The following is a 210785-nucleotide window of genomic DNA, read 5'->3' as shown; positions in this document are numbered from 1 at the left end:
CATAACTGAACATGTTCTGCCCCCCCCCTCCACTTTCCTATCTCCCAGTGAGTGTTCGACCTCCCCCCCCCGCCTCCCTCACATAATTCACGCAGCTCTCGGAGGATTTCCATGCACGGCTCGATTTGCAGAACTGTAAAATTTACAGATTGTAAATAATGGGGCATTTGCCAGGTTTTTTTTTTAATTCAATGTGTTTCTTTGCTCCAGTAACACCATTTTGAGGGTCAGGATTCCAGTACCTGGAGATAATTAAATGAGGGGTTGGTGGGTGGGGGGGTCAGAGATATGGGATATTAAAAGTGCAGTGCTTAATTACTTCATTTTTCAATATCATCACCCCTGACACCAATGCCCCGTGGTGTGGGATTATGAGGCCACGTCAATGAATGTTGTGGTTGCACATAAATAACATTGGGTCGGGGCAGGTCTTGTGCTGTGTGTGCCGGCCTCGCCTCGTACCCTTTTGACGCGCTCGGAGTGAGCCTAGCTGCCCGTTCGTGTAATTTAATCATGAATTAGAACAAATGCCTAAATAGAACGAGAAGGTCATCGCCCGCCACTGTCTGCATACGTACAATGTATATACCGTAGGCCAACAAAATGTATGTATTTCAAATGTAAAAGCGCAGCCCTGCAATTTCTTGCTGACGCCACTGCTGGTGGAAGGGCCTCCACTCGAGGTAGTTCTAGAGGCAGCGAACCATCGAACCAAGACGGTGGTCACTGCATCGCGCGTTTTCAGATGCGCTTCTGCGGCCGTCTGGAACGCTCTTCCGATATTAGGAAGCCACTGGAGCTATGCACTATTCCATCTGAATTTATCCTGCTGGGTGGACAGAGGCAGTGGCAGCAATTTAAGAAACTGGCACCGTTTCAACTGCCGAGCCTGGAAATCGAATTGAACCGGCGGCATTCTGGGTTTCAAATCCAGTGTGCTGATCATTCCAGCACTGGCAGAATCCCATGTAGGTATTTAAAAAAAATGTATTTTATTACCCACGTACCTGAATAAGAATGTTTTCATTTTGTTAATACTTCTTCATGGTCGTCGACCTTAAACAATGATGTGAAGTATGTCACGTTGCCTCGAGGTGGGCGGCGACGCCTGTGAATGCCACATGTAGCTCTTCCACACGGTACAATGACAAGTAGTGTTGAACAAAAGCTGAAAGATTAACAAAATATGCGCGCTCGGAATGCCCGCCAGACCTGTTTTATTGCTCCATTGCATGTTGTGAAATCTGCAGTCATCCTTGCGTTGTGTTTTTCTTGTAATTTATTTTCTGTCTCATTCTTGTACTCGTGTGTTTTGGAGTTAGTGCACACCATGGGTCACCTAGAATGAATAAAACAAGGAGATGGTGCCAAATAGGGGACACAAATCCAAAGCAGTATGTGTGTGTGTTGAACTTTTTTCGCACCGTGCGTAGCCAATCGCGCTAATCGGAGGTACGGGGGAAAGACAACAAACGAAACGCAAAAAACAGTTGTATCTGGATGATAAGTGGAATGCGATCAAACTGATGACATTAAGACGCGTGCACGAGCAGGACTGAGTAGCTTCGGAAATGTCAAACCGATAATGAAACGCACAAATATGACTCGTCGAAGAAAAGTTTTGTTTTTCTCTCAATCATCGCATATAACCTGCCTGGACACGTGGATCGGAAACATGGGCGCTGACAGGACGTGGAACAAAAGCTGACGAGTTTACAAAGAAGCCTGAGAGAGAGAGAGACAGAGAAGCGCACGCTTGGAATTGCACGGAGGGAGGGAGGTGGGGGGGGTGCAGGAAGAGGAGCACGTGGCTCAGGGGGAATGAGCGCAAAGCAAGTGGGGTTAGCGGCACACGACGCGAGAAAGAAGACCGGCCGGCGGTCAGAGGAGAGAACGCGCAAGCGAGGATGTGACCCCCCACCAGCCCCACCGAGGAGATGGAGCGACGGAATGGCCTCGGGTTCAGGTGCCTCTAGATGGATTGTTACACCTCGGGACCGATGGCTCGGGGAGGTCTCGTGTACCTTGACGACGTGCATCGCGGATATCTCAAGACTTTTGTTACATCTCCCCCCCCCCACCACCACCCCTTCAATGTCCATACGTCACAGTAGGTATTGCGCATGCAATTAACGGCGTTTTTTTTTTGGAACATTGCTGTTGGAACGCTTAATTTCATGAACGAGAAGCAGCCGGCGTGTGCACGATTCAATATAAATGTATTTGTATATAATTACACGGCTTTGCTGTCGTGCTGTTATGATGAGCTCACTGGACTTGCAACCCAGAGGTCACTGCTTGGATATGCCGAGTTGGCGGTTAAAACAATGAAATGAACAAGAGTCTTAAATCGCACCCCCCCCCCCCCACATTAATTTATATTATTTGAAGCAGTGGATCTTAACATGGGGAGCGCGCACCCCCTGGAGGTGCGAGACATGGCCAGGATTTTTTTTGTAGGTAAATCATCAAAACACAAATTAAGCACAACTACTTTGCAAAGGCTGCAGCAAAAGTGAAGAATCACTGGTCTAGAGGGTGGCTCTCGAACTCGCCACTTGCAGGGCTGTACCTTTGCCTCGGGTGGCGGGGTTGGCGGGAGGTCTCCAGAACTCCCCACTTAAATTTCGATTTAAAGCTTCTTTCGTGACTGCAGGGATTCATCTTCTTGGTTCTTTCGGTAAAGTCATCACGTAGAAGGGAAGTAACAAAATAATAAAAATAAAACATAACAAATTAATTCTCACGACGTTTCGGCCACAACGCAAGCAGCCGTCTTCAGGTGGAAAACAGGTCTGTCTTCAGACTCTGCTTTCTCGACAGACCTGTTTTCCACCTGAAGACGGCTGCTTGCGTTGTGGCCGAAACGTCGTGAGAATTAATTTGTTATGTTTTTTTATTATTATTGTATAACTCCCCACTTGTTGCAGGGGAGGGTCCAACACGTTGGGGAGGCAGCGGCGCGCGCAACGAATTGCAGGGCAGCACCTTTACCTGCCCACAACGGCGACAGCAAACAATCAACCGCGCGTCGTGTGTGCAAGGTGGAGCGAGGTAGGGAGGGGATGCGGGGACACGGGATAGTAGAGACGGCTGTGCCCCCCCCCCTCCACACACCACCCCCCCACCCCGTTCAATGTTCGCCTCATTAAATCGCGGCGTAGACTGCGTGCGGGGACGAGTCCGTGAGTCGTGAAGGACGACACGCGCTCCATTAGCCGACGCCGAGGGCTTGGCCACAGTGGCCGACAGGGGGGTGGCTCGTGTCTTGCCCCAGAGTGCTTGGGGGGGGGGGGGTGTTTGATTCGGATGCGCTCCGTTAATCCGACTTGTGCCCCCCTCCCTCCTCCCAACACAATCGATGGGCGCGGTAAATGCGGGAGGGCTGGGGGGTGAAGGATTATTGGATGCCGATGGAATGTTGGCGGTCGGTGGTTTGGTTGTAACGCGAGATTACGGCATAATACGCACACCGTTCGTCCGCGCAAACAGGAAATGGTGATTCGCATGAATGTTCGGTGGCATTGTTATTCGCTCACACCCCCCCCCCCCCAAAACCTCTTTGTAGGGGGACTTATCCCGGATTAGCATATATGAATGAATCCATTTGGCTGACAGGCTTTGTGTCGTCGCCCAGGTGAGCGCTCATCGAGACAAGCAGAATTACAATTTGGCCGGAATAAATCAATTCCCAAAAACTTGTGCGATTGTAAAACGCGAACGTATAATGCCCATGGGGTCGGTGGGGTGGAGCGGTGGCGCAGTGGTTAGCGCACTGCACGGCCACGGATGTAACATCGGCGGGGATTGATCATTTGAAACGAGTGAATGTTCGCCGCCTAACTCCTCGCCAACCATGGGTGGAAAACCCCGATTTTTCCAGCGGCAGGCATCGGGGTTTTCTTTAATACAATTAAACCCGATTTCGGGGAATTAAAACCTGGTTTAATGAATACGAAACTCTGATAGGCTTAGTCTGCTTCCTCGTCGGTGCTGCTATCGTACTCGGGGCCGTCGGGCACGGGGTAGTCGCAGAATGCGGGCAGGTTGGTCGTGATGAACACGAGCTTCTCCACAATCGTGGGCGCCAGTGAGTTCCTTTAGCTTGGAATGGACGAAGCCCATCGTTGAGAAGTGCGGTTCTGCAATAAGAACCAATTAAACCGGATTTCTCCCAATCTCAGATGATCGGGTTTAATATAAAAAGACAATTAAACCCGATTGTAAAAAAACCCGACTGTGCCACCCTTGTCGCCAACACGCAGTGACCAGCGTGGTGAAGTATGGTCAGACAATCAACACGACTGACACTGTGGATTTACAAGGAGTGTAAATGATAATTATTGGTGCGAGGTGATACGGTGGTTCTGGGAATCAGAGCACAGGGCCGGAATTGTTGAGATCCTGGGTTTGTATTGGGATTTTAGCCGCCCGTGGTGTGACCGGGTCCTTCAATGTGGCGAGCTGATGAGTAGAAGTTGTTCTGGGACAACATCTTCCCACAAGGTGATGCGCTGTTCGCTGTGCCGCAGTGAATGGTGCCCGTGTTGTTGATGGAGTGTACTTGCCTATAACATCGGACAACTCAGCGACGTTTAAAAATCGATTTAAAGCTTTCGTGACTGCAGAGATTCATCTTCTTGGTTCTTTCGGTAAAGTCACGTAGAATGGAAATAATAAAATAATAAAAATAAAACATAATAAAATAATTCTCACGACGTTTCGGCCATAACGCAAGCAGCCGTCCTCAGGTGGAGAACAGGTCTGTCTCCTCGACAGACCTGTTCTCCACCTGTCTCTTCGACAGACCTGTTCTCCACTTGAGGACGGCTGCTTGCGTTGTGGCCGAACGTCTTGATAATTATTTTATTATGTTTTATTTTTATTATTTTATTATTTCCATTCTACGTGACTTCAGCGACGTTTGTTCAACAGGCCACGCAACGTACTGATGGGTCTCGGAGGAGTCGAAGCCGATCCGAATATTTCCACCAACAAATTCTCTCTTGGACGACAAATCTGGAAAGCCATTATGGCAATGGGCTATAACTAGGCCACTTGACAGGCGCGTTATTTTATTTATACTTGAAGAACCACTTTATTGTCTTTAAGTATATATATATTTTAAATAATTAACATCGCACGTAAATATTTACATTTGCACCCCCCACCCCACTGCGGAGTGTTACACAGACTGCGAGTGCTGTTAGCGAGCTCCTATTAAGTCCGACTGGGGTCTGTATGACGCACAACCCCAACAAAACCGCTTTCGTCTCTCCCCTGCTCATATTGTAAACACCCCATCAATGTATTCATTTCATGCTAAGTCGACTTTGGGGAGGCCCAGAACACCGGATTACCGCGAAATCGCAGTTATTGCGTCCGCGCGTGAACCTCGCGACTGGGCTTGACATCCCCGGCTCGGCTAGATCCAGAGTGGTGTAACCCGTTCGTGTCCGGAGAAAACCCCCACGAGTATGAGAGGAGAACGGCTGAAAAATCCGCCGCACAGATGGCCCGTCAAAACAAAACGAAAGCTAACCTACTTGCTGTACCGCCGTATACAGGCGAGTTACGGCTCAATCTACGCGTGATGCACCGACCCCAGGCAACCAGATGCCTGGCCGAATTACGGCCATGTGGGGGCCTCTGTTGATCACTTGTTCAATCCCCTCGTGTGCAGTCCAACGCAAAGACGAAGATGTTCCCTGGGGCAAGTGCCAAACGCAGTCTTGGCTCATCGAGGCCAGCCCAATGGGCCCTGGGATTCGAGGGTTTCGAGGACTTCTTGAGGACTTGGTTTTAAATTCGACCGCGTGTCCATTCCCCACGGTGATCACAGCAGAACTCTTTTCATTCGCGGCGATGTGGGGTACGAACTTTGCGGATCCTCACATCGGCGGAGGATGATCCGCAAATTGGCCGCGCGTATCCGCTGTAAAGAAAACAAAATATATATATACACAATAGCGGACGCATCTCGGATACTATAGGGAGAAGAGAATGATGTCCGACGTTTCGCTCCACGTGCTGAGTGACATCTTCATCGGCCAGTTGCTGATGAAATGGCTCCCACGTGTTGGGAAGCTCTCTCATGGTTCCTGTAGACGCACTAAAATCACGTGCAGCGAAACGTCGGACATCGTGCAGAGGAACACCGCGTCAATATGACCGGGGGGGGGGGGGGGAGAGGTGGGGGAATACACATCGCCAGCGCAAACCGCAAGAACCTACGCAGCAGGTTTAGGGAAATGACCTGCATGTGGTGTGGAGTGTGTGTGGGGCGTGGTGTGTGTGTGTGGTGTGTGGAGGGTGGAGTGTGGTGTGTGTGTGGTGTGTGTGGTGTGTGTGGTGTGTGTGGTGTGTGTGGTGTGTGTGGTGTGTGTGTGTGTGTGGTGTGTGGAGTGTGGAGTGTGGTGTGTGGTGTGTGGTGTGTGGTGGTGGTGTGTGTGTGTGTGTGGAGTGTGTAAGTGTGGAGTGTGTAAGTGTGGAGTGTCGTGTGTGTGTGGTGTGTGTGTGGTGTGTGGAGTGTGGAGTGTGTGGAGTGTGGAGTGTGGTGTGTGGTGTATGGAGTGTTGAGGAGTGTGGAGTGTGGTGTGTGGAGTGTGGTGTGTGGAGTGTGGTGTGTGTGGAGTGTGGAGTGTGATGTGTGGAGTGTGGTGTGTGTAGAGTGTGGAGTGTGGTGTGTGGAGTGTGGAGTGTGTACGTGTGTGGAGTGTGGAGTGTGTGGAGTGTGGTGTGTGGTGTATGGAGTGTTGAGGAGTGTGGAGTGGGGAGTGTGGTGTGTGTGGAGTGTGGAGTGTGATGTGTGGAGTGTGGAGTGTGGAGTGTGTGGAGTGTGGTGTGTGTGGAGTGTGATGTGTGGAGTGTGGTGTGTGTAGAGTGTGGAGTGTGGTGTGTGGAGTGTGGAGGTGTGTGGAGTGTGGTGTGTGTGGAGTGTGATGTGTGGAGTGTGGTGTGTGTAGAGTGTGGAGTGTGGTGTGTGTGGAGTATGGTGTGTGGAGTGTGGAGTATGGTGTGTGAAGTGTGGAGTGTGGTTTGTGGTGTGTGGAGTGTGGTGTGTGGAGTCTGGAGCCGAGTGCGAGACAACATCGCTCGCTCCTCGGAGTGGCTTGCGGTGGTGAGGAGGAAGAGGAGAGGTGCGCTCCGGAGAGAGAGAGAGAGCGACACCCCCACACACCCCCCCCCCCTTACCACCACACACACATCCCCCCTTACCCCCACACACACCCCCCCTTACCCCCACAGCCAATGGAGCGGAGCAGCTGGACAGGGCACCAACTGTGGTGCACGTTGCCGCCTGCTCCACCACGCAGCAGCTGCAGCTGCAGCAGTAGCAGCAGCAGGATGAGCCTGCGCCCGTCGTGGAAGCAGCGAGAGCGATGGGAGGCTGCTGCTGCTGCTGCTAGGATGGAGTGAAATGCGCCGCGATTTTATTCATTGTTGTTTTTTTTATACCCTGCGTTTTATTTTGCGCCGATTGATTTGCGTTTAATGTCCGCGTTTTAATCGATTTCTTTTAAGTAGCGGTCGTAGCAATACTCAATTCTAATAATACCAGCCACGCGTGATTTCCACCAACTACACATCACACGCATTACACACACACACGCACACACACACACGCACACACGCACGCACGCACACACACGCACACACACACACGCATTACACACACACACACACGCACGTTACCTGTTACTCTCACGTCTCGGCCTCGCGCCGGGCGCGCCCCGAATGAGCGGAGCGCGCCCAGCGAGAAGACTCCGAGGCGCGCCACGCGACGCGCGGATGGCTCGCGGCCACCGCCGGCTCCGATGAAGGTCAGAGACAAAGACCCCGTTGAGCTCCTGGGACTCTCCACCCTGCAACTCACCGCGGCGCACGCGGCCATGAACGGCACGGGCGTTCCGCAGGGGCTCCTCGACTCCCGGCGAACGAGTGCCGTCTCGTCGGCCGGCGGCATCGGCGGCGGCGGCGGAGCGCTGTCCGCCTCCGCTTCTCTCGCCGAACGCGGCGGCTCTCGGGAAAGGCTCTCGCCCATGAGCCCTTCTCCCCGGGGTCTCGGCGGCACCGCTTGCACCCTACGAGACGGCATCAGCCTCCTGCCCGGCTCTGCCGAGGTGAACGCACGCGTGACTCTGCTCGGCAAGCCGCTGACGGGTGCGCGCGCGTCCAGGAGGCACGCCGGGTACCGCCGTCTGCAGAACTCCCTCTACAACCTGTTGGAGCGACCGCGCGGATGGGCGTTTGCCTATCACACGTTCGTGTGAGTAGCCGTCTCCGCGTGTGCGCGCGCGTGCGTCTGTGTGATCCGTTGATCTCTGTCGGTGTCTCGTGTCGGTCTCTGTGTCTGTCTCCCCCCGTCGGTGCGCGTGGCTTTGTTTCTGGTTGTCACTCGTTCTCTCTCTCTGTCTCTCTCTCTCTCTTGTTCTCTCTGTCAGTCTCTTGCTCTCGAGGGCTGTATGTCCTGTTCTTTCTGTCTCCGTGACTCTGTAACTTGTCTGTTGTTCTGTCCGTGTCGCTGTATGTCTCCTCTTTCTCGTACGTTGTCTCACCGTGTCTCCTGTTCTCTCTGTGTCTGTGTATCCTGTTCTCTCTCTCTGTTCCCTGTTCTCTCCTCCGGCTCTCTCGCTGTCTCATCTTCTCTGTGTATGCTCCTCCATCTGTGTCTCATATTGAATGTCGCCGCTGCCCTTCCCTTGTCTGCTGCTCACTCAATCTGTTTGCTTGTTCAGGCATTCACCGATCGTGCATTGCCTTCGCCCGAGAGTCGATGTCACAACGCACGTGTGGCGCATACGTGCGTACGGATGCACACGTGCGTACACGCTCGCCGGTTACGCACACGTGTGCGCACACAAGCGTGCAGACGTACACGAGCAACTCCATCGTAGACAAAGTGCAGATTTTCGAGCGCAAAAGCCGGAACGCGTCTCACGTACACACAACGCGCGTCCACAAGGCGCGTTCACAAATTCGCACGTGCACGCGTGCGCACGCGTTCACGCGCATCGATTATAAACGTACCCACGTGCACATGCATACTTATTGATACAGGCGTGCGCATAGAATAGTGTACCTGTACTCGATTGTTGGGGCAAGTGCTGTTAGCGAGCACCTATTAAGGCGGGGGCACGGCACATGATGGGATGGGGTGGCAGGAACCACGCCCAGCCGTCGTTATCTCCCCAATGATGATGTTTACACATCGCAACAGGTACTCATTTAAGGCTAAGTCGACCTACGGTAGGCCCAGCACCGATTCAGATATTCGTCCCCGAGGTAGGCTATGTGCTGAAATCGAACTCGGGTCGCCGGGTTCGTAACGAAGTGGAGGAGCTCATCGCTATATTACAGATCCACCCTACATTCACACGCAATAGCCTTTACCAGACGGTTGGGACAAGTGCTGTTATAGCGATCATTTATTAATTCAGGCACGGCACAAGAGGGGGTGGGTGGCCAGAACCACGCCCGGCCACCTTAGTCTCCCCAGTGGCGGTGTTCACGCACCGAACCAGGTATTCATTTGAGGCTGAGTCGACCTCGGGGAGGCCCAGAACCGGCTCAGATAATCATCACCGGTGTTGGCCGTGAGCGGGATTCGAACTCGGATCGCCGGGTTCGTAGCGCGTGTGCGCGCCCACACACGCGCGCGCACACAAAGACAAATAAATATCCCCCGTATAGCCTCAACATACTGTAGGGATTTCGATTTAAAGCTTTCGTGACTGCAGGGATTCATCTTCTTGGTTCTTTCGGTAAAGTCACTTTACCGAAAGAACCAAGAAGATACTGTAGGGACATGTGCTGTTAGCGAGTGCCTATGAACGCATGCGCGTACGCGCCCACCGCTCACACGCACCAGCACTTTGCAATGCATTTTATTCGTAATAACAGGGCGCACGGATGGCTCCGTGCGTCATCCGACGAGTCTCATCCAATCGCTCTCATCGCCGGGCAGCAGGGCGGCAAGCTCGCGTGAAGCTGCAAGCGCTGCCGCTTGGGTCGCGACAGGCTTGGTGTCGTTGACCACCCCCCTCCCACCCCATCCAGTGCTAACGAACGGGACGATGCTTCGTGCTGTTTAAGAGCCAGAGCTGGGTGGGAGGGTTGTGAGGGGTGGGAGCTTTTTTTGTGTCATACCGAGGGCTGAACGTGGACGGTCGATCCTTTGCCGGTCAAACCGCACGTGGATGGATACGAGCCGCATTATAGCCTCATCCAGTAACAACGACGCAGATGATTGGGGCTCGCCTTTAGAGGCGATCGAGCGCAACACAAAAACAACAACAACAAAAACAAAAACACACAACCGCGATGTACATTGCCGGGTTGGAAAATAATCCCCCCGTTAGTTTCCTATGAGTCCCGCACGGCCAATACGCTGGAAATCGCGGATGAAAATCGTTGGTGGGTCGTTTCTAAGCGCGGTGTGACCGTGGTGTCTTCGCATAGATCACAATCGCGTGAAATGAAGTCGCGGGTCGCGTCTGGCTGGCGAGCTGCAGGCTTCCTTGAGCGCCGCGGTGGCGAGATGTTAACTACCTCGCCTGGTATGCAGGAGGTTCGTGGGTTCGATTCCCCACCCGGACGCCTTCTGCTGTATATTTGGAGTTTGCTGTGTCTCTCTCTCTCCGTGGTCGCGTGGTTTCTTCTGCGGTTTCCCCTCCACGTTTAAAATCAGCGTGCGTGTCGATTATTTGGCCGCTATAAATTTCCACGTGATAGAAGCCACTTTGTTCAGCTGGGATTTGTGATTGCCAGCTCGCTTCTGGGAGATAAAAAAAATTAGCAGCTGTTTAGCTCAGTGGGCCTTAACTGGTGAAATGTAAAAAAAAACGAAATTGATGAATGAAACTAAATATTTCCGACGCGTGGGGCTCGAGCGGTTCCCTGCTCTCGAGTGAGCCGTGTGCTCGCTAACAGCACTTGCCCCAACAGGCTCTTAAGGCTATACGGGAGATCTTTGCCTTTGTTTGTTTTTTTTGGTGGGGGGGGGGGGACGTTAACACACCGCACAATTAAACACGACCTACCCCAGTTCGATTCCCGCTCACGACCAACATCGGTGACGAATATCTGAACCGGTCCTGGACCTCCACGGAGGTCGACTCAGCCTCACATGAGTACCTGGTGTGGTGTGTAAGCAATTCGTACTGGAGAGACAAAGACGGCCGGGCGTGGCGTTGGCTACTCACCCCCCTCGTATGCTCACTAACAGCACTTGCCCCAGTAGCCTGCGAAGGCTATACGGGGGGTCTTTGTCTTTGTGGGTGGCGGGGGGAGCGAGGGGGTTTTGGGTAAAATGCTTTAATCGTCATCATCAGCCATGATCGATCCCCTGCTGCCCGAAGTCCTCCTCCCCTTAAGCTGTCGCCAAATGCCGCGATTCTGCAATTAAATTCACGGCCCACCTAGAATCCCTCCACGAGTTGATTCCATCGCTCCATCTCCCCTCTCGAAAAGAATGTTTGACCATCATCACTTCGAGTTACGGCTCCCGCCCAAGCCCATACTTTTTATTCACAGTTCGAACGATTATCACGAACTTGCGTATGTCCTCAAAACCACGTGTTCATCTTCATCTTGTAATGTCATTCCAAACGCGTGTCTCCCAGCGCTTCTGTGCGCACTCTTCGGCAGTTCTGTCCTGTATATATTTTTTCCTTAATGGCCACATCTGACCCGTTCAATGACCACAATTCTGAACCACAATTCAGAGCAGATCGTATATAGCACCGATTAATGGAGCGCCCTAAGCCTGTGAACCAATCACGCCGCGTGTGCCACATATATTCAGATGTAAACAGAGAGTAAACTAAGCAGATATGCGCATGGATTGGTGACCGCAATGTACAAACAGGTTGCCATATGGATTTACTGGCTTTTTGTGGTGGAAGGTAGAGAGGGCAGGACAGCAAACTCCATCGGTGTGTCATGTAGACCACAGAACTTTTATGATTTTTGCCGTTACCAACTCGCACTGACCAGTGTGGTGAAGTATGGTCAAACAACGCTCACGGCCCGCACAGGGGTGGGTGATGGGTGATGGGTGGGGGGTGGGGGTGAAGAGCCTCATCCAGCAGTGGAATGACAAAAGGGCTGCGCGTAGATATACGACATACAATCGACCACATCTGAAGATGCTGTACAAAATCTGGGCATATTCATTGCAGAGAGGCGGCCAATCACAGGCGGTGGGGGGAAAAAAATGAAGTTATTGAGCCTGGGACATGAATAGGATCAGGAGGTCGAATGGCTTGGGGGAGGAAGGGAGTTCCGGACTTGGGGGCAGCAGAGGAGAATGAGCGACCTCCCACCGAGTGTGGTGCTGTGGTCTGGATCGCGTGTGAGTGTGTGTGTTAGTGTGCACATGTTTTTGTGTGCGTGTGTTTGTAGGGAAGGCAATGTGTGTGCGCGTGAGTGTGTGTATGGGTGCTGCTCGCTCACAGCACTTGCCCCAACAGTCCGTTAAGGCTATGCAGGGGGGGGGGAACTCTGTCTTGTGTGCGTGTGTGTCGGCGTGGTGCTGACCACCCACCCGTTCGCGTGCTGCGTTGCTCTTCAAAGGTGCTCGCTAACAGCCCTTTGCCCCACAAGTTTGTTAAGGCTATGGGGGGGGGGGGGGTGGTGATAATCGTCTTTGTCTGGGCTATATGGTGTATCGTTTTCTTGAGTGTGTGCGCGTGTACACGTGTTTCTGTGTGGCTTTGCAAATGCGTGTGTCTGTGTTTGTGGGGAGCGGTAGTGTAGCGGTTAGCGCGCTGCGCTATGAACCCAGTTCGATTGCCGCTCACAGACAATACCATAGACGGTTATCTGAACCGGCCACGAGCCTTCCCTAGGTCGGCTCAGCCTCAAATGAGTAACTGGGGCGCTGTGTAAACATCGCCACTCAGAGACAAAGACGGCCGGGCGTGGTGCTGGCCACCCACCATCCCAACCCATCGTTGCGCCGTGCCGCCTTCCATCAGCGCACGCTAACAGCACTTGCCCCAACAGTCCGTTAAGGCTATACGGGCGGGGGGGGTATTTGTCTTTGTTGTGTTTTCGCGTGTTCGTTCGTATGTGCGTGCGTGTGCGTGTGTGGAGTGCACAGATGTTTAAACCCGTGACACCAAAATGCACGACAATCGATACGCATACGCATCACTCTCTGAAATCGACGTTGGGGGGGGGGGGGGGTTATTGACTCTGGCACCTAAAGCAAGACTCAGGGACGGGCTCGTTTGATGAGGATAGATGGCCTTGTGTCACACACAAAGACAAAGATCCCCCGTATAGCCTGAACAGACTGTAGGGGCAAGTGCTGTTAGCGAGCACCTATGAAGGCCGGAACGGTACACGAGGGGGTGGGTGGCCAGCACCACGCTCGACCGCCTTTGTCTCCCCAGTGGCGGTGTTTACACACCGCACCAGGAGAGGCCCAAGGACCGGCTCAGATAATCGTCACTGTTGTCGGCCGTGAGCGGGAATCAAACTCGGCTCGCCAGGTTCGGAGCGCAGCGTAGCGCTAACCACGACGCTACCACTTGTGTCTCACACACACCACACACACACCACACACACCACACACACCACATACACCACACACACCACACACACCACACACACACCACACGCGTGTCACCCGTAAACTCTCCAGAACGAGGAATTCATGTCACAGCTACGGAGTGCTCGCGTGTGCGTGAGACGGCAGGCGAAGAGCCGTGTCTGTGATGTGCCGTGGCCGGGTGAGTGAATGCGAGGCTGAAATCGGAGCGTGACCTCCCCGACTCTGGGCGGCTGGCGGCTCTTGGGAGCGGTGGCGGTGTCGGTGGGCAGCGCGTTGTGCAAAGAAAATCCCGAATTCGAGTCCCCCCACACTGGCGACCAATAGCAGCGGCGAATATCTGAATTGGTCCCGGCCTTAATACGAGTACTTTGTGAAAACGGCAGCACTGGGGAGACAAAGGCGGTCTTCATCTGTGCTCACTAACTGAACTTGCCCTTGCCCCCCCCTCCACAAAGAGACTATACTTGACCAGGGGGATCTTTTGCCTTTGTATTTGAATCTACAGTGCGCGGGATGGACACGACCCGCGAACTGCCCTTAGTTTTTTTAGCGCGGCCCGCTTTAGCCGCCACACGCGGCGTGCGCACGACCCATTAACGAATATAAATGATAGATATACGTGTGTGGGGGGGAGGGGGGGGTATTGGCACGGGCCGTGCTATCGTCACCCGCAACTGCAAGGGTGATAACGCGCAGGATAACGCGCTCAATCAATGCGCATTGAGCTCTGAAACCCTCTCGCGATGCGATTGCAATACAATGCAAATTGATTGCCCTTTAATTCGCCGGATGCATCGTTGGGCTCCCTGGAGATTTTCGCTTCCTTGCCGCTCACATTTTATTGTTTATTCCGTCCCCGAGCAATCCACGCATGCGTCAGTGTCTCTCACCTGACATTGGGAGCGCGGATTTTGCACGAGATCGCACGTGCAAGCAAAGACAAAAGATGCCCCCCGTGCAGCCTGTAACAGACTGTAGGGGCAAGTGCTGTTAGCGAGCAGCAACTATGAAGGCCGGCACTGTGGCACACGAGGGGGTGGGTGGCCAACACCACGCCCGGCCGCCTTTGTCTCCCGAGTGGCGAGGTTTATACATCGCCATCAGGTACTTATTTGAGGCTGAGTCGACCTAGGGGAGGCCCAGGAACTGGTTGAGATAATCGTCACTGGTGTTGGCCGTGAGCGGGAATCGAACCCTGGTCGCCAGGTTAAGAGCGCAGCGCGTTCACCGATACACCACCGCTCCCCCACACACCGACAGACCGACAGACAAAGATCCCCCGTATAGCCTTAACAGACTGTAGGGGCAAGTGCTGTTAACGAGCACCTATGAAGGCCGGAACGGTACACGAGGGGGTGGGTGGCCAGCACTACGCCCGACCGCCTTTGTCTCCCTAGTGGCGATGTTTACACACCGCACCAGGTACTCATTTGAGGCTGAGTCGACCTAGGGGAGGCCCAGGACCGGTTCAGATAATCGTCACTGGTGTTTGCCGTGAGCGGGAATCGAACTCGGGTGGCCAGGTCCGTGGGAGCGCGGATTTTGCACAAGATCGCACGTGCAAGCAAAGACAAAAGATGCCCCCGTGCAGCCTGTAACAGACTGTAGGGGCAAGTGCTGTTAGCGAGCAGCACCTATGAAGGGTCGGGTGGCCAACACACCGACAGACAGACAAACACAGACACACAGACAGACACGTGTAAATTACCGGCCAAGTGGGTTAATTACAATCCACGGTGCATTACGGAAGCAAAACAAAACATCACTCGCCGCTGTGAATAAGTAATGAAAGGGAGGAGAAAGCAATTTGTCAGCGTAACGATTTCTAATTTTATCAAATGAACCCCCCCCCCCTTCCAAACAAACGCCAGCGCGTGGGGCTCTATGAGAGGTAAATGTGTTTGCATTCTGTTTTCTCTCCCCCGATAGCGTTTCTCACGGCGTGACATCGCCACGCCGATTATTGACCTGTAATCCAATAGAGCCACCACTCCCTTTTGTGTTTTTTTTTTGCTTTTTTTGTGTGTCACGGCGTGGACACGGTGGTGGCAATGTGATGCTCGTCTTGGGGGGGGAGGGGTGAGAGGTTAAATGCTCATCAACAACAATAAAAAAATTAACCCGTAAAAACTAAGTTTTTGACTATAAATCCTTTATATGCGTGGCGGCTAGAGTCCTCTCGTCCTCTGGCTTGAGATGGCTGCCACCTATGGGTCAGATGATTGCCTGTCACCATTAAGCAATTGGTAATTAAATATAAAAAAAATCCTAAAAAGTGTAAAATTTTGCAAATGTTTTTTTAACGAAATTACATTGTCACGCACAACGAGTCTGTGTGCAAAATGTCAGCTCGATTGGATCACGGGAAGTGGGCTAAAAAACGACCGAAAGATTGGCACGGTCATAGGCGCGCAAGCAAGCAAGTGAACTTAATATAAAGGATTTAAAAATTCCGTATAGAAAGGTAAGCAACCAGCTTGCTGTGCTGCCACCTACCGGGCCACCTTGAGATCCCATGAACTGCTGTGGTGAATGTCGCGGCCACGAGTGGCTGTTGGGGGTCATTGGGACTCGTTGCATACACTTTGCAAGAATAACACATTGTTATTATTATTATTGCAAATAATGATTATTAATTTTCAGCCCTTTGTCAATACACTTCTGGATGAAAACCGCTCCACGGCAATGTCGGTCATGAGGGTTTTGTTTGACCATACTTCATCGTACCGGGAGTAAATATTTTCAGGAGCATTGGTTCAACAAGTTTTGCTTCGAAGCATTACCCATATCTTACACGGGGTCCTTGCCCATAACATTTGCAAGTTCACCAGCATCGATTCAAGCAAGCCCGACTTTGCTGAGATGAGACATTGGGTGTTGAAACCGTTGCAGCGTTTTGCTCGTGTCGAACCAATTCTGCTTAATAAAATCCACGCCCAGAAGGCCGTGCGGCTGGTTGATGGAATGCGTAAAAAAAACACGTGATTTTTTTGCACGTGGAACGCACACATATCGGATGGAGGCGTATTCTCTGCGTATGAATTGTTCCTTTTCGACGTCACTTTGTTTAAACTGCAAGTCTCGAGCGAGCTTCCACAGCGCGTGCCCGATGCATTGGAATCAACCACAGGCGAGAGAGATTCTGTGACTCTCATCTCAATGCGAGGCACAAATAACGCGATGATGATGATGATGCTGCTGCTGGCTTCATTGGCATTGCTGCACAAGCACAAATAATAAAACAACTTTTTAAGCTCAGACTTTTTTTTTTTGCTAAAACATCTGCATGGATTTTCTCCAGCATGCATGACATGAGGTTCCACCTTTCCCGACCTAATGGACATCTGTGAAAAAAATAGCTTCATAGCTCATCGGATTCCTCCAGTATAAAATGAATGTTTTGATTATATTTGTGATTTACCAATCATAAACGTCCTCGTTCTTTCGTGTTCCCATCGCTTGTTCGGAATTTTGTAATCGTCCGTGCGCTGTGTTCCCTAATTTCTTTTCTCATTCTCGCGCTCATGCTGTATCTTACGTGGGTCGTGCATCACTTGTCAGGGACACAACTTCACAACAGCAGCCACGGTAGCGAGATATGAACTACCTCGCCTGGTATACACGAGGTCGTCGGTTTGATCCGGACCCTGACTCTCTGTGTATTTGGAGTTCGCATGTCTCTTTCTCTCTCCCCGTGGTTGTGTGGATTTTTTCTCCGGGTCCTCCTGTTGTTTCCTCCACATTTAGAATCAACATCACGCCTTTGCAGAATGTGGCTGCAATAAACTTCCAGGTGATAAACCACTTCGTTTAGCTATCATTTGTGGCTCGGTCACTACTCCCTTGTCAGAGTCATCTCTTCGGCATACCTCAGCAACTGTTTTAGCTGTTGGTTGTCCCCACCTGATGACGGACGCTTGTGTTGTGCCCGAAACGTCGTGATTTAATTTAGTTATTTTCATTTTTATTTTTATTATTCTTTTTATTTTCACCTACGTGACTTTACCGAAAGAACCAAAGAGTATGGATCCTTGCAGTCACGAAAACTTCAAATCTAGATGCCACGTTTGTTGGCTCGAATCGGAATGGTGCCACGTGTGTTGGCTAGAATCGGAAAGGATGCCACATTGGCAGGCTTTAGTCCAGGGGTGGGCAGCCAAAACAACAAAGAAGAGCCATATTTTTAGAATTCAGGAAGAACCTAAATATTGCAAGAGCCGCAATGCACGAGAATACTCGACGTTGGGCCCTTAATACATAATAAATAATGGTGTCACGAAGCAGTCCCCTAAAGAGTCGCATGCGGCCCCAGTGCTGCAGGTTGCCCACTCCTGCTAGAGTCAGAATGATGCCACATTTGTGGACTTGAATCGGAATATGAATGCCCTGATATTGCATTGCCTTTGTGCTGTTCGCCTTTTGGCGTTCTCTGGTCTAACACCGGTTAATGCAGACACGATTCCTTGCAAAAAGGTTTCTGTTTGGTGTTTCAACATCTTCACGCCTGCTGTTTTATTGCCAGAAAGGGCAACGCCTATTCTTATACTTGAATCGGAATGATCCCACGTTGGCAGGCTTTAGTCATCGGCTCGAATTGGGTCACTTGGCAAGGATTGGCCTCTGCCCCGGGGGTGACGGGGTGGATGGGTGGGTGGGTGGATGGCAATAGACGTCCACAACTGGGAGAAAAAATTCGATTAAAAAATAATAATTCGCGTTTTCGGGTTCGACTGTTCACCACGAGGATCGGTTCGCGTTTGTAGTTTAATAATAAAACATAACTACTGCATGAGCGCTCCCTTTTAACTTTGTTTTAATCAAGTTTCAGCCACGGGTTTGTTGCGAATTGGAGCGCTAATAAGGCAAAACGGATTCCGAGTGAGCGGTGCACCACGTGATGGATCGCGGGTTAATTTGCCGGTCGGGGAGCATCGATCCGTCACGGCTGGAAGAAAGCGAAAAAAATGAAAATGACTCGGAAGACACGGAAACATGCTGGGGGAAGTGGGGGGGGGGGGTTCTGCCACGGAGACGTTTCGCAAATTCGTTCGCACCTCTTGCGGGCTCGGCTGCACCGATATCATCGGCATGCGCTGAGATGGGTAAACAACAAAATAAAAAGTCTGGAGACGCACTGGAGTGGGACACGTGATTAACGTTACGACGATGATGATGATGATGATGACGGCGACGATGTGACCGTAGCTTATAAAAATAAAACGTGTGTGTGCTGTGTCTTCGACGATCGCTAAAGTGATAGACGGAACCAGGATGGAGGAGGTCGTCGTATACGGTACAGACTCTTCAGAATAAAACACGAGGAAGAACAAAGAATGCCCCACCATAGTTGTGATCGAGAACAGGAAAGAGCATCAAATCAGAGAGAGACACAAAGGGAAGGAGAGAGAGTTGAGAGAGAGAGAGAGTGGAGTGTACGATGTTAGGAAGCCACTGGAGCTATGCATTTTTAAACGTCGATTGAAAACGAATTTCTTTAAAACTGCTTTTTGTGTTTAGTGTGTTTAGTGTGTTGGACAGCCAAAACCACCAATACACAAGTTGTGCAAGATATGGGCACTGACAGGCAACTGCTGAAGACCATCATTAGCAGGAAGTGTTACTACCTAGGCCACATTGCCCGAAACGACGACAAATACCAGCATTTAAAGCAAATCCTGGAAGGAAAAATCGAAGGGGAAAAACGACCAGGACGGCCAAAAACGACATGGCTCAGTAACATCAAAACATGGCTACAATTAACAACAGCACAAACTCTACACGCCGTGCTAGACCGGGACCAATATCATCGTGAAGTCGCACACGCCGTTAGGCAGCACTAAAGAAGAAGAAGCGTTGTCCTTCCCCCCGCATCTCCGATGAGCACGGTTGGCTACGTACGGTGCGAAAGAAGTTCAACATGCACACGTACACTCACCCACTCGCTCACGCAACTCACGGTTGGCTACGTACGGCGCGAAAAAAGTTCAAGGTACGTGCACACAGCGGTCGAGCCTCGGTCGTGATTTAATTTGCGCCAGCGCTGATGGTGACCGCACGTCTCACCCCAGCTCGCTGTTGCGAGCAGCGACTCTCTCTCTCTCGTTTCGTCACTGGAGGATCAGTTGCACTTGCTGGCCCGTGCTGGATTTGGGCGAAAACAATTTGATGGCACGGCTTTAATGATGGCACGACACTGATAGAGACACCGACGATTGCGTGCGTGTTTGTGTTTCATGCAGCAAAAAACACTTTTTATTTCGGTCCAGGCAAACGGAGCAGCTCTGCTCACGAAGTTTGGCTCTTTCAGTGTCAGCGGGAAGCGCAAATGTTGTTTTGTTTCCTCTCTACAATCGTCTGCGTGCATCGCGTTACGAATACATTTCGCAAAATGTTTTTTTTCTGGAAGACTTTGCAGTTTTTTTTTACCTGGATTTTTCGGTTTGCACATAGTCACTTTAAGATGTTTTTCTGGTTCATGTTTTTATTTTTTGTTTGTTGCGGTTGTACCCGATTCAAGAGCCAAATGGCTCACAGGGCTATACCAAATAAATGAAACTCAAGTAATGCTGCGGTGCGGAGTTTGTAAGATACATGTGCCCCTGCGCACGCAAAGACAAAGGTACCCCGTGTAGCCTTGACAGATTGTTGGGGCAAGTGCTGTTAGCGAGCACCTATGAAGGACGGAACAGCACACGAGGGGGTGGGTGGCCAACACCACGCCTGCCCGCCTTTGTCTCCCTAGTGGCGGTGTTTACACACCGCACCAGACACTCATTTGAGGCTAAGTCGACCTAGGAGAGGCCCAGGACCGGTTCAGATAATCGTAACTGGTGTTGGCCGTGAGCGGGAATCGAACCTGGGTCGACAAGTTCGTAGCGCAGCGCGATGACCCCTACACTACCGCACCCCGTTGCGGAGTTTTGCAGAGATGATAAAATATGTAAAAATAGGGTTTATCCTTTCCGGCAATGTTAAGATGTGAAAACACCAAACAGAAACCTTTTGCAAGGTGAACATGCAAACAAAAAAGCATGCTCTGGTCGTATATGGATTGTCTTTGAAACTGGTGCATTTCCTACCAGAGCGTATTTTTTGTTTTCATGTTCACTACAGATATATGTGGTGCATGCAGACATGATTCCTTGCAAAGGGTTTCAGTTCGGTGTTTTAATATCTTACCACAGCTGTTTTATTGCCAGAAAGGGTAAAACCTATTCTCATATTTTTATCCTGGCATGGGAGGTCCCGTGATGGTAAGATGTGTGCCCCTGCACACGCACGCACGCACAATAAACACAAACAAACAAACGAATGTTGGAGATCGAGCTTAGCGCTTTGAAAGTTGTGTTATAACAAGCTTCAGTGCGGGCTTGGTGGTGGTGCATTAGGCGCTCACCTTCTCACGCCAGCTATGCGGGCTGGGGACCCCATGATCATTGCGGTTTCATTCGGAATTTAACAAAATTTCGCCGCCAATTTCTGGACAAGCTTCGAGCAGCGGAAAAGTAATTACAAGGGCACAATTGATGCGTGCAATGATGAGGCACAAGGCAAACGGATGTCATTTGTTTGTGTTGTGTGTGGAAGTTAATTCCACCCACGGGGGTTTTTTTATTTTTTTTCCGCTCCTCCCGACTGCCCCACCCAACCCCCCTTAGCGCCCACCTCAACGCATCCCAGTTGGACTGTCGGCGCCCTGTTATGAGATACCACCGGCGCTCTGCACGTTTAAATCGTCAAGCTTGAAAACTCATTTCTTTAGAACAGTTTTTTTTAAATGTCGTAGTGTGTTGTTGTCCTCCCCCAACCCCCCGCACCTCCGATGAACACGGTTGGTCACGTACGGTGCGAAAGAAGTTCAACATACGCGCGCACACACTTCCGTTCCGAAGTCTCGCCGCGCTGTGCGCCTCGTGTGCCCGAGAAGGGCCATCAGAGATTTTTCACGATGACCTCCCTCCCCCTCCCCTCCCTCCCCTCCCTCCCCTCCCTCCCCTCCCTCCCCTCCCTCCCTCCCCCCTCCCCTCTCCCTCCCTCCCCTCCCAAAAACATCCTTTGAGTGGCATTCTTATGCAATGCATCAGAAGGGTCACACTTACCCGTACACCCGTCGCACTCGACGCTTTGAAAGTGCAGAGCTGGAATATACCCAAAGTGCAACGTCAAATGTGATTCCACGGAGAGTTTGTGTCTGGACTGAGACCATCGCCATCGCTCGACGCGGAAGTTTAAAACAACGGCGCTGATTTCCAGTGTCTGTCCCAGCTCTCTCCACCCGGCCGCATCAATTGGACGCACCACAGTTCGGGTCGATTGGCATTTTCCGTACGTGGCGTTAATTGTGGGTGCTCTCTCTGGCTAGCGTGAAGGAGAACACCCTCTAATGGGGGTCTATCCATCAGCAGTGGCGTGAGCAAGCAGTTGCAGGGCTGCGCCCTTAGCTATTACTTCTGCAGCTCGGCTTATTCTGGCCTCTGAGCCATGCGGTCACGTGAGGAAGGTTTTCTCTGCTCCACCCCCCCCCCCCCTTCTCGTTTTATTCAATACAAGAAAAAACAACCCCGAGGTTTGATAGTGCTGGATGTTAACTACCTCGCCTGGTACGCAGAAGGTCGTGGGTTGGATCTCGAACCCTGACACCTGTGTGTTTAGAGTTTGTTCTCTCCATGGTCGTGTGCCTTTTTCTCCGGGTCCTCTGATTGTTCCCTCCACATTTAGAATCAACGTCACGCCTTTAAGTGTTTGGCTGCTACACATTTCCACGTGATGATGAAAAGCCACTTGGTCGAGCTAATATTTGTGACCAGGTCGCTTCTGAAAAAGAGGCGACTTAGCTCAGTGGGCCTTACCTGGTAAAAACTAAACAAGTTTAGGTAATAAAAATAAAACATAATAAAATAATTCTCACGACGTTTCGGCCACAACGCAAGCAGCCGTCCTCAGGTGGAGAACAGGTCTGTCGAGGAGACAGAATCTGAATGAACAGGTCTGTCGAGGAGACAGAGTCTGAATGATTCTGTCTCCTCGACAGACCTGTTTTCCACCTGAGGACGGCTACTTGCGTTGTGGCCGAAACGTCGTGAGAATTATTTAATTTTGTTTTATTTTTATTATTTTATTATTTCCATTCTACGTGACTTTACCGAAAGAACCAAGATGATGAATCCCTGCAGTCACGAAAGCTTTAAATCGAAATTTAAGTTTAGGTAACGCCGTGTTTCCCAGCAGCGTCATCGCCTTTGTCTTCTTGCTGCTGCTGCTGCTGCCATGCGATGGATCCTTCCGTTGTTGTTGTTGTTGCCTTGGCAAGATATCGGCTCTCACCCAGAGGGGCAGGGAGAGAGCACGGCTAGGACAGGGAGGGGGGTTGGGTGAGGTTGGAAGTGTTGCGCAGCGCAGAGGTGACCTCGTCTTATCCCACCAGTCTTTAGTGCGAGCCGCAGATAATAGTCGCAATTAAAGTGTAAATTGATCGGCTGCTGTGGCGTGGAATGCGCGACCGCTGAGGAGTTCGATGTCGGACGGAGGGAAGGGAGTGCAGAGCGCACGAAGGGCGGGATAGTGGTGGTGTGGTGGTGGTGGTGTCGTGGTGGTGGTGTGGTGGTGGTGTGGTGGTGGTGTGGTGGTGGTGGCGTTGTGGTGGTGGTGTAGTGTTGTGGTGGTGGTGGTGTGGTGGTGGTGTTGTGGTGTGATGGTGGTGTGATGGTGGTGGTGGTGGTGTTGTGGTGGTGGTGTTGTGGTGGTGGTCTTGTGGTGTGGTGTTGGTGGTGGTGCGGTGTTGGTGGTGGTGTGGTGGTGTTGTGGTGTGGTGGTGATGTTGTGGTGGTGTGATGGTGGAGTGGTGGTGTTGTGGTGGTGGTGTTGGTGGTGTTGTGGTGGTGTGGTGGTGGTGGTGTGGTGGTGGTGGTGTTGTGGTGGTGGTGTGGTGGTGGTGTTGTGGTGGTGGTGTAGTGTTGTGGTGGTGGTGGTGTGGTGGTGGTGTTGTGGTGGTGGTGTGGTGGTGGTGGTGTTGTGGTGGTGGTGTGATGGTAGTGTGGTGGTGGTGGTGTGGTGGTGGTGTTGTGGTGGTGGTGGTGTTGGTGGTGTTGTGGTGGTGGTGTTGTGGTGTGGTGGTGGAGTGGTGGTGGTGTTGTGGTGGTGGTGTTGTGGTGTGGTGTGGTGGTGGTGTTGTGGTGGTCGTGTTGTGGTGGTGGTGTTGTGGTGGTGGTGTGGTGGTGGTGTTGTGGTGTGGTGGTGGTGTTGTGGTGGTGTTGGTGGTGGTGTGGTGGTGGTGTGGTGGTGGTGTGGTGGTGGTGTTGTGGTGGTGGTGTTGGTGGTGTTGTGGTGGTTGTGTTGTGGTGGTGGTGTGGTGGTGGTGTAGTGGTGGTGGTGTTGGTGGTGTTGTGGTGGTTGTGTTGTGGTGGTGGTGTTGTGGTGGTGGTGTGGTGGTGTGGTGGTGGTGGTGTGGTGGTGGTGGTGGTGTTGTGGTTGTGTTGTGGTGGTGTGGTGGTGGTGGTGTGGTGGTGTGGTGGTGGTGTGGTGGTGTTGTGGTGGTGTTGTGGTGGTGTGGTGGTGGTGTTGTGGTGGTGGTGTGGTGGTGGTGGTGTTGTGGTGGTGTGGTGGTGGTGGTGTTGTGGTGGTGTGGTGATGTGGTGGTGGTGTTGTGGTGGTGTGGTGGTGGTGGTGGTGGTGTTGTGGTGGTGTGGTGGTGGTGGTGTGATGGTAGTGTGGTGGTGGTGGTGTGGTGGTGGTGGAGTGGTGGTGGTGTCGTGGTGGTGGAGTGGTGGTGGTGTCGTGGTGGTGGCGTGGTGGTGGTGTTGTGGTGGTGTGGTGTGGTGGTGGTGGTGGTGTTGTGGTGGTGGTGGGGTGGTAGTGGTGTGGTGGTGGTGTTGTGATGGTGTTGTGGTGGTGGTGTGGTGGTGGTGGAGTGGTGGTGGTGTCGTGGTGGTGGAGTGGTGGTGGTGTCGTGGTGGTGGCGTGGTGGTGGTGTTGTTGTGGTGGTGGTGTGATGGTGGTGGTGGTGGTGTTGTGGTGGTGGTGGGGTGGTAGTGGTGTGGTGGTGGTGTTGTGGTGGTGTTGTGGTGGTGTTGTGGTGGTGGTGGTGGTGGTGTGGTGGTGGTGGTGGTGGTGGTGTTGTGGTGGTGGTGTGGTGGTGTGGTGGTGGTGTTGTGGTGGTGTGGTGTGGTGGTGGTGGTGGTGTGGTGGTGGTGTGGTGGTGGTGGTGTTGTGGTAGTGGTGTGGTTGTGTTGTGGTAGTGGTGTGGTGTTGGTGGTGTTGTGGTGGTGGTGTTGTTGTAGTGGTGGTGTTGTGGTGGTGTTGTGGTAGTGGTGTGGTGTTGGTGGTGTTGTGGTGGTGGTGTTGTTGTAGTGGTGGTGTTGTGGTGGTGGTGTTGTGGTAGTGGTGTGGTGTTGGTGGTGTTGTGGTGGTGGTGTTGTTGTAGTGGTGGTGTTGTGGTGGTGTTGTGGTGGTGGTGTTGTGGTGGTGGTGTTGTTGTGGTGGTAAGGATCTAGCCCACTTTGAACTCCACATGGCGGACGGTTTGTTTTGCCTCACAGAGGCGTCGCGATGCATCGAATCGAGGATTTATAATCGGGTTTTTACGCTCGCGGTGTACACGATGCACGTGTCCATTCCTTGTCGACAATCCAGCGGTAGATTGAGCATGGCAGGCAATATGCCTCCTTTTGCATATCTGTTCCTGCCCATAAAAAAAATCAAGTTTCTTTTTTACACATCCCATCAGCTGCACGGCTTACTGGGAGTGCATCGTATCAGCAGCTTTGGTTTGACACAAACAAAACTCTGGACCGGCTTTGACACTCGGTGTTTCACCAGCAGCCGGGCTTTGCTTGACACAACGCTGATGAACTCCCAGATATTTATCGGCAAGGACCATCTCTGCTCGATATAGCTCCTAGTTCAACACCAAACTATACAATACATAACACAAGACTATCGTTAGCCCCGTTGTGAAGAATCCACAACGGATTCTTCACATATCTTGCTATCAATCGCTCCACGTAATTTTTTTTATACAAATATGCCAGAGAGATGCAATGCGATGCAATTCAATGTATGAGGAGTATCGTAATGATGAAAAAAAACAAAGAATCAGAATATGTATTTATACGGGAGGAATCCGATTAGCTATAAAGCACGTTTTCACAGATGTCCAGTTGGGGTGGGTCAGAACGTTACGACAGCAAACAATACAAAAAAACACGATCTGAGTATAGGAAAGGTAACCAAATCACTAAAAACAATAGACAAATTGTCTCCATACGGGTGATGTGACGAGGCTTTAAACTCCTGCTATTTACATCTGAGTTGCGAGCTTATTTTTTCAGAAGCGACCTGGCCACAAATGATAGCTCAACGAAGTGGCTTGTCACGTGCAGATTTATAGCAGCAGACAATTGCTCAAAAATAACGTGAAGACCACGTGTCCCCATGGCTGGCAGCGGCTCCAGCAATCTCACACGTGGGTGGCAAAGGGCAGTGATTGTTCCAGTTGGCTTGCGTTTCTTCTCACTGAGATTACATTTTTATGAGTTTATTTTGCTTGTTATATATCCGTGGCCCTCATTCAGGGTGGCATCTTTTTTTTTTTGGGGTGGGGGGGGGGGGTCCGTGCAATAGTTGGGACATTGAAAATCTTCTTGGTTCTTTCGGTAAAGTGACGTAGAATGGGAATAATAAAATAATAAAAGTAAAGCATAATAAAATAATATAATACATTTATTTGATAATTTTTATTTTTTATTATTTTATTGTTTCCATTCTACGTGACTTTTCCGACAGAACCAAGAAGATGAATCCCTGCAGTCACGAAAGCTTTAAATCGAGACATTCAAAATGTTTTCACTCGGGAGTTTCTGTAATCGGCCCTGAGAAGCAAAGAGTTGAGTTGGGCTTTCTTCCAGAGTAAATGCGACACGAAGATGAAACGGGGGGCGGGGGGGGGGGGGTCCTCTAGCGTCCACAGAGTGTCGAGGGGAACGTGAGCCCGTGTTTACATAAACTGTAGTGATGGACGCTCCCTAACTGGAGCATGCCCATCGGTCTCGTCAAGGCCATGTGGGGGGGGGGGGGGGATCTTTATCTGGGGAGAAACTCGCGTCGTGTTAAGCGACACTGGCGTCCCGAGCTCGTGTCCCGCTCACGATCAATAAGAGTGGCGGCTGTGTAAACTGATTTCGGGCGGGCACTGGATGGGTACTGCCTTGAACGGGGCGGTGTGCAAACATCAGCGCCGGGGAGACGAAGGCGGTCTGATGTGGTGTTGACTCCCACCCCCACGCCACCCGCTCGCTAACAGCACTTGTCTCAACAGTCTCGTGAAGGCTACACGGGGTGGGGGGGACCCTTGGCTTTGTCTACAATGTACGTCTACAGCGCATGTCCACGTTTGCGAGGATGTTTGCGATCGTGTCTCATTCGCTCGGGGCGTGGCATGAAGGCGGCAAGATTGCGCGTCAATCACGTGGCCAACGGTGGATTGTAAAAGGGGGCCTTTTGATAATTGGGGGTTTACCCTCTTATCTGGCAACAAAACTGACACCTTTTTTACGAGGAGTCATGCTTGCATAGACCACAATACCTGCAGTCGTAATGCAAACAAAAAACACAACTCTGATGATGTATGCACTGTCCTTGAAGTTGATTGGTCCACACCCGAGACAGCTTTCCTTAGAGCCTAGTCTCACATGGGTTGGACCAGATGACGCCAAAAAGCTGTGACGGTCCCACCTGATGACGGAGACTTGTGTTGCCTCCCATGTGAGACTAGGCTCTAAGGAAAGCTGTCTCGGGTGTGGACCAATCAATTTCAAGGACAGTGCATACATTATCCGAGTTATGTTTTTGTTTCCATCACGACTGCAGGTATTGTGGTCAATGCAAACATGACTCCTCGTAAAAAAAGGTGTCAGTTTTGTTGCCAGATAAGAGGGTAAAAAAAACAATTATCATATTTTTTTACTGGCAAATGAGGTACCAAAGGGGGCCTTTTGTGGCACGTGGAAGACGCGCGTGAATGTCGTGCGCGCGCGATGAATAGGGGACGAACACCTTCCAGGGCCGTGCGGGGACACCCGAGAGCTCCAGTGGAGAGTCATCGCAGATCAAGGGCACAGCGAGGAAGGGGGACAAGACAATGACTCTGCTTCGACACGGATTCATGGATTCATTTATCCTCGGGTCTCGGGAGTGGCGCGTCTGTTCAACAATGCACGACTACGCAGATATTTCTAGATTTAAGCTTTCGTGACTGCAAGGGTGCGTACTCTTAGGTGTTTTTCGGTAAAGTCACGTGGGTAAAAAATTAAATAAAAAATTAATCGAAATAATAATAGAAATAAAATAATAAAAATCACGACGTTTCGGAGGCAACACAAGTCTCCGTCATCAGGTGGGATCTGCTGTATCAAGTGATGTTTGCACAAGTGAGGCCTCACTTGATACAGCAAATCTGGCTGTGACGGTCCCACCTGATGACGGAGACTTGTGTTGCCTCCGAAACGTCGTGGTTTATTATTTTACTTTATTTCTATTATTATTTTTAGAAATTTTAAATGTAAATTTTTACCTAGTGACTTTACTGAAACAACCTAAGAGTACGCACATATTCCCGCCTGGATGTTTGCTCTGTCCTGTGTTATACATACACACACACACAGACACCGCGTAAAAACGTCGGCTACAGTTTCTACCACGCATTATAGGACAATTGTTAAGCGGAAATTTAAGAACAGACGTGTCAATGTAGCCACTATAATAGTCTTCATTGCCATTCTTGCGATAGTAAATTGAATGCGGTTTAATCGGGGAAGTCATTCAATTGGCCGCCTTTTGTCACTCACGTGGGTTGGAACTCGCCAGGACACACGTGAGAAGCAGAGGGAGAGAGAGAGGGGGAGGGGGGGTGAAGATACGTTGACAGTTCTTCAATGGACATTCACAGATAAGTGACACGCAAGGCCATTGATGTTCCCGAACGGTTGTGTTTGTTCCCCCTCTACCTCTCGTTCCGTGTTTTCCGTCGACATTTTTTTACTGCGTATCTTCCGTTGTTTCGCCGTCTCTTTGAAATTAAAATAATGGTGGTGGCGGCACTCTCGTCATCGAAGATAGTGGCAGGGTGAGATGATGACGTGGCTGGAGAGGGGGGGAGGTTGTTTAGCGGCGGCGATGTTGGCTGGGTCGTGATGGGGTGGCCGTGGGCAGAGGGCAACTCGTGGCTCCGTGCAAATATAAGCAGAAGTGGAGGTAACAAACGGCGGCACGAATGTCGATTTAAAGATTTCGTGACTGCAGGGATTCATAAACGACGGCACGTCGCGGGAGAATATAAGCAGTGAGATGCGCTCTCGATCAACCGACCCACCTACCCAGCCAGCCACCCATCCCTCCCTCCCTCCACCTCGTCTTCGCAACAGAACTCGGGAAAATTAGCGCCTCTAATGAGGGTGGTGGTGGTGGTTGTGGTAGCCGAAAGCCAGCCGAGAGCACGCCGTGCCGTCTCCCGCAGTAGCGCACTTGTAAGGCGCAGCTACATTTGGATAACAGCAGCAGTAGCAGCGCCCTTGATAATTACCACGTTATATATACACACACGCACACAAAAGCGAAACACGGCTGAGTAAATAAAAAAAAGAGAAGGCGAGAGACAACCACGCGAATGAATTACCATCGCTAGGGGAGAACAGGTCACACACACAAGCAATGCTCCACGGTACCGTCACTGCGTCACGTGGGGCTTCATCAGTGACGACGTTACATTTGTATGAAGACGCCTTCGGCCAAAGCAGAGCAAACCCCGCCGAGTGCAATAAACACGTTTTATGTTATTTACTCGAGCAGTAATTGTTTTTGTTGTTATGTGCGCGTCTGTGTTCTGTTAAACAAACAACAATTTGTTGGTGGGAGGGAGGTAGGGGTATCATCTGGAATGCGATGCCAGGCCGCGCGCATTCCCTCCGACCACCGCCGAACGGAGGCGGATGTTTGTTTGTCTTCGTCCGGCCTCGCGACGATGCAACCATCCGCGCTAGGAGGCGACCCTCGGCTCCGGCACGCGATCGTCAAATCGAGGGGGAATTATCGGCGGCACTTTGAACGCACAGCGGCGGCGCGGCCGTCGGAGTGCGCGCGCGCGTGGCGGTGTAGCCGAGACTACGTGGGGGGCCCCCACGGCACGGAGGGGGGGGGGGTTTGTTTCGTGAAATCGTGTAAATATAAATGTGTCTTCAAACCCGCCACCGCCCGACACTGTCAATCGGTAAGGTTTGTCACGTGAACAAAAATGTGACCAATTGGTTGCTAATTGGTGTACGTCTTTGGTTACCAAGTTTAGCGCTAACCGGTGTGATGGAGAGTACATCCGCATCCTTGGAGGAGAAGAAGAGGAGGGTGGGGAATTGGACGGGTGGGGGGGGGGGCTTGTGGGGGAGGGGGAGCACGGGGGGGGGGGGGGGGTAAGGAGCTCGCTTGATTCCTCGTGTTGGGGCGTATGCCCACCGTGCAATGCCACTGCTACGCTATCGGACGTGACTTTCATGGACAAGATCCATCACAAGCGCTCTCCCGTTTTTCCCGCAGCCAAAAACGAATGTGCCTCGAAATCGCCGTTAAACAAACATCAAAAAGCGGATGCAAGTGCTTCGAGTGGTTTCATGAATTTTGTCCGCTGGCTTTGGATAAGTGCAGGCCGCGCGAGGGTGAATGACGATGGTGGGTGGAGGGGGGTGGTAGATGGAGGGGAGGTGGGTGGAGGGGTGGTGGTGGGTGGAGGGAGGGAGGGTGGGTGGAGGGGTGCCTGCGCAAAGTGCTCACTGCCTCGTCCGGGGAGTAAAACGCGAATCGCCGCCACTGCGCGCGACGCGACGGGACAGCGATTGTGGCGAAGCGGTAGCGATTCAAAGCCCGTGGCCGCCCTAATTAACACTGTAGGTGGATTTTTTAAAACAAAAAAATATCAGTGATGGTATTAACAGACGCACGCACGCACGCGCAATCGATGCGGCGATGCATGCCACATTGGAGAGAGAGAACAATTTTTTACCCACAAATAATATTACAGGGGTAAAAATCACAGAGCAACACCGCACCGTACTGCGCAAGTCATACCCATCCGTGAAACGTAGCGCCTTTGTGATATTCTCCGCGCCGTATGAACGGCGCGGAGAATATACAAAAAAAACCCGTGCTAATGAGTTGATTTGGTTTGGTGGTGGCTGCCATGGGAACGACGGGTCTCGAGCAGACGTGTGGATGGCCTTGGCGCGTCAGAGTTCTTAGATTGGGAGCTCGACTGAGGCTGAACGGATGACAGATTCCCACCTTTTGTGGGGGGGGGGGGGGGGATGAAAGTGTGAGAGGCTGAATGAGAGACGGAGCCTCTTTCAGGCTGGGCTTTTCTTTTCTTTTCTTTGAAATCCACGGCACAGGCCCAACATGGCCAAGGGGGCCCAGGAACAAACACACCTGATAAAAGGTGTAAGGGAGATAAGAGTTAGCGAATACGTTTCTTGAATTGAGCAAGGTTACGGCAACTTGGGCGTAGAGGTGATGGAAGTCCAAAGTCAGGGACAGAAGCTTTCGTGACTGCAAGGATTCATACTCTTAGGTTTTTTCGGTAAAGTCACGTAGGTAAAAAATTTTTTTTACTAAAAATAATTATAGAAATCAAATTAAATAATAAATCACGACGTTTTCGAGGCAACACAAGTCTCCATCATCAGGTGGGACCGTCACAGCCAGATTTGCTGTATCAAGTGATGTATGCACAAACGAGGCCTCACTTGATACAGCAAATCTAGCTGTGACGGTCCCACCTGATGACGGAGACTTGTGTTGCCTCCGAAACGTCGTGATTTATTATTTGAGCCGCGTCAAGGAGCTCCGATGTAAACTGATGCAAAACATTTGTTTCTGCTTTTCGTTAAAAACATTTCTTTTTTATATTCATCGTTCATTTACAGTTCCGTGTTCCAGCAGCGAGCGGTGGCGCGCGGCGGTGTCGGTTGCAAAGGCATCGCGCACCGCGGCAATAAATTCCGCAAACTGAATTCGACTGCCCGGCCACGGCTAACATCGGTGGCGCATATAATGCTATCCTCCGCCGGTCCCGACTGATGAGCGCGTGTCAAGTCCGCTTCACCGCCCCACCCCCACCCCCCCAGCGTGGCCGGTGTGGCACGTGACGGGCCTCAATCCAGCAGTGGATTGACAAAAGGGGCCTGTAACGAACGAACGCACGGACGACGTGAAGACACGCCGTCACATCGCGTGCTCGTGGGCCGACGCTCGAACATTCAGCTGCTGGTGTTCCCAATTGTGACGCCACTGCGCGTGACGCGACGGGACAGCGATCGTGACAGAGCGGTAGCGGTTCAAAGCCCGTGGCCGCCCTAATTAACACTGTAGGTGGATTGTATAAAAACATTATAATATCCGTGATGGTATTCAGACACGCGCGCGCGCACGCAAAAAAATCGATGCGGCCATATATGCCAAATTGGAGAAAAAAAATAAGCCCGCAAATGATGTAATTGTGGTAAAAACTCCAGAACAACATCGCGCCGTACTGCGAGAGTCATACCCGTCTGTGAAACGTAGCGCCTTCGTGAAAGCCACGCGGTCACAAAGGCACTGCACGCTGTCACCTGGAGGGGTTGCGTGCAACGGCACGGCCTGGATAAAAAAATAATATTAAAAAAATATATTTTTTTATAACGCCGATCGAACCCTCCTGCGTTACGAGTTAGAGACCTGGCCCAGTTTCTAGAGTCGTCTTCCAGCTCTCAGTTACGCCGCGGTGGCTAGGAGATGTTAACTTCCTCACCTGGTGTACAGGAAGTCGTGGGTTCGATCCCGACCCTGACGCCTGCTGCATATTTGGAGTTTGCAGTGTGTGTGTCTCTCTCTCTCTCCTCCCGTGGTCGCGTGGATTGTTTCGAGGATTTGTTCTGCTATGAATGTCCACGCGATCATAAGCCACTTGTTCGAGCGATCACTTGCGATAGCGTTTCGCTTCTGAAAAACAGCTCTGCTTCTCAGTGGGTCTTGCCTGGTCAAATCAACAAATAACAGTTGCATCTCTCTGAGCGAACGGTGCCTCGCTGTTCAATCTCGCCACGCCGAAGCTGCGGGTTGGAGGTGGATGAATAAAAGACGGTGGTGGTGGCGGTGGTGATGGTGGTGGTGGGTGAGAGAGAGTGGGCGGTGTAGAGGCACGGGGCAATGATTTGATGCGGATGCGATATCTCCTCCGTTTCTGCGTCTCGTGAATCCTACCAGCCATGTAATTTGCACGGGAAAATGGATGGAACCCAGCATTGGAGTGGCAGGGGGTGGGGGGGGCGGTTTGCTCTATGTGCAATTTTATTTTCTCTTTCCAAGGCGCGAGATATGTTTTTTTTTGTCTGTGTAAGGATCGGATTTTTTTTTGGTTTCAGGCTGAAAGGGGCACGGCTGTGCTCGATCTCCACATTGGGTTATCTACTTTTGGCTAATTTAATATGCATCACACGAATGGAATGTGGGGGAAAGTGTCTTTTTTTTCTTTCCTGGAACGACTCTAGGTTATAGTAGCGCATCAATATTACACTTCTTTTCATTTGTATCCATTCCACTATGACATTATTATTATTTTTGGCATCTTTAGTAGATATTACAAGTTGTATACCTATCGTTTATCATCGTTTGCGTATTATTACGTCTGCAGAGCTCCGCTGGGTTTTTTCCCCCTCTCTCTCTCTCTCAAACAAATAAATATATGCCTGCCCCGGTGTGTTTATACGCGCGGGTTATGCGATTATAAAATGTGCAGCCATAGAGAAGCCCATGAGCGATGGTGGTGGGTCAGGTGCTTGCACCACAGCGTCAAACCAAATACTTTTACATTCCTGGCTGCATGTATCGGGATGCCATCGGTAACAGAGCGTTGCCACGCCGATTAATATCGGTTCTTTTAAATGCCCGATACGTATACATTGAATAACTCGTGTTAGAATAATTTTCTTTATTTGTGCATTGCACTATACTTTCTATGTGCCTGAGACCGAATCGCGGGGAATTCGCCCGATTCTGTCACGTCTCGCGAGTTCAGCAGCCTGGATACTTCTTGGACAAATGAACATCGCCATCACAAGCTTAGCAGGTTGTTATAGGCTGCAGTGATCTGTGCAGGAAAACGCGGTTTGATTGTCGTTCTGTGCTCCGGTGTGCAAGCTCCTCCGTGGACAACGTTGTGAATTATGGTCAAAAACCCGCGGCGACCCACACGACCAGAAGTGAAGTGGCTATACAATGGGCTGTGCATTGTACACACGGTGAGTGCGATGGTGTTCGAATGACACCTGCAGCCACGAGTGGCCACTACTTCCGCGGCGATATTAAAAAGAATATATTTTCGAATCGAATTGCAGCCCTGAATCACGACAGTCCATGAAATCGCCAGGGAGGTGAATTGTGACATCCCGAATCGATAGGCAAACTCAGCCTAAAATCAGTACTCACTACAGTTCTGCAGACGCAAAGGCAGCTGCTGTGGGAACGGCTCGTTGCTCGAAAATAATTTGTGTGTTTATTTCGAGAGAGTGGAGAGAAAAAACACACGTCAACATATCGCTCTTGAATATTTTTCCGTGGTAGCAAAGCGTCACCAATGCCGCGACAGCGAAGGTCCAAACGGGGCACGCGGCGTGTGTGTGCGCGTGTGTGTGCGCGCATGTGTGTGTGTGTGCGTGTGTGTGCGTGTGTGCGTGTATGTGTGTGCGCGTGTGTGTGCGTGTGTGTGTGCGCGTGTGTGTGTGCGTGTGTGTGCGTGTGTGTGCGCGTGTGTGCGCGTGTGCGCGCGTGTGTGTGCGCGCGTGTGTGTGTGCGCGTGTGTGTGTGCGTGCGTGTATGCGCGTGTGTGTGTGCGTGTGTGCGTGTGCGCGTGTGTGCGCGTGTATGTGTGTGCGCGTGTGTGTGCGCGCGTGTGTGTGCGCGTGTGTGTGCGCGTGTGCGCGTGTGTGTGTGTGCGCGTGTGTGTGTGTGCGTGTGTGTGCGCGTGTGTGTGTGTGTGCTGGATTGTGTGAGGAGCTCACAAATCCTTGAAAGATCTGGGCAAAGTCCCATCAGTGAGCTCCTCCGGCAGGCAAGGCTGCGTTGGCTGGGTCATGTAGCCCGCATGCCCAGCCACCGCATGCCTAAACAGCTTTTGTTCGGCCGGATCGAGGGGGCTAGACGGGCGCGGCACGGGCTGGAGAAGAGATGGAGTGATGTGGTACAGGAGGACGTGGAGCTGAGTGGACTTGCCGATGACTGGTACCAGCGGTGTCAAGATCGGCCTCAGTGGAGGAGGCTCGTGAAGGACGCTACTGGGCAGTTGGAGGCAGTCGCCCTCCAACAACAACGGAGGGCGGAGGAGCGACGCTCACAACAACGAGCGGAGCGCCGGGTGGCTAAAGCACAGCAAGTTGGCACAGTAGGGGGCACAGGTGGTGCATCAGCCAGTCATCTCGGTCATCTCGGTCAGTCGACCCGTGGCACCTGCTGGGTCTGCCCCGTGACCTCCTGCCAGCGGGCTTTCGACACTTCACGTGGCCTCAAGGTGCACTTGGCCTGGCACAAGCATCGTGGTGACGTCACCGCCACTTAGTGGCGAATGGCGGTTGTTGTTGTTGTGTGCGTGTGTGTGTGCGCGCGTGTGTGTGCGCGCGTGTGTGTGTGCGTGTGTGTGCGCGTGTGCGTGTGTGTGTGCGCGTGTGTGTGTGCGTGTGTGTGCGCGTGTGCGCGTGTGTGCGCGTGTGCGTGCGCGTGTGTGCGCGTGTGTGTGTGTGCGCGTGTGCGCGTGTGTGTGCGCGTGTGTGTGCGTGTGTGTGCGCGTGTGTGTGTGTGTGCTGGATTGTGTGAGGAGCTCACAAATCCTTGAAAGATCTGGGCAAAGTCCCATCAGTGAGCTCCTCCGGCAGGCAAGGCTGCGTTGGCTGGGTCATGTAGCCCGCATGCCCAGCCACCGCATGCCTAAACAGCTTTTGTTCGGCCGGATCGAGGGGGCTAGACGGGCGCGGCACGGGCTGGAGAAGAGATGGAGTGATGTGGTACAGGAGGACGTGGAGCTGAGTGGACTTGCCGATGACTGGTACCAGCGGTGTCAAGATCGGCCTCAGTGGAGGAGGCTCGTGAAGGACGCTACTGGGCAGTTGGAGGCAGTCGCCCTCCAACAACAACGGAGGGCGGAGGAGCGACGCTCACAACAACGAGCGGAGCGCCGGGTGGCTAAAGCACAGCAAGTTGGCACAGTAGGGGGCACAGGTGGTGCATCAGCCAGTCATCTCGGTCATCTCGGTCAGTCGACCCGTGGCACCTGCTGGGTCTGCCCCGTGACCTCCTGCCAGCGGGCTTTCGACACTTCACGTGGCCTCAAGGTGCACTTGGCCTGGCACAAGCATCGTGGTGACGTCACCGCCACTTAGTGGCGAATGGCGGTTGTTGTTGTTGTGTGCGTGTGTGTGTGCGCGCGTGTGTGTGCGCGCGTGTGTGTGTGCGTGTGTGTGCGCGTGTGCGTGTGTGTGTGCGCGTGTGTGTGTGCGTGTGTGTGCGCGTGTGCGCGTGTGTGCGCGTGTGCGTGCGCGTGTGTGCGCGTGTGTGTGTGTGCGCGTGTGTGTGCGCGTGTGTGTGCGTGTGTGTGTGTGTGCGTGTGTGTGTGTGCGTGTGTGCGTGTGTGTGTGTGTGCGCGTGTGTGCGTGTGTGTGTGCGTGTGTGTGTGTGCGCGTGTGTGTGTGTGCGCGTGTGTGTGTGCGTGTGTGTGCGTGTGTGTGTGTGTGTGTGTGTGCGTCTTCGCAACAGAATCGCGTCAAATGCAGCGGCTTTCTTTATTTTTCCAGCGCGGCGTTCCCAATCGCAGTTCCTTGGGCAAAGGCTCATTGCTCCGACACCTGCAGGTTTTACAATGAATCTAAAATTCCCTTCCCCTCCCCTCCCCTCCGCTCCTCCTCCTCCTCCCCCACGCTCCCATAACCTTGCCCGGGCTGTAGTTAATGCGCTGGGCTGGCCCGCTCGGTCGCCTTGAGTCAGTGATCTGTTATTTGGAGTAAAATAATTCAGAGCCTCCTGCAAGCCGCGCAACTCTTCAGCGCTGCTGTTTTACGCATTAATAAGGCTGCGCTTCAGAAGCGAAATCGTTTGATGAATGTGCCCTGCTTGCAATATAGACGTGAAACTTTTCCTATTTATATCACACATGGTGGGATGCAAGTTTCCCTCCAATTATTTTGTTGTGCATGGCAATTGATATTTCGTTGAGATTTGCCGCAATTTTTTCAAAACTAATATTTCCTGTTTTCTACATTTCACTTCCTTCCCGTATTCATATTTATGAAGACATATTTACGGCGGTGCCTTTTTGCTGGTGTTGATGTTGTATAAGCAGAATAACCCCGTCACAACTCGTACTTGAGACGGCGAAGCAGCAGGGTACGCGGTCAATGCGCTAAAAGCAAGGAGATTTGTAAGTCTGCGAAATCCCATTCAGACGTAGCCCGTGGCACTGTGAGCTGGCCACACAGCAGAGCGGAGGGAGCACACGCACATGCCAGGAGGGGCCTCCAGCAAAAAGGTAGCGACGTGGAAGCCGGTGAGAGTGATTTGTTGATTTGGTTAGCGCGCCACGGTTGGCTACGTGCGGCGCGAAAGAAGTTAAACAATACATACATATATACAGACAGAGAAAACTAACCCACTCGATTAAAACATATACAATTTTCCGAGGCAACCGCTGTAAGTGATTCGCTGCGAGTATAATTAATTCATTTCGTATTTATTTTATTTCCTCGTTCGGATCGCTAACTAGAGCCCTCGGGAGCAAGCAAAAATACAACAACAACAACGAAATCGTTCATTTCGGGGTAGGTCATTTGTCACGCGGATGGCGAGTGGAGCTCGTTTGCGAGGTGCATGCCGGTACTGTTCGCGCCTCCTGGCATCGCCCCCCCACTACCCCCATCACTCCCCGCCTCCCGATGTTTGGGGAGCTTTGGGGGGGGGCACCACCAGCCCCCCCACCCACCCACTCACCCTGCCTGGAGCGTCGTGGTGAGACCCCAGCGGCCAAGCGTGGGTTCTTAGTTGAAAAAATTGACAGATGATATGGAGGCTGTTCTCGGCTGCGAGCGAGAGAGAGGATTGTTTTCCCTTCCCGAATGCTCGTTTCTCCAGGGACACGAATGTTCAATAAGCCCAAGACCAAATATTCTGGAATTTGGCATCCCCCCCAGCCACCACTCCTGCTGAATATTCGTACCCTCTTTATTTAGTTTGGACAAAAGTAAGCCTGACAATGAACCCTAACCAGTCGGTGTTTAGTTTTAGTAACCATACCACTAACAACTAACACTAAACGCTGAATGATTAGAGGTTACTGTTAGGGTTACGGTTCACCAGGTAGGGGGGGGGGTTACCGTCAGGGTTATGAATGGTGGAGTCGCCAAGTGACAGAGCGATGGCAATATTGTCTTCTGTACCCGGACTTTTACTAATGAGCCCAACATCGCATGGGTGTTGAAACGAACGCAGACAACAACAACAACAACTCTTAAGCTGATAAACCTCGTCTATTGATTGACCGCGTCAGTGGCGCGTAACTTTTCGGTTTGTTTGTTATTTTCTTTCCGTATGTAATTATAACGATGCCTCACATTTACTCAGAAGAGACTCGCTAATCCTGCTCAAGATTACATTCACGGGGGAGTCCTGCATCATCAGGAATCTTTGGCCAATCCCATGGGTGATAGTTTGACATTTCACGTTGGTGGGTGGGTGGGTGGTTGAGTGGGGGGTTTATGCGCTGGTGAACCCTGAAGAAAACCCATCACAAGTACAAGCGGAGTGGCACTGAAAGCTCTGCAAAGGTGGATTCAGGAATCCATTGCTCTACCCGCAAGGCCCCACCGGCCACTGGCAGGCCCCTGGGTGGCCTGCAGTGCGGGCCCCTTCACGTGCGGCCACCCGACATGACACAACACGTGACAACAACAGCCAACACACCCATCCATCATCGTTGTGCTGCTGTCAAACCCCCAATGGTTAGAAATGGTGTGGCGGCCTCTTACGCTGATGATGTCTTATCAGCGAAAGTGGCTCCAATCTGAAAATTTGGTAACATTGCTCTACCCTCGTCTCGGGCGAGCACCTCGCGATGATGCAACCTGAAGCCTGTAACACCTGGCGCTGCCATTTCAGTTTCCCATCCAAGTATACTCTTAGGTTTTTTTCGGTAAAGTTACGTAGGTAAAAAATAAGACATTTGTGACGATGTGTGACGAAGGGGGGTGAGAAATGTGACCTCACATCAACATGCGCAACTTAAAATAAATATAAACAAAACGTTCTACTATTCTTAGGTTTTTTCGGTAAAGTAACGTTTTAATAAATGTTTTCTCCTACAATATCAAAGTGCAGCGCCACATTAAATACGCACTACAATGATTTGAAGTATGTTTTATATTTGGTGGGGGGGGGGGGGGGGGGGCAGAGCTTTGTGACGTCATATTTGAGGGGGAGGGTCTGACTTTTTGTGACGTCGTGTGACGAAGGGGCGAGGGGGGGGGGTCAAAAATCGTTTAAAACAGCCCTTGTCGTGATAATTGGTTTTTTACCCTTTTATCTGGCAACAAAACTGACACCTTTTTTTACGAAGAGTCATGTTTGCATAGACCACAATACCCGCAGTCATAATGCAAACAAAAAACATAACTCTGATAATGTATGCACTGTCCTTGAAGTTGATTGGTCCACACCCGAGACAGCTTTCCTTAGAGCCCAGTCTCACATGGTGTTGGGCCAGATGACGCCAAAAGGCGCACAACTCAAAGACAATGCACCATCAGAGTATGAGAGCTCGGGGTAAAGCATTTACACCATTGGTACCTCATTTGCCAGTAAAAAATATGATAATTGGTTTTTTACCCTTTTATCTGGCAACTATAGTAAAGGTGTCAGTTTTGTTGCCAGATAAAAAGGTAAAAAACTATCATATTTTTTACTGGCAAATGAGGTACCAATGGAGCCCTTGTCGTGTTACTCGTCCCCACGTGGTTCTACTGCACCACACAAGTAGCTACTAGGCCCGGAATCCTGCTCAGATACTGACATCTGACGAGGCCCGTTGTAGCGGGCTAAAATGACCCCTGCCCCGATTAAACCCGGGTATAGTTTGGCCCAGGCCAGAGTATACCCTGTGGGATAAAGTGTCCTAGGCTAAACTATACCCCCCGGGGGTTTAAACTCGACTGGGCCAGACCATACCCCCCCTCCAGGCCAGAATATGGCCCATGTGAAAGTTCAAACGAACTTCAATCGATATATAAAAAGCGTATAAATAGAAGTAAGAATCTCAATTTGATCAAATGAATCATTTTTAGGGTGAGGGATAGGGTTAGGGATAGGGTTCGGGTTAGGGTTAGGGATAGGGTTAGGGTTATTATTAAAGTTTTTTTCTGGTTGAAGCAATCAAAGTCTATGTGTTTACAGTTTTAAATAAAATGTTGGAAAAATGTAGTAATTCATGTGTATATCGCTCAACACTATTACTATCATGGGGGTATGATTTGGCTTAGAGGGGTATAATCTAGCCTAGGCCGTTTTAACCCCGGGTATACTACGGCCTGTTACACCGGTACATGGTCTGGCTGTTTTAAGCGTGTGTCTCTCCGTGCAAGGATTTTGGTCGCACACACATTTTTAATCGATGGCTGTGTAAACCAAAACAACAACAACAACAATAATATTATTTAATGCACGGGTTCAAGCTTCTCGTAGATCGGTTGCCTGTGTCTCGCACCGTCACGTGACCTGCTTTGGGGCCTCATTCGCAGCAACGTGTCTCATGCGACGTCACCTTCGCGTGTTATGTTTGCCCCAGAAGCCATTGCAAAAGTGCCCCACGGCTCGGGATAATAATCTCAACAACTTCGCACTTTTTTTTGTCAGTCAAAGCATTTTCGCACGGACGCCGTAACTTGCGCAAAGTGTCGTTGGCCGCGATGACCGACGTTTCACTCCACGCGTGGGGGAGCTTCTTCGGGAACGCGATTGTCGGCCACGTGTTCGCGCGAACAGCACGCGGCACGACCCGAGAACGCATCGGAGAGAATTTTTTTTTCTTTCTCGTGCAGAATTGGAGAACGGCAGCGGATGTCTCTCCACGTGAGCTGATTTACACATCCCCGTGCCCGTCGCGTGCGCACAGGGAACTCACGTTTCGCTGCTCGTGACGGAACGACATTTTTTGCGAGGTGCCGTACGCTGGTCAGGTCAGAGCGTCGCCCAACTCTTAAAAGCGGTGGAGGCAGCGCCGTGGTCATTGAAGGTCTTGTTTTCGTGGCGGGGGACTTGCCGACCGACCCATGTGGCAACCGATATTGACTTCAAAATTTGATGAATCGTATCCACTCCCTCCGTGTAAGAATTTAAGTCGAAATCGACAAATGTTAAGTGAACGACTCAATCCATATCCCGTGCATGTTGGAAACTACAGTTCAATGCGACGGTGAAAGTGGCTTCCAGTTTAAGTGAACGTGGGACGGGCGGTGCCAATCATCCGTTCGCAGCCTCGACTTAGCGCTGGAATTCCACACTTCGTGTCGGGGAAGTGTTGCAATACACGGTCGCAATCACCGATGGCTTCCCCGCAAAGTTTCATCCGTTTTATCTCACCCAGAGCAATGACCCCGGCAACCTCGTGATTGTGATTCATGCGGTATCGCCGCTGCCCCGGTGCGGTCGTTTCTCTTGCCGTGGGGGGAGAGAGGGGGAGGGGAAGCTTTCGTTCCTATTTTAGCACGAAGCATAAATAATATCCGCTAACAGAGTAGCGGCCACTTCCTATAGGGCTTTCATTTGCCAACACTGGGAGCACGCGGGGTGGCTGAATACCCAAGGGCAACAGCGGTCTCGGCGCGATTGCCGACGTTTCGCTTCGCGTGCCACCAGCAGCAGCTCCTCTTCCTCCTCGTCAGGAAGTCGAACGTCAGGCATAGCTCCGGACGGCGCGCGGCACTTTTTTTTATCAGTGTCAGAGCTCGTATTCAGACATTGCACGAGTAGACTGTGTTCACCTGAAATTACCCAGCTGGTTGCAGAAGTGGTAATCATTCTCCGTGAGCTCCTTCCCAGGTTAAATGAAGCACGATCCATTATCGATCTCCTTTTAAAAGTATTTCTCATGTCCCTTTACAGAGGCCCCTGCATCATCGTCATCATCATAGACATCATATCCCATCTACCGGTGATGTTTCCACATCTCTCTCGTTCCTGCTACACCTCCACGCATCTCTTTTTTTTAATTCGCGGTGATCCTCTGCCTCTTTTTTTTACGATCAGTGGAAACAAGAAGATGCTCGGTGTAGTCGGCACTTTGCTTCGTTCATCATTTCGTAATTTGTTTTGCTTTATGTAAACCCCCACCTTTCGCTCACTCTCTCGCTCACTCTCTCGGTCACTCTCTCGGTCACTCTCTCGCTCACTCTCTCGCTCACTTTCTCGTTCTGCACGCAGCCCTTCTCGCAGTCCGACGGCCTCCTACGGGTAGCTCATATCAGCATGCAGAGCTCCCCGTCATCTGCCACCGAGCACACGGCCTCCTCCATCGCCCACTGCTCCTTGAAGGCCGGCACGGCATGGGTCTCTATCTTCCCTTCCCCTCTCGCGTTGTCGTTTTTGTCGCTTCTCTCCTCTTTGTGGTGGCGTCTCGGGACGTGGCCACGCCACAGACAGCAGGTTGCGTTCCTCAATCTTCGTCTAACGAGACGAGAACCGAAAACAATGTCGCGCGTTGTAGCGTGCCTTGACCCGGGTGCCACCCGATGGCTTTCGCTCTCTCGCCAAGTCGCCCCAAAGATATTTCGCTCCTTTTCTCGAAGCACCTCGAGTGAACGCGTGGTGCGTTCGGAACGAGTGACAGTTCTGCTCAAGTTCAAGTTCATTGATTAGGTATAGCCCTGTGAGCCTTACGGCTCTTGAATCGGGTGCAACCGCAACAAACAAAATAACAAAAACATGAACAAAAAACATCTTAAAGTGAATATGTGACTAAGTGCAAACAGAAAATCCAAGAAAAGACAGCAAAATATTGCTCAAGTGACGACACCTATAGAGGCGTCCCTACTGTGTGCAACACTGCCCCTCTCTCTCTCCCGTACACCTGCCCTGGCATCGCCGTCTCAGGTTTCTCCCTAGACAGTCATCGTCAACTGTGTACATGACGAGAAAACCCATCGGTAACAGGGGAAGGAGAAAAAAAACCCCACAATGCAGGCTTGACAACAACAATCAGCTTCAACAACGTCACGAGATGTGCGTTGCACGGCACGAAATATCTCTCGGCCTGACGCAGACCGGTCTACAGTTGTGGGTGACTTCTGGGGTACCGCTGTGGCGAGATGTTAATTCCCTCGCCTGGTATACAGGAGGTCGTGGGTCCGATCCCGACCCTGACGCCTTGTATGTGTGGAGTTTGAATGTCTCTCTCTCCCCGTCGTCGCGTGGATTTTCTCCTCCAGAAATAGAAACTTTCGTTTGGAGTGTATTTGGCTGCTATAGATTTCCACACCAGGAGCCACTTTATTAGGCTCTCGTTTGTGGTCAAGTCGCTTCTGAAAAGAGATACACAACTCAGTGGTTAAAATAAATAAAACGTTTTTAAAATAGTTTTCATAGACTTCTATTTCACGTGCCACATTGTTCTCTTTTTGAGTCCGTCGTCTTGACGATGAAATGGCTCCACGTTCCAGTTCATTTGAGCTGGTGGTTTAGACAAGGCCGACAGCCTTTGTCCATGCGATGCTCACCCTCGTGCTCGCTTACGAATGCTCAGCTACCCCGAGGAGGACGCCAGCCGACTCCCAGCGCAGACCCAGCGCCCTATTTTTACACGCTGGTGTATTTATTTAGTTTGCCCGTTTGTCCATTTCAATGTTAAAATAACACGCGTTGAGTGTGTTTACATCCGTGGCGAAGAGTCAAAATATTCTCTCTCCAATTTTTTTTCTTCTTTTCATTTTAATAGATGGAAAGTTGTGGCGGAGGGGAGTCAATGGGTTGTTGGTTGGAGGAGTTGGGTCCTAGATTTGAAGCTTCGTGACTGCAAGGATTCACATTCTTAGGTTTTTTCGGTAAAGCCACGTAGGTTAAAAATTAAAATCAATAAAAGTAAAATAAAAATAAAGTAAAAATCACGACGTTTCGGAGGCAACACAAGCTTCCGTTTTCAGGTGGAACCGTCACAGCACGACAGCTGTATCAAGTGAGGCAGATATTCCAAGATACAAGTTCTTAAATACAAGTTAACGGGGGAGTGCAATCTCTGCCTCACTTGATGCAGCAAATCTGGCTGTGACGGTCCCACCTGATGACGGAGACTTGTGTTGCCTAAGAATATGAATAGGAGTTGGGGTTATAGATGCAGCAGGCAGATGAGTTTTAAAACAGACACCTGGCCCTGCCGACGTAATCCGTTTGACGGAATGCGCGTCGCGTCTCGGCAGGAGTATACAACAGATAGTCAGACTCGCCCACTCGGTCTCGTACTAAATATAGCGCCGAGAAGTGCAACCTGGCTTGTGATTGCACCTCCGGATGAAAGGCGCCACGGTGGCGAGACGTTAACTGCCTCGCCTGGTATACAGGAGGTTTTGTGTTCAATCCCGACCCTGACGTCTGCTGTATATTTGGGAGTTTGCGGTGTTTTTCTCTCCACGTGGTCGCGTGCATTTTTCTCGGGGTCCTCCGGGTTTCCCCTCCACATTTAGAATCAACCATCACGCGTTCCGAGTATTCGGCTGCGATAAATATCCACGCGATGACAAGCCCACTTGGTCAATCTTATCCATGGCGGTCGCCAGCTCAGTGGGCATTACCTGGTAAAATTAAAAATAGTAGGAGTTTAAAGCGCCACGTCACCCGTACGGAGACGATCCATGCTCCGCGCACTGGGCAGAGAATCGGAATCCAGCCCAGGTTTTGCGGCGTGCTCAAACGTCAGGTGACTCCTGGTGATTAAGACGACCCACTGCTGCGTTGGCACTGGTGATCATTAAATTGTTATTCATTGGTATTTGTTTCCCTTATAAGGAATTGTAATTGTATTTATTTGATAATACGCTTTCAGGCCGCACTAAGCCTTTCACATTTTTTTACCGTTTGGCCGGGTCGGGTGGTGGAGGGTTACGACACATTTATAAATAACGCGATCTGACCCAAAAACCTATATCATGAATAATATTGGTCGCGAAAGCCTGCTACGTGTTAAATTAAAACAAGCTTAGCACATTCGCCAGTAAGAGCGTGGCCTTAAACGGGAAAGGAAGAGGTATGTGTATGTATGTGTGTTTAACTTCTTTCGCACCGTACGTAGCCAAACCGTGATAATCGTAGGTGCCGGGGGGAAGGACAACAAACTAAACACAAAAATTAGTTCCAAAGAAATGAGTTTTTAGTCGAGATTTGAAAGTGCATTGCTTCAGTTCCTTCCTAAAATCTGAAAGAAGAACGTTCCAGACGGACGCAGAAGGGCATCTGAAAGCGCGCGATGCGGTGACCGCCTTTGTTCGACAGCCAGCCAAAAGCTGCTGCTGCTGCTGCGAGCATGACCAGAGTTCGCGTGATGGTTGATATAATTGGTGATAAAGAAGGGTCATCAAGCGATGACCCTTGTTATCTCGTATCGCGTGTAACAAAATAAAAAAAATTAATTCGCGCGAACTAACCCAGTGGGGTTAATTACCGAGATTCTTGGCACCACCAGCAGGTGCTCGCGGTGCCAGGGGCTGGCAACAACAACAAAAAATATCTCTCCGTTTCCCTACGGTCGCGGATACTGGCACGCGTGCGTGGATAATTATCGCGGGCGGTTGGGAGTGTTTGGAAGACGTCGATGTCTCCTTGACATGCAAACCATTTCTGGGATTCATATTGTGCTGGCGTCGTGCAGCGCAACATCCGCTGGGGGTTAGACACGAGGTGTGAACTGGATTAACCCCCCTCTCTACCCAAGCAGTGCCGGATTATCCTCGTAGCAATGGGCCACGTACGGGCCCCGTACTTTCAAGGGCGCCGCGCTAAATGCTTTCAATTCCGGTTCAGTGTTTCTGCACTTGCTCTATTACTATAGCACTATACTGCCTTCAACTTTTTGTAAACGACTGTGTGTTTAAGATGAGCGATTTGTCGTATTATCTGCCTGTATAGCAAATGAAAAGCTACAATAACATTACTATGCAAGTAAAACAATCGTGGTTTAATATTGATGTGCGTATTATTATTTATTTAGGGCCCCTTTATAATAAATGCTACAGGCACCGCACTAGCCTAATCCGGCACTGCTCCCATGCCCACGTCGTGCAATTAGAATTTTCACGATTGCGAATCGCAATTCCGTCTAGAATCGACTTAAAAAAAAACATCGTACGGTGAAGCTGCTGCTGCTGCGTTGGCAGCGGTGCACAAAAGCAAAACTAATTAAAACGTAAAAAAATCAACACATTCTTCACCAACACTGTGGCCTTAAAAGGGGGAAATAAGAATATAGGTAAGGTTTCGGGCATTGGCCCTTCATAGCTCATAGAGGAGGAGGCCACTGCACCAAAAGAAGCATCTCTAATGCATGCAGCGGTCGCGTGAAAAAATAAAATAAACAATATATAATCAATTTAAAATAATTCATTCCCACGCATTGTGAGCTTCAGAATCGATTTTATTGATGAATCGACGCGTCGCTACACACTCCCTAGACGCACCCATCGCTTCGGTCAAATCCGTTTCCACCAGCCGGTGGGGGAAACGTCACATTCCTTGGGCGAGCAGTGGCCGCAGGGCATCATCCACCGTTGGCGTCTTCCCAGAGCGTCACTCGTTGTATCGTCTTCCCTGTCAGGTGACGGTGCCGAAGCGAATCTCGCCCAGTGTCCCCTCTTGCCGAGCCGCCGCCTGCTGTCTGCCGTCTCGCGCCACCGTTGCACGGTCGGACGCGAAGCTGCGATGAGACAAATCCTCAGGGGAACCACTGCCCCCCCCCCCCTCCGGATGAAATACGCAGGGAGCATGAACCACGACGCGAACTCCGGGTCGTCAGCGCTACTGCGACGGCTTTTGGCTGGCCATCGAAACAAAGAAGGAGCGGGCATCGATTTCATATGCGCTTCTGTTCTGCCGCCTGCCTGGAACGCTCTTCTTTCCGATATTAGGAATCCGCCGGAGCCACGCACTTTTTAACCTCGATCGAAAACAAATTTCTTTCGAACCCGCTTTCGCGTGCCGAGCTTTCGTTGTTCATCCGCCGCGCGCTCACGATTGGCACGGTTGTCCGCGCACGGCGCGAAAGAAGTTCGACACGCACGTGCACGCGCGTGACGTACTCGGAGCTCGATTGCATCAGCGCGTCGCGTCGCTGTCGTGAAACACAAAAAAAAATGAGAGAGAACTTCTCTAGTGGCAGCTGAGCCTCGCTCGCCGACCGCGTTTGTCCGTACGCCAGAGGTCGAAACCGGGTACTCGATACCCGTACCCTACCTAATACCCGGCTACCCGTACCCGGCCGGGTACGGGTAGCCGTTTACGACCCTGGTGCGGCCGGGTACGGGTAGGCCGTGAGTCACTGGTGAGTCACCGTTTGTCACTCATTTCGGGTTGGGTACGGGTAGGGAACGGCTACCCGTACCCGGCCGGGTATGGGTACGGGTACCCATTTGCGACCCTGGTGCGGCCGGGTACGGGTAAGGAATCAAAACCCGTTTGCGACCTCTGCCGTGCGCCCTCCCTGCGCACCGCCGCGGTGAACAGCTCGTTTCCAAACACGTGGAAGCAATTATCCCGTGGTATTTAGCCCGTAAGGTGGACCTGGGGCATAGCGTGAGCAATCAGCCAGGAGGCCCATCCGGTAACCATAGACGCTTACACCGTTATAATAATAATAAAAAGAAGTGAACGCCCTCATAAAAGTTAAAATGTGAAATGAAAAATTTCTGTTCATCCGAGAGGGTGGGGGGTGGGGTGTGATCGAGGTGGTCGATGCCACACGCGGAGGAGGAATGCAATTATGGGTGGAAAGGAACCGCTATTTTGCATCCTTAACAAATTGTGAGAGCCGCGAGTTCGGCGGTGGCCTAAGACGCGGGTCCCCACGGTGGCAGCAGCAGCAGCCGAGAGGCGGGCCACGTGACTCACGAGGTCGGAGTTCGGAGGGCCGCTGAGCTGGCAACCTCCGAGGGCCCGGGTTCGAATCCGGGCAGGAGCCGCGTCTTCGCGCGCGGTGAGGTGGTGGTCCCGCGCCGGTCACCAATCGCTTGCGCGGAAAACCTCAGAATTCAATTTTGTTCTGCACTTAATTTTGATCAAGTCTGGCTCGGGAGGATAATGAAAAAATATATATTTTTCGACTGCCACGTGCCGAACGCTGCACTGCCGCCTACTGTGTGTGTGCACCAGAAGTCACTTGACGGGGAATTCCGAGGTAGCTCAGTGATATCCGCTTCCGTGGGGCGATCTATAACTTGCAGGGTTGCATTGCTTCGCCGGCATCACGATCGATATGAAATCGGTAGAAATAAAAATAAAAATACACTGCATATTTTTATTTTATCCGTTGGTATTCAGCAGAATGTGTAAATACGTGATCTTTCTGGAGTACGGAGGCGGATCTCTCGAGACAGAATACGTTAAAATACGATTACTGCCGAGATGCCAATTAACTGCCCGTGAATTCGTGCGCGTGTTTGCGTGGAAAGGCGGTTGTCGGGCGCGGTGACACATTAGCAGAAAACCAGCTGGCTGTGTTCATCGGGGGGAGGGGGGGGGAGCACGCGCGCGCCGTGCTGATGGGCCGCCGCGTTGCTCCTCACCACTTGCTCGTGCTTATTTCACCAGCGTCGAGCAAAATAGGATCATTTGTCCTGGTGCGGTGCGTGGAAGTCAGGGGAAAAAAACTAGATACGTGACTTCGCTGCCTTTAACATGCGTAGCATCGTTCTGCACGGAGATAACGTGTTTGTGTGCACGCGTGTCTGTAGTGTAGTGGTTAGCACGCTGCGCTACGAACCTGGCGACCCGAGATCGATTCCCGCTCACGGCCAAAATCAGTGACGATTATCTGAACCGGTCATGGTCCTCCCCTAGGTCGACTCAGCCTCAAGTGAGTACCTGGCGCGGTGTGTAAATATCGCCACTGGGGAGACAAAGGCCGCCGTTCTGGCCTTCATAGGTGCCTGCTAACAGCACTTGCCCCAGCAGTCTGTTACAGGCTATACGGGGGGGGTCTTTGTTTTTGTCTTTGTGTCTGTAGTGTAGCGGTTAGCGCAATGCACTTGGTTGAACCCCGGCGACCCGAGTTCGATTCCTCAACATCGGATGACAAATGTCTGAACCGGTCCTGCCCCTCCCCCCTAGGTAGACTCAGCCTCAAATGAGTACTTGGTGCGATGCAGGCGTGGTTCTGGCCACCCACTCCCTCGAGTGCCGTGCCGGTCTTCATCGGTGCTCGGATATTGCCGAATCAGTGTTATTCAAAGCTGTTCGGATGGCTTTTTAACATAAATAAAACATAACTTCATAATGAGAAGCCAACGTACCCCATGTGCACAGCAGTGTATGGGTCATGGTGTTGAGAATGTGCGTATTTGCCACATTCAGTACTGACTTGTGGAACATTTATTCTGTATCTCTACACTGTTCATAGTCAACGCCACTTGATCGACAATTGGGCTTTGTGCGAATTGTTACATATATATTTTTTCAAATATAATATTTCTTACTCTTTCTTCTTGCTGTCACCAACTCCCTCGTCAAGAGTGAACCGCCGTGCTCGTGCGAGCTCCACGATCAAGGCGACGGCGCGTCTGGACAGCCACGCCGCTCTTCGCTTTCAAAGGCGCGCTCGCCGGTTTGATTGCCACGCGCTCGCTGGCTCCATGGGCCTCTGGCGCCCGAAGGAGGTGACCCATCAATATTCGCGCTATCGCCCGATCTTTCGGGGTAGCTTGCCACGACGCGCACGGACAAGAGAGAGAGAGAGAGGGAGCGCCGGCTAGGGAGGAGGGAGATTTATCGCCGTCAACCTCCCCAGCGCACTGTATTGGAATTCTTCGGCTTTTTGAAACGTTAAATATTGGCAGGAAACTACGGCGTCGGTTGAAAGAGGAGTTGTGTTTTTTTTTTAGCTCGGAATTTGTGGCCATAACTCACGGCCCTGCAGATCGCCAGGCGGCCGTGAAGAGATGGGTACATTGGGGAAGTCCCGAAAATATGTCTCCCTATGTCAGCCGTGTCTGTCCCCACATCTTCCCGTGTCTTCCGAGGCTTGCTGGCGCGCTACGGAGGCGAGATCTTAGCTACCTTACCTGGTATGCAGGAGGTCGTGGCTTCGATCCCGACTCTGACGTACGTATATTTGGAGTTTGCGTGTTCTTCCCGTGGTGAGATGTTAACTACCTCGTCTGGTATTCAGGAAGTCGTGGATTCGATCCCGACTCTGATGTATGTATATTTGGAGTTTGCGTACTCTTCCCGTGGTGGATTCTTCCACGCGTCCTCCGGTTTTTATTTCCACACTTAGAATCAACATCACGCGTTTAGAGTATTTCGCTGCTATTCGTTTCAACACGACGATTAAGCAACTTCGTTGAGCTACCAGTTGTGACAACCAGGTCACTTCCCAAAAAGAGCTACATAGCTCAGTGGGCCTTACCTGGTAAAATAAAAAAACAAATAACTTCATAACTAGTTTACAGTTTAGTTTGTCTGTGTACTGCGCGTGTTTTTTTGCACGACGTTCAAAGCGCCTGCCATTCGTGAAGCGTGACGCGTCAGAGGTCAGAGGTCATGCTGGACGGCAGATCGAACCGTAGACCTCCGGTTGGCAAGTTCGGTGTGGGAACCCTTACACCACGACAGCCACCACAGAAATGCTGCAGCAGTAGTAGTAATACTCGTTTATTGCACCATGGCATGTAAATAACGGCAATGGCTACTAAAAACTGGACTTGCAATCCCAAAGTTTGATCTGCCATCGCTACAGTTGAAACTACGAGCACGTTTATTCGATTCCTGCCACCCCCTCTGTCCATGCAGCGGTATGAAGTACGCAAAGATGTACGGAGAACCAGGTAGTAGATCGGCAGATCGCGAGTGGTGTGGGATAGGGTGTTGGTACTCCGAACTCTACAAAGACGTCGGGCCGGTGTGGAAGAGTAGGCCAAGTTACCGTCTGGAGGGGACCTCTAGAGCTTCCTCGAGTGCAGGCCCTTCCACCAGCAATGGCGTGGACAAGCCGTTGCAGGGCTGCACCTTTACCACCTTAACTTTTTCGTGACCAGTATATTATTTCATAAAATTAAGTATTGCAAATGGTAAAATTTGTTTCGGATGACTCAGCCTGTGCCATTCATGGTGACGTAATTGCATAGTTCCAGTTGATGTTCATTTTCCAAGATGTATAATTTATTGGTCGGAGAAAAAAGCCAATTTAAACTACAGTTTCCCGAAGTGAAGGGTGTTATTTTGCATTCATCTTTGTGTTGGAATGATTTTAGAAAGCATTGATTTTTTTTGGGTAAAAAAAACACAATTATTCCTGCGACTTTAAAGGGTCCTCTGGCTGTCAGTGAATGATGTCCGTGTAGAAAGTGCCATTATAACAAGTTAGTGTGGGTGGGTGTAGCGTGGTGTGGTTGGTGTGTGCATCGATTCATATTGATTCTCGAGTTCACGATCCAAACTTTGAATGGCATCGTGTTTACAAATCAATGTTTTTCAAAGCGGCTTGGAGTGCTTTATGGAAGAAAAAAAACTGAACTTGACGCGCCAAAAGAAGAAAGTGTTTAATTGGTGCATATCAGCTGCTACGACGCATCAATTGGAAACTGGAAGCTGACGATAATAAAGACGGGATGGAAGCTGAGAAGTGCGCCGAAGAGGGATAGAGAACCGCGTGCTTGGAGTTAACACCGAGAGACAGAACGAGGAGAACAACTTGGAATCCGAATCGGAATATTTTTTCATACTGGAGGAATCCGATGAGCTATGAAGCTCTTCTTTTTTCACAGACGTCCAGCACAACTGAGATATATGAAGTTGACCGTTCAAGGTGAATGATCTTGGACCAGGAGGCATCTCCAGAAGGGATTGTTTGTCGGCGGTTAAGACAAACGATGTAATGTCACCCAGAGGGTGTCTACCGCAGTAGCGGGCACAGGTGGTGCAGTCATCTCAGCCAGGCGACCCATGGCACCGGCTACTGGGTCTGTCCCGTGACCTCCTCCTGCCAGCGGGCGTTCAACACTTCCCGTGGCCTTAACGTGCACCTAGCCTGGCATGAAGCCGTGGGGACTTCACCGCCACTTTGTGGCGAATGGCGGTTGTTGTTGTTGTTCTTCGCCGCAGAGATGGAGCCATGAAAATCGTGTCTTCCACAGACACGAGATTGGACGGTTCCAATCGTGAAACCGTGACAAATGTCAGTGGTGGTGGTAATCCATGGTGATTGTGGTCGGTAATTGTGGTCAGGAGGAGCAGCAGCAACAGGAGCAACAACAGCAGCAACATCAGAAACAGTAGCAGCATCAGCAACAGCAGCAACGGGAGCAGATGCAAGAGCAGCTACAACAGCTACAACAGCAACAACAGCTACAACAGCAACAACAGCTACAGTAACAGGAGCAGAAGCTCTGGGGTCGGATGGGCTCTTGGGAGAAGCTCTGGCCGATGACTGCGGGGATTGTCTCGCTGATTTGCCGCGTTGCCACTAAAAGCCGCCAGGTTTGCTCGGCGGCGGATTCTAAGAGGAAGCGGTAATTAGATAGAGCCGGCACACGGGGGTCCCACTGCCAACGCGTCGCGGCGTGACGGCAGAAAGAGGAAGCGAAACGTTAACGCTACGATAGGCTTCAAGTGCGCCGGAATTATACAGAGTTTGGGCCAAAAGCAGTGCCGGATTAAGCTAGTGCGGGGCCTGTAGCATATGTTATAAAGGGGCCCTAAATAAAAAAAAAAAACACGTACATATTAAAACACAATTTTTTTACTTGTATAGTAAAGTAATTGTATTTTTTATTTGCTATACAGTCAGATAATATGACAAATCGCTAACCTTAAACACCCAGTCGTTCATAAAAGTTGAAGGCAGTATAGTACTATAGTAATAAAAGTGCAGAATTACTGAACCGGAATTGATAGCTTGACAGCATTTAGCGCGGGGCCCTTGAAAGTGCGGGGCCCGTAGCTACTACACATGTAGCTGCTACACATTTAGCTGCTACAAATGCAGCTGCTACAAATGCAGCTGCTACACATGTAGCTACTACACATGTAGCTGCTACACATTTAGCTGCTACAAATGCAGCTGCTACACATGCAGCTGCTACACATGCAGCTGCTACACATGGAGCGACTACACATGTAGCTGCTACACATGCAGCTACTTTTGCTACTGGGATAATGCGGCACTGGCCAAATGGGGTTCACATTTTTATTTATTTATTTATTGCTGCCTTAGTTTCGTCCCCCTTGAGCCCGCGTGTGTTTGCGCACACGCAAATGTAATGTCACGAATTTGTATTATCATCATTATTGTTGTTATTGTCATACTACGTCAAAGGACACGAAAGTAACGCTCTGCCCGGGACTCTGTGCGAGACGGCTAAAACTGAATAGAACAGAACAACACAGCACATCTGTCAATAGCCCTGCGTTAAAAGGAAACATATACAGGTACGTGCAATGAAGTAGGACCATTGCCCGAAACGTTGCCGACTCTATACGTTAATCTTAAGGCAGTGTTATTGACGAATGTGTTGAGATGTTCGTTGCTGGCGCACCACACCCAACTTAGCTTCACCAAAGCACGTGTTAGATATAGCAGTCAGGTCTGCGTTTTTCTCAATCACTTAGCCAGGAAATCCACACCGGCTGTCTTATCCAGGAGGTGGGGAGGGCGGGTAGGGGGAGGCTGGAGAATACCCACAGAATACTCACGGTGCATACAAAAGATCCCCAGTAATAGCCTTAACAGACTGTCGGGGCAAGCGCTGTTAGCGAGCACCTATGAAGGCCGGCACGGCACACGAGGGGGTGGGTGGCCAGCACCACGCTGGACCGCCTTTGTCTCCGAAGTGGCCATGTTTACACATCGCACCAGGTACTCATTTGAGGCCGAGTCGACCCAGTGGAGGCCGAGGACCGGTTCAGATAATCCTCACTGTTGTTGGCCGTGAGCGGGAGAATCAAACACGTGTCGCCGGGTTCGTTGTGCGTCGCGCTCGCCGCTACGAGGGGGGTGACAGGCAGCACCGCTATCCCCTGGCCACACAATCCCCTCCCCGCAGCGCCCCACGCATCTGCATCCCCTCCAAATCATAACCAGACTCAGACTCGCTCAGCTTTTTTTTATCCGAGACCTGATGACATGTCTGGTAATTTTCTTGGAGGCGAGCTTGCGGTGACAACTGCTAGCGCCTGCCTGTAAACTTACATATCACACGAACAATTCCCCTTTAGACCTTTAATAACTTTTGATTTAAAGCTTTCGTGACTGCAGAGATTCATTCATATTCTTGGTTCTTTCGGTAAAGTCACGTAGAAGGGAAATAATGAAATAATAAAATAATATAAATATAAAACAATAAAAATTCTCATGACGTTTCGACTGCAACACAAGCAATCATCATCATCAGGTGTGAAATCCACACATTTTATTGGTGTGGATTTCACACCTGATGATGATTGCTTGTGTTGCAGTCGAAACGTCGTGAGAATTTTTATTGTTTTATATAAATATTATTTTATTATTTCCCTTCTAAGTGACTTTACCGAAAGAACCAAGAATACCTTTAATAACCCCACCCTTAATCTCAACCGCCATCATCGCATGTACAAATATATGGTTGCTGTAAAGCGCTTTGGAATAATGCGTTATATCAATTTAAGAGGAGGACGCTACACATCAGCTCCAATGCGCTGCTCTGCATCTTTGTCACACCATGCGCTACGCACGGCCTAATCTCTCCAGATATGCTGCCTACATTTGGAGAATTACCGTTAGCTGCTTCAGCATTTTTTTTATTTCCCTCTCTCTCTCTCTTTACAATATTTTAATTGGCATTACGCAAGCTCTCTAACGCCACGGAACGCCACTGCACATTTAATTGGACTCCGTAGGTGAAAGAAACAAAATTCCAATTAGGAACGACTTCGGTGGAAGCGTTCGGTGGGCCCCCACGGATATGCGGTGAGACGTTGGGCAATCCTTCAAAGATGCAGCAGGTCGCCAAATCTGCAAAAAAGTATATTAAAAAAATTTGCACGTTTGAATGTTTTGTTCAAAGCAGGTCTCTTCGGGGCCCTCTGGAAGTCGGTGGAATCATTGAGTCACGTGTCCTCACGGTAGCCGATAATTTTACATTTTAGCGGCCGTGGAAAAATTCCCCCCCCCCTCCTCCTCCTCCCGAGCAAATTAGACGAATCGTCGCAATGCAGGGTCACGGCATGGTTTTTTGTTCAACAATTGATCCTGTCTGTTTTTTTCCTTTTGTTTAACACCTCTTGCAGGCGTGTTTCTCTTTACCGGAGCAAGGGCTAGGCCGAATGTGAATGAGGCCAGTATTGCAACATTTGTACCTCTGACGGAGGAGCGCTCGCGTGTGGGAAACGATTCCAATGAGATGGTAAAGAAGCTTGTCCTGAAACGAGAGACGTCTTCTTCGATGCTGCCATTGAGCAGTAATTTTTTTTTATTTTCAGAAGCGGCCTGCCCACAAATGATAGCTCAACGCAGTGGCTTATCGTGTGGCCATTTAAAGCAGCCAATTACTCTGAACGCGTGATTTTAAATGTCTAGAGGAAACCCGGAAAACCCAGAGAAAAATCCACGCGACCACAGGGAGAACATGCAAACTCCAAATATACAGGTTTGAGATCGAATGCGTGCCCTGCTGCATACCAGGCAATGGAGATGACATCTGACCACTGCGGCGGCCAAGGAAGGCTGCAACTCGTGAGCCAAACGCGACCCGCTACTTAATTTCACAACATCGCTTCTGCACGGGGAGACAACGTACTGGGGCTTCACGGTGGCGAAATGTTAACCACCTCACCTTGTATACAGGAAGTCGTTGGTTCGACTCCGACCCTGATGCATGTTTAGAGTTTGCATGTTTTCTCCGTGGTCGAGTGGATTTTTATCCAGGTCCTCCGATTTTTCCTCCACATTTAGAAACATGCATTTAGAATATTTGGCTGCTATAAATGTCCACGTGATAAGCCACTTCGTTGAGCTATCATTTGTGGCCAGGACGCTTCTGAAAAAATAGCTATATAGCTCAGTGGGCCTTACCTGGCAAAAGGAATAGTTTACTGTGTATAGTTTAATAGCTGTGCTGCAGATGGAGACCCATGTGGGGAAAGAGGTCAAGGCCGGGGCTTTCCTGCTCAAATGAGCATTTTAAGTGGTGCTCATCTTTAAACTATTCAGCCATGAGCCAGCGGTGGCAATTCCTAGTTCCTATGACGGGGGCGAGTCTATCCATCGTGCAACCACTGTTGACTTCCACGCAAAGTGGTGGTTATTGAGCTGAGTCAACCCACCGACCAGGATTTGAACTCACGACTCTCCGATCGGGAGCTGCTCACCACTCTGCCGCTGATCACACCTGGCCGAGAGGCTCCGGCGAGGGCTGCATTGACGCCGGCGCTAAACCCGTGTTCTTCACTACTTTTCAGAGGGTGAGCCACTTTTGCCAATGAGACATCATCAGTGTGTGAGTGCCGCCGCACCATTTGAAAGCATTGGCAGATTGACAGCAGTACGACGATGATGTTGATTGGCGGGCTGGTGTCACGTGTTGTGTATCTTGCACAGGTCGACGTTGACCAAATGTCTCTTGTAGCCCCGCCCACCACCCCCACGTTCCATTCCCTGGTTACAACATTCAGATAAGCCCCTCCCCCCTTAACTTGTATTTAAGGGCTGGTCTTTTGGAATATTCCTCACTTGATGCAGTAATTTTAGCTGTGACGGTCCCACCTGATGACGGAAACTTGTGTTGCCTCCGAAACGTCGTGACTTATTATTTTATTTTATTTCCATTATTACTTTTATTAACTTTTAATTTTATTTTTTACCTACGTGACTTTACCGTAAAAACCTAAGAGTATTTGCCGGAGGGCCGCACGCCAGGGGCCGCACTAAAGGCCACTAGGGGCCCGCCAGTGGCCTGTGGGCCTTGCAATGAAGACCACCGCTCTCAACCATTCTTCTCTGTGAGCACGGTATGAGAATGACTGCAACCACCCTCATAATTATTTATCTATCATCATCAATATCATAATAATAGGAGGTTTCCCCTTTTTTCTGGCAACAAAACTGAAACCTTTTTACGAGGACTCATGTCTGCATTAACCACAAAACTTGCAGTCAAAATGCAAATAAAAAAACACACTGATAATATATGCATTGTCCTTGAAACTGATTGGTCCACACCAAGGGACGGCTTTCTTTCGAGCCTCGACCCAATTGGTGCTCGACCAGAGGACGCCAAAAGGCGTACAGCTCAAAGACAATGCACCATCAAAGTAATGAGGGCTCAGGGTGAGCATCTACGCCAATTGGGTCGAGGCTCAAAAGAAAGTTGTCCCTTGGTGTGAACCAATCAGTTTCAAGGACAATGCATATATTATCATAGTGTGTTTTTGTTTGCATTTTGACTGCAAGTTTTGTGGTTAATGCAGACATGAATCCTCGTAAAAAGGTTCAGTTTTGTTGCCAGAAAAAAGGGGAAAACCCCTATTATTATATTTGGTACTGGCAAAGGAGGTCTAATGATGTAGATCATCAATATCGGCACAGAGGGATGCAACATTTGAATGAAAACCACTACATTGACTCCATTGATCTTTCTTGCCGATTTGTTTATTATTCGCACCTCCGATTAGAGCGGTTGGCTACATACGGTGCGAAATAATATTAAACATACAGGCGTACATACAGGAATACCTTGCACTTTCGTCTGGTTAGGGACCAGAGCATGGACAAACGTCAAAAATGGACGAATGTCAAAGCAGAGCCTTTATTTAGCTTGCAAATTGCAATTTACTACAGTAACTATATAACACATGCGCGCGAAACCTAAATAAACAGACATAAAAGAAAAATAAACGTAAGAATAAATAAACAAAACTAAATAAGTAAACAAAAATAAGCAAATAAAAAACCTAAATAAATAAACAAAATTATACCTAAATTTAGATTTCAAGCTTTCGTGACTGCAGGGATTCATATTCTTGGTTCTTTCGGTAAAGTCACGTAGAAGGGAAACAATAAAATAATATAAATATAAAACAATAAAAATTCTCACGACGTTTCGACTGCAACACAAGCAATTATCATCAGGTGTGAAATCCACAGCAAGAAAATTTGAAAAAAGTGATCAAATTTTTTCAAATTTTCTTGCTGTGGATTTCACACCTGATTACGATTGCTTGTGTTGCAGTCGAAACGTCGTGATAATTTTCCTTTTTTATATTTGTAAAATTATACCTTTAAATACTTTTCTTCTTGCATAAGTGGACAATTAATAAATATAAGAGATGCTCACTGAACGACTTCTATTCAAAGGCTGAACGAAGATGGCATGTGGCACAAACGCCGTGGAAGGTTTTGGGATGAAATCGGACGAAAGAGGGAAGCCACGTGGACGAAATTTTAAATGTGGCCGAAAGAGTAAAGCGATGAAAGTCAAGTGGACAAAAGTCGCTGTATTATATTCCCCCCCCCCCCCCCCCCAGTGCGTCTTCGGTTTGATTTACAAGCGTAACCGCAGAATACAATTCACATATATACCATTCCGTCCGCTCCCTTCCCCCCGCCTCCTTCGTTTCCTTTCTTGTTTTAACGTAGATTATTTTATTTGAAGGGGGAAAAAAAAACCTCCCAAGAGAAAAAAAAATCCTGGGCTGCAAATCCATCATGGGGTCTGGGCACTTTGGGGAAAAACCGCGATCTTGTAGCTCGCGGCGTGATGAATTGTAGCGCGGAGCTTTTGGGTTTTGGATTTCTGATTTAAGGATGGTCTCGAACACAGCACGGGGATGAACGAGGAGGTTGAGTAGCCACATTTTCGTGTAACATTTGAGGTGCTTAAATGGAGTACGATTAAAACGTGTGCTTGCGCGCGCGTGCGTGTGTGTGTGTGCACTCGAATAATTGTTGACCAATTCCCCTCGGTGGGATACCACAAATGTTATAACACCACATCAAAGTGTTATTCTTACTTCTCTCGGTAAAGTCACGTAGAAGGGAAATAATAAAATAAAATTCTCACGACGTTTCGGCCACAACGCAAGCAGCCGTCCTCATGTGAAGAAACAGAGCTGTCGGAAAGACAGCGTCCTAATGGTGTCTTTCCGACAGCGCTGTTTCTTCACCTGAGGACGGCTGCTTGCGTTATGGCCGAAACGTCGTGAGAATTACATTTTATTATGTTAAATTTGTATTATTTTATTATTTCCCTTCTACGTGACCTTACCGAAAGAACTAAGAATATGAATCCCTGCAGTCACGAAAGCTTTACATCGAAATTTCACATCAAACTGATTTACCATTCAAATTAGCACTGCCCGCGCCTTTGCGTGGAATACACGGCCCGGGTGGAGGGGAGGGGTGGAAGGGGTTAGGGGGGGGGACGTCACTACCCTGCCCTTGCCCCCTCCACGTTGGGTGAGGAGTGAGACAGATCGTGCATTCGCGTCTGAGATGGACTTCCACCAAGAAGAGATGGAGCGATGCAATCAGCTCGGGTGTGGGTGCGTGCGTGCGCGCGGTGGATTCTTCCATTGGGGAAATCGCGAGAGATTGAGGCGGCTTTTGCGGAGGCCTTCATCCAGCAGTGGATTGACGGGTGGATGACGACGATGACGGTGATGACGCTGACGGTCAAAATATTCCCGTGGGACAGCTCGCCGCCGAATCGGTTTCGTGCGTTGCAGTGCGCTCTCGGGTCAGGTTCAGGGTCAGCGTGAGAATAATTAATGCATTTAAATATTCATGGGCCTTGCATCGCGGGGCTCTTGATAGGCGCGTGGAATTGCTCAGCGATGCAGACTTAGCGAGAGGTCCGCTGTAGTTCAATAAGCGCGGCGTGAAGATGCTTGGGAGCGCAAGTCTTCTTTCTTTCTTTCATTGAGTATTTAGGCAGCGTTCAGTAATGCTTGCTCTTCTAATGATCGGTTCGGAGAAAATGTGATCAGTCTTGAAGTTTAATGAGACGCACACTCGGTGTGCTCGCTCCAAGGCACCGAGCCGTCTCTTATTGAACCGCAATAACTGAATTCAAATGCCGCTTTTGTAATATTTAGGGGATTGATAATGTCCATATCGTAAGAAAAAAAAAGAAGAAAACCGGCTGGTGACTTACGGAAAAAAATTAAGCCATCCAGTTCAGATCAAATATTGATTCTGGCAAATGCCATGAGACACGAACCAGCCAGGACCTGTTTGTGTGCGAGTTGGGTTTTTTCTTTCTTTCTTTCTCCACACTGAATCATATATTTTTTAAAGGTACATGTATTAAAAAATAAACATTCTATTCGTTTGAGCAGACAGGTGATTTCACACATGTTGACAGACCACGACGTCGCGTCTGACAAGAGCGAGCGTGGAGCTGGGATCGTCGGTCGGAGGCTTGCGTTACGAAACGGAGCAATTCTCCATCTTCCTTGTCGCCCGCTTTAAGAACACTAAGTTCCGCTCTATTAAATCACGAGATTACTATTTGCAGCACGAGGAACGAGACACGATTGGAAGCGAATAGATACATTACGACCGGCGTTATTTTTGTCACAAGCGGTACAAAAACTTTGAACAATGTGATGCCTAAAATTATATATATATCTCCATTTATATTGTGTTCGACAAATAAAGTAAACAAAAAACATTGTTGGCGGGACCTAAACTGATTATTGAAGGCAAATCTTATTTAAAATTATAAAATAACGAAGCGAACGAGAGCAGGTTGGAGTGCGTTTGGAAACACTTAATTCGATAGAAAAAGCAACATACTCCTCACATGCAGACCCCTGCAGAAGAACATTTTCAACCCATGTGTACGACCCGCTCTGGCTAAGAAGCGTTGGACGCTTACAAACGAAGAATGGCACGAAAGCTGAAACGTTGTGCACATAAGCGTGGGTCGAATGGGTGCTGGGAATTCCGCTGAGAGGTGGCATGAGGAAGTGGTGATTCGGGCAACAAAATATAAATCAGAAACCCGTCAATATTGAGCGTTAAATAAAGCAGGTGGGCAGGCTTGGACAGGACACATCGCTGCAAGGGATGATGGTCGATGGATGAGACTGATGATGAGTTGGCAACAACAACACAAATATAAAGAAGATATGAGACGGTCGAAAATGCGACCACCGCAGAGATGAAGCGGCGAGATCAGTTAGCGTTGTAGGAAAAGAGATGGATTGTGTCTCTTGCCGCGCGGGGAGATTGAATCTCTGGACTGCGAGCCAGCGTGCCGACACAAAGAGTGCTCGCATGAACGCTGTGCGTGGGAGACGAACAACGACACTGCATCTGGTGTGCCCCACAGGGGAAGTGGGTGACATTGCTGACACCTAGGGATCAATGGCTACTTTTGTTTCTTGTTGTTGTGCTCGTGCGCCTGTGTTTACATTGCCATGAGGATGCCGTCCTTCTGGCGTTGTCTGCGATGTCTTTAGGCTCGTTCAGTGCAAGCGTGAGCGACTGAGGTTGACCGCATTGTGTATGTCATCTTTATATATTCATCATCACCATCACCACCACCATCACCACCACCACCACTACCATCATCACCACTACCACCATCACCATCACCACCACCATCACCATCACCACCACCATCACCACCATCAACACCACCATCACCACCACCACCATCACCACCATCACCACCACCACCATCACCACCACCATCACCACCACCATCACCACCACCATCACCACCACCAATCACCACCACCACCATCACCACCACCATCACCACCACCACCATCACCACCACCACCATCACCACCACCATCACCACCACCATCACCACCACCACCACCATCACCACCACCACCACCACCATCACCACCACCACCATCATCACCACCATCACCACCACCACCATCACCACCACCACCATCACCACCACCATCACCACCACCATCACCACTACCACCATCACCATCACCACCATCACCACCACCACCATCACCACCACGCTAGTTTACTCAGGAAGAACCTCACTGAAATCTCCAGACTCGTTTTGTTCAGGAGGGTTCTGTCAAGTTTTCCGTAGCAGGCGGCGACATTGCAGCTGCTGCTGTGTGCAATTCCCATTGAGTAATTTTCAGGTAAATTTCTTTTTTCAACATTGGGATCTTTGGCCAATTCCAGTTACGTTGTGTGTTTCTGTTGTGTGGTTAACTATGGGAGGAAACCGGAGAAACCTGCGAGAGAAAAACCCCCCATGAAAATCAAGTGCAGAACGTATAAAGTCCACGCAGAAAGGAACCCGTGTCAGGGATTGAACCCAGGTATTGAACCCAGGGTCTTTTTGCTGATAGGCAGAGCGCGGAAGCTCTCATTTGATGACAAGGAACTCTCGTCTGAGTCGGATGTTAAAATCCTGCTGATGCTGCGTTAAAAACGTATAGTAATTACACCCCATATTTTCCATTTATGATGCCTATTGGAGCCATAATGGCTTTAGTTTTACGAAATTTAAGCGACTGGACTGACATTCAGTGGAAAGTGCCGTTGGTGTGGAGTTTGGCAAACCCGCTTGCCTTGGCTTTGGCATTAGAACAAAAGTGGTGCAAAGAAAATTTCCCGTCCGTGGGATATTATTCACTGATTGACGGAGCCCATGTATAAAAAAAAGAGAGAAATTTACGAACAATAAGAGTCTACTTAAATTACTCTATCATAAAATGTGCATGTTCGGCCGTGCACAATAAGTTTCACAGCATGGCCACACCGGGCGCCATTGTTTTATATTCACCCTTAAATGTTCCACTTATTTATCGGCGTTGGCCACAAGAGCTACGAAGCAACGGAGCGATTTACGTTAGCAGTCGTTTTGTTGTTATTGTTGTTGTTGTTGCTGCTGCTGTGGCTATTGATTAACTCAATGGTGTATGGTGTTTTTTTCTGCAATATTTTGCTGTCTTTTCTTGGATTTTCTGTTTGCACTCAGTCACATATTCACTTTAAGATGTTTTTTTGTTCATGTTTTTGTTTTTGTTTGTTGCGGTTGCACCCGATTCAAGAGCCGAATGGCTCACAGGGCTACACCTAATAAATGAACTTGAACTTGAACTGCCATGGCCAGTGACACGGAGCGAGCGCGTAACGCAAACAAATACGAAACGAAATAAAAAAAGCAATGCAAAGCGCGCAGGTAAACCAAAAAAGGAGTTTGTGAAATTGTAGTAAATCGGCGACGGCTCTCGCTCGTAATTGGATTAAAGTGAGCGCGGTGCGACGGCCTCGGGGGGCTTGATTGACTCGACCTGACAGCAGCGCACGTGACGCAGCGAGCGACAACTGTGAATGTGTACGGTCGAGCGAGCGAGCGTGCGAGCGTGCGTGCGTGCCGGACGATATGTGGTGCCAAGAGCAAATCCTGGCCCGTGGAATTATGTATGGCTCAGGTCCCGTGGATTAGCGGGGCCGTTCCGTTCAGTGACCGCATTGGCTCCTTGTCGCGCCCTGCTTTGCATCCGCGGCTGTCTTTGCACGGCGACAAAGATCGCCTTCAAAGACTGTTTGGGGATAAGTGCCGTTCGTGAGTTCCTACGAAGGCTGGCACGGCACACGAGGCGGTGGGTGTCCGGCACCACGCCTGTCCGCCTTTGTCTCCCTCGTGGTGATAATTACGCTTCGCGCCAGCTCCTCATTTGAGGTTGAGCCGGCCCAGGGAAAGCCCAGAACCGGTTCAGATAATTGTCACCGGTGTTGGCCGCGAGCAGGAATCGAACTCGGGTCGCCGGGTTCGTAGCGCGGCGCTCTTACCGCGACACGACACGCGCTAGTGCACACGTGTTGTTTGCACATGAGGCAAGCGCCATGCTCAAAGACAAAGATCCCCATATAGCCTTTAATAGGCTTCTGGGGGGTCCTTCATGACGCAGTGGATTGACAAAGGACCGTGAATTGTAGTTCACGTGCTATTTTATTATTGTTGTTGTTGTTATTTATGTGCGACGGGCGCAGCTGTGTTTAAACCACAACGATATATGACATACAATCCTATTAGAATATAGGATTTACAACCTTATTTATGCTTAATACATTTCTACGCTACAAACAAACAAATTGGCATATTTGTAAATTATTTATTTCGTCTCGTAAAAATATTTTCTAGGTATGCGGTAAATTCAAGTTGCTGGAACAGTAAACGCGCATATATAGTACACTGCAACATCGGGAAATGTAATTTAAAAAAAGACTTGAGTTTACGATTCCACGGGAATATAAGACTGAAGCTAGTCCGCGCCAACGAGCCAGTTAAACTCGCAAAAGATCACATGTTTTATGTTCACATGGACGTCCCGAACAAAATGCGACGGGAAAAAAAAAGTGAAATCAATTTCGAGACCGATGTTTCCTTCCAACTAACCCTAATCCTTTCAATTCACCCGACTCATCGGCCGCTGCGAGGTGACCCGCAAGGCGATCGAGACGCGATCCGTGCCGTGTCGTGCTCCATGCCACGCTCCGTGCCGTGCTCGTCGCAAACGTTCAGCCGAAACCGACCGGCACACGCAGGGGCAACCTCGGGCCGAAGAGGCACCCAGAGATAGCGCTCACTCCGAACGTTGCCCAAAGCAAATTGCCCACAATTGAAACGCGTGGGCGCAAGCGAAGGGCCCGCTTGCGCCCACGTGTTCTCGCTTGGCAGGAGGAAAATCGGTGGGAATCCACGTTCAAAGGCGTGGAATATGAGCCCTCCCACCCACCGACATTGACGCTTCATCTTCTTGGTTCTTTCGGTAAAGTCACGTAGAAGGGAAATATAAAAATAATAAAAAAAAATAACAAAATCGGGCGACACGTGGGTCCTGCTATCGGCATTCGGGGGTAGTGGGAGAGGGGGGGGGAGGTTACGCCGTCGTATTTTGTCCATAATAGAGGTTTGGTCGCGAAAGTCTACGTGTTGAACGTCGTATTTTGCTTTGCCAATTAGGGTCCAATTGTGCCGTTGGGGGTCACAGCACGAAGCAACGACGGAACGCGCCCCCCCTCCTCTCCCACGAGAGCGAGCAGAGCAAAGCAGAGCGGAGCCGCGCGCGGGTGGGAGAAAGGCCACCCCCAGACATTAACGACCATTGCTCTCTCGGGGATTGCATTCCCAAGACAATGTGGTTGATAAGCACACGTCTGGAGTTTGCCCGGCGCGTGCGAAAAGGCTGCTCGTCACCATAATAGAGGGTTCATTTTGTTGTTGTTATTAATGTTTGTTTGTTCTGATCATCACCGCCGGAGCAACGTTTCCCTGGCCGTCGGTTTTGCTCCCCCCCCCCCGCCCCCCCCCGCGGTACGGCAGAGACGTCGAGAATCGGAAACCGTTTTTGCGAAAAGTTCCGCTTCGGCGTGCCCGCTGTGTTACCGGCCCATTGCCACCGCTGTGCGTGTCGGGGGTATGTAGATATATATAGGTGTGTGTTTGTGCATAGGTCCACTCTGTCTCAAGTGGGTACCCCCCCGAGTGCGGTGTGTAAGTACACGTATGGATGCTGGACTTCTTTCGCGCCGTACTTAGCCAACCACGTGAATCAGAGCGTGCGGGGGAAGGACAACGAACTAAACACACAAAAAGCAGTGTTGAAGGAGTGAGTTTTCAATCTAGTTTTAAGAGGGCATCGTTCCAGTAGCTTCCTAATATCGGAAGGAAGGGCGTTCCAGACTGCGACAGAAGCCACTGGGAAGACAAAGGCGGCCGGGCGTGGTACTGGCCACCCACCCTTTCGTGTGCCGTGCTGGCCTTCACAGATGCTACTCGCTAACGGCACTTGCCCTAAAATTCTATGAATCCATTACGGGTGGTGGGGGTCTTTGTCTTTTGTGTGCATACGTGCACAGCGCATTTGTAGATCCACTACTGGATGAGGGGGGTGGTCTCCCCATGGTGTGCGGATCGTGGGGGTTATTTGCCCATACTTTACCATGCCGGTCAGTGTGGGTGAGTGAAGACAGCATTGACTGTGGGGGAGCATGTAAGAACAGCGCAACGCTCCTTATTTTAGTTGTTGTGCTGCCATCCACCGCAGATCTGGAAAATGCGAGAGTGCAAAACACGTTGATTGGTTCGAAATAAGAAGTCACCACGTGCTGTTGCGGAGCATTGTGGGTAACGGGACGAATGGACGACTGTCACTCCGCATGGCAATTTTTAGTCCAGCACCCAAACGGCCTTGGCAATCAGTGTCACCCAGGCTAAAGGCCTTGTGCTTTTCCTCTGCCCGATGAATGCCCCTTCCGTAGGTAGGACAGCACACGCCGCGCTATTTCTGTGGTCACGTTTAGATGCTTTACAAATGGAAATTGTACGGGGTTTTTCTTTTGACTACGCAGCAATTTTTTGTTGTTGTTAAGCATCCAAACACCACGCTGATATTCAAGCTTCTGGCTCCCGTTAGCCCGTTGAACAATTGCTGCTACTTTTTTTTACCAGATGTTATTGGCCAGCTTTTGTGGATTATTCTTTGTGGATTATCCTTGTGCCTTCGCCCGCTGTAAATGCTGCCGCCTGGAAGGCCATGAGGCTGACGGTCGAAGTGCTGTGTGTGTTTAAAAAAATGTATACGGAGAGTTGGACATAAGCATTTATTAAATATTATCCGACTTGTAAAAACGTGCGGTCGTTAGTGTCTGGGCTGAGACTGACAACTCAACGCTTAACAGAATACTGCTTTTAATAATATAATACATTTTTTGCGTGGAATTCCCTTCCTGGGTCCATGAGGGAATCTGAGTCTGCTACACTTCATAAATATCCTCTTAAAGCTCACCTGTTTTGCAGGCTTTTTCCGTAACTTGAACTTCATGTGAAACGTTTTGAGCGAATTGCTGCGATAGAAACCCGAGATTATTATTATATTATTATTATTATATCTTTGTCCAGACTGAGTCCATCAACTCTCCAAACTTAACAATCCATATTAGTCTGCAAGTGGTCTGGTGACTCGGAGCTCAGAGCGTTGAGCTGACACCGCTGAGATCCTGGCTCCCAATTCCAAGGAATTTCAGCGCGGCCACCAACGACTTGCACAAAAATCCCATCACATTAAATTTGTTTCTGCGCTTTACCTTGGTAAATTCCAACGCGGCGAATTAAAATGTCGGTTTGATTGCCATGCATTAAACATTCTTCTCAAATGCACAATGGGTGGGGAAGTGCTGCTCTAAGCACGAATGGAGCAGAGGTCATTCGAAGGAATCTCAGAGGTAACTCTGTGATGTCCGCTCCTGCGAAGGGTTGAACTTCTCTACGAGACAACCGCCGGGATTCTTCATCTCTCACGACGTGACGTCAATAGCTCGATCGGTGTGGGGGAAGGGGGGGGGGTAACACTGTGGGAACGCGACGACAGCAAGAACAAAAGAAATCCAATTTAAACAGAGGTGGCTGAAACCCCTGGATTCGAACCCTGGATTTTCGGGATGTGACCTCGGGCATTAACCCCCCGTGACCCCGCGCGTCCATCCACCGCTGCTCTCCCCGCGCTCGCCCACGGCTTCCTGAGGATACACCGACGTGGGTCACGTTGACGCCTCCGCCGTCTCTCGAACGGACAGTTTTGCAATTAGCGCGCGGACCGAGTCCACAAGGACGTTCGCATCCCACGCTTTACAGGGGCGTCATCGGCAGCTCCCCGCCCGCTCGCTGACGAGGGGCGGTGTGATTAGCTTCTGAAATGGATAACCCTTCATGCGAAGGCAGGGGCCAGATGTTCCCATTCTTTTCTCTGCGTTTTTGTTGTTGTCTAATTTCTGATTCCGACTGCGTCGTTTCCGTTTGGTTCACATTCTTTTCTTCTCCCCCCCCGACCCCCACCCTTCACCCCGCCATCGTCAAATTTTCGAATACAAAAGACCTGAACAGTAATAGCACGGAGGCAGTTTAAAATGTCCAACTGCAGGAGAGAACTGAATGGATTTATTTAATCAAATAGAGAGATGAAACGTGCGCGCGACCGTTTCCATCATTTTTTTTTTATCGCGCGCGAACACGACCATCGTGAGTTCACGCGCAGGCACTCGACCGCGTACCAATATGTACACGCTCAGATATTGGATTGATCGTTGGCACAGTGGTTATCTCACTGCACTACGAACTGGGTGACTTGAGTATGTATGTTGAACTTCGTTTGCACCTTATATAGCCGACCGTGCTAATCGGAGGTGCGGGGGAAGGACAACAAACTAAACACAAAAAGCACTTCTAAAGGAATGAGTTATCAAACCAGATGATTTCAAAGTGCAAAGCTCCCAGTGGCTTCCTCATATCGGAAGGAAGAGAGCGTTCCAGACGGCCGCAGAAGCGCGTCTGAAAGCGCCGCGCGATGTGGCGAACGTCGTCGTTCGATGGCCGGGCCAAAAGTCGCTACGAACATCGGTGGCGAGTGATATTTGAACCGGTGCTGGATTAACCCCTCCACCGACCGATACTGACACGCGTGGTGCAGTGTGATCAAACAACCCCCCCGACCCACCCCCATGCCCGACTCGACATTGGCAGGCGTTCATCCAGCAGTGGAGAGACAAAAAAGGGCTGCTACTTTACATCCCGCTACTTAGATCTTGACTTAAAGCTTTCGTGACTGCAGGAATTTATTTTGTAGTTTTTCGTTATTTTTCTTATTTTCTTTGCACCCATCTATGTGACTTTACCGAAAGACTCAATTAATATCTCGTTGCTTGTGTCCATGGGCACACTCGTGCCGCAACTGCACGACACAGAGGTGCGGCATGTCAGACACGGGCGCAGAAAGCCGCACGGCCAGAATGTGTATCACTGCGAGTTGCATTGACGACGCCTCCTGCCAAAAAAAAGTGTGACGTGCTGTACAAGTCACAGTTGCTCTGGAGAAAAGAACGTGAACACGAAGAAAACACACGCGAATTTAATCATAATTGTTTACAACCCTTTATCAATCCACTGCTGGACGAAGGCCTCACCCATGCCCCATGCTGAGCGTGGAGGTCATTCGACCATACTTCACCCACGCTGGTTCTGCGTGGCTCGTCGCCGAAGGAAGGGACATCCGAGGGCCGGATCGGGATCTCACCGCCAATGCCCGTCGAACTGAGCTCGCGTCTCGATTTAAAGCTTTCGTGACTGCGGGGATTCATCTTCTTGGTTCTTTCGGTAAAGTCACGTAGAATGGAAATAATGAAATAATAAAAATTAAACATAATCAAATTATTCTCACGACGTTTCGGCCACAACGCAAGCAGCCGTCCTCAGGTGGAGAACAGGTCTGTCGAGAAGACAGAGTCTGAATGACAGAATTATTTTATTATGCTTTATTTTTATAATTTTATTATTTCCATTCTACGTGACTTTACCGAAAGAACCAAGAAGATGAGCTCGCGTCGTTTCATAGCACGGTGGCCCAGCAGACACCGCTGGGCCACCGCTCCGCACCGCCCAGCCTCGCCCCGTGTCTTCCATTCTACGTCGCGACGCAAAGTTCGGAGCGTACGCGCGCATCAGCAGCGCGCGCGCGCCGCTGCGATGAGATGGGGGCTCAGGCATTGCTTTGCGAGCGCCGTGTTTCATCGGTCGCTCGTCGGTTTTGCCGTCTCGTTCTCGACGCGCGGCGCACCGCTCTTCATTTACGAACTTGTCTCTTTTCGCCCACCTTCAAAACAAGCAGGGGACATCAAGTCCGTCGCCGCAGCCTGCCCGCGCGAGCACTCGGCAGCAGTGTCCCGCCGGACGTGGCACCGCTCGCTCGCGTCGTTTTTGCGCTTTGAAGAGCACTCCATGAATAAGTAACGCGGACTTGACTAAATGAAAAGAGCGGTTCCCCCCGCTTTGGCTGAAGTGCAGGCAGTCGAATAGATAATGAACTAACCGTGCCCATTTGAGTATAAACAAATGATGTCTCCGACTTGCCCTATCTGGCCCAACTAAGCAGATGTCCCGCTTAGGATGTCGACGTGACCCAGGGCTCTTGTAACATTAATGGCTTTTTGAAGATGGCTCTTACATCTTGGCAGCGGTTGCTTTCCGACTGGAATTCATTCATTGTAGATGCGTCGACTTTCCCTGGCGTGGCGTTGGATGCGCGTACGGAACCGAGGGCCGGTGTTTTGTCGTGCGTTCGGCACCGTGAATGCTTCCCTCGGCCTCACCGGGTTCCCAAACTTCCCTGCGCCGAACCTTTTGGGGGGGGGGGCGCGTGGTGATATTGGGCACGAGAACGCCGGTGCTATAAACTATTAAACAATAAGCAATTTTTTTGGTATTTTACCAACTAAGGCACACTGAGCCACGTAGCTCTTTTTTCAGAAGTGACCTGGCCACCAATGATGTAGCTCAACGAAGTGTGGGGGCTTCAGTGGAAACGAAGAGCGGCAGCCAAACAGTCTAAACTGCCAGTCACTTCTTGCCGCGTCCGTGCGCGCGCCCGTGCGCGCGCCCGTGCGCGTGCCCGTGCGTGTGCCCGTGGCGCGCACACGCACACGCACGCGCGCGCGTGATTGTGCAAGTGGAAGTTTGTGAAAGTGATTTTTGCGAGCGCAGCAAAAAAAAATTGTAGTTTTCTTTTTGATTTATTATTAAATGAATCTCTCGGGACCGGTTAAGAGTGAAATGCAGCCAGCGGTGAGAGTGGGTGGCAGTGAAAGTGAGATGCTTGTCCTCCCGTAGTAAGTGCGTGCCCTGCGTTCCCCTCTCCCACCCGCGTCGCGTGGCTCTCACTGCGCACGCGGAGAGACAGCTGTGCAAATCGCGTTCGCCTTGGCCCGCTGCCCGCCGATCGCCGCTTTGTCCGTGAGCCCCAGTTCCAGTATTCGACGTTGGAAACGTAGAAATGTGGAAGTCACGGTATGAAGCTGATCTCGGCAAGGAGTATAAAACCAGCACGTGAACTGCGGTCATCCTCGCATCAGCGGATTTTGGCTGCTGGGCCATCGAACAAAGGCGGTGGTCACCGCATCACACGACGATTTCAGATGCGCTTCTGTGGCCGTCTGGAACGTTTTTCCTTCCACTGGAGCTACGCACTTTTGGATCTAGATTGACGAACTAATTTATTTAGAACTGCCTTTCGTGTTTAGTTTGTTGTCCTTCCCCGCACCTCCGATTCGCACGGTTGACTACGTACGGTGCGAAAGAAGTTCAACTTACATACGAAGCATATTCGTCCTGCAGTCCCACGGTTTACTGCCATTTTCCATTTTAAAAGAATGCTCGTGTTGCTTTAGGTACAAACATTCTGAAAAGTGCCAGTTCACGCGTTTGGTGTTGTGATGGCACAACGTGGTATACCAACGCATTTCCACCTCTGCCCAGACTAAATATTCTACTCGTTGCCACCACCCTATAGATGTCAAACCTCGAGTTGTACCAACATCTTCAAGTTTCCAATACAAGTGGATCAAGCCATTACCTTGTTGAATGAGTAGGTTATCGCGTAAGACATCGTGATTAGCCAATACACAAACGGGTATCGCCCAATATTTTTTATTTAATGATGAAAACGAATTTATCTTGAAAATTCCTGCGAGATAAAAACAAAAAGGCGTCCAGGACCGTGCCTATACCGACGCTCATCTTCTCTTCATACGGCTGCTCATGTAGATGCAGAGTAACAACCACAATTCCACATTCAGGTGGTCAAGCCAGATAACCGCGTCAGGAAGCAGCGCACTGCACCGCCGCTGTGATGTCTCCTTCGTATTTTATACAAACACATGAACATCGACAATTCGTACACACGTTTGCCACCTCCAGCGGTGCCAAATTCCGCTGCGGCCCCGTGGACTCAGCTTGCTTGCGTTGCCGCTCGCTGCCGATGCAGCGGGCAGCGTCAGCAGCAAAGCATTGGCTCAGGGGGTAATGTGACACCGAGGCATTCGTGACCGGGGGTCGGGCCATCATCAGGGGCGGCCCTGCCAGCCCCCCCCCCCCCGGGGACCTCCTCTCATGCTACACACCACCACCGATACCGCCAGCTGATGCTGATTTGCCGAGACGGTCGTAACGGGGCACGCGAGACTCACAAATTGGGGCGTCAGAAACATGAGGACACTGCCCACCCTCCGAGTGAGGAGCGTGAGGATACCGTCTGCCCGGTGGGCAGTGTGCGTCACGAGCCTCAACTCGAGCCGCCCACGGATGCATTCTGGGTTTTTAGTTCGCTCGCTTTTTTTTTGTTATGCCGGCGTAATTAAAAAAACGCGCTTACCCCCCCCCCCCTTCCCCCCTTCCCTCTTTCTCTCTCGTGTGAAATTGCAGCCGTTTGTCATGTACGTTGCTAAGTTCGCGAGAAAATATATATATTTTTTAAATGTAATATATTAGTTGTTGATGTGCTGTGTAAAGTGTCAGATTTAAAGAGCGCCGTTCAGAAATGCAAGTTGTAATTCGGAATGAAATTGTAGGAATGCTCTAAAATGGTGGTTCGGGCGAGTTCTCTTTGCGAAACGTTTCGCTCTGCCAATTGAAGGTGTGGAAATTGAGGAGTAATCAATGATTTGACAAATAAATGTAAAGACTCATGGATTCCTTGCGCTGTGCGTTAACCGCTGCACCACCACAGCACCCAAACCTCTCATTGACCTTTGATCTTGACCAACAACTGCCATCGACAACGAATGGCACAGCCCAATCGCAGAAATGCTTCATGAACATAATTTTAGCAACAACAAAAGTAAACATATTATTGGTTCTTTCGGTAAAGTCACGTCGAAGGGAAACAATAAAATAATTAAAATATAAAACAATGAAATTCTCACGATGTTTCGACTGCAACACAGCAAGAAAATGTTGTTGCTGTGTTTTTCACACCCGATGATGATTGCTTATGTTGCAGTCGAAAAGTCATGAGAATTTTATTATTTTATATTTTAATTTTTTTATTGTTTCCCTTCTACGTGACTTCACCGAAAAAACCAAGAATATGAATCCCTGCCGTCACGAAAGCTTTAAATAAAAACAAACAAAAAGAACATCATCAAAAAGAGAAAGAAGAAAATTGCCGATAACCAGACACCTTCCTCAGAGACGTGAAAACAAATCCATCCAAACTTTAAACAAATTATAAAGGACGGCTGCGTCCCTAGAGAGGGCAGCTTCCACCCAACACCTGTCAGCTCGTCAACAACGGCCGAGCGATCGGTGGCTCGGAGCTGCTCGTCTATGGCCTGAAAGCTTCGCAAAGCAAACAAATAAATGAATGTATTTTTCATAAATAAAGAATACGAGGTGCGTTTCACGTCGTTGTCTGATTCGGACGAAAGATTGCGGCAAAGCCGCTATGATGAAACGTGAAGGCGTTGCTGCTTTACGCTGGCCCATCAGTCAGCATTGGCATCCCAGGATGGAGTGCGCATGATAAATTTGAATTATTATTAGCATTAAAGTCTAAAAGGTAAGAGGTGCAGCCCTGCAAGTGCTTACTTAGGGCACTGCTGGCAGAAAGGAACTACACGAGAGCAAGTTCGAGAAAGACTCTCTAAGCGGCCAAATGTCTTGAAAGATGTATGAATACCCAGAATTTGCCCTCCCAAACTCATTAGGTGCACCCAATTATACTTCTTGGTGCATAGAGGCGGAGGGATTTAGGAAACTCGCCCCATCGTTTCAACGGTGAATGTTAATTTTACTTTTAATCATAAGCTTGCGGTGGTCTTAATGAGCTCTGATGTACAGCCATTTGTCAGTCCACTGCTGGATGAGGGCCTGCCCAGGCATTTGCAGGTCGTGTGAGTTATTTGACCGTAATCATCCATGCTGGTCAGCGTGGGTTTATGAAGGCAGGGCAAAAAGTGGTGGGAGTGTGCCTGCAATGTTTCTTAAACAAACACTATCCAGGCCAAAACCCTGCTTAGCTTCCAAGACGCGACGATTTCTGACGCATTCCGGTTCATTTGATCGCAAGCAATGAGCTCTGACTTGGCTATAAATAACAGACTTTATTTCTCTCGTGTTTAACAGTCGTACTCGACCGCTCCCGTACTGCAGTGACTACGTGTACACGCTGGATAGGAATGTTTGGCCAAATGCACACCGAATATTATGTGCACGTGGGGTGAGAAAAAAAAAACCACACATCTTTCACGCTCAAAAATAATAAAACTCGCGCGCACAATGAGATAGCACCTTGAACTTTCGCGGGGAAAGGTCAAGGAGCCTATTTGCTGTACTGCTCACTGCTTCCAGTAGCTCTTACAGCTCGCCGCCTGCGGTTGTAATGACGCCGCTAACGGCACCGACATCTTACAAGGGTCTTTTTCCATTTAAGACTGCGATTATTTTTTATTTAATGAAATCGCCCAAGTAGGGGCGGATGGAGGGTGATGGTGGGAGGTGTAAAACAATACGCCGTGCTTATTGGAGAAATATGTCACTAAGTGTTTCTGGCTATTGAATATCTAGCGGTGGCGGCGGCGGCGGACAGCCAAACCCCTAACGAGGATGGGCAGGTGGCATCTCGTGCAGCGATCACATTACCACCGCCGATTGTGACGGACAACCTCGAGTTAAACGCGTAAATAAACGAATCTCGCCTCGAGTTTGCAATTTAGAAACCCCCCCCCGACCACCCTCCCCGCTTTTGCCGACGAGCCGAATGTCATTGCACCAAGACGTCACGCAGAGCTCTTTTTTCTCTTTCACCTGCGCCGGAGCGGACAGCTTCGAATACAAACGATTTTGGTGAAAAGAGAGAATAAAAACGCACAAAAAGTAAAATATGTTTCTAGATTTGAAGCTTTCGTGACTGCAAGGGTTCATATTCTTGGGTTTTTTCGGTAAAGTCACGTAGGTAAAAAATTAAATTAATAAAAGTAAAAGTAAAAATAAAATAAAAATCACGACGTTTCGGAGGCAACACAAGCTTCCGTCTTCAGGTGGAACCGTCACAGCACGCTCGTGATTTTTCATTTTATTTTTATTTTACTTTTATTAATTTAATTTTAATTTTTTTACCTACGTGACTTTACCGACAAAAACCCAAGAATAAGTCAAATATGGTTCATGTTTCTTCTCGCGCACGTGCTCCGTCTTCACGGCTCGCGTTTGGGCGGTGCAGAACGAGCCGTTCCTCGGCTGGTGGAGGGATGAGAGACTATGAGAGTGTCGCGTTGTTACCCGATGTTACTTTAATTAGTTTTGTTTGTTGTGCAAGGCAAAACGTAATGCGTCGAACAGCGTTTTTTTTTTCTTATTGCTATTTGCAAATGTGATTGTTTTTTATTGCATAAGTCTCTGATGTCTGCAGCCCTTGAAAAATAGCTTTTCAGAACTGCCGCTGAAAACAAGGATTACATATAAAAACGCAGAGATAAATTAGACGATTGCATAAATACATTTCATTAATAGTATTCGATTGCATTAATCTCACTCTACACTATGAATATGCATTACAAGCAATAATAATATAATTATCATCATCATCATCATAAAAATAATAATTTGTGACGCGCACAATATTCCACAGGCACAAATTGACTGTGACTGTCTGGTGCACGTTGCGTGCGCGCGTTGTGTTTAAGAATCTTTCTGCCACGAAACCCATCGACGAATATTTTAACCGGTCCTGCCCCCTCTCCCCCCTAGCTCCACTTAGCCTCAAACGAGCTCCTGGTGCGGTCTGTACAAGCACTGGGGAGACAAAGGCGCTCGGCGGCGTGGTGCTGGCCACCCCCACACTCGCTTAGTGCGCCGTGCCGGTCCTCATAGGTGCTCGCTAACAGCACTTGCCCCAACAGCCTGGCAAAGGCTACACGGGGGATCTTTGTTCGCGCGGCATCACGCAGTGCCGCTCGAAGCGTCTCACTCTGCCGTGCAGTCACGCATTTATTTTGTTGTCTCAAACGGCGTGCGCCCAATTTTGCTGAATAATTTTCAAACCGAGACATTGTCACGGGAGCCGTCAAGTAGTCTGCGCGCAACGCGTCTCAGGCTCGTCGTGCAAACGAGCGCACGCATGCATAATATATATATACAGACACTGAATATATTATTAAGTCGGCGCTGTGGGTGGGTGGGTGGGGGGCGGGTGGGCGATCGCCGCTTAATTGCACGTTTGCGGCAGCGATGCCATTTGTTACGGAATATTCATGATGATGTCCCTAATGAGAGCCCTCACCCCCCACCCACCTCTTCTGAAGAGGGCTCAGCGGTGGCAGCCGCCTCGAACGCTCCTAGCGCCAGTGGGGGGAGGAGGGGTCACGGTGCTTCGATGTCACGGGACAAATCGGCCTTGATGCAACAACAACAACACAAATATCGGCCAGGGTTTTTTGTGTGTAAAAGAGACGCAATGTTTATATTGTATTTCTTTCTTTCTCTCTCACTCACGAGGAACAATTTATCCTGGCGAGACACGGGATAATTGCACGGTGTTTGTAAAACAAGGTTAAAGATGAAGGTTGCAAACATTGCAATGATTGTCTCACTAGACCTGCTGCCGGAAAGGGCCTCCACTCCCGTTAGCTCTGGAGAGCCACTCCTCCAGGTAGCTAGATAGAGTAACCGTGTTGTGTATCGTGCAATACACAGACCTTTGTGATAGAGTAACCGTGTTTTGTATAGTGCAATCCACAGATCTTTGTGATAGGGTAACGGTGTTATGTATCGTGAAATCCACAGATCTTTGTGATAGAGTAACCGTGTTATGTATCGTGAAATCCACAGACCTTTGTGATAGGGTAATTGTGTTATGTATCGTGCAATCCACAGATCTATGTGAGTCCACTGTCGTATCGGTCGTGGAGTTTGGGGGGTTGGTTGTCCATACTTCACCAGCCTGGTCGGTGGCAGGGTGCTGAGGCCAAGGATTGGTTCGGGTTTCACTCGCAACTGATGTCAGCCGTGGGCTGGTAATTATCGCAACTCGTGTCGCTAGGGATCATAGAGCAGAGATGCCACTAATCACTGCGCCACTGTATCCCGAATACATTCGTGTGGTGGTCACATTTTTTTTTCTACTGCTAAATTGGGGCTCTGAACCCAGACACTTTTTCACAGTCACCTTGTCGGGGTCACCCACACTGTTCTCCTTTGCCAATGACATCCAATTGTCTCGTTTACAAAAGGTGTTATAATTATTATTGTTAAACCCTTGCTCAAGTCAAGATGCTAACTCGTGTCTATCACGGCGTTAGTCCGTTGCTGCTCAATCGACGTACCGAGGCTTTGGGCCATGCACTCAGCAACTGTGTTTAAAAACAACAGCAACAACAGAAGATTGGATCTGGGGTCTCATTGGAACCCCAAGGCGTCTGAGCCCAATGCGGCTCACTACTTTTTACCTGCTCAGGGTTAACTAGGCTACCTTCTTAGCGACTATCCCGTGTGACATGACATCCGTCCATCGCCTCTGCCTGAGGACACTGCTCGCGTTTTCCCCAACACTACAGAAACCCGGAATCCGATTGCTCTGTAACTCAACGCCCCGCTCGCCAACAATAACATTGTCCATATCTGTATAGCTCTGGGGCAAGATTTGCAATGCAATAATATTTATTTTTTAAAATTGCGTTTTTATTTTTATAAATGTTATTGCATACCTAAAAAAAAACCTGAACACATTTGGTCAATAACATCTATAAATTATCTAAATCCTTACACATTTATATACAGTCCTGTACTATGAATGAGGAAGGGTTATTTTCCAATACGTTGGTTATTATATATTATTTTCTTTTTAAGCTCCACAGTCTTGTTATTGACTCAGGTGTTGTTGTTGTTATTGATCGTGTACCACTGCCAACCGAGCAAACAGCATCACCAGATTATAATCGTTGCTGTGCAAACTGGATCAACGTGCCTGTACTAGAAGACGAGTGTTATAATTTACGAGTTCGTTGTCGTGTTGGTGCGTGCTAATTAGTGATGAACTGGACTCGTAAGGTAAAATCACCTGAGGACGGCTGCTTGCGTTGTGGCCGAAACGTCGTGAGAATTATTTTATTACGTCTTATTTTTATTATTTTATTACTTCTCTTCTACGTGACTTTACCGATGAATCCCTGCAGTCACGAAAGCTTTAAATCGAAATTTGGACTCATAAGATTGCGTAATATCAAATGTGCTTACTCGCCTCATGCAGGCGTGCGTCAATTGTGCATTCCCATTTGCACGATTATTTTGCGCACTCAAAACCAGGTCGACGGGGTTGCAACCACCGCTCACAAGTACATTGCGGATGCATTACAATGTTACAAACTTGAAACTTGGAAGGTTTTGCGCGTGTGACGAAGAGACGCGCGCGTGTGTGCGCGCCGTCAAAACAACGTTTTAGGTCTGGTTAAAAGAGCGGTCGTGTGAGCAAACGTAGTTTTATAACCGGGAGAAGAAGCCCCGTGCCTTTGGCAGCTACGTTGGGAAGGTGGTGGAAGTGGTGGTGGGGGAATTTTGAGTCTCAAAGGAGGCGACGTGGTCTGGGGTGGGTGAGTTGTAATGAACCGATGGAAAATTATAATTCCTGGAAGAAAAAAAAAACAATTCCTTGGATGAAACCAGAAATGTTCCACTCCCTATCCACGAGTTTGATTTAGCGTCAGTCGTTTAGTAGGACCCTGGCAAAGCACGACACATTACGTTGAATTATTTTAGAGGCAAATACCTTAATTCTAATCCTGTTACATTATGCAGACTGTTAGTCATCACATCCTGTTATGCAACACGCTTCGAAGACGCTTATTTTATTGCCAGCATATCACGACTTTGTTTTGAATCTCAAAGACGTCGCATCTTCGACGTGAACGTTTTTCTTTTTGATCCGCGCGCGGTATGCGTGTGCCACGTGTGTTTACCGTCGACCGCCTCCGGCGTGTGCACCAGCAATCGGCCATTCGCTCCCGTAGGGACCAAGCAAAAGAAAAAGAAGAGCCATCGTCAAATACCGATGAGCACGGTTGGCTACGTAGTGTGCGAAAGAAGTTCAGCATACGTGCGTAGGTATGCGGAGTCCTCGGTAAGCATCACCTGGGGTAAAGTATCCCATCAGTGGCAGCTTTAAATCGCGAGCCACCATTGACGAGCGCCTCTCAAGCACTGACATCATTTTGCAACGTGCCGATTAAAGCGGCATCTCTCGCGTAGTAATTGTCAGCAATATACAAATCAACGGCTTCAGCTGTCTTACGGCCACGATTGTGCCGAAGTCACACACTTTCCCTTCAAGAACAGATTCCAAGTTGCCACTTAATAAAGATAAATGTGCAACAATTGCTGCACTAGCTCACGGCATCGCTGGTGAAAGGGCTTCCACTCTAGGGTATTTGGCCTACTCTTCCACTCTGGACAGAAGGTCCTGGATAGAGTGGGAGTGGCCACATGGTACTTCAACACACGCACCATTCCGATCGGTACCCTGGGGTGTATCCAGAGGGGGTTGAACTTGTATGGTGAAACTTCTTTCGCACCGTACGTAACCAAACGTGCTAATCGGAGGTGCGATAAACGGGCGTCAGGGTTCGGGATTGAAACCACGACCTCCTGCATAACAGGCGAGGTAGTCAACATCTTCACCGGGTTGATGGGGTGTGTGTGGGAGGGGGGGGGTGTTAGAAACTTGCACATTTGTTTAAATTGTCGCGCCAGGAGATCGAATCTGACCGCCAAACTCTGGATCGCAAGTGCAGCGTGCTGATCGTTTAGAGCACGGGCCGGGCGACAGAGAGAAATACCACCAACGGTGACAAACCAGAGGAAATGACAACGCGTAAAGGCTATTGGCGGTTCTTTTTAATTGGTTAGGGTAAGTAAAATATAACAAAAAACTGTGACAGCTACGCTCGCAAATTCTATTTTATTCTAGCCGGAAGAAGTCGGCGCGCAATCCCTTAAAACAACGATTCTCGCTGCCTGTCGTATATTTGTTGTTGATGATGATGACGTCTTCCTTGCTTAAACTCCTCAAGAGACCTGAACTCACACAAGCCGGTCGCTGTTGTGCCCATCGATTTCCGCTTTGTCGCTACTCACAAACTATTCTGTTACAGCTATCGGGCTGTGACGGTTCCACCTGAAGACGGAAGCTTGTGTTGCCTCCGAAACGTCGTGATTTTTATTTTATTTTTATTTTACTTTTATTAATTTAAATTTTTTGCCTACGTGACTTTACCGAAAAAACCTAAGAATATGAATCCTTGCAGTCACGAACGCTTCAAATCTAGAAATACTCTGTTTAATATCTTTACAGATATATATTTTCACGGGAAGCAATGGCAAGTGCCTCTACAAATACGTAGTCGTGGGGGCGGCTAATTGGAAGAGACTAATAGACTCTGACGTATGTGGAGTCCTTCATATGACCGCGCGCATCCTTCTAAACTAATAGGTATTTTTTTCGTCATGTGTACCAGGGCTACATTTCTCATTGAATATTATCCAGAGCCCCCTAACGCCCACATCCCCCTGGACACTGCCTCTCTCCCTGATGGTAGTTGTTGGGGGTGGTGGGGGGGCATATATTGGGCATGCATTTTACAGAGCTCAGCCCGAGACAGCTCCGGCTGAATTAAAGCAGTGATGTGTACGTATAATGGTGTTATACTCATACAGGAATCCTAATACTCAAGTCCTTTTTTATCATTGTGGGCTTTCGCAACCAATATAGTTCATTAACAAAATCAATTCGGCATCGTACTAATGTCCTTTATTTACTGAGGGAAAAAAAAACCCTTCCCGATGAGTCTCATGGATTATTTTCAGGAGGGCCCTGCCTTGGGATGCGTGGCGATTTCCTCTTTTATATATATAAATTCAGCAGAAGTGGTGTTTTCGTGGCGATCAACCCTGTCAATGCGCCACGGTGATGGGGGTGGCGACAGCACAGGAGAATACATGTTCAACACGCGCCCTAACCTGCTAAGGCCACACTCTAACGACCTTTATCGATGAGCGTTTGGCTACGTGTGGGAAATCTCTACGGTTCAAGGGATGACACTCGAAGCTCTGTACGGATTGATTAAATAATCCATAGATTCAATAACCGTGTCCTGTAGCTACCTGACCATCTCGCAGCCCAGCGACTGTATGATGCATGTACTGGTACATATGATTCATGTACTGGTACATATGATTCATGTACTGGTACATATGATTCATGTACTGGCTTGCAATGGGTGGTTCCAGCAAGTTTCATGCACTAGGACATTGTATTAATGTCCCCATGTAGGCAGACCCGTGCCTGCAGAACCATTTGTAAAATATTTAGCTTCATTATCGTCCAGCTGTGCTATCGGCAGTACCACGTGATACAACTGATTGATGCATTTCCAGTGATACCTTCTGTGGCGAGCAGTGCACTACCTTGTGTCAGAGAATCGACACCAGAAGTAAATGTTAAGAAAACGACTTCTCAGCTTCCTACAATTGGCCGCTTGAAGGTAAATTTTTACATGCCCTACAAATAGTGGTCATTTAATTGTCAATCAATGTTTTATTTATTTTATGTGTCTACAGTTTGGACGGAAATAAAAACACACAAATTGACGAATTGAAAAGTAAAAGTTAAAAAGGTAATATTTGTACGTGCGGTCACTGGTGACCGGGCCGAGACGACCTCCTGTCCACACTCTTGAGGATCCAATTGACTTACAAGATTCTCAGCGGCACTGTTCTAAACCTTTAGGCCACTTGACCACCTTAAGATGCCAGATCATAATCAGAATCTTTATTTAGACTGGAGGAATCCGATGAGCCATGAAGCTCTTTATTCACAGCTGTCCAGATGCACCCGTTGCACTGTTGGTGAATCCGTGATGTGCTTACAGGACAAAGGGCATCTCCGTTTAACACGTAGGCTTTCACGATCAATAATATCCACAATCGAGGGTTTTTAACGTTAGATCGCGTAAATATATAAATGTGTCAATAAACCCGCCACCACCCGACAGAGCCAATTGGTTAGGTTTGTCACGGAAACAAAACATGCCAATTTGCATAAATTAACCCACCCCCCCCTCTCTAGGCCGACGCAGCTGATTGTCTCACAAGTGACGACACCACATCTATCCCTCTATTTGAGACCGAAACAGGAGGACTTCTCCACAAATCTAGCTGTCGCCTGATGATGCTGGTTGTAATTACTGGTGACGCGTCGTACTCGAATAGTAAATGTTGTGGGATTACTCTCCACCGGTGTGCTGAACTAGCAACGAATTGTCGTGCTTTGATTACGCGACAAACCTTACGCAAGGGGCAAGCAGGCCGTCAACGCGCCACCAACATTCCACTCTTATCTCTCAGAGCTGGTTTTCGAAGGGCTGCCAAAATTGAAAGGATCTGTCAAGCCCTACATTCATGTATATTTAAAAAAAAACGTCAATGAATAATTTACGTTCTAGCTGGGTGCCCTAGTTTTGAGCGTCTTGAGTTTATGTTCGCTGCTCGGCAGCCACAGCTGCTATGTGCCAGGTGAACGGAGTGTGGCAGACATTGTAGGCTCTACCCGTTCCATATGAACGGGATCGAGTGTATCCCCCTCGCACTTGTGGGTTTCCTCTGGCTTCCTCCCACGTGTACATATTCACTTTAAGATGTTTTCTTGTTCATGTTTTTGTTTTTTGTTTGTTGCGGTTGCACCCGATTCAAGAGCCGAATGGCTCACAGGGCTATACCTAATAAATGAACTTGAAATTGAATACTCGTTCATTGGCCGATAGAAAACACCTCATATAGGGGACCACAGAACTTGGGCAATCGTTGGCGCCGGCTAATCGCCCAGCTCCCTTCCCGCTCGTCCGTGGTTCCTTCCCCTGGCGCCTCTTGAGTCGTCCTCTCTCTGTGTGGCGGCGGCGGTAGCGTTACTACAAGTTGAAATTATTATTATTATGTTGACCTTTGATTTTTGAGAAGGCTTCTGCTGTCGCGTGTCACGTGGCATCTCGCCGGCTCGTGGCCTTTCGTGCCGCGGTATGCGGCGCGAGGGATATCGCTACGACAGGGGCTTCGCTCGCTCGCTCGTCAAGAGAAGCGGAGCGCTCACGATTCAACGCGGCTCACCTCCGCGCGGCCGATGCGACATCGGCACGTGTGCTCTGATACGTCGGAGAGGCAGCCGAATGCGTTTTTCTCCACAGGGCTGTTTAAAGGGTGGTTGGGGTGTTGATTTTGTTTTAGTCTATTGTCGCCAGTAACTACTTCGGACGTTGTTTCATGTCTAATGTGTCGGTTTTATCACGTGGATTTTGAGGATTTTCATATAAGGCCGGCGATTGTCGGAGAAAACTTGAGTCGCTTGGACTAGCAGATGGACAGATGGGCAGGCTAACAGATAGAGAGCGAAAAAGGAAACCATACAGACATATAAACAGGCAGACAAAGACAGATAACAAAGCTGTTAGACAAACATACAGCCAGGCAGCGAGCCAGATAGACAGACGGATGGACAGACACATGAGTGCATACACGCACACGTACGTACATGTATATTTACTTAATTACCCACGCAAGCTCATCAAGTCTTTGCTCGCGAATACACATTGTGGGACGTATTAATGTACTTTCTCAACGGTGGCATTGATTCCTTGATTTTGACAAATGTTCCGTCCTCTTAGAATGCTAACGATGCATCAGCATGCACAGCGGGGCGGCACGTGTGCGGCACGGCGATGGTACATCCGGCACAGTGGTCGGTGCTGAAGGAATAAACGGGACAACCTCAAAATCATCAGTGCAGTTTCCAGTGCCCGGTTATTGTCATCAACGGCTCCGTAGAGTCCCCCCCCCCCTGTCTGGGTCTCATCTGTTTAACACGTAGTAGAGTTTTCGCGAACAATATTATCAATAGTCTTGATTTCGATTTAAAGCTTTCGTGACTGCAGGGAATTCATCTTCTTGGTTCTTTCGGTGAAGTCACGTAGAATGGAAATAATAAAATAATACTAATAAAACATAATAAAATCGACAGACCTGTTCTCCACCTGAGGACGGCTGCTTGCGTTGTGGCCGAAACGTCGTGAGAATTATTTTATTATGTTTTATTTTTATTATTTTATTATTTCCCTTCTACGTGACTTTACCGAAAGAACCAAGAAGATGTAGTAGGGTTTTCGCGAACAATATTATCAATAGTCTTGATTTGAAGCTTTCGTGACGGCAGGAATCCATACTCTCTTGTTGTTTCGGTAAAGTCACGGAGTTAGAAATAAAATATTCAAGTTCATTTACTTGCTAATTTCTCCAGCCCCACCCGTCCCTGCACGCCACAAACCCTCTCCCCTCACCCCCCGTGAACTCCTGTAGCCAAGACTCGACAACCCCCCCCCCCCTTCCCCCCCTCCCGCGCCTTTATAAAGCCACAACAACAGATCATTTTCTCACCTGAAGACGGACGCTTGTGTTGCGACCCAAGCGTCGTGTTTTCTTTCATTATTTTTTCTATCTACGTGACTTTACCGAAAGAACCAGAGTAATATTATCAATAATAGGGGGTTTAATATTTGTTTTGGGTTAGATCGCGTACATTTTGGCTGTCGCCTGATGAGGCTGATTGTAATCCGCGTACTCGAATTGTAAATGTTGCTGTGGGTTTACTCTCCAACACACCATTGTGCTGAAACTAGAAACTAATTGGCACGTTTTGTTTACATGACAACCCTTACTAATTGGTTGTGTCGGGTGGTGACGGGCTTAATGACGTATTTATATATACGCGATCTCACCCAAACCCACCCCCCTCTATTATGGGCTTCATTTGCCCGTGTATCTAGCCCAGGGTGTGCTTAAAGACACCCAAGCGCACACACAGACACACGCACACACACAAATGCACTCACACACACACGCACACACACACGCACACACGCACACACACGCACATACACATACACACGCACATACACACACACACAAGCACACACACGCACACACATACACACACACTCACACACACATACACGCACATACATACACACACACACATACACACACGCACACCCACACACGCACACACATACACACACATACACACACACACATACACACACGTGTACGTGGCGCGGGCACTCCTTTAATAATACTTTATAGATTTTACAGCCCTGTTGATTCCCGATCCGGGATCAGAAACGTGGACGTTGTCAGAGAAAACGGATTGGGAAATATTCGGGATGAGACTTTAGTTGTCGCCTCCTGAAATCTGGAGCCAAAAGAGTCGCCGCTGGCAAAAAAAACACAAAAAAACCCCACCAGAGTCGATCCTAATGTGGCGTAATTTTCCCTCCGCATAGCACTGTCCCTGGCTGGCTGGTGGCAGCGTTCGCTTTCCACGTGGGACGCATCGCGTTTCACACGCTGGTCTTCTCGAACGCCGCCTTCCACCTCGGGTCAGGCCCGTTCCAGTCCGGTGCGAGCGACTGCTCCCAAGAGACACGTCACAAACCCCGATGGCAGCGGGCAGATTTATTGTATTACTTACAAAAATTAACCCGTAAAAACAAAGTTTTTCACTATAAATCCTTTATATGCGTGGCATCGGTTTTATTTTATTATTAATTTCTGTTTTTCTTGAGTAAGAGTTTCATTTTTATCACATTGGTATTTTAAATTAAATATGAAAAAAAAATTCTTCCTAAAAAGTGGAAAATTTTGGAAAAATGTTTTCACGAAAATAAATTGTCACGCATAACGAGTCTGTGTGCAAAAATGTCAGCTCGATTGGATCACGGGAATTGGGTTAAAACACGACCGAAAGATTTGCATGGTCGTAAGCGCGCAATCAAGCAAGCAAGTGAACTTAATATAAAGGATTTAAAAAACGAGGCCCTGCGTTCAACGACGATGCCACAGCGGTCCAATGGTGAGCGGCACAATCCAGAGGATGGCCGGTTCGATTCCATCTCCCCGCGCGATTTAATCCGCCCACCTCCGTGTCCACCCAGTAGTATAAACATGGGTAAAGCCACAGTCAGCTGGTGGCATGTGGTGTGGTACAAAGTGTGGGCACTCCAACCTTTTCCAAGGCGTCAGGCCAGTGTGGAAGGGTAGATCGAATGCTGTCTTGACATAACCTCTCTAAACGCTCCCTGTTAGGAGTGGAGATCCATTCGTAAGCAGTGGCATGAGCAAGCAATTTAATACTATTTTTCATTTGACTAGGTAAGGCCCACTGACCGTATACAGCTATTTTTCAGAAGCGACCTGGCCACACATTACAGCTCAGCGAAGTTGCTTATCGCGTGGAAATTATAGCAGCCAAATACTCTAAACGCACGGTTGATTCTGAACGTGGAGGGGAAATCCACGCGACCAAGGGGAGAACATGCAAACTCCACAATATACAGCAGGCGTCAGTGTTAGGATCGAACCCACGACCTCCTGTACACCAGGCGAGTTAGTTAACATCTCGCCACCACGGCCACGCATTTGCCATTCACCCTGGCCGCGTTAGACAACGCCACAGCCGCGAATTCTCAAACGAGAAATCCCCTTTTTCTCGCCGGCCCACTTTCACCACGGGGGGGGGGGGGGGGCTACGGCAAAAGCAATCGCGGGGGGCAGCGTGAACCCCGCCCCCCCCACCTCCGTCTCCCGTTATCGCTCCGTTGGTGGGAGCGATGAACCCGAAATCAGCCCCCCTTCCTTCCTGGGCCGTCCGCCCACTCCGATCAGTGCCTCCCGCTTCCTTGGGTCTTGATCTCAATACGAGCCCGAGTCGTCACGTTGCCAGGGAACGTTCATCTCCATCCCCCCCCCCCCGGTCGCCGCCACCACCGAGCAGCCGCGGAATGACGGTGCCTGCGATCTCGCGATCTTCCGCGGCCGGGCGCTGGGGCACGAATCGTGGCAGCCGCTTAAGTGGCAAATTAGATGTCCTGCTCAGAGGGCGCATTGTTTTTGCGTTCGCCCGCACGCGTCGTTTCGCTTCTTGCTCCGCGATGCGAGCCAAGCGGAGACGACGCGTCCGCTCTGCGTGAGAATGAAAAACAAAACGGACAAAAAGGATGGGGTAGGGGGTGGGTGGGTGGGGGGAGGTCACCGGCTATTGCAAATCCTTTTGGGAGGGGGCGCAAAGAAACATTTCAAGGGTTGTGTTTCTGTTTTTTTCTTTCCTCTCAACGCTCTCGTCGAAGGAATACGTTGCGTGTTTTTTTGCAGTTTTTTTTCTGGACTATTAGAACAGAGGTTTCTGCTCGATTCTCACGGACTGTCCCATTAAATAAGTGCTCGGTGTGCCGTTGAATGAATCATCGCGAGCAGCCCTCCCTCCCTCCATCCCCTCCCTCCACTCCGCGGCCATTCTTTTTTGGATGACCACTTAAAGGACCCGGCTCAAAAGCTCAGAGGGGCTCCTGCACTTATCAGCCACAGAAATTGACAGACACCCACGCGCGCACCCACGCACCAGAGGTCGCAACCGGGTACCCGATACCCGTACCCTACCCGATACCCGGCTACCCGTACCCGGCCGGGTACGGGTACCCGTTTGCGACCCTGGTGTGGCCGGGTACGGGTAGACCGTGAGTCACTGGTGAGTAACCGTTTGTCACTCATTTCCAAACGTCTTGTCTCTTCTCACAATTCAAGTACCTAGAATCAACCCACCCACGCCTGCAACATGGCTTCATCCCAGAGATCGTAATCAGGTACCCGATACTCGTACCCTACCGGTACCCGGCCGAGTACGGGTAGGGTACGGGTACGGCCGGGTACGGGTACGGGTACCCGTTTGCGACCCTGGTGCGGCCGGGTACGGGTACGGGTAAGGAATCAAAACCCGTTTGCGACCTCTGCCACCCACCCATTCACGCACGCACGCCAACGTACTTGCACGCTGATGAAGGAGGGCTGTCGCTCAGAATTATTTTAAAAAGTAAAAAGCTACATCTTCGCACTCACGCGTTATCATTTGTCTGATCTGCCCGTATCTCTGCCATGAAGACTGCAAGGTTGGCTTTATATATTTATTTCCTCCCAGGGCAGTGTTTCTGACGAATGGTGTTGACATAACATTGTACAGTTGTCCACCTTGGACTATTTTCCACCCTTTCAGGCACCTAAATTAACAGAATGCACCTGTCCAGGGCTCTTCTGGAAAGTTACATATTTTTTTCGGATTTGGACACGCAGTACGTCCAAATTGGCACGGCTTATGGAAAAGGGAACTTTTACGAAATAACAAAGCCATAGATCTGGCTTGGCAGGCAGCGTCGTAATGTGCTTGTTCATGGCATTTTGTGATAACTTTACTCCTTTGATTTTTTTTTCACATCTTCCAACACTAAAATAAGAGTTAGACTTTTGCCCAGTCGGGTTTAGTTTACAATAGACGGTGAAAAGAAAAAAGTCACAAATCTCAAACAGAATTTATTGTGTTAGGTTCAATGACAAATAATGTAAATGTATACGTACATGTAAGTGTGTTTATATATCCATACACAAGGTAAACATGAAGAATGTGAGTGTTTATATATAAATACTAGCTTCTTTGCCCGTCCTAGGATGGAAGCTGTAATATTTACGACAAAATTCAGAGTATAATTGTATCTTGTGTAAGTTTAATGGCAGTGAATCTTTCACAAAACGAAGTCATAAAACACTTCACTGCAGTTCACTGTAGCACTGTAAAAAACTGACCTTCAATTTGTTCAAATTCACTGCTCTGATACTTTATTCTCTTCTGCTTTCGGTTGCGAGGGTTGAAAAAAATTATAAATCGATACAATATCTGGAAAATCCCTGAGAATGTCTATTTTACCATAATGTAGAAGCATAATTTAGACTTACCCTTTGTCTCAAGTGTTGAAAAAATAAAGACACCAAATCCACTTTAATGCTGCGTGGAATTATTTATTAGATTCACTTTCAATAAAGAAACGTCAAACTTTAAGCGAATTTTCAAAAACAAAATATTTCCGCTCGACCTTATTCTGCGTGAGTGTAAAAATCCACCCGCTCATGAATATTCATGACGGGGGGGTGGGGGGTGTGGCATGTGGAGTGATGTCACGCGGGACACACAAACAGACATTCTTGGCTCATTATAGAGTGACTAGCTTGGTTTAACACGGAGGCTTTCGCGACCAATATTATTAATAATGAAGGTTTTTGGGTGAGATCGTGTTATATATAAATACATGACTAACTATCTTGTTTACCCGTCCAAGTATTGCAGTAAATCTGAAACTTGCAAGCGAAAAGCAGACCGAGACGTGATATAATCATTGCATCAATTCGTGTGCAATTTGTAAGGCCGCGGTGACACAGACTTATTTCATTTAAAGGTTATAATCCCTTGTTCATCACGACGTTCTTTTTACTTCTATATTTCAATAACTTTACGGAGATCGCGTGACGTGAGGGTTCTGCCTTTGTAGTGAGGGTTGTGAGTTGACGCCGAGGAGGGGGGAGGAGGCGCATCACCCCCCCCCTCCATGTGGAGTGACGTCATCCGCTAATTATTAATAATATTAATAATGAGGGGGGAGGGGTCCATGTGGAGGACGTCACCTGGTCATGAGTATTAATGAGGGGGGCTGGCCGACGTGGAGTGACGTCACTCGCGGGACACACAGACATTCTTCGCTGATTATAGTAGTAAATACACAGCAGTGTGAGTATAGAGAGACAGTATATATGAGTATTGGTAGTGCTGGTTCAGAGATTAGCTTACTGCGCTATATGAACCCGGCTGCCTCAGTTCAATTCCCAGCATTGGCTACCATCAGTAGCAAGTGACATCTGAACCCATCATGCCCCCACCACCACCACTTTCCACACACCCCCCACTCCTGGCTTCACTCACCCACACTGACCAGCATGTACGGCATGTATGTATGTTGAACTTCTTTCCAACCGTACGTAGCCAACCGCGCTAATCGGAGCACAGTAGAGTATGGTGATCACAAGGTGTCGGGTCGCCCTTTCCCAGAGGTGGGTTGAGACAGGGTCGGTAAAGGGATATCACTACTTATTATGGGAGGAGTGGTGGGCATAACGGCTTGCAATGCCGCATTAGAACGTCACAAACCTGGGTTCGATGCCGAGACGCGTAAAGTATCCAACGGTGCTTTGGCGTTCACTTGCTCAGCACCAGCTTGCTTACGAGGGTGTCTTAGACAAAGCTGCCTTTTGTTGAGCATAGATGTTGACTACCTCGTCTGGTATGCAGGAGGTCGTCCGTTCGATCCCGTCCCTGATGCTTGTATATTTGGAGTTTGTATATTCTTCCCGTGGTCGCGTGAACATTTTTCCGGTTTTCCCCTCCACATTTAGAAACGTGTGTTGAGTATTTGGCTGCTAGAAATTTCCACGTGATAAGCCACTCAGCTGAGTCATCTCGGTCATCTCAATCAGTCGACCCGTGGCACCTGCTGGGTTTGCCCCGTGACCTCCTGCCAGCGGGCGTTCGACACTTCACGTGGCCTCAAGGTGCACTTGGCCTGGCACAAGCGTCGTGGTGACGTCACTGCCACTTAGTGGCGAATGGCGGTTGTTGTTGTTGTTGGTGGTGGTGGAAGTAGCGGTCGTGGTGGTGATGGTGGTAGCGGTGGTGGAAGTGACGGTCGTGCTGGTGGTGGTGGTAGTGGTGGCGGTGGTGGTGGTAGTGGCAGTAGTAGTAATGATGGCGGTAGTGGTAGCGGTGGTGGAAGTGGTGGTCGTGGTGGTGATGGTGGTAGTGGCAGTAGTAATGGTAGCAGTAGAGGTGGTGGTGGTGGATAATGGCGGTCGTGGTGGTGATGGTGGTAGTGGCAGTAAGGGTAGAGGTGGTGGATAGTGGCGGTCGTGGTAGTGATGGTGGCAGTAGTAGTAATGGTGGCGGTAGAGGTAGCGGTGGTGGATAGTGGCGGTCGTGGTGGTGATGGTGGTAGTGGCAGTAGTAGTAATGGTGGCGGTAGAGGTGGTGGTGGTGGATAGTGGCGGTCGTGGTGGTGATGGTGGCAGTAGTAGTAATGGTGGCGGTAGAGGTGGTGGTGGTGGATAGTGGCGGTGTTCGACAGCTGAGTGAGCTGTTGCTCGTTCGTGGCCGCCCTGTGGGGACCCGAGAGCTTCGGCTTTCCAGGATAACCGACGCAAAGCGCTCGCACAGCTGTGACTTCGCACGGGGTGGAGGAGGAGGGGGGGGCGAAACGACGCCTGCCAACTGGAGGACCACACAAGCGCTCTCTGAAGCATTGACGCATTTCGACCGTACCGTCGGGACTGACTTGAACCCTCCAAAAAATAAATATATTTTGAGCGTACATTTTTTTATTCCATATTTTTTTTAAAGCTCGCGTGAAAACCGGGACGTGGCCGCGCACGTTACTTTAACGTGCACGAGGCGGATTGCTTATGGGCGCCTGCCGCCGAAACGACGCCTCGTTTAAATGAAAAATTAGAAATTAAACACGATTTAATTTTTTTTCAACGCCACAATCGAAAATCCGTGCCTTCTCATCCCGTCCCCTCCATTCAATGCGTCCCCCGCGCGCGTTTAAAACGAGGGAATAATTGGCCGCGTAAATGATTCGATAGAATTATTGTTTTTTTGTAATTAAACTTTTACTTTGTGGGCGCCGTTCGGCCGCCGGAGCAAAATGTACTCATTGCATCGTCGTCGTCAGCGGCGGGGGAGCGCGTCGTTAAAACGTGCGGAAATGGGGCCCATTTAGGCCTAGAGAGCCCTGTTAACACAAAGCAGATCCCTCGATCCTCAATCAATGTGCTTGGCCTCCACGGAGCATGAACTCAGAGCAGGGCCCATTCATAAGAGCAACCACAAAACGCCGAGATGTTGGTGGTGGTGGCGGGGTGTGGGGGTCGTGAACTCATTCTGCTTAGTCGACATTATTTGCAAGCTTGCTCGTTTATTTATTAACTAAGCAACAAAAAGATTCCGCAACTGCAACAACAACAACAAGACAACAAAACGCCTTCATTTATTATCTTCATCGCCAGATTAAGAGCCAGGCAATAATTCGAATTAGTAGTGTTTAAAACTTGATTCAAAATATTGATTGCATTTAACGTATGACTTTTTTTGGAGAAGTATTTTTGCTCACTAAAGATGAGCGTGCAATCTGCAATGTTGTGTAAAATGACATTTCTCGAAAGTACAATACAAACAAAGAAAAGCATCTGAGTACTAATTTCCCCCCTAATTATTTACACACAAAGGCCATCATCTCTCGTGAAGAGCCCCTTGGGATATATATATAATCCTCGAAGGCCGCGTGTAAACAGATGCGTCCATCAGTCAGCCCCATTCACATGTAAATGCGATAATTTGTGGGGAGAATAATCTTTGGATTTCAAAGCGCGGGGAGTTTTTGGAGCAGGAAAAAATAGATTCGGTCATCACATACCTGGCTGGATCGATTGTTTGCATAACAGGATCGTTAGAGGCGGCGGTATCATGCGGAAGCCTTCATCCAGCAGTAGATTGATCATGGCTGCTGCTGATGATGATAATCAGCAACCCATGTGCCCCCAATTATATTCGTCAGAGCTCGGAGATTGTAAATAGCAGGTGCTCAAGGATTGGGCCTCCAAGGCAGCCAGGAGATGGCATTACTGCCATTGCTCGACCACTGCTGTGCTCCATGCATATGGCAGTACAGCAGTGGATTTAAACAATACTAATCTATCTGACTTAAAGCTTTCGTGACTGCGGGCATTCATACTCTTTGGGTCTTTCGGTAAAGTCACGTAGATAGAAAAATCACGACACAAATATAGTTTTCACCTGAAGACGATTGCTTGTGTTGCGATCGAAACGTCGTGATTTTTAAAAATGAATGTCCTTATCTACGTGACTTTACTGAAAGACCCAAAGAGTACGAATCTATCTGCTGTACCTGCGGGATGCCGTCGCTGTCAGGGATTGTGAGCGATGTTCAAGAATAGTGGACATCTGTGAAAAAACTGGAGATCTGTGAAAAAGAGCTTAATAGCTCATCGGATTCCTCCAATATAAATACATAAATAAATATGAATCTGGATATTGGCGGAGCGGCAGCCAAGGGATGGAACGCGTCCGTGGGCGCGGCCGCAGAGGAGACGGAGCAGCTAAATCATCTCGCGGTTTATTTCCATCGGAGGATTGCAAGAGACGACGGCAGCTTGGGTGAAGCGTTTCATCCAGCAGTGGGTCGAGCACGGCCGATGGTGATGATCAGGGCGATGATAGTTAATGCGCCTAAACGATGCCTCAACGAAGTCATTGAAATTCATTTTCAAAGAAGGTGGAATCTAAGAGGCGGGAAGACACTAATTGGTGTTTTTTTTGCGAATGATCAATGATGCTCAGTAGCTGGGATCCAGGTTCTCTTTCAGGCCGTCGGCCCCCGCAGATGTCACAGACACTGAGCTCTTGTTTAAGAGGTTGCAGATTTTAGCGCTGCTCTGACAGCTGTTCCCATTTAATAATCCTTGGCGAGTCTCTCAATAAAAAAAAGACAACAACCAACGAACCAAACCCCCCCGAACCATCCAGCAGCTCGGCTTCTGCGCCACCACAAATCTGCCGTGTCTCTAAAAAATAAAAACACTCAACAATTTCGATCGTACCGCTAATGTAACACACACAAAAAATCCGTTTGCACCCGTATTTTCAGTTTCGTAAGGAGAATTTGCGTTTTGAATGGCAAGATGTAATTCGGCGTATTTATTTGAAGATGTTACTCTTCACCGCTGTAAATTAAATGTACTCGAGGTGCACTTTGGTAACTGCGCCGCATCTGGCCATGATTTTACTCTGCGCGAGTTTGGCTGTCAACTTCCTCTACCCCATCACAGCACTAAGACGAATATACTCATTGAACCGGCACATCCGAGCCGTGCCGGCATTAGGCCCTGACGGCGCTGGTGGTTTTCCACAGGCTATCTGCCGAGCCGCGTCAGAAGCTAAACGTGACACACTATGGCCTCACAAACGTCCGAATCTGGATCGGAGCCAAGGAGGGCCAGGGGCCAGAGTAATAATTTTCGTCATAGCGGAGTGTATCACAGCGATACGCTCCTCTGCTACGGCACAGCTCGTATTCTGCAGTGGAACAAAAAAATGGTGGTGCTTCCAGAGCCGTACCAGGCCAAGCTGGCTTGGTTGCACAGTGGAAAAAGAGGTAAAAGCGTCCCAATTTCGCCCTCATAGAGGGTGTGAGCGAGAACCTATTAAGTCTTGCACGGCGTGTTAGGGGGTGGTGTGGTCAGCACCAAGGAGGAACACAAAGACAAATATCCCCCAGATAGCCTTCGTAGACTCATGGGGCAAGTGCTGTTGGCGAGCACCTATGGAGGCTGGCATGAGACACAAGGGGTGGGTGGCCAACACTACGCTCAATCGCCTCTTTTAAGTGGCGACGCACCGTTGATTAATTTGAGGCTGAGTCGACCTAGGGGATGCCCAGAACCGGTTCAGAAAATCGTCACTGGTGTTGGCCTTGAGCGGGAATCGAACTCGGGTCGCCGGGTTCCTAGCGCAGAGCGCTAACCGCTCCCCTTGTGTGTTGTGTGGAAGGAACAGAACGCACGCACTCACTCCCCGTGGAGATGTGCGGACATTGAACACACACACACATGTGGAGGGCCTTTGGGACTGAGAAAGAGAGACTTAGCTAATCAAGAACATTTTATTTTCCCCGAAGCAGATTTGTGGAGGTGCTGTGCGATGCAATTAAAAGAGATAAAAAAAAAATCAGACGCGATTTTCTAGATTAACAATTCAACACCGTGGGTGGGTAGCTTACATTTGATAAATAATTGAAAACGTTGGACGCTATTTTTTTGGAAGAGTTCAAAGATGTTATTGGTGGCCTCGCACAGTGAACGCGCAACGATTGGCCAACGACGGCACGTGGTTGGAATGGTCGGACCGACGGTGGCTGACGTTCCATGCTTACTGGGGTTGCTCCGTTTTGCAACGTCGCAACCGCAAATCATAACAACAACAAGAACAATAATTCACACTTATTAGGCACTTTTCACGATGTCTCAAAGCGTCGTGCATTAAAAGGACACAGCTTATAAACAGAGAGAGAGAGAGAGATCCGAGAGGCAAAATAAGGGCTGGAGAGGAACAATTTTGATTCCAAAAAAGCTTTTTAAGAAATATAAATACACTTGCCTTTTGCCTGTCCAAGGACGGGTGTATTGCCGTAAATCTGAAACTTGCAAACGAAAAGCAGACCGCGACGTGATATAATCATTGCATCCATTCGTGTGCAATTTGTAAGGCCGCGGTGACACAGACTTATTTCATTTAAAGGTTATAACCCCTTGTTCATCATGACGTCCTTTTTACTTCGATGTCTCAACAGCGTGACGGAGATCGCGTGACGTGAGGGTTCTGCCTTTGTAGTGAGGGTTGTCAGTTGACGTCGAGGAGGGGGGAGGAGGCGCCTCGCCCCCCCTCCCCCCCATGTGGAGTGACGTCACCCGCTAATTAATATTAATGATGGGGGGGGTGTCCATTTGGAAGACGTCACCTCTTCATGATTATTAATGTGGGAGGCTGTTCGATGTGAAGTGACGTCACCTGCTCATGATTATTAATGAGGGGGGGTACTGTATGTAGTGACGTCACCCACTCATGATTATTAATGAGGGGGGGTCCATGTGGAGGACGTCACCTGTTCATGTTTGAGTCGCGACTTGTCGATATCAACGCCACCAGAGAACCTGATCTCCAGCGGTGATGGGGAGATTCTCTTCACTAATTCACACACCTTCATGAATCCACTGCTGGATGAAGGCTGAATGGAAGGCCTCTTCATCCAGCGCCGTCTTGGTCATAGGTTGGTCATAGGGGTTGTTTAACTATACTTCACCTCGCTGGTCGGCGTAGGTTGGTGGTGTTGTGGTGGCGGTGGAGGTGTTGTGGGAGATGTGTGGGCCAGGAACAGTTCAGATATTGCGGGCCACTCATGTTGGTCGTGACTGGGAATCGAACTCAGGTTTCAGGGTCCATAGCGCCGAGCAATAACCGCTGCACCACCGCTCGCCTCGAGCGATTTTTGTAAGTGTGGCCACAAAAAAAACCCCTAATAGCTCGGCGAGAACAACAACAACGACGGCATACATCTGAGCCATCCCTCAACGTTTATGTCTCAAATAAGGTTTCTGAAATAAATAGAGACACTTTTTTAATCTAAGTATTAATCGTTGCCATAAATATGTAATTTCCATTGAGGTTGTTTTCTTAATTAAGGCCCTGGAGCCAATAAAATTAAAACGTTGTTATTCATGCCTCTTTCTCTCTCCTCTCTGTCTTTATGGAAAGTTTTTAGGTGGAATCTTTTTTGAAATATGGGCGGCTATTTCATTTTTGGTTTGCAGCTTTTGGAGAGGCCGCTGGAAATGTGAAATCTCTCTCCAAAATAACGTAAAATCCACTCCATTCAAAAGCCGATTCACAATTTCCCCAAACCGCAGCCTCCTGCCACCTCCGATTGTCAAACAGCCAGATTTGACGGCGCAGGAAACAGAAATCTCCTGAAATAAAATAACTGAGAAGAGCTCAAAGTGTTTTCCTGCTCAAACGGGTATTGAGGCGGTGCTCATCTCCCGTTTACAGCCCTGAGGCAATTCCACATTCCTATGTCGGGGGCGAGTCTTTCCATCGGACACAACCGATCTTGGCTTCCCCGCAGATCCCTAGAGGGATGACGGGCTGAGTCAACCCCCAACCTGGACTTGAACTCGCAAGCCTTCTGATTGCGAGCCGCTCGCTCTCCCGCTGAGATGAACGAGGTCAAGGTGCATCGCTTGGCCCCGCTGATCAGCGCGTGTTGGCAAAGCAAGCTCATTTCGTCTGGCCTTGCGCCGAGTCTCCCGCTTGTGTGGGTGCCCCTATCCATTGCAGCTGCTCGGGTCCACAAGGCAGTCTCGAGCCTCTCAGCCGCATCAAGGTGGCACCAAAACAGTGGCTTGTCGTAGGACAACAACAACAACAACAAAACCCAACAGCTGGAAGTGAATCACAGACATTGCGTCTCTTCCAGGGTTGGCTCCGTAGCCGCGTGCGGCTCTCTAAGGAGCTGCTTCGTGACGATGATCTATTTATGAAGGAACACCACCGTCTCGTATCCACCACACATCGCATTGCGGCTCTTGAAATGTTGAGTTTTTTTTATCGAATTCGAAAACAAAAGTGCCTCTGCTTGTTGTTTTGTTTCCCGATCACCCGGGGCTTGTACGCCACGTGGCTGAGCGGTACAGCGGGCGGCGCCGTGTAAGGAGGGGGGGGGGGGGTGTGAAGACCACTAACTAAAGACTGTGAAATCGCTCTACCACGGGTGGCTTTGTTATCGCCTCCAGCTACGGGAGCCGCTTCCCCCTTTCCTTTAATGCCCTTTCCAGATATCGCCGAACATTTTGAAAATTATATTTGTCTCTTCCCCACACCCCCCACCTCCGCACCCCCATCGTAGTGTGTAATGCTCTTCGGCAAAGTGAAAAATGTCACAATTATAAACCTCGCAACTCCGCTTCGCTGCCGTGGGGTGTGTGGGGGTGTTCCCAAAGCAGTTCCAACCCCCCCCCCCCGACTCGATAAATCTCTCCGAAGCTGTGGTTGCGCTGTACCCCCCCCCCCCCCCGTCTCTCTCGTTGCTATTTTACTCCAGTCACCGATGCTAATTATCCAACGGTAGAACATGAAAGGAGATAATTGTTACTATTATTTAACAACAAACAAAAAAACTGTCTCAACGTGATCGTTAAAACGCGAGAGATTTTTTGTTTTGCTCGCGGAAATATTTTTTGCCTCGCCGATCGCATCGCCTGCACCTCAAAATCGTTGTCCACGTGGCCCACACCACCACTCCTGGGCTCGGGGTTCCCGACAAATCGTCCTCCGCGTGAGTCTCTCCCCTTCACCGATGCGTCTCGCGTCATATTAATTGTCAAATTGTTCTCGCGACCACGGCAAATCGGATTTCTGGCGTCTGCCTTCCACTGCCTTCCTTCCTAACCCACCTACTGCTTCCCACTTCGTGACGGCCGTAGAATTATGCTGACGGCACGAGTTTCCATCTTGTCTTCGGCGAGGCTGTCTCGCACCCTCTAATTGGCGACGCATGCCAATAGGGGCCTCACATCACGTAACGGTGGCAGGCAAGGCGGCCACGGGAATGAAAAACAATGGCACGCTACTCCCCGACAGACATGGTCTTCACCTGAGGACGGCTGCTTGGCCGAAACGTCGTGAGAATTATTTTATTATGTGTTATTTTTATTATTTTATTACTTCCCTTCTACGTGACTTTACCGAAAGAACCAAGAAGACGAATCCCTGCAGTCACGAAAGCTTTACATCGGAAAACTACAACAACAACAACGAATTTGATAATTGTTTTTTACCCTTTTATCCTTTTGGCGTCATCTGGTCCAACACCATGTGAGACTCGGCTCTAAGAAGAGCTGTCTCGGGTGTGGACCAATCAACTTTAAGGACAGTGCATACATTATCAGAGTTGTGTTTTTTGTTTGCATTATGACTGCAGGTATTGTGGTCAATGCAAATATGACTCCTTGTAAAAAAGGTGTCAGTTTTGTTGCCAGATAAAAGGGTAAAAAAACTATGATCATATTTTGTTGCTGGCAAATGAGGTACCAATGGTGTAAACAACGGATTTGACAAACACCACCCACGGAGACTTTGTCACGCGCGCATCTTCCAGAGAGAGAGAGAGAGAGGATGGGGCACGGGTTTCGCCTGCGCGTCTGTGTGCGTCTCGAAACGTTGCCTCTTCCCCTCGAGGTGGGCGCGAGTTTGAAAGCTCTTTGATGAAACTTGATTTGAAGCTTTCGTGACTGCAGGAATTAATCTTTGGTAGAAAGAAAATAAATTAAATAATAGAATACGACGTTTCGATTGCAATACAAGTAACCGTCATCAGGTAAGAATGAATGAGTAACCAAAGCTAGTACGTGACTTTACCGAAAGAACCAAGAAGATTAATCCCTGCAGTCACGAAAGCTTTAAATCGAAAAACAAAGCTAGTAAACTTATAAATGTAATGCTATGGAACACAGAGAGTCGGCCAACACAACAGTCTACCTACCTGGTTGATTACGTTCCTCCAAAGATTGCTAAATTTGAGAGAGAGACAAAACACAGACACGGAGACACACAGACAGACACACAAGCAGAGAGAGACACACAGAGATAGACACACACAGAGACACACAGAGATAGACACGCAACATAGACACACACAGAGAGAGACACACAGACAGACACACACGCAGAGAGAGACTCACACAGAGACACAGAGATAGACACACAACATAGACACACAGAGAGAGAGACACACACAGAGACACACAGAGAGAGACACACAGAGAGAGACACACACAGACACAGAGAGAGAGAGAGACACACACAGATAGACACACCGAGAGAGACAAACACAGAGAGAGAGAGAGACACACATAGACACACAGAGATATACACACACACATAGACACACCGAGAAACAACGCCTGATTATCGCTTCTGAACTCCTCGTGTTGTCCTGCGATCGTTCCTGGCACCTGCGCGCTTCTCTGCAGTTTTTATAAACGCGGGCACGTGCCTGGAATTAGCTTCAGGTTCCGAAGCGTCTCCGGACAGCGGAGACTTTTCATGGATCCAACTTAATTTGTTTTAAATCTCCGACTCCATACATTGGACATTTGCTCCGTGTACACAATTTGTTCATGGGCGGACTCAGTAATTTACAATTAAGATATTAAAAATAAATAAGTATGTGTCGAAACCCTCCACCACCCGACACGGCCAATTAGGGATTTGTCACATAAACACAGCGCCAAATAGTTTTACTACTTCAGCCCACCGGTGTGTTGGAGAGTATATCCACACCATTTATAGGTTGAGTAACTCAAATCCCTTACTAATTGGCTGTTTCGGATGGTGGAGGGGTTCGACACATTGAAAGTTCCGCGATCTAACCCAATTATATTGTTCGCGAAAGCCTGCTACGTTTTAAACTAAAAATAAATCAGTTAATGCGAGGGACAAAGCGAACCCATGCTCCCCAACCCTCCCCCCCCCCCCAAAAAAAAAACTCCGAGTACCCAGCGAAAGCCGTGCTCTCGGTGATTATATATTCGTTACGTTCTCAATTTTGCAAACCCCGCCCAAAAATCATTGTTGTTCCGTAATGGCATAAAAATATTGAGCAATTATTATGTTTTACAATAACTCTTTTTTTTGTACTGTGTGTGCAGTCGATTCATCAAACTTTGACTCTCGACGCTGCGGCCCTATTGGCGGACGAACATTGTGACGATTGTTCGCCGCGCGCGCGTCTTTGTGACCGCGCAAATAATCCCGCTCGTGTCAAGGACGCGCGCGGGACTGTTCTGAAAAGCTCGCGGAAATTACTCGTTGAATGAAAGGGAGAGAGAGGAGGAGCGATTAGGAAGGGAGGGAGGAGGAGTAGGGCGGAGGAGGAGGAGGTTCCTTCACGGGGCTAGGCTGGTCCGCACTCGGTGGTCTCCCGGGGAAGGTGGTGGTTTGGTGGTGGTGATGGTGGTGGTCCTAGGAACGTCAGATGGGGGTCGCAGTGGCACCGCTTCCCTCCGCACTCGGCCGTGGCCGCGAGCTCAACCCAGTGCCGGATTCTCCTATCTACTACATATGTAGTAGCACAAGTAGCTACTACATATGTAGTAGATACACACGTGTAGTAGCTACATATGTAGTAGCTACGGGCCCCGCACTTTCAAGGGCGCCGCGCTAAATACCTTCAAGCTATCAATTCCGGTTCAGTGATTCTGCACTTGCTCTATTACTATAGTACTATACCGCCTTCCACTTTTTTCAACGACTGGGTGTTTAAGGTTAGCGATCTGTCGTATTATCTGGCTGTATAGCAAATGAAAAAATACAATTACTTTACATTGCAAGTAAAACAATGTTCGTTTTAATATTTGCGTGTTTAAAAACAAAAAAATAGGGCCCCTTTATAACATATGCTACAGGCCCCGCACTAGCTTAATCTGGCACTGGGGGTTGCTGGACGAGATGCGGCCGGTGACGGCTGGCTTATGAGTGCGTACTTTCGGAAGGACCGGGCCACATGAGTGAGAGAGAGAGAGAAAACCACACAAATCACGTGAATGCTTAACCTGCTCATTATGAGGGTTTCAATTTGTGCACGGGTATCCTGACTCTGGCTGTTAAGTCTCACCCAGACGTTGTTCAATCTCCCGCATTGGCGGTGGTAAAAGCGCGCTCTCTCTCTCTGCCTCTTCCCTTGCATCGTCTCGCTTCCCGAGTTTTTACCACCTTGCCCAATTCAAGAAACTCATCGTCTCTCGTTTTATACTGGGGGTTGTTCCGGGGCGCCTATGGCCAGGAAAGTCACGAAAAAAATTGCACACGAACGACGCATTCACGCAAGCACCCGATGCTCCGTTTTTAAGTTTTAAAACATCTTTGAATTGTATTATGTTTTGAATTAGATAATTTTATTACTTAATTAAAAGCTTTCTTCATTTTACATCTGGAAGACTTAATTGAAAACGACATTTCGTGTGAATTTTTTCTCGTCGTTAAGTAGATGGCCTTGCCGGGGGTTGGGTTCGATGCGGACTTTCACCTGTTTGGGATTGCGGGATCGAGATAAGGCGACAGAAGACCGCCATCTGCAGATCGATTCCAACATAATCGAACGTCTGTCACTGCGCCTCCGTGGTTCATGCAGGGCGCGCGTAGGTTTGCAGCGCCCCCTGCATGAAATCGACGGAAAGTGCAGCGTTCATCACAGATAAAGTTGTGCGCTGATATAAGAGTATTACGACTTTACCCACGCTGCTTGTTGCCGGCCGTCTGGAATTTCTGTTGTTGTTGTTGTTTAGCCCTTTGGACCCCATGTGCTCAGTCAGCAGTAGTGAAGAAAAAATCACATCAATTTACACCCCCCCTCCCCCTTGCTACCGCGGGCTTCTTCTGTGCCCAACAAATGTAATTCGTTCATCCCTCGGCCACCACGTGAAGTGACTGTCTCGTGGACGGATCCTGACCACGCGTGCGCCGCGGTTGGGGGTGGGGTAAGGAAGGGGGTTGGGGGCAGGATAAACGCTTGCCCTCAATTACGCTCACTTGGCACCGTGCCTCTTGACGCCGGGATTTGCGATGACAAGCGCGTTGGTCTTCATAGCCCGTGGAGCTCGTGGTGACCAGCTAGTGAGCGCGGTGGCGCTCGCGAGCGGTGGCGCAGCAGTCGGCGCGCCGCTGCGCTGTGAACCCGGCAACCCGAGTTCGATTCCCGCTCACCGCCAACGTCGATGGCGAATATCTCAACCGGGCTAGGGCCGCGTGTAGGTTGACTCAGCCTTAATCGAGTATTATAACATCAGCATTGGGGTGACAAAGGCGGTCGGGCGTTATGCTGGCTACCTAGCCTGTGCCGGCATTAGGTGCTCGCAAATAGCACTTAAGGCTATATGGGGAATATTGGCCTTTATCGATTACGGGTTATGTGTCCTGCATTGACTTGGGACATTCAGGCTGTCTTTGATCCATCCTGGATTGATGGATTGAAGCAGAGTGCATTGTATGATGACCATTGAAAGATCTCGGCATAGCCCCATCAGCAAGCTCCTCCTGCACACTCGGCCGCCACAGTGCAAAAGAGCTGCTCTTTCGCCGGATAAAGGGGGCTAAATGGACTCGGCACAAGCTAGGAGAAGCGTGGTTATGATAATGTGTAGCTGAGTGGACTAGCCGACGGCCAAAAACCAGAAGCGTCAGGATCGACCTCTGTGGTGGAGGTTTGTAAAATAGCGTTCATTGGGCGACTGGAGACAGCCAGCCCCTAGGATCAGATGCAGTGGTGGAAAGACAGAAACACCCATTTGTATACGAAATGCCCCTGAACTCACGTGTGCTCTGAATGTACGCATGTATGTATGTTGAACGTCTTTCGCGTAATACGTAGCCATCTGTGCTAATCGCACGTCCGTCCATCGTTCCGTCCAAGTATGCAATGGTGTAAATGCTTTGCCCCGAGCTAACATACTCTGATGGTGCATTGTCTTTGAGTTGTGCGCCTTTTGTCGTCATCTGGTCCAACACCATGTGAGACTAGGCTCTAAGGAAAGCTGTCTCGGGTGTGGACCAATCAACTTCAAGGACAGTGCATACATTATCAGAGTTATGTTTTTTGTTTGCATTATGACTGCAGGTATTGTGGTCTATGCAAACATGACTCCTTGTAAAACAGGTGTCAGTTTTGTTGCCAGATAGAAGGGTAAAAAAACAATTATCATATTTTTTACTGGCAAATGAGGTTCCAATGGTGTAAATGCTTACCCGAGCTCTCATACTCTGATCGTGCATTGTCTTTGAGTTGTGCGCCTTTTGGCGTCATCTGGTCCAACACGATGTGAGACTATGCTCTAAGGAAAGCTGTCTCGGGTGTGGACCAATCAACTTCAAGGACAGTGCATACATTATCAGAGTTATGTTTTTTGTTTGCATTATGACTGCAGGTATTGTGGTCTATGCAAACATGACTCCTCGTAAAAAAAGGTGTCAGTTTTGTTGCCAGAGAGAAGGGTAAAAAAACCAATTATCATATTTTTTACTGGCAAATGAGGTTCCAATGATATGCAAGAAGGTTTAAGAATTCCCTCTCTCGCGTGCTGCGGAGTGCAGGTTCCTGCTCGTCTTCAACTGCCTCGTCCTCTCCGTGTTCTCCACAATCCCCGGCTACCACGAGGCGTCCACCCGGGGCCTTCTCATCGTGGTGCGGTGACCTCCGGTATTCGTGCCTCCCCCAGTTTCCCGCTGTCGTGCCACGTGGCTGCCAGTATTCGAGCGCTCCCAGAGGCAGGGAGGGTTGGTGAATCACTAACTTTCATTCAGACGCTGTCGCCTCGACAGACCTGGTTTTCACCTGAGGACGGCTGCTTGCGTTGTGGCCGAAACGTCGTGAGAATTGTTTTATTATGTTTTATTTTTATTATTTTATTACTTCCCTTCTACGTGACTTTACCGAAAGAACCAAGAAGATGAATCCCTGCAGTCACGAAAGCTTTAAATCGAAACACTAACTTTCGATTTAACACTAACTTTCGATTTAAAGCTTTCATGACTGCAGGGATTCATCTTCTTGGTTCTTTCGGTAAAGTCACGTAGAAGGGAAATAATAAAATATAATAAAATACAATTCTCACGACGTTTCGGCCACAACGCAAGCAGCCGTCCTCAGGTGAAGAACAGGTCTGTCGGAAAGACAGCGTCTTATTTTATTATTTCTCTTCTACGTGACTTTACCGAAAGAACCAAGAAGATGAATCACTAACTATTTTCATATTACTAGGTAAGGCCTACTGAGCATTAATTATATCTATCACTTTTTCAGAAGCGACCTGGCCACCACAAGTGAGAGCCCAGCAAAGTGGCTTGTCACGTGTAAATGTATTGCAGACAAATAGTCTAAACGCACGTTTCAAAATGTGGAGGGAAACACTTGAGGACCCGGAGAAAAATCTACGCGACCACGGGGAGAGAGAGAGAGACACCGCAAACTCAGAAAATACAGCAGGCGGCATGGTCGGGATCGAACCCATGACCTCCTGTATACTAAGCGAGGTATTTAAGATCTCGCCATTGTGTACACAAATATGACCACGGCTTGCCGGAAGGCAATTCAGCAAAATGAGAACGATTATCATCTTGTCGTCTCTTCATGTACGCGATCGAGTGTTGCATCCTCACAATAATTGGCCGAAAACACCGAAATAATTCTAATATGTAGCGGACCGCCACAGAGCTTAGGTGGTTGTTGGTGCCGGGTCGTCGCGTGGCCGCCTTCCCACTCATCTCAACTACCTCTGTGAGTCGTTCTCTCTCGAGCAAACAACTGCGCACAGCGCAAGCCGACCATTAGCGGTGCGGCTACACAGCGTGAGGGAGGTACCGCCTTTCCCGTCCGCCTCTGTGCATCCCTCCCTCCTTCTCTGGTGTACGGTGCTGGTGTACGGTGCTTTTTCTGCAATATTTTGCTGTCTTTTCTCGGATTTTCTGTTTGCACATAGTCACTTTAAGATTCTAGATTTGAAGCTTTCGTGACTGAAAGGATTCATATTCTTAGGTTTTTTCGGTGAAGTCACGTAGGTGAAAAATTTAAATTAATTAAAGTAAAATAAAAATTAAATCACGACGTTTCGGAGGCAACACAAGCTTCCGTATTCAGGTGGAATCGTTACAGCACGACAGCTGTATCAGCTGTATCAGCTATCGTGCTGTGACGGTTCCACCTGAAGACGGAAGCTTGTGTTGCCTCCGAAACGTCGTGATATTTATTTTATATATATTTTCCTTTCATTAATTGAAAATTTTCACCTACGTGACTTTACCGAAAAAACCTAAGAATATCACTTTAAGATGTTTTCTTGTTCATGTCTTTGTTTTTTTGCTTGTTGCGGTTGCACCCGATTCAAGATGCCGAATGGCTCACAGGGCTATACCTAATCAATGAAACTTGAAACTCTCTCTCGTGCACGCGCGCAGGAGGTGGTCATGATGGCCGTGTTCAGCGTGGAATACTTTGTGCGCTTCTGGGCGGCCGGTTGCTGCTGCCGCTTCAGGGGCTGGAAAGGCCGACTCCGCTTCGCCCTGCGCCCCTTCTGCATCATCGGTGAATTTGCTCGCTCCGGCCAACGGCCACGGTGACACACAAACACACGGACAATGATCCCTCCGCATCGCCTTAACAGACTGTTGGGGCGAGTGCTGTTAGCGAGCACCTATGAAGGCCCGGCACGGTACACGAGGGGGTGGGTGGGGCCAGCACTACCCCCGACCGCCTTTGTCTCCCCACTGCCGATGTTTTTTTTTAACACACCGCACCAGGTTCTCATTTTGAGGCTGAGTTAACCTAGGGGAGGCCCAGGACCACTTCAGATAATTGTAACTTGGTGTCGTTGGCTGTGATTGGGAATCAAACTCGGGTCGCCGGGTCCTTAGTGCAGCGCGCTAACCACTACACAGACACGCACGAATTAATCTCAATCGCTATCATCATCGTCGTCATCATCATGATCAATCACGAGCATCATCAGCCACGATCAAATTTACTGCCACATGGAGGTAAGGGGAGGAGTTATCCTGCAGTTTGTCGAGTTCTTCACTGGGCACTGGCACGAGCGAGCCACGTGGTGCCGAGGGGCCGGTGCCGTCGCGTCGGGCATCTGGATTGGTGGCGCCAGTGAGGACAGCGCAGCGAGGATTATCGACGCTCCGATGTTGAGATTGTCACCGTGGCACAAAGACGGACGCCACTGTGGGAGAACCAGCATGCCAAGATGTTCCCCTGAAATGTAAACACTGGCGGAGGCCCACGCAATTGGCTCAAGACATCGATCACGAATTCGTTTTGTGAGGAAGGCAGTTGCCGGCTCTGAATCGTGCAGCATATTTCGTCATTGTTTCCCCCAACTTTTCCTGCTAAAAGCAAATTCATTAAATTTACACGAGCGCTAAAATGACTTGATTTTTTTTTATTTGACGTCCTCCTTTCTCTTGACCTACTTTTCCAAACGGAATGTGCGGCGGCGCATACCAATAGGACGTTATACGGCGTCGTGCTCGACTCACGGTTGCCACCGTCTGAGGTGCAAAAAATACCGGGACGTTTCTTGTACGGTACGTTTTGTTGAACTTCTTTCGCACCGTCCGTAGACAATCGTGCTAGTCGGAGGTTCGGGGGCGGGGGGGGGAGAAGGACAACGAAATAAAACACAAAATTAAAAATATTGCGGGAAGCAGAAGATCTCGCGGTCGTGAATGAGGAAAGAACTGCACGTGATGAATGTGCCGTGCTGGGCGACGCATTAATACGCAAGCGACAACAACAAAAGAAGCCGGGCTTTTGGAGACAATCCAGATTCCCCGCCATGGCTACCTCAAAGTGAGGATGGTCCTGGGAAAGCCAGGACAGTCGGCAACCCCGAATCCACCTCTAGAACCGTCTATATAAATAACTGGGCCCTGCGGAGACACCGTAAACAAAAAACAACATCGCCGGTCAGTGCGCAAAGATGTTATGGAAGAATCTCGCGCTGATGATGATATGCTGCGGAAAACTTGGTGCGCGCCGTCGTAAAAAGTGCTACTGCTTTCGTTTTTTTGTTTTTTACTTTCTTTCTTCGGGACACGTCTCATAACCATATCAATGAGACGTGCGCCACACGACCGTGATAGGTGTCACCGTTTCGTGCGCGTGGTGGGTTTTCTCCGAGTTCTCCCACCCACCTTCCCCCGCCCCATCGTGCAGCTAAACTCCCGTGAATGGAATTCCGTGGCGGGTACCCTGATGCCACGGGACGACTCGGTGAGGCTTTCCTTGGTAAAAAAATAATAATTGGGGAGACAAAACAGGGCCGGTGCTGTGCGCTCACCGCTGCGCCACCACTCCTTTCCCAGGGTAAATAACATTCGTGAAAATGTTGTGCCTTGATGGACATGGAAATATTTGCGCAATGAATGCGCACACAAGCGTTTTCAGCTGTTAACTTGGCAAAAAGATTTTGTTTTAAAATCCCTTTTTACCGCACACTTGCACTTAATTAGGCTCATTCGGTTTGCAGGGGAGCTATTTTTACATTTGCTTCATTCACTCATCGGCTTACATATTCACGGGGCATTATTTACACGCATCTCTAATTCAACAAATAGCCGAGCGAAATCAATTCGCTCACCCATCCATCCATCATCAATTTGTCGACCCGTCCGTCCGTGTGAAATGTCCCACAGTGGCCCACTCTTGCGAAGGGATGCGATGTCCCCTAGAGGAAGGGAACAGACGGCAAAGGTCACTCGTGTAGGACGGCGATGGGTCCGTGCGTGCGTTCATAACGACACACATCGCATTCCGTCTGTAGCTCTTCCATATCCACACGCTGATGAAGAGAGTTTTCAATCGGTGACGCGTGAACAGAAATCACAAACATTGACATATGAAAATAAACAAAGACTGGCAAGTGCGCAGAGTAGCGTGGGGATAAGTGTGCCCAGAATTGCATCGAGAAAGAAAGGCAAATAGGTAGACCAGGGAACAAATATTATATTATTTTATATTATTTTATTATGTTTTATTTTTATTATTTTATTATTTCCCTTCTACGTGACTTTACCGAAAGAACCAAGAAGATGAATCCCTGCCGTCACGAAAGCTTTAAATCGAAACAAATGCAGAGTTAGTGGGCTTGGGCAGGACACATAGCTTTTGTGGCCGTCTGGAACGCTCTTCATTCTGGTTTTAGGAAGCCACTGGAGCTATGCACTATTACATCTGAATTGAAAACTATTTTTTAAATCTGCTTTTTGTGTTTAGTTTGTTGTTCTCTCCCCCGCACCACCGATTAGCGTGGTTGGCTACGTACGCTGCAAAAGAAGTTCAACGTACATAGCTTCAAGGACTGATGGCCGATGGCTGAGAATGGCAGCTCAGTGTGATCTTCATTGGCACGATCGCCGCGAACGTGTGGAGCGAAGGGGTGAATTCACGGGCAGGAATGAGGGATTGCAGTGGCACGGGCAAATGAGGACGATGACGATGATACGTGGCCCCTGACAGCATGTTAAAGCAATGCCAAACGTACGACCAGCTGTCAGCTCCGCGGGATAATAGAGGGGACGTTAGCCCAGGTATAGAACAAAAAAAAGACATGGGGAATACGGAGCGACCGTGAATTAGGTTACGGAAAACGTGCGACGTTTACTGACAGAACGAGGGTGAACACCCTCGTTCTGTCCATTTTACTCGCCAAACAAGCGCGCGGTCACCACGGTCACGCGGTCACCGCGTGACCCCTCGCGAGCGAGGAGCAGCCAAGTGGCGAAACGCGTGCGTGCGTCGGGCGACTTCACCTCATTTCATTTTCGTTTGCGCGAGCACGGCCCATCCGCAAAGCCCACGCAATCTTGGCCACTGACAGTCGCCGGTCGCGCGTTAACCCTGCGCGTGGGTCTGCGCGTGCTCGCGTCTCTGTGTGTCGTGCGGGGCGGGGGGGCGATCTCGTGGGTCGACAGACAGCATCGTGCTGGTGGCATCGCTGGCCGTGATCGCGGCCGGCACGCAGGGCAACGTCCTCGCCACGTCGGCGATGCGGGGCCTGCGCTTCCTGCAGATCCTGCGCATGGTCCGCATGGACCGCCGCGGATGGACCTGGCAGCTGCTACGCTCCGTCGTCTTCGAGCACAGCAAGGTGTGGGGGGGGGGGGGTTGGTATGGAGAGGGGGGCACTAGGGGGAGGTGGGGGGCTGACGTTGGTAGCCGACGCGAGCAAGAAACGTGGAATGCCAATGGGGGCAGCCGGTGTGGGTAGCGGACGGAGAAGCCAATGGGGGGCAGCCAACGGAGTCGCTTTGTAATGCCACTGCGACACAGTCGACAGGGCATTTGGGTTCATACTCTTAGGTTTTGTTGGTAAAGTCACGTAGGTAAAAATATATAATAAAATAAAAACAATAGAAATAAAATAATATATCACGACGTTTTGGAGGCAACACAAGTCTCCGTCATCAGGTGGGACCGTCACAGCTAGATTTACTGTATCAAGGGTAAATACAGTAAATTTAGCTGTGACGGTCCCACCTGATGACGGAGACTTGTGTTGCCTCTGAAACGTCGTGATTTATTATTTTAATATTATTATAATTTCAATTATTTTCATTATTTATTTTAATTTTTTACCTACACGGTGACTTTACCGAAAAAACCTAAGAGTATGAATCCTTGCAGTCACGAAAGCTTCAAATCTAGAATTAGGGCCTTTGGGTCTCTATGCAAGTGGTCGTACGGGTCTCTGTTGTCGGTCCATGGGTCGATATGTGAGGCGCCATTGTGAATCCACGAGCACGTGTCACCCGAGATTGTAAAACCCGAGGCGGGTCTCCTCGCGCCCTGAGCCATGAATTGCCACTGCATTCGGTTTCTCATATATCCTAACTGGGGCGCCGCAGTGGCCGAGATGCTAACTCTATCTTAAATTTGGAGCTTTCATGACTGCAGGAATTACTCTTTGGTTCTTTCGGTAAAGTCACGTATAAAGAAAAAATAATAAATTAAATAATAGCATACGATTTTCGATTGCAACACAAGCAATCATCATCAGGTATAAATGAAATAGCAACAAAAATCTAACCAGAAAACTATAGACAGACATATAAGCAGACAGATATCACCAAGATACATAGAGAGAGTAACACAGGCACAGAGAGGGAAATCGTCTCTGTGGCGAGGCCTTAAATAGACAGAGGGGGGCGGGGGCGGAGAGAGGGAGGGGTTAGAGAAAAAATTAACATGTCAATGAGTGCGGCGACGCGTGGTCAACTACGCAAGCCTGAACATTAGGGAAGAGGGAGAAAGAACACACTAAATTAACTCTACCTCGCCTGGTATGCAGGAGGTCGTGGGTTTGATCCAGACCCCAATGCCTGCTGCTGTATATTTGGAGCTCGCATGTTCTCCCGCGTGGATTTTTCTCCGGGTCCTCCGTTTTTTTCCCTCCACATTAAGAAACGTGCGTTTGGAGTATTTGGCCGCTGTAAATTTCCACGCAGTAAGCCACTTGTTTTTTATGCTATCTACGTGACTATAAATTCCTGCAGTCACGAAAGCTTTAAGTCAAGAATAAGCCACTTCTTTGAGCTATCATTTGTGGCCAGGTCGCTTATAAAAAAGAGCTACATAGCTCAGTGGAACTTATCTGGTAAAATAAAAAAAATAGTTTTCGTTTATAGTTTTAACTTTTGGGTCAACAGTTTTCTGGAGATTCACCAATCAATTTTTATTTTTAGTTTATCCTGAGAGAAATGCAACGAAAGCATTAATCATGTAACATCTCATCAAAGGTACTGCAGCAGCGTTTCGATCATTATACAGTCAGGAACGTTTCACCACATCTCCGGTGCACTTTTCAAAACTTTAAAAAGAGAATAATTTAGGGATGATTTTTTTCAAATTTCTGTCTTGAGAACGATGATGGCACCTGCCCCGTAAGCATTATCACCCTCACAGTTTAAATGACACCGAAGGGAATTTCAATTTAGATGTAAATGTTTCTCTGATTCACCGTCCTTTTCGGGAGCCTGCATGTACCCACGAGCGGAGCTAATAAGCGCACCTTTGCACCCACGGATGCACTTAAAAAAAAAAACCAATCCTTCCCTTTTTAACGGAAGCGTTAGCAAAGTGAGCAAATTTAAAATGTAATTAAAGCCCTCTCTTTAATAATTTTTATTATTATTTCTTGCCCAATTCAAAAAGCTGCGCCCGAGGACGTAACGCAGACTCCAAACATTTTTGTAAACATTTAAGAAAGAGGACGTCACCAGCCGCGTCTCCTCGCGACAACGCCGTGACGGCGTTTATTTATTCGCGGCGTTCCGTGCGTCGCAGAGAAGCGATCTTCTTTCAATTGGGAAACACTCGGAGGGCATTTTTTTCCGCCCGTGCGACGGGCGCTGCAGAACCCTAGGCGATCGCGTTTGATCTTCGTGCGCGACGAATGTTTTTACTTCGTTTCCACGAACGGCGTGTCCATGAAGATGCGATCCATTACGATTAAAGATTCATCATTTGACGGCAGTTTGATGGTAGGGTTGATAAAAAAAAATAACAACATCATCAAAATCATCAGCCGTGGGTTATTCCACCGCTGGATGATTGCCTGCCGAAGCTGCCACCACCAACCCTTACAATCTCAGCGCCTGCGCACGAACTGATTTCATCGCTCCATCTCCTCGGTGGATGTGCAGGAAGTCGTGGGTTCGATCACGACCCTGGCGCCTGCTGTATATTTGGAGTTTGCATGGTCTCTCTCTCTCTCTCCACGTGGTCGCGTGGATTTTTCTCCATTCCCTCCGGTTTTTTCCCTCCACATTTAAAATCCATGTGTGCTCAGAGTATTCGGCTTCTATACAATTTCCACGTGACAAGCCGCTTCATTTGGGGCTACCATTTGTGGCCAGGTCGCTTCTAAAAAAAGAGCTATATAGCTCAGTGGGCCGTACCTGGTAAAATAAAATAACCTGGCTAATTCTGAGCCGTGCCACGCTGGGCTGGCCCTGGCACGGCTCGGATGTGCCGGTGGAATTGAAATAAGTATAACCAGTAAAAACAAAGTTTTTCACTCTAAATCCTTTATATGCGTGGCGGCTAGAGTCCTCTCGTCCTCTGGCTTGAGATGGCTGCCACCTATGGGTCAGATGATTGTCTGCCAGTATTAAACAATTGGTAATTAAATATGAATTGTCTCGCACAACGAGTCTGTGTGCAAAATGTCAGCTCGATTGGATCACGGGAAGTGGGTTAAAAAACGACCGAAAGATTTGCACGGTCGTAAGCAATCAAGCAAGCACGCAAGCAAGCGAACTTAATATAAAAGATTTAAAAAAGTAGCGAGCGGTCAGGTTGCCAATGCGTCACGTTGTGCGAATTCTCTTCCGGCTTCGGCCCCCAGGAGCTCATCACGGCCTGGTACATCGGCTTCCTCACGCTCATCTTCTCGTCGTTCCTCGTCTACCTGGCGGAGAAGGACGACAACCAGGACCAGTTTGGGACATACGCCGACTCGCTGTGGTGGGGCACGGTACGTGGTGGTGGTGGTTGTGGTGGTGGTCGTGGTGGTGGTCCAAGTGAGGCTACACGTGCTGGACCAGGAGGTGGAGGAGTGGGGCGGGGGGCACCTGGTTAGATGGACTCCAAAAGCGAAACATATGTTTAAAAAAAAATCAATTTTCAATTAAGAGGACAAGTTACAGTGTAATTGTTTTGCTGAGTTAGAGATTAAAAAGTGACGAATGCCCTGATTTAATGCACACGCCACTGCCGTTAATTTGGGAAGATCTGAAACGGGCCCGTAGATAATTGTGCGAGCGCGCGCGTGTGTGTTTTGTCCCATTAATTTACTTGCAATCGTTACGTAGAATGAATTGCCCCGCAGCCCTTTTGTCAATCTCGCTGCCCGGACGAAGGCCTTGCCGTACTGCGTCCGTCTTGGGGGCCGTTTGATGGACTCCACTTAACCACGCTGGTTAGTGCGCGTTGATCAAAGTCAGGGTGAGAACAAGACCAGTTCATATACCACTCGCCACTGATGTTGTCCGTGGCCGGGAGTCAAACCCATGCAGTTTTGCTCGTGCGGGCGATTTGCTCATACCTCACCTGCTGCGGTCAGTGCGGGTTTGGCGAAGGGGGAGGATGCCAAAAAGGCCGTTGGGATATTGCTCGCCGGTGATGTTTGCCGTGGTGGTGGTGGTGGTGAAGAGAGCCAAAGGTCACCGGGTACATAGCGCGATGCATTCGCCACCGCACCACAGCCGCGCAATCACGCATAGCCATGCCGACGAGCGTAATAATAGAGTGTCTTGCATTATTGTTGCAATTACTATGGAAATTATTTATCTTGAGAGCTGAGAGGGTCATTTAGTTTCTCCATTTCCCCCCCCCCCCCCCACATTCGCACGTAAGCTGTATTTATCAGCTTGGGACGTGTATACGCATGGGTGGTGGGAGGGGGGGGGGAATGGTGGCGCAGTGGTGTGCACACGAGCGCTGTGATGGTGGCCGTCATCCAGCAGCGGGTCGACGCAGGGGCTGTGCATCAGTTGAATCTATAATTGTCGTCACGTGCGCACGTCAGCGAGCCAATTCGGCATGGGGAAAGATAACGGGGCAGCCCGGCAATGTGTCGCTCGCTCCCCGCCATGGGCGGAAAGCTCCTCCACGAGGGGGGCCTCTCTAACGCCGCTCTCGATGGCGCTGTCCGGTTTCGACACCTGGCCGGACGTCTCGGGAGATGGCAGTAGCCACGCTTCACTGGACGCGACCTGTATGTACGTGGGATGTTCAACTTCTATCGTAACCGTACGTAGCCAAATGCGCTAATCGCATTTGGGGGAAGGACTACGAACCAGACACAACAAGAAGCAGCTCTAGAGAAATGAGTTCTCAATGTGGATGATTTAAAAGTGCATAGCTCCAGCCGATTCCTGATATCGGAAGGGAGAGCCTTCCAGACGGCCGCAGAAGCGCATCTGAACGCGTGTGATGTGGTAAAAACTGTCTTTGTTCGATGACTATCCAAATGCTGTTGCGAGGATGACTGGAGTTCGCGTTACGGTTCATAGGCGCTGGTGTGCCTATTTATTCTCTTGTGCCAGGCCTATGCGAACCTTGCCGGCCGTTAGGTCTCATCGTTCGCTGCAGAGGGTCGCTTGAATCCATTTGCGTCAATTGCGATTGTGCACCGACATCCACAGCCCGAGGAGGAAGTCGTCGAAGCTAAACCGCGTGTCCCCCCTCGCGCAGATCACGCTCACCACCATCGGCTACGGAGACAAGACCCCTAAGACGTGGCTCGGCCGCCTGCTTGCTGCCGGCTTCGCCCTCCTCGGTGTCTCCTTCTTCTCGCTGCCGGCCGTGAGCATCGCTCGGATCCGTCTGTGTTACGGGACGAGCCCCCCCACCCCCCACCGTGCCCCCCCCCACCACCAATGTGTTTTCGCGTTGTGCCGCGTGTACCGCTCAGTGACTCGCTTTCTCCGCCTATAAAAACAACGAATGATAATTGACGTGTGTTCGTCACCACTGCTCGTGTCGCGCAGGGCATCCTGGGGTCGGGCTTTGCCCTCAAGGTCCAGGAGCAGCACCGACAGAAGCACTTTGAGAAGCGACGCTGCCCTGCTGCTCGTCTCATGCAGGTGCCCGTCACCACCCAGCGCTCATGAATTCCCCACCAAATTGCTCAGCACTCACAACATTTCCACTGGTAAGAGCTCTTTAAATCCCAACTACCCAGCTCATGAAATCTCAACTACCCAGCGCTCATGAATTCCCCACCAAATTGCTCAGCACTCACAACATTTCCACTGGTAAGAGCTCTTTAAATCCCAACTACCCAGCTCATGAAATCTCAACTACCCAGCGCTCATGAATTCCCCACCAAATTGCTCAGCACTCACAACATTTCCACTGGTAAGAGCTCTTTAAATCCCAACTACCCAGCTCATGAAATCTCAACTACCCAGCGCTCATGAATTCCCCACCAAATTGCTCAGCACTCACAACATTTCCACTGGTAAGAGCTCTTTAAATCCCAACTACCCAGCTCATGAAATCTCAACTACCCAGCGCTCATGAATTCCCCACCAAATTGCTCAGCACTCACAACATTTCCACTGGTAAGAGCTCTTTAAATCCCAACTACCCAGCTCATGAAATCTCAACTACCCAGCGCTCATGAATTCCCCACCAAATTGCTCAGCACTCACAACATTTCCACTGGTAAGAGGCTCTTTAAATCCCAACTACCCAGCTCATGAAATCTCAACTACCCAGCGCTCATGAATTCCCCACCAAATTGCTCAGCACTCACAACATTTCCACTGGTAAGAGCTCTTTAAATCCCAACTACCCAGCTCATGAAATCTCAACTACCTAGTACTTGTAAAATCCCAACTACCCAGCTCATGAAACCTCAGCTACCCAACTCATTAAATCTCAACTACCCAGCGCTCATGAATTTCCCACCAAATTGCTCAGCACTCACAACATTTCCACTGGTAAGAGCTCTTTAAATCCCAACTACCCAGCTCATGAAATCTCAACTACCTAGTACTTGTAAAATCCCAACTACCCAGCTCATGAAACCTCAGCTACCCAACTCATTAAATCTCAACTACCCAGCGCTCATGAATTCCCCACCAAATTGCTCAGCACTCACAACATTTCCACTGGTAAGAGCTCTTTAAATCCCAACTACCCAGCTCATGAAATCTCAACTACCTAGTACTTGTAAAATCCCAACTACCCAGCTCATGAAACCTCAGCTACCCAACTCATTAAATCTCAACTACCCAGCGCTCATGAATTCCCCACCAAATTGCTCAGCACTCACAACATTTCCACTGGTAAGAGCTCTTTAAATCCCAACTACCCAGCTCATGAAATCTCAACTACCTAGTACTTGTAAAATCCCAACTACCCAGCTCATGAAACCTCAGCTACCCAACTCATTAAATCTCAACTACCCAGCGCTCATGAATTCCCCACCAAATTGCTCAGCACTCACAACATTTCCACTGGTAAGAGCTCTTTAAATCCCAACTACCCAGCTCATGAAATCTCAACTACCTAGTACTTGTAAAATCCCAACTACCCAGCTCATGAAACCTCAGCTACCCAACTCATTAAATCTCAACTACCCAGCGCTCATGAATTCCCCACCAAATTGCTCAGCACTCACAACATTTCCACTGGTAAGAGCTCTTTAAATCCCAACTACCCAGCTCATGAAATCTCAACTACCTAGTACTTGTAAAATCCCAACTACCCAGCTCATGAAACCTCAGCTACCCAACTCATTAAATCTCAACTACCCAGCGCTCATGAATTCCCCACCAAATTGCTCAGCACTCACAACATTTCCACTGGTAAGAGCTCTTTAAATCCCAACTACCCAGCTCATGAAATCTCAACTACCTAGTACTTGTAAAATCCCAACTACCCAGCTCATGAAACCTCAGCTACCCAACTCATTAAATCTCAACTACCCAGCGCTCATGAATTCCCCACCAAATTGCTCAGCACTCACAACATTTCCACTGGTAAGAGCTCTTTAAATCCCAACTACCCAGCTCATGAAATCTCAACTACCTAGTACTTGTAAAATCCCAACTACCCAGCTCATGAAACCTCAGCTACCCAACTCATTAAATCTCAACTACCCAGCGCTCATGAATTCCCCACCAAATTGCTCAGCACTCACAACATTTCCACTGGTAAGAGCTCTTTAAATCCCAACTACCCAGCTCATGAAATCTCAACTACCTAGTACTTGTAAAATCCCAACTACCCAGCTCATGAAACCTCAGCTACCCAACTCATTAAATCTCAACTACCCAGCGCTCATGAATTCCCCACCAAATTGCTCAGCACTCACAACATTTCCACTGGTAAGAGCTCTTTAAATCCCAACTACCCAGCTCATGAAATCTCAACTACCTAGTACTTGTAAAATCCCAACTACCCAGCTCATGAAACCTCAGCTACCCAACTCATTAAATCTCAACTACCCAGCGCTCATGAATTTCCCACCAAATTGCTCAGCACTCACAACATTTCCACTGGTAAGAGGCTCTTTAAATCCCAACTACCCAGCTCACGAAACCTCAAATCCCCAGTGCTCGTAAAATCCCGAATGCCCAGCTCATGAAACCTCAGCTACCCAACTCATTAAATCTCAACTACCCAGTGCTCTTGAAATCCCAACTACCCAGCTCATGAAACGTCAAACTACCCAGTGATCTTTAAATGTCAACTACCCAATTCACAAAACCTTAATATTTCAGTGCTCGTAAAATCCCAACTAGACAGCTCATGAAAACTCAGCTACCCAGTGATCTTGAAATCCCAACTACCCACTTCATTAAATCCCAACTACCCAACTCATGAAATCCCAACTACCCAGTGCTCTTGAAATTCCCATCACTCAGTGGCAGTAGATTGTGAAATAATGATACATGGCTGTTGGGGTGGGCAAGTTTCAAATAAAGCTCGGTGAGAACTCGAAACACCGGGCTGAGTCTCATTTGCAATAGTGATCTGGGTCAACGAATTGACAGCAGCTAAATAAATAAAACAATGTACAGCAATGAAGCGAACACGAATCAGGGCAAAGCGACCGGTGTAGCGGTCACTGCCCCAGCCCTGCCGTCTCTGCGGCTGATGTGAGATTGCTTTGCGTTGGCGTGACACCTTGGACGGGGTCACGGAGAGCGAATATTGCAGAGCAGACTGCAGGGTTCCACGGAGCTCATAGGAGCGCTGCTTGACTCCGTAACTACACATATAACATTTCGATTTAAAGCTTTCGTGACTGCAGGGATTCATCTGCTTGGTTCTTTCGGTAAAGTCACGTAGAAGGGAAATAATAAAATAATAAAAATAAAACATAATAAAATCATTCTCACGACGTTTCGGCCACAACGCAAGCAGCCGTCCTCAGGTGAAGAACAGGTCTGTCGGAAAGACAGCGTCCGACAGACCTTTTCTTCACCTGAGGACGGCTGCTTGCGTTGTGGCCGCAACGTCGTGATAATTATTTTATTATTTTTTCTTTTTATTATTTGCTTGCGTTGTGGCCGAAACGTCGTGAGAATTATTTTATTTTGTTTTACACATATAACATTTACCGAGTGCTGGGGTTTTCGTTTTCAAAAGGTGCCCAAACAACACATTGAGAAATAATGCGACAGGGGAAAGGTTTGGGGGCATTGCCACTTGTTTGAAAATTGCAGGAGGGCATCTGGCTGGACATAAGGATGCGCTCTGACAATGCTGCCACCAACCTCAAGCCAAAGGATGTTTGTTGGTCAAACATTTGCTGATCTTCTTTCCCATCTTCTCATCCCTGATTAAATATTTCCATTGCTCAGCTGTCATACCTTAATATGCGCCATAGCAAATACACGCGCCGGCTATTTTGGACATCGACTTTGTGTAAATGCATCTGCTTAGGTGCCCTCTCTCTGGGGGAGCCAGTGGGGGTCACGTTCATTACCGACACAAAAAAAACACACGAGCGATGGACGTGTGGACCGATAGATGGTGAAATAAACACTTACATTAGCAAATTAATAATACATTTCCATTGCCTCCATGGGACCAGTGGCACCAGATTGGCTGCTGTATAACCAACGTTGTCTGTACAGACACCACCCAGTGTCAATGTTTGCGCAGGGAGCCTCAGATTTATGGAAGAAATTAAATCAATTTTTGAGAAAAGCCGTTTCATTAAATGGAATGCTTCCCCGCTTGTCATTTTAAATTCATATTTTTCACCTGGATATGTCATTTGTACGGGTGTCCAGGCTGTTTATTGACACGTACATAACACACACGGAATGACGCGTACACACACACACGCATTCAACAATGTACGTATGTATGTTGAACTTCTTTCGCACCGTTCGTAGCCAACCGTGATAATCGGAGGTGCGGGGGAAGGACAACACACTAAACACAAAAAGCACTTCTAAGGAAATGAGTTTTCAATCTATATTTTTTTTAAATGCCACGTACACACACATTGAACAATCAGGAGGATGATAGGTAATGTCTAATGACAGAAGCACAAAATAAATTTCTTCTTGGAGACCATTTTGTGACCGCAAGTCTCCGAGTCAAACTAAATACATTGTACAGTAGTGTAGTGGTGAGCACACTGTGCCATGAGTTAAACAAACACATTCTAAATACTGTACTGTCATATATGTTTTTTTAACTGGAATTACAGAGGGGATGAAAATAGACGATGGCTTTGAGTGATCTCTCTGGCCATGTAAGATCACGAAGTTGAGCGGTAGGACGTTAGTTTCATACAAAAATGTGGTGCTGTCGAGTAAGTAGATATCGAGTGATGGTGTGTTAGAGAGTCAAGCTTGTCTGGTCTAAATGTTATTGTTGGGTAGTTCACTGAAGGTCCTGTACGGTGACGAGCTTCCGTGTCGGAATTTAAATTGAGTAAGTCTTTGGGTGGAATATACTATTATCTTTCCGGAGGATGTGGTTTCTTGAAATGTCTGACCAATGTTGGTCGGAGAGTGGTTTGATGGGCACATTTTTTTTCCCCCACAGGGAGAACATCTCTGGCATTACTAGAGTAATGCGTGCCGGCAGAAGGGTCACATTGTAGAGAGTGTGCGATGGGACAATAGTCGGATTTCTAGGTTCATCACCATCGGTCATGGTCAATCCACTGCTGGATGAAGGCATACCCAAGTTGTCGCCACCTCTCATGACTCACCGATGTAACACTCGACCTCGAACCTGTACAGGAGCTGATCTCATCGCTCCATCTCTGTGGCGGACGTACTCCCTGTTTGCGTCCCGTCGCCAACGACGATTGTTCATCACGTGTCAATCAAATTTAAGGTCATTAAAAATGTAAACATCAGAGCTGGAATTTTAATAAATAAAGTGAAATATGCATTTAATATGACATTTTGAGCTTCCAATCACCACTGTGGCGAGGTGTTCATGTATGTTGAACTTATTTTGCACCATACGTAGCTAATTGCGCTAATCTGAGGTGACTCCCTCGCCTGGTATTCAGCAGGTACGTGGGTTCGATCCCGACCCTGACGGCTGTATATATTGGGAGTTTGTATTTTCTCCCCGTGGTCGCGTGGATTTTTCTCCGGGTTCTCCGGTTTTGCCCTCCACAGTTAGAGTCAACGCGCGTTTAAGAGTATTTGGCTGCGATACATTTGCACGCGACAAGCCACTTCGTTGAGCTATCATTTGTGGCCAGGTCGCTTCTGAAAAATATCTATATAGCTCATTGGGCCTTACTTGGTAAAATAAAAAAAAAATTGTTTATCGTTTTTTTTTTATAGACTGGACTGAAACCATTCACTCAACATTTGAGAACCCAATTTTCTCAAGCGCAGCTTTGAACCCAGCTTTGAGCCTCAGGACCTCAGCAATGCCGGCTCAGCACTCAAACCCTTGAGTCACCCGGGCGCCTCCGGATGTTTTGGAATTAAAACTGAGATATTCATTGCATTAGCGAGAGCAAATAGCAAAGGGAGTGATTCACCCGCACTTGATCAGTCCGTTTAATATGACCACAAGCTTTAGTTAATTTGTCTCATTAGGCCCCCTTGATTTGGCTGTCTGAACCTTAGGCATTTCCCTTGAGCGAAGGAATCTGCCCACCCAGATTGTTTCACGCCTCTGGCAAAGTTTTTTGCAGCAGAATCGTTCCAACGACAACGCCGTTTTCTCGGTAATGGCCTCCCAAACAAGGATAAATGCGGCACCAAAAAATAAATAGATTCCAATTGGGGGACAAGTGGGTCGGTGGCGGGGGGGTGGCCGGATTGCTCATGGGCCAGAGATCTGAGACCGACCATCAGTTAGGATCCATGTTTCAGCGTGGGGAGGGGCTGGGTGGGGAGGGGAGGGTGGGGAGGGGCTAGATGGGGAGGGTGGGGCTGGGTGGGAGGTGGGAGGGGTGGGGCTGGGTGGGAAGGGGCTGGTCACCCCTTGGTGCCCTTATACAACTCAACGTTTAACCTACTCACGCCGGCTTGTGCCCGCCCTCACAGTCGGCCATATTTGCGGAATACACCACGCCGCCGTTGACCCTGGCCATTGACCGAGCAACCCAACGTTCCTACCAGCTCCCTACGCAGGAATGTGTTTTGGACATTTATAGCAGCTAAATAATGCATATAGTCTACACGCACGTTTCTAAATGTTAAGGGGAAAACCGGAGAACCCGTCACAAGAAGTTCACGCGACCACAGGGAGAATGCGCTAACTTCAATTATACAGCAGGCGTCAGGGTCGGGACCGATCCCCCGACCTCCTGCATACCACGCGTGGTAGATAACATCATGCCACCGAGGATGGCCTCACCCAAAAACACCTATTCTGCATCACGATGCTGGCTGCGGTTAAACGTTGCTCGTTAAGAGTAATGTTTGAGGGCCGCAGAGTGGTGCAGTCCTGACACTCGTGGCTCACAGCAAGAAGCGCCTGGGTTTGATTCCCGACTCGGGTGCCTCCTCTGGGCGGCGTTTGCGCGTTCTCCCGGCGTTCTGCACGGATTTCTTCCGGGTTCCACGTTTTCATCTCGCAGCTAAAAAGCTAAAAAAAAACCCACACAATATAACTGGAATTTTGCTAACATCCCAATGCTGCCAAATTATCTGCAGATTACTCCATGGGCGTTCTATCGTGAGCAACATCGCCCCGGCTTTCGTGGGTCAACGAGCGCGATAATAAACGAAAATACATTTGTTTCTTGCAGTGCACGTGGCGGTGCTACGCAGCTGACGTGAAGTCTCTGTCCGTGGCGACGTGGAAACCTCACCTGAAGGCTCTGCACACCTGCAGCCCCGTCAAGTACGACCGCCGGCACCACTACCGCCACGGCCACCACTGCCACCACCACCGCCAACACCGCCGCCACCACCACCACCGCCACCACAGCCACGACCACCACTACCGGCTGCTACCACCACTGCTGCCGCCACCACCACCACCACCGCCATGACCACCACCACTACCGCCACCACCGCCGCCACCGCAGCCACCACCACCATCACCGCCACCGCCACCACCACCACTACTGCCACCACCACCACTGCCGCCAACGCTCGCCCCCCGCGAAATAAATTTGCTTGTGGTCATACGGCCGGGGCCGGCACGCAGGGGCACGCTGGGGTGGGGGCCTACACTGCCAAACGACCCTTTGGTCCCCACCCGAGTTCACTCACCCACAGGGGCACGGTGACTGTCGAGGTGCCCCCCCCCCCCCCCAATCGACTGCATTGCGAGAAAATGTCACCGTTTAACTGAGGCTCTGGATCGAGATGCCTCGCTGCTGGGTTCGCCGGTTGTTCCCGGTGCTGTTAACCTCCACGTGCTGGCGGCTTGTGGATGAACTGCTGCGTTCTGAGCAAGCTGCCAGCAACGTCGAGGGAAATGTCGGACATCGTGCCGAACAACACGCGGTACGAACACGAAAACTCATCGGCAGCGCTCTTCCAGAGTGGTGGGGTGCGGGGTCTGGGGCGAATCCCGCCGTGTGGGCCCACCCGCCCCGACCCCTTCAGACTAAAGCGGGGAAGTATGACATCTGACACCGTGACGGCGAAGCGCGGGACCCCCCAAGTTGTGGGGCCCAGGGCGGTCGCCCCCGAATCGCCGAACCCCGAGGGACGGCTCTGGCCACGGGCGTGAAAACGTTACTCAGAGTTATCTCGTCAGGACAAAGCCTTCCCATTCCAAGACATCGGCAAGTTGCAGAGTGTCCCGTTCACCGATGAATCTCGGAACGCGCAAGCAGTTAGCGTAAATTTTATTTAGAGATGCTTAGCGCCGTTGTTTTTTTAAAAGACATTGTACTCACCGCAGAGAACTGTAGCGACACGACCGCACTTTCTGATATCTGCCGCCAAACTGTGCCGCTCGCCCTCCCGCATGGCCGTGCGGGAGCCTCGCTACCAATACATCGTAAGAAAAGCAACAGATTTCGATTTAAGCTTTCGTGACTGCAGGGATTCATCTTCTTGGTTCTTTCGATAAAGTCACGTAGAAGGGAAATAATAAAATAATAAAAATAAAACATAATAAAATAATTCTCACGACGTTTCGGCCACAACGCAAGCAGCCGTCCCCAGGTGAAGAACAGGTTTGTTGGAAAGACAGTGTCTGAATGAACACCACCACGCTTGGCAGCGTATATTTAAGCTGGGTTGGAGGGGGAAGAGCGCCTTGACAAAGGAATTTGCATATCAAGAGAAATTTAGCAACAGAGGTTGTCATCATCATCATCATCGTCGTCTCGATTTAAAGCTTTCGTGACTGCAGGGATTCATCTTCTTGGTTCTTTCGGTAAAGTCACGTAGAAGGGAAGTAATAAAATAATAAAAATTAAACATAATAGCAGCTGCTTGCGTTGTGGCCGAAACGTCGTGAGAATTATTTTATTATGTTTTATTTTTATTATTTTATTACTTCCCTTCTACGTGACTTTACCGAAAGAACCAAGAAGATCATCGTCGTCGTCGTCATTTCGCCTCCGTCGTTCCCCCGCAGCCACAAGCCGAGTTTCCGCGAGCGCGTCCGCCTCTCGAGCCCCCGGGGTCAGACGGGCCGGGGCAAGAGCGCGTCCCCCGCGGGGAGGGCGAGGGCCCCCGGGGTCGGCGGGGTGCGCCGCTCCCCCAGCGCGGACACGGGACTCGAGAACAGCCCCGCGCACGTCCAGAAGAGCTGGAGCTTCAACGACCGCACGCGATTCCGCCCGTCGCTGCGTCTGCGCAGCTCCAGCTCCAGGCACTACTCCGGCGAAGGTGAGCCCGGGCGGTCGAGATAAAAAAAAACTAAAACTAAAACTTGGAATACATTTTTTTTGACAGGTAAAGGCTTTTCAGAAGCGACCTTTGCCATCGCGGATGATACGTCAACGATAAGGCGGACTTGTCATCGTGTGGAAATTTATAGCAGACAAATACTCGCACGTTGATTCTAAATGTGGAGGGGTCTGGAGAAAAATCCAAGCGACGACGGGGAGAGAGACAACACGCAAACTCCACATATACAGCAGGCGTCAGGGTCGAGATCGAACCCACGACCTCCTGTATACCAGGAGAGGTAGTTAACATTTCCTAGCCACCGTGATGAAGATGAGAGACACGCAAACTCCAAATATACAGCAGGCATCAGGATCGAGATCGAACCCACGACCTCCTGTATACCAGGCGAGGTAGTTAACATATCCTAGCCACCGTGAATAAGATGAGAGATACGCAAAATCCACATATACAGGCGACAGGGTCGAGATCGAACCCACGACCTCCTGTATACCAGGCGAGGTAGTTAACATCCCCTAGCCACCGTGGTGTGATATGTCCTCCTCCCGCCTGCCCGCCACGCAGCGCCCAGCGTTGATGTTTTTGTTGTTGTCCTCGCTGGGGCCAGCAACGCGGCGGTTTTGGCGAATGTGTTGAGGTTCGTTGTTTGGGCCCTACGCACCGCTGCCGACGCAGCCTCGCGCGGGGACTCACACGAGAGATGCGGGGACGGGCCACGCAGCGTCAGATTGCTGAGGAGCACCGTGCGAGCATCGGCGCCCGTGCTGTGCCGAGTGTGCTGGGAGAGGGGGGGTCAGGGGCTGGTTATTGGGACGACCCCTGCTCAGAAACTCAACGTGAATCCGAGGACGTGGCGAGGCCTCGGAAGGTCAACAGCGCCAGACTTCTACGGTACTCGGTGCAGGGCGATGGATCCCAGTTCTGCAGTTGTCTTGCTCAACCCCCTCTTCGAAATGATTATTTCAGTAAAATGTTAAACACCAGGGGTGGTTTCGACTCGGGTGAAAACGTGAGTAGAGCCTTTCCTCATTCACACTGCAGGCGGGGGGGGGGGTGGGGGGGGTGAGAGAGCTGGAGAAAAATGCACCAGACGATAGTAAGTCGTACCGGTTACTCATTCGGGTCTGGCTTTTAACATTCACCACCATTGCCCCCCCCCCCCATCCACCAATTATTTGTCTCTCGGTTCTCCAGTCTCCTCTCACGCCAAGCGCCAAGTTCACATTTCGCGAAGGTGACAGATTGCGCCTGATCTCGGAAGCCAAGCAGGCTTCGCCAGCCGGCTTTGTCACGTGGGTGGAAGTCTTTCTCGGAAAGCCGGGCGTTGTTTGTCGGCTTGGGGCGTGAAACTGGCCAGGAAGTGGCAACTCAGGGACATTTACTGAATCCAATTGCGAGCTGAGCTCAAATGCGCTACTCCCTCCTACTTTGTGTATCGACCTGTGGCCGTCACGCGTTCATACGGGATCGGATCAAGCCCTCAAAAAGAGTTCTTGGCACGGAGTGCATACATCAGCGCTGGGGAGGCAAAGGTGGCCGGGCGTGGTGCCTGGCCACCCTGAGTCTCTGCGTGCCTGTGTGTCAAACGTGTCTGTCTGTGGGTCTCTCTGTCAGTCTAGGGGTCTATTTGTGAGTCAAATGAAAACATATGAATCTTTGATTCTTTCAAATTTTCACTCCCACCATGGCGCTCTGGGGCATTCTCACCCCATTTCCACCACCACTGCCTGCAACTCGCGTGCTGCGTGGGTCTTCATAGGTGCTACTCGCTCACGGCACTTGCCCCTAACGGTCTATTGAAAGGCTATACGGGGGATCTTTGTCTTTGTGCACGCAGGGGGTTACGCCAGCCTGAGTGTGGACGATGCCCTCGATCAGAAGCGCTGCCACTGCGATGTGTCAGTCGAGGACCTCACGCCCGCCCTCAAGACGGTCATCAGAGCTGTCAGGTGCTCTCCCCAACATCACCACCACCACCACCATCATCAGCAGCAGCAGCAGCCATGCTCTCTCCATTGCCACGGTCAGACCTCCCCCCAAAACGTCGCCATCTCCCGCGACCCTGCGGTGTTTTAACGGTCCATCTCGTTCCCGCGTACGAGCTCGTCTCATTTATTGGCTCCATCTCCGCGGCGCACGTTCATCCTCAGACGCCGTTCCATCATCAGCCTCGTCCGTCGGCAACCGTTCCGTCTAGCCCAAGCCCTTACCCTGTGCGCGAGCTGTTTTCTTCCCTCCAACTCCGTAGTGGACGCATTTCTGAGTGCGTTCCGTCCCGAGGCTGCCACGCTAACATTCGTCTCGACCACCGGCCGGCCAAAATCACCTTCCAGCGACGTGGCCCCCGTGCCCCTCCTGGACATCTGTGAAAAAGGGCTCTATAATAGCTCATCGGATTCCTCCAATGTAAATAAAGATTCAGATTTCAATTCTTTCTCTCACTTTGATTCCAAGTGTCCGTTCACCTCTCCACGCCTCTTTGGGCACTTTAAAATGTTAGTTCAAAAGTTATAATAATTTGACAACGTCCACGGTAATAATCACGAACCAAATAATGGAACGCGACATGTACCTCGATAAGAGCGTTTTAAATCAAGCGAACGTCAGTTTATGAAATCCCCCCCCCCCCCCCAACCGCCACTGCCTCTGCCCACCCAGCAGTGTGAATGGTCGCACCATGAACCAGTCGATCAGCAGGCCGGTGGCGTGAAGTGTGGTTTCGCCCGCCTCTTCCCCATGCCATCAGGCCAGGGTGGAAGAGGAGGCCAAAGTGTGTCCTCGAGGGAATCTCTGGAGCTCTGTAGAGCCCCCTCTAGTGGGTCGGCTCTTGTCGCCAGCAGTGGCAAGAGCAAGCAGTTTCAGGGCTGCTCCTTTACCTTAAACGAATCACTCGAACCGTGCAATGGCATCGTCACATGGGTGATGATGGGGCCCGCTCTCGAAACCTGGCAGTGGGACAGGAACTGAAATAAAAGATAAAGGTGCAGCCCTGAAAGTTATTGCTCACGCCACTGCCGGCAGAAGGGTCTCGACTAGAACGAATTATCGACTGTATTTGGTCTACTCTTTCACGTTGGACCTAAAACGTATTTGAAAGAGGCGGGAAGTTACCGACACTGTGCCCCGCCACACGCGATCTGTCAGACAGAGGTGGGGGACTTTGAGAAACTCGTAAATTGTTTCAACTGCCGTGCCGGGAGACTGAACCGGTGACCTCTGACCTTGCAAATGCAGTGCGACAACCATTACCCCACGGGAGAGGTGGAAACAAACACAGACACAATCCTACGGTGACATTTTTAGGAAACGAATGGCTATGATGCTGATTATCAATCACGTTTCGCATTCAGCAAACAAAAACCTCTAATTTTTTCGCCTCACCTTTGGCAAATTCAATTTGCAATGATCGCAATCTCGTGAATATCAATGATGAATACGCCCGCACGGACACTTGAAACTGTATATGCTGCAAAAAACTTTTATCTGCAGCCCACTATTCGCAGACACAGAATCCAGATTGTGTTATTCACTTCATATTTATTTCATATCTGCCGAATTAAATTTGGCCTGCAAGGCTTGACTTTTTTTTTGCCGCCGGCTTCTCTGCATAAATTTGGGGTGAAATGAAGTTCAGCATCGGGAGCAACGTCACCACGTCCCTCGCCATTTCCACCGGCACTCGTGCCCCGTCAGCTTTAGATCTTTCCTCTGCGCCTTGAAGAGTTCTTTGCAACTTTGTTGGAGCCCGTATACATGCACGCAAAGACAAAGATGCACCGTGTAGGCGACATTGGCTGATCGGGAAGGAGAGCTGTAAGCCAGCACCCATCCCGATCAGAATATGTATTTATACTCGAGGAATCCATGAGCTATAAAGATAGTATTTCACTGATGTCCAGTAGGTGCGGGTCAGAACGTTACAACAACAAACAATACAAAAACACAAAATGAGCGTAGAGTATAGGAAATGTAAGCAAATCACTCAAAAATATCTACAAATAAAACTAAACTTTTTTTTTCTTACCCCTTAAGGCCAACACAGCTCACGAGGTGGTCATGTGCCCAACACCACGCCCGGCCACCTTTGTCTCCCCATGGGCGATGTTTTTACGCACCGCACCGGGTACTCATTTGAGGCTGAGTCGACCCAGGGGAGGCCCAGGACCGGTTCAGACAATCGTCACATTGGTTTTGGCCGTGAGCAGGAATCGAATTCGGGTCGCCGGGTTACACACACAAATACACACAAATACACAAACACAAAATTGATTCACATTTCTTCCTCATCCTCCTCTTCCCACCAGGATAATGAAGTTCCTGGTCGCGCGCAGGAAGTTCAAGGAGACGCTGTGCCCATACGACGTGAAGGACGTCATCGAGCAGTACTCCGCGGGACACCTCGACATGCTGTGCCGCATCAAAAACCTCCAGTGCAGGTCTGGCAGCTGAAGCCGCGGCCTTGCAGCTCACTTTGCCAGCGCCCCGCGCGGCGCGATCGCACGCGAGCGCTCTCCCTCTACGGCCGTGCATTGATTATAATAATTTAGCGGCGTTTGGAAATCGCCCCCTTCTTGTTGTTGCGGTGGCTGTCACGGCTGGCTCTTGCGCTTCACAGAGCATGGTCTGCGGAATTGCCGCAGCGAGGGGCCATTGTCGCGGCGGTGTGTAATCCGCAATCGATAATTTTTTAGCAGGTACATTTTTTTTATTTAAAAAATTTGCCAAATTTTTTTTTATTTCAAAAATGTGCAAAACATTTTTTATAAATTTTTTTTGCAAATTTGGAGCGTGACGCCGACACACGGTGGCCTACGGTTAATCTGCCCCCCCCCCCCCCCCCCCGCGATAATAACCAGGGTAGCCTACTGGAATCGAACCGTGGACCTCTGCAACGTTGTCATCTTTTTCCACTTCCCTCGCCCCTCAACTCTGTCCCGTCCCTCCCCTATAGCCCTTTTGTGATCGCCACCCCCATTCCCCCCAATGTGCCCTCTGTTACAGTCACTCATTCCTTTGCCCCTCCCTCACCCCCTGCCATATAAATCAGTATATTTTTGTTACCGCTCTTAAACTGTGTAAAGCAATTTTTGAGAAATGCCGCTTCAGTAAGTGGAATGCTTTCCCGCTTGTCATGTTGTAGTTTTCAAAATTAATATTTTTCACCTGGATATGTCATTTGTACGGGTGTCCAGGCTGTTTATTGACACGTACATAACACACACGGATTGACGCGTACACACACACACACATTCAACAATTTACGTATGTATGTTGAACTTCTTTCGTACTGTACGTAGCCACCCACGCTAATTGGAGGTGGGCGGAAAGGGCAACAAACTAAACGCAAAAAGCAGGTCGAAAGAAATTAGTTTTCAATGTATGTGATGATTTAAAAGTGCATAGCTCCAGCGGCTTCCTAATATCGGAAGGAAGAGCGTTCCAGACGGCCGCAGAAGCGCATCTGAAAGCGCACGACGAGGCAACCGTCGTGTTTTGTTCAGCCAAAAGCCGCCGCTACGATGGCGACCGGAGCGCCTTCGGCTGAGGCGCTCTATAAATAAAATATAAGATGAGACAAATAGCTAGCACTGGGCCGTGCAAGCACTAATCAACACGCGTGATATCGCCGTGCGAAAACACGTACGCTGCACTGCGCTCCGCTAACCACTTCAAGTACAAAGAACCACCCGTCCTGCGCCCCCAAGTGCCCTGTGTCTTTCTTTCTCTGTCTCTCTTTGTCTCTGTTTTCGCCTTCGCACAGAGATTGGGTTTGCTTTATCTATTGAAAATATGCCCCATGACCAAATCGTCAGATCTCGGAAGCTTAAGCAGAGTTGAGCCTTGGATTAGAGTTGCCACCTGCAAGGTAAAAATAAGCCAGGACATCACGTGGGAAGAAGTTTATCTCACAAGAGCACAAGAGAGCAGGACTACGTGTAAATGTAAATCACGGCCACCCCGTCTGGATCACAGCAGCCTCACTCCACGCCACAAATGCAAACGAAGGCGAGAGATGGAAGCGAGAGTCTGGACTGCGGCCGACGTCAACAATGAACGTATCGTACGGCGGACCCCTTACCGGTCGAACCTTCCCCGGTTTCAACCGTCCACGCCGCCCAATTGGCGACCTGTGAACCGAATCGGCACGCGGCGTCACGTGGCCGATGCGGCCACCTCGTGCCGCAAAAGGTGGCGGCCGCGAATCCCAAACCGTCGATCACCAACCCCATCGTGAGCACTACGCCCCCGCTGCTGTTGCCTGCTGCCTTCACTCCTGTAAAGGAGGAATGGACGATGATCCACTCGGCTTCTGAGCAGACAATTGAGTGGATAACAACATCTCAAATTACATCTTTTAATCCGCTGTTATTAATCCATACGAAATAAGTGGTGAGGTCGCTTCTGAAAAAGAAAGCGATGTAGCTCAGTGGGCCTTACCTGGTAAAAAGTAAAAAAAATATTATCGCGCAACTGAATGATGAATAAATCATATACAGGGCTTTAAATTTCTGTTCATACAGTAAAACCTTGGATTGCGAGTAACTTGATCTGCGAGTGTTTTGCAAGACGAGAAATTTTTTAAAATAAATATTACTTTGATAAACGAGCGAGGTCTTGCAATACGAGTATTACATGTATACGCTTTGTCTGCCGAGCGTCACTCATATACGAGTGTTTTGATATACGAGTGCTTTGGATTACAAACAACGTTTCCGGAACGAATTATGCTCGCAATCCAAGGTTTTACTGTATTTCCCAAGACAGTTCAGCAAGAGGATGATCCTGGGAATGCCAGGCCAGGTGGCAACCCCGAGCCAGGATAGTGCTTGGATGGGTGACCACCACCCTCTGGTTGCTATAGGCTTCACGGGGCTTGCTTCAGCGGGCAGCAGAGGGCAGTACAGAAAAATGCATGGTTGTACTGTACTTCTAGTGTGCACTTACAGCGTTGTACATGGGCGGGAGCGTTATCTAAACCTGTTCAGCAGCCCCCCATCCCTCTCCCTCTTCCCCTTCACCAGTGACGAGTGAGGTGGTGGGGTTGGGTTAAATAACCCCCACAGCTCGCAAGGTGCGGGGAGGCCCTCATCCAGCAGTGCGTTGAGTAACGGGGGCGCCACGGTGGCGATATGTATAGTCCGTCGCCTGCTCTGCAGGAGGTCATGAGTTCGATCCCGACCCTCACGCCTGCTGCTGTATATTTGGAGTTTGCATCTTCTCCTCTTGGTCGGGTGGATTTTTCTCCGGGTCCTCCGGTGTTTCCCTCCACATTTCGAAACTTGCTTTGAGAGTATTTTACTGCTTTAAATGTCCACGTGATAAGCCACTTCGTTGAGCTATCATTTGTGGCCAAGAATATGAATCCCTGCAGTCACGAAAGCTTTAAATCAAAATTTTATTGGAACGTTGTTAGAAACAATATTACAGTGAGTATGCAAATTGCCCTGATGGCTTTTTCTTTTCGTTGTTGTGTTTTTTGTTGTTGCCACTAGGGTCGACCAAATTCTCGGCAAGGACAACTTGTCCAGCGTGGAGCGGCAGAAGGCGAAGGAGAGGGGCCAGCCCAGGTCAGAGGTCAGAGAAGACCAGAGCCTCATGGGAAGGGTGGTTAAGATGGACAAACAGGTGCGTGATGGTTTGATTTCCCTTCTCCCCGAGTCACGCGTGCACGCGTTAGTGTGCCTGTGTACGCCTCGGTGTGTGAGTGCGTGTCTGCGTGCATGTGTCTGTGCAACTGCGTATCTGCGCGCACGTGTGTGCATATGTTTGCATGTCTGTGCGTGTTTGTATGTGTACGCCTGCGTGTGCATGTGTCGACTCGGCCTCAGATGAGTCACCTGGTGCGATGGGTAAACACCCCGCCACGAGGGAGACAAAGGCGGCCCGGCCTTCATAGGTGCTCGCTAACAGCACTTGCCCCAGCAGCCTGTGCAGGCTATAGGGGGATCTTTGTCTTTGTTTTTTGTGTGTATGTGTGTGCATGTTGTGGGGAGCGCGAGTGTAGTAGTTAGCGCACTACATCTGTGACTATTATCTTAACTGGTCCTGGGCCTACCCTCGGTCAACTCAGCCTTAAATGAGTGTCTGGTACGATGTGTAAACATCAGCACTGGGGATATTTAGACAGCCCATGCGTGGTGCTGGCCACCCACCCCCTCGTGTGCCATGTTGGCTTTCTCAGGTGCTCGCTAACAGCACTTGCCCCAACAGTCTGCCGAGGCTACGCGGGGGGGGGGGGGGGGGGGGGCGAATCTTTGTCTTCTTATGTGAGCAGACAACAACAAGTACTGATATTTTAGTGCACACAAACGACAGGAGGTACAAGAACCATGTTCATGCATAATGCGCGTTGATTACCGCGTGAGTAACCCAACCGGCAATGGATACCCATTGTCAATCATACGGATAAATTGATCCCCCCCCTCGCACAAGAAGGGCTCGCAAGTGACGTCATCACATCTACGCCTCTCTTTAAGGAACGAAGCCGGAGGATTTCTCCACAGATCTGGCTGCCGCCTGATGAAGCTAGTTGTAATTATTGGCGAAACGTCGAACTCAGATTGTAACTGTTGTGGATTTGCTCTTCAACACACCGGTGTGCTGTACTATTGTTTACTTGACAAACCTTACTAATTAGCTGCGTCGGGTGGTGGCGGGTTTAACGACACATTTATATATTTACGCGATCTAACCCAAAAAAACCCTCGATTTTGAATCTTCGTCTTCATTTGCACTCGCGCGAATCGTTTCGCTCCGCAGGTGCAGACGATCGAGAAGAAGCTGGACTTCTTAATCGACTTCTACCGCCAGTCCCTGGGCAAGGGGCCGCCCAAGATGCACACGGCCATGAGCCAGTCGAACACGGAGAACAACACGGACTACGAGACGCCGGACGACCAGGCGTCCTCGCTCGAGATCACCGAGACCACGTGCGTGGCCACGTCGCCGTCCAGCAACGGCAACCACCTGAGCCAGGGCCTCTCCGAAGACAACGACCTCGCGCTGTCCCCGCGCGGCAGCCCTCCCGCCTCCGCGAACGTCGCCGCCGAGTGGCTCCAGGTTCCCGACCAGAAGGAGGAGGCGGCCATCAGCTGGAGCTCGCAGAAGTCCCACCTGACCCTCCCGGTGCCTTCGTTCATGTCGTCCACGGACCAGAACATCACCATCGTCATCAGCCCGTCGACGTCGGACGATGTCCTGGCCGCATGCGACGGTTCCATCCCCGTTCCTCCTCCCGCTCCGCTCTCGCCGGTCTGTCGCGGCGAGCTCTCCAAGGTGTTCGGCGCTCGCTGCGGCAACGGCAACGCGGTGGGGCCGATCTTCGCGGCGGCGGCGGCCGGCCTGGGCGGAGCGCCGTGGTCCGACAGCATCCTGAGCGTGGAGGACTTGCCGTCGCTCCACACCGTCAAGGAGATCGACGAGCAGCTGGCGGCCGACGATCTGTCCGGCGAGAGCCTGCAGAGAGTCGGCGGAGACGCCGCCGCCGCCACCGCCACCACCGCCGAGCCGTCGCACATGACTCTTTTGCCGCTCGGGCCGCGATCGTCCGCTGAGATGGAGTTTGGAGGCTCGGCTCAGCAGCAGCAGCACTTACAGCGCATCACCGATAAGCCGGACTTAATATCACTTCCGTAAAAAAAATAAAATTGTACGCACAAGCGTTTTTTTTTTTTAACCCCCCCCTCCTCCCCCTTTCCTCCGTGTAATTCTCACTGTTGTTACCGCAAAACGATATTTTAAAGATTTGGACCGCATCAAACGAATGCGTTGCGTAGTCGACCTAATAATGTGAGTAGCCGAAAAGATAGGATTTATGAACCCATACTGGGGCTTTTGCGAATGCAGTTTTTTTTGCTGCAGGTAGTGAAGTGGGGGGGAGGGGTGGCTGCGGTGGGTGGGAGAGGGAAAATTGGGCCATCCACCCACCCACCCCACCCTCATCGACCACCCGCCAAGATGCGGTGGCTGCCCCGGTGGTATGTGGGCGTCTCTGGGGCAGCGTTCGTTCTTTCCTCCCGACGATCGTTCACAGGCGGCGTTGACCGCGCCCCGGACTCACCACCTCGACTGTCTGTAACCCTTACCCCCCCTCCCCCCTGAATTGTATAAAAAGTGGAATGGACCAATAGTCGACCAATGTTAATCATAGCCGTTGAAATGTTTACAAGACTGCTTTCATTTTAAGTCCTGAGCATGCTATTACCTATAATGTGCAATTACCTTTAATAATAACCAAATCTGTGCTGGTGCATTTCGCAGCTATATAAATGCAGCGTGTAGACTTTTACAAGCGTACTCACACAGGGACGTTTTTTTAAATGTCAATTTGTAGTTTCTAGTTTTCATTTTTACTCCCCCCTTTGCCTCCCCTGTGTCATAAAAGTAACGCTGTTAAGAGCTGAGTTGCGCACATTTTTTCGAGTTTATGGACATCGTTTGGGGCGCTGCGGTGGCGAGATGTTAACTCCCTCGCCTGGTATGCAGGAGGTCGTGGGTCTTGATCCCGACCCTGACGCCTGTATATTTGGAGTTTGCATGTCTCTCTTCCCGTGGTCACGTGGATTTTTCTCCGGGTCCTCTGGTTTTTCCCTCCTTCCACGTCTAGAAGCATGCATTTAGAGTATGTGGCTGCTTTCCATTTCCAGACGATAAGCCACTTTTTTGAGCTATCATTTGTGGCCAGGTCACTGAAAAAGAGCTATATACAGCTCAGTGGGCCTGACCTGGTAAAATAAAAATAGTTTATAGTTTCAGTACTTGTTTACAGGGCTGGGTAATCTCAAACCGCCAATGCGAGTGCCCGCCGTGACAAAGGGATGGCGGGCCTTCGGTGGCCTCGTTTGGCCATGGTGGGGGAAAAGCCACCCTCCCCGGCTCCATCTCCCCGCACGTTCCTGTGGATGTTTTGGGGCCAGACCCTGCGTACTCGAGACTGCCGCGCACGTTCCCGCATCGTAGCGGACGTTGAAGTTCCCGTGACGTTATTCGTTCAAAAGAGTCGGCGCCATTTTGAAAATTACAAATTCTATCATTTGATAAAGTCACAAAGCAACCGACTGTGAAACTACTGTGCGCCGTGATAGTCTGTGAAACTTTAGCGCCTTCGTGATAACCTTTCGCTTGACGAATGTCTCAAATGCCAAATGTACTCACGGTTTGATTTTATATGTTTGTTGTCAATTTAAAGTTCCCCCTTTTTTTCAGACTTCTCAACTGCCAACCAATGTTACCACTGACATCTCGTCTTGCGGTGAATGGACCACTCGGGGTCTACCCTCTGTGTTCGAGAACGGCCCAGTGACACGAGATGTCGTAAAAAACATTGACACACTCTCCAAGTGACCTGCTCTCTCCACAATAGGGGCCACACGAACCGCTGCAGACAAATGTTCATCCCACTGCAGCGAAACTGATCTTCTTAATGATCAGAGCCGGAATTTTAGCCAGTAAGTAAAATAAAAAACAACCAAAACTATATTTTATTTTCTTTCTGCAATCGTTGGTGACCAGGCTGAGACCACCAGCTTATCACACTAATCACGGGTGACTGAAGCCCGGATTCAAACCCAAGACCTCAACAGTGTCGGCTTAGGACTGTGACCGCTGAACTGCCTGACCCGCCTCACCCCTGAGTGTGGCTTAGCAGCTTGCTGCGGATGTTGCTCGACTGGCATGCAAAGTGACGCAATGGCAGAAGCGGACCTTTCCATGGGGGGCCGGGCGCGCCGAGGGGGGCGGGGTGGGGGGGGCTACCCCAGAGCCGTCCTAGGGTACGGGGAATCGGGACGACTGTCCCTAGCCCCGCGCTTTGGGGGGGGGGGGGGTGTTGGGGTGTCGGGTGGGGGCCCACAGTGGGGTTTGCCCCGAGGACGGCCCTTCCCTCCATAAACACATCCCAATGTGTTGTCTCCAGGACAAAGATGAATGACGTAGCAATCGGTTTCCCCCGTTTTTTTTTCTGGCAACCAAACAGGTGTTGAGATGTTAAAACACCAAACTGAAATCTTTTGTAAGGAATCATGTCTGCATTAACCGCAGTACCTGTGGTCAGAATGCAAACAAAAAACGTACTCTGATAATATATGCATTGTCCTTGAAACAGATTGGTCCTCACCAGAGACGGCTTTCTTTCGACCCTCGTCTCAAAACGGTGTTAGACCAGAAGACGCCAAAAGGCGTGAAAAAAGGGGACAACTTACTCTCATATTTTGTTACTGGCAAAGGAGGTCTCATGATGACATAGCAATCCTTGGGGGACGGGGGGGGGGGTGGGGGTCTGAAAGGGGTAAGGGTGGAGGTGACCCTCCCCTTTTGTGATGGATTCTTTTGGTGGTCCGACTTTCGTCCGTGTCGTCGGGGTCTGGTCCCCTCGCAAAGAGGTCGGCCTCTGGCAGCGTGCGATACAGATGACGACGATGATGACGATGATGATTCTAGATTTGAAGCTTTCGTGACTGCAAGGATTAATATTCTTAGGTTGTTTCGGTAAAGTCACGTAGGTAAAAAATTAAAATTAATAAAAGTAAAATAAAAAATAAATAAAAATCACGACGTGATTTTTATTTAATTTTTATTTTACTTTCATTAATTTTTAATTTGACTTTTTTAATTTTAATTAAAATTAATAAAAGTTAAATAAAAATTAAATAAAAATTACGACGTGATTTTTATTTTATTTTTATTTTACTTTTATTAATTAAATTGTTTTACCTACGTGACTTTACCGAAAAAACCTAAGACGATGATGATGTCTGTGCCGTTTCTTGTAATCCAATCATAATAGCGAAGCAATAGGTTTGTCAAAATCATTCTGCGCGCAATGTGTGTGTGGTGCGGGGGGGGTATGAATGGAAAACAGTCACAAAGCGTTATGCACCGCTTTTATAGCTCTCACCCGCCGCTCTCGAATGCCAGAAGATGTTTTTGTTCCGAATCAGGGTGGGGTCATCAACGTGTCGTAGCATTTGAGGCTGCACAAACATGTGGGGGGGAAATTCCCGAACGATAATGATTGTGTTTCCCCCCCAACCCCCACCCCCTCCTCCTCCTCATTACGTTATTTTGCACACCCGCCAAAAAAATTACTGGTAAAAGTGGCACATCAATCATGCGTTGGTAATTTTTTCAAAACATTATAATTTGCTTTTCTTTTCTCTGCATCATCATCATCTAATCACCGCCGTGCATTTCTCGTTACACGTTAAGCTGCCGTCATGTGCCACGTTACTTTGTCCGGGCAGCGTGTGCTGCATTTCAATTGATTTTGTTTTTGCCCGTGGAGTCTCTTATGCCAGCAACTCTTGAGAGGGTCCTTCCGCCGTGTTGTGGCCAAGTTGGCAGAGACGATCACAGCCGCAGTCGAGGGGTGGAGTCGGGGGTTTGGCACTGCTGCTGCTGCTTCTTCTGTATAATTGCCCCAGTAGCACAAAAGGCGATGATGCGGTGTTTCTCTAGATGCAATCAGCGCCGTTATTTTGACTTTCTTTGACAGCTGCTGCATTGGCCCACTGAGGTTACTACAAGATACTCTATCTAAAATATATTTCTATAAACATCGCATCAGGTAATGTTGTAAATGAGCTCATTCACAAGGCCTTAACGAGTAGCAGAAATACCCGGGTTGGATCTGACATAGTTTGAACACATTCCTATTTGTGTCATTCTTTTTTGCTCTCCACTTGCACACTAACGAAACAGATTGCCTTGACTTTCTTTGAGCCAATATCCCAAATGAAGGCTGGACATGAATATACATGAGCTGAAGACAATTAACCTTGAGCCCAAAAAAAAGGAAATTTATTCTCCAACATATAAAACTGAAATAACCCAACGTCGTCGCTTCATAGTAATTAAGATATAACGGCATTTCTTCTGCCTCTGTGATGGACGTAGGAGCCGTTTTCCTTGATTAAACTCACTTCATCTGTGTCTACAATTAGACGGGACCCGTCAAAGCCACGTTTGGCCAAATAAGAGAAAAGTATCCCACGGAGAGCCCTCGCAAATCTAAAGCCACCGCAACGTTTAAATCGGCCAGTTTGAATTGTATCGTGACAGAAAAAAAAGAGTGCCGATTACTTGAGTAATAAAATAGATTATATTGTCAATCCACCGCTGGATGCTTCTTTGACCCATGCTTCCCGAGATGCTGAAGGGAACCCGATTAAGCGTTTGAAATAATCACTCCACCGGTGATGGATTTGCAAAGCTCCCCTTACATTACCAAAAAAACATAATTAGGGCAGTCCAAACTGCACCAAAAACACAGTCGATGATGAAGGAAGCTTCACCTTTTAAAAGCAATTTCAAAGCGCCTGGCCCAGTGAGCTTTGGCGCAACCCTCGGGGAAACGAGAAATCAAAGGCCCCTTTAATTGATCCTCTTCGTGACTGATGTCTCCACGGCCAGGTTTGTTTAGGGTCAGGCATAATACTCGCTGACATATCGACGCATTAGACATCGACTCTCTTTAACAATGACTATTATTTACAGCCCAAAGGCAATACCACCCCTCCCTTCACCCTATTAAAACCCATCCCACTGCCCTGACCAAAAGCCTCAAACTCAGTCTCCAGAAGATGGTTCTCGAACAAAAATTAGTCCTGGCTGGACGATGCCACTTCGAGATCCACGCCACGAAACTGCCGCTCGGCCAGTGCCAATTTCACATCAAAATCACCCCAGGAATGCGCTCCCGCACCTTGTCAGGTCACGGAAGCTAAGCAGGGCTTTGCGCCTGGCAAGTGCTTGGAAGGGTGACCACCACCGTGCACTCACAGGGTTGCTATAGGCGTCCGCTGCGCTAAGTTGGTGGGCAACCGACGACCGTGCAGGAGGATCCATAGTTGTTCTGTACTTCTATGCTCCCGTGCCCCCCCCCCACCTCTTTGTGGGTGGGCCATGCCTTCACCCACCTGAATTGACCAGCATGGTGAAGTATGGTTACATTTAAATGACAAGCACGCACGGCGTCGTGGTGGCAGGCCCTCATTCACCAGTGCTATTGACAAAATGTGTTTTTTGTACGTAAAAACAAGTTAACTGTCGTTGCATGTAAAGCAAGAAAAGCATTTAACAAAACGTATTGGGGTCCATCAGGCATGTAACAACTCTGGCGGGGGTGGGGGCATGACACAGACAATGCTAAACAAACTTTAAACAAATCTGAAACTCTGGAAGGCGCCTGATGATGCTAGTTGTAATTACTGGCGAAATGTCGTACTCCGATTGTAAATGTTGTGGCTTTGCTCTCCAACACACCGGTGTGCTGTACGAGTAATGCATTGGCATGATCTGTTTACGTGACGAACCTTACTAATTGGCTGTGTGGAGTGGTGGCGGGTTTAACGACACATTGATATTTACGCGATCTAACCCCCCAAAAAATATTATGAAATCTGAAACTTTAAACAAAATTGATTATGACCGGACCTGCTTTTGTCTGCTCTGTCACCCCCTGCGCAAAGAGGAAAGCGTTTGCGATGCCCATCGCTGGAATGTCCTCATGCGTACTCATTTTGACGTTGGGTTGTATATATGTATGTGTGTATTTTGGACTTTTGTCGCACCGTACGTAGCCAACCGCGCTAATTCGTAGGTGCGGGGGAAGGGACAACAACACTACACGCAAAGAGGAGTTCTAAAGAAATGAGTTTTCAATCCAGATGAAAGTACATCGCTCCAGTGGCTTCCTAATATCGGAAGGAAAGAGCGTTCCAGACGGCCGCAGAAGCGCACCTGAAAGTGCGCGTTCGATCGCCGGCAGCCAAAATCCGCTGTTGCGAGGATGGCGGGGGATCGAGTGATGGTTCAAGCTCCTTGACGAGACCAGCAAGGGTATTGTGATTAATTTGTGGCAAGCACTTTGTATGTAACGAGTGCGGTAAATACCACCACCGCCACCCATGGATAATGCTCGGGCCGATTGCCCTTCTTCATAGCAGAGCAATAAGAAGAAGGCCCTTGCCCGAAACGTCGTCTATATTTGTCTTCTTCTCGAGGGCACACTCACCTCCACCACGTCGCCCACACACAATCGCTGCACACATCACACTCGCACATCACCACGCACTCCGACACACCCCACCACACTCGCCACACGTGACACCCTAAACCACGCGTAACAACCTCCACAAGCCACAATCAACACACACACAACACGTACACCAACCACACTCAACACAACCACCACAATCTCACCACTCGTTGGGCAAATGTGTTTTGTTTCATGATTATAAATTAATCTGCACATTGAGGTATTTTAAGCAGAGAGGCAGTAAAATAGATTGTGTGGGGGGGGGGGGGGTGCAATAGAAGTACAGCACAACCATCCGATGGAGCATATTCTTTATTCACAGCTGCGGTCCGTGTTGTGGTTGTGTGTGTGTGTATGTTAGGGGCCGTCCATAAATGACGTCACGCACCTGGGGGGGGGGGGGAAGGGTCAGACATTTGTGACGATGTGTGACGAGGAGGGGGGGGGGAGAAATGTGACGTCACATCAAAATGCGCAACTTTAAATTAACATAGACAACACGTTCTACTTGATTAAATATACTTTTCAATAAATGTTTTCTCCAACAACATCAGAGTGCAGCGCCACATTAAATACGCACTACAATGACAATAGTTTAAAGCGATTTGAAGCATGTTTCATTTTCGGCGGGGGGGGGGGGCAGAGCTTTGTGACGTCAAATTTGAGGGGGGGGTCTGACTTTTTGTGACGCCGTGTGACGAGGGGGGGGGGGGGTCAAAAATCGTCCAAAATCGCGTGACGTCATTTATGAACGGCCCCTTACCCCTTGATGGGAGCTGCAGTGTAGCGGTTATCGCGCTGCGCTACGAACATGGAGACCCGGTCCTGGGCCTCCCCTAGGTCGACTCAGCCTCGAATGAGTCACCTGGTGCGGTGCGTAAAAACATCGCCACTGGGGAGACAAAGACGGCTGGGCGTGGTGCTGGCCACCCAACCCCCTCGTGTGCAAGTTCTGGCCTTCATAGGTGCTCGCTAACAGCACTTGCCCCAACAGCCTGTTGAGGCTACACGGGGTATCTTTGTCTTTGTCTCCCCTTGGCTGGGGGGGTGGAGGCCCCGCTGACAATCTTACGAATCGAGGAGCTCTGCTGCCTCCGTGTGGCGAACCATCGGAAGCATTTGGGAGAGGCGAAGTGAGGACGAACACCACCACCACCACCTACCAGGTGGTGAATGTTATTCGCGAGGTCGCGATGTTTGTGGAATATTAAACTCAAGTCACGGGGTGAACCCCTCGAAGCAATGTTACACCCGGACCAAATGTGCACGACCATTGGCGGTGTTTGTAACCACGTGCAAACGCTTACGCGCGCATCTCTCAATGCGGCCTTTTAAAGGAGTGACGTCACAAAGTGTGGGGGTGGGGGGGTGCCTCTTTTCCAATACGTCGTGACCATTGTGGAAGAGAAGGCCTATTACATTTTCTCTCGAGTCTAGAGCAGTGTTCTTCACTAGTTTTCGCGGGGGGGGGGGGGGGGGGGTGGCACTTTGGCTGATCAAACATCGTCAGTGTAAAGGCAGTCACACATTTGACAACATTGCCGCGTTTGACAGCAGCACGAGGTATGTGGAGTGTTCTCGCTTTTCTCTATTGTGGGGGGCCGCACTAAAAGGGGTCGTCGGTGGCCCCGCGAGGCCTCGCAGTGAAGAACACTGCTCTCTCGAGATACTCGCGGGGGTCCTTCCGCCAGGAGCGGCGTGAGCAATTGCAGGGCTGCACCTTTACCTATCGACGAGGGAGAGTTTCGTCGTAAAGGATTCGTTGCAATCCTCATCTCCCTGCAATTGGGGAGGCGTCGCTGTGCCACCCACTCGCAGTGGTCACCACGAGTGGGGCTTTCCGCTCGCTGGCAAACACATTGCTGGCCACGAGGGCCAAGAGGCGTTTGGTCGGTACCACTTGGGGTGGCAACTACTACCAGTGACCACCACGGCCAATCTCCACCATCGGCCAATGTTCACTGCAGCAAGCTGCACCAGAGGTCGCAAACGGGTTTTGATTCCGTACCCGTACCCGGCCACACCAAGGTCGCAAACGGGTACCCGTACCCGGCCGTACCCGTACCCTACCCGTACCCGGCCGGGTACGGGTAGGGTACGGGTATCGGGTACCTGATTGCGACCTCTGGGATGAAGCCATGTTGCAGGCGCGGGTGGGTTGATTCTAGGAACTTGAATTGTGCGAAGAGACAAGACGTTGGGAAATGAGTGACAAACAGTTACTCACCAGTGACTCACGGTCTACCCGGCCGCACCAGGGTCGCAAACTGGTACCCGTACTCGGCCGGGTACGGGTAGGCGGGTATCGGGTAGGGTACGGGTATCGGGTACCCGGTTGCGACCTCTGGTCCTTACCATGGGCAGTGTTCAACATGGGCAGAAGCTGTTTTTTCTTTTTTAAACACCCTGATTATTTTCATGTTCCTTAGACGTTTTATATCACTATTTTGTTTACGACAAACTACGGTGACCCATGTTTAGCAACCTTTTTCTCATAATAAAGCTACAAACTTGGGCTTGCTATATCATACAGGTTTGTGAACTCGCGATAAAACACTGAAAGAAAAGCATTGCTAGTATTTGCCACCGTGGGTTGTACTGGTATTTAATATGTTGGGTCCATGGCAAGGCACACGATTAATCTTGGAAGCAGTAACTCCACTGTACTTTATGATGCCGCTCAAATGGGTCGTGCTGCATCGAGAGCTTCATTTCTCATTCGAAATTTTCCGGAACACTGCTTGGAGTAAGCGATTTCACTGGTCAACACACTTTTTTCTGGCCTAAGGTATTCCAACGGTTTTAAGGTAATTTTGGGGTGCTGATTCCAAATCTGGCATCAGTTTTTGTCTATCACATCAGGTTTTTGAGATATCAAATATTGCATTTTCAATAAAAACTGCAGAAGAAAAATATTAAATAAATGTGGCTATCTACATAAAATGATATTATAAACACACTATCCTAAAAATACAGCACCATATTTTAACACTAAAGCAGTCACTGACTCGCAACAACTTGCAATCATAAGTGACAGAGTTAATTTCGGGTAAAATCAATGAAAATGGGGTATGCCGATAGCATAAAATGAGATGTGATAGAGCAAATCTGACATCAGAGTTGGAATCAGCACCCTGAAATTAGTCTAAAACAGCTGCAATAGTCCAGGCCAGAAAAAAATGTTTTTATTTTGTTGACCAGTGTTATCGGCGTAAGTCACTACCACCAGGTGGCGCACTTCATGTTTTAAATCTCGCTCAAATCTAAGCTGTTGGGCGTGAACTCAGCCCATCACCATCCCTTTCGGGGGTGGGAAGTCAACGGTGATTGATTCTGCGGAGAGCCTCGCTCCCGGCAGAGGAATGTGGACATTACCACCCCTGGCTCAGGGTTGTAAACATTTAATCAAAAAGATGGATGTGGCATGCTAAGATAATTTCCGGAGCGGTGTTCCGGATTTGTTCCGGCTGAAGGCCACAATATCGCGGGTGCGGTTAGGAAATATTTAACACCAGGGTTGCAATCGCCATGACCTTTGAAAACAATTGATGAACAGCTTTGGTTTTCCTGCGCCAAAATAACAGCGTGTTAAAACATTTTAACATGAAGGGAAATTTAAATGACTGTATTTTTGCATAATTATTAAAGAAACGAGTTATTAAAATTATTGCATGGAAATGTCCACTGTGCATTTTATACTGAGAGCAGAGTTCGTCTTGGCATGTCTGTCAATGGATACTAATACCGATTTTGTTATCTATGAAAACAAAAGCCTGCAATTTAAATATGAATGTCTTTTTACCCTGAAACTCTTGCCATTTATGCAGGGAAGTAATATTTATAAATGCTACCGTGCGATATTTACAGGATCTTTCAAAAGGGCCCTCGTGATAATTACGAGTTTCCGCACGGCCAGAAGACAAGTTGTTAATTTTTGTCAACTTCCAGACCAAGATGACCCATGCAAGTGCGGTGCAATCGATGGGGTGAAATCCTAACAAAAGGCCATCGATTGCATCAATATTGATGAAATATTGCATTGTTACTGCACCATGCAATCAGGGGCACACTTCGGCTGCATCCCAGGCACACCCGTTGGAGCCGGATTCTAAATACGTATTGCAATCATTTCATCAGCGAGTGAGTTCGAGCCACATGACCACTTCAATAGTGTGTGCGTGTTGTGGAGAGCGGTGGCGCAGTGGTTAGCCCAAATAGCGCGAACGAATCGAGTTAAATGTCCCCGCTCGCAATCAATAACAGTGACGAAGATATGAAACGGTCCTGGGCCTCGCCTAGGTCGACTTGGCCTTAAACGAGCAACTGGTGCGGTGTGTAAACATCGGCACTGGGAAGACAAAGGCGGTCGGGTGTGGTGCTGGCCACCCATTTCTTTGTGTAACGTCCCGGCCTTCATTGGTGCTCGTCATAAATGGCATTCCTCCCGACAGCCTGTTGAAAACTATCAAGTATGGGAGAGACCTGTTAACTTCAAAAAGTCATCATTGTCAACACGTGGTAGCGTGCCTAACGTCGCCGCGTGATGTGACGTCACCGCGTACTCCGTCGGCATCGGCAGGGTGTGAGCGTGATGACGTCACCGCGCATGCAACGTGGTGACGTCATCGACTCTGTCCTCACGTAAACCTTTTATTTAGAAATCACCGAGGTCTGAGTGGCAATGTCATTTTAAAACGTCGCTCCTGTTATAATTATTTAGTTTGTTTATTTTTAAACCGCTCCCCAGAGCCCGGAGGAACATTTCTTGCGGTGTTGTTGCAAATTCTCAGAAGTGTTCAATATTTTTTTAAAGCGCCCTGTATTTATGTGTGTGTGCAACATCGCCCGCTAGTGTAAAGCTTTGAAGGACCCTCCATGCAAAACAAGTCTTTGAGACTCAGCGATGAGGCTATCCTGGGTTCAACGTAACACACCACACTCAGACCTCGCTGATTGCGGTGAGCACTCATGGAATCACCGTTAACAACGGGGTCATTTATACCCACTGCGTAATCCTCTCTGCTGATTGGAATGGCACAGCCATCGACGGGTCGTGACTTGGGTCAGCTGCTTCAATTTAATCACTTCACAAGAAATTGTACTTGCCCAAAACGTGAAAGAACCTGCAAATATACCGAGCGGAGCATGAAAGCATCCCAATGAAAAGTCTCAAATGTAACTAATAATAACTTGAACTATTTTTTTTAAGAAATAAAAAAACATCCAAGAACACGGAATCTTAGATTTTTTTCACTTTTATCTTCAACGCAGTTGAACAAAAACACAGCAAAAATGTGGATTCTCCAACCTGTTCCGTGTCTGTGTGGGATAGTGTGTTGCCCCCTCGCCGGCGTGGGCTATCTCCCGCATGTGGACACTAATTGTTATTGGCTGATAACACCTTAATATATTGGGGATCGCAGAGCTTAATCAATAATCATTGGTAGGGCCGCGTGGCTGCTGCTTTCCCACTCGTCTGTGGTCCCTCCACGCGCCTCTGAGTCTCTCTCTCTTCGAGACTGAGCAAGTACTGTGCAGCGTTCCAAGTTCAAATTATATTATATATAAAAAAGAAAGAGCACATTCTAGGCGATGTTCTGGACAAATTACCCTTCTTTTTTAAAGCTATGTACAATGCTCCCGACGAATGTGTTAAGATTGTTTTTTTCGGAGGCTACTTGGGCACCACTGCCAACGCAAACATCACCGAGTAATTTGAAAACGAACGAACCTTGATTTTGTTCAATTTAAACACTTACGGTTGATTTGGTAACACCAGGGTATGTTCCACTTAATTCAGCAGAATGCACTGGCGTAGACATTATCATCAAGGGACTCTGTGATGAGCAAAGCAAAATGCGACATCCCGGCCTAAAACACACCAGGAGAGTTCAACCGAATGCAATTTAAACTTTTCCTGTAAGAACAAGACCCATGGACTCGACTTCCCTCCACCGGCTCTCCTACCTCTTCCCTCTCATCTCACTCTGCTCCCCTCCACGCACTCTCCTACCTCTCCCATCTCATCTCACTCTACTCCCCTCCACGCACTCTCCTACCTCCCCTCCACGCACTCTCCTACCTCTCCCCTCTCATCTCACTCTACTCCCCTCCACGCACTCTCCAACCTCTCCCCTCTCATCTCACTCTACTCCCCTCCACACACTCTCCTACCTCTCCCCTCTCATCTCGCTGTTACAAGACTCCCCTCCACGTGCTCTCCGACCCATCAGGTAATCTCACTCTACCGATTCATTTCCATAGCTGGGAGTTTATTCAAGTTAAATGCAACAACAAAAAACAAATGAATGCGATAGAAAAGTCAGAAACATATTTCCCGACGAATGCCCATGGAGCTTTCCACGACTCGGCTGGCAGACGAGATCCAGTAGCAAGGCGTGCGACTCTCTCGCTGTTGACTGCGGTGAGGACATCAACTCGCACTGCACATTGAAATGACGGGTGGGCGAAAGCTGGATTAAAAATCCCAGGGATCGGCGCTCCGGGTCTTGCCACCGGTAAGAAATCGGCTCCCCCCTTGAAATGCAATAGCAAAGACGTGGATGTCGCAGGTTTTTCGTATTCAAAGAACTCACACAACTGCCGTAAATTCAGGTATTACAACTTTTATGTTTTAAATCTAGTACAAACGGCCATACATACATACACATTCATTTACTACAGTGTCTCAACAGATGACGAAACCTTTGCAACAAGGATCCCCGTGTACAAAAGTCACATAGTAAACATCTCGTTTTAGTTTGCTTAACATATACAATTTTACAAATTAAGAGTTCCCAATTATTATTATATAAAAAAAGGCAACAGCCGTTTTTTTGGTCAAAAATCACGAATCGTATATACCACGTGGGAACACATCCCTCCCGACCGTTCACCGACATTCTCATAGTTTTCATCCACGATAAGCACGAACGTATATATATATATACATACACATCTTACCCATTTATACATAGTACAACATTTAGTGCCAATATCAGACAAAAGCAAATCAATGAACGTCTTAATTTTTTACGAAGGTTTGTTACCATAACATGTATACATTCACGTGTGTGCGTGAGCTCAGTAGTAACAGAAATTCGAGACGGTTATGAAAACAAAAACGGAAACGTGATGTTATAGCTGTAAAAAAAAACCCCAACAATTTTTATTCAGACGTCAAACATATATCATAATTTACAGTCCATTTGTCAATAAATTGCGTTGATCTTGGGGGAGGATTTGTTGGACCACGTGGGTCAGAGAGGGTTGCTGAATTGGGAGTAGCCAGAACTGGTTCTGATATCACCTCGCCACCGATGTTAATCCAGGCCAGGAATCAAACTTAGCTCACCGAAATGACAACACAAGGGTGCAATGCACTGCGCCACAACTCAATCTCATCAAACACATTTACTTATATTCCACTTTTCATCCTATCTGAAATTATGGTCAAATTGTTTTGTTTGACTTAATAAATTAGTTTAAAAAATATTGCGAAACAATAAAGTCATTCTAGATTTGAAGCTTTCGTGACTGCAGGGATTCATATTTTTAGGTTTTTTCAGTAAAGTCACGTAGGTAAAAAATTTAAATTAATAAAAGTTAAATAAAAATAAAATAAAAAATCACGACGTTTCGGAGGCAACACAAGCCTCCGTCTTCAGGTGGAACCGTCACAGCATTATTTATTTTATTTTAATTTTATTAATTTTAATTTTTTACCTACGTGACTTTACCGAAAAAACCTAAGAAAATAAAGTCATTATACAAATAGCATCCAGACAATCATTTAGCAAAGTTAATAGAAGGTATTTTGTAAATAGGCAAGTCATTTGAAGACCACCTTATAACATGTACAAAATAAAAGGGAACACGTTCTCTCCAAACCTTCTGAATGACAACAAACGTAAGTGTTGTATTGTAGTCCAAAGTATCCTCACACAATCTGTTCAATTTACATATGAATGCTTTTAAATCAATAAACATTTTACGTCAGCTGACCGGTATACATTGACGACTGTGAGTCCCACCAGCTAGCTGCACTTGAGAATCCAGTTGAGGGGTCTACGATACATTCCTGACCCGGGTGCTTTACGGAGTTGGTATCTTCTCCTGCTGGCAGAGAAAGACCTCCCAAACATGTACGCTCCCGGATTGGTTGAAGTGCGTCACGTGACCGCGAGCTTTCTGTCGTGCACGAATGCGCTGTCCAACCAAGTTCCTACCTGCCCACTCCGAAGCAGAGGTCGCAAACGGGTTTTGATTCTTTACCCGTACCAGTACCCGGCCGTACCAGGGTCGCAAACGGGTACCCGTACCCGTCCGTACCTGTACCCTACCCGTACCCGGCCGGGTACGGGTAGGGTACGGGTATCGGGTACCTGATTGCGACCTCTGGGATGAAGCCATGTTGCAGGCACGGGTGGGTTGATTCTAGGAACTTGAATTGTGAGAAGAGACAAGACGTTGGGAAATGAGTGACAAACAGTTACTCACCAGTGACTCACGGTCTACCCGTACCCGTACCCGGCCGCACCAGGGTCGCAAACGGGTACCCGTACCCGGCTGGGTACGGGTAGCCGGGTATCGGGTAGGGTACGGGTATTGGGTACCCGGTTGCGACCTCTGCTCCGAAGGAACGTGTTGGTCCACTCTTCCCACACTTTACCCCCCCCCCCCCCGTCACCGGCCGATCGACCGGATCTCCGTTTAAACTTGCTGGGCGGACAGAGAAGCAGGCAGGCCACCCTCTGGACGGCAAGCCTATTGTGCCATTACATCACCACGACAGCACCCCCCCACCCCAGCATACAAATATTGAGAAGTTTAGAAGTTTATTTCTCGAGCAAAGCCCCATTGACTTGCGTAAAGGAACTCGCATTTCTCAATAACAATGCGGCCTTAAAAGGAAATACAAATAATGAGAAACGTTTCAGACAATGGTCCTTCTTCATCACACATACATTTGAAAAAGGGCCACTCCCTGAAACGTCACCTGCTATATATTTTTCCTTTAAGGCCACGGGTGTTATTGACACGGAACGCGTTGAGATTTTTTGTCGCTGTTGATTGTGCTTATGCAACGCAGCAGCAGCAGCGAGTAGTTTGTTTAACATTGACCTCTACGGCTCTAATTCAAGGGGCGACTTCCCCAGTAGGCAAAATATTACATTCCATTAAACACGCACTAGGCCCAGGGTGTGTACACTGTACGTTAAGTTTGTTAATTAAAAAATATTTCTTTCAAAAATGGCCAACCATTTTACATATTACTCTATCTCATAAAAGCATGAAACGTACCATGGTAATAAAACAAATGCATCAACTTTGCATGTAGTGTAAAAAAAAAAAAACTCCCCAGCATAAATACATTCATATTTTTCAGTTTTTCTTAATCAAAACATTTCTCACCATGAAAAATGGAATTATTGTCAGTTGACGGCAATTAGACCTCGATGACGTAGATGGTGGCGTTTCCACTCGTACATAATTGGTACGGGCAGTATATCTATATCAGATGCATGGTCCATACGTACTGCTTAGCACTATTTCAACCCTTGAGTGCTTTTGCCAAACCACTTCTGGATGAGGGCCTCCCCCCCGTGCAGTGTCGTGTGGGTTAACCGACCACAATTCGCCACGCTGGTCATTGTGGAGTGGTGAAGGCTGGCAGCGCACCTTCACGTTGGGAGCATAGTGCAGGTAAACGATGGGATTTGTCGCACTCTCCTCTGCTGACAAGTTAGGCCCGCGGCAGCCTACACCTGTTTCATGTGTGGCGGTCACCGCCCATTCCATCCAAGCGCTATCCAGCCTCGACCTCGCTTCGCGTCCAAGATTGGGGCGCGTTCCGGCCGATTCGACCACGGGCAAACCATTTAGCCTGCGCGGTTTACAAAACGCCGTCCCAAACGCCCACTCGCCAGGATGCGCGACTGTTAGTGCAACCACATTCTGTTTACTTTTTTTCACACGTGGCGAAAAGACGGCGGCGGCGACGATGACGTAGCACAGTCCTCACGGGGCAGCGCGGAGAGAGCGGAGGTCACGCGCTCGTGCTGTCCTGGTGGTGGTGGTGGTGCGGCGAGTTGGCGCCCAGAGTGATGTGCCTCGGCTGTCCCGGCAGCTCCCGGCTGTTGCTGTTGCTCTTGCAGCTGTTGTGCCGCGCGGGGGACGGGAGGACCGTCGCGCTACGCCTGCTGTTGGGCGTGTGTCTGCTGCGGCGGGCAAGAGAAACGCAGCACACGTCACACCCAAGGAGGGTCGCGCTCTCGCCAACAATATTCGGCAACCGCAGCGGTTTTTTGTTTAACGTGCCTGACTGGCTCCGCCAATGAGCCCCCGGAGGGTCGAAACCGGTACCAGGGTTTTGCTTTCTCGAACAAATTGCTTTGCAGCGGTGATTTGGCCGGGCGGTCGCGCGTTTGCCGCTTGTTGCAGAGGTTCGCGGTTGGTGCCCAGCGGCCTCCCTGGTTAATACTGAGGGTGCATTAACCTGGTCCGCTTCACAATGGAAGTTAAAGATCTCGTGACGCTATAAGAGAAAGTATAAGGCAGTGTTACGTTCCAAATTTGAAACATTGCCCACAAATGACTCACTAAGGAGAGCACATCGCCCCCTACTGTGACACTTCTGCACAACATAACTGTATGTACGCAGAACGTCTTTTCGCACCATACGTAGCCAACCACGCGAATCGGAGGCGCGAAAACACCGTGCGAAACGCTGCGCCCTCGCAATAGCCGCGCGCTACAACCCAGGTGTCATTATCACTCACAGCGGTTATTCTAAACCTGCCCGCTGGTGGTGCAAGCGGCAGGCAAAACATCGACCGGGCCACCGCGCCTCCCGACCGACTTCACTACGAAAATAAAACGGCGAACGTTGGCTCTCGCAGCGCCGCGAAAGTCTTCCCGCGGGCGGGGGGGGGGGGGAGGGGACGGGCGGAAGGGCCGGGGGAGCGAACCTGGCATCGGGCGGCTTGCCGTGCGTGCCGCTCACGCGGCTGTGCTGGCTGCTGGGCTTGCTGCTGCTGCCGCAAAGCCCCGGTGGCGGCGGCGGCGGCGACGTCGCCGCCTCCTCTAGCGCGTTGGAGGAGGAGGCGTGCGTGGACGTGCCCTGCGTCGAGGTGCCACGGGACTTGCGCGGCGCGGACGCCAGCAGCGTCTGGGAGCAGACGTCGTGAGACTCCTCCAGCACCCGGCGGCTCTCGTTAACCACCGCCCTTGCGGGGTGGGAGGGGGAAAGGGATTGCATATTTTAGCACAAGCCTGCGTGGTTAATGCACACTTGATGCCTTGCAATAGGTGTCTGTTTGGTGTTTGAACATCTTAACACCGACTGCATTATCGCGGGAAAGGGTAAAGCGGTAACAAGGGGTCCTGTAGATCAGTCGTTACTCTCAACCTTAATTGCCTACTGTAGTCCCCCCCCCTTCCTGACCCAACATGCTTCCGAGATAATAAATGTATGAATAATGAACATTGATATTTTAACCAAATGTCCATCTTGTGAGGTATCCTAACTCACTAGTAACTGCGCAACCATCATTTGGCCGTGCTCGTTGGTTAATCTTTAGAAACCGCATTGTTTTCAATCAAAGTGACCATATGGATTCATACGTGATTATTCACCAATGACTCACGCGTGATATAATTTCACACATTTATGAATCACCTCACTTACCCCCTGGAACATTGCCACGTGGACCCAGGGGTAGGCGTACCCCCGGTCGAGAACCACTGCCGTAGATAATACGAATATAATCTGTTGTTACATTTGTTGTGCGAGTGTGGATATGAGCGTGTGGGTGAACAGAGCCGGCTGTCCAGATCGGGAGACGGACGGCACTCACTGCTTGTGCCGTCGTCCCGACAGAAAGGCCGCCCATCCCAGACACGTCTTGCGGCTGCCGACCCAGAAGGCGGGTGGGATTCCGACGACGAGCGTGGTGAAGTACTTCACCAGGAAGAGCACGAGAGCCGGCCGCTGCTTCGGCTGGTTCGCCTGCGTCGCGGTCGACACAAGACGCGCCCAAACGTCACCGCGCGTTTCTGCGAGAGTCGATCGTCGTCAAGGCCGCCGGCGCAAACGGAACCACGCAAACGAGACGGGAAAATAAAATAAAATTCGCGAATCGGCTCAGGGCCGCGAAAGTCCATCGAATCGCTGGAGGCATCGCTGCCAACGATCAACGCGCCCGCCCTTACCCACCGCACCTACCTGGTAGGGGCACGGAATGCGGTACTCGGTGCAGCGATCGCGCAGCCACGTCGCCTCCCAGGCGGCGCGCGACGCCTGCTCGTACACGAGGCACGCCACGAGCGCCAGCTGCGGCACGAGGTAGAGCACGCTGAACACGCCGATGCGCACCATGAACTTGACGAGCTTCGTCTGGTTGCGCCCGTCGTGGCGCATCTCGAGGCGCACGCGGTTCAGCGACACGATGCCGGCGAGCAGCAGCGAGAGGCCCGCGGCGGCGCACACGCCCAACGGCGCCAGCACGAAGTAGCGCAGCGTCGTCACGTCGTAGAGGCCCGCGAAGCACACGCCGCTCAGGTTGTCGCCCTCCACCTTGTTCAGCGCCAGCAGCGCCACCGTGAGCGCGGCCGGCGGGCCCCAGGCGAGCGCGTGGAACGCGGCCGCCCTCTTCTCGATGGCCTCGCGCCCCCACTTGAGGCCCGCGGCCAGGAACCACGTGATGGTGAGCACCACCCACCAGAGGGCGCCGGCCATCGCGGAGAAGTAGAGCAGCATGAAGACGGCGGTGCACGCCTTGTTGTTGCGCGAGCCCTGCGTGACGGTGGCGGCGGCGCCGGGCGCCAGCCCCGGCGCGTTGCAGGCGGCCGCGGAGTCGTCCAGGAGGAAGCCGACCAGGAAGGAGAGCGAGACGGCGACGTAGCAGGTCGCGTAGAAGATGATGGGCCGCTCCGGGTAGCGGAAGCGCTTGCGGTCGAGCAGGAAGGTGAGGAAGGTGAAGGTGGTGGCGACGAGGCACACGACGGACATGACGCCCACCAAGTAACGCGTGAGCTCCAGCTCGCCGGAGCTGAAGTACATGTTGGGGCACGGCGGCGAGCAGTCCGGCACGCCCATGAATGAGTAGCCGAGCCCCGACGGGACCTGCGGGTTCACGCGGCGAGGGTCACGGCATTGCGGTGTGCGGGATCTGTCCAGGCGTTGACATCCTAAAGTTTAGTTTCTCTGTTCCCAATGACCTTTGCGAAGAAGTTACGAGGTCGAAACAAAGCGGAATAGTAGCCAATGGGGGAAAATGCGTCCACCGCGGATGAAAATCGGCTCGTGCAGATGAGTGGACGGCTTTACAATGGGCCTGTATTACCACGGAGGTTTGCACGGTTGTGCTGCTTCGAGTGCGCACGTCTTTCCGGAGCATGCTGCTTGATATCCGGCACGGGGTCTGACATTTCCAGTGGACGTGCGTGTGGGAACACAGGCCGACCCGGGCTCTATTTGCCGTGGCACAGATCACGCGTCCTCTTTCCCCACAAGGTGGCAGCGTTAAAGAAGGCTTGGGTCCAAAAGTAAATTTTTTCGCTCATTTATTTTTTACATTTTTTTCTTGCCTCCGTCCGCAAGCCCTTGGTGGCTGACAAGAGGGGGGGGGGGGTGGCTCCGGCTTGCGCCAGTGCGTGAGTGTATGTACGCAAGTTGAACTTCTTTCGCACCGCACGTAGCCTACCGTGTTGATCGGAGGTGGTCAGTTTGGGGGGCTCTGAGTATAACACCCCCCCCGAACAAAACCCACCTTTTAATTCATACAATCCTCGTATAGTATTGAGATACTAGAAATGTAAACAAATATGTGAGATGTAGTGAGATGACAGTAGATATTTACAAACTAAACTAAGCAAATACATTTTTTTACTAAACTTGTATTATTTTACCCGGTATGTGGAACCACTGAGCTACATAGCTCTTTTTTTAGAAACAACCTGGCCCCAAATGACAGCTCAAAGAAGTGGCTTATCACGTGGAAGTTAATAGTAGCCAAATACTCGAAAACGCACGTCGATTTTAAAAGTGGAGGGGAAAAGCCGGAGTACCCGGAGGAAAATCCACGCAACCGTGGGGAGGACATGCAAACTCCATTTACACAGGCCTCAGGGTCGGGATCGAACCCACAGCCTCCTGCATTCCAGGCAAGGGAGTTAACATCTTCTTGGTTCTTTCGATAAAGTCACGTAGAAGGGAAATAATACAATAATAAAAATAAAACATAAATAATTCTCACGACGTTTCGGCCACAGCGCAAGCAGCCGTCCTCAGGTGAAGAACAGGTCTGTTGGAAGAACAGCCCATTCAGACGCTGTCTTTCCGACAAACCTGTTCTTCACCTGAGGACGGCTGCTTGCGTTGTGGCCAAAACGTCGTGATAATTATTTTATTATGTTTTATTTTTATTATTGTATTATTTCCCTTCTACGTGACTTTACCGAAAGAACCAAGAAGATGAATCCCTGCAGTCACGAAAGCTTCAAATCGGAGTTAACATCTTGCCACCGTGGCGCCCACAAAAGACAGGGCGACGACCCACTCCTGGTGACCAGGACAGCCTCGCACACCCCCCCCATCTCCTCCCACCGCCACCACACCCCCCCGGATCCACTGCCATTGGTACCGACCTTGAGCTCGCGCGGACACCAGAAGCCGTAGTCGCGCTGGGCCAAGTGTTGGGTGGTCTGCGGCGTCGCGCCACTCGCCACCGGCCGCGGCGACATGGGGTAGGGCTCGTCGCACTCCTCCAGCCTGGACCACGGCAACGGCAGGCGTGCAATTAAGTTGTGGGCGCCACGGTGGCGAGATGTTTACTAGCTCGCCTGGTAGGCAGGAGGTCGTAGGTTCGATCCCGACCCTGATGACGCATGTATATTGGGAGTTTGCGTGTATCTCTCTTTGTCTCCCCGTGGTTAAATAGATTTTCCTCTGGTATTTGACTCCTATAAATGTCCACGCGATAAGCCACTTTATTGAGCTATCATTTGTGGTCAGGTCGCTTCTGAAAAGGAGATATACAGCTCAGTGGGCCTTACCTGGTAATTTATTTTCTGATTTGTTTACCTTTCTGATACTTTGCACTCCAATCGTGTTTTTGTATTGCTTGTTGTTGTAACTTGCTTACCCGCCCTGACTGGACATCTGTGAAATAGAGCTTTACACCTCATGGGATTTCTCCGGAAAAAATAAATATTCCGATTGTGATTTCTGCGAGCGATGCAAACGGCTCTGAGTTTCGGCTGCCTAATTTGAGCGGTGAATAAATGCAATTCCTAAATTTTAGACAGCAATAACAAGGAAACAGATACTCTTTGGTTCTTTCGGTAAAGTCACGTAGGTATAAAAGAAAATAAATGGTGATTTATTTTATTTTATACCTACGGGACTTTACCGAAAGAAAATAAATGGTGATTTATTTTATACCTACGGGACTTTACCGAAAAAACAAAAGAGTATGGATTCCTGCAGTCACGATCTTTTGAGTGCGTGCGTGCGTATGTGTGTGTGACGAGGGGGGAGGCAAAGCGATTTCTGGGTGTGTCGGTTAAAATGTCAACACCTGAGCACGTAACTTCTTTTTGTAAAAGCAAATCTGAAGTGAAAATGTAAAGCCTGGATAAGAGCATTCCATCAATCCACTCGCGAGCCACGTGTCCCCGTGCGCTGGTAAACGGGCGATTTACGATTCGGATGCCCGCTCCTATAGTAGCAATAATAAAGCCTTCAAACAGTTTCATTTCCGTTTCAAAATGAAATAATTTCACGCTGAGCAAATCCTGTGAAATCGCATTTATACAGAGGCATGCACAGGAGGTGAATGTGATCAATTAAACTCTACTTTAATTAGAAAAATGAGGCACATGCGAGTCTCTGGAGGGGGGGGGGAGTGGTGGGGGCACGAGTCAAACACTGCCAACGGACACCATTAGTCAGAGCGGATGTTTAGCGCCTCCCTGGTACCACGCTCTCGTTCGCGGCCTTAATTAGAAACCCAGCCGTGTGGAACGACAAAAAACTTCACTTTCACACGTCCCCCCTCCTCCTCCTCTTAGCCTCCCCCCCTCCCAGCCGGCTGTCTGTCCGCACGGCCGTCCGTTCGTGCGACCGTCTGCGTGACAATCCGTGCACCTGCCCGCTTGACACTCTGTCCCATCCATGTGTCCATCCGTTCGTCCATCCTTCCATGAGAGTCCATCTATCAATGTGATTATCCGTCCATGTGTTTGTCCGTTCGTACGTCCGGCATCGATGTGTCCGTCCGTATGTTCGTCCATTCGTGTGTCCATCCGTCTGTATGTTTGTGTGTTCATCTATCGGTCCTTCCAGCTCTATAGAGCTCCCACGAGTGGAAGCCTTCACACAGCAGTATTGAGCAAAAACACTTGCAGGGGCTGCACCCTTACCTCTTATCCTTCAATGGCAATTGTAAGTTGTGGACGTGTGAGCGAGTGGGGGCTGTGTGAAGCGGGCAGCAACACAAAGTGATTGCCACAAATGAACCACAAATCAAGATTGAACCGCAATACCTCGCTGATCTCGTCAAGGAGCATAAACCATCATCACGCGAGCTCCGGTCGTCATCCTCGCAGCAGCAGCGGCGTTTGGTTAACCGTCGAACGAAAGGTGGTGGTATTTGTCGCACTCGTTACACACAGAGTGCTTGCCACAAATTAATCACAATACCCTTGCTGGTCTCGTCAAGGAGCTTGAACCATCACTCGAACCAGCGCCATATCCTCGCAGCAGCGGCTTTTTTATTGTCATCGAACAAAGGCGGTCACCACGTCGCGCGCTTTCAAATGCGCTTCTGCGGCCTTCTGGAAAGGTCTACCTTCCGATATTGGGAAGCCACTGAAGCTATGCACTTTTAAATCTAGATTGCAAACTCACTTCTTCAGAACTGCTTTTTGTGTTGTTGTCCTTCACCGGCACCTCCGATTAGCACGGTTGGCTACGTATGGTGCGAAAGAAGTTCAACATACGTACGACTGCACATGCAGCACGGTGACACTCACCGTTCAGCTGGTAATAACACAAAATGTGAGGCAGTGTTTCTCACGAGCCTAATGGAGCAATTTTCACGCGATAATGTTGCTTACAATAAAAGTTTACGTCCGCGTTGCTGCGTTTAAGACACGTGATGGAATGGTAAATGCGCAACCTTGCAAAATGTCATGCCCACATGCCCCTGTTGGTGACAGGGCCTCGACTAGTGATAGCTATAGAGTGTATTGTGGCCTGCTCTACCATGCTTGGCAAACGTGGGAGGACCCACCACACTTGACCCCGCCATGCGCGACCTGCCGATCGACGCACTACAATGTACCCATTGATACCACGGCAGCAGCAGCATCCATGTTTTAAGATAGGCTGCAATAATTACCGGCGAAACGTCGTGCTCGATTCACAATTCATAATGAAGGTTTTTTTGAACTCGAATTGTAAATGTTGTGGGTTTACTCTCCAACACACCGGTGTGCTGAACCAGTATCGAATTGGCACGTTCTGTTTACGTGACAAACCTTACCAATTGGCTGTGTTGGGTGGTGGCGCGTTTGACGACACATTTACTCTATATTTACGCGATCTAACAAAAAAACCCACCTCAAGTATGGATAATATTGGTCACGAAAGCCTCCGTGTTAAACTGAATATTGAAAAAATAAAGTTGTTTGTTACCCTGCAACACACAAACTCGTTTGAAGCGTGTTGATGTTGCGTGAGCAACGACACACCCATTGGCTGGATGGTGTCACGTGACCGCCAATGCAAGAGGGCTGGTTGTTTTTTTACGTGCGAGACTGAATTAATGTGTTTATTAGTGAGAAGGCTGCATCGTGCTATATTTATAAAGATAAAGAGCACGGACACCTTTGTTACTGGTGCTTATTAGCAACAATAAATAAATGCAAAGGGCCGAGTAGGCACTGTTTCTTGCCGATATCCCCCGCCAGGCTCCAAGGGGTTAGGTTGTCCAGGCGTGGTGGGAGGGCAGGGTTGGGCCTCCCCGCCTTGTACCGCGTTAATGATCGTAGATACAGGCGGCAATTAATTTTAATTGCTCAGTAACACGCAACCACATTGCAAACACAGAAGCGATGAAGTCGCCGCGTCCTACGTGAGACGTCGCGCCACATTTGAAGAACGCATCAAGTTTACATGAACGTACCAAGAGAATTGATATGAAAAGCCGATTACCGTAATCTCTTTCAACTGTATCTTATCTGCAGCTCTACCATCAGCTCACTATGTCTATTTTTGTCCAGATTTCTCATCAACCCTGCATCTCAATCTATTTTCGATGCCTGTTCGCTCATCTCGCTACAACTCTATCTGCCTTAGATTGCTCTCATTTCCCTATATCCTGTCTAGATGTTTTCTCTCATCTTAACTAAATCTCTCTTATCTTTGTCGACATTTCTCGAACCTCTGTTCTACGTGGCTACCCTTTGCTGTGCCGTGGTGGTGAGATATGAACTCCCTTGCCTGGTATACAGGAGGTCGGGGGTCGATCCCGACCCTGACGCCTGCATGTTCGGATTTTGTAAGTCCACCTCGTGGTCGGGTGGATTTTTCTCCGGATCCTCCGATTTTTCCCTCAACATTTAGAATCAACGTGTGTTTGGAGTATTTGGCTGTTATACATTTCCACGTGATAAGCCACTTCGTTGGAGCTATCATTTGTGGCCAGGTCGCTTCTGAAACAACTATATAGCTCAATGGGCCTTACCTGAAAAAAATAAAAAAGTTTAGTTAAAAAACATTATTTGCTAAGTTTAGTTTGTAAATATCTACTGTCATTTCACTACATCTCACATATGTCTCCATTTCTAGCATCTCAATACTATACGAGGATGGTACGAATTAAAAGGTGGGTTGGCGGGGGGGGTTATGCTCAGTGCTCCCCAAACGGACCACCTCCGATCAACACGGTAGGTTACGTGCGGTGCGAAAGAAGTTCAACTTGCGTACATACACTTGCGTACATACACTCGCGCACTGGCGCAAGCTGGAGTCGCCTCCCCCCCCTCTTGTCAACCACAAGGGCTTGCGGACGGAGGCAAGGATTTTTTTGCGTGGCTTGTCAACTGTGTCAAAGCAACGGCAAACAAAACACCTGGCATTCTTACGCCTCTTAACGACGGCTAATCCGCTCGCTCGCTCACTCCTGGCCAGGAGAGACGGCCTGAAACCGTCATCGTCGCCGTTGTTGATGTTGTTGTTGTCGAAAAGAGAACCGGTCTCGCATCTGTTAATTTGCCGAGTGTCTGCGATGACAAAGAGGCTAAAGTAAATCAACATGGAAGAGCATCGGCTGTTACAACACATCAGCTGCGGCATGCGATTGAGGTGAAGTTCAAAAATGTTATCGCCAACTCCGACCCCAAACCCTCCAACTGAGATATTTCACGGACCTGACTCCGCATGAACAATCCCCTCTGGACACATGGTGTGATGACGGGAAGCACACTTGGGCCTGCATGTATGTATGTTTCACTTATTTCGCGCCGTACGCAGCCAACCACGCTAATCCGCATACCGGAGATCGATGCTTCGATTCCATCAGACCTCCCGGCACGGCAGTTGAAACAAGTTTCTTAATTCCTCCCGCTTCTTTGTACGTACCAGTTGGGCGATTGGCAGCTGGCATGCGGTGAGGTAAAGTTATTGTAACGTTGTGACCTGCCCCATCTGAACATCTGTGAAAAAGAGCTTTGTAGCTCATCAGATTCCTCCAGTATAAAAACAATATTCTAATTCTGATTCCGTGCGTAATACTCCCAACATCTGGCCGGCATAGAAGAGTAGGCCCATTACCCTCCACAAGTGCTCTCTTGATCTCTCCCTTAAGTAGAGGTAGGCCCGTCCGTCAGTGGTGGGGTGAGCGAGTAATTGCGGGGCTGCACTTTTAACTTTTTTGTTTCTTTTAAACCTTACGCCCAATGTGTGTATATGTAGTTTATCAGCCCTGCTCAAACTACCGTCTAATTAGAATTCGTACATAATGGATGGATCCCTTTCAGGCCAACCCGGTATATTTTTTGCACTCAACACCAACTTGTTACGACAACCAGACGTTGAAGGGTTCTGTGTTATCTTTTCCCTCCCCAGACCTGCTCCGCCCTGACACCTACGCACACGTCTGGAAAGTTTCACCATCTTAGAGAAAGAGAAAAACAATCCAGACAACTGAACTCCTTGGAGGGCACGCGTTTTAAGAAGACGCACGGTCCGAACGCCGAGGGCAAACGCGGCACCTGGCGCAAGCTGGGCTCCGTGCGCAAGCCAGGGAGATGATCACTCGCAGGCCCCCGCAGCTAATTCAGCAGAGTAACGACAGTTCTGAGCCAAGCAGAGTGGTCAGGCTGGCACCGAGACCGACAGTCGAGCGAGTGCCACTTTCAGCAAAATAAAAAAACGAACAGCGTGCGGCGTCTCGCCAACAACATAGTCTCATCGGATCGAGGAGGCTAAGGAGGCTTGAGCCCAGTGAGTAACTTGGATGGGTGACCACCGCCAGGGCTTGCCAGGTGTTGTAGGCGCGGGGCTCTTGATGCGTGGCCAGGAGATGGCAGTGCCGGGTGTCACCCGCCCGTGCAAGTGGTTTGGCCAAAAAACACTTGTTCGTGATATTGTCCCAACGTCCAAAACGATGTAGGAGGCTTCTGTTGTGGCGTAGCAAGTGCTCTCCTGGGTTAAGTACCAGCCAATGTTAGCAGTGAGGTGCGAAGCGATGACGCAGTGGTGGGCACACCGCACTTTGAATCCAGCGACTCGAGTTCGATTCCCAGCCACGATGAACGTCAGTGGTGAACGACATCTGAACAGGTCCTAGGCAGCCTCTCCAGCAGACCACACAGACTAAAGTGATGAAGTGTGGTCAAACAACCCGCCAGACTGACACAGCATTTCCGGAGGCTTTCATCATTTCATTGCCAAGGGACTGAAATTATAATGATTGATTATGAAACGGTAAAAGATAAAGGTTCAGACCCTGCAATTGTTTGCTCGCTCCACTTCTGGCAGAGAGGTCTCCACTAGGAGGGAGCTCAACAGAACCCTCTCGGAAGGTATCTTGTCCCATTATTCCGCGCTGGCCAGCGTTAAGTACCACTCAAACCAAACGCAGACCTGCCTATCGACCAACTGCGGTGAGCCCATTTATACTGCGGGGTGGATGGAGGCAGTGGGGAGGGGGGAACGATTCAAGAAACTTGCCCCATTGTTTCGACTGACACGCCTCAAGACGCAATCGATCCTAACCCTGACGCCTGTTGTATGTTTGGAGTTTGCGTGTGTCTCTCTCTCTCTCCCCGTGGTCGCATGGACTTTTCTCCGGGTCCTCCGGTTTTTCCCTCCACTGTTAGAATCAACGTGGTTATCGGGTATTTGGCTCCCATAAATGTCCACGCGATAAGCCACTTCCGTTGAGCTATCATTTGTGGCCTGTTCCCTTCTGAAAAACAGCTGCTCAGTGGGCCTTACCTGGTAAAATAAAAAAAAGATTAATATTTTAGATCAGAATTGGCAGCCAACTGATTGGGCACATCCAGCGTTCCACCACAGCAGCAGCATCCCAGTTTATTAAAACCAGGGCAGCCTCCACAAATGTTCCAATGGAATGTCGCCGCAGTGACCTCAAGCGCTTAAGATATCCGTCCTCCGCCGCCGCCTCCGCCGCTTCAGCGACTTCCCGTAAATAACGAGACGGTTTCAGCCCGTGCAAGGAACGCGAGCACACGCGCGCGCGTTCGATCGATCGGCGCAAGCAAATAAATAAACAATCTACGAGCGGTCGCGTGCACGCGGGAGAGAGAATTCGGCGGTGTCGTCAACATGTCCCGCGCGCTGTTGGCGCGCGGGACATGATTAACCGTGGCCGTCTGGCAAATATTTAATAGAGAGTCTGGAGGGTTCAGACCGTGGCACTGATCTAGGAGAAACATCCGTTAATGGATGACCGCAGTTCCTCTCGCTAACACCACGCAGGCCGAAGGCCCGCGAGAAACACACAAGGGGGGGAGGGGGGCGCGGTGTTTGAGAGCGCCGAGAATAAGCGCGGCAAAAAAGACCCCGACCCCCAACCCGAAACAACGGTGCCCCCATTTTGGGAGAACGAGCGATGAAAAGTTCATTGCTCGCCATGGGAAACCGACGAGGATTGCGGGCAGTAAACGAGTTCTAAACAGCCAAATCGAGCTTCCCCGCATAGACGACCATGCAATAAAAATAGCCAAGTGGGCCGTCAACGGAGGCTCAGCCGTTGCTGTGCGTGAACGGGGTGCCAAGGGCGGCGACGCTGCGCCATCTGCGACTTCGCCTTGAAACGAGCGTTCGAGTCGCGCATTCCTGGCGCTGTTAAATAAATTGACTCCAAACGACGCGGAATTGACCCTAAGAAGTTGGGTTCACCGGCGAAGCTGAAACGGCCTTTCCTCAGCGGCCGGTGTTAGGCAATGCCTTCGAGCCACGTAGCAGCGGATATTCTTGTTGGGAGTGGGACGCGTGAAGGCTTAATGTGCTGTGCCCGAACGCTCCATTTCAAGTGACGTTGAGGGATCGAAACACGTAAGACGATGACAAAACTCCAAGTTCCTGAACGTCGCTGGTCTATTATAAACAGTTTGTCGCCCCATGTGGGTAAACATTGCACAGCATGCAATGTTTACTCGCCGTCAGTAAATCAAGTCGGGTATTCTAAACCACGTAAAGCAAATTGAAATTTCCAAACCCCTCTTTCACGAGTTGCAGGGGGGGTGTGCATAACTTGAAGTGAAAGATGGGGGTTTAAAATTCCCAGTTATAAATCTGGCCTCGCCCGGCATTGACAGCTAAGTCAGCCGTTTCCAACTGCAAAAAATGCGTGGGACGATGCACATCTTGCAGCACTCCCCCTGTGATGAGAATTCCACATTCCTTGTGGCAGGTGTGATGATTTTAGGAACGTCGGGGGTCAAAAAGTTGTTCAGTGGAAAGAGACGAATATGAGCAGGATGCGGTAGTTTCCTTTTCGTTTTTACAAATGCGACTGTGATCATGCATAGCAACACAACGGTGATCCTAAAGAAAAGTTAGTGCGCATCACCCGCGAAGACGCGCATCACAAACGTGGGCACCAACAAATATTTGTTTTGCTTATTTAGTCAAAGTGTTTCTGCACCAACGATCATCAGGTGGCATTCATCTCCATTCACGGTGGTGGAAATTCCACATTCCTATGACACGACAGTCACCCCGTAGAACAACCGCCGTTGATATCCCAAAAAAGCGGTACTCGCTTGTCGGGGGCCTTAGTTTTAATAGTTAAAAAAAATAGTTGAATGCGGTAGCGCGGCATGCAGGAGGCAGGGAGACGGACGGACGGACGGACGGACGGCCCTCACCTGCCACAGTCCATCTCGTCGGGCCAGGGGATGCCGAAGACCTCGCGCAGCTCGGCGCAGGAGTCCCGCACGCGGCCGCAGAGCGAGCGGCACGGGGGCACCACGCGGCCCGGCGGCGCGCACGCCGGCGCGAACATCGCGCACAGGAAGGTGCGCGCCTCCGGAGAGCACTCCAGCTTGAGCAGCGGGTGGAACGGCTGCACGCAGTAGGAGAGGGGGGGGTCACGGGGTCACAAGGTCAAAGGGTAATCAGGACACGGGTAGGGTGGGCAACGGCAGATAAAAAAAAAACTAAACTATTTTCTATTTTATCAGGTAAGGCCCACTGAGCTGTACAGCTCTTTTTCAAAGCAACCTGGCCACAAATGAAAAAGCTCAACGGAGATTTCTTATCACGTGGAAATGTACAGCAGCCAGATACTCTAAACGTATGTTTATTCTAAATGTGGAGGAAAAAAACCAGAGGACCCGGAGAAAAAATCCACACGACCACAGAGAGAACATGCAAACTATATACAGCAGGCGTTGGGGTCGGGATTGAACCCACGACCTCCTGCACATCAGGCTAGGGAGTTAACATATCGCCACCGTGGTGCCCCAACTTATTTTTTTATCGTAGGATTTTGGTAGGGGCACCCGTGGAGACCGAGCTGTGACGACGACGGCAACAATCGGCGTTCGATTTGTGGCCACGGCTAACGTCGTTCCTGATGCGGTCGCAGGTCACCCCTTCACTGACCCGCGATGGCGACTGAGTGGGGTCACACACAAACCCCCGATAACTCATACGTCACGCGGAGACCTTAATCCAGCAGCGGATTGACAAAAAACGGGCTGTACAGTTGCGTGAGTGTTTTCGTGAAGTCACAACCAGGAAGCGGCAGCGTCTATTACAGTGAAGTAAAGCGAGGTACACAGTGAAGATGATTGGGGAATGCTGTCGGCAGGTCCTATTGTCTACATTTATCCTAAGACTAGGGTGATGCACACGTGGAAGATTGCTTCGGGGATAATTCCAGTGGCGTCAAAACCACGGATTACCGTGGATGAAAGGATGAATTTACAGCTGACTTAATGGTTACTCCTCTTATCCGGATAATGGGAAGCATGGACCTGTGGATTATTAGAGGTGTTGGGATCAATTTTGGGGCACGGATAATAAGAACAGCGGTACCATTCGGGTATACAACTGGCATTTTTGTGTACATCATTGCTCAACGGTGTACACCTACACATTATACGACTGGACCGTTTATGATGCCAGGCCCTGCCGCAAGAGGTCTGCGCGTAGCCGCTGCACACGAGGTTGTCAAAAAAAATTCCAACAACCGAGAGCGGGCGATGGGCGCGCGCGCGCCCGCATTTTATTTAAAGCTGCCCCACAGCGGGGAGGCCGGCTCAAGAGAGCACACGCTGGGCAGACGACGTCTTCGCTGCCGTGTCACAGACCGAGTGGCGACAACGGTGGCGGCACAGTGCGGTGGGGGGGTTGCGGTGCAGCAGGGCTGGGTGACTCCCGGGTCAGGATCTTTACGGGGACTTTGCACAAACACGCCCCTCGGGATGCCGCGCGGCAGAAAACCGGGGGGGGGGGGGAGGAGGAGAGACGAGTCCCATTCAACGGCGCACTGTGCCTTTACAATAACACCGGCGGCTTCATTTCAACGCCACCGCGCTTGTCGTACATGTCATACGTTGTGGCATTAAGCGACATCAAAGGGGGATTACGGAGAGGGGAGGCTGAGAGCGAACGTGGCTGAAACGCTAGGTGCCGGCGGCAAGAGGTCGACAAAATGGTAGTCAACGACGCGTTAAGCCGGGCATTTAGGACATTTTCTTTGGTTCGCTTTACAATTATGAAGGAGGGAAGGGAGGGAAAAAAAACAAAACGTGCCGTCACGTAATCTTCATTGAATGCTTAAAGTATGTCGGCAAAAAAAAAAACAACCCGTCGATGCTATCGCATGTCAGCTAACTACAGCAATTCAGCCCGGGGCAGCTTCTGGGATTGCGCTGCTCTGCCGTGGTACAGGTGTGCGTTTCGTTTTACAATGGTTAGGTCAAGGTTGCCGAGTCTGCCCGGCACAATTACACGCGGCGGCGGCGGTGGTGGCAGCAGCGGGTGGCTTTGTGAGGCTCGAAAGGCTTGGAAGAAAGTCTATTGCGAAGCTGCGATCGCCCGAGCAGATATTATTTCGGCAGCAGCGAAGTGACAATCGCAGCTGTGTTTGCGTACCACGTTAGGGGGAAAAGTGGCACATAAACACAGCTGCCCGGAGAGAGGGAGTGAGACTCGTTAAGGTGAAAGTGGGAAAGACCTTCAAAAGCACCATCAAAGCTGTGGCCGACCGAACCAGTCTTTAGCTTCGAGGCTTAGGCAAATGTACCCGTTTGATATGAGTCTCGAACAGGGGTGGGGAACGCCCGGCCCGCGGGTCGTATAAGGCCCGCGAAATAATTTGGTGTGGCCCTGCCAAGGCAACCGCAGGCGGGACTCGAAATTCAATAAATTTAGGAGCAAACCTGGAAAAACAGTTGCGAGTAGCAAAACATCATTAATACCAGCTAACATCACACGCCTCGCCAAAAAGAAGCAGTTCAAGCCATCGCATTAGGGGTGAGTTAATTAAATGTGGGACCAAATATAACAGGCAAATTTTTAAGTTGAAAATGTTGTATGACCCGCAAATGATGTTATAAATATCCAAATGTCCCTTGCCAGAAAAAAGGTTCCCCACCCCTGGTCTCGAAGGGCCGATATAGCCCTAAGAATAAAACATACCAAACAACGCAATTTGGATTTACACGGTTGTCGAACACTGGCCGCACCTCAAGAAGCTGCTGGCCTCTTCAACAAGGCCAGGGGCTCAAACTGACTTTAACGCTCAAACTGACTTTAACACAATATCTGCACAATGACACCCTGTCATATTTGCACTGTTACCTAATTTGCATTTTTGTAATTTTATATTGTATATTATAGCTATTGTATATTTTAGATTTTATTTTATTCAATTTTACATACTTTAGCTCCTTAGTATTAGTTAGACTTGTACCTTTAGTATAGTTAAACTTGTACACCACTTATTCAAGATTTAAGATTCCTAAATGTTGAATGTATGCACCTTCCGGCCAAAGTAAATTCCTTGTCTGTGCGAACTTTCATGGCGAATAAAACCCTTTCTGAAAAACCCTTTCTGAGGAGAATAAGAAAGATTTTGTCGCGCCAGAACTTGCAACAGGGGGCAAGGAAATCCGACGGCACAGACGGCTGGGAAAACACTGCTCTTGCGTGTCACGCAATGTCGTTAGAAAGCACAATTAGACGTGTCGATTTTTTTTTCATGAAGAAAACAAAGCTCATCTTACCGAAGTCTTCATTTCAACGAGTCAATTCTTTAGAGCTGCTTTTTGCGTTAAGTCTGTTGTCCTTGCCCCCGCACCTCCAGATTATCACGGCTGGCTACGTACGGTGCAAAAGAAGTTCAACATACACACAATGTCTGGGAACTGAATGGTTAAAAAATACAGCACAATGGTTCTTGGGAATTGAGCAAAAGAGCACAGTTTAGGTAACGCCCAGCGAGTTGTTTACCTTGCGCCCACACAGCGCTGGGGGTGAGATTTTCCGTGCAACTTTTCAAGGTCGCTGACACTCCGCGTGATAGGCCTGAGATTTACACAATCGTTTCTGGCCTCCTACTCTTTGCACAGGGTGCGAAATTACATCAGTGCTTGTTGCCGGTGTCAAAATGATGAAAAATAAAAAGAGGCGTTTTACCCTTGCCGGCGATGAAACACAGGAGGCGTTAAAGATGTTCCAACACCAAATAAGAACACATCTATTGCGAGGCATCAAGTCCGCTTTAACCACCACACATTGCTTGTGGTAAAACATGCAAACAAACATGCTTTTATCATAACACTATGGGCATTGTCTTTGAAACTGATTGGACCACACTAGAGACAGCCTCCTTGATGGCCCTGTCGCACCGTTCTTCTGGACTAACCCTGCCGATGCAGACGTGATGCCTTGCAATCAGGTGTCCCATGTCGTGTTTGAACATCGTTACCCACAATGGCACCGTCTATGATCGCATGAATCCACAAGCTAGCAGCAGCACGTCCCAGCAACAAGGATTAAGATTTGTTTGACTAAAACTAAGATCCGAATCTGGGGACACCGTGTGACTGTTCCGACAAAGCCAGAGGTGTCTCCTGGATTTGTATTGCTTGAACAAACCATTCCCAACTAACAGCTACAAAAGAATTACCCAAAAAACTCTGCACGCTGAAAATGGGAGTTTTTCAGTTAGCCTTTTTGTTGACCTAGGTGAAAGGTTGTAGGTGCGTACATAACTCATCATAAATACCATCAGTGATTTGTCACTGCTGGTTAGACTGAGCCCGAAGAAAATGACTCAGTTTTAGTGCTGTGACCCACAGACTGACTCAGAAAAAAAAATAACAACTTCAGTTTCCTCCCCCCCCATTACGCACATCGTGCCTTGATGGTTGAATTTGTATTTGCAAAGTGGATGCGACGAGGAGGACACGGGGATGGGGGGGGGGGCACCCCAATATGGCTGGGGGGGGGGGGGTGACACGTGGGGGAGTGCGGTTCCGGGCTGCAGAAACACTGCCTCTTCCACCCCATCTCCCACCTCCCATCCCCCATCAACACAAACTCTGGCCAAATCAGATGTCTCCACCCCAGGGCTGAAAAGCCTGGCTTGCTGAACAACGCCCCCCTCCCAACTCCAGACCCCCACACCCGCAGAGCCACTCCCCCACCCGCACCCCATCCCCCTCCTCCGTTTGCCAAGCACGGCTCACTATCTTAATTAAAAAAACATCTCCCCCGACAATTCGCGAACCCAGCACTGCACATGCAGTGGCGACGAGTTTCAAAAGAACTCGCCACATTTGTCGCTTACACTTGTCTTTACTTCTTCATCATGATTCTCAGCCACAAGTACCTGCCTTATAATGTGTGGCTCTTCTTGAGTAATATCCACGACCCTTGCTTCGAAACGCGTACACTTACAGAGCCATAAACTCACAGATACTGACATAGTCCATAGACATATATTGAAATGCAGACTCATAGAGATACTCACATACACTTAAACAGACACACGTAGACCCACATAGAATACCTCGAGGTACACAGATGTCAATATTTTTTAAGCCAAAAGCCCCATTACCGTATGTATGCATGTTGAGCTTCTTTCGCGCCGTACGCAGCCAACCGTGCTAATCGGATGTGCGGGGGAAGGACAACAAACTAAACGCATGGGGTCAACTGCTCGGGTTTTCTGCCTCCAAGTGCTTCTACTCTGCGTCACTCTCTCCACCGTCCTCGTATCTCACTCCAGAGGTCGCAACCGGGTACCCGATACCCGTACCCTACCCGATACCCGGCCGGGTACAGGTACGGGTACCCGTTTGCGACCCTGGTGCGGCCGGGTATAGGTAGACCGTGAGTCACTGGTGAGTAACTGTTTGTCACTCATTTCCCAACGTCTTGTCTCTTCTCACAATTCAAGTTCCTAGAATCAACCCACCCGCGCCTGCAACATGGCTTCATCCCAGAGGTCGCAATCAGGTACCCGATACCCGTACCCTACCCGTACCCGGTTGGGTACGGGTAGGGTACGGGTACCCGTTTGCGACCCTGGTGCGGCCGGGTACGGGTAAGGAATCAAAACCCGTTTGCGACCTCTGGCTTCTATCCTGCGTTTCTCTCAACATTGCCCTCGTATTTCACTCACATCTCATCCTCGGGCTGCCTCTCCTCCCACCCTGCACCACTGGCATCTTCCAAGCTCATGTCATCTATGGGTCTCTGTGTGGGTCTCTGTGTGAGTATACGGGTCTGTGCGTGAGTGTATGATTCTCAACGTCCCTGTGTATGTCTACGGGTATCTGTGTGAGTCTATTGGTCTCTGTATGGGGCTATGGGTCTCTAATCGTCATAGCCCATCTAATTACATCTTCATTGTCAATTCTCGACAAAAGCCCACACTGTCGAAGTGTCACCTCTAAGTATCAGTAATCCCTGCAGATATTTCCAACATCAACCTAAGCAATCTCAACTCTGTCCTTTCAAACATTCATCTTTTTGAAACATTAAAAAATCCCATCATCGTTATTTCATCCTTGGGGCCCGTGTGTCATTAACACTTGCCTTGTAACAGAAACAAAAATAGAATTATAATAGGCCGACGATTCGGGCAACAGCCCTTCTTCAGAGCCGTGAGAGTTACATGCTAATCTCTCACATTAACATAGCCACTTCCGTGCCTTCTTCGAGGAGGCTGCTTTACAATCTTACAGTTACATGATAATTTCTCACATTAACATCACTAGCCCCGGCCACTTCTCTATGACCCTTGGACTGCACCCATTTCAAACCTTTTAAAACAGTCTGCCCCAGCAGCAGACCACGCTTTCCCACCTGATGAAGGACGCTTGTGTTGCGCCCGAAACGTCGTGATATATTTGATTCCTACGTGACTTTACCGAAAAAATCAAAGAGTAAGAAGACGTATTTTTTTTGCATTCATGCCTGCAGCACCACCACCAACACCGTAACTGCAGCACCGTTCATTTCTCGTTTCAGTTGTTTACATACAGTAACAGTCTCACAGAAGACCGGGTTGCCGGGACACCCCGCTCGCAACGCTCTCCACGCTCTCCACATTTGGCCGGTCAATGCAGGAGCTTGTTTGCGGGGCAGGGATGCGTTACGGCGACGCGGAAACCAAACCCTGAGAATGCAAGCGCTGGCCGGCTCGACGGTGCAGAGATTAAAGGCCGCACGAGCGACACAGTGACAAGTATTTAAAGCGCCTGTCAACACCCATTATGACAAAAAAATATATTATTCTGCTGCGCGCCAAAAACGTTTTCGGCTGATCCTGCAAATGCCGCTAAATATAAACGCGAGTCGAGATCTTCCTACTTGGCTAATAGTCCGACTCTGTTGTCGTTGTCGTCCGCCGGCATCGAGCAGACGCTATCGCGAGCATTGCCATTGGCCTTGCGCTGCCGGAGCGCCCTCCGTGACTCGTCTGGACGTAGCCAGGACATTTAAGCCAATTGTCAGTCTTCTGACCGTCTAAAAGCGAATTGTAAACAAGACACGAGACACGTGAATCGAATCCGTCAGGCCGATTTAAGGATGCATGCAGGTTTGTGCCTTCATGACCAAATCAGTTTTGAATGCGCCCAATCACGTCAGATCTTGGAAGCTAAGCAGTGCTGATCCTGGATAGTGTTTGGATGGGTGGTCGTCATGCAAAACAGCTGTTTTAGGCTGCAGGGATACGTTGTGGGCAGCAGAAGGCAGTGCAGCAGACCCATTGCTGTATGGTACTTCTATGCTCCCCCACTATCACCAACCCACACTGAATCTTATGCACATGGGAATTGTGCATGTAAAGTCAATCATTACCAATTGAAACTATTTTGAAGAACACATGGCCTGGATAGCATACGCAGGTTAATGGCATCGTTCAAATTGTTAAGAAAGTTGAGTGGGCTTGGGGGCAGGCCATGTCGCTGGGGGGGGGGGGGGGGCGATCACCGACTGTCAATATTAATGACACGTATTATACGTCCACCGAGGAGATGGAGTGATAAGATCAGCTCGTGTGCAAGTGGTCGGTGGATTATGATCTCGCAGGACTGTGAGGGATGGTGGCAGACTGGGACGGCCTTCATCCAGAGCAGCAGATTTGACCATGGCTGACAATGATGACGACGAGATACACCGTAAATGTTTCACACCTCCGATTAGCATGGTTGGCTACGTACGGTGCAAAAGAACTTCAACATACATACAAACTTCTAGATTTGAAGCTTTCGTGACTGCAAGGATTCATACTCTTAGGTTTTTTGGGTAAAGTCACGTAGGTAAAAAATAAATAAAAGATAAATAATATTTCTACCATTATTTTTATTATTCACGTAGGTAAAAAAATAAATAAAAGAGAAATAATATTTATTCGATTATTTTATTATTTATCTTTTATTATTTATTTTTTACCTACGTGACTTTACCGAAAAAACCTAAGACTATGAGTATACATACGTACATATACGTTTCCTGGAAAATCTGCAACCCTACATATTCCACACGCACCACGAGTCCAGAGGCGGGTCCGAACCCGAGGAATCAGATGCGCAATCTGGTTGGCATGCAGCAACATTTCTCTGCAGCCAGAGATGTCCACTTGCGAACGGGCGGTTAAACCGATTTGCTCGGTTTTTTGAGACCTGGCAATTTGGTTGCTCAAGGCGGAGCCGCCTTGAAGAAACAACCGATTGAACAGCGTTACGGCACCGCAGAAGTTGGCAGCAGCACCGACGTCGGTGAATCATTAAGATGTCCGTAGTTTCCGGGTTTCCCCCCCCACCTACTCAGCCTAAGAGCCCACAACGCTGTAACCTCAATGATTAACGATGTGCACATTAATTGGATGGCACCCAGTGTCTTAACCTGTTGCAACCTGCTGGGGGGGTACAGTTAAAGAGTTAGTAGATTAATGACAGCAATTGCTCATAAATCACTCCATGGTCTGGATCTTGAGATAAAAATGTAATCGAGGATAATCCACTATGAGACCTCCTTTACCAGTGGCAAAATATAGTAATAGGTTTTTACCCCTTCAACTGGTACAAAAACTGACACCTTTATACAAGAGATCATGTTTGCAATAACCACAACACAAGCAGTCAAAATGCAAACAAAAAGAAACAACTCTGATGATGATAATGATATACACTGTCCTTGAAGTTGATTGGTCCACACCCGAGACAGCTTTTCTCAGAGCCTAGTCTCCATTGGTGTTGGACCAGATGACGCCAAAAGGCGTACAACTCAAAGACAGCGCACTATCAGAGTATTGAGAGCTCGGGGTAAGCATTTACACTATGAGACCTCCTTTACCAGTGGCAAAATATAGTAATATCATCAGAGTTGTTTCTTTTTGTTTGCATTTTGACTGCTTGTGTTGTGGTTAATGCAAACATGATCCCTTGTATAAAGGTGTCAGTTTTTGTACCAGTTGAAAGGGTAAAAACCTATTACTAGAGGATAATCCATTTTGTCAATCCCCCGCTGGTTGAAGGGCTCGTCGACGCCATGTCGGTGTTGGGAGTTGTTGGGACCATACTTCACCATTGCTGATCAGTGCAGATTGGTGGAGGAGTGGCACAGCCCAGGACTGGTTCTGATATCACTCGCCAATGATGTGTACCGCGGTCGGGAATCGAACTCTGTTTGCCGGGTTCCCAGCGCCGCTGCTCCCACTAATTCGAATATAACGTCAGGATTTTTATGCACAACATCCGCAATGACAAAGGCTGACAACCTGATTTGAAACTCACAGTCAATCCGCAAAAGGACACATTGATGGCACAAAGTGGAGCACCTACGTAAAATTAACAATCCGGTCGGGGCCATGACCCCAGATTTCATGGATCGGCACTGGCAAGCGTTTTAACCTCCCTGACCTCAGATGTAGATGCACAGTTGTGGCCATCCCTACACAGAGCAGGTCACCCCAGCGCCAGTGGCTTCAAATCTGGAAGCCAAACGGTGGGTGAGAATAATAGTGGAATTCCGCGTATCCAATTTGACGTGTACGCCATGGTGCAAGGTCATCGCCCTATTATCCGCACAAATATTCCTTTTATCCGCATTGGTAAAGCAAATATGAACACGGATAAAAGGATGACTCTACCAACAATGCTAGGTCACTCCTCTTATCTCAGCAAAAGTGACCTGGAAGTTGCAAAAGCTCAGATAACAGCAATAATTGCAACACGAATAATTGATAATACAATTTTTTTCGAATTTTATTCACGGACATGGATGAAGGGAAGAATCGGATAGGTGGCATACTCATGAGGAGGTGTTTCACTGCAGAACACTTCTTGGTAGCTGGGCACAGGGTTACAGTTGAGGCACCTTGCCAGTATTTTATTTAAAGTATTTGGCTGCTATAAATTTCCACGTGACAAGCCACTTCATTGAGCTATCATTTGTGGCCAGGACGCTTCAGCAAAAACAAGCTAAGAGCGCAATGGGCTCTTAGCTTGTTACCTTTCCTATACTTTGCACTCCTATCATGCTTTTGGATTGTTTGCTCTTGTAACTTTCTGACCAGCCCCTAACTGGACACCTGTAAACCAAAAAGAGCTTCATAGTTATTGGATTCCTCCAGTATAAATATTCAGATTTTTTTACTTCACGATTTACCAACAGCCGGAGATGGGGGGGGGGGGGAGTATAGAAACCGTGTGAGCACGCCCTGTGCACTGCTCAAGCACCTCTGGGCCGAGGAAAGCGGCCGCTTTGACGAGATGCCATCTGAGCCCAACCTTGAAAGCTGCAGCAACTCTCTCGCCCACAAAAAGGGGACCGATCGCCCGAGCACAGCGCAAAAAAAAAAACGCCTGGGCCATTTCCAATTCACGCGCGATTTCACCCACGCAATGGAAGGCAGTTGAGCTTCGGCAGCGGCCCAGAGTTTTGTTGTTGTCGTTGTCAATCTCTCGAGCGGCTTCTGAGCCATTCGGCACAAACGCGGGGTCATTTAGAAACGTACAAAACGCCGCCTTCGCCGCCACCGCCGCCTCCGGTAATCTTTTCGCATTTTCAACCAAACGCTGATTGCCAAGCGGCTTTTTCTAATCTCTCCGCCGAGGCCCCCACCCCCCCTCCCGCAACAACCTTGCGAAGTTGCCGAAACGAGCGGCAATTTCGATCGGGGGGGGGAAGGGGCGCAGTCTGTCTGTCGGCCATCAGCAAGTGCGGAACCAGGGGAGACAATTTAACAAAACAAACTCCCGCCTGATTAGCGGGCCGCCGAGGCAATGGAGAGAGGAGCAAAGCTGGCAATCAGCGGCGGCGTTACGGGGAGCCTCAAGAGGCAGAGAGGCAACAGAGTCTTCCACGGACGGCCGTTGGGTATTTATAGAAAAAAATAGAGCGCCGGTCTCGGTCAGAGCAATGCACAAAGCAACGGTGAGATGTAGGGCAGCCTTGTTCACTCCAAATGATAAACAATGGATTCTCTCACGCGGTTTGATGCGCGTATTGATTATAATTGAGGCATCATCCAAAGACCTCCGATTAGCACGGTCGGCGAAGTACGGTGCAAAAGAAGTTCAACAGGTGTACGTACGAGACTACAAGCAGGTGAGAGGGCTCAGAGATCAATTTCGCCAAGCCAGCATAGCCGAGATGGTGGGCTCGATTTTCGATTAAAAGCCACATTCTCAAGTGCAGTGAGGTGACCGTTTCATCGTGGTCTCAATGTGGCTTTATCACGGCCATGCGACGAATATCTCTGCAGGGTGCATGGGAAAGTGCAGCAGACCTCGTTGCAGACGAGAGGTCACGTGTACGGCATTCACAAGTAGTTCTGTGAAATCCCCTTCTGCGGGCTCGTCTCTTTCTCGGAGTGACATTCCGAACATACACTTTAACTCATTAAATGAATGTGCCAATAACACAGATTAAATTCTACATATACAGATTAAATTCTACATATACGCATAGAATTTTTTTATTATTATCCAGAACGCGTCGCTTTGTTTGGCTTGCATGGTGGTCGTTTTGGCCGCCTACTTTGCCACCTTAGGGGGGCATTAAGCAGTGCTTTACAGCATTACCTACGGGCAGCCGCGTCTGAATCATAATTTGTGAACCCAAGACCAGCGAATAGTGCCACTTAATCTGCCAAAATCTGTCACGCAGCGGCAAAAAGTCGACGGAGAGCGGCTCGCCGTACACAAGTGTTGACAAGCCGCACGACGATCGAACACGATGGACTGCAACCGCGGCCAAACAATAGGCGTGCTTTTTTATTAATTCGATCGTGGGACTGTATTTTAACATATGCTGCGGCACGTTTGTGTAGGAGTCAATAAGCGTGAATTACACACGAACATCCATTCCATTCATTCCGACGTGGCGGATGGATTTCATCACGCACATGTATTTTCGACATTCGATCATTTTTCCTCCCCCACCTACCCCCCTTCTCCTCCCCGGTGTTATTTAACCGCCGCGCATTTCATTATCTCGTACGTCCGAGCTCGCTTTGCGTCCGTCGGGGGCGCCCTTAGAGAGAGAAAAAAAATCGTCACCATTCACTCGCCGTCTCTTTCACATCACCCCCCGCGCCCTGCGCTCGCTGCAGCTCCGCTAAACGGGACTCGATCGACCAACGGGTGAATGGACCAAGGAATAAAGGCGCGCGGCGGACAACGAGCAGAGGGGGGAAGAGCCGAAGCGGGCCCGGCGGCTCTCCTCCCCGCCTTCTCTCATGCCCTTCTCACTCTCGCTCCCGCATCCCCATTCATTACGGGGACAATGGCAGCTGAACCGCCGCGCAGCGTCCCTGGATTCCTGCCCCGTTCACCCCGGCAACCATTAGCCGAACGGCTCGTGGGGGGGGGGGAAAGAAAAACCGAGGCTGCCCCCCCTCTCTCTCTCTTTCCCCGTGTCCTCCCCCCTCCCCCTGCGTTAACCGCCCACCACCATCCTTCTCTCCCCGCCCCGCCATGGCGAGTCTCATCCATCTCGCCGCTGACAGGGCCTTCCATCGCGGATGAACGCGCGAGGTCGGGCCCGATCGTCGCTCCTCGCTCGCTCACGCTGGCGGGGCGCGCTCGACGGCTACATCGGGGGCCTCGTGAAAATTGCGGCATCGCCGACGTCGTAGCGGCCACAATGACCCCGGGCCGACGCGAACGCTCACCTAAGACATAGACGTGCGAAGTGCGATCCCACGTAAAACGAAGATCGCCGGGTGCTCACGTCTTGATTTAGTTTCAATCCACTTCTGCTCCAAGGCATCCCTATATCGTCAATAGTGGCGGGGCGGGCGGGGGGGAGGGAGGTCGTTTGACCGTACTTCACCACGCTGGTCAGTGCGGTTAGGTGAAGGGGGAGATCCTGGATAGGTCAAGATGCCGGTGATCACACTCAGGTTGCCAGAATTCAAAACACTGTGCGCCATAGCTGCATCCCACTGTGTACTCTTAACACAAACAGCACGTTTCTATACAAAGTAAATAAACTCAAGGTCGTGAAAACCTACCGTGTCAACGCCTGCTGAGATCGTGGCACAACGCCAGGGCTGCTTGCAACAATTAGGATTCTACACGAGTCCGGGGATGGCCAGCAGTAATTCATGTCTTAAGAGGTGGGATGATGAAGAGGTGGGACGATGAATCATCCCAATTCAGGGTTGAAATTCAATGCAAGAAACGATTCCTTTTTTAAGCACGTTAGTGAATAGTAACGCGTCTAGAATGCTGTCTCTGTCTTGTGAACGAACCCATTACATACAACGTACACACATATTCCAAAGCGCCGATTGCATATGCGTGTATATTGCATGCAATTCTATCGCACGCATCAGCCCAACAAAGGGTACGAACCGATGAATCAATGTATCGGTAAACCCCGAGTAAATGCTGTTTAATAAACACACAGCGGCGTATGTTTGTTTCGTTGTTTTCTCTTTTTGCACAAGTGTCGCGTACGGAAAAGTTAAATCAATTGCGGAAAAGGTCCGACGTGTAACAAAGCAGCTCAAAACGATTCTGAAACAGCAGCCATGTGCCTCTTTGTTGAATATTTATACAAATATAGTCCTGTAAAGAAACGTTTTACGGCTAATCAAGCCGTTAATAAAAGTACGTGAATGTAAAGGATGTATAAAAAGGTTTTAGTGTGTATCTTAAGCCCACGGTAGTTAATAAATGTGCTGATAAGTCCACCGTGCGTGGGTGGTTTGGAGAAGGCTAACCTTTGACCCCTACACCCGACTAGCCCAGGCACATCGTACATTAATACAAAACCAAACTACGATGAATTATGGCCAACCTCGCAATGGGGGAGCACATTTCTGAATTGACTTGAAATGTTTTTTCAAATAATCTATTATTTTGTCATCTGCATTTCAAGCGTGGAATTCATTAAGCTTATGAACAGACTCTTTCAAGCACGGACACAGCACGCTCCGCCGGTTTCACTGCCCTAGAGCAGGACAAAAGGACGCAGTCTAGGGCCCCTTTGCCTCCACCCTGAACTCAACACACACACATACGAGCACGCACCCACACACACGTTCAAGAACTCGTACACACATGTGCACGCACTTACACACACGTGGAAAAACAAAGACAAAGATCCCCACCCCCCCCGTATAGCCTTGACAGACTGGTGGGGCAAGTGCTGTTCGCGAGTCGCACCTATGAAGGCCGGCACGGCACACGAGGGGGTGCCGGCTGCCTTTGACTCACCAGTGGCGATGTTTACACATCGCACCAGGTACTCATTTGAGGCTGTGCCAACCTAGGGGAGGCCCAGGATCAGTTTAAATAATTGTCACTGGTGTTGGCCGTGAGCGGGAATCGAACCCGGGTCGCCGGGTTCGTAGCGCAGCGCGCTGATCACTGCGCCACCGCTCTCCACTCCACATGCTCGCACTCAATCACGCGCACTCGAACCTGCAATGCAATGGACGGTTTGGTTGCATTCCCGATATCCGGAATACTCCAAAGAGTCCAGAAATCAGGCCAAGATGCGAAAAATTTCGGGAGATTAAAGTTTTGATTTGGTTCCAAAACAGTAGGAAAGTATGAACTCACTGGTAATTATGTCACTTATATTATGTCACTTTTACCACCAAACGTGGTGTGCGTCTTGTGGCATTTGGCGACGCAATTTTTGGTAGCATGGAGATACATTACACTATTACATGATGTAAACGAACTGGAAATTATCCTTAAAAATCCCAAAAACCAAAATGTTTTAATCTGAAATTATTCCGTCATAGGTAGTAACCGCCAGAAACCAAGACACATCTCTGTGTTATACTAAGAGAAAAAAAACCCTGAGTTGCGCTATCCAATTATTTAAGTAGCCGATCAGTATACCGATTATTGGCTCAATTAATCGGTAAACTGATCTGTGTTGCTGTACGGGAGGTGAGGGGCGGGGCTCGGTGACACAATCAACACCTTCTTGGTTCTTTCGGTAAAGTCACGTAGAATTGAAATAATAAAATAATAAAAATAAAACATTATTAAATAAGTCTGAATTCAGACTGTCTTCCCGACAGACCTGTTCTCCACCTGAGGACGGCTGCTTGCGTTGTGGCCAAAACGTCGTGAGAATTATTTTATAATGTTTTATTTTTATTATTTTATTATTTCCATTCTACGTGACTTTACCGAAAGAACCAAGAAGATGAATCCCTGCAGTCACGAAAGCTTTAAATCGACAATCAACACCATTATGGGGGGCGTGGCTTGCAGGGGGGTTTCTCGCCTTCAAGAAACGGGATGTGGGGGGCGGGCGTCGTTTATAATGATGCCCCGAGAGTGATCGGCCACGAAAAGTAGCCGATTAATCGACATCACGAACCAATCTTCACAGCTCTGTTAAAACTAAAACTATCAAACACCGATACAGAGGCAGACCTCGATCCCAGTTAGGTTTATTGAAAATGTAAAGTTTGACTAGAAAGATCAAGGAATAAAAAGAAAGATAACACCACTTGAAAGAATACTGAAACACGCGGGGCATTTCAGAAGCTCTCACTGGCTCGTTGTGGGCACTGAACGGCAAACCTAAGAGCCCTGGGACGCGTTGCATCCTTCTGAAGTTGCCAGGGCCGTGGTGCATTAAGGGCTCTAAGCAGCAAAGGGGAAATAAAAAAAACGGGCTGCAATGCTCGAGTCAAGATCGTGGTGAACACGCCCAGACACGAGCCCAGACACGAACGGAGCCTTTCCCACAATACATCAAACTTATCCGGGGCTGTTCAGCTCAAGATACAAGCAATTAACACCCAGTTTAAAAAAAAACATACCCACGCATACAGTGCCGTACAGGACAAACTGTGTTGACTTTACTCCAAAGTGTTATTCATTTATCGACCCTGGATGGAATATGCGGCGAGTCAACCCCGATCAGGATTTGAACTCGCATTACTCAGGTAGTTGCACACAGCCACTAACTACGCGGGTCTCATTTGACAGCACGCCTCAGTAATTTCGCTGGAGCAGTCAACACCCGATGACGGTTGCTTTGTTGCTTCCGAAACGTCGTGATTAAATACATTTTCTATTTTACCTACGTGACTTTACCGAAAAAACCAAAAAGTATGGACCCTTGCGGTCACGAAAACTTCAAATCTACAATTTCACACAACAATCAGGCCTTATAATAAAAAAAACCCACGGCAATGAAAGGCGACCCTGGAACATTATCCGGGAAAGGAGACAAAACACAGGATCTGGGGGGCTGACTGGAGCGACTCTGCGACAGGTGAAGTGCCTGCTGTTAACCCCGCCGACCCCACGGCGTTTTTTTTACCGGAATTTATTTGGGCCGAGGCCCCCCCAACCCCCGCGACACTTCCGAAGCCAAGCCCTGGCTAAGCCCCAAAGCCATCGTTTGTGAGTGTCAACACGAGGTCGACTGACCCACATGGCGAGGGCAAAAGGGTTGGAGCTAGATTTTGCCACCTGTCCTGATTTTTTTAACCCCCCCACGATCGTCCTCTCGTCAAGGTAGCTTCCTCGGGAAATCTGCAAGTCTCCTCGGAACGTCGAGTGGGCATTTTTTGGCAAATTGGTTGACAACACAGTGCACTCGCGACCACGTATTTCACAGGCAGTTCTCTCCTCTTCGCAGTAAACGCGAGATAGATCTTCTTCCCGTTATACATACAACTCGGTTGATTGTAAATCAAGAGTGGCAATCCTTGCCGGCGCACGACAGTAGGCAGCTCAGGGTCTCAACCAAGGGTTACCGTTCGGTTGGATGCTAGAGGCATGTACGGACAGAGAAATCTCTATCATGCGATTTGATGTGGAGGGGAGGGGTAAAGAGAGGCAATATGGAGAGATTCTGTAATCTCTGCTTATCAGTGCAAATAATTCTGTTCATCTGAACAAAAGGCTCGGAGATAATGTACAAAATTTAGCCACTGCTTCCGGGTGACACTTCATAGCCGTGGATACGTGCAGACAACCGGATAAATGTGGGGCTTGTGGAAAACTATTCGTGCAAGCAAGTGCTCGTATAAGAGAATGGACTGGGTCACTAACTCTTATCAGCATTGACAACAGGCAAAAGCATTTTCGCAAACAATAGGATTTTGCAAGGGTCACTTGGGGGGTGCGGGTAATAGTAATATCCGGATAATAGGTAAACGGACAAAAGGAGTTCCACTGTATTTGAACGAGCCCAGCGCAACAATAAAATCCACTTGAAGCCACCTGATATGGCAACACACTGCACACGCCAGCCGGCACAACGTGACACCTTTGCAGTCTATTTATAGAAACCCACGATAACAAAGCGAGTGGCTCGGATAGCAAATGGAGCATCCCTTGCAGTGTTCTGCTTGCCTTGGTGTTCTTTCCCAAGGCTCAAGCACTGGACCCTTTTTGAGCCAGGAAAAGTCTCCATTAACCAGAGCAATTAAAGGAACGAGGCTTAACTGCACATTCCCCCCCCCCTTTCGAAGCCACTCCCGGCAGCACCACTGGTCAGACCGGCAGCCAAAACAGAGCTCGTCAAAAAAAAAATCTCACTTTAGGGAGTCCTCTGCCCTTATTGAGCCACAGCGAGACATGCCGATCAAGCGACACAATTCTTAACGCACGAGGATATTTCTGACAGAGGAGCACGGGTAAGAGAGGTAAGATATTTTCTCAACCATGGTCACACCAGCGATTGATGCTCCTCCCCGCTCGCAGGCGCTTGCCATACGAAGGCACGAGCAAGTTTGGCGATCCAAGATATCCTCTGCAGCAGCGACTTAAGTCAAAAGGCTTGTGTCCCCATCACAGCTAGCATCCATTCCATGCGATTCAGGTGTGAATGTGCTACTAGAAATCAGCCAGCAACAATGTAAATTTTTTTTTGATAATTTGTTTTTAAGATACTGGGTAATTGACATGGAAAGACCAACTCTGTGAAATGGCTACAATTCACTGCTGTAAGAAGGCCTCGCCAGGGCACGTCAATCGTGGGGTTAGATTTACCATACTTCACCACAAAGGTCGGCCATAAAGGTCATCTATCTAATGAACGCTTCAAACAAGTACAACAACACATTTTAATTATAAGGTCCGATTCAATCCGGCGACTGAATCTTTCAGGTCTATCGGTTGTCAAATACATTGCAGCATTATTCACTTGCGATCATGTCAGATGGAAAATAAGTATAAGTGAGAATTCCGAGCAGAGTGCATATCGATGCCTACCATCAAATAACCAAAAACGTACCCAAACTCACCAGACCTCAGAAGCCAAGCAGCGATGAGTCTGGATGGCGCTTGCATGGACGACCATGGGATGCCAATAGGGCCTTAAGGTCACGTGGCAAGCAGCAGAGGACAGTATAAGAATGGGTTTTACCCTTTCTGTTTCAAAGACAATGCATATACTACCAGCGCATGTCTTTTTATTTGCATGTTCACCACAGGTATATGTGGTTAATGCAGACAAGATTCCTTGCAAAAGGTTTCAGTTAGGTGTTTTAACATCTTAACACCTGTTTTATTGCCAGAAAGGGAAGTCCCATGATGTAGCAGAGGACAGTGCAGAAAAATAAATGTCTTGCCCTAGATTTCTACGCGACTACATATATGTATGCAGAACTTCTTTCGCACCGTACGTAGCCAATCGTGATAATCGTAAGTGCGGGGAAATGACAACAAACTAAAACATCTCCGATGCTTCCTGCCGCCTTCACTTAACCCGCAGTGACCAGCGTGGTAAAGTATGGTTTAAATAACCCTCACGACCGACACAGGTGTTGTGGGGGGGTGGGGGAGCCTCACCCAGCGGTACATTGACAAAAATGACGGCGCATGCCCATGCTCGACTTGCTGGCCACCCTCCACACGCAGCGTTGCGCTCTGTACCCAGAGCCACGAGTGTGTGCCGAGATCTCAAGCGCCTGCCTCTGCCCGTACACGCGGGCGCGATTACCTCCATGGCGACGGCGGCGGTCTGCTGGTCGTAGTGTCCCAGGAGGTTCGGCATGAAGGTCATGTTGTAGGGCAGCTCCAGGCAGAGGCGCAGGCCGATGGGCTCGCACACGAACGCGCCGTGGACGTGCGAGGAGACCGCGTCCGGCCGGCACGAGACCAGCGCCAGCAGCAGCAGCATCAGCCACAACGCTGTCCGTTCCATGTTCGTACGTGCGGAGTACGTGGTGGTGGTGGTGGAGTTTTCTGAATTCAACTCAAGCCGCGGGCTGCATCTCCCAGCGTGAACTGTGTGCAGAAAGCTGTCCGTGACAGGTCTTATTTGTTATTTATTTATCTTCCTTGTTGACCAAGGCTGGCCTCATTGAGTCTCAAGACTCATTTTTAAGGAGGGGTTCGGTTTTGGAATGTTTGAGTAAGTCTTTTTTTTCGTTTCTTCTGTCTTGCATGTGTGAAGACGCCACAGGGCAGGGAGAAACCCCAGGCATTCGATGAGCGAGAACAAAAAGATTAGGTTCGAGTCCTACTTGCTGTCCTGTTGTCGGCTGGCACCTCGAAGCCTCGGGGGCAGGAGTCTCAAGCGCGCTTCATCTCTCGAGCTTTTCAGGCTCATGTTCCAACCCTATTGTTTGTGTGCGCGAGTGTCAACGTTCAAAAGCAGATATGTTCAGCTCGTATCTTCGCCTTCAGATATTAATACAGATTGAGAAGCTCACCGCTTGTAAGCCAGCTTGTTTCCATGCCGGAGCTATCCAAAACGTAACTTCTGAAAACGCACGTCGCTGCTAGAGTCCATCAGTCTGCTCGAACATCGAATGCTTCCCCCCCCTCCCCAAGGATCATCAGCGGCGGTTCATTTATCATCCGCAAAAAAAAACAAGCTTCTCACGTTTTCCGAGCCCTCCGGGGCATCATCCAAAGACCTGCACAGCAAGACTGCAGGGGGAAAAAAACAAAACACACACACACGAATGGCATGCATTGAAACGCACGTTATACATGACATATCCATGACACGTTATACACGACATATCACCGCCACAGTGTTCCTCCCCGCAGGCTGAGCGGCATAATCTATAGAGTGGGTTTTCCTGAAAAATTCCAGTCCTCTTTACACGCCAAGGCATGTCTTTCCACGTTTTACCAATTTTTCTCTGTTCAAGACTAAATGGGATTCGTTACATTCCGCACTCGCATAATGATGGTGATGTGAATTGGAGATCTTTATGTCAATTCTGCGAGTCGTTTACTTTTGGGGTGGCCATGATGCATGGACTGATAAATCGATACTGATTATTAGGCTCATAATATACATGCAACAAATCACATGCGTATTTACCAATGTTTTTTTCTTTCAATTCGTTATATGTTGTATGCACCAGGATCGCGTCACCCACGCAAACATGCAGCCACTGGATGCCCCGGTAATTCATAAAAAAAGAAATGAACAGGGTCAAAATCACGGACCCTCACTGTTCAGCAAGCATCAAAGTGCGTGCAGGATGCAGCGACTTAATTTGAAATTTTTCAAACAGATTGGCGAATGTGGAAAGACGTACCCGCGATTTTGCCGCAAGAACTGGCGTTTGAGAAACCGGATCTAGAGCACCACACCACGGACTACAACACTGGGTCACTGCCAGCGAGCGATAAGGCTTACTTATTTAATGAACTCGCCAGCATGGATGCCTGGCACAGCGGGGGGACATTTCCTAGATTCACTTGTTAAAGTTTTTGGCACCGCCTAATAATAACGTTGAAAACTTTTTATTTTAATAAATCCGCTCGGCGGCGCATGTGTAAAACAGGTGCATAATTATAGCGCTTATCTCGCTGGGCGGTGTGTTGTCAGCTAACCTTTTGCAAAGCTCGGATCGTTCCAAAATCGTGTATTAGTGCCGGTTAGTCAGTTCAGTTCCGGAGCCTCTATTTTTGCCATGAGAAATTATCTCAACAGCGAGAAACTCGCAGAGACACAAAAGGCCTCTTTTGTGCAGGAGATCTGAGATGTGTGATATCTGCCAACACAATTAAATTCTACCTATTGGCTAGACATGTGACGATTCACCGATTACAAGGTATTCTTACGCTTTGTTAATTCACTGAAAAGGGTCAGTCATGGGGGGTAGTTTGACCTTACTTCACTATGCTGGTCACTGCGGATTGCAAAAGGGACAGCCCAGGACCAATTTGGAATATCACTCGCCACCGATGTTAGCCATGGCTGAACATTCAACTTGGGCCGTTGGGCTTGTCGCGCAGTGTGCTAACCATTGCACCACCTCTCACCCCCGTTGACATATTAATCCAAAATAATAAAACTAGCCACAGCTGCAGTAGTTCCCTCGTACAACACAAGCTTTACAACTGTCTTATGCAGTGCATAAACACAGGTTGAGTGTTTACCGGGTGTGGGTGCGTGTGTGTGTGTGGCATAGCGACGGGGAAGATGAATTACAGCACTATCGTTTTTGTTTCTGGAAAAAAATAAAATCCATTGAGCATGCCCAAGAAGCTTGAACCCACAGCACAATGAAGCGTTCAAATGACCTTTGCACCTCTCAGACAGAGGAGAAAAACCGACACCTCCCCCCACCCCAACCTCCAGGTGAGTGGAGCTCAAGTGATCCTGTTCGGGCTTAGGGGAGTTTTTCCCCCCAAAAAAATAAAACCCCAGGTGTGGCCACAGCGGCGAAATGAAGCGTGCACACTTTGCTTTGTCAGAATAAAAATGGAAAGTGTGAACTCTTCCAATTACCGCACCCAGATTTTCTCCAACCCTTGGCACTCGACGGCAAAAACCCAAATTCCTTATTGGAACGTGAACTGTTGTTTTGTTACCCTACTCCCAATTCGGCGGCTTTTCAGAGTGTATTTAAAAGTAAAAGTGTGCATTACCGCCCGCCGCACAAACTCGGCCAATTTAAACGCAGCGCTGTAAGCCAAGTTGTGCAACTTTAGGTGCACGTGAGCCTACGTTGCAATGTTGACCTTCCGACCCTATACACGTACATAACTTGAGAGACTAAAAAATAAACGTTGACAAATTGTTCATTTCTATACAGGTGTGGCAGCATGCCCCTGCACAGTGTTGCAGTGTCTCCCCTCCAACACCAACCCATCGTGTCACAACCTTTCAAGTGCGCCCGTGCCCTCTCCTCTATGTATGTTGAACTTCTTTCGCACCGTACGAAGCCAACCGTGCTAATCGGAGGTGCAGGAGAAGAACAAACTCAACACAAAAAGCAGTTCTGAACAAATTACTTTTTCAATCCGTCAGTCTGTCAGTCACTCTGCTGCAGCAGCAATAAAGCCACACTGTCGTCCCCACGGTCTCCTTCACCCCTGCCAGGTGCTGTGTTAGTCTATGAGTCATATGTGAGTCTATGGGTTCTATGTGAGTTTTATGGGTCCCATGTGAGTCTATGGGGCCTCAGTACATGTACGAGTCTTATGTGCGCACTTTGGGTCCTTTGTAATTTTTCCAGGGCCCTATGAGAGTCTGAGTCTTAAGTAGGGCAATATGTCACATGTTAGACTGTGGGTTATATGCGAGTCTATGGCTCTTATGTAAGTATATGGGTAATATATTATTCAATGGTTTCTAAGTAAGTGTATGGGTTTCTATGTAAGTCTATTGGCCCTATGTCAGTTAATGGGTCCCATTGTCAGTTAATGGGTTCAATATCAGTCTGTTCGTCAATGGCCTATATTCGAGTCTATGTTAGTGAATAGGTTATATGCGAGTCTAAGGGTCCTAAGTTTATACTCTTTGGGTCTTTTGGTAAAGTCACGAAGAAAAAAAAAAGTTTGTCTATCGGTGCTTTGTAAGCCAAATGGTTATTACGTAATATATTTAATCTATGGATGCTATGATTCCAATGCCAGTTTATAGATCTCTATGTTAATCTAAAGATCCTAAGTTTGTTTCAGGATGGGTCATTTACTACTCTATGGATCTCTGTGTAAGTCTACGAATGCTATGTACATCTATTCAATCTATGTTAGTGTGTAGATCACGACATTCCTCATGCCATGGTCGATAAATACTGTAGACCTCCAACTTATTCAGGGCAGAGTTATGTATCACAAAGCTGACTCACACCCAAGTCACCCTGGTTTCTCTCTCTCTCCCACTGAAGTCGTCGTCCCTGCCTCTCTGAAGCAATTGTTTCGCACTCCCCAATCTCCGAAACCGACAAGGCGTCATCCCAACACAGAGAGGGTAGGCGGCCACCACCTGAAAACCCTGTGGGTCAAAGTTCGATACTCGGTAAACACGGCCAGTGTCGGTGACATAACCCATCGTGCTGCGCACAGTGTAAGTTCAATTATTTCAAGTTCATTTATTAGGTGTAGCCCTGTGAGCCATTCGGCTCTTGAATCGGGTGCAACCGCAACAAACAAACAAAACAAAAACATGAACAAGAAAACATCTTAAAGTGATAATTGTTTTTTTACCCTTTTATCTGGCAACAAAACTGACACATTTTTTACGAGGAGTCATGTTTGCATAGATCACAATACCTGCAGTCATAATGCAAACAAAAAACATAACTCTGATAATGTATGCATTGTCCTTAACTCAACTTCAAGGACAGTGCAGACATTATCAGAGAAATACGGGGTTGGTGGTGGTGGTGGCGGACCCTACGATCCGGGCTCGGATCACATTCGCCACCGACGTTAGCCGTGGTTGGGAGATGAACCTACGCGGCCAGGTTAGGAGTACAGCGAGTTAACAACTCAACACCCGCTAGGCACTGCAAGTATTTTTCTGGGGCAGTAGTTGTGTATGGAAAACCCCATTTTGTAGGGCCCTGTACACGGGCTATTTTCACACACACACTAAATAAAAAACCTAGCACCGTCTACAATTTAGTAATTCATATTTTCGTCATCACGGTCGCTGCGAAGCAAGGCCCCCAAAAGAAGACCCCCAAAAACTCCACAAGCCGACCACAGCAACGTCCAGCAACTTTTTAAAAGTTGCAAATTGTCCGCGAACTGTTCAAATCGTGGTAGAGTGACAATTCAAAGACACGACTTGGTGCACACACAACACAACACAACAAAAAATGTTCTTATCTTGTAGCACCCACACGGGCAAAGGGCTCAAGTTTCGCCAGGTCGTTCGGTTAATTGCCAAAGGAGGGTGGGTGGTTCAAAGCAAATACTTTCAGGTGACTTTTCGGACGGGCCAATCGTGAATTCGCGTCCGGTGTTGTGGAGCTGATGGACACAACAGAAATGTGTTTTTACAAAAAAAAACATTGTGCTCGGGGGAAATGCATGAATACACGATGCCCATGTGACATAAGTATAACACACTTAGTGCGTATACACATACACGTACGTATTATATAATAAAACACGGGCACATGCGAAACAAATACAACGCAAAGGTTGAGAAAAACAGAACACATCAAACACAGAATAGAAACATTGTTGTATACAATAGCAAAGACTGTACATATACAGTAGTACACATATACAAGACATATATACACACACGTTCCTATGTTTGTTTACTGGACGTCTGTGAAAGAGCTTCATAGCTCATCGGATTCCTCCAGTATAAATATATATTCTGATTCTGTACAACACACAGACAGGAGGATACGCATACACACATAGAACACACAACTTGGGACACATAGCATACATAGAAAACACACAGATGTCACGCTGAACACACGCGAACATAATAAAGTAGAGCACACAACACACACGTGTACAATACAACCATCCCCATCACATGCGCTGACGACACACATATAATCAGCAGCACACGTGTTAACGCACGTGCGTTAATGTTGACACACGTGTTAACACACGTTGTTTTAACACACGTGTGTTAACACACGTTGTTTTAACACACGTGCGTTAATGTTGACACACGTGTGTTAACACACGTGTTGTGTCTACGTGTTCCAAGTGTCTCTCTACCTCCGTGCGATATTGACAGGCCCATGTTTGTTGTGTCACAGTAAGTGGAGTGGATTACGCAAGATTCGCAACCCGAGTTTGATTCCCACTCACGGCCAACTTCAGTTGACCATAATGATTTCACTCGGGTCCTGGACCTCCCCTAGGTCGACTCGGCCTTAAACCATTCGCTGGTGGCGGTGTAGCATCAAACAAACAAAAATCAGTACCGGAAAGACAAAGGCGACCGCGTCTGGTGGAGCTGGCGACCCATTGACCCCTCCAGCTCACTCGTGTGCCGTTCCGGCCTTCATAGGTGCTCGCTAACAGCACTTGCCCCTACAGTCTACTTAGGCTGCACGTGGGGGTCTTTGTCTATATAGTACTGTATGTGTATATAGTATGCATGTGCTACACACACACACATATAAATAATCCACTGCTGTGAGAACGCGCGCGTGTGTGTGTGTATAATACATGCGATACGTACGCGTACCTCCTGCACAATGCAGTATGTGCGTGTACTGTAGTGTATGTACGCTTGCTGGGTGAACGCGTGTGTGTATGTGTGTGTGTACAGGTGTAGTACGCGTGTGTGTAGCAAGTATATGTGTGCAGAGCGTGTAGATGTGTATGTATCGACACACACACAGACACACACACACAGACACCGACCTCGATCTTTCCCCCTTCGTTCGCCTCCGCGTCCCAACAACGGCAATGCGAAGAGGCGAAATCGCAGCGTGGCGAGGGGGCGGAGCCTGGGGTGGGAGGGGGCGGGGCTTCGGGCGATAGGGGCGGGGCTTAGGGCGGGAGTGGGCGGGGTTAAGGGCGGGGCCTGATTGAGGGGGCGGGGTTAAAGACGGAGAGTGCGGGAGTGGGCGGAGTTATGGGCGGGGCCTGATTGAGGGGCGGAGCCTGGGGTGAGAGGGGGCGGAGCCTGGGGTGGGAGGGGGCGGGGCTTAGGGCGAGAGGGGGCGGGGCTTAGGGCGGGAGTGGGCGGAGTTATCGGCGGGGCCTGATTGAGGGGGCGGAGCCTGGGGTGGGAGGGTCGGGGTTAAGGGCGGGGCCTGATTGGAACATGCCCCGCCCATTATTTCAAGCCCCACCCCCCGTTTTTTAAACAATGTCAACACGAAACAACAACACAACAACATTCCGTCCATAGCAAACACACACTGTGTGTGCCTTTAAAATATATATACATATCCTGTATGTAATAGGAGACGTTTCGGCCAATGGCCCCTTTTTTTTAATCCTTTATATTAAGTTCGCGTGCTTGCTTGCTTAGGACCGTGCAAATCTTTCGGTCGTTTTTTAACCCACTTCCCGTGATCCAATCGAGCTGACATTTTGCACACAGACTCGTTGTGCGAGACAATTAATGTCCGTGAAAATTTTTTTCCAAAATTTTACACTGTTTAGGGAAAACTAATTAAATATTTAATTACCAATTGCTTAATACTGGCAGACAATCATCTGACCCATAGGTGGCAGCCATCTCAAGCCAGAGGACGAGAGGACTCTAGCCGCCACGCATATAAAGGATTTATAGTGAAAAACTTTGTTTTTACGGGTTATACTTATTCTTCTTAGCGCAATCTGGTTTCACACCCACACACGAACATCCACCGGATTATAAGACGCAGCACACCCCTACCGGATTATAAGATGCACTCCACACATGTCAGATTATAAGACGAACCACACACACACATACCGGATTATAAGACGGATCACACACATACACATGCCAGATTATAAGACAAACTCCACACATACATATCGGATTATAAGACGCAGCACGCACACGCCTACCGGATTTTAAGACGCACCCTAATTTTGTTTAAAATGCTGGGAAAACAGTGCGGTACATGCATGGCCACTGTTATTTGTGTTTCAATCCACTGCTGGATGAGGGGTTCCACACTCACGCCATGCCAGCAGTTATAGTTAATTGGCCCATACTTTAATTCTAGATTTGAAGCTTTCGTGACTGCAAGGATTCATACTCTTGGGTTTTTTCGGTAAAGTTACGTAGGTAAAAAATAATAATAATAAAATAAAATAATAATAAATGAAACTAACTCAATTAAATGTTGTTTAAATAAGTTATTTTCATTTATTAGTAGGTAAATAATAAAAATAAATAAATGAAAATAATAAATTAAAATACCTCAATTAAATGTTATTTAAATGAGTTATTTTCATTTATTATTATTTTTTATTATAATTTTTTTTACCTACTTGACTTTACCGAAAAAACCTAAGAGTATGGACCATACTTCACCACGATGCTCCATGGGTGTTGGGGAAGGTGGGTGGGATGGTGGTGGTGAGTGCAGATCAACACAATTGACTTTGCTGCACCGCCCTCTACTGCTCCCATAGCCTATAACACCTATGTTGGTGCATTGCGGTCACATCAAAGCAATATCCGGGCTCAAACCTGCTTAGCTTTCCAGATCTGACGAGGTAGGGCACATCTGGCCACATGCAAGCGTGTGTCGAGTTAGGCAGAAGCTAAGCAGTTGTGTGCTTAGGGCCGTCCATAAATGACGTCACGCAATTTTTGACGATTTTCGACCCCCCCCCCCCTTGTCACACGGCGTTACAAAAAGTCAGACCCCCCCTCAAATATGACGTCACAAAGCTCTGCCCCCCCCCCCCCCAAAAAAAATAAAACCAGCTTCAAATCGCTTTAAACTATTGTCATTGTAGTGCGTATTTAATGTGCCGCTGCACTTTGATGTTGTAGGAGAAAACATGTATTAAAAAGTCTATTTAATTAAGTAGAACGTATTGTCTATATGCATTTAAAGTCGCGCATTTTGATGTGGCGTCACATTTCTCACCCCCCCCCCCTCGTCACACATCGTAACAAATGTCTGACCATCCCCCCCTAGGTGCGTGATGTCATTTATGGACGGCCCCTTGGATGGGAAACCAATCACAAATAATTCGGGTGTTATAGGCTTGAGCGTGGTTATAGCTGCATTGACATTGTCAGCAGAGTGTTGTGCAACATAGGCCATCGTTGTACTGTATGTCTATGTTCCCACGTCTTCACCCGCACTGATCAGCATGGTCAAGTATGGCCAAGTCATTCTCATGACCCACACAGCTTGGGGAGGCATTCATCCAGCAGTGAATAGATCACGGCTGATGATTCTAATAAAATAAATCAGTAAGCTCGGTCATCTTTTTAACCAGGTAAGAGATCAAGTAGAGCAGCGTGATGATAAATTTAATAGATACCTAAATTTAATTAAGTCATCTTATCAGCGACGCACTGTATCATAACTTGAAAGTATATATATAATTGTATATAAAGCTTCAATGCAACGGGGTATATCTGAAAGATAAAAGCCACTTTCTGTGTTGGGTTGCAGCTTCATAAATCCTAAATGACCACTGAGAAGTAAAATGGCAAAGTGTTATTTATGTTGGCCTGGCCAGCCCTCAGGCAGACAGATCAATTATTTAGATTCATAAAAAAGCACTATTGCCTCGGGGGAAGTGGTGGCACTGCTATAAACCTGGCATTCCGAGTTAAATTCCTGGCCACGGCTAACACGAGACTCACCCCCCCCCCCTCATTATACCATCACACTGCAAAAAGAGGCAGAGTTATTGTGCCATTGGGGATAATACATTTCTAAGCATTGTCCGTGGCAATTATTACGTGATGATGATGATGGTAGGCTGAATCGTGCTTCCGACTGGGGATTGAACCTACAATTTTCCATCTCTGCGTCGGGGTCAAGCTAATATCCACAGTGGCATCTGGCTGTCACGCAGCATACACAGCACACGGCCTCTTGTAGTAGCTCAGCTGGTTAAGTGCTTCACAGCTAGTTTTGTTTATTGACCTGCCACCGATCGAATTTTTACGACTTTGAGAAGCAAGTGGCACACTGTATTTTTACGTCAGCAGATTTACTGCATTTTGTTTTATCAGCACCAAGGCAATAATGTGTTGCTTAATATAGCACATGGCTTGCTGTTGATATACGCTTCTGATGTTAGCACGACCAACACCAGTGATGTAAGAATTCACGGTTTGTAGCCCTTGGTCGGTCATTGGCGTTGTTTGACCATACTTCACCATGTGGGCTTAGTGAGGGTTGGTCAAAGTTGAGGAGGCACCCAGGACCGGTTCAGGGGCGCCGCGGTAGAGGAATGCTCGCTTCCTCGCGTGATATGAAGGAGGTCGTGGGTTCGATCCCGACCCTGACACTGCTGTAGATTTGGAGTGTGCATGTCTCTCCCCGTGGTCGCGTGGATTTTTCTCCATGTCCTCATGTCCCCGCCCTCTCGCATTAATAAACATGCGTTTACAGTATTTGCCTACTCTAAATTTGCACGTGATAAACCACTTCGTTGAGCTATCATTTGCGGTCAGGTCGCTTCTGAAAAGGGCTAAACAGCTCAGTGGGCCTTACCTGACATTACGCAACCGTTTCCCAAACCTTCCATTTGAGCTCACTTAAACCAAACGCACGGGCTCGCACAACCCCATCAAGACATTTAAAGACTTGTGAAATTATGCAAACAAAATCAAGCTTTTCATGCAAATGCCCATATTTGTTGGGCTCCATTGATGTGCACGGTACAACCAAATGATGCAATACTAAATGAGGCTATGTTTTAATTACTGCATAAGTCCAATAACGAAACGACGTGAAACCGCAAATAGTTATCATTTACAAAAAAAATAACAACGTATTTGAGACCCAGAAGGTTGTAACCCATCTTGTTTGGCGGCTCATACAAATGTGTTTTGGATAACATTCGCCTTGAGTCCTGAGGGTCCATAGGTTGACAGAGAATACAATTCTGCAGAGGGATGCGCGTTTGTCAGTTCATTTGTTAAGTGATTTGTGGTTTCGCAACACACTATGTATCAATGTGCATCAAGATATAGATCCTAATTGTCCCAGGCGTTGTGCATAGTCAGTGTCTAGTTTCATAAACAACACCTTTAGTAAAATTTGCAGTGACACACGATTGGAAGTGCGGCATTTTCCTTGTTTTTTTGCAGTGACTTCTGATGATTTTCCTTTAAATGTAAATGATCTCAGGACAATATTTCATCCGTATATTTTGACTTCTGAAGGGATTTTTGGGAACCCCGTTTTCAAATGGAAAAAAACTGGTCACCATGACCATTGTTTTGTCGCCTTATTAAAATGTCCCGGCATTCTCAGGAGCCTCAAAGAGAATAGTTCGATCTCAAAATACCCGTGGGTCAATCGCTCTGACCTCTCTGTCTCTGCTCTGAAGCACGGCCGTTGTCCAAAGCATCGACCTGTTGGATCGTTGTTGTATAGTTATTGTATAGTTGCTGCATAGTTTTCTGTATGTATCGAGGCAGAACTACTGGGTCTCTTTGTTTGTCCACCACCGATAAGCAACATCCCCTTAATGTAAAGAGAGGGGAAAAAATAAACTTATGGTATATTATTAAAATCTTGGGTCACTGATATTGTTGTACATTGATGCAAGCAAGTGGAAAATTCAACAGCCAGAAGTAAAAAAAAGTGCACGCATTCCAGAAACAAATAACATAACAGCAAGTCGTAACGAGAATCTCAGCATGATCCGTCTTTTCAGGTGGCATTACCGTTCTTGCGCACATTTCGCACCCGGCCGTTTGAAAGCTCGAAGCTATTTCCAACTGCAGAAAATGATTGCGCATTCTGACATTTTGTACAAACGCACACGTCCGTACACACACACACACAAAAAACACACTCGGTTGTACTCAAGGCTCTTTTGTTGCGAACCGGGGACGATGACTGACGAAATGGCCACGCCAATTGATGTGCAAATTTCGGGTTCCACCACCTTTAGCCAGAGCTCAGAGGAGGCCACCACCTCTTCACCATTGATCTCGAGAAGAAAAAAAACCCACCACGACCCACCCCTGCACCCACACGATCGTGCAGCAGACACAAATGTGGGTAATGACATCCAAAGAAAATGGGTCATGACGCACGCGGCTATGCTAAGTTCAAATGTAACCACTGCTCGCGAAGATGCAACGTATACGACCCGGCGCGTCAAGAACACGTCCAGCGCGGTACAAAGGTCCTGCTAATTCGTGGCAAAGGCTCTCATTTGAACAGAAATAGATATTTTCGTGTGGTTGCTGAAATCTTTTTTTTTCAAAGGAAGATGCAAGCAAAAAAAACCCACCCAAATCCCAAATGTTTTTTTCATGTAGCTATAAACCTTTGACGGGTTATTCAGGGCTGTCCGAGATGACTTTTCAAGTTTCGTTAATGAGAAAAATAAGACTTAAAAATCCCAGTCACGTTTGCCGCTACACTTTGCTCTGGTGATATCACTGTATACTTTGAAGGTTGAGGTTGTCCTGCTGCTTGCTGTGCGTGTGTGCTAACTGCATGGGCGGGAGTATGCTGTGATGTGTGTGCATGTATCCTGTGACGATTATCTGAACCGGTTCTGGGCCTCTCCTAGGTCGACTCAGCCTCAAATGAGTATCTGGAGCGGTGTGTAAACATCTCCTCGAGGGAGACAAAGGCGTCTAGACTTAGTGCTAGGCACTCGCCCCCTCGCTAACAGGACTTGCCACAACAGTCTGTTAAGGCTATATGGGGGATCTTTGTATTTGATGTGTGCCGTGCCGGGCTTCTTAGATGCTCGCCAACAGCACTTGCTTCTACAGTCTGTTAAGGCTATACCGGTGGACCTTTGTATTTGTCTGATGTGTGGGGAGCGGTAGTGCAGTGGTGAGCAAGCTGCGCTACGAACCTGGCGACACGAGTTCGATTCCAGTGATGATTATCTGAATTGGTCCTGGGCCACTCCCCTTGAACAACCCGCACTGACCAGCATGGTGAAGTGTGGTCCAACAATCCTCAAGACCTATACGGCCTGGAGAGGCCTTCATCCAGCAGTGGATTGAACGAAAAATATCTGTACGAGTACATAGAGGCGTAACATTACATCAAAAAAATAATTCGAGATAATAATCATCAGCATCAAAACCAGCATCGTTGTTATCAGCAGCAGAAGCAGGATCGTTTTAATTTGAGATTATACTCATGCCCATCACTTCTCGTTCCGTTAAATGACTCCAAAGCCATCTCGCTCCACTCAATAATGAACGATCACCCGACTCACGTTTGGCAGCTGTTAGCGAGAAGCTCAGATCTTAACAGCCACCCACCACTTTGATTGCCGAAGAGACAGACATGGACACGCACGATCTGCTCTCCAAACAAAGCCAACCGCGGGGGGTGGCGGGGGGGCCTTGCAGCCGTCCCGGCTTTTTCCTTCTCTGTTTCAGCGTGAACAATTGGTACAAAACACGCCACGGCATGCCTAGCCGCAACAGCCTTCGAGCATGAGTCGGTCAAGGCCAACCGCATCGACGGTGGGGAGGGTGAGTGTGTGGATATGGTGGGAGCTTTCGGGCTGCCGCTTATTATGTTCACGGCTCGTGGTTGTGAGACCTTTAATAGACTCACATTTCCAGATATCTGGACAGATCTTGCTCCTTGAAAAAGGCGATAAGGCGCGGGTCTTGAGCTCGGCGTTCTGTGTGGTCTCCCATATAATCCGAGCCGTGTCGCCGCGCGGCACGCCCCGTGAGCGGACGCGAACACCGAACCCAATCTCCTATGGCCATGCAGATTTCTTGAGGCCAAACGGGGTCATCGCATGCGCACCGCGCGAATATGCGGTGAGAGCCATGCCCGCGTGCGCGTGTGAGTCGCTGCGCTATGAAACTACCGGCGACCTTGAGTTCGATTCCCGCTCACGGTCAACACCAGGGACGATTGTTTGAACCGCTCCCAAGGGCCTCGCCTAGGTCGACTCAGCCTCAAATGAGTAACCTGGTGCGGTACCTAAAAAAACATCGCCAACTGGGGAGATACAGGTGGTCGGGCGTGGTGCTGGCCACCCACCCTCTGCCGGCCTTAATAAATGCTCGCTATAACAGCACTTGTCCCAACCGTCTGTTAAAGGCTATACGGGGGATCTTTGTTGTTTGCAGCGGTGTAAGTTTCTTAACACCCCCTTCCCCCTCTTCAGACACCTGGCCAGCGTGGAAGAGTAGGCCAAATACCTTCTAGAGGCCCTACCTGCCAGCAGCGGCGTGAGCAAGCAATTGCAGGGTTGCGCTTTTACCTTTCACTTTATTTCATATAAACGCTGTGGGAGCAGTGGCGCAGTGGTAAGCGCACTGTACTCTCATACAGTACGAGTAACTCTGAGTTGGATTATCGGCCCCGGCTAACATCAGTGGCAAATTCAAGTGACATCTGGTCCGGTCCGGCCTTCCACCATTCATCGAGACGCACTCGCAGTTATCAACGTGGCGAAGTGTGACCGCTTCACCTTCCACTGTCGACACAGCATGGGGAGGGGGGTGCCTTCATTCAGCAGTGGATTACTCGAGAGCTGTAAGATGAATTAGGCTCACAACAATTTGTCCAAACTGTGCACTGCTGGACTGGGAGTCCATCCTATGTAAAACCTCCAAAGGTATTTGTTCGTAAACACTCGAGGCGAAGTAACCATTCAGTTGCTGTGGTTGTACAAAATAACTTCGGCTGTGCCTGCTTGTTTAGAAACATGCTTTTTAGAGTGTTCGTCTGCTATAACTGTCCATAAGAAAAATTGTGCAATTAATTAAATGGTGGGGGGGGGGGGGGGCTGTCCAATGTCTCTCAGTCCTCCCTCTCCGTAGCCCGGTGCCTGGACCCAACCTCTGGTCCGTGGCCCCTGGTGCACGTTGCCACAGCCTTGCACGCTGTCGATAGCCACGCCGCTGCAGTGCTTTCAAATTTTTTATTTATTTTTTCTTAATTTAAAATTTTTACCTACGTGACTTTACCGAAAAAACCTAAAAATATGAAGCCTTTTAAACCCGGAGTGGAACTTGGATGTGACTGTTGGGAGCACTCTGTCGCCCTCTGCTGGCTGACAGCACTCACGACCACCATTGGAATCTCATTTGCCAGTAAAAATATGATAATTGGTTTTTTGCCCTTCTATCTGGCAACAAAACTGCCACGTTTTTACGGAGGAGTCATGTTTACATAGACCACAATACCTGCAGTCATAATGCATTATGACTGCAGGTATTGTGGTCTATGCAAACATGACTCCTTGTAAAAAAGGTGTCAGTTTTGTTGCCAGATAGAAGGGCAAAAAAACAATTATCAGCACTCACGACCACCACCCCCCGTGGATGAATTATCTCCGCGACGCTCGATAAGAGATGGGCACGACAGTCGACAGAGTTACTTAGCATTGCGCAGTGAGCAATAAAGTAGGTCGCCTGGTGTTGGCGGAGGTTTACATTTAATGTTTTCACGTAAAAAAAAAACTTTATTGGGAAATAGAATAAAGGGGAAAAGCTTTTCCCATATATTGGTACTGGCAAAGGAGGTCCCATGATGTAGCTGCTCACCCCGAGCTCTCATTGCTCTGATGGTGCATTGTCTTTGAGCTGTATGCCTTTTGGCATCCTCTGGTCTAACACCGTTTTGAGACGAGGCTCAAAAGAGAGCTGTCTCTGGTGTGGACCAATCAGTTTGAAAGACAATGCATATATTATTAGAGTATGGTTTTTGTTTGCATTCTGAGCACAAGTATTGTGGTTAATGCAGACATGATTCCTTGTAAAAGGTTTCAGTTTGGTGTTTTAACATCTTAACACCTGTTTTGTTGCCAGAAAAAGGGGGAAATCTCTTCTCAAACAGTTAATTGTCGCCTCCCTACAAACTTAGCAGGACCCTCCTGAAAATGACTAAACAAGCAGAATTATGTCTTAAAAAAATCCAAATCCTTCCTAAGCTGTATTGCGAAATATATATTTTAATAACACTTCATTTGTGTTAATCAGTATTGTGCCGAAGGAGATTTCCATTCGGAACTCTGTAGCTCGCAGTGCATCATCATCACCATGTGTTTTTCAGAAAATGGCCCTGGAACGTGATGTCACAGAACTACGTACGAGTTCACTTCCATGAACCTCTTTATCCAGACTAGGGTCACATCTTTATTTGACCTGCAAAGAATGTTCGTCTCATGCCCGGTCTCACAGTGGCAATTCGTCTCATCAAGTGGAACCCATTTGCAACGTTATTGTTTTGTGTGTGTGTGCTTATTGATGACCGTACTGAGACCATCAAATCGTTAGACTTGGGTACCCAGTCTAATCACTGGATGCAAACCCAGGACATCAGTGGTACCGGCTCAGTGCTCTAATCCCCGAGCCTCCCCGCGATCTCAATAATAGATCAAAATGTTCAGCCGGGGGGTCGAGTGGCAGCGCAGGGGATAGCGCACCGTGCCATGAACCAGACGACCTCAGTTTGATTCCTAGCCACAGCTCACATCAGTGGTGAGTGGTATCAGAACCATTCCTGGGCCTCCCGCTGAGTCGATTCGGCCTTAATACGAGTGCCTAATGCGGCGTGTAAACATTAGCGGTGGGGAGATGAAGTTAGTCCCGGAATGGTGCTGGCCACACCACACCCTCGTGTACCGCGGTAGCTTCAACAGGTGCTCGCTAACAGCACTTGACCCAGCAGCCGTCTGTAAGGCTATACGGGAGTGGTGGTGCAGTGGGCCACGCAATACCTTACGATCCCTGTGATCTGGGTTCGATTTCTGTCCAAGCACACCAGTGGCAAGTGTTCACCGAATCGGTCAGTGCCTGTCAGTTGAGGTTACGATCTCCCAGACTGACCACACCGTGTCTCAGCCATCACACTACAGGCCACAACACTCTGCGTCCTTTCCTCGCACCGCTCCACTTTGTAATTCCACCGATTCAGTATGAATTTGGCGAATAGAGAAACGCTTAAACTTTTTCATGACAAAGTCGTGTAAATGTGTCCTACGCCCACCTCCACCAGACATAGCCAATCAGTAAGGGTTGTCACGTGAGCAGAACGTTGCCAATTTGTTACGACTTCAGCACCACCGCTGTGTTGGAGAGCAAACCGACAACAACATTGACAATTGAGTACGACGTCTTGCTGGTAATTACAACCAGCATCATCCGGCGTTTTGCCAGAAGTGTGAAAGTAGTAACCAATATCATTAAAATTGGCCGCGAAAGCCTACATGTGAAGCATTCACTTTAATCCATTAGATCTTCTATAGTGCAGTCTGTTGCTGGCTGCTTGTAACTTTGGGCCAGTGAGACTGCGCTCAGCAACTGTGATTCAAAAATAAATAAATCATCCGTTTTTTTTTTTTAAATGTGCCCGCCACTTTAATCTCGATCGTGCTCTCGGCATCACGTCGCCGTCACGAGCCCAAACATCCTTTCGGAAACTCTCGCAGAGCAGCGCAACGGCCCACGGAAGTGGATGCCACAGAGCTACCTCTGAGATCCCGGCAAGTCACCTCAAGCCCACGCACAGTAGAGGTCAGCCTTAAAATGAGCTCGAGACCCAGCGTGTGAACCTCAGCATTGCGGGGAGACACAAGCGGCCACGCGCGGCGTTGGCTGCGCCGCTTCACTGAATTGCATTGTGGGTTGTTGTGGCAGCCGTCATGGGTGCCTATTGAGCTCACTTGCCTCTACGAGCCATACTGAGTCGCTGGATCTGTGCGTCTTACTGGGCCGTTGATGTCACTGCGGTTTTATCCGCGGAGGGCGCGCGCGCGGAGTGGATTGGGAGCCGGGTGTTATATTTTACACCTTTTCTCGAAATCCGCCACGCGGATTGCAGCTTTAAGCTTGCCAAAGTAGGCTCATTATAACCGTGCTAATTAAATGTTCGGCATATTTTGTTTTAATGTACCCGCGGCACAGAGAGCGCGTGAACAGAATAGTTTGATGGGGATGTGCTGCAGGACGAAGTGTATTGTTATCCCGGTGACACGACTTCCACGCGGTAGTGTCACAACGGCCGTTCGGCTGTTAGTTTTTTGCTTCATTGAGGGTGGAGCGGTGATGCGGCAGATGGTGCATTGTGCTCTGAACCCAACCAGCTGAGTTGTATTTCCGATCACGGCGAACATCAGTGGCGAGGTGATACCAACCCGCAGTAACTAGCCTGGTCTATAACGAGTAAGTTCAGAAACCCCCATGATCTACGCTACATAGGAAGGTATATGTCCCGCAGTTTATTGATAAAAGGGGCTTGACATGTAAATGGGTGTAATAAAGTCAGAAGTGGTTACCTATGGCTGGTTTCCTTTGGCTGGTTACCTCTGGCTGGTTACCTATGGCTGGTTACCTCTGGCTGGTCACCTATGACAGGTCACCTATGGCTGGTTACCTATGGCTGATTACCTCTGGCTGGTCACCTATGAATGACAGGTCACCTATGGCTGGTCACCTATGGCTGGTCACGGGTCAGGTGGCTCAGAGTTAAAATCCAGGTTGAGGCTAGACTCAGCCCATCACCCCTGCGGGGTATATAAAATAGGTAGCACTTTGTGACAAAGTCGACCGTGCGTTGTCCTATGGATATGCTGTACTCACCGCCGTCATAGGAACGTGGGATTTCCATCACCGGCTCATTGCTGCGTGCGTCTGTGGCTACGACCAGCAAACCCTTATCGCCCATGGACCACACGACTTCTCAGCACCGTCCACGTGTTTCAAGTCGTAGGGCGGCGGCGTATCTGCAAATCGCCGAGAAAACGTCGGCGAATGGCCGAATCGCTTCGGACCGCATCTGAGAATCTCTCGAGTGGTTTGCCCTTCACGGGGACCATTCGACATCGTCTGGGCTACATCCGTCGTCTCGCGACGCTTGTGTCGGAGCGAGGCAATCACCTGTACTACCGACGCGACTGCTGAATTCAATGACCTCGGAGTTCCATCAGAATTTTCCGCTTTTTTTATCGCTCAAAATTAAACGAATACAAAAAAACCCATACACAGCATAATTCTTACCAATAAACCAGACAGGTGGATGCATATTTTTGTTGTTGTTGTGTCTTAGTAAAGCAAACAAAAAGGCACGCCATTGCACACGAGAGCTCTGTCCACAACCCGAGCATGCACCGATATTTAAATCCACGTTTAAATCGCACGTTTTGTTGTTGTTGAGCAATGCAGAACTCCCCTTTATTTAAAAAAAAAAACCGAGATCGCCTTTCGTTGTTTGACCAGTCATGCGATGATCGTAAATAGAAAAATAAAAGCTCGCCGAACAGAAATAAACAATGACTACCCATTTATTTGTTACGATGTAAAACTCTCACAGAGGTGCTGGCACGTAATATATATTTTTAAAACATCGCTTAACAAAAAAAAGTTATTAAAAATTAAAGAAACGACCAAAAAAAAATTCCCTCCCCCCCAAAAAAAATATTTTCCACCATTATGTACAATTAATTTGTCGGGGAAAAAAAGAAACACATTTTAAAACAATGTACAGTATACAAAAAGGTCAAGAATGTGTTTTGTGAATTCTATTTACACAACCAATATATGGTGAAAGGCTTTTCTTTTTGCAATAAAGTAGTGTTTTTTTGTTATCTTTATGTTAAAAAACATAAATGACACTGATGAATGGCTTAGTTTTTTTGTTTTTTTCCCCCCGGGGGCAAGCCACGGCAAGTGGCTGATGGCATTTCGACAGTGCCCCCCCCTGCCCCGCGCTCCCCTCCCAAAACCAACGGATCGCTCTGCAGCCCCGTGTCCCGCCTGTGTATTCATTATCTCGTTATTACGTCGCACCAGCAGATGGAAATAACCTGCATAGAATCCCATTTTTAGGGGGGGGGGGGGGGGGGAGGAGGTTGCTAGGCAACGATGCCACCAGCCTCTGCCATCCCAACACGGAGAGCGTGACTGCGCCACACACAACGGAATGGCCCCTTCGTATATTCTGCGTAACCCTGCCATGCATGCATTAGCAGCCTCGAGTGAATAAGCACGGGCGCTAACGATTAGCTGCGGGGCATTCCGATTTTGTCAGGTGTGCGCGCGTGTGCTTGCGCGCGTGCTTGCGTGCGAGTGCGTTAAAAAATGTACCATGACGGTATTTATTTCTCCCGTGTTTTCAGCCGACCGTCAAGTTCGCGCCCCCAGTGGCTTTGGGCGGCGGCAGGGTGCATCGTCGATCGACACCGCCACGGGCTCGGCAGTATTGCAACGAAGGTCACGCGCGCGCGCGCACCGCTCAGCAGCGCCCGCACGCTCGCTCGCTTGCTCGCCCGGCTGAATCGTCCGGCTCTGCGACGCGCGCGGCGAAATATCGGCGGCTGCGCTCTGAGGGTGACGCCAAGAAGAGGGGGACCGGACGCATGCACCGAGCCTCCCCGCCCATGGGAGGCGAGGGGAAGGGGGGGGGGGGGGCAACGGGCTGGCTAAGGAGGAGGCTTGGGGGGGGGGGGGTCACTCACAGGGTAGGGGGCTACAAGGGGATACGCCCCGGCTGTCTCGCGCATGGCACGGCACGGCCGGGAGGTCTTCCGTGCGTCTCTCTCATCATCATCACCGACCCGGTGGCTTCTGCTGCTATCGGACGCAGCAGCCCACGGCTCGCATCTGTTCCCAAACGGCCGCTTTAGAGTATGCATACAATATATTACACGCGCTCGCATATATATAATGTATTGTGTCTGTGTCTTTTGTAGCCTTCTCTTTAGGGTACATTAGCCCGAAGCGTTAAGCCCCACTGTCTAATACGCACGGTCAAGCAATGCTGCGCTCTTAATTGTACAACGCAAGTTGTGGGGGCAAAGTAACACGGTGCCGGCTGACAGGAACGTAAGCCAGCAGGCTACAACCGTCGCAAGCATTCAAATCATAATCAGTCCTGCCTGATTGCCTTTGGTCGTAATGCTTAGCAGTGAGTAGGACATAGTCAAAGTGCTTAACACTGCCGCATTGAATTAGGAATGTAACGAAGACGGAATAAATTTTTTTTTCATCAATGTTTTTTTTGCGTTATTGTAAGTTTTAAGAACAACCAGAATCAAGACACCGGTACGTGGGTTCGCGAGGGCCAGGAGTTGGGGCCATCAAAGGTGCTGGGACGGTACATTGCACGTCGTTACACTATTGCGTCGAAACACGCCAAACACTGCATGGGTTAGTGTCGATCAACACTGTCCAATGAACACAATTTTAAAAAGAAAACAAAAACTGGCACTTGTCATAGAAGCGTGACATGCTCAGCTACGTAACCTTTAAAAAAGATGCAACTGCATCCTTGCTAGCCATATTTGTTCCATTTTCTCATTCCCTCATCACCATCACTTACATTTTTTTTAATATTCCACTTTATATTCGTCGTTTTCAAACCCATTTCATTTTCTCTCTCATTCTTTCAAACGGACCCCGGCCCGGGTCCGCGTTAGCGTCGCGACCGGCGCTCGCTACGGGACGGCGTGTTCGGCCGGCTCCACCTTCTGGTGCTGCTGCTGCTGCTGGTGCGTCTCCGGCACTTTGAGGAGCTGCGGCAGAGGGCTGCTGGGCGACTGCGCCTGCTGCTGCAAGTGACTGCTGCTGCTGCCGCTGCGCCCGCCGCCGTTGCTGTGCGCGCTGAACGTACGCGGCACGCCCACCGATCCGCCCGTACCCCCAACGCCAACGCCACCGCCAACGCCACCGCCGCCACCTCCACTTCCCACAGCTCCCGATCCACCGCCACCACCGCCGCCGCCGCCGCCGCCGCCCCCGTCTCTCAGCATTGCCGCCTTCTGCTTCTGGCGGTTGCGCGACTGCACGAGGCTGAAGACGACCGCGGCAAGCGAGTTCTGGCCAGCGAGCCGTCGCGGGTACGTCACGAGCGGCGTGGGGCTCACGCGGCCGATCAAGAAGTAGGTCCTCAGCTTGCCCTCCTGCTCGCTGATGCCCTTCACGTAGATCTCGTCGCGGTACTCGAAGGCGAAGCCGCGGCCGCGCAGGATCTGGTAGGTCTCCTCGGGCACCTGGATCCGGCTGCTGAGGCCCGTGCTGTCCATGCGGCTCGCCAGGTTCACCGTCTTGCCCCAGATGTCATACTGCGGCTTCCGCGCGCCGATGACGCCCGCCACCGCGGGGCCCTGGCAGATGCCTGCGGAACGCGTGCCGTGCCGCAGCCGAACGGGAAGACGAGCGATGATGATTTTACATTTTTAGTTATTCATGTTATTTTTACATTTAGGGAGCATGGGCCCTAAAATCCGCAAATGCGAAACTGACGGCATCATAACTCCTTCTTGGTTCTTTCGGTAAAGTCACGTAGAAGGAAAATAATAAAATAATAAAAATTAAACATAATAAATTCTCACGACGTTTTGGTCACAACGCAAGCAGCCGGCTGCTTGCGTTGTGGCCGAAACGTCGTGATAATTATTTTCTTATGTTTCATTTTTATTATTTTATTATTTTCCTTCTACGTGACTTTACCGAAAGAACCAAGAAGATGAATCCCTGCAGTCACGAAAGCTTTAAATCGAAAGGCATCATAACTATTTAACTTTTTTTTTATTTAACCAGGTAAGGCGCACTGATGCTATATAGCTCTTTTTTCAGAAGCGACCTGGCCACACAAATGCATTGTCTCAACGAAGTCGCTTATTGCGTGGACATTTATAACAACCAAATACTCTGTAAATGCATGTTGATTCTAAATGTCGAGGGAAAAACCGAAGGACCCGGATAAAAAAACCCACGCGACCACGGGGAAAGAAAGACATACAAATGACAAATATACAGGCATCAGGGTCAGGATCAAACCCACGACCTCCTCCATACCAGCTGTGGTAGTTAACGTCTCGCTACCGCGGCCTAGATGAACGTAAACACGTTTCTTGAATCGAGCAGGGTTATTGTTGTAAGAGCTTGGGAGAAGAAACGATGATGGGAGGGAATTCCAAAGTGGGAATGGACGCGATGCGGTAATAACCAGGGCAGCCTGAAGTATGGTTAAATAACCCCGGTGACGAACATGTCGTGGATGTAAAATTCCGCCTCTCCTCCTCCCTGCCAACCCACATTAACCCATACCAACCGGCACTAACCCCCACTCACCAGCAATAACCCACACTTACACGCACTGATTTGCACTAACCCGCACTAACCCACACTAACACGCACAATGAAATATGCATTTGGTGCTAAAGAAGTGCAACATACATGCGTACAAATGACCACAACGACCGACAGGCAGGGTCGTAATTATAATATATATTGGGGGGGACACATCCCCCCCAATATTCAAATATGCTCAAAATGCCCCCCCCCCCAATATATTGCTATAAAACACTAATTGCTATGCTATGTAAATAAAAACAACACTTTGCTAAACCTTTGCCACAATATCTGGACTTGTCTTCATGTAAATCAATGCATAGATTTCTGTTTATATGATTGTGGTTATGGTTGTTCTTTATTAATCCATAATCTCTGCCATTACATGCAATGAAACAAGAAATGGTTAAAAAGTAAAAACAGAGCAATGTAATGCAATACACTATTAGACATTATTGTAAAAAATAAATAAAAAGTCCATCCCATGTGTTAGTGAATTTTTTAATATTTTAGGCAAGAAATTAGTTTTAAAATTTAGATATTTTTCTGGGTTGGGACCCCCAGACACCCTGGAAGATTTGGTCCCCCACAATGTTGACTCCATGGCTACAGCCTTGCCGACAGGGCATAGAGAGGGCCTTCATCCAGCAATGGATCACTGTTATTATTAGCGATGCATTAACATTAGCAACATCCATTGCGGCCCTGTCTGCTGTAAGCAATCTTCCCCGAGTTAGCCACTTCACCGGGGGGCTTGGTGGTTATCGGCCTGCCACCGCTCTATCTCGTTATGTCCGGTAATGGGCCAACGCAATTGCACCCGTTGCTATTTTTCACAGTAACTGCCCCTCGCCGTGCTTGGCGCTCGCTGGGAAATTAGGGCTTCTGTAGAAACAGTGGCACTCGTAATAGGCGGGTGGGGAGGGGAGCGGTGGTTAGGGGGGGGGGTGTCTCTATTGATCGATTCGGGCTGAGAGGAGATATCTGTGTGTCGCGTGGTTGCCGACCTCTTCGCTGTGCCAGATCGAGAACCGTCAATGCCACCACCACCCCCTCGCTGCCAACGTTCTCTACCCTTCAACAGATCATCACGCACAGGCTGCGAGGTCGACACAGAGACGCGTGTAAAGAACTTGAGTTGCGTTCTCTACCAGTGGTGAATGCGTTTCCCCTGGGTTCTCCGGTTTCTTCCCCATAGCTAAGAAGATGCACGTTACCCCGAGCTCTCAATATTCTGATAGTGCGCTGTTTTTGAGTTGTACGCCTTTTGGCGTCATCTGGTCCAACACCAATGGAGACTAGGCTCTAAGAAAAGCTGTCTCGGGTGTGGACCAATCAACTTCAAGGACAGTGCATATCATTTTCATTAAATTTCGATTTAAAGATTTCGTGACTGCAGGGATTCATCTTCTTGGTTCTTTCGGTAAAGTCACGTAGAAGGGAAGTAATAAAATAATACAAATAAAACATAATAAAATAATTCTCACGACGTTTCGGCCACAACGCAAGCAGCCGTCCTCTTCTACGTGACTTTACCGAAAGAACCAAGACGATCATTATCAGAGTTGTTTCTTTTTGTTTGCATTTTGACTGCTTGTGTTGTGGTTATTGCAAACATGATGCCTTGTATAAAGGTGTCAGTTTTGTACCAGTTTAAAGGGTAAAAACCTACTACAAGACGCATGTTGTAACTGCAACTCGCACTCACAATGTGTGCCTTCTTGCCCATCGCTTACAGACTTTATGCAAGGGAGTATGCACGTGTCCTCCAAGATCCGAACCCACATAATCCAACTATCTGCCCTTCAGTCTTCCAATTGGTCTCCACTACACCCAACAAAAAACTTTACTTCCTGGGCAATGGGCGTTTGAGGGTTATCACGTTTTTACAAGGATGCTCCCACCACCTCTTAGCGATGCGAACGTACCCACGCGGAGCTCGAAGTTGTTGAAGGAGTGCGTATTGATGTCTCGCAGCGTCTCCTTCATGGCCAGCGCGAAGTCGGCGAGGCAGCTGAGGTGGGCCCACTCGTCCTCGGAGTTCTGGCACACGCAGGCAGATGCACGCACGGAGACGCACACACACGCAGACGCACACACACGCAGACGCACGCACGGAGACGCACACACACGCAGACGCACACACACGCAGACGCACGCACGGAGACGCACACACACGCAGACGCACACAGACGCACGCACGGAGACGCACATACGCAGATGCACGCACGGAGACGCACACACACACAGACGCACACACACGCAGACGCACGCACGGAGACGCACACACACGCAGACGCACACAGACGCACGCACGGAGACGCACATACGCAGATGCACGCACGGAGACGCACACACACACAGACGCACACACACGCAGACGCACGCACGGAGACGCACACACACGCAGACGCACACAGACGCACGCACGGAGACGCACACACGCAGATGCACGCACGGAGACGCACACACACGCAGACGCACACACACGCAGACGCACGCACGGAGACGCACACACACGCAGACGCACACAGACGCACGCACGGAGACGCACACACGCAGATGCACGCACGGAGACGCACACACACACAGACGCACACACACGCAGACGCACACACACGCAGACGCACGCACGGAGACGCACACACACGCAGACGCACACAGACGCACGCACGGAGACGCACACACGCAGATGCACGCACGGAGACGCACACACACGCAGACGCACACACACGCAGACGCACGCACGGAGACGCACACACACGCAGACGCACACAGACGCACGCACGGAGACGCACACACGCAGATGCACGCACGGAGACGCACACACATACAGACGCACACACCCGCAGACGCACACACACGCAGACGCACGCACGGAGACGCACACACACGCAGACGCACACAGACGCACGCACGGAGACGCACACACACGCAGACGCACGCACGGAGACGCACACACACGCAGACACACGCACGCACGGAGACGCACGCCCCGGCCATCGGTGTTTAGTCGGTGAATAAAATCACCGTGGCAGCGCATCATCGATTTACCTACACGCAGTCTCTGAGGGCAGGCCCAGGAAGTCAACGGCGGCCAGAACAAACAGAACGATCAAGCTTGTGGTGGGTAAGAGTTTAACGCGTTTCTTGTCATTGAGCAAGCTCACTGTAGGAGCTTGTTGGGAATAAAATAGACGATGTTGATGATGGTGGGAGGAGGAGGAATCTCAAAGTGGAGCGGTGCGAGGGAAGAAGCAGGAATAGAAGTGAGGGGGGTGGTGGTTGCGTTTCATCCATCACAGTGTGGCGGATGTAACTCAACCGCTGTCAGTGTGAGAGGCAGACCGGGCCGTTGACGTTCTTCATAGCCAGGTGAGAAACCATCAAGCCAGCGTGGTGAGGTATGGACAAACAAACGCCGTGGTCGACGTGGCGTGGCAAGGCCTTCATCCAGCAGTGGATTGAGAAAAGGGCTGCACGTTTTTTTTTTAAAGAACCACTAAGGGAAGACTGTTGGTACAGTGGTCAAGCGCATTGCACTACAAACGTAGAATTCTGAGTTCGACCCCCAGCCACGGCTGCCATCAGTGCCGAGCAATAATCTCAACTGGTCCTGGGCCCCCACCCCTACACCAACCCACACTGACCGACGCGGCGAAGTGTGGCCAAGCAACTCCCAATGCCCGGGCGGTGGCGTGGTGAGGGCCTTCCTCCAGCATTGAATTGACAAGGGGGCTGTAAATAACATTTTTGCTCTTATTCTCAAGGTTCTAATCTCAGTCTACATACAATGTACGTACGTTGAACTTCTTTTGCATCGTACGTAGCCAGCCGTGCGAATCGGAGGTGCGGAAAGAAAGTTGGGCAAGCAACCCAAGCAGGATGTTCATCAATAAGGATCCTCATTCTAGATTTGAAGCTTTCGTGACGGCAAGGATTCATATTCTTAGGTTTTTTCGGTAAAGTCACGTAGGTAAAAAATAATAAGAATAAAATAAATGAAAATAACTAAATTAAATCACGACGTTTCGGAGGCAACACAAGTGTCCGTCTTCATCTTGATACAGTAAATTTGGCTTTGACGGTCCCACCTGAAGACGGAGACTTGTGTTGCCTTAAAAAAGGCCTTGATTTAATTTGTTATTTTCATTTATAATTATTTTATTATTATTATTTATTACCTACGTGACTTAAACGAAAAAAAAAACCTAAGAATAAGGATCCTGACAACTCAAGAAAGAGACTTCCTTGGATAAAAAAAAAATACTTTTTACAAATTTGTGTTGGATTACTCGCGAGCTTAACCTAACACCTGCGTGTGAAGGAGCCTCTGCGAAGTCCTCAACTTCTTTGCGACACGATGCGAAGAATTTCACGTTTTGGCGGGGCGGGATTTGTATTCGCCCCTGGGGTAACACGCTTGTTTAGATTTTTTAACGCCAAACTTCTCGGAACACTCTGCTCCGCATAATTCACCGGGGTACGAAGCCCACTCGCAACTCACACACGGTGCCATGAGCCCAATTGGTGCAACGGATTGTACGGAACAACAACAACACGCAAATGAAAAAGTTATGATGGCAGCGGTGTAAATTGCCCCGTACCAATTATCGCCGTTGTTACAATCTCAATCACCTTGAAACGGGGATGTTATTCTGTCGTCCAATTTGCGTATCGGTGGATCTTTTTTTGGTTGTTGTTGTTTTGGGTCTGGGCAAACACTCGTGTCCATGATTTGCAAGTTTCCTTATTGTCATCCACGCGGCTTTAATAGCTGCCGCGAAATCATAACTCTTATAAACGACGTTATATAACATTACAATGTTCTTTTAAAAAAGTGCGGAACTTTCGGGATGTGTAAAAAAAGAGGCACGAACGGTAAAGATAATAGCGGCGGGGTTAAAGGGAGGCTCAGGCCAATCATTTCACCGATCTAAACGCCACGTGTTCAGGAGCCGGTAGGGAAAAAGGGATACCGTTTTGGTGACATTAAACGGACATGTATTTACGCATGGAATTAAACACCCCGGTGCAACAACGGTGGGATGATTTTGATAAAGGACAAAATCAACTCACGTAGGCAATCAGTCATGGGGTTAGGGGGAGTCGGGGACATGGCCGAGCAGTGGTCGGCGCAGTGCGCAATGAAGCCGGTCACCTGAATTATATTCTTGGACAAGGTTAACATGATTTAAAGCTTTCGTGACTGCAGGGATTCTTCTTCTTGGTTCTTTCGGTAAAGTCACGTAGAAGGTAAATAATATATTATAATATCATATTATTTGTTTATTTTTATTATTTTATTATTTCCCTTCTACGTGACTTCACCGAAAGAACCAAGAAGAAGGTTAACATGGGCGGGCAAGTGATTTCTGAGCCGGTCCTGGCCCGATCACCCACCTTCGCCAACCCATGCTGACTAGCACGGTGAAGTCTGCTCAAACAACAACAACAATCGGAGGTACGGGAGAAAGCAACGAAATAAACACAAAAAAGCAGTTCTAAAGAAATTCGTTTTTAATTTAGATTTAAAAGTGCATAGCTCCAATGGCTTTATAATATCGGAAGGAAGAGCGTTCCAGACGGCCGCAGAAGCGCATCTGAAAGCGCGATGCGGTGACCGTCTTTGTTCGAACAGTGTGGGTAGGCCTTCATCCAGCAGTTGACTGACACAGGCTGTAAATGAGGATAATTATGAATAATGTAAAATGGCTCGCATGATAATTTTTTTTGTCAGGAATTGAACCAATGTACACACAAAAAACAAT

At 49.2% G+C, this 210785-nt stretch overlaps 3 protein-coding genes across 5 annotated transcripts in view; 1 reads left to right on the top strand and 2 right to left on the bottom strand.

The window, feature by feature from the left end:
• Positions 1-7346: 7346 nt before the first annotated feature.
• Positions 7347-135335, top strand: LOC133349156 (potassium voltage-gated channel subfamily KQT member 5-like). Its single transcript, XM_061562397.1, has 13 exons — positions 7347-8269; positions 103382-103472; positions 105242-105368; positions 108764-108939; positions 112198-112326; positions 114048-114158; positions 114344-114439; positions 121558-121652; positions 123351-123604; positions 125463-125574; positions 127930-128061; positions 131119-131251; positions 132386-135335. The coding sequence occupies exons 1-13, from the start codon at positions 7818-7820 to the stop codon at positions 133259-133261; spliced, it is 2784 nt and encodes a 927-aa protein (XP_061418381.1). The 5' UTR covers positions 7347-7817; the 3' UTR covers positions 133262-135335.
• Positions 135336-145937: 10602 nt separating this feature from the next.
• On the bottom strand, positions 145938-188788 carry FZD3 (frizzled class receptor 3). Of its 3 annotated transcripts, none has more exons than XM_061562394.1 (8): positions 188712-188788; positions 182110-183044; positions 163068-163264; positions 154311-154434; positions 151888-152787; positions 151520-151671; positions 150632-150889; positions 145938-149881 (listed from the first exon to the last, which is right to left on the bottom strand). In XM_061562394.1, exons 2-8 carry the CDS (start codon positions 182311-182313, stop codon positions 149710-149712), a joined length of 2007 nt encoding a protein of 668 aa, XP_061418378.1. In that variant the 5' UTR covers positions 182314-183044; positions 188712-188788; the 3' UTR covers positions 145938-149709. The 3 variants fall into 3 exon arrangements, with proteins under 3 accessions (XP_061418378.1, XP_061418380.1, XP_061418379.1); XM_061562396.1 differs by having other exon boundaries at positions 145938-149878; XM_061562395.1 differs by having other exon boundaries at positions 182110-183031; positions 188712-188731.
• A 12081-nt stretch (positions 188789-200869) lies between these two features.
• Positions 200870-210785, bottom strand: part of ADCY8 (adenylate cyclase 8) — a 92795-nt gene continuing 82879 nt past the window's right edge. The window contains exons 18-19 of the mRNA XM_061562393.1: positions 206943-207057; positions 200870-204055 (exon numbers count right to left, since the gene is read on the bottom strand). Of these exons, the coding sequence (XP_061418377.1) occupies positions 203376-204055; positions 206943-207057 (795 nt within the window). The 3' untranslated portion in view covers positions 200870-203375. The remainder of the gene's footprint in view (positions 204056-206942; positions 207058-210785) is intronic.

This window comes from Lethenteron reissneri, chromosome 29 (assembly GCF_015708825.2).
Source record: "Lethenteron reissneri isolate LAM-NWPU_2019-01 chromosome 29, ASM1570882v1, whole genome shotgun sequence".
Classification (NCBI taxonomy): Eukaryota; Metazoa; Chordata; class Hyperoartia; order Petromyzontiformes; family Petromyzontidae; genus Lethenteron; species Lethenteron reissneri.
Note: the sequence above shows the minus strand (reverse complement) of the source record. Positions and strands in the feature narration are given on the sequence as shown.

What these genes read in the sequence shown, in the direction of transcription:
- FZD3 (XM_061562394.1), bottom strand. Translation starts at nt 182,313, where the DNA reads ATGGAACGGACAGCGTTGTGGCTGATGCTGCTGCTGCTGGCGCTGGTC. An exon ending in GGTGTCCGCGCGAGCTCAAG is followed by an intron (nt 152,788 to 154,310) that starts GTCGGTACCAAT and finishes GTGAACCCGCAG; the next exon opens with GTCCCGTCGGGGCTCGGCTA. An exon ending in GGCAAGCCGCCCGATGCCAG is followed by an intron (nt 149,882 to 150,631) that starts GTTCGCTCCCCC and finishes TGCCCGCCGCAG; the next exon opens with CAGACACACGCCCAACAGCA.
- LOC133349156 (XM_061562397.1), top strand. Translation starts at nt 7,818, where the DNA reads ATGAAGGTCAGAGACAAAGACCCCGTTGAGCTCCTGGGACTCTCCACC. An exon ending in TCGTCTTCGAGCACAGCAAG is followed by an intron (nt 108,940 to 112,197) that starts GTGTGGGGGGGG and finishes TTCGGCCCCCAG; the next exon opens with GAGCTCATCACGGCCTGGTA. An exon ending in ACGGTCATCAGAGCTGTCAG is followed by an intron (nt 125,575 to 127,929) that starts GTGCTCTCCCCA and finishes TCTTCCCACCAG; the next exon opens with GATAATGAAGTTCCTGGTCG.